At 34.1% G+C, this 288,358-nt stretch overlaps 1 protein-coding gene across 2 annotated transcripts; it reads right to left on the bottom strand.

Annotated features, from left to right (window-relative positions):
- Positions 1-98,979: 98,979 nt before the first annotated feature.
- Positions 98,980-285,553, bottom strand: Phf14 (PHD finger protein 14). 2 transcript variants are annotated; one of them, XM_027926462.2, is made up of 18 exons: positions 285,383-285,553; positions 284,761-284,871; positions 276,030-276,811; positions 269,260-269,404; positions 246,113-246,272; positions 240,903-241,014; positions 236,534-236,671; positions 228,864-229,010; positions 228,010-228,280; positions 227,601-227,707; positions 226,431-226,526; positions 224,404-224,507; positions 222,379-222,510; positions 218,050-218,218; positions 189,941-189,991; positions 189,706-189,827; positions 142,005-142,122; positions 98,980-99,181 (listed from the first exon to the last, which is right to left on the bottom strand). In XM_027926462.2, coding segments are annotated over exons 1-18 (2,841 nt in total). In that variant the 5' UTR covers positions 285,384-285,553; the 3' UTR covers positions 98,980-99,106. The 2 variants fall into 2 exon arrangements, with proteins under 2 accessions (XP_027782263.1, XP_027782264.1); XM_027926463.2 differs by lacking the exons at positions 98,980-99,181; positions 142,005-142,122 and adding an exon at positions 150,471-150,758.
- Between the last annotated feature and the right edge of the window lie 2,805 nt (positions 285,554-288,358).

The following is a 288,358-nucleotide window of genomic DNA, read 5'->3' as shown; positions in this document are numbered from 1 at the left end:
AACATTTTTCCATTTACCAATTTATGAAAACACACATAATGTTTAAATATATTACCTTATGGAACTTAATAAGTAAAGAGTACTTGATTTCATATTTAGTGGTTGATATTTTAACACTTTAGCTTGTAAATTAATCAGATATCTGTAAAAACCAAGATCTTAGACAAGTGTAGTAAACAGAACTAGCCATCTCTATTCCTATTCTTTACCTAGATATTCCATTTTTAACCTTTAGTACTCAACTGGAAAATCATCTCCTCTGAAAATTTATTTGTAATACCCTTACCTGAATTAGATTTATTAAACACAGCACGTTGCAGTTCCTTTTGTCTTAATATTTAGCCTAGTAATTTGTAGCCGACTGACCATTACTCTTTCTTTATTCCTACCATTCTGCAAGCAACTTAAGAGGCCATTGTTCTTCATTTTTGCATAATCAGCATGGAACACACTAATAAGTCATTAAAATGTCTGATAGAGAAAGCAAATTGGAAAAAAAATATGAAATGAAAGAAGAATAAAACAATTAGATGATTCTAGGAACATTTTAGCTCTAAAATTCTGCTTCGGATCCCATTTTAGCTAGACCTTCATATCATACACATAAATCTATAGAAGGTGAAAGGTAAACTTAAAACACACAAGTTATTCTGTTCTCCAACTCCAAGACAAAGTGTTCCCTTAAACCCACTGTTATAGTTTGGCTATGAGATGTCCCCCAGAAACTTCTGTTAATGCAGGAATATTTTGAGGTAAAATGATTATATTACAAGAGCTATAACCTAATCTGTCCTTCCTAGTTTCAATGAACTGTCTAGGTGGTTACTGTAGGCAGGTGGGCATGGCTGGAGGAGGTGGGTCACTGGGTGTGTACCAAGGAAGGGTGCATCTTCTCTGCAGCCCCTTCCCCCGCCCTCTCTCTGCTTCTTTGCTGCCATGAGCAGCTTCTCTCTGCCACCCCTTCCCTATGACGTACTGCCACACCTTGAGCCCAGAGCAATAGAGTCAACCATCTGTGGACTGAGACCTCTGAAACTGTGAGCCCTCAATAAACTTTTTGGTCTTGTCAGATTTTTGGTCACAATGACAAAACCTACCATATAAAGGCATCAAGGAAACTTTGAGATGAGAGAAAGCTGTAGTTGGATAAAGTTTCAGTATTTATCAAGGAAAACAGATTCCTGGGTAGTATGCCAGGGAACAGGTATTTTTACCTCCAAAGCAATTGTGTCCATAGAAGCATTGGGTCACCCTCTCATTGTGTAAAAGTCAGCATAGCTGGATGTCAGGTAGGTGAAGCCTCCTCATCCCTGAGGGCATCTTACAGCAGAGTAGCTGTTCCCATGCTTTAGAACTTTCTTTTGTCCAGATTCTCCTTCCTTCCTTTCACATCAAGTTAAAATGTGTCTTCCCTCATTCCTAGGTTCCTCAAGGCTGGTATGGTCATGCCCTCCTCTGTAGCATGCCCACAGTTCTTCTGCAGAATGTATCACACTCTATTATCATTATAAAATATGTGTTGGGCAGCCATTCTCCAAGGGTCTCTTGTACGTCTGACTATTGATCAAAGGCATTGACAGCTTTTGTTTGCAACTATTTTTTTCTAGGCTATTTGTATAGCAAACTGCCTTAGAATGAAGATAATGTCTCCTTCTGAGGGGAAAGAAGGCAAATTTTTTCCTAACATATCTTGATACTCTTGATACTAAAGAAAATTTAACCCACCAAGGTAAAGGTTAGACAACCTTGCTAGCAGCTTTCTTTATGATACTGGAAACTTCCTAAGTTTGAGGCTTGTCAACTATGGTAAAACCCACAGTGTGCACATGAATCTGAGCCATGTAACATCACCTCTGTGGAATTTGGTGGGGTTTTGGGGAAGAAAGCCATGGGAACCTGAAGCTTATATTGTCCACTGTGTTATGAGTAATGAAGTCCTTTTCTCTAACACAGGAATTTTATGCCTTCTGCCAGCTTCTATGAAACAGTAGCAGGATCATTTGCTAAGCATTAAAGTCAAGTGTAATCTCAGACCCTTTCATGATTTGATAATGAGCAATGTATGTGTGTGTGTGGCCTGTCTGGTTTCTTCCAAATACACACTCTTTAAGAGTCTTAATTGTATCTAATTCTTCTAAGTATCTCTAAGAGCTATCCTAATTAAAATAGATGTTTGCTAAATAAAAATATGAGAACCTGGGTAATGAAGAAGAGGAAAGGACTCAGGGAAATCTACTACATAATTTTCAAATTATTTAATCAGTTAAATTCGTACGTTTTTTTCACTAAGTTAAATTAATGCTGTAGTCCCAAGTTTGAAAAAAAAGTAGACAATATTGTCTATTATTGGAATGATAGGACCTTCACCCTGCCTCTCATATTGCTATTCTACCCTCATATATATTTAGTTTGGCATACTTTATCTAAACAAATCCATTAGTTCTCAGTTTCCACAACACTTGATCACAAATCATATAAAAAATTTACAAGGAGTTTTGCTTGAGTAAAAAGTCTGTGCTTAGATATAATCAGTGATAGAAATGAGATGTCACATCTTCCCTGAAAGGCTTAATGTGGCTCAAGAGGAAGTGAGAAAATTTCTCACTCAACATTATATTTAATGCTACAAGCTTATATGGAAAACAAGAGTCTTGTGGAACCCAAAGAACCTGCACCATGATTAGTCTTCTCTTCACTCACCAAACCATTATCAGCCTTAAAGTGCAAAATATAAAATCACATATTTTTACAATAAAGAGCAATGATGGCTTCTGGCTAAAATTTTTCTATAAAAAAAAAGAAGAGTGTTGAGCCCTTGTTACAAATGGTAATTTAGCTTCTGGACCCCCTGTTTGCTTAGGTTAGGAACACACACCTACTTGGTCAGGTGGCTAGCTGGAGAAGTGACTTCATGTATGTGCATTTGCAATGGAATGAATGTGCTCCATATGTTGAAACCCTATCACCCAGTGAGATGGCAGCTGCAGATGGGGCCTTTGGTGGGTAATTAGGTCATGAGGATAGGATCTTCCTGAATGGAATTAACATCCTTATAAAAGGAACCCAGAGAGTTCTCTAGTCCTCTTTTTTGCACATGAGGACAGAAAAAGAAGTCAATGATCTTCAACTTCAAATAGGATCATCAATAGAAGTCAGCTAGGCTGACACCCTAATCTGAGGCTTTTAGCCTCCAGGAGTGAAAGATATAAATTTCTGTCGCTTATAAGCTACCTGCTCTAGGATACTTTGTTATAGTAGCCTGAACTAAGACAGAGCTGGAGAGCTAAACCACCATAACTAATAAAAACTGGGGCCCAAGCAGTTTTGATAAGTCTCTCCCCTCTGAGTGTGATGCTGAAGAAAGAAACATCTCCTGGCTGTGGAAAGGGACATCTCTTTACTGAGGAAACCTCATTACTGGATGAGGGTGGCTCAGTGATGAGATCAGTAAGAAAGGCATAAGGACCAGGAAAACAGAAATTGAACTAAGCCACAGCTCTGCAAATGTCCTGGGGCCCTTGAGGGTGCTTTCAGTGACTGAAGAAGATTGAGCTCCAATGCACCCAGAGGCAACTGATTGGATGTAACTGACAGATAATGTTATCAGGATTCAGCTTCAGCGGGGTCCTCTCAAAAGGTCTGACTTTCTATTTCTTCTATAAAGAAAAAACTCCTGAGTCATGGTTATGCTATGCGTAAGCATCCCCAAAGAGTCTTAGAAAAATTTGGGAAGGGGAACTTGCTAGTAGATTGGGTGAAGTTTTAAAGCCATTGAAATTTGATCGTAAATATAAATGCAATTCCGTTTTATCCACAAGCTTGTGAAGCACAGGGTACATTTGGTAACAAAAATATCAAAGTACAAAAGATAAATTTCAAGGGAAAAGTTTACAGCTTGCCCTCTGCAGGACAGACTGTCTATGAGGCTCTTTCATCACAGTTAGTTAAATGAGGGTTCTGGCAGTGCAATGACTCAGAGATAACAAAATAAAGTCATAACATCAATATCCTCAAATGTTTGAGGATATATTTCAGAACATAAATATTAAATGTTGAAAAAGGGATTCAACCTGCCCTTCAAGTCCAGCCAGCTGGCTTTCCTCCATCATGCAGTGTCCTCTAAGAAGATCCTAAGGAGAAAACAAAGCTCTCAACAAGCTATGGTGGGCAGTAGTTTGTAAAGGGGCGGTAACATAGGGATTTAGTGGTGTTTTTGTTGTTATTGTTTTATTTCATCTTTGTAATAGAAAGTTAAGTATTTTTACTCCTTAAGAACAGGTACCCCACTGGAGGGAATATTTCATACTGTGAGGGGCTCCGAGCTCTTCTGTCCATCAAAGCCCTCTAGCCTCTGTTCAGTGTGGCCATTGCTAGATAAATTTCAGCCATTTATTTCTTCAAAGGAAGTCCTTGTTTTATGGGAACATTAACATTCAAGGTCTATTGGTTAATAACACATTAAAGTAACTTTGTTTATTACTCCTTCCAATATGGCAGGTAAGGAGAGCTTCTTGGAACAATCAAAAACGTGAGGAATAAGTCAAGAAAATCTCATATAGACTGAATTGTTAACCAAAATATTCATAAAAGAGAAGGAAAGAGGAGAAAATAGTAAAGAAGGAGGTGAGTCAGCTCCAGCGGGAAACTGCTTCACAGATTTGGCCTGTGACCTGAAAATAAGAGCCATGTTAAAAATCTAAATTGTTTTCTGAAGTATGAAACTTCCTGCCCTTTCTTATAAGTGCACCTCTCACAATTATGCTATATGACAGCCACACAGGGGTTTTTCTGAACCCTGCTAGGCTGTGCACTATTTGATAGAAGCACAATGTCATTTTAATACATTAAAATGAAATCCCACCATGAAGTAAAAGGTTGATAAGAGAGAGGTAAATACTCCCTTAGCACATATGATTAACACCTCTGACTATTTTTCTTAAGTTCAAAAAGCTATTATTAGAAAATTGTAGCACTGTGCAGTTAAGTATGGCAGATGGCATATAGGAGTGAGTGGTGTGCAATTTACAGTAAACAAATTCTTTATCTTTGACGGGTCATGGGGAGAACTAAAATGGTCTCCAATTCAATCAGGGAATATGCGAGAAAACACTGACATGCAGATTCACTAATTATAGTGAAATGTGTTAAAAAGCTACAATTATCCCAATGGATGAAGCCTTTTCCCATGAATATTAGAAAAAACAACCCAGCGTCATGGGCTGACAGCAGGATGCCGTTTGTAAATGTGCCCCCAGATTGGTTGACACCTGTTCAGAGAAGAGATTCAAATCTTCAGGGCCTTCAACTTGGATTCCTCTTGAGATAGATACACTTCTTGATAGTATGTGTGAGTGTGAACTCATCAGCTGTTTTTAAACAAAATATATGAGGATAAACTGTAACAGACATTTCCTTCTGCCTTCAAGAAGAGAGGATGGTGAGTCAGTAGGGAGTGATTTCTGCAATGCTCATTAGGTTTGTTATCAAGAAATTAATGTTTCAAATGTTGCAGAATTTGACTTCTACCACTACAAATAAGGAAAAGGGAACATAGCATAAATATTATAAAATATGTTTTCCAAAAATAGTTGTTTGATTATATATCAGACTGTGGTCATGATAATTTATCAAATTACAAAATAAAAGTACAAGAATATATAATTACATAATGTATAGGAACCATCTAAATGATCCAGAATGAGTACTATATCAAAACACTCCATGGGGTTTACTAACAGCTTGGGACATATGAACCCACACAGAATTTGCTATGGAGTATTCTTAAATGCCACGTGGGAATCTGATCCAAAGGGACAAGATCACTGCACTGAGAACTGTTGATTTGACTAATCCCTTAAATCCAGTAGTAGAAACAGGATATATAAAAGATGCCATAGGATTTGGGAGTGTGCCTTATCAAACACACTCCAGACCTCCAGAATAAGGAGAGACAGGGAGTTGTCTGACACTGCTTGCTGTGTATCATGTCACCGACTGTTGATTTTTCTCCTAAAACAGGTACATGACTTTGCGTTGGGAGGTGCATTGTAGGCCAATGTTTTTGGACATGGAATAGGTATATAAAGGGTCAGCCACCAAGTGGATCTTGAGGGGTCACATTTTTAAAAAATATTCCAATTGCATATAAATTGGTGGAGGAAAAAAATTGAATTTCAATTCTTTGGATGTATAAGTCACAAGGACAAGAGAATTTGATTTGAAAATTTAATTGTCTTGGAGCTGAAAGTTCTAGAATTTAATTTCTTTGTGATTTTAATCTTTGAACTTTTGTTTTTCTCTGGCCATTGGACAATGGCATAGTACAGATACTCAAATTTGGGCCTTATCTATATTGTTGGCGTTTGGTTATGGGAATATTTTTTTGAGGTTAGGCAATCTTATTGTTTAAACTCAGGCGAGTTCGTGTCAAGTAAGTTCATATAATGGGGGAAGAAATATAATGAGGTGACCTCTCAGCATTGGGTAGAGCAAGGTCCTGAAGATAATATAAATAACATAACAATCTCACTCATTTTTAAAGGCTTCTGAACCAAAGCCTACACTGCTGTCCAGCTGTCCAAAGAGGCTCCAAGGGGAGCCCTGTTGGCATTAAGAAGAGAATGACTGCTCAAAGGTAAGAGTATAATTTTGGTATTGGAGCCCATAAGCACACCCCTGAAGAACCCTAGGCTAATTTTTAAGGCGTGAAAGAAAAGGGAGGATTGTTATGGGGAATATTTATCCCTCACTCTTCAAGGTTCCCTATGGAAAGATTTCAAGTAGAAGAAATTTCTAGGCTTTTTCCCTACCATTTCCTTACTTCTCCCCACCAGTGCTCACATACTATTTGATGGGAAGAAATTACTAGACAAGAATTGCAAATCAAATGGAGCTCCTTATTATGTCTCTTAAACACTGGGGTTCGAGTATTTATTCTTCCCTAGCCATCTGAACCAGAGAAAGGCAGTGACACAGGTATGTCTTTATCAGGAAGACAGTAGCAACCTCGTTTATTCTTCTTGTTTCAGCCACATTCTTCAAGCCATCACCAAAAGGAATGACATTTTTCTCCATCATCCACCAGACTTGTATAACTATTTCTCAGTTGATTCCCTACTCAGATAGAGAATAAGGGTTTATTTATTGATATACTCAAATTCCTATATACTTTAATTGTATTAGAATTTTAAGTCATTTAAAATATCAGAATGGGAATGTTCCCTTCTATGTATTTGCTCTGGAAATATCCTCTGGTTTCTAAATGAATTATTTCCAGAAAAAAATGAAGGTTGAGTAAACTTGTTTCCATGGCTTTTGTAAATCTCCTTATGTTACACTTTTGGCACAAACTAATGTCACAGATTATATGGGTATTACAGATTCCACAGGGATTTTCATATTGGGAAGGAAAAGCTTCAGGTATAGAAATGAAAAATCTTTAATTAAACTTTATGTTGTTTTTAAATTAAATTTTAATTTTTAGAAAATTTTTTAAAAATCTGCATTAAGAGCCCCTATCCCATCCTATAGATAGCTGGAAGACCCAAGTTTGTTAGGTGGATATTGTCTTCCTTTCAGATGTAAGACCCCTCCACCTGATTGCATATGTGAGGACTTCCCTACTCCATGAACACTAATGAGAGGTAGAACATACTGCCCACTCCAAAAACCGAAAGCTTTCCCCCAGTTTTCCTTGTATCTAGGTCACATGACCTAGATTTTGTAAATAAGATGCATTGACACTAGACTTTGGATTAGAAGCTGGGGGCAAAGAAGCAGGGAATGTTCAGCCTTCATTCTGTCAATATTAACAGTCCATGTAGTAGCTCCATTATCCAAAAGAGAGCAATTCGAGGTATTCTAGCATTGTCGCTACCACCCAGCATTGATCCTGGGGCAGCTGAGAGACTCGTTCTCACCAGTGCTCTCTTGCTGGACAAGTTCTACACAATGATTTGGACCATGCCTTTGACTCTATACACTCCAACTCCAGTGGTTCAAGAGTCCCAGAGGTTGTGAACCATCTAAAAGCTTTTAAAACTTCTGTGCTTAACCAGAAGTGGTTTTAATACTTGAGGGTTTAGTTTCCTGATGGATACCAGTTCACTTAACACTATCTCAGTGTTTGCCAGTTTGAACACTCTCCTATCAGCAGAAAGCAACCCTTTTCAGGTAAATCTTGCCCTTTTCAGAGTCCTGCCATATTCTCTTTTTCTTCCACAGAGAGTATCTAGGTCTGCATACTCCCTATCAACCACTGGTCACAAGTGGCTATTGAGCACATAAAGTGTGACTATTCTTGAGATGTGTTGTAACTGCAGAACACATGCTGAATTTCAAAGACTTAGTGGAAATTTTTTAAAGAATGCAAAATATGTCCTTTAATATTGTTTCACATTAATTAAATGTTGGAATGGTATTTTTAAAATATTGGGTTAAATAAAATAGATTATTAGAATTAATTTTTACTTGTTTGATTTTTTACTGCTACTAGTAAATCTTAAATTACATATATAGTTTGCATTATATTTCTCTTTGAAAGATATATTAGGGAGTAAATGATCATGTATTTATTTATTGTATCATTATTTTGTTACCAATAATTATAATACCTAGGCCTTAAAAACAATAAAATTTTTGACTTTTCACAATATAAATTTATATTTTGAACATTTTTTATTATCAAGAAAAGAAAAGGAACTAATATTTATTACTTACTAATAGGTGCCAGGCACCGTGCTATGTGATTTGCCTATAATTGTCTCATTTAATCCTTATCATCACGCTATGAAGGAGCTTTTAGAAGGAAGATATATAAATAAAGATATGTGTTAAGAAGCTAAGTAGCTTTCCCAAGGCTGTATATCTATGACTTAGCAAGTTAGGCCTACAATCAGGTAAGTTTGTCTTCTAAGAACTCTTTCTCATTATCCTGTGTGGATCCTCCCCTCCTCATCCCACCCCAATCCATTAACCATTCAGGGGTAAGCTTCTAAAACTAATCTATAACTTACAGAGCAATAGAAACTCTTTGTTTTAATTGATTTTTTCCCCTCCTTTACTATTTCAAAAAATTATGGTATTTTCCCTAACTTATTTTGTGACTACCTCAGATTGTCCAAGTTCAATAATTAATAATTAATGTTGGAATGAGACAGTCTTAAACAATACAGTTTCTGACTCAAAAGCAATTCCCTCTTCCTCTTTTCTTTTAGATCTATGTTCTCAGCTCTAGTTAAATTTAGGCCTATTTTAAAGTATAGATATTGTTAATTTTCTCTTTTAATCAACTACCTATTACTTGTGCATCTTTGAATCAGTATGCATAATAACTATACTTTCTATATCAAGATGGGGTATAAGTGGTCAAATAATTCACATATTAATATGTGTAAGAAGTAGACTAGACTAGAAATGTCACAACCAAGCTATACTACTCTTCTCTATTTATCTTAAAGAATTAAAGTCATCATACTCTAGCAATACATGCTCACCTGTATTTATACCAACATAATTCACAATAGCTAAACTATAGAACTATCCTAGATGTCAATCAACAAATGAATGGATAAACAAAATGTACTCTATAACACAATGAAGTTTTTATTCAGTCATAAAGAAAAATGAAATTATGTCATTTGCAGGAAAATAGAACTTGAGAACATTATTGTTAAGTGAAATAAGCCAAACTCAGAAGGTCAAGGATCATGTGTTTTCATTCATATGTTGAAGCTATAGAGGAAAAAGAAAAAGAAAGGTGGGTGAGGGGTCTTATGAAAATAGAAGGAGGGGCGGGTGCATGGCGCATGCTTGTAATCCCAGCAATTTAGGAGGCTAAGGCAGGAGGATCACAAGTTCAAAGCCAGCCTCAGCAAATTAGTGAGGCCCTAGGCAACTCAGAAAGACCCTATCTCAATATAAAAAAAAATAAAAAGGGCTGAGGATGTGTCTCAGTAATTCAATGGTTAAGGATTAACCTTAGCCACTTTATACAGGTGAGCATGTATTGCTAGACCCTTAACCAATGAATTACTGGATTCAATCCCTGGTACCAAAAAAAAAAAAAAAATAGAATAGAATAGATCAGTAGAGAAAAGGGAGCAGAGGATCAGAGGGAGGGAGGAGGAGAGAGAAAAGGGAAATATTGGGGAATGATATTGGTCAAAGTATTATTGTTACATTATGTGCACGTATATAACAACAAATCCCACCATTATGTACAGCTATAATGCAACAATAAACAATATGAAAACAAAAAAATTAAAAATAAGACTCACAAAATATGTAGACTAGGAAATATATAAATACAAATTTGGGAGACATTGGAATAATTTATAGAGATATCTTGAAGAACTACTTTTTTATTAGTAGATACCAGAGTATCCAAGCATTTGAAACCATAGATAAATGTCCAGGAGAAAATTTAATGCCACTATTTAGAGCTACAAAATAAATACTCAAATAAAATTAATTAATTTGGTTTGCAAGAGAGATTTTTCTCCTAAATTTCGTTCTTCTATAGTTTCTGAACTTTTGCCAGTTGTAGATTAATTGGTTTTATATACATATTCAACCAAAACGGTATTATCCTTACAATTCATTCTGAGTCAGTAGAAGCATTAATGGGCTTGTAATACCAAGGGCTCTGTTTATATGTTCTATTAACAAAAACCTTCATAACCTCTGTGTACCATAACCCATAGATCTCAGATTCTAAAGAGGTCAGAGTTTAAGAAAGGTATGACAATGTTTTGGAGGAATAAAATCATATATAACAAATTAGAATTTAAAAAACAGACAAATTTGCTTTTAAATTAATGTATTGAATTATCTTAAGTACTATCATTTGAGAACTTGAAAAAATAATTAGAAATCTAAAGTTCACTAAACTATGCTCAAAGAAGAAACCTGTATGGTCTTGCTTTGTAGAGGAGCACAGAGTAAGAGTGAAGTTGTTGAATGACAAACAAGCTGACTTTCTATTCATTAATATGTGTAAGAAGGTAACCTGAGGAGGGTAAGAGGCCGCCACAGGGACAGGCCTTGGTGGCTGGAAGTAAAGGGAATCTCGAAAATCAAAATACACAAGTGGGATGAGAATTTCATTTTCTAAGACAATTGAAGATAAAGTTGGTTGGAGTACAATATCAAAGAAATGACAGGGAAATCAAAGAGAAAATTTGGGGGGATGGGGAGAGAATGAAGTTCTCTTGAGAAATATCTTGAATGCCAGGCTAAAGATTTTGGAGACTATCCTATCTGTGATGGGGTAATGGTAAAGAATTTTCTGCAAAGTGATGAGAACACACTGGTTTGATAAGATTCTGAACTAATGAGATGAAAGTGGGTAAAACAGGAGGTAAGACACATAATAAAACAAACTGACAGAACTTGGCTCCAAGTGAGGAATAAGAAGGGAAGGTTGAATACAAATTGGAAATAAAGTACCACACCTGGAAGTTTAGGAGAGGGACTTAATTATGGATACAAACACAGATAATATGGATATTACAAGAGAAAACCAATTTGGAAGGATAAGATGCTTAAATTCCATTAATTCTGAGTAGACAACACTAAGCCACCTCGACTGGAAAGGATTGTGGAGTTTGAATTTTGTGATTTGCTAATTTTCATTAAATTCATTAGAGCAATATGAACAGTCAAAATTATTTAAAAAATTGCTTTTTTATAGGATTACTTATTTCCTTGAATTACTATCTGATGTAGGCTTAAATAACATGAAGTAAGTATTCAAAAATAATCACATATATTCCAAGTAATTAGGCAAATGAGCATATGCTGGCAGAAACAAAGAGACTACTACAGGCATTTATCCTTGGAGGTCATAAAACACCTGAGCTTCTTGGTGTCTTATGATTTTTGTTCTCACCCATTGGAATTTCATCCTTTGATTCCACGTGATACAACCACTCACAACAGCTATGACTTTTAAAAATGTCATCAGCATTTCTCAGAAACTCCATTTTTATTTCATATTACTGTTAAACTATGCACCCAAACACAGAAGACATATTGACTCATATAAAATTATTAAGTCTCTTATGCATTTTATTTATTTAAATAAGATTGTTGCTGAGTTCTCTCTAAATTTTTTCAAATACATAATCCTACAATAAGAAATATGTACACTTGCCCCCCCCCCTCCCGCTGCTTTCAACATTTGCAATTGGCAGAATAATTGTACCTATAAATGGGATGCAGTGGGATATGTCAAGATGTAAACCATGTGCAATGATCAAATCAGGGTACATTTATTGTTTCTTTGTGTTAAAAATATTCAAAATTCTTTCTTCTACATATCTTGAGATACTCAATAAGTTATTTTTAACTATGGTCACCCTACTATGAAAACTAGATCCTCCTACATATGACTTTGTATCCCTAACCAATTTTTCTCTATGGCCCTTTTCCACCTTTCCTAGCCTCTGGTAATCACTATTCAACTCTTTACCTCTATGAGTCTTGTTTTTTAAGGATGCATTTGGGAGGATTGATTTTTATTTGATCACCTACTCAAAAGTTAGCATGTATAAGGGACCAGGGCCCACTTATCTTTCTTCTTTTATCTTAAATTGTTTCTCAAAGTCTTTGCTCTAAATCAAACAATAATTTTGGAAGTAATAGGTATGTAAGAATTTTAACAACATTATAACTTGACTAATGATTGATGATTCTTGTTTTTTAAGAAAAATGTTTATTTTTTAGTTTTAGATGGACACGATATCTTTATTTTTTTTTATGTAGTGCTGATGATTGAACCCAGGGCCTCATGCATGTTAGGTGAGCACTCTACCACTGAGCCACAACTCTAGCCCTGATTGATGATTCTTTATGATGCATTTTAATAAACTATTAAATTACTTAGATTTTTTTTCTAAGAAACAATAAATGTACTTTGATTTTATTTTTTCTTCCTAATATATCTCTACACAAGTATAATAAAGACACTAGGAGCCTTATTCTAGTTTGATTCACTTGGTAAAATAAAGGTACATAAAAAAATGTTAAGACAGATGGACTACTATTACTACTATTACTACAGCCACAGCTATCAGTATTATTTATAATTACTTCTTCCTTCTAAAAGAAGCCCCTTGCCAAAAGAATCATAAAAGCTACTTATTTTCACTTGTAGGGAGATGGATTTGTGGATATTAATGTCTCCTTTTGTCACACCATTTTATTTTATCCAGCAAAGTAGAGAGAAAAGCTAAACTAGGCAGAACAAATAGAAGTTCTTTGACTTGTATGACAGAAAATTCCCCCAGGTGGAAGCTTCAAGCAGCTATAATAAATCTTGATTTCAAGAAGTATAATATTTCATGATAGAAGATATTTCATTTCCCTAAACTGCTATAATGCACATGCCTATTCTCTTGCAGAGCAAGAAACATGAAATGTTTATTGACTGATAAAAGTCATACTGACAATTACTTAGAATTTGGAAAAAAAATAGTAAGCTAATTTCTAAAATAAGATAAGGTTATAGGCTCTAGGCTGGTATTAGTATCTACAATGGGGGTTTTTGTTGTTGTCATTGTCGTTTTGATTAAAAGAGGCAATGTGTATAAGATGCTTGTGATAATCCATGTCTCACTATCTACTATCACCACTCCTATAGTAACTTCCATTGTTACTATATACCTCAAGCAACATAAGCTATTAATTCAAAGTACCTACATGGCATTTAAATGACTTTCATTACATTACAGGTTACTATTCAATTAGAAGTCAAGCTATTTTTTCCTACCCATTTTCACACTTGAATATAACTTAATATAATTAGGATCATTTGTGATAATTATCATAAACCTATCTGATAATTTTTAAAAGGCAAAGTCCAGCTTTAATTTGCTAATTCTTCATTCTCCACATTCATTTTCATTTATTTAAGCAATCAATATTCAAACCCAGGTAGATATTCAGATTGCTTAATGAAGATGTGTTAACACCATGATGTAAGCTGGGTTCCAGGGATGCTCACAGGTGTCCAGGGAGGGGCTGGACCTGAGGAATGGAATGTGCACAAGGAGGATAGTTGAAGCTTGCTGGGGTTATTCAGGAATAAAATGAGAGGGGATGTGTCCCATTTTGAAAGTAATATAAAATGAAATGAAAAAGAATATAGTACTTTACCTAGGTAGAAATTAACTCTTGATGACCTTAGTCATGAAAAGCAAAGGTATGAACCTGTGCTGAGATAAAATAGCCACCAAGTGCATGTACCTGAAAGTGGCTCTCTGCCCAAACCTGGAGTCTATTTTTATTTTACATACAGAGCATGCAATCCAACCCAGGTTGTAAAGAAATGTTTCAAGATAAAGGAGAACAACAAACAACAACAACAACAAAACCATGAAAGCAGTAAAACTACTATAAAAGCAATAGTCAAAGGCCTTTGTTGTCAAGAAAAGATATGCAGAAGCACAATAATGACTCGAGGGAGCTTCTCAATCTAGCAACTTCCAAAAGATGCATTTGGTTGTTTCACAGCTCAACAAGGAGGAGAAAGTGTTTTCTTCTGAATTCCTGAGCACTGATTGTGATGCAGAGGGGAAGAGACAGACAGTCAAGAACAAAATGGGGCTGATTCCTGAGAGGGCAGCAGGATAGGGGCAGAGAGACGAAAGCTGTTTCTGTTGCCAGCAGAGAGGAGGGCAGCACTGGGAGTGCAGCCTTGGAAGGTGGCAAAGAAGGAGCAGAGATCCTGGGAGCTCAGGTAATGCCACAGAGTCTCTTGTGAATACTGAAATACTACTTATTCATTGGATGACTATAAGGATGAAAGAAGGTAGCTACAGCTGTATCAGTTATTAATTGCTGTGTAACACATTACCCCAAAACTTATGGCTAAAAACAACGAATACTATCTCATAGTCACTAAATCTCTTAGTCATTCAAGAAGACCGGACCATACAAGGCATGAATTCCAGAAGGTGGGGATCATTGGGAGGCATTTTAGAGGCTGCCAACTATAACTCTCTCTAGCAAAGTACCAGCTGGCTTCATATACACTGATTCCTATCACTATCATTATCTGGAAAATTACAAAGCAACTCTGTAGTTATTGGTTGCTGGACAAGTGAGATACTACTATGTTCAAGCTTCATATAATTTTGTAAAGAATAAATAAAATGGGGTATACCCAAGTATGAAATTAAAGCCACCAAATAGTAATTCAGCAAGTTATAACTGAACACACAATATTAGAAATCATTTTTAGGAAAGAGAGGAAGTCAGAAGCAAAAAGTAGTGAGGAGTGTTAGCATCATCTATCCCACGTGAAGATTTGCAAAAGTGGCAGCTTGCCATGACTGCTGGGTCCTTCCACTCTGAGGCCGAGGACCTGTGAGTTAAATAATGTCCTCCTATCTCTGCTCTGTGGTGGATCCCAGGGTGATGCAAGGAAAAGAGAAAAAATGTCCACCAACTTGGGAATTGGCAGAACAGTTAGACAATGATTTTTTTTGTAAATCAAATTACTTTCCTCAAATTATATGAATACAAGCTGCAGAAGGAAAAGGATGGAGGAATTAGAAGAATTTGATGGGTTTTAGCCTGAATTTAAATATGTCTCTAGTTTTTGCCAAGAAAATTTCAAAGATGTCAAAACCCGGTCACTACCACTGCTATAAACATCAACCACCCTTACAGGAGCAACCTTGTATACCATGGCCACCCTAAAACTGACAAGCTCAAACCCATTACACTCTAAATGTACCATCGTCCCCAACCCACCCACCAGCAAAATGTCCTAAGGCAGCTGCTAATTTAAAGGCAGAATTAATTATAAGTGACTTGGTAACAGATGCTTCGCATTTGGATGCCAACTGAAGAAGCCTGTGTGTTCTGGGCGCGGTGCTGGTGTTCTCCTCTAAGATCCCACTGCCCTGGCTGCTGCCTTACTTGGTGGGTGGCTTGCTTGCAACCTGTTTGGGCAAACCACTGTGACTTAGCCTAGTTTTCTGACTTCCCCAGCTTGCCTTTCCTTTTGCTGGCCCTCTACTTTCTTCCCTGTGGCTAAAGCACAGTCTTTATTTGTCACTACCATCAACACAAGAGAAAGGGGATCCAAACTAGGAAGTTTTTCTGCACTTGTTTCTCTAGAAGCCAGACAAAATATTTGAGACAAGAAAAACACTGACCTTGCCAAGAGAGTAATTGGCCTGTTCAGTAGTACCAGTCACTGCCTCACCAGTAACCAGCCTGCATGTCACTATGTCAATACTCCCCCATCCCCAGCAACCTCCTCATTCCTCATGCCAGAGAACAGACCTAGAATTTGTTGATGCTTATTTTAAAAGCAATATTTTTGCATTTTAGAAAGGTTAAAAATAAAGAACATTTTAAAGACAAAATAATTGGAGTTTATTTCCTAGTCTATTCCATGAACTATTTAAAGAGTTCTCCATGCCCTATATTTGCTAGAGTCCTCAGTACATATGACACGTAGAGTAAAAAGGGTTTGCCTTAATTTTATACATTATATGCCTATGGTAGTTGTTGGCCAATAATATTTTTTATATTTTTCATTTTGATTAACACATGTGCTTGAGTTCAGCTCAGCCTATTTTGAGTCCTGAATTCCAATAAGTCATATAAGATAACAAATTTTATTAATTATTTTTCTTTGTAAGAATTAGGTGCTACCCATTGATAGCTTGGGAGACTGTCTTAGTCAGTTTGGGTCACATGTACCACAGTACCATATATGGACTATATGGCTAATAAATAGCATAAAATTATTTCTCACATTTCTGGAAGCTGGAAGTCTGAGATCAGGGTGCAGCATGGCTGAGTCCTGATGAGGGCCCTCTTCCAAGATGCAGACTGCTGTCTCCTTGTCATGTCCTCATGGCAGAAAGGGGCTGAGAGAACATCCAGGGGTCTCTTTTATAAGAGCACTAATGCCATTCATGATGGTCCCAGTCTCATGACCTCATTACCTCCCAAAGCCCCACCCCCCTCATAATACATCTCAGTGGGGATCAGGATTTCACCATAAGAATTTTAGGGGGATACAAACATTTAGTCCTTTGCAAAGAGCATTAGGGTGCTTGAGAATCCCTGCTTTTCTTTATCACTCACTTAAATCATAATTTTGATGAATTTGACTTGACGAGTGTTCCTCTTATCCTGTATGTTTTATCCACCAAACCTCTAGAACCTTTCAACTCTCTTTCATCAATTCTACTTTTCAGCATGCCAAATTAATTTTGTGTAATCATTATGTCCAACACTGATAAAATATAATCATAAAGAAAATTTATTTCTGTCACTTTTTAATCTCTAAAAGTCTATTCTGTGGAGGTGAGCTTTCCTGATACCTGGATGAAAATTAAGGCAGGCCCTTTGATCTTTCTGGTACTTCTTAGGTAATAAAAATTTCTATGGTTGATTCAAGTTTCACAACAGTTCTCATAAAGTGATTATTCAATACTATATAATGATCAAAATTCAATCTTGCTTTAAAATTAGATGTCTCCTTTGAAACCTTTGCATTTTATTTTTTACCTCACTTTGAAACATGGTATCAACTTTCAACCAAAGTTTTGCTTCAACCAAAATTTCATGACATCTTTTAATATTTCCCTTCCTCTTTTTATGCTAACAACTTTAAGGGTTATACTAGAATTTTCCCAATATTATCCATCAGTATGTTTATTAGCACTTGTTCTTTATGGAAGTTGAAAAAATAAACCAAATTGAACATGTTAACAGTTTGATTTTATTAACCATTCAGATAAAAACAAAAATTTTGTTGACTCTTGTTTTACCTTCTATTTACCACCGTGTATTATCTGCTTTGTTCAAATGGTAACATTAAAAAGCCTGTACGCCATCTGTAGGGACCTCACTGGAACTAGTCACTGGAGTAGACAATTTTATTTTCGTTTACTACCAACTTTCTAAAATATTAAGTGATGTTTTTCCACTTGCCTTATGTTTCCCATCCCCACAGTATAACTGACTACTTAGTGTTCTACAGTTACTCCCACCAGATTAGACCTCCTGATTTCCCACCCCTCCATCTCCCTAATGCAACTTCCTTACTCAATTCCCAGCCACTGTGTTATTCATCTCAGTGGTCCTCAGCAATCCCATGGCACCAAAACCCTCTACCCATATGTAAATGAAGCTGATTCAAATCTATATTTTAATGTGTAAAAACTTTCTACCACATTTTGTTATTGTTGTTGTTGCATTTTAACAGAAATTAAACAAGTATTAGCATCCTATATTACTTACTGGCCTCTCTGGTAAAGGTTTCCCTCCCTCTGGCTCTTTAGAATCAGAGAACAGAGACTTCTCAGTGAGAATCAGCTGCCTATCTTCTTCACCATTCAGCTGGGTCACAGGTACACCCTACCCACACTTACTACTCAGAACAACTTCAGGTCACTCATGTCATACCCCAGCTCTGAGGGTGCTGAGGCATAGCTTCCCAGCATGCTATTTATGCCACATCCACAGAATCTATTCTCTGTTTTCATGAAACCTAACCTTAAATCACTCATCCCCTGAATTTAGGTTATATTTTTCTCTTTTCCTGTTCTAAGCTAGAGATAGAAGAATTTTCTATGTAATCAGGAAGCACTGACTCATCATCTATTTCAGCCACTGTTATTATTTTTGCTCTCTTAAAACACCTTTATTTTTACATAGCTCTTTATCCGAGTATCTTTAATTACTCACTAGACTCAATGTCAGGTTAGATTTGAGGTCCTGGATGATAGAAACTTATTCTTAGTATATTGAAGGTAAGGTTGCCAGATTTGTCAAATAAAAATTGAGGACTTCATTTGTCCATCCCTAATGGTAACCAACTACAACAGGAAGACTGTATTATTCCCAAACTGCACAAATACCACGACTACCACTATTTAAATTCTGAACAATCAGTACAGAATATACACTGACCAATCAGAAATTATGCAGATACTGAACAGTGATTCCACTGAAACAATGCATCTTCATAATAGTAGCCTTGAGTATGTCCCAACTCATAGAAATGCCCATTGCCCTCTTCTTTGTCCTTCCAAATACTGCTCTTCTTTCAAATAATTTTTGGAGGGAGGCATGGGAGCTTTGAGGCAGGAACACTCTACTGCTGAGTTATACTCCAGCTCTTTTAATTTTTTATTTTGAGACAGGGATTCACTAAGTTCCTGAGGCAGGCTTCAAACTTGTCATTGTCCTAAATCATTGGGATTATAGGCATTTGTCATCCTGCCCAGTTTTGCAAAGATTCCTCAGTGTTAATTTTCTCTGTAAAATCTTTCTAAACTAACTAAGGTATTTTGAGTTTGGTCTTAGTTTACCTGAATTTCTCTATCAAGTATTGCCTAAATGACCCACCTTGAGAGATGCTGTTGCTCAGACAACTCACCAGCAGATGGTTGCATTCCTGATGTCTTGTAAGCAGTGATAATGACTACTTCTTATTCAGGACTCTCTCTTTACTGTTCATCATAAAGCCGTGGAAGATAGATGATGTTTCCTTCCAGAACAAAAGGCAGGTATGTTTACTGCCTATTATAAAAAAAAAAAAAAAAAAAAAAAAAAATCAGGCTCCTTAAATGTAGTATTCCTCTTCTATCAAAAAAATCCATATCATTAGGCCCACCTGTGTCACTTCTGTGGGACTTAGAGGAAAGGAGAACTGACTCAAATATGCTAATGTTCATGTTGCTGGCTGTTCTTTAAGTAAGGAAGTCTTTGTTCTCTGACCTAAGAATCTTGTGTCTTCTCCCAGCATCCATGAAACTGTGACTGCCCTATTTATAAGTTTTCAAGTAAGAGAAAATCTCAGACCTCCCACAATTCTTGATATTGCCATAAGAACTGAATGTTTTGCACATGTAAATCTAATTTCCCCAACTAAATTATACTTAGTTGATTGTATCCTTCATTCAGTGTTCAGTTCTGCATGTAGTGGCAGCACCATGAAAATCTCGTTGATGATACTTTAACATATTTTGAATGATACAACAAAAAAAAAATGGAAAGGGAAAGAGGCTATGGAAGATGTTTAGGATAACCTATGGACAAGAAAAGTCTTGAGAAATTGAGCATTGACCTAAAGTTAAAAATAAGGCTAAACTCCGAGTGCAAGATAAAGATCCATACAGAGTGAAACAATCAATAAGAAATCATGTCCAAAACTGATTTCTGAATCTGCACCATACTTTGGCATGGCTTACTTTGCAAAGAGCCTAAATCATTATCATCCTCACAACTTACAACAAATTATTTACGTTTCTCAGATGCCTCCTCAACGGTCTTAAGAAGGATGCCACTCCCATGACAATAGCAAATAGGAAGGCAGCAATGTAGAGCTTCCCTAAGCCTTGAACTGAGGTTGGGGTGGAGTCAGCAGTCATCTGGCTCTGGACCTCCAAAGCCCTATGAGCAAGAAGCCTGTATGATAACTAATGCAAGACCCACAGTGGAACACTGCTGTCAAGTAGGGCAGACACCATTGCATCATGCTCCATAAGAACAACATGCATCTGGAAAAAATTTAGTTTCAATAGTCCCACATTAAAATTTTCTCTGGCTACTATTGTTATTTAGAAAGCAAACATTATAGTGCAGTTTGCCCAAAAGCTCTGAAGCATTACTAGATTGGTCTCTCTAGCATTCCATACATGATCCGTAGTGAAATATATAACCTCTATCATTTTTTAAATGCCAATAGAAGAACACATGACTCTGATGTGGTAAAGTCCAAATTTGAAAAACCAAACCCCTTCTTGAAAGAAACTTTAAATACCAAATAGGTACATGATTATGAACTGAATGTCAAAAATTTTCTAGGCTCTTTCCCTTTTATTTTTTTTTTTAATTTCAAAAGACAATTTTGCATGCCCTCATGCTGAGTCTCCTCACCCATCAGGACATTTAAATTAAAAACATCTGACAGACAGACTGGGCTTATGCATTCATTTTCATAATGTTCAAACATTGATATCAAGGCTCTGTGCCTGACAAGTAGACTTTTTTTTTTTAATAAGCATATTATAAGCCAGCAGGAGTCATCTTGCTAGTTACATTTTCATGCAAGAATTAGATATCAGGAGATTCCTAGGTTAGTGTAATCAACCGCAATTTAAACTTTTTTTTTTTTTTTTTTTTTTGGACTTATCTATCAGCTTGTGAAAATGGGCTATCATGACGATCAAATAGAACCAAAAGTGCCAGGGGAAAAAGCATGGAACTATGATGTTTTTCTGATATCCTTAAGATTTGTATTCTAAGGCCTATACCTGAAATACAAAGGGTGGTTGAAAAACATATTCTATAATTCTTTTCCTTTTATATTCAATAAGGCATAAAACTTAGAAATCACCAAAGTTCATTCCCAGCATCAGTTAGGCTCCCATTGCAAAGCCTCTCATTAGCTACCAATACTCCACAATTTACCCCACATGCCATGTCCAGATCCATGTGCTCACTATAGTCCTGGACCCTAGACTTGTAGGGTTACAGCCACACCCAATGATAAATAGTTCAATAGTATGAGGATACACTAGACATTTTGTACATTACTTTTCTGAGTCCAAAAAAAAAAAAAGTACCTCATGACAGGTTTCCTAAGAATGATTTCCTTGATACCAGAAGGCTATTCTAATGGCCAACCAGCATACACTCAATCATTTTTTTTAATTTATTTATTTGTTCTAATTACTTATACATGACAGAAGAATGCATTTTGATCTATAGTACACAAATAGAGCACAATTTTTTATGTCTCTGGTTGTAAATAAAATAGAGTCACACCATTTGTGTCTTCATACATGTACCTTTCCACCAACTTTCCTACCCCCATTCCCCCTCCCTTCCTCTTTCTCTCCTATCCCCTACCCAAAGTTCCTTCATTTCTAGCCCCCCACCCATTATGAATGTTGATTCATAATCATCCACTTATCAGAGAAAACATTCAGCCTTTGGTTTTTTGGGATTGGCTTACTTTGCTTAGCATGATATTCTCCAATCCCATTCCTTTACCTGGCATCTAGGTTGGTTTCACAGTTTAGCTATTGTGAATTGTGCTGCTATAAACATTGAAATAGCTGTGTCTCTGTAGAATCCTGTTCTTAAGTCCTTTGGGTATAGACCAAATTGTGGAATAGCTGGGTCAAATAGTGGTTCCATTCCAAGTTTTCTAAGGAATCTCCATACTTCTTTCCAGATTAGTTACACCAATTTGCAGAGTCAATGGCTTTTTAACTGAACTGAACTAATTATGACAATTTTTGGAAGATAAAGAGAGAAGATTTTTGGCTAGCATACATTTTGTACAACTTAGATATAGGGTCTGATAGACACTGATGAATCTTGAATAAAGATTAGGAGACCAAACATGGTCAAATACAATGACAATTAGGCTAGGTCCTTTAATTGATAATTCATTTAAGCAAATGTAAGTCACTTGATATTTATTTTTAGTCTTTCAGATTAGATAAAAAAATCATGAAAATAACCATAAAACAAGATAATTTTAAGCATTTACCATGCACACACTATGGTCATTCATGTTAAATATATTGCTTCCATACATATTAGTTAACATGTGTGAGTTTATGCCATATAAACAAAAAATCCTGAGATCTCAATGGCTTAAAATAGCAATGATTTGTTTCTGGTTCACATTGTATGTCCAATAGGGACTAACCCCAGGGATAACAAGGCACCATGTCAACTCTTCGTTCCACCACCCCCAAGACAGGAGAAAGAATATGGCCCTGGGACCCTGGGTTTGGTCTGTGAAAGATACACAGTACTTGAAAAATCACTTTAAATTCTCAAAATACTAAAAAAAAAAAAAAAAAAAAAAGAGTGCATTTTGGAACCTAGACCATTCTTAAAGGGTAACAGAGAATTAAAGTAACTGGACTGCCGAAAAGCTATGCAATATGTTCAAATTATATAGATAGCAAATTGTATTTTATATTTTTCCAGATAACCAGGTTTGGGGGGTTTTTGTGTGTGTGTGTGTGTGGTTGTTGTTGTTTGTTTGTTTTGACATTTAACAAGTACTGGCTTATTTACTTTCAAAACTGCCTTTTAAAGTATGTACTAATACTGTCACCATTTGACTGATGAGATAACTGAGAAACCAGGATATTTAATAACTTGCCAAAAGCCATAAACTGTTAACTAGTGGACCTGATACTTGAACAGATATTCTGGCTATAAAGTATGTACACTTAACTTCTGTCATCCTAAACCACTGCACTACATCTAAGAACTTTACCTGTTAAATCTAAGTGTAAAGAAGTATGCACAAAAATCTACATAGGACCTGTCTAATTTTAATTTTCAGTTCTTTCAGCAATGTGTGACTAAAGGAAATGCCCCTGATGTATTTAGGCTACCCTATTTTATCTTCTGTTCTCTGTAAGTTTCTGTAAAGTCAACATCCACACCATGCCAGCAGCAAAATTGATGCTTAATGAATATTTGTGGAGAAAATGAATGAATTTGAGCTCTTCATTGTTTTATCATTTTGACTTATAACAAAACTGGAGAATCCTTTTATTTTTTTATTTTTAAAATGTTAGTAAACATCAAACAACATTATGTACTTGGTCTGAAAAATTTAAATATAGTTTTTGTTTGTTTGGTCAGTTTTGTTTTGCTTTATTTTTCAGTGCTAGAGATTGAACCCAGGGCCTTGTGCATACTAAACAAGTGCCCTACCACTGAGCTACATCCCCAACTCTAAATCTACTTTGTCAACTGCTAATTTCTGCCAAAGCAGCCACAAATTCTGGTAATATATTTTGTCCAATAAGTTTGTTGGTATCTATTGAAGATGTAGTCTTCTGATCTCCTCCATTATGTTAAATTATTTTGGTACCCAATCCTAGTTTACATGGACACCCTTCAAAATCCCAAGCAAAAGACTCTCCCTTGAGAGCATGGGAACAAATTCAGTTGTCTATTACACATGAATTCCTCCCTACATCCTAGTGTCTTCCCCACTGTTCAAAATCCAGTCTCAAGGATTATAGAACTGGATCAAAGAAATCTGACACTAAACATGAAAATTCATTATTTTATATGGACACATACACTGAAAATTCTTTTTTTTTTTTCTTCTATGTATTAGTCACTGATGACAGGATAGGTAAAATTCAGGGCACAAGAATTGAAAAATACAGAAAAATGAGACTGAAAGATACATTCTACCCTAAATATTATTGTAAATATCAGTAAAGAGTTTCACCATGGCCCCCTTCCTGGTCATTCTATTAAGTACCTAGTTTTCTATGCAAACTCTTTTTTTACACACTAACAGGAAGGACTTATTTGTCCAAGAAATAGGTTTGTTGGTATCTTGCACATACAGTCTTCTGATCTCTTAAAAAGTTTGCAATAAGCCATTGATGTAGAAGCACATTTTTGCACCATGCCCCCTTTATGTGGTTTCCAAAAATGCTTACATATGCTTCATGTTTAGTTCTTTGATCAAGTAGACTAGGGAAAAAGTGGGTTAAAGACAATTAATTTTTTGTTTGGACTGCTAAGATAATTTTTAAAGTTTACAAATATATAAATAGAAAGTTTTGAGGTATTTATATTCATTACATTTTCCCATACCTTTATGAAACATAAATGTTGAATGTCACTTTCAACATTTGAATGTCACTTCTTTAAAGAGAATATATCTTTCAAGAATCATACTTAACAAATAACACTTTCTTTCAAATACATGACTGAAAACTTAAGTTTTTAACCTTTATGGCTAGGGACCCATGGTTCAAATAAATATACCCTTTTTAACATTCAGTACTTCTAAGCACACACTGCATTCAGACACACACACACACACGCACACACATACACAAACACACTTTCACACATACTATATAAACTATTTATCTTGTTTGGGGAATTAATCATTCAGTATTCTGCAGTTCCTTCCTTGGAAGGATCTTTTTGTAAGCTGGAAACTCACTTCCACCTAGTTAATGTACCAAGAATCATTAACAGGACCTTTTATCAGCTCTATAAAATTCAGCATGTGCTTAAAACTTACACTCTCTTTCATCATCCTTCTTTGCCTTTGATTATTTGAGCCAGAAGAGCTAAGTTTAACTTCTATGGTTACCACTTACTCAACTGCATAAATCAGACAAATCGCTTCCTCACTTATCCATTGGAGCAGTGCTACTTCTCTGGCCTAGTACTCAAGAGATTAAAGGAGAACGTTTGTAACTCACTGTTTATAAGTACAACTCATTAACAGGAAATCCTCTATAAATGTTACTTTCTTTTATTCTTCCATTTCATCTCCACCTTTCTGTCATCTCACTGCCTCATGTCTCCAAATCTTTTATTAAGAAAATAAAGTATTCCAAAGCACAATTTGGATTCCTTCTAAATCAGCTAGTTGATTTCTAAACTGTCTAATTGGTACACTGAATTTCTTTTAAGAGACAGTGAAGTTAGAAGAAAACCCAAAGGTACAATGATGCCATGTTCATTTATCTAGTCATCTTTATTCTAACCCTCCCTGGTAACGAAAAATGTGCAATATTTCCTTCACTGAAAGCCTTAGGAAAAAGCCTGATGCAAAGACATCTAATGTGAACTTTGAGAATGTTTACTTTTTGAGGACTTATACATCCATGCCTTGCCTTACTTAAAGAAAAAAATGTAGGTGATTTCCTTCAAGTTAGATATTCTTTGTCACAAAACTATTCAGAATTTTCTTTCAATTGGGAAGATTTGGATTAACTACATTATTTGAGCTAGTGTGCATAATTGTAAACATAAAAAATAAAGAAGATAAAGGTTTGTCCTTATTTTAATTGTGGAAAATTAAAGCACAGTACATGCTTTGGTTTTGAGATCTCATTCAGGCTGTGTCTCCACGCCTGAAAGAAACTGAATCAGAATGATAATGCTGGTCTGTCTGCTTCAACTCAACAAATCAGACATTTCTCTGATTAACTCTAGTGCAGAATAATAAATCATGACATTTTTCCTTATTTCCCCTCTTGCTTTGTGATATATCGTTAATAAAACCCTAAGCTTCATTTGTCATTAACAAAATTATTTTCTTTTTGGAAAATATCATTGCTTCCTAAATTATCATTTGAATAACAATAAATGTAAGTCATCTATAATACTTAAGGATTGGACTTATTAACCAAAATATGCCTAAGAGAATAATGATTTCAACTTTGTAATTTATCCAGGATAATACAAATCTTACAGCAGAGGGTTCATGTGGGTCTGCCTACCTAGGGTTCCTCTAGCTATCATGTTTGTTTCATCTCTGGTATTGGTTACACTAGGAGTACCCAACAGGATTGCCCCTCTAAATAGCAGCAAGCAAGCCTCTTTCCACTTCCTGGTCAGATTCAATTACCCTAGCAAAAAATCTAATGCCACTCCTCATTACCTGAAAAAGCATGAAATGGGCAGGTGACGATATCTACTTCCAATTAAATTAAATAATGGTATCTATAGAACATTCTTCTGCTGTAAACTAAATGAGGAATCATAGTCTGAAAGAAAGGGGGAAAAATGTGTAATTTCACTTAAAGTAGTGAAAACAAGAATGCCTTTGATTTTGAATTTCAGTTATGTAAGAAAGATCACTATACATAAGTAGTTGATACAGAATGTATGTCCTATAGTACAGGAAACGACTCTATACTACCTCACAAGAGGTTTTAATAGGGCATCCGACTGTTTATAAAACACAAGCTAGTTTTAGGTGATAGGTTAAATAATAATACCAATTCCATGAGTAGCATCTTATCTCCTTACTTCTTTTACACGGAGTTTTTCAGAAAGAAAGAATTGTATAAGATACTAGTCTGTAACTACATTTAGTAATTCCAGAAAGTGGGAGAAAGCCAGAAAAAGTTTTATGGAAGAGAAAAATAGATCTGAGCCAAGATTATGTATCTATCCCAATGAGGCAAATCACTGCCTTGAGGGAAGGCATCCAATAAATCAAGGTGCTACAAGGTAGACCCCAGCTCTTACCAGCTACCTGCTACCAAATCAGGGATTCAGGGTTGGACCTTTAGGTGGAAACTAAATAATTATAGCAACCAGGTTCCCAATTATAGTAAAGAAAAATACATGATCTAGGCCTAGGCCTAGTCTCTATCCTTAATGCCATGACGACTTTGTTCATTAGCTAATTTATTCTCTTCAAAGGAGCTTTCAATATTAGTTATTTTCACTTTCTTGCCTTCCATGTACTCCTGAACTTGTACCCAATAGCACAGTTTACAAGGAGCAACTCAGGTCACTTGTCACTTCATCCCCTGGTCTTGTGGTCTCTACTGAGCCAACTGTAAGAAGAGTTCCTCTTCAAAATGAGTACTTGCTTAAAGAGAATCACTCTGGTTCTAATGTACAGGGCCCTCTCTTACAGATTTCCCCCTTGAAGTCTGACTTAGTTTTACTCAACTTTCCAATCTGCCACATTTAATTTAATCGCCAGTAGATCAGCTAGTTCATTAAAGTAATATCTTTTTTCTCTGGCAAAGGCCTTCAGGGTTTCTTCTACTTCTTTTTTCCTTATATTATCAGCATGTGATAAATGTGGTAAACCTCTGGTATTTTCTGTGGGAAACCAATATATCCAACTTTCCTTTAGATGGTATTGTGACACAAAGTTGAATAATTTCTTGGTCCCTGAAGCAAAACAATAAAGGTGTATTGTTTTCCTTTCCAGGTAGAACAAACTGCTTCTGCTATTTTCTGTTTACTGGTCAAAAGGGGAAAATATTCACCTTTTTTAGTATCTATTACAGATTCAAAAGGCTGTAATATTTTTTTTTTCCTACCAAGGAAACCTCATCAGGAAAAGCCACTATAATTAAATTCACCACTTGATTGAGCCTATAATAATCCACCATCATTCTCCAAGTTACATCTGTCTTCTGCATTAATCTAACTGGGGATGTGATAGGAATCATCAATTTTCATCCTTTAAGCTTTTCATTGTGGCATTAATAGCTACAATTTCTCCAGAGATAAAGTTGATTTTGATTTATCTTGGAAGAGAAAGAAAATTCCAGAGGCTTCCACTTTGATATTTCTACCATAATGGGATTTACACCAGGGGTTCTTCACCTACAGCAAAATGTGATGCAAGAAAGCACTTTTACATTCTTCTACCTTTCATCCCTTACTCCCAACTTTATAGACTTAATGTCTGATTTCTAGCATCCACCTATAAAACAAAGTCTGAGAAGATGTTTCTGTCCCATTTGCCCTTTGAAATACATTAATGACCAAATAAAATAGAAAGGTTATAAGTTTTAAATTAAACCAAAGGGACTTCTCACTGTAAACTCATCACTTGCTAAATGTTCTGAGGATTGGATGATTGATGACTTCTCTAAAGACTGATGAGGAAAATACTAAAGCCATGCTTTCTCTTTGCCTAAAATATTACAATCCTCTAATCCTTTTCTTCCTCCTTCAGATTTCTCTGGAAAATATTTTCTATTTATTTTCTCTGCTCAGGTCAAATTCCTCTCTTATATATATACTCCCTAAACACCATTTTTCTCCCCTTTTTGGTGTTTATCTCATTTACCATTTTATATTGATTTTTGCATTTGCAAAATACAAATTTTTTATGTTCATTTTTGCATTTGCAGGATTAAAGCCAATCTCCACCACTGCCCTTCCTCGAGGGGAAGTGTTACGTCTGTTTTGGCTCATCCTTGTATTGCCAGTGTTTAGTATAGGGCCAAACCATTGTAGGAACCGAAAATTATTTGAATGAATAAATGAATGAATGAATGAATGAATATCTGAAGACACAAGTAATGACACTTAATATTGGTAATATTACATGCCATATACCTTCTGTCCACTACCATTTTTAATCCCAAAATGTCTCTCATATTTCTTCATTGCAAATTGAGAAAGTGAGATTTTGGGCAAGCTATATGCTGAGATGTTTCTATTTTCCTCATTGATCTGAGTATCCCTCTTCCTTCAACAGCTTGATCAGATATTCACAATCTATGGTCTAAAATCCAGCCCACCATCAATAAAATGGGTTTACTATCTATTGAATAACTTTGTTATGAGTATGTATTTAAGAGCACATTAAAATATACCTAGAAGGTGAATATTCAAGAATTATTTATTATTATCAGCCAACACTAATAATAAAAAACAGAAGAATCATGGTAGTGACATTCACAAGAATAAGAGAAAAAGGACCAACAATATTCAAAAAGTCTCAAATTTGGAATTACCTTAGATTGGGCTATGGTTGTATATAAACTTAATTTTCAATTCTACCTTTTAGATTCAAGTATATACTTTTCTTTCTTATCCCAGTTGTTTAAAGATATTTAAGAACTAGAGTTAATTTACCTGTTGAACAAACGACAGAGATTCTTTTTGTTCCAATTTCATGGTTCATGCTTGTTTTGGTGTTCTTTTGTTTTTATGCTTTGTTTTTGGAGGAGGGAAACTATTATGATGTTCAAATGGTTGCAACACTTTTATCAAATGGTCCATTAGTCAGTTTTCTCAATGTGAAAGGCTGGACATGGTCCACACAGCTGTCATTTAGCACTCTCATCCATGGAAAGAAAAGTTAAAGGAGGATGAAAACTTGCTATTTTTCTATTTCAAAAATAAAACAAGGCCAGTAAAACTGTAATTGGGTCACTTTTCTCAGAAAAGCGTTGGCTGTCATTATAAAAGCAAATTGAATTGTAAGTGGAAAACATCCCCATTGATCTCTGCAGGACAAAGCAGAAAGCTGGGGACAAAGCAGGTCAGGAATTGACAATTAGGAAACAAAACTATAAATGAACATCCATAAACTCACGTTAATGTTGCCTTTGCTTTCTTGGATAAACAAAGAAATAATTTAGGATTTGATTTTACTGTTAAATATCTGGCTAACTTAGAGTATTTAATTTGGGTACCCAAGTCTTACGATATTAACTTTGGATTTGGAACTAGACATAAATGATCAAGGAAGCTCTCTGTCAGCCACACCTGCAATATTAGAAGGTACTCATGTATGGTGGCTATGTTTCTAGTACTCAATTTGCATTCTTTTGAATCTAAGTTTAAATCATGATTTGACTCGAATGCAAAGGGAATACAGGAAAGAAAGGGCAAATAATAGTACTGAGTAGACACAATCACATTATACCTCACTAAGACTTTGTAATCTAGCAAAATAACAATACTATACAAGTAATAGTGGCATTATTCTGAAACATATCTCAATCTCAATTGTAATACTTCAAAGACATCATACGATTAAACAAGTAATGAAATCATTCCTGGGAATAAGAAAGGATGAAAAGTTATCTGCTATTTTCTTCTTCATGGTATCTTTTTACCAGCTTTTATGAGAAAGGAAACACTTTGAAGTGAAAATCCTACTAAAAACTGCATGTTTTATCTATTTTTATTCTTTATTTATTTTCTACATCAAGATGGATTCAAGTTACAGAAACATTCTACTTGGGTAGGTATACTTTAAAAGAAAAAGAAAAACGTGGTCAGGAATTCTGTGACAGATGGAAGTTAAAAACTACTAGAAAACAAAGGTAAATTTTCACAAGTAACAAAAAGAATAATTTTTCCTAAAACTTGAGAAAGTCCTTCACCAAAGTATTATTTCTGAATTATCAGTAAAGAATGTTAAATAAATAAAATCATTAAACCATAATGTCTAACAATTTTCTGGGAAATTGTATAGATCTAACACAAAACATGAAGAACTATATGGATAAGAAAATTTATGTTAAAAATGAGGAAATGATCAAGTCTTATGAAAGTTACATAATTTCATAGAAAAGTGAATTGAGATATTATAGGGATTTAACAATTGAGTGAAAGTGAAGCCAGATTTAAAGACAGGTAGTTAGAACAGCCAGATAAATCGGGTCTGCTACCAAGTCTAATAGAGAAAAATGGAGTTAAGTCTAATAAAGAAAATGGAGTCCCATCTGAGTCCAGGAAATCAGAAACTACACCTGGGAGATTGAAATGTTAATGTTTCCAAGGCCCTGGCCCATCCTGAAGAACTGTTAATGAAGCAGCTCCCAGGAGATAGGGAGGTGCTAATCAATTCACCCTAAGCCCTTCCTGCCCCACCACCTGCACCCTGCCTGTTTTCCACCTTTTGGCCTTCCCACCTACATCCCCCATCACATACAGGATAGAGGGAAATGAGCAAGATAAAGGACCAGAATGTAGGAGGACAAAAGAAGACCTTAGATATAAAAGGGATGAGACTTCCCCATCCCACCAATTCCATCTTTTGGGTCCCCTTCTTTCTGGGGTAAGGCGGGGAGGGGGTGGGGGGTCTTCTCTGGTATCCTTTAATAAAGTCTTTTACTTTCCACTCTACCCTTGCCTCCATGTGCTTCTCTGGTGTTATACTTCAGCCTTCAGGGAAGCATGGACTCTTCAAGGTAGGCATGGACTTGTCAAGGTAACCGGCATTATCAAAAGTTTTCTAAAATTATTTTAATGAACAGCTCAAGCAGTAAAAATTTTAAATTACAGAAATAGAAAACAGATGTGACTATCAACTAAGGGATAGTGAGGTTGGTGAACAGTATAAAATGGAGATTCTATATACTTTAGCAGAATATCTTGTGAATTAGGAAGCTCAATACATATTTTAGTACCAAAAATATTTATATAGAACTATAGGTCTAAAGCTATTAATACTCTTATCTAGACTAATCAAAATGTTTACTTGAATGGAAATTATTATCCTCATTTTAAATATGCCTTTCACTAAGCCTCTGTTGTTTGATAGCAGAGTTAAGTTAAATCAACTAACTCACCATAATTTTGTTGTGTGTGATTAGGATCATCCATGGTATAATGCATGATACTGCATGATAAAAAAAACAAAAGATGAAGCCATTGATACCTGTAAATATTTATTATTTATTACAAATGCTTGTTCAGTAATTATTATCTGCCAGAGACTTTCTCAGATGCCTTACATATAACAAAGAACAAAGTCCACAAAAAATGTAATTTGCATTCTAGAGCAGAATATCAATACTATTTTAAATAGTGACAATATGTTAGTTAGCTTTCCATTGTTGTGAAAATAATCTGAGAAATACAAAACAACGTGAAAGGAAGAAAGATTTGTGTTGGATCATAGTTTTCGAGGTTTTAATTCAGGTTGTTAGGCCTGGCTGCTTTTAGGCCTACAGGGAGGCAGTACATCATGGCAAAAGCCCATGGTGTAAAAAAACTGCACAACTTATGGCAGCTGGAAATCAGAGAGGAAAGAACCAGCACAAGAAATACTCTTCAGGGGCACAGCTGCAATGACCTTCTCCAACTAGGCCCCAGATTCTAAGTTTCTATCACCTCTCAATAGCCATTAAGCTATGTATCCATAAATGAATTAATTTGCTTATGAAGTCTGAACCCTCATGATCAAATCACTTCCTACAGGTCCTACAGGTTACACCTCTGAACACTGTTATATTGGAAACCAAATCTTCAACACATGAATTTTGGGGGATAATTTGGATCAAAACTATAAGACAGATAACCTAATTCAAAGAAAAATAAGGGAAGGTAGTAGAAGAGTCATTGGGGTTCCATTTTCCCTTGGAGGATGAGGGAATCCCTCTGAACAAGTAATATTTGAACAAAAGAATAAGGAGAATGAAACTGAGGGAGAAAAACAGGAGGCTCTAGCTAATTCCCTAGCAGAAAGAGGAAGAACTACTCTTAGTGCCTATGCAGATACAAGGTATTGAGGACACAAAGGAAGCAATGAGTTCAAGAGAGGAAAATGCAGGAAAAAAAATTATTTAAAAGTATTATTCTAATTTGATGCTCTCCCAATTATTGATTTTTTATTTTTTAGCTTTAGGAATGTTGTTGAGGAAGTCAATGCCTGTGCCAATATGTTGGCATGTTGAACCTACAGTTTCTTCTAGGGGTCACAGAGTTTCTGGTCTAATTCCTAGATCTTTGATACACTCTGAGTTGATTTTTGTTTAGGATGAAAGAGGGAGGTCAAGTTTTCATTCATCTATAAATTGATTTCAAGTTTTCCCAGCACTATTTGTTACAAAGGCTATCTTTTCTCTAATATATGTTTTTGACACCTATGTTGAGTATCAGATGACTCTACAATATATTTTCTATTCTATTGTTTCTGTATGTTCTATTCTACTCCATTTGTCTTCCTGCCTGTTTGATATCAATATCATGCTGTTTTGGCTACTATAGCTCTGTAGTATAATTTGCAGTCCAATATTGTGGTACCTTCAGCATAATTCATTTTGTTCATGATTACTTTGACTATTCTGGGTCTCTTATTCTTCTAAATGAATTTTAGAACTTTCTTCTAGTTCTGTAAAGAATGTCTTTGGTATTTTGATGGGGATTGCATTGAATATGTATAATGCTTTTGGTAGCATGGCCATTTTGATACTGTTAATGGGATAGCTCTAATTCAAAAGCTTCTGCACAGCAAAGAAAATCATTAAGAGCATGAAGAGAGAGCCTACATAACAGGGGAAGATCTTTGATACCTGCTCCTAAGATAGGAGATTAATATTCAGAATATATAAAGAACTCAAAAAACTTAACACCAAAGAAATAAATAACACAATTAATAAATAAGCAAAATAAATAAACAGGCTCTTCCCAAAAAGAAAAAATACAAATGGCCAATAAATATATGACAGATGTTCAACATCTCTAACAATCAGAGAACTACAAATCAAAACTACTCTAAGATTTCATCTCACTCCAGTCAGAGTGGCAATTATCAATACAAATAATATAAGTGTTGGTAAAGATGTGGGGGAAAAGGTGCACTTGTATACTGTTGTCAGAACTAAAAATTAGTATAACCACTCCAGAAAGCAGTATGGAGATTTCTAAAAAAACTAAATGGCAGCTTGGGAGTCTGAGGCAGGAAGATCATAAGTTCAAAGCCAGCCTGAGCAACTTAGCAAGGCCCTAAACAATTCAGTGAGACCCTGTCTCTAAATAAAATACAAAAAAGAGTTGGAGATGTGGCTCAGTGGTTAAGTGCCCTGAGTTTCATCCCTGGCACCAAAAAAGAAAAGAGAAAAAGAAAGAAAGAAAGAAAGAGAGAGAGAGAGAGAGAGAGAGAGAGAGAGAGAGAGAGAGAGAAAGAAGGAAGGAAGGAAGGAAGGAAGGAAATTAAAAAAAAAAAGCTAGGAATGGAACCACCATATGACCCAGCGATCTCATTCCTAGGTATATTTCCAAAAGATCTAATATCAGCATACTATAGGGATGCAGCCATATCAATGTTTATAGCAGCATAATTCACAACCAACTTATGGAACCAAATTGTGTCCATCAACAGATAAATGGATAAAGAAACTGTGGTGTATATATACACAATGGAGTTTTACTCAGCCACAAAGAAGAATCAAATTGTGGTATTTGCTGGTAAATGAATGAAATTGGAAAACATCATGCTAAGTGAAATAAGTTCGGCCCAAAACAGTCAAGGATCAAATGCTTTCTCTTGTATGAAAAGCTATGTCAAAATAAGGGTGAGGGAGAGTAAGGTGGGGGCAATCCAATAAAAATAGAAAAGAGGTCAGTGAATTAGAGAGAGGGATTGAGGGGGAAGGAGGAGGGACCAGAAAAGGGAAGACCAGTGGAATGAATCTGATCAAACTTTCTAGTGTGTATATTTGAATATACCACAGTGAATTTCACCTCTTTGTATATCCACAATGCACTAATTTTTAAAATACTTAATAAATAAAAGAAAGATGAGTAGAATAAAGGAAAAGAAATAGGGGGAGGGAGGAAGAGAGGGATAGGGGAAGTACTGAGGACTGAATTGGAGCACATTATATTCCATGTTTATATAATGGTATCAAAGTGAACCCCAGTATTATGTATTTCTGTAATTAACTAATAAAAATAAATTTTAAGAAGTGTCATTCTGGTAGCATTTGCCTCAGTTTTCTCCCTGAACATCTTATATAAGTTTTAGATGTGGCAGAGGGAAGACTTTCACATGCAAATCTAGAATTTAAATCTAAAGAACTGTATAAAATCATAGTAGACCATCATATCTTATGGCTCTAAGGACTACCAAAAGATAGAACTGTCAATTTTCTTCTCATCCTCAGCAAAAAAAAAAAAAAAAAAATACAATCAGTGAAGTCATGGTCAAACTACTTAATGAGGAAGAACAATGTAAAAGAGATAATTAGAGCCATGTAAACTACTACTATTTGTGGTTATATTCATTGTTCTCAGAAACAATTACCTTATAATGTGTGATGGGAACTATGGAAAACAAAAAAAAGTTAATTTGCTTTTTGGTGTTAGCTACAGCCAATATCAAGATTCTCAGTTCATATGTAAAACACATTTTGCTCAGAATGCCACTCCAAATTTATTTGGCTTAGCATGGAATTTCCCTGAAATGCTAAATTCTTGTACATCAGAAATATATAAGCCATTTTCTTTACTTTCTGTTTAATGTTGTCAATAACTGAAAGAAAAATGGCTCATAAATCATCAAGGAATAATAAAATGTTTTATAAATTTAGTCTATTATCTTACCAAGATAGAGGGCTACATGGAATTTAGTTAGTGCCAGATAGTAATCAGGCCTTTTTTCCCCCTAGTCGTAGACTCTCTTCCTCTTTGGAAAAAAAAAAAAAGTGTGTGTGTGTGTGTGTGTGTGAAATTCACTGTGGTATATTCAAATATAGACACTGGAAAGTTAAATATATATATATATATATATATATATATATATATATATATATATATATATCTTAATCTGAGATACTGAGGAGTCTGCCAGCAACAAGACAAAGCTTTGAAAAATCATAAAGCAAATATTTCAAAGTAAGTATATGTTTTCCCTGGAACACTGCTTAGCTGGCATGTTGTCAGCAAACAAAAAGAAATTCAATGTTAACATTTTATGACAGAGCACAAAACACAATAAAGAGAAAAGAATTTGGACTGAAAAAGAGATGATCCTAAAAAGCTTCAGGCAATTTGCAGCAGCCCTATAGGACTGGAGTACCTCGAAACATTCTTCTCTTCCACCCTTTGCTGCCAGCCCAATGAAATGAGCAGAGGGCCCTATTGCTATTATTAAAAGCTGAATGAATGAAAGAAAACTAGGAAACCTCATTAAATGCTGCCAGTGGCTTCAACTCATTATGAATACCCCCATATAGCAACCAATAATCCAATAATGGTATTATGTTTTCAATAATATAGCTAAATATATCTTATTACAAATAATCACGGCTTGGCATCTGATAAATATGTTGCACAGAGAAAATTTTTAGTTCAAACACCTCCATTTTATTAGTAGTTTATCAAATTTGACTCAGTAATATAAATTGGTACAGAAAAAAACTGCACACAGAATCAAAAAATAGTACAAAATAACTTGAAATATTTTTCTTGTCTTTTTTCAGTCTATAAAAGGGTTTGCCTGTGTGTATTCTGCCAATGTGGATGAACTAAGCCTTGCTTAGTTGTTTGAACTTTACCTAGGCCTACCTGTATCTCACAAACACATTTTACTTATGAATTTATTTTCTTGGCCTCTTTATTCTTCTAAACATCTTCTTACAAGCCATTGTTGAATTTGGTGTGTTATTTGTTAGTTCTGTTATGTCAAACAAACTTAAACCCTTTGACCCTTTCTGCTAGTCCCACACTACACATTGCCCCATATAATTTTTTTCCATTTCTTTTTTCTTACTTTCTCAGAGAGATGCCTCACAGGGAAACTGAGAGTCAGTAAAATATGCAAATGACATCAACTGTAAACACAAGAAATTGAAAATCCCATAATGGGCTGTTGGTATTTCAGTTGAGTTTATGATAGCAATTGTGCCTAGTGTTAGGTGGAAATATCTATCAGGAGGAAAGAATATAGAAAGTTCAGATGTTAGCCTCATGCATGAGAAGATAAAATTTTTAGGAACACACATGCAATATATATTGAGGAGGGGATGGGCAGTATTAATAGGAGGGGAGTTTACCATATGAGACAGGAATGAGATGAATAATACACTGTTAGAGATTCTGCTCTGAGGATAAGGCAGATGAATTTATAATGGGGGAAAAGGGAATATCTTTTCCTCACCTATTGCTGGGTTCATGACTGAGACCCCTATAACAAAAGAAGAGAAAAGCATACAGATTTAAGTTTTACTTGACATGGTAGCTTTTAAAAATAAAAATTCAAAGAAATAGGTAAACTTTGTATTTTTATGCTCAGTTTGAAGAAAAAGTAGACAGTAGTATACAGATTCTCCTGTGTCTCTGTGCCTTCAGAGATGCATTTAGTTTTGTGTTACTCTTAACAAAATACCTGAGATAATCAACCTTAAAAAGGGCAAGGTTCGTTTTGGCTTTCAGATTTGGAGGTGTCAGTCCATGGCCAATTGCTGTTGCTTTTGAGCCCATTGCAGGACCTAAATCATGGTAGAAGTGCATGGTGGAAGAAGTTACCCATCTCATGGGCAGCCAGGGAGCAAAACAGAGAGAGGAAGTGGAGAAGCCAATGTCTGTCTCCTTCAGGGGCGGCCCCCAATGACTTAACTTCCTTCCACTAGACCCCTCCTCTTAAAGGCTCCACCACCTCCCACTAGCACCAGGGGCTGGGCACCAAGCCTTCAACACATGGGTGTTTGGGTGACATTCAAACTATAGCAAAAGATAAGCATGTCTCTTTCCTCAAAGTATGGTGAGTGGCACCTCTGGAACAAGGACCTTAAGACCTCCCTTAGAGGAAGGTCAGAAAATTCTTTAATCATCTGCTTTAGGCCAGAAGGGCTGGTGAAGGTCAGAGAGACATTCCTACTTCTGCTATTTTCTCAAATGCCAATGTGCCATATTTGGGGACAGAATGTCCTGAACTATGTCAAATTAAAGCGATACAATGAGATAAATATGATTTAGAAAGTGCAAGATGATATGGTCAGTAGGGGACTTTTAATGAAGGCATAGTTTCTGGAGAAGGCACTGAGATCATGCAGCAAAGGAAAGAATTATGCTACCTTAGAAGGAAAACTTTGAAATTGAGAATATCTGTTGGTCAACTCTCCCACAAACGTGATCTAGCAAATGTTAAGTAAATCAAGTTTTCGTAGTTCCATGGGACTTTCTAGACCTGAGTTTTTCCACCAATACATGGAGGAAAACTTAGAGAAGGAAGAGTTAAAGAAGCTGCATGTATTATCATATTTTGTGCCTTTATAAATAATCATATCATTATGCAAAGAAGGAAAATTTTTGAAAGAGGGAAAACAAAAAATAATTAGACTGGGATAACAACCATAAATTGCAACTAACCTGGACAAACCACAATATACTTAACCCCATTTATATTTATATTTTATATTTAACCCTAAGACCTTAGAATTTCTGGTTTCTAGAGACCTGCCTTGCTTAGGTTCTTGTACATATTATCATCTAAAAAATTATCAATCACATGTTTACTCACAGCTTCTGAGAACTTCATGCTAGTGTAGATGGTTGAGAAGAAGCCAGGTACCCTAGCAGGGGAGAGAGAGAATGATAAAACATTAAAATGAAATTGAATAGTGGTGGGGATCTGTACCACAACTCTTGCCTGGAATCCTGCGAGAAGGACATTTTTTTTAGTTGTTGAATAATCATGGCCCAGGAACAGCATAGAGATGACTGCCTTGGATTTCAGAAACAGCTAAACATTAGAGGCACCTTCCTATGTTTTCTTATCCCCAGAGTTATATGAGAAAGTATCCATATTTTCTAGTACCCTCAAGAAGGATGTAATTGCAAAATTAATTGTAAAAATAAAAGCCAACAGATCCCCTTATCTATCTTCTCCCACCTAGCCAGTTCTTTCTAAAAATGTCTTAGCCCTATATTTTCTCTAATTTTTTGATCTCGGTAGATGCTCTCACATTGTCTTTTCTAAGCAATCACCATGGACTACTTGCTAAATACATGCATCCAGCCCTTACTCCAGGCCTACAAATCCATACTTTCAAATTCCACCCAGTGATGTATGTAATCTCAGGATTGCCCATGTTACTGCATTGTCTCAATGGCTTCAGTGAACATCCGTCCTAATGTTACAAAAGCCATGCTCTATAATGCAGTACAGAAGTCCCCACTCCACTGTTGGTGGTCTAGCTTTTGCTCTCTGCATTTCTTGCCTGCCTTCACTTAATCAATGCACAATACCAAATTGTAGCTGGTGCCTTCCCCTGACACCTGATACTGTTGTCTCCTCTGCTATTTGCTCCTACTAGGTCAATTTCTGACCCCATCTCATCCCTTCACATCTGTAGATGAACCTCTATAGGGACCTCCTTGGCAAAGCCTCTTCTAACACATATGCATATTTCTATCTGCACTTCCTTCACTATACTCAACTGATATCTTTATGCATTTGTTCCCATTCCTATATCAGTTCTTAAATGATAAGGAATATATTTAGTTTGTTTTCAATATCAACATATGTTCATTGAATGTTGAATAAATATTGTATTAATAATAGACAAATTATGTGTTACATTGAGCACACAATTAGGAATAACATGAGCAACAGGTAATATACATCATTTTCAAAATAACTCAAAACTCCTTTCTGAAATTTTTCGTTTTTCTTTCCTGTGGGAAGGTGGGTGGTGCTTACACTCTAAATGACCTCTCCAAAGCTAATGTTTTTTTGCTATTCTTTTTTTTAAATTTTTGTGTTTCACTGCAGATTAAACAATTTTAGTGCTTCCCATTTGTCCCAAAAGAACAGGTGCATGTTTAATTTGTTTTATGTTCCTGAAAATGAAAGAATGACTTTTCCTTATTTTGATTTGTAAAGTACAAAAAGTCAGAGTAGGGATGGGATTCAGGAAGAAGGAATTCTCCAAGAAATTTCCACAAAGCCAAGACATTTTGTCAGACAAGGTCTAAATCTGGATGTTTTCATCTTTTATTAAGTGTTTTATCAATAAGTCACAGATCCAACAAGAGTCACTAAAATTTGATATTAAAGGGGCAAGACATGAGCAGGAGGGTACTCAGCTGCATCTACCCTCAAATTGGGAAGCACATGATTAGGGAAACTTTTTTTTCAATAGATTTGGTGCTGTAAAGTTTAATAGGATGGAGAAAGGAAATGGTAAGTATGATTATTGAACACAGTGATAGTGAATCCTTGGACCATTGTTCAAGAAATGGAAGCATCTTAGTTAACAGGGATGTACTTTCCTACTCTCCTTTCTCCTCTTCCTGGTAAAAGGATAACTACTAACTGCTGTGTATTGACTATGGCAAAAGAAAGAATGTGAAATGAGCTAGAAATTAGAAAAGTAAATTTAAGTATCATCAAGGAATCCATAAGGAGATGGGAGGCCACAATTGGGATGTGACAGGAGTGAGGTAAGGAGGAGACAATGGAGACATAAAAGAAATAAATCGGCTATTTAATCTTACGTAACCTAAAGATCAGTTCAGAAATGTAGCGTTTAACTCATTACCTATACTTTTAGTGCCTAGCCTGCTAAAATCATATGTAATCCTGAAGAAACACCTTATAAACAGAACCAAAGAGCTTAAAGTATTATCTCCTATGTCTATGAACAATGTTGTTAAAAAGTTGAATTATAAATATTACTGATGTATGTCACAGAAGACAAATGAGCATTATTAAGAGTTTAAATTGGTAAAATGTTTCTGGAGAACAATTTGGCAATATAAATCAAAACTTTAAAATTTGTATAGTAGATGCTAAACATTATTAATCATTAGGGAAGTGCTAATCAAAACCAAATTTTGGGAGACAGCACTTACAGAATAACCACCATTCACCTTCCTCCAGGAAGAAAAGGAAAATTTTCAGGAAGAATCTTGAAATGCCAATCAAAATGCCTATGAAAAACACTAAGGAAGTTATCCATCAATTCCTGATATATACATCAGCAAAAGCAAGTATTGTTTTTTTTAGGTTAGAATTTAAAATGATGTAGCAGCTATGGAAAACACTATACAATCACCTCAAAAAATTAAAATTAGAGTTGCAATAATATCTAGTGGTATTACTTAGGGGCAACTATTTTTTTTGAGAGAGAGAGAGTGAGAGAGAGAATTTTTTAATATTTATTTTTTAGTTTCGGTGGACACAACATTGGTATTTTATTTTTATGTGGTGCTAAGGATGAACCCAGCGCCCCGCGTATGCCAGGCGAGAGCGTTACGGCTTGAGCCACATCCCCAGCCTGCAACTATTTTTTAAATGCTTTTAAGTATATATTTCCATTATCTGATTTAAACTTTAGGAAATCATCACACCAATGCATAAACATTTCCACAAAAATACTTCTCTTATTGTTTTTGAATGGCAAAAGTTATAAATAACACACACATGAAATTGGTTAAATATATTGATGTACATAATGAAATGCTATGAAATAATTTTGTAAGTCCAGAAATATGCACACACAAATCTCTCTCTCTCTCTCTTACTGCTCCTTCTTCTCTCTCTCACACACACACACACACACACACACACTCACACAAACACACACACACACACACACACACACCTGGAAAATTGTATTGGTTGGTTATGGGTGATTTTTTTTTCCTTCTATTATGAGGTACTTGGTCAGAATTTCTTTGAATAGAAGCATCATTTATTTGATTATTTACCAAATATAAAGTTATGTACATTTTTTAAAGTTATTACAATTGGAAAGTCTCATTCACAAATAAATGAGAATCCTTAAGACTTGAGAGGGAATCTGTAATAAGTAGGCTAAGAAATCTACTAGTTTTTTGCCAATGTCTCCTAGTATAGTACCAGAAGCTATGAATTTTTCTCAAGTTCTGTCACTGTTTTCAACATCTATGTTTTTTGCATTTTTTTTCACCAGCCAGTATTCTTCAGAAAATCTTATCCTTAATGCTAGAAAGATGATTGCTCTGTGCCTGCTAATAGATATACATGGCACAATCCTGACCCTGGAGTAATTGGGTAGTCAGCAGGTTTTCCTCAGCTCTGTGAAAGCCCGGCTTCCTGTAGAAGAGCTCTTTTCCAGTTCTTTCCCTTTTTTTGGTCCAAGTACTGCTAGACCAGATTGTCTCCTATGGTGTGAACCCAATTGACATTTGATTCACCTGCTGGCAGCCACCCAACCCTATCTAGACAAGCAGGTCTCACTGAATGGAGGACTTCAGTAATTTTTTTCCAACAGTGTTTATCAGCTATTTTCAAGCTGTTGAAATGATCTTGGCAATACCACTCAAAGTAATCTCTCACTCCTCTTCCCCACCACCATTGTCCTTTGATACACAGCTTCCAGTCTGTGTTTAGGTTTACTTATCTCTCAGCACTGGTGCCTATGAGGCCTATGGAAGTTACCAATCAATCCAAATTTATAATGTTCTTTTATGAAAGCAATGCAAGGCAATGGGCAAAAATCAATGGGTAAATAAATAATGGAGAAACAAATGTTTAAGCTCAATTAAATTAAGGAGTTTATAGTTTCACCTCCAAGTGGAAGTGTATTTAGAGAAACAGCTTGGTATGAACACAGCCAGACTTGACTTGTTTTCAATTCACCTGCTCTCAAAATTCAGTTTCAATGGGTCAGAACTAACAGCAGCAATAGATTGGGGGAAATGTGATTTTAAAAAGACAAGAATTTCTTCCTCAAGTTCTGCATTCCAGAAAAAAATGAAGAGTTGATTTAAAGTTTATATATTTTGATGATTAAAACTTTGGGGCTTTTTTAGATGCACAAAGATAAATCTGGAGTTTAATATAGATTAAGACTGAATTGGTATAATAAAGAAACCAAATTTACTACCAGGTAGGTAGAGAAGCATGAACAGGATATTGGCTGAAAAGAAACCCAGTAACATTAACAATGAAAGAGCACATGGGAAAAGAAGACAGAAAAGGCCGACACCAGGGAGACCTGGGAAGTTTTTTTTTTTTTTTTTTTTTTTTTTTGAGAGAGAGAGAATTTTTTTCATATTTATTTTTTAGTTTTCGGCGGACACAACAACTTTGTTTGTATGTGGTGCTGAGGATCGAACCTGGGCCGCACGCATGCCAGGCGAGCGCGCTACCGCTTGAGCCACATCCCCAGCCCACCTGGGAAGTTTTAAGAAGAGTGAAGTATGTATTGGAATTCTGCTGTATTGCTGGGCTCCCCATGCGTTACTCCCATTATGAATACATGTCTTTTACATAAATAGCTGGCATATGTTAAAGCTGCTCCGAGGAGTGAATGAAGGAGTCCCCAGTGTGTGAAGCTTCCTAGAGAGAGCAGGGAGAGCAGTTATCAGGAGACAGTGGAGAAGAAAACCATGGTATAGGCCAACTCAGGAGTGGATGTTATACCAATGCTATTTTCTCCAAACCTACCAGAGGAAGTCTTGGGAAGAAGGAAACGGGCTAGATCTAGCCATTGTGTAAGCCAGGGTATCAGCAGGCAGCTATGTGAGTTCCAACACTCTTTAAGGAGCAACTACTCTGCATGTAATATACATCTTCCAAGGAAGGCATTGTTAAGGTTCTCTATTTGGAAAGGAGAAAACTGAAACATGGTAGAAACTAAGTCCAAGGGCACATGGCAAGTAACACACAGTAGGAGAATCAGAGCCCAGGTGGACTGACTCGCTCTGCCTCTGCCTCTGTCCACCAGGACTCTCTACCTCTCTACAAATACCCACCAGAATGTTCAGGGATTCCTTTCTGCCTAAGATACCAGGGTGAACTTACTGTCTAATGGCAGTGCCACCACATCCAGAGTATAAAGCCATCATGCCACCTTGTCATAGCAAGAGAAAATGACCCCATGTGTTTCAGTAGGGTCTAGTGACCAGTTTGAAAACTCTGTGAGAGTTGATCATGTCCCTTTTCTATCCATATCTCCCCAACAGCTGTTTTCCCCATCCCAAGACCTGTGCTCCATATTATTGGCTGAATAAAAGATTAGTGCATAAAGGAAAAGTCTGATCTCACCATTTTAAAAATGAATATCCGTGCCTAATCTTCTTTTCTTGATCAGCTCTACAGGAGGAATTTCACATTGAATATAAGTGATAAAGTTCACTTTTAAAGAGGCTTATCCTGACTTAAGAAATTAATACAAGTAATCCACATTCTTATAGAAAAATTAGAAATTGCAGATAAGCAAAGAGGAAAAAAATGGAACTACCCATAATCCCAACACCTAAAGATAAATCGTATTAATGCTTTGACATAGAGCGCTGTTTGCTGTGACTAAAGCTGTGAGAACTGATCCCTTTCTGAAGAACCATCACTCAGACTCAGGCAACTGAAGGACATGGTAGTCCATGGTCACAGCTATGCAGTCTGCTACTGTGCACATGTAGTACTGAATTCAGGATCACCACAGGAGACTGACAAGAACAACTGCCTCTGAAAAATCCCTGTAAGCAGCACATGTGTCCTGGGTCTTTTTCCACAACATTACTGGACATTATAAAAGCATTTGGGGATTGAGTAAACTGATGGGTTTAATGTACAACTCAGGGGAGTGAAAAAAGAGTCTCCCACCCCGATCATTTTCTGTGCCTGCTGCTAACCTAGCTTAGAAGTGACAAAATTGGACTGTATTTGAAAGTAAAAACTCTGGTTTTATTTGTACTTCAGCCTGAACTCATTACATAAATTATGCTACAACGACAATTCTAATACACATATTTTGGAAACTTAGCTGGCTTAATTTTTATATTGGTATGTCTCACGTGTATAAAAGGTGTGTGGTTCATAGCAAATTATTAACTCATTTGGAAAAGTGGAAAAGTTTCCGGGGCAGGGAGGATTGCTACCTCAAGGGCTCATCTGTAGTGCTTATATTCATACTGTCAAAAATTCCCAAGATAAGGCCTGCAAGCAGTCCTACGGTCCTTATAAGTACTTGGTTCCAGTTTATTGGGCTAATCCTCTATTTTATTTTATTTTTCCTCTATTGGACCCTGAGGCTCCACATTCATCATCAATAGATAAACAGCAATAAAGATATTTATGAGGTCTCCCAGCTAACTTTAAAAATTATTTTCCAGGATGTCTATAGCTATTTCATTATAATAGCTACCATTTATTATAACATTGTAGCAAGTCTTACTCTCTTTATCTCGTCTCATCCTGCCAATTTTATATTGTTATTTTGCTTATTTTACAGGCCAAGAAGTAAAAGAGGATTACTTTTTTTCCTGCCATGTTGGATATTATTTAAGCCCTCATTACTATAATTTTTTCACAAATTCTTTCTAGTTTAAGAACTAGTTGGGTAAAGAATGTAAAGAATTAATTAATAATATGAGGCAGAAAAGTTCAGATAATTTGAGCAGATGAGTCCTTTCATCAATATGTCCAAGCTGTTTTTCCTTCATTTAGTGCTTTTTCATCTTGAATTGATTTTTCAGTTACTCTACATACTTATTTTTTGTGTCCAATTGACAGTTACAAATTTTCCTTAACTCAGGATGGGCTTATATTCTGATAAACCCATCCTAAATTGAAAATATTTTAAGTTGAAATGTATCTAACGCATCTAACCTGCCAAATGTTGTTAAGTTTCACAACACAGCACACTGTAGAGTTTTGATTTTTGTCCTGGGTCTAGTGGCAGACAGGGAGTGGTGGCTGGCTACCACCACCCAGAAAGACAGCCCACCGCTTTTGCAACATTATAAATTTAAAAATTGTAGTCAACCTATGGTAATTTGGGGATCATCTGTATTTTGAAACTTTGGGGACTGGATTTTTAAATCCATAAATCAAATTTTTAATAGATTTTCAATGTGTGTAGATGTATTACACCCTTCTCATTTTCATATATTCAGTTTTCCACAGTTCTTTTTAAAAATGCATCTATCTTTTGTGGAATTGATTTACATACTCTCCTTTGTCTGGCTCAACTCTGAATCAACCCCTCTTCTAATCTGCCTTCCTGTTTGAAAGACCTTTTCACTCTGAAAACTGTTTTCAATCTCCCAGCAGCAAGGTATCTCCATGGGACCTCAATCCTGCCAGGCAGATGCTCCCATATGTGGTTCAGAGAGAGCCACTGAAGGCAAATGAAGAGAGAGCTGATATTTGGCTAGGCACAATGGATAATGGCATTTGCTTCCTCTGGGGAGCTATATTAGAGGCCCTGAAGTCCAGTTCTGAGCATTGTAGGTGCTGAGCAGCAAGCAGGCAGTTATGGAGTTTTGTTGGCTCTGTCTAGTGGTTTGGGTAAATTTTCCTGCCTCTGGCTGATTCTTCCTGGCTGGGCATCCAGGTAGCTTTATTTTGTAGCCCTCCCAGAGGCTTTTTGAGCTACCTAAAGCCCTTTAAGAACGCTTTTTTTTTTTTAACTCAACCCTAAGAATTCCAACTGAATCAAATTTTATGTTTGAAAACATGTTTACTTTGCTCTTGACCTTGAATAATAGATCCACTAAGTATGAAATAATAGGCTCAAATATATTTTCCCTCAGGATTTTTATGTTGTTTCATTTCCTTCTTGCATTTATAGATCTGTTTCTTATTCTGTTGTTCATCTCTTTCCTTTCCCCAGGAGTGGTAAACATTGTTTGTTTTGTTTTCCCTATTATAGGCCTTCTATGTCTGCCATTTATCTAGGTCTGAATAGTAGTTTCTGTTCCCTTTATCCTGCCTGGTATTCGGTGAGCCTTTTTCATCTATCATTGATGCCACAAATTATAATTCTTCACATATTGTCTTCCTTCCATTTTCTTTTTCTACATCTGCTAATTGATTGATATCAGAACTCCTTGGCCTATTCTACATATTTTATTTTTTTTCTATATTTTCCATGCCTTTCCTTATTATCTACAGAATATGTCCTGTCTCTGTGCTTTTCAAACTTTAATGTACGTACACATCATCTGAGCATCTTAGTGAAAAGGAAGATTCTGATTCAATATTGTGAGTTAGGACCTGGATCTGTATTGGTAACAAGTTTCCAGAGATGCCTACCTATGCTGCTGGTCTGCAGACTGATTTTGTATAGAAAGGTCACAGGTAACATATTTGGCATTGGAGGTACAGAGACTATTAATGACATTCTTTGCAGTCAGTGTGCGAATCTTTCTCCACCGCTCACTAGCCATTGACCTTGGGAAAACTGACCTAATCTCTTTGAGAACCTGCTTTCCCCTGCACAATATAAAGATCTTAATCCCCATGATACTGGTTTCCTGCAGTTATTAGGTGTGATTTTTAGCCTGCACAAACCCCAGGAGGCATGAAACTGAAAAAAAGACAACCCTGGGCTTTTGCTGTCAGGGGTAAGCTTTAATAAAACAGGACAAAAAGTACCCTGGCACCCTCCTCTCTGCCCAGTGAGGAGGGCTGTATTCTTAGCTTCAATCTCAGCCATGAAGGTGCTCTTTGAGTTGAAGGGGTTAGAACAAAACACCCACACCTGTTTCATCCCCACATGGATGCACACCCCACCCACAGGAAAGGAACAAATTCTCCCCGTTTCAATAAGGAGCAACTGGCAGTGTCAGCGGCATGGATGGGGAAAAAATAAATCATCCTGTGATTAATGCAGTATGTTGAAAGAGTAAATTTCTGTGAAAAATAATTCATAATGGAAATTCTTAGAATGGAAAATGCACAACAGAAAGGAAGAATGAGAACCTGATGTTTGGAGAGAAAACTTCTTGCCCTGAAATCATTTGACAGTTACAGCTGCTCTGTATAGATGGAATAACAAAGGAAAGAAGGAAGGAAAGGCAGAGAAAGTAAGGAAGGTAATATTGATGGAGTTGCTCTTTCATGCCAGACATTTTGCAAACTTTGACATGTAATATGGATTGCATCAAGGCTGAATCCAAAGCTTCCTGGCCTCTAGATACCAGCCTGTAAAAGAAGAAGGTGGTTCACACAATAGGATGAATAGCACTGAGTAGCACAATGAGATGAGGAATAGGTCCAGACAAATGTTAAAAATGTTTATAGCATTAGAAATATAGGTATGGTTAGTACGTACCCTACAGGTAAATATTTGGTCACAATGTCACCGTTTCACTATTCAAAAGTCAATTTAAAGATTGAGTCTTGGTAGTGATCTTTTTTAGAAGCAGAGAAGTTGGAATACCTTTGTTCAACAAAATACAAAAAGGAAACGAAAAGATCACTAGATTCTTGTTAGAATGGGTGACAGATTTCCTAAGGAAAAAAAATGAGCACCAATAATTCTCATAAAGTTTATCAGAAAATTGTTTAGCACTTTTAGCTATGTTAATATCTTCCCAGAAAGAATTCATAAATCATACTTCACAAAAAATATTCTGTACTAAACTATGTTTGGGCACTTTTTCCCTTTGCTAAGAATTTTCTCCAATTTTCATAATAGAAAACCAACCAACTAACCAGCAAACTAACAAAACAAAACAAAAAAATACCTAAAAAAAAATGTGAAACTTGACTACAATAAATATAAAAGGACTTTTTCCAAGACTTGCTCCGAGTCATTTTCTCCTGGCAGAGAGGGTTGCATGAAAGGGATACTGAATCCTCTGTCACCTTAATCATGGACTTCTAAGGTTCAGGACTGTGAGAAATAATTTTCTGTTGTTTATAAACCCCTAGGCTATGGTATTTTGTTATAGCAGCCTGAATGGATCAAGAGTACATGGATCTCTTACCAAGTGAATATTTCAGTTTTGTTTTTGTTGTGTTTTGTTTTTAATTTGAAAAGGACTCAGAAAGAAAAAAATCATATTTGAAGGGTAAGTATGCTTTACTTTCCTGTAAAAAAATATCAATACAAAGTGGGATAATTACAAAGATCCAAATCAACCTTTGTGAACATCACTATAGGGCCCTAGGCCAGTCCTAACTTATGCCATATCTAGTCAAGTCAAAGACAGCAGTGAACAGAGAAAGGCTTATTGACCTGTGCACTAAGTATGTTCATGAAAAACCAAGGATTCTTATAAGTGAGATCAAGAGGAAGGGATCAAACCTAAAAATTCTAGAATACTGTAAGGCATTGAAAGGATTAAAGAGGTACTCTGTAATCAGATGGGCTTGGCTATAGGCTACACATATCACCAAACTTCTCTAAATTTCAGTTTCCTGAAAAATGGAGTTAATAACAACTTTCTTTAGACTGATAAAATGATTAAGCGCACCATCTGGTGCTTAGGATATAGCAGTATATCAGTTTACTATTGATGTACATAACAAACAATTCCAAAAGTCAGTGGCATGACAACAATAAGCTTTTATCCTTATACTCATAGATCTTGTAATACCAGGGGCAATAACTTCAAGATGCAGGTGTGCAAGAAAAATGAGAAGGCTCTTATCCATTTCTTTCTTCTCCTGAGACCAGTGGGCTCCCCGGGGCATGCTTTGCTCATGGAAATAACAGAAACATCACCACAAAAGTATATTCCAAGTATTTGCTTATGTTATATCCACTGGCATTTCATTGGTGAAAGCCAATCACATGGCCAAACCCAGCATCACTGGGGCACAGAAGTGGGAGGGAAAATGAATATCTGCTGAACAACTACACAAGCTATTACAGTTTCTTTTCTTGTTTATATTTATTCATGTCCTTCCCATTGTCAAAATACATTTATCTCTATCCAAAGTCTTGGTTTAGTCTTTGCCATAAGGCAATGTCTTGCTAATAGTATCCTGAATTTTTTCTTTTTCCTGACACTCTATCATAATGACCAGATGACTTTGTAAGGAACAATTTTACTCTCCATTTATATTCTCACTGGTATATATTTTTAAAACATATTTATTAAACAGACATTGATTTCTTTGCATGAGCAAAGGATAGTCATCCCTGCTATCATTCTTATAATGTGCCTGAAAAACATGGAGCCCTCCAAATTTGCAGATCTTGATCCTATAAATGTCTTATCAGACTATGGTTAAGTCTATAGTAACATATAGGAAATTTGCTAAGCAAGAGTCACAGTAATTGAGCAAAAAAATAAAATTAACGATCACACTTCAGATAAAACATCTATTCTTGGTAGTGGTCTTCCCAATGCAATACAGTAACATAATAAAGATCTTCAAAAAATACTCATGGAACAATTCAATGCAACACAGCGAGCACTATAGATGAACGAGAACAACCATCAGTAATTATATCTAGGACCTCAGCATAAAGAGAGCAATTATAAGACAATTAAAAAATTTGAAGGAAATAAATGTTCATAATAAATGCTGTGCAATTATCTGAAACTGTACCTTCTCACAGAATCATTGGGGATCAGAAAACTTACTCAATGTCATTGTTATACCATCCTGTATTGCTTACAGGGGACTATAAAATATAAAATTAAATAGAATTACCTAAAATTATGCCTTTGATCTTGGGTTTGCCATTCTTGACACCCAGAAGTAGCTTCTGATTTCCTCTCAAATAAGATGAAAAGTCTAATCATACATATCACACACTCCCTATCCAACTATAGACTATTCCCCAAATACATTTTTGATTGTTTCTCAATTCTCTGCGGCTTCCTTTAGCCCTTCATTATCTCTGACCTGAATATGACAATTGTGCTGCTCCATCAGCCTTAATTTCTAGTCCCCAGTCTCCCATAAGCCTTGTTCCAATGCTTCCTCCAACATAAAGCTTTTCTTAATTAGTCTGCTCAGAATTATTATTACCTGTTCATGGCTCTTTATGTACCCCTCATTTAGGGATAATAATAATTATTCCTAAGTCATTAGTAGAGTCTGATAGGCTTATCTCCCATTCTGTATGGGAAGCCTCAAGAGGTGGCACATGGGCATTATCCCACATTGTCCCTTGTACATGGTGTTCAGAGTTCTCAATTCTTCATAACTCAAGATTTGTAGCTATTGAATTATTTAAAAAATGATTCTGATTTACCAATATGCTCAGATCCCAATCAGACAAACATACCCACCATCTCATTGACCTAACTTTAATACTTCACTTGTCCAAGTGTTGGTTCTATAGTCAATCTCATGATCTACAATCCCTTCAGAACAACATCTCTATATGATTTGAAGCCAAATTTATGTCCATATAGTTGAAATACTACTCATCACAGGGACTTTAAAGTATGCACTAGATCATTATGAAAATGGCAAAATATAATTATGTTCATATGTGTTTAGGTAGACTTCAGTCTCTGAAGCTAGCTAAGGATATCTATCTAGTCTTCTGAGAAGGAAAAGCACAAAAACTTAACTATAAAAATCATCGAGTAAACTAAAGTAACATCATTCCTGGAGATTTATTTGATTGCTATCTGGTATCTTGAGCATATTCTTTATGAAGCCAAAGATGAATGAGATTGTCTTGAAAATCACTGAGCCTAATAGTTAGTTGGGACAACTACATACTTTGTGAAGATCAGGTGATATGAACAAACAAGCTTTCTGAGGAGACTTATGTGTGAAAATTAAATATTCCAGTTCATCACCTTGTTTGTTGTATCTGACTCCCAAAGATGCCAGATACAATAATAATTAATAATTTATTATTGTTATACAATTGTTATATAATAACAATTAATAGTTTATTTGTGACAATCTCAACTGAGGAGATGAGAAAAGGAAAGGGGGGAATCAGCCATTCTCTAAAGACTTAATGTAATTATCTCAGGATGAAAAAAAATTAAATGTCAAGAAAATTATATTAAACATATTTTGTTCTGGATATTATGTTTGTTTTTGTTTAAAATATACAGCGAATCTTACTTTGGAAATGAAGAGCTCTATCTAGCTCCTGGTGAGCACAAGTTATCTGAGTCCTAATCAACTATGTCTTCTAAGTAAGATGAATTGGTTAAGTCCCTGCTTCTCTGAGTAGTTTTTAAGAATGAATAAGGCACTGACAGATAAACCCACATCTCTGGTATTCAGAAACTAAGAAGGGGAGCTTTCTAGAAGAACACAGAATGAGCTTGTTGCAATTGATGTGCCGCACAAAACCAAACATTGTTTCTCTGTACCCCTTCCTTTTGCCTCACGAACAGAATTCAGGGACCCTCCATTGTTGGGTCTCACCAGGTAGGTAGTTTTAGGTCTGCATCCTTGCCAGCCCCCTGCATTCCAGTCGAAAGTGCCCCACATGTGAGGGTGCATGGCCACAGGAAACGGAGTGGGAGAACCGAATGAGGATGAACAGCTGTTGCCACTTCCATTTAGTCCCTTGCCCCTTACCAAATAAACTCCTATTTATTTTTTGATATTTTTAAGTTTCTGGGATTGAGTGTTCTGTTCTATTATATCTGAGTGAGTTAGGCAGAAACTGTCAAGACATTCTGACTTGCTCAAATGAGGTATTCCTTTCCATCCTGATTTTAATAAAGGTGGAATAAGTGTGTGGTATTGGTAGAAATGCATTTTGGGGATGTTTTCCTTATTGGTTGGTATTTGTTTCATCTCTCCTTGTTCAAGCTAATTATCTACTTTCTGACAGCTCCCATTAAGCCCTGCCCTGTACTCATTTCATTGTAGATCTCTCTCAGAGAAGCCTGCCAGGTACTTGAATAATCTTATGCTCTGTGGCTTTGGATCTGAAGCACTAGCAACAGCTTCTCCATATTCCTGCTGTTTCTCAAGACTGGGCACTCTGGTTTTCCCTGTCTTTGTTGACTCTGAAGCATTTCTTTGTTCAGTTAGATCCTCCACCCATCCTGCTCCTAAAGAAAATAATTATTAAAGACTTGCTTCTGGCCATTCTTTTTATTCCCAAATCACCTCCAAATCCTACTGATTCTACTTCAAGAAAATTTATCCTTTCCCCTCCCTCTTTGCTTCTACCCCCAGGCTCTTCCATATTTCCCTGATGTTTCCTAACTCTCCTCACTAATTTTAACATAATTGTTCCAATCCATATACCACCCACTGCTGGTACTTTCTTGATTATATTATTTCTCCATTTAAAAGCCTTTGATTTTCCCATTTCTTCAAAATTAAATTGAGAGTAGCGTGCTTTGCATAATAGGCAAAGCTATTCAAGACTTCACTCCATCTTTCCAACCTCATCCCTTTCCATTCCCTCATGTGCCTTTATCCCCAGTCACCTGCAGTTACCCCCAGTTTCCTAAAATATAACTTGCTTTTTTGCTCATGCTATTCCTGCTTCCTCACATGCCCTGTGATCACTCAAAGCACTCCCAACCCCCAAAAAAGAATTTATAGAGGTTACTAACCATTCTGCAAGACCCTTCTATAATGAGATCAATGTTTCCCTAGGAGGCATTCCCAGGTGGGCCTTGCTCTGTCTCTGTTCTATGTTGGTACCTTGCTATTAATTTTAAGTATAACCTGTTCTAAATGTAAGCATATGTTAGTGCAACAAAGTGATTTGTTTAATCAAACTTTAGATTCCCTTTACTAAGAGAGTGGGAATGATAATGGGCCAAGGGATTTCCAAAGAAGCCTTAATGGACACATATTATTTCCGTCAATCTGCCATTTTACTGAGGACTTATCAAATGCTGAGAATTTTTAGAGTAGATGGATAAGACAGAGATAAACAAGTCTCTGTACTCATAAAGTTTATATTTTGAAGAGGGAGTTGGTGGGATGGAGACAATTAACAAGCTAAGCATGCACTATAACATCAATAGGAGCTATGAGAAAAAGTGGGGGGAACTCTAATAGGCGAGTGATAGAGAGCGCATCCAGGGAAGGCATCTCAAGTGGTCACATGTGATCAGAGAGCTAAATCTGGTGAGTTCTCTCACCAGGCACCTGAAGACCCCAGAGATATAAGCTCTCTGCTTTCAAGGCCTGTGCAGCTGGAATACAGTGAGAGGAGAATGGTAGGCCCGAGGGAACATATTGAAGGGCCGTGTAAGCTGTGCTGGGTGAACTGACTATCCTGGGATGGCTCCCCATCTGTTTTCACCAAGCAGAGCATCGGAAGCAAAAAGACCATAATATCATGAGTTCAAATCAGGAAGAGGGGATTGGAACCATTAGGAACTGAATGCTGCTTTCAGACCTGACCTTCTAGGCTTTTTCATAGACAATCTATAGAACATCCATAAATGATTCCCATGAAGAGAACCTCCTTTTGTTTTGACTGATTTCTGCCTTGGAGGTCCACAAACTGTTCAAGTACCAGCCGTTACAAGTCCACCTCTGGAATGAGGAGTATGGGAAGGAAGTCAAAAGAGCCTGTACTGAGCTTCTCACTTGACCACACTTGTCAATGCATTAGCTTCTACTTTGGGAGACTAAGACTATGTCCACAAATATTATAATGGAGAGATCACCTGGGAGGCTTATTTGAAATTAATATTCATGTTTTCCCAACATTCACAAAAATTCAACATTTGAAAATACAGAATCCATGAATACTATCTGGTGAAGGAAGGAACAAACTTCTATCCCCATTGTTTGTTGATACAAATGAAGAGCTCTTTAAAGTGCCATAACTTTACCTAAAAAAAATTGCCAATGGTAGCAATTAGTGATGATGGGATTTACTTCCTATATCCATTGCTATGCTATTACTCCTCTAAATAAGTTAAGGGTTCTTGTAATAATAAATGTCTTTAAGATGTGGCCTCATTCAAGAATGTTCACATATAGTTATACAAACATATTTTCTAATTCCTCCACAAGTCACATGAAACTGTCTTTCCTGGATCAAAGTGGCTCAGAGACAGAGAGGTGTTTGGAGGGCTCCTCTAAAGAGACCAGAGCTGAGGTTAAATGAAAATGGGCAATGACAGAAGTTTCCCTGAGATGCAAGACTCTGTTTTGTTACAGCTGCCTTCCTCTTGTCATCTGCATCTGTTAGAGTGGCCAACCTCAGTGACAGACAAGAAGTAAATGTGAGATTTAACAGCTCATTCCTGAACAACTGATCTTGCATAACAAGACTGCAGCAAGCTGTCAGTTCTCCTGTCCCTAGCCTCTGGACCTTTGCACCCTCTCCCATGCTGCACTCCTGCTGACCTATTATTCTTTACATAAGAGAATAAAAATGCCAGCTTGCTCGCTACTGGATTTTTTTTTTTTTCATGAGACCACATGATTTGTAAGACAAGGATTCAGTGTCTCAAATTTATTTATTTTTCTAAATTTTCCTAACTTGTTAACCATGAGTGGTTAGTCAAAGGGGAAGTTTCCAACCTTAAATAGCAGTTAGAAATACTGATAATACTGTACCTCTAAATCCACAATGCCCACAAAATGACAAAAGAATCAAGAAAGAAATGATGGAAAGTCTTTATCATAGAACTAGTGACTACAAGACAGGCCTCATAGCATGCTCCTATAGTCCCAGCTAATTGGGAGGTTGAGGCAGGTGGGTCACCTGAGCTCAGGAGTTTAGGGCCAGCCTAGGCAACATAGAAAGACTCTATCTGTTGAGAAACAAATAAACAAACACAAGAAATTGTGGCTGCATTTGTTTGTCATGCAAATGATTTAGCAGTTTCAAAATCTAAAATGCTAGATTAATAAACTAGTTAATCCATGACCAATAAGACAGCACATGTTCATCCAGTGATAAAATGTCCTTTTGACATTTTTCTATAGTTTTGCTTGTTTACTTTGGCTTATATGTAGTAATGAAGCCCTTTTAAAATTCATTCCACTCTGACAGAATTTCACGGGGTATTGAGGCAGTTTTCTGATTTCAAAAATCGGTTGAGTTATCCTTGAAAATTAAAGAAATTCTCAACCACAATTTCAAGTGTTGACTTTCCCATAAACTTAACATTTTAAATGTTCAGTTTTGTCAATTTTTTAAAACCAAGAGTTCTCTTTCTTGTTTCAGATAAAGCTCACTTATCAGAATAAATCTCATGTGGTTACATTTATTTTATTTGATAAAGGAAAATAAAATAGAACATCTGTAGTTCAGCTTATCTGACTATATTTTTGTCCCCTGCCTACAATGCAACCATCCAGAAGTTCTGCTCTATCTATTTCTCCCACTATCCCCTAAATCTCCTTTGTTTGCAGAGGCCATATTTTATACACATCAGATTTGAAAAATAAATGGAATTTTTATAATTTAGTCTATCTTTCTGGTAGTAAATATGCATGAAAGATAAAGCTCCTTCACAGGAAAATGCTACAGGCTGGGGAAAAGGGTATTCTACCATGGCCAGTGGCATAAACAGATATTCCATAAATTTGCACATCTTCTACCTTCATTCAGGGGCACATGCAAGTCCTAATACCATACAGCAGGTGGCACAAGACTGATTCCAGAATTCACATTCCTGAGGTTCCCAGAGATCAAACAAAAGTGAAGCATAGAATTTTCATTCTTTATTTTTAATTGCATTTTTGTAGCTGAACATAACTCTAGAATCACCTAACCCCTTTTGTTCTTCTTCTATACTGCTAAGGTAAATCTGGATAGTAAAACAGACCACCAAGCTAAAACAACTGAAGAACACACACCACGTATTTATTCTATTCAGTGTAATCTGCTCTATTCAGTTCAGTGTAATCTGCTTTCAGTATGTAATTAACATGCACAGGTCTATTGTGTTTCCATGTGATTTATTCATAGTGGTATAATTTAAAGTAAATGGAACTGACAACTGTGGAAGACTTTAATATGGGCAGAAAGGATCTAGTTGTCTTCAGGAATGTCAGAAAGTTCTCTCATTTATTCACTGGTAGCTGCTACTTTTGGCCTTAACATTTCCTGGGAAGTTTCTCTAAATGATCCAAATCTATTGTTTCTGATACAATATTCAGAAGGCAGTTTGTTGTTGTTGTTTTTTGTTGTTGTTGTTTTTTGTCTTCTTCAGATAACTTGGAAACAGAACACTGATTTATTTTTATTATTATTTTTTTTATTTTTTATGGTAATGTTAACTGGAGAAGCAGGAGACCTCTCCAGAATGAAAACAGGATGCATTTCCTACATGGACAGTCACAAAATTTTTCAGTGTTTTATTTGCCTCTAAGAACAATGTCCAACCCATTAGATGCTTAATTCACAATACTATTATAGATCATCCTGGGAAATGCTTAGGATGATATATATGTGGTAGATTTCTTCAGCTTAATTAATAGGCTAGAACAAGTATGAGTTTTCTAGTTATAAATATCAGTGTCTGTGCTTCCTGCTGACTATGTCTTGTACTTATTCACTTCATCGCAGTTAATATTCTATATAGTAATTTTTGGGCTACATATTTACTTCTCCAGCTAGATTGTAAACTCCATGAAAATATGCACTTTCTTCTTTATATGCTAGAATCTACAGGAACCAATACAGAGGAAATACTTCAAAATGCCAGTAAAGTGGAAATGTGATCAACTAAACAAAGTCGCCATTGAATCCTAAAAGTTCAGTGTAACAAGTTATGTGTAGGCTTTATCAATGGAATTTTTATTACAAGTAATATCCTAAGACATGATGGTCTTTTAGCTCAAATTTCTTCCAAGAACTAGAGATGCCCTTCTTTCAAAATGATCTGATGTCCCCTCCCCTGCAAGACCATGACCAACAACATTACACCAGAAGGAAAAGCAAGAAAGACTTCAACTCCTACTTTTTGGGAATTGAATGTGGTTGAAATAACCATGAAGTCATTTAAAATGGCACCATCAGTGGCCTTATGTAGAAACAGCCAGTTAGAAAGGGCCATGGCAAGTAGAGCAAGGTCCTCTTGGTTGATGGCTCTCAACATGGATTATTTCTTGCAATTTCTAGGTGTTTTTCCATTCCACACAATCACTATTACTTATTTTCCCCCATTCTTTGATATATTGTGCAGTTTTTAAAATTTATATTGAACATAAAAGAGTGACAAGAGTATATGACAGGGACATAGCTCAATTAGTCATTTGAGCCACCCACCCATATAGTTTACTTTTCAACCCATTTATCTTGAAGCAGGTCATGTTCAACAAAATCCTAAAAGCTAATTATATTCCCTTTTGCTTTTGAATATGTTTAAAATTTACATAAGTAAAAGGTGCTGGTAATAATATTTTTCTTCTTATATAATAGTATATAACTTCACTACTAAAACCAGCCCTCAGTTGCTTTTTTTCAGAATGATTGTTCTAAATTTTTACTCCCTTCCAGAAGTGTTTTGGGTACATACAAACATTTACACATCCACACATACATGTATGTATTTTCAAAATGGAGTCATATGCCACAACCTATTCTCCAGCTTGCTTTTTTCAGTGCATACTATTTATTTTAGTGCTGAGCAATATTTCCTCATGAGGTCACACTACGATTTACGTAATCAAATCTTTTTTTGACCAACATTTAGGCTATTTCAAAATTTTCACTTCTAAAGTTCACTTCTGTGATCATCTTTCCATCTATCTTTGCATATTTATATAAGCATATTGGCAGGGAAAATTTCCTAGTAGTAAAATTACATAGCCAAAGGGAATTTTTGTATTGATAACTCTACTACACATTTCCAAACTGCCTCCCCCAAAATCGTAGCAAATGCCTTTGCCACCAACAAGGTATGTGAGCTCTCTCCTCTTCCACCTTGACAAGCTCCCTCTTCGGGTACATTTTATTATTAAGAAAAAGAAACACCAGGTATATTTTATTATTATCTTACAATTACTAAAAACATTAAAATGTTGATGGGAAGTTTGTAGAAATTTAGCAACATTAGTAAAGACAGATGATAAAGATATTATTCTTTAAATATTATACATTGGTGTAATTTGTGTTACTTTTATTCTGTTTCTAACAATGGTCATACACATATTATAACAAAGCATTGGAGCAAAAGAACATAATCAATGTATGTATAAGTTCCAATTTGCTTTCTGTGAGTCCTCTGCTTGCTGAGGTATGGCAGTGGGTCACTGGTAAGGAGAAAACCACTACCCACCACTCCTCAAACCTTACTGGAGCGAGGCTCCAATGACAGCACAATGAATCTGCTTGTTCACAGGAGACTGACATAGCCCAGGCTAGGCAGGGAGAACTGGGCAGCCTGTATCATCATACATCACTCAGAGGTGCACTGGCCATGCTCTGGAGAGTAGTAATGATCTGAAGTTTCTCTTTTTTGTCATAGACTCCTCCAGACATCACTGTCTCATTGAATGTAGCTGATTCGTGGCCATATTTCCCCTCCTCCTGCCACCTTCCATTACTCGTACTCAGATAAATCTCCTCCCTTTGGCAGAAGGGTTGAATATATAGCCTCTTCCCAAAGCACTGATCAATATCTGCACCAAGATAACCTAGACCACAAAGGGGGATAGGAGTGATAGGACTAGCTCTTTCGGTGATAACTTGTCATGTTTAAGGGGCTTCTGTGCTCCAAGGTGTAATCCATGATAATATGCACATTTTAGAAAGGCATGACCTGAAGTTGGGCACCACCATTATGGTGTCATAAACAAATGCAGAAGATGTTTTTAAGTAGGGGCTAAGGGTCCTAAACCAAAGGTTCAATATTCCTGGTTCCATCATTATTTATTTATAACCCCAATATTCCAGGCCTTATCCTTATATAAAAACAAATGAGATTCACAATTTCTCTGTTAACACTAATTTTAATGACACTGATTTCATCTACTTATGCAGTTCTCTGTAAAATATGACCCAATTATTTGGGGGAGTCTCCAGTGGATCACCAGAGTATCCCCCCTACTATGCTTACATTCCAAGTTTTCCATTCCTTCCAGAGTTAGGTTGTAGTACCTTCCATTTCCCTCAGGTCTGTTCTACCTCCTTCCTTTACAACTGCTAGCTAGCTGCAAACACACTTCAAGATGCTGCTGTATTAATTGTGTTATGAATGTCATGGTCAAGGGGAAGTTTCTTTAACTTCCCAATCTTCAGGAACTAGAATGCTCATCCACCTCTTGAGAAAGAGGAAGAATATTCTCCTCCCCAACACTGTGCAGCTCATCAGCACCTGGGTACAAAGATAAGTTTGTTCATGCCCTTTGCCTCTCATTCTCTCAAGGAAATGGCTCCATCAGCCTCAGTCTCTAGTTCTTCTTCAAAGAACTTGACATAAGTCTCTTGGACTAAGACACCATAAGCTACATGCTTTGCTTGAACCTCTCCACTTCTGTTTCCTGCTTTCTGTTACTCCATTTCCACTCATGCCTGTCAGCTCTTGAAAACAGAAGCTTATGAGGCCCTAACCATGCTAGCTCATCATTCTTCTATGTTGCTTCTGTTTCACACATTTAACATCCACTGCAATTTCATGATCCAAATGCATGCTCAGATAGCAGCATTTTGCAAGTTATGTGAAAAGTAGGTTTATACAGAGCCTTCACTAACTAAATTGCAACCACCCTCTGGAGTTGCCTCCTAGACAAAATAGAATTGTTTTTAATCACAGTTTTCTGTATTCCAGAAATTCACAATGTGAACACAATCAAGCATGCTGTGTTACTGGTAGAAATATTCCATGTAAAGTCAATTATAAAGACAGTACCTAGTCTGAAATACAGGATCTCCATGATTCGTGCTCTCCTCTTTTTCCAACTCTGGCTTCATACCCACTCTTCAGTCATACTGAATGAGTTTCAGTTCACCAAAAATATTTTTTCCCACGCTTATAATTCCTGCTCCCAATATCACTAAGTCTAAAATGCATTCCTCCTCATGCGCTTGACTTTCAGAATACCAGATCAAGTACCATTCCATTAATGAAGATTTCCAATCTCACTCCATCTCTTCCCTCACTACCTTGAGAGTTGATCATGTCCTCCCTGACCCAACACTACACTCCATAAATACTCCTACCACGGTACCATAACATTTTATTTTATAAAACATGCTAATCTGAAGGGTATGATTATTTCTTCTACCTATTTCTGTATCTGGTACTTAGTAAAAGTTTATTTGATGAATTAATCTCTTGAAAACAAAATAAAAGCTATTAACAATTTTTGCAGGTATATGTAAATAATGGTAACAAAACTATTTTTTCCAAAAATGCTTAATTTAACTTTATTGGCCTTCTATAACTTTTAAACAGGCAGGGGAAGAGAATGTAAACAAATCCATAACATGGGATATAGCTCCTTGGTGTCCCCTTTCAAATCCCCATGGCCCACGTCTGACTGCAGGTAGAGTAGAGAGATGCTAAGTGAGTCCTCCTGCATTCTTGCCTAACACCTTTTACTGATCCTGTATCAGCTTTGGCCTGCATAGTGCAGCTCGAAGCAGAGGGGAATTAATGCTTTTAGACACCACTCAGATGGACAATCCAGGGCATTCTGGATGCTTCTCAGAGGTCCTGGCGAAATAAGTCATGGAACTTGTCCTGGATAACTGATTTACTCTTTCCAACACATCAGTGCATGAAAAAAATCTACCAAGCCAGATTGAAAGAAATATAAGAGATATAACAACTATATGAAATAGGGACATTTTTTGAAACAATTATAAAAATATGAATGTGATCTGATGTTTGATGAAATGAAAATATACTAGAATAAAAGATGTTCATTGTTAACTAAAGAAGCAAATTACAAATATATATTTGTGTATCCTAAACACATAAAAATGATCTGAAACAATATATACTAAAGCATCAACTGTTCAGTCTCTAGGTATTTGCAATATAATCTTTTTATTCTCTTTCTTGTCTGTGTTGTCTAACACTCTACCACACATACTGTTTCTGTAACTAAAATGTATTTTTTAAAAAGCTAACACTATGTTCGACTTTCAACCTATTATTTTCTATTCCAAGACACACTTTTTATACAGTCCAGTGATAAATGAGTCTGAGAAACCAGAAAAATTATAAATGGACTAAGGAAAGCCCCATAATGCATTGTGGCAGGATAAGAATGCACAAGTCATGACCTGGCTCCTGTGTAGACAGGATCCCATAAATATCAGAGTCTGATTCTATTTGAGTTATACTCACCCTTCCCTGTAAACTCATTCACATGCATTCATTAAAATACTCAGAGAACAAAGATACATTCCTTAGCCCATATGGAGGAAGATACTGGTTTTAACCAGCATTTCATAATTTATGATTGCAGGGATTAGGAGTCAGCCTTCCTGCTTACTAACTGCACCTGATGTGACTCTGCAGGAAACTTCCACCATAGCATACATATTCTCCATAAGCTGGTTATCCTCCTATACACTTCATCTTTTTCCAACCAATCCCCCACAAAAGATAATAAATATTTGTAGATTAAAGGAGAACTGCCTTCTCATCCTTTACAGCTGCTGGTGTGCAAGCTGTTTAGCACAGAGTGTTTAATTAATGGATAGAGAGACAGCTGGACCCGCATCCAAATGAGTTTGGATTCAAGGTGCCAGGAGATAAAGATCTGAGAGTGGAAAAGCCGACCTGCAATTGGGTTCATTTATAAAAGAGGCTGTTAAAGGTCAACTGTGTTTTCTTGTGCAAGAGATAAAGAGATGCTATTAAAAACAATCGGAAAGTAATTCATAAGGGACGAGTAAGTCACTCATGTTAAATTAATTTGTCTTTCCTGATAGCATGGCAGTCATGATGAGAAAGTAAATTTACCTAAAATCAAGATCTTTCAAAAACAGCCATTGATCATGTCTTCCCTGAGAAGCCGCTGGAACACACTTCTGTGTGCCAGGGCCACTGGGGCTGTCCGTTCACAGCATGCCCATCGTTCTTTGCAGCCCCTTTCCAGGTTAAGAATTAACCAATTATTCCTAAGGACAGTAAGTGCAGTGGTATTTCTATGAACATGCTAAGATGTTTGAGCTGCCATTGTCTTCCCATCACCTCTGATGAACTAACTGCTGAGTACCAGAAAAACCCATCCTGCAAACGATTCCATTTTCCTGATATTCAGCAACATAATAGAAGACTCTAGCCCCCTGCACTCCATTTAAAACCTCCCTATCCCTCTGTCCCCACTCCAACACACCACTCTTTCAAACATGTACACACCAGGATGGAAAGTCTTTATCCAGAGAATGTAGCTACAATTATGACTGGCAGTTTATTTAACTCCACAGAGCAACATGATCCATTTTCTTTGTTCATCTCCTCCCCTGGGTAAATTTTTCCATTCAAGAAATAGGAACTCCCTTCCTCCTGCCCAGTTTCCTGACACCAGCATGTGGTGTGACAAAGGGCAATTGCTTTTAGTGCTTAGAAATGGCAGCCCATTAAGGCACATCTTCATCTTCCTCTGGGCAAGATAGAGGTTGTGTCTGTTTGCTGCCAGACCAGGGATGAGAATGGGAAAATACACTCCATCAGATTGTAATCTTTGTAGACTTAAAGCTGGTATGATCAGGTTTACCCCCTCTGCTTATTGCCTGAGGAAAACTGCTTGCTGCTCTTCTTTCTTTCTTGGGGTTGAAAACTAATTGGGATCTTTCTTTCTCTCCTAATGTCATGGGAATAATGAGCAATTCCCTGCAAAGGTCTGTCTGAAAACTTGCCTTCCCAGGTACACACTAATGACAGCCCAGTGCAACGAGCTGCTCACCATTTCCCAGCATCAGTTAGGAGTGTCAGACAAGGACAGACAAAGAGGGTTAGAGGCAGTTAATGTCTCCCATTTACCATTGCTCATCGTTTACAGATTTTAATAACAGCAATTGCAATTCAGAATCTGCACTAAAAAAAAGAGTTCCCAATCAGATATCACAGGGTTTCTTCTGAGCCTAATCCCTTTGACAAACTAGGGAAATGGACATGGTCAACATGAACTGCACTAGCATTGATGCACCTTGCTCATGATCAGACAGTTTTTATCAGGATGTGCTGTAGTTAGTGGAGAGAACCCCAGAAATGCAAAATGGCAAGGTCAGGAAGGCTCCCCTCCTGCAAATAAAGCTAATGAAAAACAGCCCATCATGGAAGAAGCCAAGAGTAACAGCACAGCCACCTGCACTACCACCCACTCAGTACCTGCTATATGTCATGTACTATCCCACTCGTTTACATACATTATGAATATTGTTGTTTTCATTCTTCAGTAGTCAAGGAATTTAAGTAAAGCCTTTCTAAGATTAAATGCCTAGAAAATAGAAGAGACAGGATGTACTTATGTTCGTTTTTCTATATGGGGTGTCTGAAATTACTTGTTATGATTCAGAGTTTGCCAATAAAACTATGGTTTGAGAAATAACTGAAATGTACAGAGTACATTTTTCTTTTTTTTCTCCTTAATGCTTCTTCCAACTTATTGTAGAATCAGCATCCCTGTCTCCTGGGGTATGCTTCTTCCATACACCCAACCATCAGGTTAAGTAGCAGCTGCTATCTTCTTACACACCTTCTCTTTCCATGCTTGGGCTCAAGGATGGTCACCTGCTAATCAACACCAGTCCCTAGGACACTTTCCATCTGCCTGTCTACTTGTTTGGGTGAGCATGTAAAAAAGAAACAATAACAACGATGATAATTTAGATTCATTTTAAGTTATAAAATATATTTTAAAGTATAATTAAATATATATATATATATATATATATATATATATATATATATATATATATATATATATATATATATATATTAGGTGCTGTTAATATCCGCATTTTATAGAGGTGGAGAGTGAAATACAAATGGGTTAGAATGTTGCCCAGATCACATAGCTAGGACTTGAGATTTGGTTTATATCCATTAGCTATTGCTAGAAAATTTCTGAGTTAACCACTCATGGCTTAAAACAGCAATCACTTATTCTCCCTGAGCTGGGGATCTGATGGATGGATGGCAGCTGGGCTTAGCTGTGTGTTTCTAATGGTTTTGGCTGAGCTCACTCATGCAACTGAGTCACAGGGGTCAGCAGATGCAGACAGGACTTGGGTAGATAGCTCTACTCTGCATGTCTCTTATCCCCTCCTGGGACCTGAGGGCTGGCCTGGGCATGACTTTTTCATGGAAGAGCCAAAGAGCAAGAGCACAGCTAGAAACAGTAGAGTCCTCCTGAGACTGGGCTTGGGACTAGCACACTGTTGTTTCCACTTCGTTCAAGCATGAAAGGATGAGGCAGAAAATGCAGTCTGTCTTTTGTAAGGAGAACTTCACAGTAAAAATCAAAGAATAAAGATTCAGGGAGAAGTGAAGAACTGGGGCCAATCCCATCATCTACGCATATCCTACATAATTCTTCAGGAATCTTTCATCTCAAGTTGTTGGTAGCTGACCTTGTTAGGAATGAAGTTCTAAGCTCCCCAGAATCCACCTTCTCTGGTGTGAAGAAGAAATAGTTTTGTAGTGGTATATAGAGAGGATGCAGAAGCCAAAAAATGGAGAGAAGTTTTAGGGATACCCATGACCCCTCAACCAGCTGTCCTCAACCCTCTGCTGGGTTCCTGTCATTTGGTTGTTCAAGCCTGCTTCTGAGATCACCCCAAACTTTTTAAGTTATCTTAATTTTATTTCAAATGTTAACCCAAAATTTCTGCCCAACACAACACCTGCAGCAATTAACTGCAGCAATTCATGCTAACACCTGCAACATTTGACACACATTGGATGCATCTACTATTTGCAGTGGATTATGTTAGAAACTGAAGATCAAAAAGAATTGATCAGATTGAACACCTGTCCTTCAAGAACTCATAATCTAGAAGACAAAATATACATGAGGCTCCTGTCACTACAAAGGGACTGTGATTTGCTAACGTGGATCATGGAGAAGGCAGGTATAAAACTCTAATTTGGGAAGAAATAAAAATGTTTCACAGAGGAGTTGGTGTGTGCTGTCAAGTGCTAGAAGATGCAGGGGATTTCTCAATCAGAAAGGGAAAAACAGATGGGAGGCAGTGAAGGGCTTGGGGCAGAAAGAAGGGTGGCTATGGCAATAGAAAACATTATAGAGGCATAAAACATCATGATACCTAATGAAGGCATAGTGTCATTGGGAGACTGATAAATATTCAAGTGAAAAGTTGAGGGCTCTGGTTGTAATTCAGTGGTGGAGCACTTCCCTAGCATAGGTTCGTTTCTTAGCACCACATATGAATAAATAAAATAAAGGTCCATCAACAACTAAAAAAAATATTTAATATTAAAGTCAAGAATATTAAAATCCAGACTGAATAAATGAGATGGAAAGAAACAATCTGTGAGGTGAATAGAGAGCCTACATCTTGGGAGCAAATCTTTGCCCCTCACACATCAGATAGAGCACTAATCTCTAGGGTATATAAAGAACTCAAAAAGCTAAGCACCAAAAAAAAAAAAAAAATATACAAATAACCCAATCAAAAAGTGGGCCAAGGACCTGAACAGACAGTTCTCAGAAGATGATATACAATCAGTCAACAAATATATGAAAAAAATGTTCATCATCACTACCAATTAGAGAACTGCAAATCAAAACCACTCTAAGATTTCATCTCACTCCAGTCAGAATGGCAGATATTATGAAGACAAACAATAAGTGTTGGCGAGGATGTGGGGGAAAAGGTATACTCATACACTGCTGGTGGAACTGCAAATTGGTGCAGCCAATATGGCAAGCAGATGGAGATTTCTTGGAAAATTGGGAAGGGAACCACCATTTGACCCAGCTATGCCTCTCCTCGGTCTACACCCAAAGGACTTAAAAACAGCATACTACAGGGACACAGCCACATCAATGTTTATAGCAGCACAATTCACAATAGCTAAACTGTGGAACCAACCTAGATGCCCTTCAATAGATGAATGGATTAAAAAATGTGCTATATATACACAATGGAATAGTACTCAGCAATAAAAGAGAATAAAATCATGGCATTTGTAGGTAAATGGATGGAGTTAGAGAAGCTATTGCTAAGTGAAGTTAGTCAATCCCCCAAAACAAATGCCAAATTTTTTTTTATGTAAATAGAGAATATTTATTTATTTATTTATTTTGTTTTAATTAGTTACACATGACAGTACAATGATCTTGACATACAATACCAAATGTTTTCTTCCATATAAGGAGGCTCATTCATTGTGGGGTAGGGAGGGGGAATGTGGGAGGAATATACAAATTCTAGATAGGGCAGAGGGGTGGGAGGGGAAGGGAGGGGGGTATGTGGTTAGAAATGATGGTGGAATGTGATGGACATTATTATCCAAAGTACATGTATAAATACATGAATTGGTGTGAATACACTTTGTATACAACCAAAGATATTAAAAATTGTGCTCTATATGTGTAATAAGAATTGTAAAACATTCTGCTGTCATATATAAATAAAATAAATTAATAAAAAATTTTTCAAAAGTCGGGAAAGAAGAATTTGTCAATGTGGCTTGAAGAATTTTGAAAGGGAGTTGGGCCTTGTTTAGCTGGCAGAATTGTTCTGCCCTACTTAACAGGCATTATGCCCCCAAAGTGCCATGGAGTGTTGAAAGTGTGCCTCAAGATTGTTCTACTCCTTTTATCCTGAGGCTGCACTTGTGAAGCAACCTTTTCGTCATAATTTGGTTTCCCATGTAGGATGTCCTCTAGGGAAGAGAATGAACTAACCAGGCTACAGGAAAAGCCCTATCTACTTGGTAGTTATTTCTTTGCAATAATTAAAAAATTGACAACCCAGTTTATAAAACCAACTCTTAAGGGTCTAGTGTAATCAGGGCTCTTTATTTTATATGAGTCCAACACAGACTAAACAGAAGGGACTCCCTGGAAAATAATCAGTTTGACTTACAAAGGAGAAATATGAAGCACCAGGGCTACATGGGGGTCTTTAGGATATGGAAGGTGACTCCATGTTCTTTTTCCATCATTTTTAGGACTTTTTATACCGGTGCAAAGATACTTATAGTCTGAGGTCAAACTTTACAGTTCTCATTCAAGAAGGAAGAAATTACTTTGCTAGTTTCAGCTGAAAAAATCTTAAAGGATACCTCCCATTGTTCAGATTTGCATTGTGTGAACATTGTGAGGGAAGCCAGAAGGGTGAAATGACAGTGGTTGGTCCAGTGTGGGAGCTTGTGGTTAGACATGGTTGATAATCTTGTTTCAAACTTTGAGGGGTGGGGGGACGGTGTTTCTTTGACAGACAAAATCATAGTCACTACCTTTGTTTATCATGAACCAATTATGTTTAATGCCCAGTGGTTCCAAGGATAGTAGATAAATTTGAGTCTAAGCCCACAGTTTGGAAGACTAGACAGGAACCTGCCTTCACATTCATACCTCTTTCGAGCATGGAGCAATCCAACAACTTTTACTCATTTTTGTTAAAAAGATTTGCATTGTTGCAAATTGAACAAGTTTGTGGCCATAGATGATATAGTCTGGATATGTCAGCTCTGTGGGTAGTATATTAAATGTATACCAAGATGAAAAAAAATATGACTGAGCACTAAATAAAAACAAAAATGTGGGTGTCTTTATTTCCATTGTTTCCTTGGGGAAACACTTGTGTGTCCTGAAAAAAATGATCCAGAATTTGGAATTTGCAGTGTTCCAGCTGCTGGGGAAACTGGCAGAAAGCAATGGCATCCTCAGAGCATATTCAGCAATTCTCCAGATCCCAGTCCAGGCAGCTGGTCTTCCTTACCTATAGTCGAGAAGCTCAGTATTACCTTCAAAACACCAGAACCTGTAGTACAGCTCACAGGTCAGCAGTGTTTCAATGATGAATGGTTGTCTTCAGTGTCAGTTAAACCAAAGACTACTTATGCCAGTCAAACACAGCCCATTAATATACTTGCTAAATTAAGACTAGTTAAAAGCCTTGCTAATAATGAAAAGTCTGAAAGTGAGGTATAAAATGTAATGAAAAAGTCAGCAGATATCAGAAGACTAAATCTCTCAGGTTCTTTCTGTGTGTGCCCTGGAGCAAGACAGGGTCTATTTGACACTGTCTTCATTGGTGAAAAAAAGCCTCAAGGACAAGTTCATCTCTAGGAATCTCTATTTTTGTAGGTCCACAACAGTGCCCAGTTCTCAACCTTTTCCAGGATTGATACCTTAATGTGTTCTCCATGTGCTTTGCAATTAAGGAGGATGGTGGAAACTGTGGCAGGAACAGTGTCTGCGAACTAAACCATCCTCAATAACTAATTTATATAGAAGTGCATTAGAGCTTCACATTCAGAATCACATACATCTGAGTTCAAATCATGCCTCCTCCATATTGCCCAGTGGCAAGAACATTGTGAACAAAGGATCAGTAAGACTTGGTTCCTACCTTTAGGGTAAAGGACACTCAACAATGGCCCCTTTTCCTTGGCTATGAATCTGGGAGAAATAGGAAGTGAGGATGCAGAGTCCAGAAACCCAACAGAAAATGTGCAGAAGGCAGAGGGAGAAGTGAGAAAGGAGGCCAAGAGCTATGGATTATTAAATTGCAAATAAAATTCATATCTTTTTGTTCTTTCTATAATGAAGACAAGAAGCTAAAGAGTTTTGGACATATAAATTAATCATGGTCTCAAAATGAAGTTTCCCAAGAGATGGGAGAGGACTTCTGTTGGAGTTCGAATACAGTTCTAATACTTTATTGGCACAGATAAGATATGGGGACAGATAAGTGAGGTGGCCATGCCTTTCTTCTGCTGCCTGCTGTGCTGAGGGCAATTCCACGCAATCTCATCCTCATTTTATTTTGGTTAGCTGACTCTTCCTATGTTAAGGTTTGGATGTGAGATGATCCCCAAAGCTCCTGTGTCAATGCATAAATGTTATCAGGTGAAATGATTAAGATTGAGAGAGCCATCTAATGGGTCCATCCTAGTATGAATGGACGGATTAGGTGGTCACCATAGGCAAGTGGGGCATAGCTGGAGGAGGTGGGTCACTGTGGGTGTGCCCTAGGAGAATCCATTCAACCTGCAGCCCCTTTTCCTTGCTCTCTGTTTCCTGACCCTACCATGAGCTGAGCAGCTCTCCTCTGCCCACCCTTTAGCCATGATGCTCTGTTTTACTGGGTGTAAAGCAATCGAAACTGTTAAGCACAGACTGAACCTTTGAAATCATGAGTCAAAACGAACTTTTCGTCCTCTAAGTTGTTCATGTTGGGTATTTTGGTCACAGTCATGAAAACCTAATTAATACACCATATATGTGTTATATTGTTTTCTTTGTTAAATTAAATAAAAGGCTCTTACAGGTAGCTGTCTCTTCCTGAAGGTGGGTCGGTGCCTTTAGTCTGCAGTCAACTAAGACTGGGTTTAAATCCTAAACTCGTGGTGGTATATTCCAGTTTAATCATCTACCTCCAAGAAGATGTATCGACAATGTCCAACAATAAATGTCTAGTTATGTAATCTATAGTAGTCACCAATGCAATACCAGGAAACAATGAAAGAGAGAGGATGGTCTTACATATCACTGTGTAAAGGTCATCAGCATATTTTGTTATGTGAAAGAAGCAAAATACGAATATTTTAAATAGTATACTACCTCTTTTCTAGAAAGAGAGGGAGAGAATATATTCACACATAATTTTGTATGTACTTTTTGTATTATCTGTATAAAGAAACATTGGAAGATATCCAAGAAACTACTAACATAGTTCACTATAGGGCTGAGGATAGGGGAACTCAGAGCAGGGTAGACAGAAATGCAGTGAGAGTGAAAAATATCAATGTGCACTCTTTCTATTGGTTTGATTTTTTAATAATGTGAATATATTATCTATTTTTAAAAAATTTAATTTCCATAGAAATTTGTCATGTATATTTGTTCTTTCTACAGTGAGGGATAGAGGTAAAAAAATTGTTTGATATGTAAATTAGTGATGTTCTCAAATATGATGTTTCACTAGGGATAGGAGAAGTATTCTGTTGGAGTCCAAATATAGTTTTAATGCTTTATTAACACAGATAAAATACAGTAACAATTTGCAAAAGATAATGCTATTGCGATTGGAAATAAATCACCAAACTCAAAGACTTAAAACAATACATGTTTATTTCTCACTCAGGCCAAAATCCCACAGTCATTCAGGAATCCAGTCTTTTTTCAAATTAGGTCTCCACCTCCTATGTATCTTGGAGTCCTCTGCACCCACCTGGCAGAAAGGAAGAAGAAGATATGGGTGTGGAAGTGCTGCAATCATTACCCACCACATGGGTTTGGCCAGAATTCAGCTACAGGCCACACCTGACTGCAAAGGAAGCTGGGAATACATTTGGTGAGTTGTTAGGCTAACTCTGACACCAGTGGAAAGATCTAGCCAAAGAAAACTTCTGATTAATTTATTTTTTGACTACTTAAAATTGAATTATTGCTAGAGCTATGTTTTGAAATTATGGTGCCAAGTAAGTTCTTGTCATGCAAACTGGCCCTTATATGACAGGGCTTCAAAGGAGACAGACCCACTGATGCTTATGGAATCTGTGCACTCACTGATCTCATCCCTTCTCCCAGTGGCTTTGTCTTGAGTTAAAGCCAGACATCAAAGGATCTTCTACAAGGGGGAAATCTTAAGGTTCCACAAACTTAAGATTCTATTTTGTTTAGCTTAATATTGAAGGCCACTATTCCATTTATGAACCTAGGGAGTATGAGAAAGAACATCATTTGCTTCAGCATACCTCAAAGTTAGGCATTGCTAATCCAAAGAAGTGTCCAGGGTGTTAAACATATTTACTTACCAGAGTAAGGAGATTCAGAGGACCAAATGAGATTAATGTGCATTTCCAATGCAAAACTGAATTGTTTAGACACCTTTCCAAGGTCATCATTACCTTTGACTTATTTTATAGTCAAAGGCAAAGCAGGTCATGTCTAAGGTCTAAGTGAATTGTCTGGTGGAAAGACAGACAGCCCTCCCCTTCTGTGGAAAAGCCCTTACAGTTCCATTTGAAAATTCAGTTCAATATTGTTCATCTATAAATGTTCTTTGGATTCCCCTTTAAACCAGTTATGACTGGTTCCTTTGTTAATGATAAGCTAAATAAAATCTTTAACACACTTTTTTATTTGTATGAAAGCCATAATTCTATTTTTTATTGAAATGTATCCAATAATACCAGTAATTGTTGAGGATTCATGTGGTTGGCTCTTGTCAAGGTATCTTGTTTTCTTTTTTTGGTTTATTTATTTGTTTTGTTTTTCTCTTAATTATGCCTCTCATCATTTCCAGGAAAATCTGTTCCATAAAATAGCATTAAAATAAGGCAATGAAACAATTTTACTGTCTTCCACTTCCACCCCCAACCCAACTGTTCAGAGGCTATACCTTTATAATATCATCAGAAGGCCTGTTTTGCTGACATTTCAAGCTCCCACAGAAAACGCTGCAAGTCTTCTGAGAAGGCCTTATTTGCAAGATTTGTTCAACAAAGAGGTTGGATAAGCATCTTGGATTAAACCTTCAAAGCAGCAGGCTTTTGGTTACTTTTTCCCCCGATTAACCTGGAAACCCTTTGAAACCTCTGCCTTAGCCTAATACATTACTTGAAACCATCCGTTTTCATGAGAAACCCTTCTGTAAACACACTTCTTTGTTCCTTTCCTTCTAATTAGCAATCCCTTTATTTTGCACAAAAATTTTCGTATTTAAACTTTATCTGCAAAGGATATTTAGTGTGAGGTATTAAAGAATTAAGCGCCTAATGGAAAATACATTTTCCTACTGATAACATATCAAAATCTGTTAGTTTATCCATTAATTTCTAGCGGCTCAGCCTCCAGGAAGCTTAGAGCCAAATTTGCGACTTGATTTTAACAACTCAGTGGGACCTACCTTTCTGCATTCTACCACTCTCCAGGCTTGGCCTTGGATCCTAATTCATATTTACCCGTTGCTGCCTTTACTTATTTATGTTTATTTCTTCCTACTTGATTGTATGCATTTTGTAATCCATCTCAACTTATTTAGGTAGTAAGTAAATATAAAAAATAAATTTATATAGGTAGATTATACATACCTCTGAAATCTTATAAGAGTATTTCTGGTGGGGAGGGAATCACAATTTCTCTTATCACTGTTCTTTCCTGGTATATTTCATTCAGAGACAATGAAGCTTTGGCACTTAGGTACATATCTAACTTATTCATGTGCCATGTAACCACTGAATATACTTAAGAAATGAATAAATAAATCGTGGCAAAGTAAATCGGTGTCTCCAAGTTCCTATAATGACTTACTTAATTATTTAAATATTATATTCTGAGTTTCTATAAATATTTCCAAGTCTATAATAACTTATTAGAAAAGCACCTTCTAATCACGAGAATCCTATCAATCTTTTTATAGACCTCTCATACAAATTAAAAAAAAATGGCCTGCCATAATGCTTTCAGGTTGAGAATGCAATTGAACAGGTTTACATCTCAAGGACTTGGATTTCATCTAAATCACCCTAGGAGCCTAATGCTCTGCAGATTCCATTAGAGAGGTGAAATGTTCATGAAAGAACCTAGACTCTTGCCTTATAAGAGGAAAGAAAATGATTGGTTTGCTGCCTGCCTGCTATAGTGAGAAAGACTCACTGATGCTATGGGATTAAAAACACGCTGGACTTGGAGCTCTAAATCTTGGTTCAAGTTCTAGTTTGCAGCTTATTACAGTGTAATTTCCTATACCTATAAAGCATGGACAATAATTCACCTAACCTTTAGACTGGTTGTGAGTACTCAGTGTGAATGTGTTTAGCACGGAACTGGGTTCCCTGGTCACCAGCTCCCTTTCTGCTTTGCAGTGAGAATTAGCTCAGTGTATGTCTAAACCAAAAGGCTTCTTGAGCCTCTTTTCTCAAGACTAGCTGACACTCTCCAGCAGCCTTTAGCAACAAAAGCTCAGAGCCTTAAACTTCATGCTGTCCTGGGGAAAAGCCTGCCCTTCTGTATGGACGTAATTCCTTTCATAATCTTTTATTTATGCATGTATTTGCCCATTGTGGCATACTGCATTTTCCAAAGATGGCCATTTCGACTTCTTCCATGCCAGAGCCTTCTCATTGTGTCCTCATGGTGGAAGGGACAAGGGAGCTCTCATGGGCCTCTTTTATAAGGGTGCTAATCCCATTCATATTCATTAGGACTCCATTCTTCTGACCTGATTGAATCCCAGCAGCCTTACTTTCTAATACCATCACTTTGGGAGTTAGGATTTCAACTTAAGGCTTTTAGGAGGACACAAACACTTAGACCATAGCAAGTATCTTCACAAGATGGATGCTATCTATGTAACACAACTGCATACATGTAGCCATGGTCGTCCTTTCAGTATGATCATAATCAGAAGCAAGTCATGGGCCTCAACCACACTCAGAGAGAAGGGATTCAACAAAAGTGTTATTATCAGGAGGCAAGAAGCACAGGGGCAAGAACTGTAAAACGCCACACAAACAACTCTGCCACCACCCAGAATAAGAGACCCGCGCAAACACTAGCATGGTTTCTATCTGTTGAAGGTTATTTCTCTATGATGTGACCCTAAGCCCCTTAAAAAGCCTGCCTGAGAAAGCTCAACACTGCCAAAGGAGTTTATTCTTTCTTCCAGCTCAAACCTGGCTACAGGGCTTTGACCTCCCTTAGTGCATGTACTTTGCAAAACTCGTAAATCATTTGTTAGTCAGCTTTGTGATACTTTAATCAAAATGCCTGACCAAAAAAAAAAAGAAGGAAAGTTTATTTTGCCTCACAGTTGTAGAGATTTAGCCCGTGGTCAGCTGAGTCTCTTGGTCTGGGCCCAAGGTAAGGCAGAACATCATGGTAGAAGGGCATGTCTGAGAGAGGCTGCTCCAGTCACAGTAGCCAGGAAACAGAGAGGGAAAGGAAATAGCCACCTGGAAGATGAACCCTTCTAGGGTTTCAAAGTAATCTTTTGCTTCCTGTATTTGCTTAGGTAGCTCTTTATCAAAATGATCTTTTGCTGCCTGTATTTGCTCTCTTATATCATTCTTTAATTCCCAGAACTTTTTCATTGTACATCCTGAACTCCTTCTCTATCATTTTTTCTGTTGTGCTGGCCATGGATTCTAATAATGTAATATCTTGGTTTGCTGGGGGCACATTCTTCCCTTGGTTTTTCATGCTATTGATGTGTACTCCTTTCTAGCACTGTGGATCCCAGGCATTATAATTTTTACCCTAGTGGCATATAGTGTCCCTGAAGATTCCCAATACCTCTCCTTTAAGCGAGAGAACAATGTGAACAGATCCCAATGCAAACAATATACAAACTTAAACCAAATAGCTTAAACTTAAGCCAAATAAATATTAAGACGTTTACAGTTTTGTCACAATATACAGAAATGGTAAGTTCAGTTATTATCTACAATATAAACAGTAGGTTTGCAAAAGGTCTATAGTTTCTGATGGTGGACAAAGAACCAGGGTTGAGGTGTAGGGTGAGATGTTAAGGGGTAGGATGTGAGTATATAGAGTTATTAGATCTTAGAAAGCATGAAAGAGGAATCTAAAGAAGTTTGTTAGTAGCAGAAGAAGAGAGAGAGGAAGTGATTTTAGGGAGACAAGTAAGTGGGAAGACAGTAGAGTATTAAAAACAAACATAAATATAAAGAAAAGTAATAAATGTAAAAATAGGAGATAAAATAATATAGAGCACCGCTGTAACATACTATTCAGACATCCCAGTCTTCAGTAGCCTAATTCATGAAAAGTACTTGGTTTTACAAATGTTGGGGATATGAGGGTAGGAGAAGAGAGAGAAAAAAAATCTCAAAGGAAGATACAAGGATTGTTTTTGTTGGAGATCAGTATCTTTCCTGCTTGTCTTCTTGTAGAATAGGTGGGGTTGTCTGTTGTTTGCTGGTATCTCCACCCTCAGGATGGTGAAGATTACTAGGGTGAGAGGGTTGGTCTTGGGGTTGTGGCTCCTGGACATGAGATATAGCACTTGCCAGTCCCTGATGGGAGCCTGCACCCCAAGGATCTCCTTTGGGACCCACTCATGTGATGTGGGTACCTGGTCTTATCTCCTTATATCACCTGTAGACCTCACAATTCCTCTTCTCTAATTTAGTCTCTAAACTGTATCTCATTCACCCCTCCGCCCCACAAACCCTTGCTCTCCAGAGGTCTTGTAGGCTATGCTCTGAGCACCTGTCACAGAGAGCTGTTTTATATTAAGCAGTTCAGCACCTAGTCTTGCGACCTGGTTTTGCCAAGTAGCTGTAGGCACTGTACTGGGTTAGTGGCAGCTGGGGAGAGGGGGATTTGGGGACTTTCAGTACCTTGATATTGTTTCTAATCTGCAGCTGGTGTTTCAAGCTGGGAGTTGCCCTAACTTAAGATGGCCATGAAGGTGTCCCAAGATGAAGGCTGTTGCTTTCTATGATGGACTGTCAGATTGGATGGAGTTGGGCAGTGGCACTCAGAGGCGTGTTCAGAGGTGCAGCTCTGTGGCATACAGTATTGTGGCTGGCAGCTGTCACTGGTCCCAGTACAGTGTCCCCAGGTGCAGGCTACCACATGTAGGGGACTATGGCAGTGGATGCAGTGCCCCAAGATGGAGGTGACTGGAGGAGCCCCACATTGGTAAATGGGGGTCCACATGGGAGGGGTGACCAGAGTTCCTGTGCCTGGGTTGCAGCCGGGTGTCCTCCATGAGAGCGGCAGCGGGGATTCCTGTGCTGTGTGGGTGCTAATCTGGAGATCCTACTCAGGCCCTGGAGGACCTGAGTGGATGAGTGGTCAGGAGTTCTGTGCTGAGGCTGAGGCCTGGAGACCTGCACTGTGTGGCCGCTGTAATTCCTGCATGAGAGCAACTGTTGGGGGTCCTCTAATTACTTGCAGAGAAACAATATTCCCACTACTTGAATCCCATGTCCTAGAGGGACACATAATGCGGCCTCCCTCTAGCATGCCACCATGGATCCTCCCAACAGATACACTTAAGCCCCACCCTGGTTTTAACAGACTAATTTGGTTGTAACTATAAGCAGACAGGGCATTGCTGGAGGAAGGTCACTATGGAAAGCAGTATGGAGATTCCTTAGAAAACTTGGAATGGAACCACCATTTGACCCAGCTATCCCACTCCTCGGTTTATACCCAAAGGACTTAAACAGCATACTACAGGGACACAGCCACATCAATGTTTATAGTAGCACAATTCACAATAGCTAAATTGTGGAACCAACAATTAGTAGCTGAATAGATAAAGAAACTGTGGTATATATACACAATGGAATATTACTCAGCATTAAAAGAGAATAAAATCATGGCATTTGTAGGTAAATGGATGAAGTTGAGAATATTAACCTAAGTGAAGTTAGCCAATCCCAAAAAACCAAATGCTGAATGTTTTGTCTGATATGAGAATGCTGGTCCATAATGGGGAAGTGAGTTGGAGCATGGGAGGAATGAAGAAACTTTAGATAGGGCAAAGGGAAGGGAGGATAAGGAAAGAGGTAGGAGAGTAGGAAAGATGGTGAAATGAGATGGACATCATTATCCAAGTATGTGTACAAAGACACAAAAGTGTGATTCTACTTTGTGTACATCCAGAGACATGAAAAATTGTGCTCTATGAATTGAAGTTCATTCTGCTGTCATATATATCAAATTAGAATAAATATTTTTTTTAATCTTAAAAAAAAGATGGTGGACTGGCTACATTATAGCTCTCATAATCTAATCATTCATTCCACCTTTGAATATTCTTGCATTAACATGGGAGCTTTTGGTGGATACTTCAAATTCAAGTCATATCCATTTGATATATATATATATATATATATATATATATATATATAGAGAGAGAGAGAGAGAGAGAGAGAGAGAGAGAGATAGATATATTGAGATATCTATTTCTATATATCTCGATATATATATCTCAAATGGATATGACTTGAATTTTATATATGTATGTGTATATATATATATATATATATCTTCTGCCACTCAGGAATGTCTTCTGCAACACTTGGGAGCTTTCCCTGGGAAATGGAACCAAATAAATAAATAAATAAATAGGGGGCCCCAGTCTCCATAGAATGGCAGGAGCCTAACTTTGATATGCACAAAATCAGCAGACACAGATGGCCTAATCACAGGGACTGACAGCATCCTTCAGTACCTTTCCTCTAGCATAGGCCAGATTTTAAAAGGTCTTCCGCTTTTTGTTTTAATGGAGTTGAATTCTGCTTGGAGTCTCTCTCCTCTACTGCACCAGCCTGAATAAAATCTCTCTTCTACCTTTAACAAATACGTGCTGTTTTAATCAGCTTTTTTTTTTTTTTTTTTTTTTTTTTTTTTTTTTTTTGCCACTGAGACTAAAAGACCGACCAGAACAACTGTAGAGGAGGAAAGTGTATTTAAAGGCTCACAGTGTCAGAGGTCTTAGTCCATAGAAGGCTGGCTCCATTCCCCAGGCCTCAAGGCAAGGCTGATCATTGCAGCGAAGAGTGTGGTGGAGGGAAGAAGCTCACATCATAATCAGAAAACAGAGAGAGGCTCCACACTCCAGATACAAAATAGATACCCTATAGCTCCGCCCTCAATGAACCACTTCCTCCAGCCAACCCACCTGCCTCCAGTCACCACTCAGTTAATCACACCAGGGATTAATTCGCTGATTAGTTAACACTATAACCCAATCATTTCTCCTCCAAACCTTCTTGTATTGTCTTACACATGAGCTTATAGGGAACACCTCACATCCAAACCATAACACCCACTCTCTTTCATTTTGTTGGGGGCAGTCTTAAGAGTTTGATGACTTGCTTTTGAAGGTTTGAGTATCACTGTGTTCTCCATCCCAACTCAGTCTCCCAACTCAGTCTTCCAAAGCTAAGCTTCATGAGCATTTGTGGATAATATGTTTGTAAAGTGACTTGGGTACCTCTCACCCTTAATAGACATGATCATGAAGAGTAGCATATATTTTTAAATAAATTAACATATTCAAATAGCTGAGGGAATTTGATATTGAGAAGAACTGCAGATAGAAATCTACAGTCAAAGAAGCATAACCTGGAGGGGTGGGGGCAGGTGTGGAACTCTGGCTCTGTCTCATAGACTATCTGGGATGATTGGAATAAATATGAATTTTCTTGGTGGTGAGGTGTAATTACCTGTAGGCACTTTAGGAGAGGAAAAAAAAAAACATCTCAGACTTGCTGAAAGAGAAACTGAGTAACACCATTTCCCCTCAATAGCCTCTCAATGGGAGTTCATTCTTTTCCCCTTAAAACATCAGGAGAATCCTGAACAGAAAATACTCCATTCACCTCTAAAAGCCTGAGTTAGAGGAACTGCTAATATAAGGCAGGTCTGGATTGGAAGGAAGCTTGCCAGGCAAAGACACACTTGGCTTTAAGATATTTATTAGATTCCTTCTGTTAAAGAACCTATCGGAAGCAGTGTTGCATCATAAGTGGCAGCAGCACCTGTGTTCCCTCCAGCCTCCTGCTCCCAGGTCACAATCCACCAAAGAGCAGGGCCTGCTGCTGGTGGTTTCCCTGCTGGTGGTTTCACAGTGCTGTAGATGTCTCTTCTCTCACCATGTAGGACCAGTTCCTCTGCTTCCTTCCCAAGCCCGTCCCTGCAGCCCAGCTCCCCAGAGGGCAAATGTGGGTCTGCAGATCATGACACACTAATCCAAGAGGGAAAATTAGAACAGGCACTGAATGCATGCAGAGAAGGAAGATTTTATTAGGTTTTGTGGAAGTGTTTTGTTTTTATTTATTTATTTATCTATCTATTTATTTATTTTCATTTTTTTATTTTTTGGAAGCGCTGAGCTATTATGTTCTATAATATAATATATGGATAACCTGAGATGACATCTCCTCTAGAGTTTTTGTCATTTGGTAAACTGCAGAAAACTGCAGAGCTTTATAAATCAGAGAAAATATCTTCCTGTATGTGTATAGATTTGCCTCTTTCTTTTATATTTAATTTTTATCCTTTGAGATTTGAGCCCAGTTTTCAAGAGGACTGTATCTCCACATGTGAACAGCCTCATTTATATTTTTAATTTACTCATGGTTTGGTTCTAGGTTCTTCACCTTAACATTGTCCTGGCTGCATTAAGAAGTTTTAGGGGACTGGGGATGTGGCTCAAGAGGTAGCGCGCTCGCCTGGCATGCGTGCGGCCCGGATTCGATCCTCAGCACCACATACAAACAAAGATGTTGTGTCCACTGAAAACTAAAAAAAAAAATAAATATTAAAAATTCTCTCTCTCTCTCTCTCTTAAAAAAAAAAAAGAAGAAGAAGCTTTAGGTATTGGTTTCAATGTTAGCTGTAGAGTTGTCAATTCTGGCTCAGACCTTATACCTTGACCACCCTCACCTCCAGGGTCTCTGCAGACAGTCCTGCTCTTTGTGACTTGAGTTCCCATTACCATGTTCAGCTTCTCTGAGCCACTTGGCTAATACGATAAACTTTCATTTCATTTTCTTAGTAGTTTATACATTTAAACTCATTTAGGAGTAAAGTGCTTTAAAAATATTTTATAAATATGTAATTATTTGAGAAATTATTTAATATCTGCCATGTACCATACACTGTTCTGTTCACTATTTATTTAATCATAAAGTCTTTGTGATGCTGGTTGAGAGAAATCCCTTCTCCCAGTGGTCCCAGCTGTCACTATGTTCACAGCCCTAAGCTCATTGAGTTGGGCAGAACATGTGACTGAAGAGTTCAAATTAGTAAAAGCTCTGGAGTTAGAAAGCCAGGGGCCAGTTATAGTTAATATAGAAATGTATGTTGAGGAGTAATCAGGAAAAGAGGGTTTCCAAAGAAGGAGAAAATGGAACATATTTTGAATAAGATCTGGTGTATGTTTTTTCCCCCCAATTTATCTCCAGTGATTAATAGAGAATCCATTATGTTTGATTGATTCTTGAAGATTTATTAATAAATAGGTGGTTTCCAGTTTTAGACAGTTTCCTAAACATCGCATTTTAATTACAACCTATTAAAAAGCAAATAAATATATCGCTGGAAGTCTATGGAGAGGAATGCTGGGGTTTTGTAAGGCATCCCTTTGCTCATAAATCAAATCTTTCCTTATGATTTAAAGAGGTTTGACTGGATTTTTTGCTTCTTACAAACAAGCTAAGAAATTTCACAATCCTCTAAAAACTCTATTTAAAACTTAGGAGTGATTTTTATTTGAAAAACATTGAACTTTTGTTTTTCTTTGTTCTCTAAGATTCAGTTAAATTGCAGTAAAAAATAAATAATTAAATTTGAATTCAGAGGGACAGAGAAAAGCAGAGTCTGATTTGGTAACACTAGGAAGAGATGAAAAGCAGTCACTGACTTAGTTAAGCAGAGGAAGCAGAAGCCCAGGTGCTTACAGGGGGGTATGAGGTCAGAAAAGTGTGAATCTCAAAAAAAAAAAAAAAAAAAATCAAGAAACAGAGCTACTGAGACGGAACTGTGACCACCCACAGAGCAGGCCCAGCGGCCTGCTGAGGGGCAGAGCCGCCCCCCACCCCCCGCGCCTGCCAGGTAGGCGGAACTGTGACCACCGACAGAAAAGGCCCAGTGGCCCGCGGAGGGACAGAGCTTCCAATCACTCCTGCAAGGTAGGCGGGCCTGCGACCCACTGGCAGAACAGGCGCAGCGGCCTGCTGAGAGGCAGAGCCGCCCCCTCCCCCCACGGCTGCAAGGTAGACGGAACTGTGACCACCAACAGAACAGGCCAGACCTGCAACCGACAGACAGAACAGGCCCAATGGCCTGAGGAAGGGTAGAGCTGCCCCCCCCCCCGCGCCTGCAAGGTAGGCGGACCTGCAACCCACCGGCAGAACAGCCCCAGAGGCCTGCAGAGGGGCAGTGCTGCTGCCTGCGCCTGCAAAGTAGGCAGAACTGCGACCACCGACAGAACAAGCCTAGCGGCCCGCAGAGGGACAGAGCCGCCGCCCGTGCCTGCAAGGTAGGCGGACCTGCTACCGACCAGCAGAGCAGGCCCAGCGGCCTGCAGGCGTGGTAGGCATATTGCCCTAATTGGAGGAGGGGCAGAGCCGCCGCCCGCGCCTGCGAGGGAGACTTTGCAACTATGCAAGACCAATATAAATATATAGGGGGAAAATTCAATAGCACAACAGTTTCACCAAGTAGAAAGGAACGCGAACAGTATGAAGAGACAAGGAAAGAAAGGACCACAAGCAATGCAGGTCAACTCAACGTTAGAAGAGGTAATAGCTGCAGCAGATGGAATGTCAGATAAAGAATTCAGGATATACATGCTTCAGATGATCTGGAGTCTCAAGGAAGACATCAGACAGCAAAATCAGACAATGAAAGATCACTTCAACAATGAATTACATAAACAAATCCAAGAAGCAAAAGATCAACTATACAGGGAGATAGAGGTTATAAAAACAAACAAACAGAAATCCTAGAAATGCAGGAAGCAATAAACCAACTTAAAAACTCAATTGAGAATACTACCAGCAGAGTAGAACACTTAGAAGATAGAACATCAGACAATGAAGATAAAGTATTTCAACTTGAAAAGAACATAGACAGCTCAGCAAGACTGTTAAGAAACCATGAGCAGAACATCCAAGAAATATGGGATAACATCAAGAGACCAAATTTAAGAGTCATTGGGATACAGGAAGGGACAGAGTTTCAAACCAAAGGAATGAGCAATCTATTCAATGGAATAATACAAGAAAACTTCCCAGACTTGAAGAATGATACAGAATCCCAAATCCTAGAAGCCTACAGGACGCCGAATGTGCAAAATCATAAGAGACCCACACCTAGACACATTATAATGAAGATGCCCAACATACAGAATAAGGAGAGAATTTTAAAAGCTACAAGAGAAAGGAAGCAGATTATATTTAGGGGTAAGCCAATCAGGATAACAGCTGATCTTTCAACACAGACTCTGAAAGCTAGAAGATCCTGGAATAACATATTTCAAACACTGAAAGAAAATGGGTTCCAACCAAGAATTGTGTTTCCAGCGAAATTAAGCTTCAGGATGGAAGATGAAATTAAAACCTTCCACGATAAACAAAAGTTTAAAGAATTTGCAGCTAGAAAACCATCTCTTCAAAACATCCTCTGCAAAACATTACAGGAAGAGGAAATGGAAAATAACAATGAAAACCAACAGTGGGAGGTAGGACAGTAAAGGGGGGAAAAATAATCAAAGAGGAAAACAAACCATGTTTAGTAACATAAATAAACAAATATGGCTGGAAGAACAACCCATATCTCAATAATAACCCAAAATGTTAATGGCTTAAACTCACCAATTAAGAGACACAGGCTAGTAGAATGGATCACAAAACAAGACCCAACAATATGCTGCCTACAGGAGACGCATTTGATAGGAAAAGACATACATAGGCTGAAGGTGAAAGGTTGGGAAAAATCATATCACTCATATGGACTTCGGAAACAAGCAGGTGTGTCCATACTCATATCAAATAAAATAGATTTCAAGCCCAAGTTAATCAAAAGGGATAAAGAGGGACACTACATACTGCTCAAGGGAACCATACACCAACAAGACATAACAATCATAAATATATATGCCCCAAACAATGGTGCAGCTATGTTCATCAAACAAACTCTTCTCAAGTTCAAGAGTCTAATAGACCACCATACAATAATCATGGGAGACTTCAACACACCTCTCTCACCAATGGACAGATCTTCCAAACAAAAGTTGAATAAGGAAACTATAGAACTCAATAACACAATTAATTACCTAGACTTAATTGACATATATAGAATATACTACCCAACATCAAGCAGTTACACTTTTTCTCAGCAGCACATGGATCCTTCTCAAAAATAGATCACATATTATGTCACAGGGCAACTCTTAGACAATATAAAGGAGTAGAGATAATACCATGCATCTTATCTGATCATAATGGAATGAAACTGAAAATCAACGATAAAAGAAGGAAGGAAAAAGCATACATCACTTGGAGAATGAACAATAGGTTACTGAATGATCAATGGGTTATAGAAGACATCAAGGAGGAAATTAAAAAATTCTTAGAGATAAATGAAAACACAGACACAACATATCGGAATCTATGGGACACATTGATAGCAGTTCTAAGAGGAAAATTCATTGCTTGGAGTTCATTCCTTAAAAAAAGAAAAAACCAACAAATAAATGATCTCACACTTCATCTCAAAATCCTTGAAAAAGAAGAGCAAAACAACAGCAAAAGAAGTAGAAGACAAGAAATAATGAAAATCAGAGCTGAAATTAATGAAATCGAAACAAAAGAAACAATTGAAAAAATTGACAAAACTAAAAGTTGGTTCTTTGAAAAAATAAACAAAATCGACAGACCCTTAGCCATGCTAGCGAAGAGAAGAAGAGAGAGAACTCAAATTACTAGCATACGGGATGAAAAAGGCAATATCACAACAGACACTTCAGATATACAGAAGATAATCAAAAATTATTTTGAATCCTTATACTCCAATAAATTAGAAGATAGTGAAGGCATCGATAAATTTCTTAAGTCATATGATCTGCCAAGATTGAGTCAGGAAGATATAGACAACCTAAACAGACCAATATCAATTGAGGAAATAGAAGAAACCATCAAAAGACTACCAACTAAGAAAAGCCCAGGGCTGGATGGGTATACAGCAGAGTTTTACAAAACCTTTAAAGAAGAACTAACACCAATACTTTTCAAGCTACTTCAGGAAATAGAAAAAGAGGGAGAACTTCCAAATTCATTCTACGAGGCCAACATCACCCTGATACCTAAACCAGACAAAGACACTTCAAAGAAAGAAAACTACAGACCAATATCTCTAATGAACCTAGATGCAAAAATCCTCAATAAAATTCTGGCGAATCAGATACAAAAACATATCAAAAAAATTGTGCACCATGATCAAGTAGGATTCATCCCTGGGATGCAAGGCTGGTTCAATATACGGAAATCAATAAATGTTATTCACCACATCAATAGACTTAAAAATAAGAACCATATGATCATCTCGATAGATGCGGAAAAAGCATTCGACAAAGTACAGCATCCCTTTATGTTCAAAACCCTAGAAAAACTAGGGATAACAGGAACATACCTCAATATTGTAAAAGCAATCTATGCTAAGCCTCAGGCTAGCATCATTCTGAATGGAGAAAAATTGAAGGCATTTCCTCTAAAATCTGGAACAAGACAGGGATGCCCTCTCTCACCACTTCTGTTCAACATAGTTCTCGAAACACTGGCCAGAGCAATTAGACAGATGAAAGAAATTAAAGGCATCAAAATAGGAAAAGAAGAACTTAAATTATCACTATTTGCAGATGACATGATTCTATACCTAGCAGACCCAAAAGGCTCTACAAAGAAACTATTAGAGCTAATAAATGAATTCAGCAAAGTGGCAGGATATAAAATCAACATGCATAAATCAAAGGCATTCCTGTATATCAGCAACAAATCCTCTGAAATGGAAATGAGGACAACCACTCCATTCACAATACCTTCAAAAAAAATAAAATACTTGGGAATCAACCTAACAAAAGAGGTGAAAGACTTATACAATGAAAACTACAGAACCCTAAAGAGAGAAATAGAAGAAGATCTTAGAAGATGGAAAAATATACCCTGTTCATGGATAGGCAGAACTAACATCATCAAAATGGCGATATTACCAAAAGTTCTCTATAGGTTTAATGCAATGCCAATCAAAATCCCAAAGGCATTTCTTGTAGAAATAGAGAAAGCAATCATGAAATTCATATGGAAAAATAAAAGACCCAGAATAGCAAAAACAATGCTAAGCAGGAAGTGTGAATCAGGCGGTATAGCGATACCAGACTTCAAACTATACTACAGAGCAATAGTAACAAAAACAGCATGGTACTGGTACCAAAACAGGCGGGTGGACCAATGGTACAGAATAGAGGACACAGAAACCAATCCACAAAACTACAACTATCTTATATTTGATAAAGGGGCTAAAAGCATGCAATGGAGGAAGGATAGCATCTTCAACAAATGGTGCTGGGAAAACTGGAAATCCATATGCAACAAAATGAAACTGAATCCCTTTCTCTCGCCATGCACAAAAGTTAATTCAAAATGGATCAAGGAGCTTGATACCAAATCAGAGACACGCCATCTGATAGAAGAAAAAGTTGGCTACGATCTACATACTGTGGGGTCGGGCTCCAAATTCCTCAATAGGACACCCATAGCACAAAAGTTAATAACTAGAATCAACAAATGGGACTTACTCAAACTAAAAAGTTTTTTCTCAGCAAAAGAAACAATAAGAGAGGTAAATAGAGAGCCTACATCCTGGGAACATATCTTTACTCCTCACACTTCAGATAGAGCCATAATATCCAGAGTATACAAAGAACTCAAAAAATTAGACAATAAGAGAACAAACAACCCAATCAACAAATGGGCCAAGGACCTGAACAGACACTTCTCAGAGGAGGACATACAATCAATCAACAAGTACATGAAAAAATGCTCACCATCTCTAGCAGTCAGAGAAATGCAAATCAAAACCACCCTAAGATACCATCTCACTCCAGTTAGATTGGCAGCCATTATGAAGTCAAACAACAACAAGTGCTGGCGAGGATGTGGGGAAAAGGGTACACTTGTACATTGCTGGTGGGACTGCAAATTGGTGCAGCCAATTTGGAAAGCAGTATGGAGATTTCTTGGAAAGCTGGGAATGGAGCCACCATTTGACCCAGCTATTCCCCTTCTCGGTCTATTCCCTAAAGACCTAAAAAAAGCATGCTACAGGGACACTGCTACATCGATGTTCATAGCAGCACAATTCACAATAGCAAGACTGTGAAACCAACCCAGATGCCCTTCAATAGATGAATGGATAAAAAAAATGTGGCATTTATACACAATGGAGTATTACTCTGCATTAAAAAATGACAAAATCATAGAATTTACAGGGAAATGGATGGCATTAGAGCAGATTATGCTAAGTGAAGCTAGCCAATCCCTAAAAAACAAATGCCAAATGTCTTCTTTGATATAAGGAGAGTAACTAAGAACAGAGTAGGGTCGAAGAGCATGAGAAGAAGATTAACATTAAACAGGGATGAGAGGTGGGAGGGAAAGGGAGAGAGAAGGGAAATTGCATGGATATGGAAGGAGACCCTCAGAGTTATACAAAAGAGGAAGTGAGGGGAAAGGGAAAAATAATACAAGGGGGACAAATGAATGTCAGTAGAGGGGGCAGAGAGAGAAGAGGGGAGGGGAGGGGGGATAGTAGAGGATAGGAAAGGCAGCAGAACACAACAGACACTAATATGGCAATATGTAAATCAATGGATGTGTAACTGATGTGATTCTGCAATCTGTATATGGGGTAAAAATGGGAGCTCATAACCCACTTGAATCAACGTGTGAAATATGATATATCAAGAACTATGTAATGTTTTGAACAGCCAACAATAAAAAATTTAAAAAAAAGAAAATAAATAAAATAAAATCAATTGCAATAAAAAAAAGAAGAAAGAAACAGAGCTACTGGACACTGGGGAAGGTGAAGAGTGAAACAGAGAAAGAATGTGAGCAAGATACACCCAGGTGATCTTCTCTAATCTATACCATAGGTGAGAGTCCTTCCAGCTAAGGGTAGCTCAATCCCTGCTGTAAGTCCACCAGAAGGTGTCCAGACTAAGGGACACAAGTTTCTCCTCAGGACAAGGGAAACTTGCTAGTGACAATAGGAAGGGGAGTAGGAGGATACTTGTAGAACCATGAGACCGCCCAGCTCCACTTCAACGCTGGCTTCCTGGTCCGGCTTACTGTCCTGAGACACATGATGCAGGAAGGAGGCTGCAGCATTCTTCCAGAAAAAATGACCAGCCTCACAAATGGAATCAGACCTGCTACCATCTGGAGGGTCTCGGAGATGCTCCTGTCAAGGCCTCTGGGAGAGGTGCTCACCAGCCTACAAAGGTTGCCCCACATACACAGTGTCCACCATACTGAACGGATGAACAGGCAGGCTGGAATCCCCAGATATTTGAAGAAACCCTTTAGCATGGAAATGGAGACGTGAGGCAGGCTGGGTGGTAGGGCAGAAATAATATTTGGGAGAACAAAATGGAAATGACCATGCAAGATAACTTTGGCTGAATGTGCATTTGTAGCTGTATCTATCGAAGAGGAAGGCTAAATTACCTAGAGCAATATATCTAAGGCCAGAGTCTGCCTGAAGTTTTGTTAGAGGAAGAGGGAAGACTAGAAATATCAACTTTGGAAGAGTATGGCTTCGAGTGAATGATGGTAGACAGATGAATGAAATGAGAGGATGCTACTAGTTCTATAAAGCAATTTCTACAAGGCTATTTCATGAGAGAAAAAGAAAATTTGATTATTTTAATGTAAGAAAAACTGTTGCAATTAGTAGAAAACAACAAGGGCCATTAACAAAAATGACTGAAAACAATTCAATAGAAAAGTGGACAAAGATATGAAGAAACTTTTTGGCAGAGATTATTGATGACAAGTAGGTACATGAAAAAATGCACATCATTCTTCATTAGGGAAGTGCACATTTAAACCACAATGAGGACTGGGGTTGTGGCTCAGTGGTAGAGCACTCGCCTCTCATGTGTGAGACCCTGGGTTCGATCCTCAGCACTACATAAAAATAAATAAACAAAATAAAAATATTGTGCCCATGTATAACTAAAAAAATAAAAATAAAAATAAACCACAATGAGATACCACTGCACAACCATTTGAATGGCCAAAGACAAAATAAAGCAAAGCAGAACAAAACAGCTGGCAATACCAAGTGCTATTGAGGATGTGGAGATGTGGAACAGCTGTCACTATCACATGCTGTTGGTGGGAATATAAAACGTCACAGGCATTTGGGCAGAGACTGTGGGTAACATCTTACACAGTTAAATATACATATACCCTATGACCCAGCCATCCCACTCCTAGGCACATACCCAAGAGAAATGAGAACTATGTCCTCACAAATATCCATACACAAATGTTCATAGCAACTTTATTCATAACCTCTGCAAGCCAGAAGCTACTCACAAGTCTCTCAGTTGGTGATAAAGATAAACAAGTTGATACATCCATACAATGAACACTCCTCAGTGATAAAATGAAACACAGGCATGGTATGCCTAACAGCACAGACAATTTAAAGGACAGAAGCCCCACTCAAAAGGCTACATATTGTATGATTCCATTTATACCAGATTCTGAAAAGTGTATGGGACAGAAAACAGATCAGTGATTGCCAGAGGTTGGAGTCGGGAGGCAACATTGACAGTTGACTGCTTAGGAACACCAGTGAATTTGGGGGCATGATAAAACTGTTCTCCCTCTTACTTGTGGTGGTATTTCTTGACTGTGTTCCATGAAAGCACACAGAACTGTATAGTAGAAGAGTGAATTTTATGATATCCAAATTCCAACTTTTAGAAATGAAAAAAAAATGAATGAGGTTTCTTGTTTGGGTGATAAATAGAGAATGATGTTGCTGAGGTAAATAGTCAAGCTCAGCTGAGCATCAGACAAACCCAAAAAGAAATGAGGGTAGTTTCTGCCCTGGCAAGCAGGATTTGTGGCCATAGAAATACATGAAGTTCACGTGGCCAAGGGAGTGGGGACTTTAATACTGAGAAGGACTGCATTGTATAAACGTGCCAGAGTTTCTTTGTCCAGTTGCCAGTTGAGGATCATGTAATTGTTTTGGGGTTTTGACTACTGTGGATGAAGTCTTTATCAACATTCATGTGGATCCTCAACCACTCAGCAGAAAAGCCAGCAACCTGTGTTCCACACAATTGGCAAAGTAGATTTCCTAAAATGCAAATCTGATCACGTTACTCCCCCGATTAAAATTCTTCACTGGTTCCTTATTGCCTACAGCAGAGATACTGCACTGTGACTGCACATCAGAATCACCTGAGCACGTTCAGAGGCGTTGGATGCTCAGCCTATCTCCAGAGGTTCTGATTTAATTGACCAGAGGATAGAGATAATCAGGTTTTTTTAAAGTATGATTTAATTTTTTTAGAAACAGCATTATTGAAATATAATTCACATATCACACGTTTCACCAATTTAATGTGTTGAAGCTAGGAATAGAAATCAGGTTGACTAATTCAAAACCTATGTTCTTTAAGAGTTATGCTATACTTTGAAGTGCTTCTAGCAGAGGGGAAAACGTGTTGACAGGTTTCCAATAAGAGGAAAGTGAATTGAGGCATATTCTGTGCCTTACCTTTAGCAGAGTGTTGCCTCTTACTGGGATCACAGCCAAGACCTCCTTACCTTTCTCAGCCTGCCTTGTACATAGGTTGCCACCCTGTAACCCATTTCTTTCCACTACAAATGTGAATGGAAGTGATAGAGAATATAGAATCATAAGCAATGGAGTGTGAATTGATTTTATACTTTCTTAATCTCTCCCTCCTTACTCCCCATGGCCCTCTACAGAGAACACATAAATAGTGAAGGTGCAACATGTACCTGAGAATCCATGAGGCAGTTTGTTTTCAAGAACTGCCAAGAAGAGCCATTTGATCTATATTCACCAGCAATGTAAGAAGTGAACTTTTGTTAGCTTAAGCCACTGAGATTCCTGAGATTGTTTTCACAGCACATCCTAGTCTAGCTTGAGTAGTACACTCATGAACAATTCACTCACCTATTCATCAGCTGTTTTCCTGTGAGAAAATCAAAAGGAAGATGTGAAATTCCATGGAAATTCCACAGAGCTTAAAGGGAGGGGGCAGGAGAGCTCGAATTTAGAGGAATCTAGGAAAGATGCAGGTATGAAGGAAGGGTCTTGAGCAGAATTCCCCAACCCTCCCCCCTCCCCCCAGAAAATGCAGACAGAAGCTGGAATGAGGAAAGAAGGAACTCCCAAATGAGACATGTACAGGGTTACTTAAAGCACAGAGCCAACTAAAAAACTATAACATTTTCCATAAGACTGTTACTGACTTGAATTAGATATATTCAAATATAAATCCCAAATCAATGCACGCCAAAAAGATCTAGTCTCAAAAAAAATAGCATTCCCTAGAAGAAAGAATCATAACCCTGAACAGATGTTCCATTTGTTAATTTAATTTTTGCTAACAAGATAACATTTTTGAAGGCATTGCTGAATGTACCAGTTTTGTCCCTTGTTAGTATAATCAGAAAGATATCTTGGTTCAACAATGCTCTGGAGCATTGAAATGTGTTCTCCTTTATGATTTGCAGCTCTGATTAGTTCTATTTTTCTGCCTAAGGTGCAAAAATGCAAATATGAACTAAGAGCCTGAGTAATTTCTAGTTCTTATATCATCATCATTAAAAAAAATTGAAACACATATCTTCTTTTGAATCTCACTAAAAATGTAGTCTGAAATGCATGAGGCAGAATATATTGTCATCCAATCTTTCATTAACGTATTAACCTACTGTCACACATTATTAAAAAACAAAACAAAATCTGCATCTGTCATAGAAAAATATGCATACATCAAGCATATCCAATCACAAATGAACTTGAGAGCAGAAAAACATGTTAACAAGTATAGCAGTCTGGGATCTGCTTTAAGATAATTTAGCAGAGAGAGAGAAAAAAAGGGTTAGATAAAATAAACATGACAAAAATATTAGTAATTGGTGCATCTCATTTTTGACTACAGGAATTCGTTATTCTCATCTCTCTAAACTCGGGCATACCTGAAAATGTTAAAAATAAATGGTAGAGGGATCATTAAGTGTACAGATAAAATACCTTCAAAGAGAATACTTTCAAACAAAATACCTTTGCACAAATTTAAGGATTCAGATTATAGAACTAGATTCCTTAATCACAGAATTTCATTGCCTAGTATCAAAACATAATGATAGGGGCTGGGGATGTGGCTCAAGCGGTAACGCGCTCGCCTGGCATGCCCGCGGGGTGCTGGGTTTGATCCTCAGCACCACATAAAAATAAAATAAAGATGTTGTGTCCACCAAAAACTGAAAAATAAATATTAAAAAATTCTCTTTTTCTCTCTCTCTCTTTAAAAAAAAACACATAATGATATTTGTCAATTGCAGGTTTCCTTTGTCAGAGCTCTTTAGCATGTTATTTCATCATGGAACATAGAATGACAGGTTCCTGCAGTGACACTTTGTTGGTCATTAGATGCTATTAATAAATTGTCTCTTTGCCCTGAAATCTGAATGTTCTGAAATAGCTTACCTTTAAAAGCAACAATAATCTGGGTGCAGTGGCACATACCTGTAACCCCACAGGCTTGGAAGGCTGAGGCAGGAGAAATGAGAGTGGAAAATCAGCCTTAGCCACTTAGGGAGGGGGCCCTAAGCAACTCAGTAAGATTCTGTCACTAAACAAAATACAGAAAGGGCTGGGGATATGGCTCAGTGATTAAGCACTCCTGGGTTCAATCCCCACCACCACCAGGGGGGAAAAAAAATAATTTGCATCACTTTTAGAATTAAACTATTTTTTTAAAAAAAATATATATATTTAGTTGTGGGTGAACCTTTGTTTTTATTTATTTATATCTGGTGTTGAGGATCAAACCCAGTGCCTCACATATGCTAGGCAAGCGCTCTGCCACTGAACTACAGCCCCAGCCCCAGCATTAAACTGTTTTAAAAATGGTAATGGTTGGAATTAACGTAATCAGGAAGATCCATATTTTCTGTTCCTCTTGTATCAACCAGCAGGGTTATCATATTCCCATTTATACATACATCTGATTCAATTATCTATTGTTTGTATAAGCCACATCCTTCCACTTTAGCTTGAATGACACGAGAATGAAATACTGATTTTTTTCAACATCACTGACTATAGACAGCTAGAGTGTGACTTATTCTCTACAATGAGATATTTAGCATGTTGTAGGTGTAAATGAAAGATGTAAACTAAGAGGCAAAACATTAATGTGATATTGGCTGTGTTATTATGAGCCCAATGAAATCTAGTGCGAACAAGAACACATAGGTATCATGCTGGGAAACCAATGATCTAGCTCTCATCTTGACTGTAGGCAAAAGAATATCTCATCAAAGCTATAAATTTCATGAGTCTGTTCCCTAATTTAAAACCCTTAAGGAAAATGGCTTCCATGGCTCAACAGTTTTAAAGGGTTGTTTTTACTTGGCTTCGTAACCAGGAAATTAATAGTTTTTCTAAAACAAATCAGAATTATACCATTGTTGTCTGTGTTTTCATGCTGTTGCTGTTAGCACTTAACTTCTCCTCTGGATAACAAAGCTGTGGATTCCACATTGAATTCACCACAGGAAGATGTTTATTACCTGCTATGATTGTTCAGGATAGTCTGGGATGGGGATAAAATTTGTTTATTCATGGCTATGCAAAAATTGTTTTCTTGAGGTAATGTGAAATGGTAGAGGGATCATTAATGGTAGAGGGATCTAATCAACTTTCACTATTCATAGTGAATCTTATTTAGCCTAATACCAGGTGTAAGTTGCTTCAGTCCCAAGCAGTGTTAGTACACAACCAATAGAAATGTGTGATGGCCTCAGGAACCCAAGGCACTGGGGAAATGTCAAAGCTATTAATGGAACTTATTTCTTCTTTCTCAATAAGCTTTGAAATAAACCTGATGTAGCCATGTGAATGATGCATTTATAGGAAAAAGTCTCTTGTTTGTGTATATTCAATTTAGAGAGCAACAGTTTGTTACATCTGAGAAAAACAAGACAAATTATAATTGATGTGGAGAGTACAAATATATCAAATGTTTCCAACTGCTTAAGCCTAGAGGAAAATCATTAGTGATTATTTTACAAAAAAAATATAGATGTTAACTGAGTAATAAGAGTATTATTACCATTTTCCGAAAAAGTATTAGAGAAGCAAACTACCTAGACTCACCCCATTGCATCTGAATGATCAGAAATTTGCAAATAAAAAAATCACTATACCCTGGAAAGATTATGTTGTATTTGGTATGGTGTTTGTGGAAATAAAACTCCAAGCAATTTGCAGACATTTAAAATTGGAGCAACTGTGTGCACATCTTTGCTTTTCCCTCACTTAATCTTTTCAATCCAAGGGAAAATGGATAGAATTAACCAGAAGATAGAGCCACAATTTAAAGTCTTAAAATTGGGTTTAAATGTATTTTTAACTAAAAAGATCCCTCAAAAAATTATTAAAATTGAACATAAAATCATTAAAAAGCTTTAACTACATTGACTATTTTCAAATAATGTGTAACACCACCATATTTGAATGTCAAGATTTGAAAAGTTTTTATGTTTTCTTTTAAATCTTTTGTTAGCATCTTTTTCATTAGTGTATTATAGTTAACACATATTTTGTGAATGTTTCAGAGCTTAGTGTAACAAATGGTTCCTGAAAAGAACAACCACCAGTATAAAGTGTGAATTTAACTTAAAAAAAAAAAGTTAATTGGCTCCAGTTTGGGGCTATTATGAAGCCATTAAAAATGAATTCATCTCTGTAAACAAATACAAATCTCTATATAGGCATGTTTCATTTGTTTTGTGTAAATATCTACTAGTAACATTACTGGGTAATATCCTAAGAGTGTGTTCAACTTCATAAGAAACCCCCAAATTCTTTTCCAACATGATGTACTATTTTATTTTATTCTTTTACCAACAATATAAGATTCTAGTTGCTTCGTAACCTAACATTCCATTCTCAAAATTATAACCCAGGAGAAGTGACCAGTAGAAATACAATAGGAGTCAAAAATGTAAACTGAAATTTTCTAGTAGCCACAACTTAGAATAAAGTAAAAATTGTTGAAATTTTTAGTAATGTATTTTATCTAATAAAATTATAACTATTATTTATTCAAATTATTATTTTAACATGTCATTGGAATAGGAATTGAGATATTTTGTGTTCTTTATTTTGTACAACATCTGCAAGTCTGGGATGTATTTTATGCTTACAGCATATCAATTTGGTCTCGTCCTATTTCAAGTGTTCAAAAGCTACTTGTGGCTAAGGGCTACAATAAAATATTACAGACATTTTAGGATATAGAGTAGTAACTCATTGTTTTGCCTTTTCCCAATGACTAATGAGATTTTCATTTGTTGTTGGTTATTTCATATATCTTATATTGTCTTGACTGATGTCCATTCATAGCTGAAGGGATATACAAATTGTGGTATATTCATATGAAGAAAAAGTACTCAGCAATAAAAAGGAATAACTTAGATTTATACATTTATCTGGGTGAATCTCAAAACATTACGCTGAGAGAAGCCAGACACAAAAGATATGTATGACATGAGTCTGTTTGTGTGAAATTTTAGAACAGGCAAAATAGAAGGTAGATCAGTGACTGTAGTGGGGTGTATGATAGCAATGGCAAGAAAGAATTTTTTAGAGTGATGGAAATGCTCTTGTATCTTTATTTGACTGGAGGGTATATGGATACATACATGTCCAAATTTATTGAACTGCATATTTTAAATAGGTGTATTTTATGTAAATTATACTCCAGTAGAATTAAAAGGGTAAAGTAATACCACAGTAGTATCTGCTATCTTGTTTTACAAGCCCACTGCGAAATGCAATTATGAGACCTCTTATTCAAAAATTATTAAGGATGTCAAGACAGTAACTGCAGAGGGAGTATGTTTGTCATCAGATCCTGTGATAAACAGTGTGTGGCACATAGGTGGTCCCATCTGTTTTGTGGAATGAATTTATGAACTTGGGCATCCTAGTGTCCAGCAGTTTCCATCTGACAGCAATGCAGTGCAACACCTTTTTTTTTTTTGCATCTGTTGTTCATTCCCTAGACCTGAGGAAATAATATAATCTTGAATATAATAAACAATGCTGTTCCTAAATGTGATAGAGACAAATACAGATTACAAGTTGTTTTATTTTAAAATTCTCAAAAGATATGAAGAAATACAGTTCAACAGCTAACATCAAAAGAATACAATTTGTTTCTGTGGGTGGATTATGCAAGCAACATGAAGCATAAAGGAATTCTTAATCTTCAGACATTCCACATTTTTGGTTCCAGTCTTATTTTAGTGGCAGAGTTGCTTACACCTACTATGGGCCAAGAAATGAGCCAAATAATAAGGATGAAAGGATAACCAAGCAGGTACATTTAATTGTATAGGAGTTTATTTTCTTTAGATATCAATTTATAGATTATACTCCAATTATTTAACCTTTATAAGGACTTTCCCTGAGCATATATAATCTACATCACCAGAAATATATCTGTGGGACTTTGCTCCAGTGCTCCTAAACACAGCTCAGAATTGCTGCAACAGAGGTACTTGGGTTTTATTTAAATGCATAACAGACTAACTGTGTCCCTTCCCGGTTCTCAGATTCATGTTGAAGCCCTAATTCTCTAATTGATGTTGAAGCCTAATTCAATAGGATTAGGTCTCTCTAAGAAGATACCAGATTGCTCACACAATGGTGCCCTATCTCTCTGATGTGCATACACAAAGGAAAGGCCCTGATAGGATGCAGGGGGAAAATATTCTGCAAGCAGGAAGAACACCAGAAACTGAGCTCTTCTTTGATCTAAAACTTCTAGATTCCTTAATTGGGAGAAAGTAGATTCTCTGTTTTAGCCTTGGGTATTTCATTTTGACAGCCTAAGCTAAAATGTAACATTCTATATAATATAGAAAATCAATAATATGATAATCTGATTTAAATAAAATGACGGGTTTAATGACAGTCACATAATAAACTTGCAGCATCAAAAGACTCCTATGTGTGCAGATAGTAACAAAGTATAGAAATGATCCCTGAAAGTATAGTCTTTCATATATATGTGTACAAAGAACATGAAGGTATGAACCTTAAAAGTTTGAGTAATTCATACATAAATTTTTCCTAAAGGAAGTCTAAGGCAATTCCACTTTATCCTAAAACAAGGGGTATGCATATTGAAAAGCTTTTCATAAAAGACCACTTAAAGGGTTTTAAATGGTTAAAGATATAATTTACATATAAATACTTAAAAATGCCTGCATACATCAAAAGGAACACTAATAACTGAACAAATGAAACAATTAGGGCCAAAGATTTCTCAAAAAACCATAAGCAATGGGTGCTTTCAAACTTGCTCCATTACATGCAAGATTTTCATTTCGGGGGAGCAGATAGAAGGTTAAGTTATAATGGTTTCATTTATTTCATTTAAACCAAAGTATTTAAAATAAGTTAAAGTATAGCAAAGAAAATTAATTAAAGGAGAGAGGCAGCAGGTGATGAATTAAATTAAGATTGCATTTTTAGAGAAGATAGTAGATGGAAAAAAGTATGATACTAATAAGTATTACAAAATTATTAACTGTAATATTATGGGCTGAGTGGATTTGAACTCTTGCTTTGCCAATTAAATTATATAAAATTACACAACAAATTATATAACATTGGATAATTTATTCCCCTTATCTAAGCCTCAGACTTATTGTTAAATTGGGAAAAGCAATAGTATCAATTTGTCCACAGGGACAATTATTTGGCATAATACATGCTAAACACTCAGCATAGTACCTGCAACATAATGATGCTATGATATGAATCATTTATTATTGCTTCTTTTAAAAAATGACATTACTGATATAATACTTATCTTTGTAAATGGGTGTTGCAAAATAGGTCGATGTGGGGAAAAATGTCAAATTAATTTCTGCATTTGCAATAATGCAAAGCTACTCCCTATCTCCCCACCCGACCCCTGTGGAGTACAAACTGCTTACTCAGCATTTTCTTTGGCTCAAAGTCTTTGCTCCAAAATTCATTCAGGGAGTCTCTTCTGTGGCCATAGCTGCTTTCCTGATCTCTGTATCTAGGTTTAGAGAGTATCCTTCAATGAATTTCCCGTTTTGCCTACTTGCAGTTTTGTTTTCTTTTTCCCATTTCAGCCTACTGTATCACAGTAGCAAACATGTCTTACTGCTCATGTCTTACTAATACACATTCATGGAGCTTTTCAGAGGCATGTGATGAAAACATGGCTCCAGGGCAAATGTATTAACTCCATTTTCCCAAGGAGAAAGCTGTATGCTGGTTCTCTTATAAGCCTTCCAAAGTCCTGCCTCTCATTTTAAGAAACTCTGCCTTAGATAATCAGAGACATCTGCCAAAAACATTTGGCTCTGCAAGTAACAAGTAGATTAATTGCTCCTGCTGTAGCTGGCAAATGACAGCCTAGTAACAAGAGAGAATAAAATGGCTGGTTACTAAGAACTTTAAGAAAGATAAGGATCAGAGGAATTTGGGGGAAATTCCTAATCCAAGGGAATATATATAGAAATACTTGAATATGGAATTCTTGAAATGTCTGAGAAAAAATGTATCGGTTCATGAACAGAGTAGTTCCTTAATATTTTTATAAGTTAAAAATCATGGGCTGGGATGTAGCTCAGTGGCAAAGCGTCTGCCTTGCATTCGCAAAGCCCTGGGTTCGACCCCCAGTTCCAAAAAAGACAAAAAAAAAAAAAGAACACCCCCAAAAAATAGATTAAAAAATAAATCATGGCACTACTTCTGCCATACATGATGTTAATTTATCATTCTTTTTCATCCTTCCCTGCAATTCTAGAATATCATGTGATACATAGGTTTATAAAATTAGAAAATGATACTTCATCCATTCAAACACTGTTTGGTTTTAAGTGTTTTCATGTGTAAGCAATTTCTGTTCTTTTTTTTTTTTTTTTAAATTGATAATTGGAATTCTGGTAAGGCCTTGAAGATGACAGAGACTAATAAGAAAAAAAGTCTCTTAAGAGTTTTCTTTTAGGTCATCTAGGTGTGTTAACACTTTGGCTTCAGATAAAAGAAAATCCTATCTCTATTCTCAAATTTCAGTTGAGAATTTTCCTCCTTTTAAAAACATTCCAGTGGGGCTGGGGTTGTGGCTCAGTGGAGAGTGCTTGCCTAGCACATGTGAGGCACTGGGTTCAATCCTCAGTACTGCATAAAAAAAATAAATAAAATAAAGTTTAAAATAAAACATTCCAGGGCTGGACATGTAGCTCAGTGGAAGAGCACTTGTCTAGCATGTGTCAAGGCTTTGGTTTCAATGCCAAGCACTGCAATAAAATAAAATACAAACATTCCAAAGGTTCAAGTTTTCAATCAAAGTTGAATTGCTCTAAAACACATACAAAATTCCAAATACGAGCTCCTATTTCAACAACTTTATTGAGAACATTTTGCAAATTAGATTTTACAATTTAACATTTTACAAATTAGAAATTTTATCTGCTACTACATAAGTTGCAAACTTTTCAAAACTCTACAGAAAATCCTTTATTTCTTTGGATTTTTCTGTTCCATGCTGAGATCCTGAGATACATTTTTTCTTTCAGCTTCATTTTCATCTTCCTGTGAAATAAATTTTAGAAAACATTAAAATGTAAACTTTAGGACATTTTTTTTCAGTTATACTTAACGTAAATAATTGCACTACATCTGCAGGAGTATGAACTATTGTGATTCCAGAAATCCTCAGGAAAAGATTATAACCATACAGGGTAAGATTATATAACATTTAAATAATTATAGTATGAGCTTTTTATATTATGCATTGACTAAAATTTTCTTATACCTTTTTAAAAGCAACCAATTTTATCAATACCCCAAGAAGTACTTTTGAAAACACCTGCTACTAAAAAGTGTTCTTTGTAGGGGGTGAACCAGATATTTTTACTTCACTCTTTGATAAAAAACAATAAATTTAACTTCTAAGACACTTTATGTGCTCCAGCATGGCATTTTGGTCCCATCTAGCATACTTTCTTGACAGGTCTGTCAATTTTCCAATTACTTGTACCACCATATGTTATCTGAAGATCAGTCAGGTCTAAAATAGGAAACATGGGCATGTCATGCTGTAGAACGCTTACAATCTTCTACAGTTTCTAGTCTAAGTGGTAGCCTCATAATTCACATCAGGTTCCTATGGAACACGGTGAATAAATGAAGTGACATCATAATGTCTGCTACCTCAGCAATGAAATGCATCTTGTGTTTAATATTAAATGGTGACCTTCAAAGTATAAATAATGACAGTCTGGAAAAATATTTCATCTTACAATTTGTAACCCATCTCATTATACATGTTCCTTCAACAATACCAAGTACAAAGCATTGCTGCTTTCCTACTACTTCTGATTTATCATTTAAGATTTTTCATTTTTATTAACTGAAATAAAAGGTATTGTCTAACTTTTCACTGAATTAATTAAAGCACCAGAAGTGATTTCTTAGGTTTCTCTAGATACTATGCAATAATGTTGGTACCAGATACATATTCCTGTCTATCTTCTTTGTGAACTGACTTTAGTAAGTAAATACAATTGAGGTATATACCTCAATTACATACACACACACACACACAATTATATACGTCTGTGTATTATATAATACACACACCAATTATATACATGTGTGTGTATTATGTAATACACACACACACACACACATACACGACAAGCTATAACCTTTGCCTATAATAAGTTAAAGAAAGCTTCCTTTATACATGTTGTTTCTCTAAACTCAAAAGCATCTGTGATTTTTGACTTTGCCAACATCAGGAAAGGAGAAAAATTTATAAATATTATGAACCAATCTAATCATTACAGATATGAGAAAAGAGGGCTGAGGTTCTGAATATCATTTTAGCAATGTTACTTTATGTATTTTTCCAAGCATAAGAGCTACTATGTGTCATTTAACTTTCCCCCCAATATCTCTAGTGAGTAGAGATATTACACTATACTCAATTGACTCTTGAAGATTCACTCATGAATAGATGGGTCCACTTTTAGATACAAGTTCCTAGAGACCACAATGAGACACTGTCCGTGTTAAGCCAACAGGTAATAGTGGCAAGACTTTTTTGTTAGGTCCACTGAATTTGTGGAGATCTTCTTTGAGGCAAGATTTCATCTTTTTTTTATCTGGAACTACTACCATATTACAGGGAACTGTGAGTATACAGTTGCAATCCAATTAATGATTTCTGAACTATGTGAAACAATGGAGTAAAATAAAGTATAAGAGGTTTGCCTGAACAACATGTAACTTGGAAAAACCTCAGTATTGTTCCTTATCCCATAGTCATACTTCCAGCACTCTTGATTTGTGACAGCACTGAAAGCAGAAACATGAAAAAAACAGGAACCCTGAGTGCTAACCTAGCCCAGAATAGAAATGTAAAGGCTTGCCTATAAACCTGAGAACAGGGAAGTATCTACACTTTGCTTCCTATTTAATTATGAATACAAACTGTAGGACCACACTGTTACATGAAATAAAATTTTGCAACTTCCACTATGGTTTAATATATAGATAAGATATATGAAGATACATCAGTAAATTAACATTCTTAATATAAAGTTAATATTTTTGTTGAATTTTTCTTAGTAATAAAGTAAAGTATATTTCATAAATGCTTTTCTCCTCTAGCACAGCTCCTCTTTAGGACAGATCATTACTGTTATGCACAGTTCTTTACATTGAGTATTTGTTTCTAAATATTTTAACTTTAATATTTTTAAATCACTTGCATAACCCATAAGTGCCAATCTGTTTCTTCTTTTACACAAAGACAGCTGTGATCTAGATGAAAAAAAGAATTATGGAGGGGAGGAAAAGACGATCAACTCTAACTGCTAGCATTAAAACTGCCATGGTATAACATCATCAAAATAATAGTAAGGTTTTACTGGAAATAAAAGCATTAGAATTTGATCCAACAAAGCTCCTGAAGAATTTATTTTTGTAATTGTGCTGATTTGTATATTTAATATTGTAGGTCAATTTTGATAAGAACTTTAAATGCAATTTAAGATTAACAAATCATTAAGGTAGTTAAGGTAGCAAGTCAACTACCATTGATAAATGACTGTATAATAAATAAAACTGCAAATAAAGGCAGTTTTTTAACCAAAGCATTTCTTTACTGCTGGATATTAAAGGCAAGCAAAAATTTTTTTCTGATAGATGGCAGGATTTTTTCACTCTTTGCTGAAATAAGACATCTGTTTGTTTCACAACAAAAGAAGACCCTTGCTACACGGATCATTTTCTTAGTGACAGCCCTGACAAGTTTGACATTTGTTTCACAATGTGTTCTGAAACAACCAGCAAGAAAACATACCCTTTGAGGGTACTGAAGGCAGACAGGCTTACCTCTTAATATTTCAGCTTGTTAATTCATACTCCAAAAAACATGCTGATTGTAACAAACTTGTTACAGATCTGCTAGTTACATGTGGAATTTCAGGAATGCACACTCACAATACAGCAGTAACACCAAATAACTAAACTAAAGCTGATCCTTTAGTCTTCCCTCTCTTCACATGGACAGAATTGTGGTAAAGGGAATGGTCATTTCTAGGCATACAGGGAAGATGTAATAATGGTCTAATACTCCAGGTGGCAGTATGAGCCTAAAAGAATACTTTAAACAGAGAAATAGGTAAAAATCTCTGCCATGTTTATCTAAGCTAAATCCCTTTTAACACTGAATAAAATTTGCAAGATTTTGTTTAAATGTTATTCAGCTTATACCATCAAATTGGAATTGAGTCCCTCTATTTTTCATTTACACAAATATGATTCCACTGTAATAAAAATTCAAAGAATTGATGCCAATTTATAGAACCTCTCTATCCTTTTCCTTTTTCTTAAGAGGAAACTAGGGACTGGGGTTGTAGCATTAGAGCACTTGCCTAGCACATGAGGCCCTGGGTTCTCTCCTCAGCACCACATAAAAATAAATAAATAAAATAAAGGCATTGTGTCCAACTACACCTAAAAATTTATATATATATATATATATATATATATATATATATATATATATATATATATATATATATATATATATATATATATTTAAAAAAAAAAAAAAGAGGAAACCAACTCCAAGCAATGGTCAATTATTTTGGCATCTGGAATTTCTACTGCTCAGGTAATATGTGGTCTCAAATTATAGTCTGCAATTACACATGACCTTGTAAACTGCCACATTTTAAATGATTTCTTTTTAAAGTTATACAAAGGAACAACAATCCTTGTTGCTTCTTTACATCTTTAAAACTGGCTATAGTGCCTTTACAGTCAAGAAACCCGGAAACACCACTGTTATAATTTGGATAGGAGGTGTCCCCAAAAAACTCATGTGTGAAACAATATAAGGAAGGTTAGAGGTGAAATGATTGGGTTATGAACCTTAACTCATCAGTGAATTAATCCCCTGATGGGATTAACTGGGTGGTAACTGTGGGCAGGTAGGGTGTGGCTGGAGGAGGTAGGTCACTGGGTTATGCCTTTGATATATGTATTTTCTCCTGGTTGATAGAAGTCAGTGTGCCCCCTACCCCCACTTTCTCTTTTCTGGTGGCCACTTCCTGAGCTGCTTTCCTCTACCACACTCTTCCCATGATGTTCTGTCACACCCTGGGCCCAGAGCAATGGAGCTGGCTGCCTAGGGACTGAGACCTCTGGAGCTGGCTGTCTATGGACTGAGACCTCTGAAACTATAGGCCCCCAATAAACTTCTCCTCTTCTAAAATTGTTCTTTTTTAATCTTTTGGACACAATAGTGAAAAAGCTGACTAAAACACCACCTTTAACATAGTGTTCAAGATTAAAACATCATCAAGAATACATATTAACATTAAACCTCTGGCTAAAAAACAGCAAATCACTATAGTAGTATCACCTGTCTGTAGTATCGTTCCCATAATATGTAAATCAAAGTAATCATGAGAAAATATCAGATAAATACTCTACAAAATAATTGAACAGTAGTCTCCACAAGTGTCAAGGTCATTAATGACAAGACTTGTTACTATCACAAACTGGAGGAGACTGAGAAAACAAAGACTAAATGCAATGTGGATCCTGGACCATAAAAAGAAAACCAGTGTGAAATCTTGTAAAATTTGAATATGGCCCATAAAGTAGTTAACAAAATCATTTTGATGTTAATTTTCTGGTCCTAGTAATAGTGCAATGTGTATTTAAGATGGTAATACTATAGGAAACTGGATGAAGAGCAAATGGAACCCTTGTATTATGTTTTATAACTTTCCTGTAAGTTTAAAATTATTTCAAAATAAAAAGACTAAAAAACACAAATAAACATGGCTACTTAATGAATGTTTTTTAAATTCAAATAAATTAAGATGTATGGGTACAGATTTTACAAGAGAAAAAAATCCAAAGTACTGGCACCTTCACTGAAATATGCAGCCAAAACAACTGTTTGCTTTCCATATTTCTACATAAAATTCTTTTCCTAAGTACCTACAATGTTCATAATGATAATGTTATTGATTTTTATTTTATTGTTTGTCCTTTTCTGTATTTTCTTACTTTTCTACTATAATCCTGGGTTAGTTTCACAAATGAGAAACATGTTTTCTGATATGAAGTCCCTTTATAACTAGATCACATAAACTATTCAGAAATAAATAAGAATAATGGAACCTACGTTTACAAAGAAAATGAAATTAGTTGCTGTTACTTTACCAACCTCCCTTGTTGGTGCTACAACAGTAAAATAAAGTACAAAGGCGCAAATAAGCACTAGCTTAAAATGTTTCTTTTTTCTTAAAATATGTCCTTGGATTTTAAATATTTCTTTGACTAATTAGAGAAGCAACATTTATTGACACTGGATTCAAATTAACAGTCAAAATTATCTGTATGCTTTAATAATGCTCCTTTAAAAATATATGTATTATATATTTTAAATATATATATATATATATATATATATATATATTTATAAATATATCTATATTTTTGAAAATATAGATATATTTAAAATACACACACACACACGCAAGCCAAGCACAGTGGTGTATGCCTATATTCCCCAGAGACTGAGGCGGGAGGATCTCAAGTTCAAGGCCAACCTAAGCAACTGAGACCCTGTCTCAAAATAAAACAGAAAAAGGGCTAAAGAATGTGCTCAGTGGCTAAGAGCCCCTGTTCAATTCTCAGTACCAAAAAGAAAGAAAAAAAGAAAGAAAGAAAAGAAAAATAAATTTAAAAATGAGTATGTAGGGCCTGGGGTTGTTGCTCAGTGGTAGAGTGCTTGCCTAGCATGCATGAAGCACTGGGTTAGATCCCCAGCACCATATAAAAAATAAAATAAATGTATTGTGTCCCTCTACAATAGGTGTGTGTGTGTGTGTGTACATGTGTATATATATGTGTGTGTGTGTGTGTGTGTGTGTGTATATACCTTTTAGTGAAAAATATGTATATTGGTAATACTGACCAAGAGAAGGAATACATAATATATTGTTTCAATTTGCAGTCATAGACTAACTTCTCTTCTTCATTTAAAACATACATCAGATATAACTTAACCAGTATAAAGACTGTGCTTTAGAACAGAAAATATGCAAGTGCTGCACAATAAGAAAAAAATGTATCTTAATAACTGGAAAAATACTGATGATAATGAAAATGTTTTAGGCAAAATGAGCACACTTCATGCTTCAGACTAAAATTAATTAGAGTTTTAATGTTTTACAATTCCACCGTAATTCTTTAAATGGTGCATTTACTTCATAGTAATAAACACTTGGATCATTAAGTAAAGTGCAAAATGTGTGTGATGTGCTACATTTAACAACCTTTGGCCCTTTTCCCTATACTTCTGCATTCAGTTTTCCAATGCAATGAATAAGCAATTGAAGACCACAATTAAATTTCCTGACTTTGCATATTTGAGATTCTTTAGTTTAATACAAAAGACAATTAATCTACCATTTTACAACTGAATCCCAACTTTAGTGGGCCATGATAGATACTGAACTGAACTTACAAGAAATGCTTAATTAAATCTACTGTAAAAAGTGCATGAAATTTTTTTCTTATGACATAAGTTGCATATTTAATTAAAGACTCTAGGTCTATACTATAAAATTAACTTGGGAGTGTTTAGTGAAATCCACCTCAAATACAAATATCTTTAAGTAGAATGGAGCTATTTTGTAAATTTTTATCTTTTTCTTTCTCCACTTACTGATTCAAGCAAAAGATAGTTAATCAAAGGAATCACTGTTCACTTAATATTACAAAATGTATTCTTTATTTTAAAGCAAATAAGATTTAAAAAGGGCAGTGATAACACTTCTAATTTCTTGTATGAAAATACATGAAAACAAATTTTTGTTGAGCAATAATTTCACTCTCCAACTTATGATTCTGGAGCCAATCTAGTGCAGTAAATTTGCTTTTCTAAATCTTTAGTACCTCCTATTACTCTTTACTTATTTGTGGTAGTCTTTGGGAGCAAGGAAATAGGACAGTTAAATGTAAAACTTTGAATTTCTCTCATATTATTTGGGATCAAGAAGGGATCTACCTGCCTAGAGAAGAAAGGCCTTAAAGACTGGCACAGTCATCTTATGATGGCAAATTTAGACTAAATGGAAATGGAAATCACTGACTAGAAGGATAAGTCTAACATAAAAGGCAGGATAAAAAGAAAGAAAAGGAAATGAATGATGGATCACAATTGTGAGTTAGGTAGGGTAGCCTGTTAATGAGCATAAACTCAATTCTGTAAGATTAGGTTTTCCTATAAATATAAATTAGGTTTTCCTATAAAACTCAATTTTTACAATGTGGATTTTTAGGTATTTATGATATGGTGCTAACCTGCAGGTGGCTAATGGTCTTATGATGAGTTCTTGTCTGACGTCTAATAACTGTTGAGGATCCTTTTTTTTTTTTGCGAAGGATCTTAATGATAGAAAATTCTGTCTCTTATAGACTTCTGATATCTGGAAAATAGGAATGGAAGTGTATACTATAAATCTACGTGAGAGGGTGCTACAATGCTTACTTTCCTTCATTTATAACATTTTTGCCTTGTTTTAAAATATATTACCAGTTTTTGAAGTTTTTAGGTTGATAAGCTGGTATACACTTAGTACCAATTATAAAAAAAATATCAATGTAAAAAGGCAAAAAAAATTAAATTTCATAATGAACATAATCGTTTGGTTTTATTTTTTTTTTATTTTTTTTATTGGTTGTTCAAAACATTACAAAGCTCTTGACATATCATATTTCATACATTAGATTCAACGATGCCCAAAGCATCATGTATTGAAGGCTTGATCCCCAATGAAGTAATGTTCATAGTGGGGATTTGGGGAAGTGATTAGATCATGAGGGCTCTGACCTAATCAGTGGATTAATTCAGTCATAGATTTAATAATAATGATATTAGTGGGAAGTGATGGAAACTTGGAAATTTTAGGAGGTGGTGCCTAAGCTGGAGTAAGTCGATCATTGAGGCATGCATGCCCTGGAAAGGTAATCTTGTCCTCATCCCCTTCTCTTTCTCTGTTTACTGGCTGCCATGAGCTGAACATCTTTCTATGCTGTGCCCTTTTGCAACGAGGTTCTGCTTCACCTTAGGTCCAAAGCAATGTAGCCAGTTGAACACCATCTGAAACCATGAGCCAAAATAAATCTTTCCTTCCATAAGTTGCTTATACCAGGTATTTTGGTCACAATGAAAAGCTAACACAGAAAACTACTGGGAGTGGGACCATTGCTGGGACTACACCTCAATATGTGGTTTAGAGGACTTTGGAACTGGTTTGTGGGAAGAATTTGGAAAATTTTGAAACTACAGACTAGAGAGACTTAGAATGTTGTAATCAGAGTTTAACAGGCAATTCTACTGTGAGAATGGAAGGCTAGAATATTGATAGGAATGTGAACAATAAAGATATTGCTAATGAGGTTTCAGATAGAAATGAGGACTCTCCTGGGAACTGTACTAGAGACCACATTATTGCATTCTGACAAAAAACTTGTCTGCATTCTGTCCACATCTTGAGACTCTGTATAAGGCTCAATTTAAAGATGATGGACTAAATTTGGTGGAAAAAATTTCAAGGCAGCACAGTATTCAGGCACTGGCATGGATGGATACTGCTGAATGGATTTTAGCCAGGTTTATGTGAAAATCAGGGGCAAAAATAATTAAAAGTTTGACCAGAAAAGGAGCACTCTGAAGTCAGGGCTCATGCAGGCATGGTTGCTGAAGAGATTGATGCCAAAAAGAAATCAATTAATTTGTACCTGGACAATAGGAAAGATGCCTTGAGGGCATCTCAGGAATTGGCCAGAACCCACCTATCACAGGTTTAAGGGTATAAAAGTGAAAGCTCACTTGAAAGACTTTGAGAACACAAGGTGTTGTAGTCATAGAGAAGCACCTAAAAAGTTGTTTTCCCAGGATTCATTTAACCATGTGCTGTCTCCTAGGGAACTCAGAAGCTGATGTAGCTGTGGCCCCAAGTGGGCCCAGCAACTGCTTGAGCTGGCTGTGGACTCTGGCATTATCCACATGATGTTGATGTAGTAGGTAAGAAGAATGTTGAGTCAGGCAAGCTTCCATCCAAAATTCAAAGGAAGGCCTACAATAGCAGGCAGTGTATGTCAGGGTAGGAAAGGTCAAAACATAAAGTTGTGAGAGTGAAGGAGGCAGCAGTAGAGGCTCCAAGAAGTTAGAGATGTGAAATGTGTGCCTGGGAAATCTGTAGGCAGCAAGCAGAGCCAGCCCAAGGGAGAGGCCACATGGTTTGCCACTGGTAAATGCATAGGGGCAGAGCTGCCTAGACCTTTGGAGCCCATATTTTACCACCATGTGCCCTGGATGCCAGATCTGGAGCCGCAAGATTTAATATTTTCCCTTCTAGGTTTTGGTCTTGCTTTGGTTCCATCCCTTTCTATTCATTTCTCCCTTTTGAAATATTTACTTTGTGCCTGTTCCATCATCCTGTTTTATATTCTAAATACGTTTTAACGTTTTCTTAGAGTTTTAGTTACATTGCCTTGAGTCTCAAAGGTGACACTGTACTCGAACTTTTGAACAATGCTGGTGCTAACCTGCAGGGCCCTAAGAATAATGGTCTTATGATGAGTTCATGCTCTAGTGTAGTAAAGAGGTACATAAATAATGAGACTTTGGGGACTTTTGGAGATAGGCTAAATGCATTTATCAGTATGACACAGACATAAGCCTTTGGGGTCTAGGGGAGGAATGTTATGGTTTGGATCTGGAATATCCCACAAAGACTCATGTATTGAAGGTATGTCTCCAATGTAGCAGTCACCAAAGATGGAACTTTTGGGAAATGATTGGATCATGAGAAGGCTGACCTTATCAGTTCATTAATTCAGTCATGGGTTAATAATTCAATGATATTACTGGGAGGTGGTAGAAAAGGGTTATTTTGTACCTGGTTTGCTCTTTTTTTTCCTCTCTCTCTCTCTCCATATTTAAAATTCCTCTAATATTACTATTTTTGAGACTAGATAAACTATAAATATTTCATATCAATAATTTTGATACTAAGAAACAGGTGAGTGTTCAATAAGTACTTAATATTTACCTAATAGATTTTTAGTAAGGAAATTAATAAATTATTTCATTTAGGATATCCTTCATATACAATGTTCTTTTTAAGGCGGCAGTACTTAAGGTGTTCATTTCAAAAACTACAACAAATTCAAAGATGAAGGCAACTATATGTATGGTATGGGACACCTACCTTATTCTTTTATATGTCTCCTTAAGGTCATCAATTCATAGACTATTTAAAGTTGAAATATTCTAAGAGACCTTACCTAACCCTTCATTCTATGTATGAAATATTGATCATTACATTGGCAAAAATATAAAAGCAAATTCTTCAGCAAACTCTTAAAACTTTTAAATTATTTTTATAGTAATTTAAAAGTAAAACAATTCCCCAATCTGTCTTCCAAATTCAAATGATTTTAAACCACTTTAACAAAAAAAATAATAACTTTATAGTGGAAAAATATGACAAACCAAAACTAAATTCTTTACTGCCATTAGAAACATGCTATAGCTGGGTTCAGGGCCACAAAAAACACTACCTTAATTGGTTGATCAGGATTAACATCACAAATAATACATACTGACATCACATTTTCCTGATGTGATACCTTGAGAAGTGATAACACCTCTGGTCTGTGGTCACCTTCCCATTAATGCATAAACTCAGTCTAATCATGAGAAAATATTTGATAAAGCTTACTTGAAGGACATTCTATAAAATAACAGAAAATATACTTCAAAAGTATCAGGTTCATAAAGGGCAAAAAAAGAGTAAGGAATCTCCACAGACTGGAAGAGATTCAGGAGACATGATGAACAATATTAAATAGATTCTAGATAGAATCATGGAGCAGAAGAAAAGGGCACAAATGGCAAAACTGGTATAATCTCAATAAATTATACTTTATTTAATAGTTGCACTAAGATTTCTTTCTTAGGTCTTATCAGTTTTCCTTTCCATTCTTTCCTTTATTTTTGATAACTGGGAATTAAACCCAGGGGTGCTTTACTACTGAGCTACATCCCCAGTGCCCCCACCCCCGCCCTGCCACCTGCTTTTTTTCTTTTTTTTTTCCGCCTTAAGACAATGTCTGGCTAAGTCACTTGGGCTTGCTTCAAATCTACGATTCTTTTGCCTCAGCCTCCCAAATATTATAGGCACTGTCATCATGGCTGGCTAGGTCTGATAATTTTTCTATGCTTATGTAAGTTGTTTTTCTAAGAAGAAGCTGGAAAAGGGTTTATCACAAGTTTTTACATTTTTTTTTTACAACTCCCTTAAAATCTAAACTTATCTGGGCATAAAAAGTGAACACAAGCAAATAACAAAAAATCTGTTACATGATTTAAAAATAAGTATACTTTGGTTTCAAGTACTATAAGGTTACATGCCAAAATAATATGCACAAGGTAATCAGTTATGGATAAGGGGGTTTCAGAATTTCTATAACATGGATAAGTCATTACAAACTCCACACTATAAATCAACATCTACTGTGAGAAAAAGTATTCTGTTATTCAGCAAAACTGGGTGATGTTTCACCAATGAAATTGTCATTTTTTAAAAATTCTTGCAGTTTAAGAACCATTAGAATATGAATCAACTGCAATATTGCAAAAAGTAATATAATTGGTTTTTATTTTTTCAACTGTGTTTTTTTCAGGTACCAAATAGTCTAGTCTTATGAATATTGACATGTCAGTCCCTTTAATTGGGGGCTTCAAAATGATATCCAAAAACTACTGAGAGGAAAAGAGGCACTTTTGCTTATACAAATAAATTCCTCCTACAAAAGTACCATATGATCTAGGATTGGCTTAAATGGGTATAAAAATTTGAAAATGTTAGCCAATCAATACTTAAAGAACCATTTTGCCTTCTTTTTGTGTGTCACTGGCAGACTTGATTGATTGTATTGATTAAGTAATTTTCTAATTTTTGAGGAGTCTAGATTAGATACTGTCCCTCTGCTCATATCAAACATTTTATCCTTATCTTTTAAAAATGACATTAACTCTTGAAATGACTTCTCTTCCCCAAATCCTATCTTGTTCCCATAAAAACTAAGGAACAATGATTGTGTGTCAAATACTACGCAAGGTGTGGGAGATAACAGAGATGAATAAAATGTTTTACTGCCTAGAGGATTTCATACTCTAGTGTGGTAAAGAGGTACATAAATAATGATAATGCAATGGACAAAGTATATAATAAAGTATATACATGTGATACAGAAAATTGAGCCAAACAATTTATAAGGAGAATTTGTATTTTAATGACTAATACTAAACAAAGTTGGGCTATGACATCCAAATCATATACCGTTCCTCATGTCCAAAGATTAGCATCACAAATCTTCAAAACATTTCTCAATGTAACTTAAATGTTTATATGATAAATGCAGCATCAAGGACTATTATGCCTTTCAGAAATAAATCTATTAGAAAGTGAATTTTTAAAGCTTTACTCCCAAGTGCACAGATTATATTATATTATTTCAAATATCTTATTTCAAGTTGAATGCTATTTTCCCCAGAGTGAACCCATTAATCTTCATTGTTTTATTAGAAATTAATAGCTCATTAGATGTTCAAGTAATACATTTCCCATGGCACATTAATTTTTCAGTTTAAAAAGTGAATTTTGCTTCAAGAAAAATGAAAAATAGCATTTTAGAAAATCACACATAAAAATTCTCCAATATTGCCACTTTATAATCGGTGTCAAAAGTAACAATTAAATTTCCATATGTTGAATTCCACAGACTAGCTCTGAGCTACCATTTTGCTTTCCTTAAAAAAATGATGAAATGTTTTAAACTATTTGCATTAAATTATACCATGATTGGCATGTATTTAAGTGACTCACAAAAGCAGGTTACTTGGCAAGCCTCATATCACTTAAAGGGCTTGTCTAAAAACGTGTTTATTTAACCAATGGTTTCTACAACCAGCTAATGTTTCTATAAGTACTTCCCAATATTTCTTAATGTAGGATATAAGACTATTAGGAAAATATTATATAATAACATTTAAAAATATCCTATTTGAAAAAAGACATTCAGCAACCTATCTACCCATTTTTTTTCTGATTGTTCATCAACTATGTGTCAGGCACTGTACTAGGTGCTGATAAAATCCCTGATATATAGGATAGACGCAGTTCCCAACTTAAGGACCTTACAGTCTTTGACTAACTACCAAGGAATTAAATTGCCTAAAGTATGATACATTCAATGAAAGAAATATATAGGAATAATAGTCTTTTAGTAGAAAGATCTCTAAGCTTCCGGGAAGTCCCCAATGCTCCAAAAAATTACTAATAAATACACTGAGACTTGAAGCATAAGGAGGAGTTGGTCAGATAAGAATGGAGGTTAAGTCGGCTGAAGCCTATTAAGAAAGAGAGAAAAGCAGTGGGAGATAACATGGAAAGGCAGGCAGCGACGCTATATAATAACTCATGGGTGGGACTTTACATTTCTCCTATTCAGACATATTTCTGCCATTTCTTCTACAAAATTGTGTAGAGAAGGAATCTTGGAATTTGTGGTGACTGACTGGCAAACCTAGATTCAAATCCTAATTGTGATACACACACTATCCAAAACTACTTTGAAGAAATCACTTAATCTTTTTGGACCTCATTTTCCTCATCTATAAAATAGTAATAACTATTTTGATGAAAGAAGGTATTAAATGAAATAAAACTCTATTTCCTCCTTTTTCCAGGGTAACTATAAAAGATTTTAATCATCTATGGACTACTGATACGCATGTAGGCCACAGGAATCCTCTTCTGAAACAGTGCTTTCTTAAAATCAGTTAAGTGGGATGGCATCAAATCAAGAAGCTTCTTCACAGCAAAGGAAATTATTAACAGTATGAAGAGAGAATGGGAGAAAATCTTTGGCACCTTTTCCTCAGATAGACAGGGCATTTATATCCAGAATGTACAAAGAACTCAAAAAATTTGACACCAAAAAACCAAATAACCCAGTCAATAAATGGGCAAAAGAAGCAAAGGACACACAGAGAATCTCACCATCATGTACATTCACAAGCCAATAATAATATTAAAAAAATAATAAATAAATAGTAGCAAGATCAGTAAAGAAGAGGGAGGGACGGGGGAGAGAGGAAGGCAGGAAGGGGAAGTACTGGGAACTCAATTAGAACAAATTATATTCCATGCATTTAGAATTACATCAAAATGAATCCTAATATTATTTTATAACTAAAAGGAACCAATAAAAAAGAAAGAAAAAAGGAATCATAGTTATGATATTAAGTAGAACCCCATTCTAATAATAAATAATCCCTCAATGACACCATGAGCCATTGATTAGCAATTCTGATTGTAGTTTGTCCTGAGTTGTCCTTTAGTCTGCTTAAGGTTGTCAGTGTTGTGTAAAATAATGCTTTTTTGGGCTGGGGTTGTGGCTCAGTGGAAAAGGACTTGCCTAGCATGTTTGAGGCACTGGGTTTGATCCTCAGCACTGCATAAAAATAAATAAATAAAATAAAGGTATTGTGTCCATCTACAACTAAAAAAAAAAATAATACTTTTTCTCCCTGAATGAAATGACCATCTTGGTATAGTGGTCCAAATGAAATGAAAACAATCTTGTGAACCTAGGTAGGACCAATATATAAAGACAGTAAATAATGACTGGGTGTAGAATTTAAACAAATACAGTTTTACTGAACTGACTTAAAGTCCTTTTAAGGCCTACAGTTTATTTTTATTAATCTTTAAAAATTTATATATGATAGCAGAATGTATTACAATTGTTATTATGCATATAAAGCGCAATTTTTCATATCTCTGGTTGTATACGAAGTATATTCACACCAATTCATGTCTTTATACATTACTTTGGATAATAATGTCCATCACATTCCAACATCATTTCTAACCCCATACCCCCTCCCTGCCCCTCCCATCCCTCTGCCCTATCTAGAGTTGACCTATTCCTTCCACACTCCCCTCCCTACCCCACTATATGAATCAGCCTCCTTATATCAGAGAAAACATTTGGCATTTGGTTTTTTGGAATTAGTTAACTCCATTTAGCATTGTCTTCTCTAACTCCATCCATTTACCTGAAAATGCCATGATTTCATTCTCTTTTATTGCTGAGTAATATTTCATTGTGTATACATGCCATATTCATCTATTAAAGGGCATCTAGGTTGGTTCCACAGTCAGAATGGAGGTTATTATGAAGACAAACAACAATAAGTGTTGGCGAGGATGTGGGGGAAAAGGTATACTCATACACTGCTGGTGGGGCTGCAAATTGGTGCAGCCAATATGGAAAGCAGTATGGAGATTTCTTGAAAAATTGGGAAGGGAACCACCATTTGACCCAGCTATCCCTCTCCTCGGTCTATACCTAAAGGACTCAAAAACAGCATACTACAGGGACACAGCCACATCAATAAATTGTGGAACCAATCTAGATGCCCTTCAATAAATGAATGGATTAAAAAATATGGCATATATACACAATGGAATACAACTCAGCAATAAAAGAGAATAAAATCAAGGGCTACAGTTTCTTAAAAGGTAGTAAACCATACTCTTGCAGATAAAAAGCATTCTTAGATTTTTAGAAATACTGAACACTGGAATCAAAAGAGAAATTATAAGTAATTTAATTCAACTTCCTGAAGTCATGTTTAAACTTTGTTCCCTTTTACATACATAAATGCATAGATGCATACACATACTCAAATGAATAATATTTTAAATTGAGAATGTCTATATGGCAAATATTATTTTTACATAAATAGTAATTACTGAATACTGTAAATACTATAAACCATAGGAAAAATGTTCCTTGCAATATAAATCCCACACAAATAACCTGGTCAAATGTATTTGTTTCTTTCAAATGTGTTTGACTATCTTTATCATGGTAGAGCCTACTGGATACATGAAATAGTTCTGGTTATGTACTGAAGCCTACCAGAGAGCTTCTAGGAAAGTCTTTTTCATTTTTAAAAAGAATAAATTGATATACTTTTTTCTTTTTTTTTGTTCAGGAATTTCCCTAGTAGTTATCTTTTTTTAAATTAGTTTTTTAATTTGTATATGACAGTGGAATGCGTTATAATTCTTATCCCACATACAGAGCACAATTTTTCACGTCTCCGGTTGTATACAAAGTATATTCACACCAATTCTTGTCTTTATACATGTACTTTGGATAATAATGATAATCAAAAGAAAAAAGTATATCATATTTTTAATTTTTAAAGAATTTAATCTCAAAGCTGCTGCACTCTTACAGTTTTACTAATAAAATATGACTGCTCATTTTGTCAAACATTTCCCAACACTGAATATTAATAATCTTCTTATTTTGGCTCATCTATTAGAACACATGTTGTATCTCATTTTAATCTGTATATTCTGGATTATTAAAAACATTGGCAATCTATTAATTTGTAAAGTATATTTCTAAAATACATGTACATGTTCTTTGAAATTTTAAATGGGATATATATATTTTTTAAAGACTTAATCAGGACTTTTTAATCTTTGTATTACATATGTCACAAATATTTTTCTAGTTTGTTACTGAATTTTGTATATGGTCTTTTTAATAATAAATTTAAAGTGTTTATGCATCCAAAAAAAAGAATAAATTGAGAAAGAATTACTTCCACTGGCTTTTATCTGTGTATTATGATGTGAGGACACAATTCTTAGAGCTCTTGCAGCTATCTGGTGAGGATGGAGATAAGGTCTAACTTTAAAAATTAATAGACTGACACTGTTAGAAGACAAAAGTGTCTTTAACTAATTAACCGTGCAACCACCTCATCTTCTCATTTCTGAATATATACAGTGTGAAATAAAATATTAAAAACAGTGGAGTTTTCTGTTTCAGAACCCTTACCAACTCAACACCAGCATCTTTTAAAAAATTCTTCTAGTTGAGTTTTTCCCTTTTTTTAATTGCACATATTCATGAGGTACATAATAATGTTTAAATTCACATATATAATATGTAATGATCAGATCAGGGTAACTGACATATCCATCATCTCAAACATTTATCATTTTGTGTGTGTATGTATGTTGGGAGCATTCAAAGCCCTTTCTGTAAGCTATTTTTGATGACTATATACTTAAATCTTCAGCCTTCATGTCTTTATCATGCTATAAACTATACTCAACTACTACTGATATCTTCATTGAACTATTAACAGGGACCTCAAACATACCCTGTCCAAAGGTAAACTCTGGATTCCCCTTCAACTATACTTTTCTTCCAAAAGGGTCATGGTATCTTCCTTGTCTATACTATCCCATTGCTCAAATGTAACAACTCTAGGATCATTCCTTAATTCTTTTCTTTCCCTCAGACCCTATAATTAATTCCTGTTGTCTTTATTGCTAAAGGGTTTCTAAAATATAGCTAGTGTTTACCATTCCATTGTAATCATTCTAGTTGAAGCTGTTTCCTGCCTAGATTATTACAATAGCTTCCAAATCAGTCTTTGCTTCCATTTATAGTTGCACTCCCATTCTTCATGGAGGAGACAGTACTCTTTGTAAGACACTTGCTTTAATTCTCTGGCAGTGTTGTATTTAGAATAAAATTCAGACTTCTGCCATGACCTGGAAAGCAGTACTGCATCATTTGGCCCCTCCCACTTGTCTAGCCTCATCTTGTACAGTTCAACTTATTCAATGGCTCCAAACATATTGGTCTTCCCTCTGATTCTTGAATAAATTACACTACCTGTGTCCTCTGATCATGATTTTGTATGGTTAGTTTTTCTTATCATGCTGGTGTCATGCTAACTTTATGCATGCTCTTAGTCTTTCTTCTACTTCTCAGATTGTTATCCATAATATTTATCACCATGAAATTAACTGTTTTACAAGTTTACATGTCTTCCTTTGCTCAAGTGTAAGCTTCATTATAGCATATTTCCTTGGTCCTGCTTACCACAGTATGCTAAGGAACTAGTATTATTCTTAAAGGTACCCAATAAATATTTCTTGACTATTTAAATAAACTACTTTCTATATAGAAGTATGGGACTCAAATTTTGACTTTTCATGTGCTTCCTAAATAATAGAAATTTACATGCATTACTGTAATCCTCATAAAAGCCAGAGAAGGTAATTATTATCATTTCTGTTTCCTTTTGAGAAAACTGAGAATTGGTGACATTGAGGAACAGCCCTTTGTTGTGCATCAATAATTACAAGAGCCAGGTTCAAACTCAGCTCTGACTCCAAAGAGTATTCTCTTTGCAATATACCAGGTGTTATGGTTTGAATGTGAGGTGTCCCCCAAAAGCTCACGTATGAAACAATGCCAGAAAGTTTGGAGAAGAAATTATTCAGCTATGAGAGTCTTAACCCAATCAGCTCATTGATTGCCTGATGGGATTAACAGAGTGGTGATTGAAGGCAGGTGGGGGATGGCTGGAGGAGGTGGGACATGGGGGATGCATAGCTTTGGGGTATGTGTTTGTATCTGGCTAGTGAAGTCCTGGTCCCTCTGTTTCCTGATCATCATGTGAGCTGCTTCCCTCCATCATATTTTTCCACTATGTTGTTCTGTCTCACCTCTAGCACTGAGGAATGGAGTCAGTTGTCTATGAACTGAGACCTCTGAAAATATGAGCCCTCAAATAAACCCTTCCTCCTCTATGATTGTTTTGGTCAGATCTTTTAGTCACAGCAGCAAAAAAGTTGACTAAAATACAAGGTATACAATTAGAATGGCTCAAGATCAATGAATTTTAAAAGCTTCACATACTCTTAAAAGTTTTTCTACGTAAATTTCCCCTTATAATTTTAAGATCTTATTTTTAAAAATAATTCAATTTTCACCCAATGAATACTAAACACATTAATTATAAAGTTATTTTAAAAGGTTCTAAAGTTTATTTTGCAGAAATGATTAAAAAGTAATCTTCAAAACAGACTGACAATTTTGCTTCCCCAGATTATTTATAAAAATTTTCATAAACATACCAATTCTCTTTGTAGCTTTTTCAAGTACAGTAAATCCTAGGGGGATACATCATAATACCTGCAAGTGGATGCCTGAAATCATGGATAGTACCGAATCCTATATACACCATGTTTTTTTTTTCTATACATATATACCTATTATAAACCTTAATATATAAACTAGACAAAATAAGATTAACTAATAATAAAATGGAAAATTAAAACAATATATTACAATAAAAGTTATGTGAATGTGGTCTCTTTCTTTCTCAAAATATCTTACTGTATTGTAGTCTCCTTATAATGAGAGGCAATATCCTGTCTTCATGATGAATGGAGTGAGATGAACGCTGTAGGCATTGTCACTGTGAAGTAGTGTTAGGCTACTGTATAAGGGCTACTTGAAAGAAGGCACTATAATATTGTGACAGCAGATTTGAGACAGCTACTTAGTAGCAGATTAAGACGGCTACTAAGAAACTAATGGGTGGTTAGTAGATAAAGTGTAGGTATACACTGAACAGAGGTAATTCAAGTCCCATGCAGGATAGAATAGTATGATACAAGATTTCATCTGATACTCAAAACAGTATATAACTTATGACTTGTTATTCTGGAATTTTCCGTTTAATATTTTTGGACCTCAGGTAACTGAAACTGCAGAAAGTGAAACTAAAAATTAAAGGGGGACTATTGCATTCTGACAATATTTAAGATCTCTTGTGGTATATTTCCTAAATCTCATGAGGATACAGAAATAGAGGAAAAAAGGTATACTGAAAAAATGTTGCAAGGATCAGCCTCTGAGCGACATAACATTCAACATTCATGGAATGACTGCCTGCAGGTCCTAAAAAAAGCTCATGTAAAGAGGATTTACTATCAGTATCCACAAGGGCTTTCTCAATTCTTTGATAACTACTAACACAAAAGCTTATATTCCAGAGAAAAAAATAGCTTCTGTTTGTAAGAAGAATTATAAGTCTCTACAGTGCCAGATCCATGTAGAATTATTAACACACCTGGGAATGTCGAGTTCAAACTCAAGATGTATTACTATAAAACTCTAACGTATTACTACAGTTAAAGAAAAAGTTGTGTATTTAAATATATAAAAAGGAGAAATATTTAAGTCAATGATTTCATAGCACTAGTATGTGGCAATTGTACTGTTCAGTCAAAAATATGTTAAATGTTTAAAAAGTGCTATTTTTCATATTGATGTAGAATTATTTAGAAAATTTAAATTTATAAACATCTACTGCTTATGGGAAGAATTTTTCTAGGATTTTATTTTACTTATTTTTTAATTTCTGGCATATAATTTATCATAGAAAATACATTAAGAGTATAGTTCTTTTATTCTAATTTTCTTTAAAAATAGAAAATAAATTATAGTTGAACTGGTTTTACATTTTAAATTTACATTTGGTGAGGGCCTTTATGTTGTGACATTCCATAGTGGTAGGCAGAAGGGCAAAAAGAGTGCATGAGAGCAAGAAAGTAAATGGGAATCAAACTTACTCTTATAACAAGTCCCTTCTGGTGATAACACACTTCTGCAATTAACAACATCAATTAATTCACAGTGGCAGAGCCCGCAGGACCTAATCACCTCTTCTTAGGCCCTACCTCCCAATTCTGTTGCACTCCGGAGACTAAGTTTCCAACACATGAACTTTGGGTGACACATTCAAACCATAGCAGTGGCAATCTCTGGGAGGAAGGTTATGACTTTATGTTTTCTGCATTTTCCAAAATATCTATAATGAACATTTGTTACTTGCATAATGAGAACAAAATGATACATTTTTAAAATGCAGCTTAATACCTTATTAAATAAACCATAAATAAAGAACAATATGAAGAAAATAATTAGAATAAATTAATGTTGTATGGTTACTGAGGAAAACACTAATGCTAAATAAAGTCTATACATTGTATTTAAAAAATTACTGTAGTATACTATCTGTAAAGAATGATTTAGGAAAATATTTTAGTGCACAGATCACAGTTTGATGACATTTTGATTTTCATTATTGGAAAAGCCAATGCAAAGCCAATGTTAAGAAATGTAAATCTAGATTCCCAAAGTGAGGTAAATACTTCTGACATAATAAAAATCTTATTTCTAATTTTTAAGCCATGTAGATTGAGTAGCAGATAATCTATTCTTATCCTACACAAACTTTAACTATACAACAAAAATCCAAGCAGCATTAAATTATAACAGGACTATGATATATATGAGCAGAAAAAAAATTCTAGATTTTTCAAATAATTTGTATGACACTAGCCAACTAACCATTAGGTTACTAGAGTAGTATTTTTCACTGTATATTTAGATGGGATAATAACCTGTTTTGAGAACTTAAAGTAGAAAACTATGAACTAGTAATATATGTATTAGTTCCATACCTATTCACCTGTGAACATGTGAATAAAGCAAAATTTTCCTTTTCTTATCAAACATACCAGGATCTTCTATAAGCTAGGTTTGTGGTGATGATAGGTTAAAAGTGTCATAACATTTTTAATAATTCTGCTTTTTTTTACTTTAACATATTTAGATAGTTTAACATATAGGAGATATACTTTTAAGAAAGAAGATACATTTTAAAAAAGGAAAATGCTGATGTTATCTTGATTATAAGCTTGCTGCTGAAATGATTTAGATAGTTTTCTTTTCCACACAATATTAGTACAGGCTTTTCTTTACAAGCAATGAATTGTAGCTGATATCTCAAGCCTATTTTATCTGTGTCTCCTACTCCAGAAAAAAAACGAGAAAACATAAATATTTATTCTATATAAATAGAACAGACATAAGATTCAGATAAGAAATGATCCATTATGGAACAGTGATTAATTGCTATGTACAGCACTATAAGAACAGAAAAGGGCATGAAATATTTCAACTGGTTTTAAATATGAGGATAGATAAGGTTACAAAACCCCCCACAAATTTTGTAATCTTCTAAACTTAGGTTAATTATGTGTTTGTGGTTCATGACTTTTCACTGATGAATAAATTTAACATTGTCGTCTATATACAATCTGGAGAAAGCTCAATAAACTATTTGCTTAAATGAAGAAGCACTGGAAGCATCAAAACAAACAAAAAATAAGAATTATAATGTAAAAATAATAAGCAGTGAAGCTATTTGCTTAATTATTCATTTTATTTGCCATTTCTGATATTTAGATATTTTTAAATAGCCAATTAAAACTATCTAGACAAATAATTCTCACAGTCTAATAATTTCAGGAAAACATGCCAGTAGTTTGCTTTTCCTCTTTCATATTTTTTCAATTTTGGCAAACCACACAGTAAGAAAAAAGAAGTATCAAGTGGGGGAAAAATATTTGTATCAATCATAAAGTCATGTAAGTATTAAAAACTCGCAGGTGCTAGAAACAAATTCAAATTGTTTAACAATAAAATAAAAACACTAATAATTAGAAAGAAATTTACACACTGCACTGATGCAACACAAAACTAATCTCAAAAGAATGAAAGCTGTACATCAGATTAACTTCCCTATGGAAGTCATATATCAAATTATATTTCTGATGAAACTCCAACTATCATATAACACAATGCAAGGATAATTTCAAAGTATTTTATTTTGTATCAAAACAATGAGAAAAAATTTTACTTTATCTACATATGCCAAATAATAAACCCAACTAGCACAATCATGGAAATAATATATTATTTGGGAATTATGTGGTACTATAAAAAATTTAACTATAAATATTTATCAGGAGTACTGGACATTAGTACTGCATAGGGGAAAGATCAATGTAGTTGTGTATAAAGAGCTGAAGTCCTTATCTGGGACCTACCAACATTTATCATGGGTCTTCAGATAATTCATTCACAACCCTAAACTGTGGATTTCTTAACTATAGTGATAATCTTAAAGAAATCAAGATCTAAAGGAATTTGATCAGTTGATCTATTAAGTCACTTCTAGATTTAAATACTAAGATTCTAACTCTGCTAAATAAATGACAAATATGATTGACATTTTCCTCAAAAAACCTGGGAAGAATCACTTCTGTCTCTGAGAGGAAAATTTCAACTCAGAAGGGTTAAAAAATTTGCTCAGGATGGATGGTTGGCTACTTAGTCTAGATGTGCAAATCCAGGTCTGACTGACTACAAATCTCATACTTCTCAGACATATTTCATATCACAATTTCATGGAAACAATCATTTAAATAGAGACTGATCATATTTCAAAGATGCTCCCCAGGAATTAAACCTCTCTCAATTTCAGTAAGTAACTGGGAACAATTTTATGTAATGCTAGCATTTGTAATCTACCCTTCGAATAGCATGAAGCCCTTCATTTTATCATAAATAGAAGAGAAATTTCAACTGTATTATTTGAGCTTCATTTGAATCCTATAATTTCGAACTCTTTGTTTAAACTGCTAGTCTCTACATGTTTCTGCATAGAAGTGTCTTGAAGTTTGTATATAATATGGTGAAAAAAAATTTACAAATGTGTGTAGTTCATTGTTATTGAACAATAAAGAACCATATAAAAAACCTACACAAAATTTTCAATGTAAGCAAAATATTATTTTGTCCTACTTGATTTGGTATCTTCACTTATATACCTAGATTCCTAGAAAAAAAACTTACAAATTTATTATAAAGAATGTCAAGACATATTATGATACCCAGAACACTTGCGTTTTGATGAAATGAGGATTTAATGAGTTGTAAAGATTTTGTTTTTAAAGGTAAAATGAATAGAAAAGAATAAAGTGAGCACACTGTATAGGGTAAGGATAAGAGGGAGAACATTATTTCAGTGTGCTTACAACAGGGTTGGCTGATGGGCTGTGTAAGTATATAGGTGCGAGTAGGACTGTGTATAAAGCTGACGTAGAGCTATGCGTAGTTGTATATGGGGATATGTGTAGGGGTCTATGTAGGGTTATGTACGGTGTGTAGGAATGTGTAGGAGTTTATAGGGTCCATGCATTTCTTATTGTAAGTCCCAAACATCCTGAGTTACTGCTCCAAGGGCTTGCCTAGCATGTGTGAGGCCATGAGTTCAATCTCCAATACTCCAAAAAGATTAAAAAAAAAAAAAAAATAGCCAAAGTGGCCAGGTCACCTTTACTACTCTGACAAGAATCCAGAAATCAGTGTCAGAATTATAAGGATGAACTGATCACAAAGATGCACTGATGCATTTCTAGAAACAGTGCATACATTAAGTCATACTCTGTGGAAAATATTACGCAACTTCTCATCAATCCTAAAACATTTACCATAAATTTGTATCTTATAGATTAACAAAAGTTACTTATCTTACATTCTCCATTTTTTGTAATTTATTTTTCATTTATTTCAGAAACAAAGCTGGCTGCTCGCAGACTCTAGATGATTTAACATTTTAAATTATCAGTATTTGAGAGTTAGTAGGAAATACATTCTTCATTCAAGTATAATATAACTATGTAAAAAACCCTTTAAATTTGACTTTAAATCAAAGGCTGATGATTTCTATTTGTGATTAATTCCCTTTCAACATGAAATTCATCAGTGAGTGTCAATTAGTTAACTAATCTGATTATGTAATTTTTAGGTCAATATAAAGTTATTCAAATTGAGAACAAGATTTGTAAATTAATCTTCTATATAAATGCAAATGACACTACATCATGTATTAAATATCCCCCAAATATCAAAAGAAACAAATGAGTACACATAGAAATAAATATTGTGATTTTGAAAGGTCAAAGAAATGAATTATAATGATAATAATAAAAATTATAACATTTCTCTCAATATATCTTGTTAATCAGTAAATTTTTAAAAATAGTGTAATTCAATGTTAGAGGAAAATTTTACTTTAAATTATTCATAACTAACTGCTTTCTATTGTCAATTTCAATAAAACTAGAAAAAACATTTAAGAATTTTTGCTATGTAATGTAATTTTTATTATGCATAAAAATATTGTGCATATGAACACATAATATCTTTTGTAGACCTCCCTGATCTCAGAGAGTATTGTAATAAGAATATCATTAAAGCCATCACTTTTATTACAGTCTTTTAAAAAGTTATTAAGGAAAAAAAGAATTGTTTTAGAACACTCTAACCTAAGTTAAAAGCATAAAAAAATAACAATCATTTGTTTGTGTTTGGATAGGTTATTTGGGTTTCAAGCTCACTTGAGTAATGTTTCAAATTCACTTAAATAGAAGTAAAATTTTAAAAAATAACTTAAAAAATATTGTATGATTCAAGTAAAGGAGTTTGTGATTTAGTATTAGTAACATTTTCATGAAAATGAAGCTAAGCATAAAAAACCTTAAAAGTCTTCAAACTATAAAAGCAAGAGAGAAAATACAATTAAAAATACATTACTGCCACTCCTCATCCTAAGACTTAAGAGTACTTATCTTTCACAGTTTCCCCTCCTCCTTATATACTGTGCTGGAACTAGCAAAAATTATAAACAAGTAAGATATTTTAGAAATTAAAATATTACTTGCTGTACCACTTAGTGTAATAGCATTAGATTTATATACTGTCATTTGTTATTATATTTCATACTTTTAAACATTTGCTTGCCTAATTCAATTAAAGAATGGCTTATTTCCATAGTTCCACAATTTCATATAACTTGGATTTTTTTTTTTTTGGCGGGTGGGGGGAGGGTACCAGGGATTGAACTCAGAGGTGCTTGACCACTAAGTTACATTTCCAACTCTATTTTGTATTTTATTTAGAGACAGGGTCTCACTGAGTTACTTAGTGCCTTGCTTTTGCTGAGGCTGGCTTTGATCTCGAGATCTTCTTGCCTCAGTCTCCTAAGCCACTGGGATTACAGGCATGCACTACTATGCCTAGCATAACGTGGATATTTAAAGTAGTAATAAGACCTTAGTTTTTAAATTCATACTCCTATGTTCTTAATGATAAACAGTTGCTTAAAAGAAGAATTCTGTCTTATTCATTTTTTGAATCTTCATAGCATAATGGTAGCCAGGACAAAGGTGCTGAATTAATGTTTTTGAATGGGTAGAGACACGACTCTAGAATTATACAAGAAAAAAATATATACAAAAACTGAAAGGACATTGGCAAATGCAAAGATCACATCATTCAAAAGATGTTATATTGTAATACAAAAAAGTTTATAAATGAAATACTGCTGAGACTTAGATTTAATTATATGGATGCTTCAATATCTAAACTGACATTCACAGTTTTCTGTCTTCAACAATCACAAAGTGATATAATACTAAACATCAAAGTCCAGGAGCACAGAACCCAGTAGAGTGTCCACTGTTTAGTGAGTGTGTGCTTTCTGGGAGCTCCCAGCTGTGGCTCACTGCCTCTGTCCAGCACCAAGAGAGGATTTTATCGCATATGGCTCCATGAAGAGATAAAAAATTCAAATTTCAAAGAAAGGCTTCTATTGAATATACTGTCTTCATACTATCACAAAGTAGAAAAATAATAAATTGAATCATTGTGAGTTGAGATCATCTGTAGTAGCATTCACAGATTATCAACACAATAGAAATGCCAGACAATAGTGATTTTAACAATTGATGCTTGTAGCACAAATGAATCTGTCATTTACTTCTTAAATTAGTAGTGTGCCCACAATGTGCAGAACACAAAATTGGCTTTGTTTAAAAATGGCTTTTAATGTTTATTTGTAATATTAAGGGAAAGAGAAGGCTAAAAGTGGTTTATGCCAGTGTTTCTTCCATTCTGACCTACAAAAAATATTTTAGAAATAATCCCCCAAACTGATCCCTCATGAAATTTTAGTGCTACAGATACAGTACTGATCTGTTTATGTAATATATGTATAGGTGTACTTTACACATGAAAAGTATACAAGGCTAAATACAATTTTAAGTAAAAATTAATACTTAATCATAACTATTTGCTGAGTAACTTCTGATATTTTTATAAGTTATAGATTCAAATTATCATTTGAAATAACATAAAAATAACAAGGTGAATCAAGTTTTAAAAATCATTAGATACTAATATATTTCCAGTGAAGTAACTGAAAAAAATCAGTAGGTGTCATATAAATGATTTTTAGTGAACTATAACTTTCAACTTTTGGTTGATAAGAAAAAGTAATTCTTAAGTAGAGGTATGTATAGAGTTGTCACACACTAAAAGCAATGAAAATCAAGCCTAAGCAACATACAAAGGCAGTCCGTGGCAGACAATAGGCAGATGCAAGCTACTTCTGAAGTAACAAGAGACTGACCTACTTGCATTGTTCTGTAGCACTGATTTTATAAATATTTTGTGTATTTTCCATCAACTCAGTGTTTCAATGTCACTAATATTTGTGCAATATTAAGAAAATCCAAGAAAAATTAAATACTAAGATTTTGTAAGGATAAGCTTAGCTGTGTAGAGTCACAAAACACCTTTATTTATTTATTTAAGCCCCTTCAAGAACCAGTGTGCTTCTACTGAGAATGACTTGTTACAGGTTAGATATGTTACAAGTTAGATATGAGGTAGCCTCACTAAAGCTCATATGTGAAACAATGCAGGTGAAATAACTGGTTTATGAGAACTGTACCCTCCTCAGTAGAGTAATCCACTTGATGGATTAATAATTAGAATGGAGAGCTGGATTTATAGCTCAGTGGTAGAGCACTTGCCTTGCAAGTGTGAGGCACTGGGTTCGAACCTAGCACCACATAAAAACTAATAAAGGCATTGAGTCCATATACAACTAAAAAAATTAGAATGGATTACCCTCCCCCTCCCCCCATCCCCTTCCCCTCACTCCCCTTTTCCTTCCCCCCCTTTCCAGTTGCCCAGAGAGCTAAGTAGCTTTCTTCTGCCATAGCCTTCCACTATGATGTTCTTCTACCTCATCTCAGGCTCAAAGTGATGAAGTCAGTCAACCATGGACTGACTCTGAAATTGTAAGTCCCAAATAAACTTTTCCTACTCTAAGTTATTCATGTGAGGTATTGTGGTCATGACGACAAAAACACATGACATATGGCATATGATATTAAGGTCTTAAAAGATACAGAACACATAACAAAATGTTAGCAGTAGTTATTTTTTAATAATGTTTGACATTTTTATATTTATTCTCCAAGTTTTCTACAATAAGCATGTACTACTTTATAGTCTTTTAAAATTATTTAAAAAACATCATGAATATGTTTGTCCTAGACATCATATTATATCAAGTCTTTGACTTTATGCCTGACTAAAGAGCTAGACAGGCTTCAGTGGTGAAACCACAGTATTTTTCAGTTTCTAATTTCTAATCTGATATTTACATGTACTAGTTTATTCACATTTTTCTTTAATGCAGATATCCTGAAGATTTTCAGTGTACTAGGTGCAATGCTTATGGTCAAGAATAAATGCAATGCTGAAAATTTTGATTCTTTATAGGATGTTATAATGATAGAATATGGAAAAAGATATGCCCCTCCTAGACTATCTCTTTTTTAAAAGGTAAAAAGTAATAACCATGCAAATGACTTATAGTTAAAAAATAAAAATGTGATCTATTTTTTGCTTGTGAATGCTGACAAAATTTCTGAAAATCTGGATTCATTCACAACATGGAATACTTTACTAGAGTAGCAATATTATTTGTGATTAAATATGCTAGAATCAAGATTTAAAAATAGACTGTAAAGGCAAAATGTCTAACACCAATTTTTCAGCTCTAAATATGAAGAACTTTAAATTCTTTCAGCTTGCATGTTGAAAAGACTATTTGTAATTAAAATGCTGACAGACCAGAACTATTTACCAGCAGCACTGCTACCATGGCATATAATAGATCTGGCACTGTGAAAGCCACAACAGCTGCTAACTGTATCCAGCCTTTCACTTAATGTGATGAAAACTGAAGGATTTTAAATATAAGAAATGCAAATAGAATTGATTTTACACAGAAAATACAAGAAGTTAGTTTGAAACAAGATGATGATAAATTTAAACTATTGTTAACAATACTATTTATTTAAAACAACAGCTTACTATTTTTTTCCGCCATTTCTGTGTTTTTTAATACTAGTTGATTTTAACAAGACATGCCTGAATGTATCATAAGTTAATTCTTTATCAGTTTTCATACATCATCCTTTACCTTGGTCAGCCAGCTGAAAATTATGTAAGCTATAAATTAGCTTTAAACAAGCTCTGAATCAGGCTTGAACTGGTTTTCAAATTAAAGAGCCTTCAGTATATTACCAGGTGCTGTCATTTTATTACCCCAATCAATTCTGTGTGGCCTGAGGTAGAAGGAAAATGAATGCTGTCTTCATTTGCAATGGGTTTATCTCTTACAGCAGGCTCTGGAAACATAACTGCAGCAATGAATTGAAAGCTAAGGTTACATTTAACATTGCCAATGCAGGAAATTGTTACTTTTTAACAAAGCTGGAATTTCAGTGAAGAAAAAAGGACACTCCTTTTTTGTGAAAACAGGACACTTCTTTTCTGTGAAAACTATACAAAATATTAATATTTGGGTAAACTTAAGTTAAAATTGAAAAGCATTTCCAACAATTATGGGTAAGCCAGTTTATTGCTGTAATTTTAAATGGTATTCAAATAAAAAAATTGAAAACACAATTAATTCAGTCTGCCATTAAATTAAATATTCAAATTATCATTTCAACATAAAAATAACAAGGTGAATTAAGTTTCAAAAATCATTACATATTAATATTTAACTGTCCTTTGACAAACAAGTGCATCAAGAATCAAACTCTAAGAATGAGATCTTGCCATCCACCACAATATGGATGGGCCTATAGGACATTATGCTAAGTGAAATTATCCAGACTTAGGAAGAAAAATATTGCATGATCTCACTTACATGGACTTTAATTTTTTTTTAACTGCACACATAGAAAACAAAACAATAGGTACCAGGGGAGGAAAAGAGGGTTGGAGACAAAATGGGAGGTGAAGAGGATGCAAACTAGCATGAAATCTAATACACAACATGAGGACTACAAGTAATAAAATTGTACTATATTTGAGCTCATGCTAATTTTTATTTTAGGTGTTCTTGTTACACACATACACTCCTCCCCCCCCCCCAAAAAAAGTAAACTATGTGAGATGATGAGCATATTAATTTGCTTTACTAAAGTAATCTTTATACTACCAATATATATCTCATAATATCACACTGTATACCTTAAATATATACAATAAAATTTATTTTTTAAAGAACAAAATAATACCAATAACAAAAAATATTTCAATTGCTCACTTATTACATAAGAAAGCAAATGAATTTTAACAAATGGTGCCCCACTATTATATAATGCACTAACATATAATAATATATAATAATAATTAAAATACAATGTCCCAATAAAAACACAAAAACTGAAAAAAAATGGTGCTAGATCATAACAACAGCCACATGTTAAAAAAAAATTCTAGCAAAACTGTAAAACTACTAGAACATAGTATAGGAAAAAGTAAGGTGGCTGGGGTTGGTGATGACTGCTTGGTACCCAAAATATGAACCATAAGGAAAACATGTCAAGTTGGACTTGAATGGAATTTAAAGAGTATGCTTTGCAAAAGACAGTGTTCAGAGAACAAAACAAGAAGCTACTGAATTGGGGAAAATATCCACAAACTACATATCCATAACAGGACTGGCATTCAAAATACACAAAGAATGCAAACCCAACAGTAAGAAAGTAACCCAATCAATTAAAAATAAGCAAAAGTTCTGAAGTGATACCTTCCCAAAGAAGACAAACATTTGGCAATGATGCATGTGAAAAGATACTCAACATCACATGTCATTAGGGCACTATAAATAATAATAAGACACTATTACATATCTATTAGAATATATATAATTCAAAACACTGACAACACCAATGTGGCAAGGATGTGCAACAATAAGAATTATGGAAAAGGCGAAACTATAGGAACAATAAAAAGATTTCCGATTTACAAGGATTTCAGGGTCAGGAAGGAGGAATTAATAGGCAATATCAGTCTCTTGTGATCCACAAGAGATTATTAAGGCAGTAATACAATTTTGTATGATATCATAATCACAAAAGATTGTTAGGGCAGTAATACAATTTTGTTTCAAATCGTAATGGTGTATTACACACATCTGTCAAAACTCAAAGTATGTATAACACAAAGAGTATATCCTAATATAAACAACAGACTTCAATTAATAATATATTAATATTGGCTCCTCAGTTTTAATAAATTTACCATACTAATGCAATATAATAAGGGAAATTAGAAAGACTGCAGGAAGAATAAGGTATTTAGAAGGACCATTCCTCATTTACAAAAAATCAAAAGGCCATTAAAAAAAGAAAGAAATTAAGAAAACAAATTAGCAACTATTTTTATCACATTTACTACTTTTTAATCTATTATGCAGTTTTCCCTATACAAATTGTATACACATTCTCTCTCTTCATGGATTTCCTTGTTGTGCTTCAAACATTAGAAAGACCATGGAAGTATGGTAGTACAGGGCCTGGAGTGCTATGTATCAATTTCCAAATGTGATTTTAAAAGCCAGGGTACAATCTGCCATATTTCTTGCTACAGACCACATACAGTGAAATAAAACTTCCATCTGCTTGGATTTCCAAGTGACTATGATGAGCAGAGCTGTTCTGGCTAAATGTATTGAGATGATACATGAATGAGAAATCAATCTGTATTATGTTAATCCACTAAAAGTTTGGGATTCTTTGTGTTTGTTACATAATCTAGCAAATCCTAATTTATATTTCTATGAAATATCTCCTAGCTTTCACAATTTCATTCAAATGACAATATATCCACAATCTCTTTGATTCTTAGAGCTGAAAGCTATCTTCCTACTCTCTCAATTTCCACAGTACTTATCTGTACCTTCTAATGGCATTTAAAACTCTTTAATTTTTTATCATAATTATATGCACACATGATTTTGACCAATATTACCAAATTCTAAGTTTTTTAAGGACAAGAGTTATGTCTGATTATCTTAAGATATAGCACTAGAAGAATATGTGGTACATCTTATGAACATAATCCAGTGTTTTATTCAATAAATTATACTCATTGCAGATATATGGTAGATTGATGAAGACAAAGAAATTATATAAGGGATATTTCTTCTAAAACTTTATAGAGGAAAAATCAAAATAGATCTTTTCTTTTAGATTAATTTTATATTTATAGACAACTCTAATGTTCTTCAATCTGGAGAAGAAACCTTTTTTTAAAAAGATAAAACTGTAGCTCTATTCCAAAAATATCTGCTATAATCAAGAGTTATTATTAAATGCTGAGTGAACTAGGTAGAAACAGAAACTATTCTAAGGAAGGATATGATTTTAAACTTGCTGAACAGATATTTTCTTATCTCTTATTCTGTCTTTTTTTGCATATCTGGGTCACAGCTTGCAGAAATTTGTGCTCTTGACATCTTCTATATTTCAATGAATAGCCTCGGGCCTATAAGGCAAAAACTAGAAACTGAACTACTTCACTCCCTTTCAGCAAAATGTACATGTGAAAAATAATTTCAATAACTAAATGGGAAACAGGCTACCAGTAGAGATACTTTAAATCATAGAAAAAATTATGTGTAACATCCAGGCTCCTTGTCTTCAAAGGAATACAAGTGATACATCCTGTCAGGATAGTCTGCAGTCCAGCTGGTAAAAAGAACCTAGATACAAGACAATAGGACCAAGAAATATCTGCTAAAGCCCAAATGAACAGTCTAGTAAAAAAGTTGCAAAATAGATACAATCAAGTCCTGAGATTTGTGGGGAACCTGAGACTTAAAGTGGATGCTACAGTTTGAATGTGGTTTGTTCTTCAAGAGTCATGTATTGGAGACCTGGGCCTCAACGTGCAGTGGCAGTGTTGGGGTGGGGGGTATGACTTTTAAGAGGTGGGCACAGTGGGAGGTTCTAAGGACACTGGGGCATTGCTCTGGGAGGAAATTGATGTAGTTCTCCCCAGACCCTGGCTACTTCTTATGAGAGGGTTGTTTCAAAGAGAAAGACTTACTCTTGAGTGTCTGGCTTCCTGTTACACAATGTGATATCACTCTTTAGCACATGCTTTAGCCACTATGAAGTTTAAGATCCCTACCACAGTAGAGCAAATGGCAGTGCAAGACCCCTAAACATCCAAAAATAGTGATCTAAACAAACCTCTTTTCTTTATGAAGAACCTTTACTCAGATATTTTATTATAGTAATGTAAATGAGCTAATACATTGAACATTTAATTTTAAAACAACAAACCCAGATAAGGCTTTTTTGTAAAAGCAAGGATGAAAGGTGAGGGAGAAGGAAATAAAGAGGGAATTAGTGGCTCTTTCTTATCTTTCTTCCTTGAATTTTCTGATCTGGAAATATGAAAAGTGATCTTTCAAAAAGAATGACTGGGAAACAGTTTATAGGACAGCTCAATAGGAACAGAAATCTAGGTACCGAAGAGGAAAAAAGTGACTTTTTCCTTCTGGGACATTGAGATAGGGAAAGACTTCTTTTTTAGTAGAGAGGAGAAAAATACAGATATGGCCCCTTTTCCTAAATGAAATAAGAGACAAGATTTCTTGAAAAAGACTCTTCAGAATAAAACCAGAGTTTATGTGTGTGGCAAAGACTTGAAATATCTTCTATTAAAAAGCTCACAAAAGTGGTCAATGAGGGTTGGTTTAAATCAGGAGCAATGAATTTGTAGTAATCCTAAGTTCATAAGTTTCTCCACTTATTTATGGCCAAAAAAAAACAGTTGAGATAAACCAATACAGAGGATCCAGAGAGTCCCCTGTTATAACTGCAGAGGTGAGTTATGACAGGGGATACTAATGTTTCTAAAGGTAAAAGGTTGAAATGCTAAGTCACAGGTTTTAAAAGAAAAGAAGAAAGTCAGCGAAAGGATGGTGGCCTGGAGGACTTGAGAAGAGCTGAAGAACTAGAGAAAATTTTTAAAAATGGAAAAAATGAAGAGAAAAAGAGGGCTAAAAATGATCATGATTTGAATCATGGTGATAGGCATTTGACATTTTTTATTGTATCTTTTTGTTCTCTTTAAAATAATATGAGGAGTCTTTGTTTAAAGCTGTCAAATTCAGACTGCAAGTTTTTTTTTCTTTCTTTTTTTTTTTTGCATAGTGTTTTAGTGAATTTTAAAAATACAACTAACTGTATTTGAGTCTATTAGGCAAGTTCCTATCTTAGGAGAGCTTTTTACTAGTAAAGGAACACAAATATACTTGACACATACACAAAAATATCATGTTTCCAAATGCTGCTTGGAAATGTGAAGGAAGAAAGAAGGACTGGAAGAAAGAGAAAATCTGGAGATATTGAATCAAAACAAGAAGAAAGGAAGTTCGTTTCATTGCAAAAATCAGATACATATGTTGTAGACTTGGAAGCACTCAAAAAGGAATGAAAGATAAAGATGACAATATGTTCTTTAACAGTCTTTATACTGAAACAGGTTAAGGCATCAATTACAGTCACAGAGAAACGTGGAAAATGTCCACACAGCACTTTTGTATTCTTGTAAAAGATTAGACCGTTTTCTAAAAATATCTACCTCATTCACACTCCTATAAAGTGACTTAAGAGTGGGAAAATTAATTAATAATAATCAAACAAATGACAGGATACTAGATGAAATCTCAAACTGTTATTAAGTAATGATTTCCTGTTGTGACTTGTTGAAACTGCTGTATTGAAACAATAAAATATGATATGCTGAAATACCTTATATTAATCTTGCTTTAAGCTCCTGATACATCTAAAACTGACTTACAAATATATAATAATCTAAATTTATAAATCTGACTTTGGATATAGAATATAAAGAATAGTACTTGACTTTAAAATTTGAGAGAATAGTCTGTCCCTCAAGAACACAGAAGTGAACAACTGCTGACAAAAACGCTTTGATGCAACTTGAACTTTTCAAAGTGATTCTAAAAAATTTTAACCTCTGTAGGCACACTTTAAAGAGTTTTTGAACCAGTGAAGCAGATAATCATTTGTAGCCATTATTGAAGGTACATTTAACAAAAAACCAACTTAACTTCAATGAAGGTATAATACTACAACATAAATCTTTAAGAAACCTTCAGAGAAAACATTAAAATAAGTTGTATCTTAGATGATCTGAGATTGGATTTAGCATTTGAATATAGTCGAAGGGGGAAAAAAGAAGAGCAATATATTGAACCTACAAAAACTTACAGTAGTCAGGAGTCACAAGAAGATGGCTGAACCAGTCACATGTGGAAATACATGTGTACATACAAGGACCTTTGTCTGTCAATGAGGTAGAATCATTTTTTAACTTTTTATAAGTAAGATAATAATTTCATACTCTTTAATTAAATCAAAGAATTAACACAAAAATTGTCAGCAAAAGAAGTAAACCAAATGGGTCTAAATTGCATTGTACTTCATATATAGTATAGTATAAACAAGCCACAGTTCTCAAATAAGAGAAATTTTTACTGCAGAAGAATACTGACATTGGGGGGGAAAAAAGATAACAAAAATATTACTGTATGTACACAAAGTGGCTGACACTGACAAATCAGAATATTCTTAAAACTATCTTTGTAGAGAAACAGAATATAGATGGCTTTAGTTTCTTAAATAATATACATTTACAAACATCACAACTTAGGACAAACATTAAAGAGTAAGATTTGATTCAGCTAAAATATAGTGCTAAGTGCCTAACTCACTCCCTGCCTCCAATCATTTTTAGCTCCCTTTCCCTCACCTCCCTCAAAGTTCAACAGATTAGTTTCTGCTGAGTCTACACAAATCATCCATAACTGTCAGGTGGCACCTCCCTTATACTTATTTCACTGAATTTGAGGAAAGGACCTTGAGTTGTACCATCTTCCACATCCATTTTCCTAAACCTTAGACTAGGACCATCTTTACTAAATTTATTTGTTTTAGAAATAATCTCTAAAACAGAAATTTATCTGTTTTAGAAATAATAAAAGACTTTTATACAATTTTACCTCCCAGGGAAAATGTCAGAGCAACTTACAACATTCTGAATTAGTACCAGAGCCTTGACTAGAAGATCGACTGAAATTCTGTGTAATTTCCAACAGCAAGCAGGAAATCTAAAGCTTAAGTACAAGACCATAGCCATGACTGAGGATAACCACTTCAGCTTTAATTCTTAGACTTTTTAGTAAAAAGATTTATTTTATGGGATTCTAATGTAAGAAATGGTACAAAGAATGTTTTTTCCAGATTTTTACGTACCTCTATCAATGAAAAGGCAAATCAAAGTTAGTGAAGCTCAGGAAAGCATGTTTTTGTAAGCTGTAAGGCTTGTTATACAAATGCTAGGTAAGTAGTGAATTTAGATGGTTAAAGGGTATAAGTTTTACCTGCAAATGATTTCTCTGTCAACTATGCTCAATTCAGAAACTTCAAATTCAACCTAATGTCACATAAAATCCCAAAGGTCAAATGAATAGTTAAAATATTAAAAAGTTATTTTTATGGGTCAGTTATATGCTTCAAATTTAAAAGAACTTTAAAGGATAATTCACTTTAATTTTATATTTTTCATAAATCTTCACAATACATAAAACTCAAGACATTCAATTTCCAATATTACCAGGTTCAATTAAATGTGCTTGTTTAATGTATTGTGGCAAGATACTCCTTGGAGAGATTGTCTGCTCAGTTCTTAAAGAGACATAATTCTCAATGACCATTTTATTTGAAAATAAATATACACATATTATTTTGACCTAAGAGTTGTAGAATTCTACTTGCTCAAGGAAGAAATGTGGAAAGTAAAAGAAAATTTTAAAAATTATATTGGTGTTACTCAGAGATTTCTAATACAAATGATTATCAAGAAATAGCACTTGCCTCAGCTGGTATGTCTGCATTTGTAGTTCCAGAAAGTCTTCAATAAGAGATTCAGAAGAGATTTCTATGCATATGAATTTACAATTTATTACTGCTCAAGATGTGGCTAGAAAGATCAAATAAGAAAACCAAATAGAAGTCTCCAAAATAAGACAGCTCACTTTGTAGTAGTCAAGTAATGACCTGTCGTGTTTATTTGATGGCTTCTCACAAAACAGAGCTTAAACAGGATGAAAAGCTAGAATAGTATCTGGCACAGTCATTGTAAAGTACCTGACATATATTTAAATCTTCAGTGGCACCAGTGAATACACTTGACTTGAGAAAACACTTTAAAAAAATATTTATACATGTTCACTTAACCATTTCAAGACAAGTTATCTGCATTTTGAATGTTTCAGCAGACACAAGCTGTGGGGATCTATATCAAGTATAGCCTCAAAAAGACTGAGTAGTGAACTATGCCCTATTTTTAAAAAATACAATATAAAATCTATTTTACATCTTATGAAAATACACAATATAATTTTAAAATGCCAATTTGTTAAAAGTTATCTTAGATAAATATACATTGTGTATATTTGTTTCAAAATTCCAAAGAGTTAATTTTTAGCTTCAAAACTCTGTTAACTAAAGATTTTATAAAGCAAGTATAATAATGGTTCATGTTCCTGACTGCTTTTAAAATCACCTACAGACAGTTATAAAAATACAAATGTTATCTATCCTCTTTCTGAACTTTTCAATCAAAAAGTCGTCAGAACATAAACAAAATAGATGTCCACGTGGGCTAGGGGTAGAATGTAACAAGACACTGTTTCCTTGTGAAGGGAGTTATCATCTAAGAATACATAGTGAAGACAACAGGAGCCAGTTTCTTTTTTTTTTTTTTTCCTGACAGAAACGGAATTACAAAGATGCAAAAGGAGAAAAATGGAATGTTTTTCAATATCTATAAAAGTATATATCTAAATGTGTATATGTATATGTATAAACATCTAGTCCTTAGGTCTGTCTACCAAGAAGAATCAAGAAGAACATTGTCCCAATAACAATGGGCACATCAGATTTTGTTTCTAAAACCATTCTCCATTAAAAGCAAACAGGGTGGGGTGGGGGATGGGGGCGCTGGGGTTGTGGCTCAGTGGTAGAGCACTCACTCCCCTATCACATGTGAGGCCCTGGGTTCGATCCTCAGCACCACATAAAAATAAACAAAGAAAATTATGGTATTTAAAAAATAAAAAAACAAACAGGGTTCCTTGGAGAAACAGCTGATTCCAAAAGTGGGGATAGGGAGGAATTATAAGTCAAGCCAGAAATACCTTTAATAACAAAGTTCTCAAAGATTGGTGGAATCATGTACAAAGGACCCAGAAGTTACATTGAAGTAGCATTCTTTCGTCAGTCAAATCTGGGACAATTGGAACATCAAAGTGAACAATAATAATAACTTCTATAACCCATGGGGGGAAAACAGAATTTAATAAAGAATAAAATGTTTACAAACTTCCAAGGTTTTTTCCCACAAATTACTTACTAATTAGAAAGAGTAAGTGAATACAGAAGACTAGCAAACAACTTAATCAAGTAATTAAAGTTAACATCATCGTTTCCAATCAACATCATATATATAATGCAAACAGCATTGCTTGAAGTAGTCTCATCAAAGATGCATAAAATGAATCCAATCACAACATCAGAAAAATGCAAAGTGAAAGGCATTCTACAAAGTAACTGTTCTATAATTTTCTAAAGAAACACAAGTTAAGGAAAAATTAAGGAACTGTCTAGATTAGGGACTAGAAAAGCATGAAAACTAAATCCAATGTATGATTCCATACTGAATCTTTTTGCCACAAAGGACATAATAGCAAAATCCTTTTGTCACAAAGGATGAATGAATAGCAAAGCTTGAATGAAATCTGAGGATTAGCTAATAATAATGTACCAAGGTAAATTTCTTGATTTTGTTAGTTATATTCTGGATATTTAGCAGGAAAAAATACTGTTAGATTTAACATAGAGGTAACAATTATAATTTCAGAATGATTACTCTGATAGCAATACAGTACAGGATATTTACTAAATATACTATTTACTAATAGGAAACACATTAATTATGTACTCCACGTAAATACATAAATGTCACGTTTTTATACCCATTCTTAAGTACTAAAACATTATTAAACTTACCCAGATATGGAAATTAAAGTGGGATGTTAAACAGAATTAAGTTAATTTAATATTACTTTGCGTAATACTTCATTTGGAGGCCTCTAGTGAAGAGACTGGATCAAAGATGAATGAGTCTGGCAGACCTATTTAGATAGCTTCTAAAAATGTAATAGGAGAAACAGTGAGGCACTCAATCAAGACAGAAGGGCAGGTGGGGGTGAGTAGCTAAGACTAGACTAGAGAAGGAAAATAAAACTTTTACAGGATTAGGAAATAACATGGTATGTGAGATAATGATAGGTGAGGCATGAGGATGATTCTACATATATGGCCTGGATGAATGGATGAAGGTAGAGATGGAGGAAAAAACAGGGGACAGATGATGTGAAGGAAGAAGAAATAAAAACACTGATTTTCCAGATACACAGCATTCATTAATAACAGAATTTTTACAATGCTGTAAAGAGCAGGGGAGAAAATCCCCTAATGTATGGTGATCAGGAGCAATGGACTAGTTCCATTGAATACAAGTATACTGCATTGGCTGCTACCTTACATGATTTGAAGCAGACCTATGAGAGAAGACAGGTTTATATATGAGTTCTAATGTGTTTCTCTATATATGCTGTACACATTAATGGATCTCCATGTGTGTCCATGTCCATGTCCATTATCTAGCGAATTTTCATTAAACCTAAAATTACCTAGACTTATGAAGAGTTGAAGAGGCAAAGAGAGTACTAACATGTCATACTTCAAGGGTTTGGTAGAATCATTCCACTTTTAGGTAAACTATTATTAATCAGTGTTATCCTTGACAGAAAAAATTCTGTTCTCATAAAGTCCACAGGAAAGAAACCTGTTACTTGAAAGATAAAGTCATATATAACTAAGAGGAATACTGCTGAGTGTTTGCAACAACATTTTAGGACTCCCCACAGAAATTGGACAAAATGTTAACAGTTAAATATTGTTTAAAGAGTGATGTATTTTCAGTCAAACATTCAACCATATTGTTTGATATTTACAATATAATTTCTACATAGGAGTCAAAATTTTATAATAAGACTTGTTGAGCAAGTCTTATTCCCACAAAGAAAGGAAGTTACAGATATATATATCTGTATATATATAATGATTTTACATTCACTTGCCCCATCAAAGTTTGTTGGCAACTAGTTCACTTCCATTCTAATAGCAATTGGTATTTTTTCCCTTAGCTTTTCATATCATTAACATATATTATCATAGCAAATAGACCCATATTACCTAACAAATAATATTTCATCAAGGCAACTGAGCAAAATAAAAAATAAGAAAAGTATGTTAACTTTCATTCTATGTTTCTTTTAGGCCCTAAGATGATAGTAATTTTCTTCACTTGGATGTTAACAATATACAAATTTTTAAATTTAAAAGTTTTTGAAGCAATCCATTGAATTGAATTATAAATCATAACATTATCTATGAATGCTATCTCCATAGGACTTAACACTAGCAAATATTGTTTCAAGAGAAAATACAAACAAAAATTTACAACCTGCTGGTCTTTAAAAGTAGGAAAACAAAATTAATGTAACATTAATATTCAAAGGAATAACCTGTCTCCTTAAATTTCTGCTTAAGTATTACATTAAGCTGAAGATTTTATTGAAAAGTAGAATTACAGTCATTTTGGTGTGGTAAAAATATAAATCCATTTCATTGCTAAAGTCCTTATAGTAAACTTCTCTGATATTCTAAAAATTAGACAGAATATTTGAATAAAATTTTGAAAATATTAAGTTATTTACAACTGATAGTGGACCACAGGTCAAACTGGGTACAGCAAATAAAATGCCCATTTTCTAACAAAGTGCTTTCCAAGTAGATTGCCAAAGACACATTAGCTAGTAGAAGAAAATAAACACAAATCCTTATTCAATGGGTATCTGCCCCCTGGCATGTATAGAATGTAGGTACTCTCCAAAAATAAGAAGTATGCCCTGTTAACTTTCCATTCTCAGTAACGAAATTACAACATAACTTAAGAAAGCTACCCTTTGCACTTAATGCTATATATTTTCAGTCAGATAGAATTTTCTAAAAACATGCAAATGCATATATTTATAAAAGAGAAAAAATTATTTTCTTAACTTGTTTGTTTGGGGTAGATGGGAACACCAAACAAAATACACTTTGAGAAAGACTACATTACACTACAGAGTCCCAAAAGACAACTATTTAAAATCTACAGTATTTCATTATTTTTCTCATTTAAATACAATACAACTTCTGGAATGCATTTCTAATTTTGCCATGAAACTTTCTGATATTAAATATGCTCCTTCTTGTTGGGTTTGATGGTGCATGCCTGGGATGGCAGTTTGAGATAAGAAGATACAAGTTCAAGGCTATCTGGACAACTTAATGAAACCCTGTCTCAAAATAAAATCTAAAAAAAGGACTGGGAATGTAGATCAGTGACAGAGTACCCCTGGGTTCAATCCCCAGCAACCACAACTATAACAACAAAAGTTGTTTTCTTTAATCTGGGTCTTAATTCTTGCTATTGCATATTGCCCAGTCTTGGGCAGCATGATTTATTATTAAATAAAATATATAGAACGTTATCTTTTAATATCATTATACAAATACATAGAATTTTTAATAAATTCAGGTTATTAAAAAATTTTGCTTTCCTATAACCAGATGATTTTTTGCAGCTTTAAAAAAAATAAGCTGAAGCAAATTATTTTAAATACTGAGAAAATGAACAGTTTGATTCCACAATCTGACAGGAATTCCATACTGATTTTAATTTATTGGGACAGAAACATTCATTATTCATTAAGTGGCACTGAAGAAAAGTTTGATGTTCATATTAACAATAGCCATTTAATTTCCATTGTCTTTTCTTAAGAACAATTTGATTAGTTCACAATTGACCAGAGTGTCATCATTCAAATGTATTCAAGATCTATGTCAAATGAGTCAAAGCAGTAAGAGTATAGTATAGTTATTCATTGACAAACTTAAAACAAACACAATAATCTTAAACTACAGGTTACCAGAATTTAAGGTTAAAATGTTGATATCCTAAGGAAATAATTTCAGTCTATTTTAGAGGATAAACTACTAGACATTATTGAAATTTCATCCTTTCTATTCAACTACAAGAAATACCAGAAATAAGATTTAGGATACAAAAAACAGGATATTTTGTTTTGTTTTGTTTTAATGAACAGACCTTATAAAACATTCATAACATATTTACTATATTTTAAAATGAAACTATTAATAAAATAAATTCAATTTTAATGGCTGGTCTGTTGGTCTGTTGGCTAACATAATTTCTTATGACTCAATATTTCCTGCCATTCCTTCCATGTGGCAAATTAGCAAAGAGTTACTTTTTGGGGCTACTAGAAGCCTATTTAATATGTTGGAGTAATACAGAGAATACAAAAAAAAAAAATGCCACCAAGGAAATTTACATCATTTAGTAAAGTTGTTAATTTCCTTAACTTAAGGGCAATAAAATTACACAATAATATATTCTTACTATAAATTAGATTAAAATGCTAATCCCTCACATTTCAGTTCTTTATAATGTCAGGAAGCTAAAGGTATGATATTGAAAAGCTGTCAAAATGAAGGAAAACAGTACTTTCTCTTATAGGTGCCCCCCCACCCGCCCCCCGTACCTTAGAAGATGAAGAATCACATTCCTGACATATCCATCCATAGCCTGTTTGTTTAGGAGACTTTTTCAAAGGAGGATCCAAACATCCAAAATGGTAACACAGTCTGCATTCATCACACCTGCAGGGTAAACAGATTTATGGGATATCTAAATAATATGAAAACCAACTGTTTCAAAGACAGAAAAATAAACTATTATATATACCAACTTTAACATTGTTAATTCTATCCTTTGCTCATTAGATTATTAAATAATATACATGACAAAGGCAAACTAAACCTGAAATAAATGTTTTAGGAAAAATAGGCAACATTAATAGAATTTACAAAACAAATATCATTTAGAACATTATGACAGCAGAAATGTTAAGAGCATATGAATAAATGTATATAAATTATAGGTGCTCAAAACTAACAATCATAACAATTTTTGTTTTGAACTTAAAATAATTCATCATTTGTCCATTAGATAGTTTAAAAAACATTTACTAATAAAAGATACATATAATTCAAGGTTATGAATTCAATAATACATTGTCTTTTAGAACTCTACAGGCTGCGATCAATGCTACACAATTTACACCTCTTTTCTGATTCTCTGTTAAAGTGGACTGTAAATGAACCTTATAAAATTTATAGCATGCTAGTACAATCTACAACAATTAAAAATAATCTTTATGGGTCAAATAATAGAATTTTTAAGTATACAAAGAAGAAAAAAAATCACTTTAAGAATTTAATATTATTCTCTCAAAATTATCTGTCACTTTTTCAGTACATTTGGTTTCTCAAAGTATTTACCTAGTACATTTTAAAACTTATTAACAAATGTTTTGATAGTGTCTTGTCACCTATGATGTACAAAATCTAAAAAAACTATCATACCTATTCTTCGTTTCAGACAATCTCATCCTGCTGACAATGAAGAAAAATCTGTATTATTTCAGTGTTTTGTAAGAATTTTGCATCACTTGGAATAACAAGACCAAAATTTAACAACAAATAACAAAGATGTATTCATCTTATAGAATGAATTACAGTCCTCATTTTCTTTGTGCTTTCTTTTAAAAATTAAAAAATAATACTTTGTCAACAAATCTGTCAGATTCTCTCTTATCTCTTCCTGATTTAAGAAATGAAAAGCCAGGGGATCCACAACTAAGAAACCAGGGGAAAATTTTATAAAATATTTATGACTTGAGTAAAGTACAAAATTACAAGAAGGAGCTACTCTTAAAAACCACAGAAGAAAAACAATTGACTTTAAGAAATCATCACAATAAAGGAAGCTATAAATCCCTAGTTTAAGTAAATATTTCATATCATGCAACACACACACACACACACACACACACACACACACACAACTCCTAAAGACCCATTTGGGGAATCAAGAGTTTCAGAATAGGCAAGGAAGCTAGATAAGTTATTTGGGTATAAAGAAGTTTAAAACAGATAACATCATAAGTTTATACACTTTTTTCTCTGCATTTTCCTAATGAACAAAGTAAACATACATGTTTTTCTAAAACCCTGTAGAATCAAAATATGAACTTGAAAAAATATTTACTGTAATTCTAGCTAGAATAAAAATCAAATAGTACTAAGTACTTTATTTACTATGCCAATATTACAAATAAACCATACAACAATTAATTTAAAAGGAGTCAAATATGTCAAATAGCTGTTGTTCTGGTATTAGAAAAAAATAGTATACAGCTAACTTTCAATGTAAAATAAGGAGATTAAATGGCAAACCCACACAATTTCATGTTCTTTCTCAATATAACTTATTCATTTTTCAACAGCTAAACATTTCAATTACATTAAATATATGGGTATAGAAACCTTCAGAGTATATATAAGTGTTTCTGAATTTATAAGGTTGAAATTTCTATACAACTGAGGTCAGAATGAATCAAACATGAAACTAACAGTTCACTAATCTGATGGGAAATTTAAAGAGAAATCACAATTATTTTCATCATCAAGGGACTATATTAAATATGGTTTATCTCTATCATCTTAGGGGCATGAGTGTAAGTAACAAATGCTGTTGCATTTCTAACTGTGTCAGCTTCTTATACTAGGAGTGAACACCATTACTCTGCTATCTTGTTTTAATTCTTATGTTCAACTTTTCCAGATCTTCAGGGTCCTCACTTGCTTGAAAAACAACAGGCCCTGGTTCCTATTATCACTGTATTTGTCTAAGCATAATTTTTCCCAATACTAACTTGTTGATTTGGGAACCAGACCACTAAAACTATTAAGACTATGAAAATGACAGTAACAAGATATCAAAGTGACAACTTCTACTGAATTAAGCACACACACTAAACTTTAGTTATTGACTATAGTCTTTTTTTCCTTAATTTCATGTTGCTGGGCAATGTTCCATACAGTTCAGACTGATAAGAATCCTAGTTCTTGTCAGATGGAGAGTTACAGTATTAATACTGCCCTAATTTACATCAAATTACAATCTAATTACTGCATATTTGCTTTAAAACTATCAATTTACAAGTTATTTCCAGTGCACAACTCAAGGCAAATACGTGGTGAATGTAAGAGGGAATCAGACAGGATTCATTATCTCCTTCATGTACAAAGGTGATTTTTGTTGGCATAGCTATGAATTTCCACTTAAAAAATTAAGAACATTGATATGGCTCCAATATGTCGTTGGCTTCAATTACTTATAAAATCAGCTCAAGAACAAATAAAAAAAGGGAAAAGAAATGTTCTATTTGCAAGCTCTGTCAGAAGGTAATCTGAAGTATATTCCATCTAAAAATGACCTAATCCTCACCAACTGATTCCTTTATTAGCACACCTTTCAGAATGACTTGGTTGATATGTAGAACCTTATTGTATTTTCATGCTTCCAGAGAATTAAGGATGATAGGGAAGTACTCTAAAATTCTAGCTCATTCACCATAGTTGTAGTATAAGTAAAAACTGCAACTCCAAGACTAAACAGTAAAAAAGAGTGGTTAATATTCTTAATAACTCCCACAATCCAAGGAGGGGGCGAATAAACTAATCCTTAAGTCAACAGCTTTGTTGATAAGCAAATAAATACAGTAATATAAGCTCTTTGTAGAGATTTCTAAAATTATTTCAAGGCAGAAAAATTTTAGCTGTTTCTACCCTAGAATATTAAATTGAAAATAAAATCCATAGCTTTAAGTGCTGGGAACAATAATTTTCTAAATTACAGAAGTGAACTTTAGCAGAATCTGTAAGAATTAATATACCATAGATATATAAATATAAGAGATACCATTAAGGACCCTGGAAATCAAAGAACAATGCAGATGATCAAAATAGTGGATTGTTTACTTCACACAAACATATACCACTCTGTAATCTTTATCAAATCTTGTTAGCTAACAAATTCTGGTCAGTTTAAAAGCTTAAAAACCAGAATTCTTACATACAAATCTGTAATAATCTACTTAAAAGCTGTAACAGAATTAAAGTAGTTATTGATCAATTTTACTTGTGGTCTCTACTTCTAAAATATATTTGAAAACACATTAACTGTAGCATATACTATAGCATGTATTTATCAAAACAGTAAATAAAGCCTTTTTAAAAGTTTGCAAGGATTCATTGACCCACAAAAGCATAGTTATAGAACACAATATACTTTATTAAACAACACAATGTCTATATGATAAAAAATGATTATAATATACCAATAGCACATTATGAAATAGGAAGAGAATGTCTTAACATACTAAAAGAGAATATAAAACTAACCTATAGAAAAACTCTGGATTTTCTAAATAAAATGCAAACTGGACACTTTAAGAACAATCTTTAAAGCCTCTAGTGCATACTGTGCACATTAACACTATGGGACATTCTAAAATTAAAATTTTAAATGTAGTAAAATGAATTCCACTTACAAGATAAAATAAAACTGGATTTTTAATTTGATTTTTACTAAAGACAACTTCCTAATATTAGATTCATATTGGCTTTAGACATAAATAATACAGCAGTTTCATATGATCTGTTACACACTGATTCAACAAAAAGCAGTGACCAAATAAACACTGTTTTACATGTATTTAAAATACTTACTTAGCATATGAATAAGATAGCACCCTAGACAAGGAAGAGGAAGAAAGTGATTTATCTTCATATGTGCTATGTATTAATCAGATACTTACTGACTACTGACAAATACACAAAAAGTGAAAAGAAAGAAGTGATTCACTTCTTTCCTTGATATAGGCTTTCGGCCAGTCTTTGAAAGGGTTTAATTCCCTTTACTTCCATTTGGTAAGTTCATTAGGGAAGTAAACTAAGTAATAACTTTTCAAAAACTAAAACAAGTGTACCTTCTATGCAAATAATTTATAGCTACATGATAACCTAAATTTCAAGAAGAAACAAAATCCATAGTGCAAACTTAAAAAAGAGATGCGCATTTCTTATGATCAAGCTCATCTTGATAATCATAGCTATTTTTTCACATCAATGGAACATTTTATTTAATCTATATAAAGCTAAAGAAAAAAACAATGCTGAAAATGGACACTATTACACCTGTTCACTTAAAAAAAAGAGAATTGATGAATTGAATTTTCTGATTTTTTTCATTATGTTTATGTAAAAATTCATACAAGAAAAATTTTAAACATTTGTCTTAGATATTAGCATTACTTAAATAAAAACCTCTTTAGCAGCTCACACACACAAATCTATTAACCAGTAGTGATGGATTTCTTCATTGAACAGTGACCAATTATCTCTACTACAGATCTTAATAAATGCAGAACAAATGTATTGTGGCCCATTAAATCACTTTTAAAACAATATAGACTTGGAACAAAATTCTCCAGTATAGAATAACAATATCAGAATAACATTTAATATCAATAAATACAATATTTTATTCCTTATAACTTACTATTTTAGTGCAAATCACCTAATTTTATAATTATATAAAATAATTGGAAACTGTCTTTTTAGTAATGTTTCACAAATAACAAACTAATGTGTAAGAATTAAACCTATTTCATTAATGCCACTAGAGACTTCTATCATAGACAATAATGGATCAATGGGTAGTAAGAAATAAAAAGAAAATATTCTTGACACATAAAAGTTAATTCATTGAAATAGTATTTGGAAAATTATCCAAATCAAAATCCTTATTTCATAGCTAAATAATGGTATCAATTCAGTTATTGAAATGTGTACCAGCCAGGTTACAAGATTAAAAATGAAATGAAAAAAAAAACGTGAAACACAACAATTGATATAAAAATATGCAATAAGGTCAAGTATCTTTTCATAGCATGAGAGAATGATTACACATTTCCATACCTGAAATGTCCGCTTTGTTCTTTAATAAACTGATCTCCATCTGCTCATGCCCTTGGAAAATTTTTAGCAGTACAACCTGCTGTGTAAAAGCTCCACATAACTTTGTATTTCCCTATTTATAATTAACTAATTATGCTCTAATCAATAGTGTAGATCCTAGTTTTATAATGTAAATCAGATAAATGAGATAATGGCTAGGGGACAATCTCATTTTATTTACAAAGCCCAGCCTGAGCATCCAATTTCATTAAATCTTATGTACCTGAACAGCAGTGAATCTTATTGGCAGGCCTAACAGAAACACCTTAAAGTGAGCACTAAGAGAAAGAGGCCTACAGTTTTAGAAGGAAGTATTTGTACAGCATACCCATTTCCGATCACAATCCTTAATGGTATAAATTTACAAAGTGCTGATTCAGGTGGGTAGGAAAAAAATTCTGCCTCCATAAAACATGTAATTCTAAGTTGTCTCAAGTTTCAATTGTCAAAAACAATTTCACAAAATTTAAAAATCTTTTGAAGAATATAAACACTCTGCTATTCTGAATTTCTTGAATAGATTTTGGTGAAACACTCATGAAATAGTCTCATGTTGTGAATTAAGTAAAAAACACTGGTGAATTTCATCAAAGAAGAACTTTAAATATTTAAAGAATGGGTTTTTTAAGTAATAGGATATAAACAGGGATATGGAATAATGAAAGTAAATATTATCTACTGTTCAGCAATCATAATATCATAAGTATAAAATTCAATAAACATACAAATGACAATAATAATAAATGAAGAATAAATATGATTTCTAAACTTGGAAGGCTAAATTTTGTTTTTGTGTTTAAACATGATCCTAATTTCAAATTTTTTTAAAATGAAAAGAATTAGTAATTGTGAAAAAAAAAGCTCCTTCATTCCTTGTGTATAAAACAGTGCTGTTTCCAGTGTATAATAAACATTTAAAGCCATAATTAATCAATGTTGAGCACAATATAATGATTTTTTAAAAATGTATGACTGGTTCTCAAAGTGGTGTCCCTGACAAGTTAAAATCACCATCACCTGGGAACTTGTTACAAATTTGAGTTTTCAGGCCTAATACCAAATCTACTTAGAAACTCCAGGGAGACAGAGAAAAGCGTAGGTGGAGAGAGAAGGCCAAGAGGAGAAAAAAGGAACCAACTGAGTTCCAACAAATCCTTCTTGATACTGATGCATGATAACAAAGTCTGAGAAGCACTAGTATTAATTACTAAGCATTCTTGTGTTTCAGAACATTTATTTTCTTCCCAATATTTCAGTGCTTCTTTCTTTCGCTTTTCTGTGGCAAATAATGGTCATTTACCTGATTTCTCACTTTCTCTAACATATATTAGTGAAAGATTAACCATTAATCCTCAATACACATTAAATTCTTCCTTTGAACTGCAATTGGACCATTTACAGAGAGGGGTTAATTTTGTACTACAAATATATGAATGTTTAAGAGATTATTATGAGAAAATATTTTTTCCACTACCTTCCAAAGTTCTTCTACACTTTTATACAACCTCTCATATTATGTATTATGTAGCTTATATTTGTAACATGATGAAGTTCTTAGGGTTAGCATCAAACATAGAAAATAATATCCATTATTGAAAATTGAAAGATGAAGAATGACAATTTCAGAGTATTTTAATTAAAACTAAAGTGAAAGGAATTTTGATTAACAGTGACACCAAAACCACAACAAGTAATGATTTCTCAAAAAATAAGCAAATAAATAAACAAAATAATCATTAGTATTATCTTACCATATTTTAAAAGACAGCAAGGGCCAAATATATTAGCATAGTTCATTTAGAACATGGTAATCTTTCCTGTTTCTTAAAATCAGATGGAAGTCAGCAATAGTAATAATTACCAACTTTTTCTTAAACTTAAGTATTAAGTGATAGTCTTTTCTTATTCTTAAAAGAAAAAAAAAAGCCTATGCGTTTTCCAAAAGATTATTAACATTTCCTTCAATGTTATGAGGTCTTTCAATATAATCTGTTTATATGTAATTTCATACACATTTTATTTTTAGTTAACATTTTATTCAATCATGATTCCTATAACTATAAATTACTAGCATATAGCAACTTTATACTTACACTTGGATTGGAATATCTATAACACTGCCTATTCTACTCCTAAAATTTAAACTATTTTCCTTTGCCACTATACCAGAAAAGAAGTCCAAAATCACACTTATATATCAGGAAATTCCAAGAGATATGTTGACAATTTATGTGTATATGTGCACTTCGATTTCAGCAAAAGTCTCTTCTAATTCAGTTCAAGATTGAGTGGTGGAATATTCAACATATTTCTGTCGTTGGCTTAAAACTGGATCATTAAAAGTTGAAGATCAAATTTTAAATCTGTAAACCTCTGGAAAGATACAGTTGTTGAAGATCTTTCAGCTGGCAGGTTGTACAGTCAACAAGCTTTGTATTTCCCTCCTTATTTCATAATGTCATATTAAAGGTTGAAAAATATTAAGTTATCCTGAACACAGAAAGTTCATATTAAACAATAAGGACCAAATAAATTTGGGTATTTAAAAAAATTACCTACAGACCCACAGACATATTTTTGTTCATGAGCTTAAAATCTAAAGTTGTAAAAATTCATGCTAATAATATTAGTACTTTCACATTAGGACTAATGAGTCAAAAATAGAATGTCATATGCTTCACAAGTCTTTCACTTTTGCTGAATATTATAAATAGAAATAATGTTTAATATAAGAGTCTATAGTTGTTCCCCAGTGCAACAGTATTTTGCATATGAATGTAAGTATTAGATTGGATGAAGCAGATTAGCGGACTAATAGAAAGCATTGTCTTTCTTGCTTGTTATTGGTATTGTTCAACAACAGGGAGAACATATTGCATTTAAGTCCCACAGGCTTCTGTAACTCTTCAGTGAGTCCAAACACTGTGTATCATCATTTGCCAAAGAAGCAAGAGGGAAAGACATTTACTTAATAGGACAATTCTGACAAGACATTTATCCAATGTTTTTCAACAATGCACATATCGAATATTTCTGATTAGTGCAAAAAGAGAGAGAGAGAGAGAGAGAGAGAGAGAGAGAGAGAGAGAGAGAGAGAGAGAGAGAGAAAAGGAAAAAAATCCACACAGGCAAATTAACTGCCTTGTCAGTCCAAGTAACAAACCAATCAATTACATTCTATTCAAACCTGACAAGCAAAGGCAACTTTTTGCAGTGATAAGCTTATGGAAAGGACAAGATAGCTGTTCTCCTTTATTTTATGTACTCTATTGAGAGTTTTATCCACATTTTTAAAATCACACTTATAAAAGAGGTTTCCAGGATTGCCTCCGAGGATGAGCTGTGGCAGAGTTGGGTCTCATGAAGGGTATCTACACAGTAAAGTGATAAGAAAAGAACATTAACATTTAAAGATCATAGCAGCTCTGTACTACGTCTTAAGAAACATACTAATAACACCACAGTAGATTCAAATAACATATGATCTGATCCAAAGATATAGATAACCTAAACCTAAATGCCATGATCTTGTGTAAGTTCTCATTGGTTATAACTGAACTTTTTTATCTTTGGAAACAATGAGTTGCCTCCTCTTGTATTATTATTATTTTTTATTTTCAAAATAAACCTAATTTACTAAAATTTAAAAAGTGGAAAAAGATGAAGTACTTGTATTTATAAAAAGAAACATATATTTGATCAATAAGTTTTTTTGACAAATATCAGTTTGCTATTATTTTCACCAAATACAGCAATTTTAACAATGCCTGAGAAAGCATGCAATTGTGCTGAAAACAAATAAACCTAATCAGTATGTTACTGGCCTAGTTATACTCAAGTAGTCTTAGGGAGGAAATTTTCAAAGTGATTTTTATCCCCTGTGTCTACACTGCCTTCTTTTCTAAGACTTTATTAGAAATATTGGGCTACCATTATTTACTACCTTTGTGTTTTTATATTCAGGGGAGAAATTATAAGAACTTAGTGATCAGAATTAACATTTTTTGACTGTGGTAAATATAAGAATTTGTCATTTCTTTCATATATTTAGATCTGTGTAGATGAGGTGAAATTGCCAAGTAGTAAATCATAGAAAAAGGTTCCTTTTTTATATTTAACTATTAGAAAGATGTGTTTAATGCTTCTAAGTTCTGCTGAGAAAAAGAAAGTGAAAAGTGGCACACAGACAAATAAAGCACTACTGAGGAGAGCTACCACTCTAAACAGAATAACCTCCAAAGAAAGCGAAAACAAAACTGTATAAGAAAAAAGAATATAATGTGAAACACAGTTTTCAAAGAAATGCTGTATTTATCAACGTATGAGAAATAGCAGAAAGAACTGTTAGCATGTAAAGTGATACATGCTAACTTTTCTCATTGCTTCAGTCTCTAAGCAAAAAGCTTTGAGCACATTCTTAATCTGATATTTTGACAAGTGATTTTCTGAAGGCTAAGCACCACTGGAAAAGCATAATGCAAGAGGAAGCAACCATATCATTAATAACAGAAGTGCAATTAACTCTTAATTACATGCACAAATAATGGAGAGGAGCAGACAACTGAAAAATTTTATTTATATTTGACTTTCATTTAAAGTTTAATATAGAGACATTAGATATTGTGGAAATCTACTTTAAACCTCAGTTAAATCCAAGTTGAAGTTTGAGAAAACTAAAGAGCTATTGCTAATGCTATTCCATCTTAAATTTCAATTAATATTCCAAATCTTTCTTAATGTCAAGATAAGTGGTATGACTTGTCTTGGCTCCTATTTTCTGAGGACAAAAGATGGTGCAATATTTTAAATAAAAAATGAAGTTAGCTTTGTATTTATTTCAAATGTACCTAATAATAAGCTAACTTTAAAAAATACGATAGAAAAAAGACAAATACTTCCAAAGCACTTCAGTAATGCACACACCAGTAACTATCAATGAATTCTTCACCTGCATAGCTGGAATTGCAGGCCAAGAGGAAAATTCCAGCTATCTACTTTTGCCCCAAGAAAGTCAAATGTGTCAAAGTAGCGTAGTAATGAGGAAGCATACCTAATCACTGTATGAGCTCTACCATCAAGATAGCCTAGATTTTATCTGCAGTTCTATCACATTCTAGTTGTGAAAATCTTTTTCTTTTCCTTACCCATAAAATATAAATTAAATCAGTATCTATCTCTTACAAGTTTTTTTTTTAATATGCAACATTACAGGGTTGTTGTGACGATTAAATGAGATAAAAAATGAAATGCACTGATATAATGACTGGAATATAAGAAGCCCTCAATAAATCTTGACAACTAATGTGAAGGCCAGTAGCTTTGTCAAACAATATCGTAGTATTTTTGTGACAGGAAAGAAATTGCATTTTAATATATAACAACTTGTGTAATGTGATTTTAATATATAATTGGAATAATTTCTATTGCTTAGTATCTCTATACCTCGGTTACTTTATATCTAAAATGGAGATATGCATACCTAATTAGACTGTTGACAAGAATGAAATGAAATAATATATTTGGAGAGTCTGAAACCTAGTGACAATCTAATATTAACATTTTTATAATGTCAGTCCAAAAATAACATTTCTCTGTTGTTTAATTACAATTGTTAAAAAAATACAGATTTTTATACATTATCCCCTAGATAACCAAAATCATCATCAACTCCAAAATTTGTATCCAATTTTATTTACAAATTCATTTTACCTCTTATTTCATTAACATTGTTTATTTCATAAGTCCAAACCAATACAAAACCAATATAAATCAAAACCTTGTTATAAGATAAAATAAGATGCTTAATTTTAAAAAAAATGAAAGAAAGAAAAACCAGAAGACAATATAGTTGTCTTCTAGTACTAAAAGTTCGATTATCCTTGTTATGTGTGACTCCAAGGGTTGAAATTTTTAAGGGAAACTATTAGCTTACTTGGAAAAAGAAACACATTTTTGAACAAAACTGCCTCCAATGGAAAGGGACTTGACACCTCTGCCTCCAACATAAGTTTGTCCCCTCTGGCTTAGTAGGGACGCCAGGAAGACAATTCAAGCATCAGATGAATGGTGAGATTACACACTTTGGTTTCCTTTTCACAACTGTGTATTGTTTATTTTGGAGTCTCTTGAGTTATAAAAGTTATAAAATTTAAGAAAAAATGAGGCTCAATATCTTCGTTTTATAGATGAGAAAACAACTTTAGAAATCACTTAATTCAAGGTCCACTACTTCACTAGTGAGTAGTGAAACTATAGTAAGAGTCTCAGTCTTATCAAATGATTAATGTAATCACTAATTTAGGCAAGAAATAATCTTTTTTTGTATAAGCTAACAATATTAACACACTGCAATGAAAAATAGAAAAAAAATTTCAAAAATAAACTTTAATAAAAAATAAATGAGTGAAACAAGAAAGATTTCATTTCACATATACTTGAACTTATGTTTACGTACTCTAAAACTGAATAACCCAGAAATACCACACTTCACTATGTAATGTATAACAACTTCATGCTTCTGTTCTTTAAATATATATTATGTGTCTATACTGCATTTATTTAAAAAATAAAGAGAAATTTTTAAAATTCAAATATTAATAGCACATAACAAAAATATCTGTGAATCATACAAAGTTACTTAAAGGTTTAATATTTTAAAGTAGAATTTAAAATCAAAAATGTCACACAGTAACTAGTACACACATGAGGCAGATCAGTCATTCCACATATCACAAAATTATCAAATCAACTTAATGATAGGAGAAAAATATACAAAATAAGCATTTTAATTTTTATTTTTATGATTCCTTTCAGTTATATAGGACAATAGGATTTGTTTTGACATAATTATAAAAGCATCAAATATAATTTGTTCTAATTCTGTCCCCAGTACTTTCCCTTTCCCTCCCTTCCTCCCTCTTCTTGTTCCCTTCCCTCTACTTTACTGATTTTCTGCTATTTACTTACAGTTTTGTTTTTTTTAATTAGTGTCTTACGGATGTATATGATGGCGAAATTCACTGTGGTATATTCATATGTGTACATAGGAAAGTTAGGTCAGATTTATTCCACTGTCATTCCCTATCCCATGCCTCCTCCCTTCCCTTCATTCCCACTTGTCTACTCCAATGATCTTCTATTTTTTTAGCCCCTCCACTTTGGATTAGCATTCACATATCAGAGAAAACATTCAACCTTTGACTTTTTTGGGACTGGCTTATTTCACTTAGCATGATAGTCTCCAACTCCATCTATTTACTGCCAAATGTCACTCATTCATGGCTGACTAATTATGGCTGAGTAATACTCCACTGTATATATTATGGCTGAGTGATACTCCACTATATATATCCAAGTTTTATCAAAATATAATTTTAATAAGAAAAGGCGGCAGCTGGACTACATTATCTAAATATGAGTATTGTGAAAACTAAATATCTCTTCTTCAATCTTTACTAATAGAATGATTCCTTAAAAAGCACTTTTAACCCCCCCAACCAACAACAACAACAATCCCCCCCCCAAAAAAAAAACAGCCAGGACAATGCAGTGAGTCTCATCTCAAAAAAAAAGTAACCAGGAAAAAACACTTTTAAGTAAAGTTTCATTCACGGAAAACCAGGTGTTTTCTAATTCCTTTTTATAATATAATCTTTTTATAATAAGCAACTAAGCACCATTTCAATTTTGCAGATATTTAGCTTAAATCACTTTTCATAAAACAAGGTCTACGGCAAAAAGGAAACACTCTTGGTAGAAGATGTCCGAGTAACTTTTAAGAACAATGATACAAAGTGATATAACTTTAAATTTTATACTGCTCTGTGCTACAAAGCCTCTGTTGCACAAAATAGTGCAGTCAACATTAAAGACAGCCCTAGAATAATGGATTTTACATAATGAAGTGCAGAACAACAGGTCACAGGGGGAGTTAGGAAGGGGAGGAAAGGACCTGGACACTAGTGAAGATGTAGCAGACTTTCTTCAGATTGGAGTTCAAGTTCTGGCCATTTAATTAGGCAAGAGATAGACCGAGAGATTGGATGAATACATACAGTAGAACCACGGAACTTAAAGACAAACTAGAAATAAACATAAAAAGCAGCAGTAATGAAAAGCAGCTGAGGCAGACGGAGTAATGTAGTGGAGAATGAAGACTGGCCATTGAGAAAGGTCTCAAGGAAACTAGAAAAATGGGAAAGGGAGAGAATGAATATCAAGAAATGTTATAGTGGAAACTTACTGCCCAAATATCTCTATGATTCTAGGTGACCTAAACTTTATCTTTATATTTTTGTATTTTTTGTAGGTATATTTTTATAGTGAATAAAACTTGAAAAAAAAAAAAACAACTAAATTTCTACTCACTGTCCTTTAGATATTTTTAAAACTAAGACTTTATTTTTAGGATAATTTTAGATTTATGTAAAAAATTGAGAGCAAGTAAAACACAGATTTTCGTAGACTCCTCCCTAAACATGTGCACAAAATTCCTTTAAAATTTAAATGCTAAAGGGTTCATTTTCACTCCATGAGCCCTCTGATATCTCAGGGATCCCTCGTGAAGAAGACACATAGAAACAGATGAAGGGACAAACAGGCTATGATTTGGAAGTGTTCATACTTCATTGATTCTTATTCAGTGCAAGGATACTGAATAGATTAGTGAGTTGGATAAAATGGATACAGGCGATGAATGTGAAGCGATGAACTTTCTGAGAAGTATATTATCATTAGTATACGGATTTTGTTATTCTTAGTCTAGCATTATGCATCCTTGGTAAGGGAAAGTATTAAAACAACAGCTGAAGAACAATATGGGATATTAAGATATTATGAAGCGTTTCAGAAGTTAGGTTATGTATTTTTTACAACTCAATATCTTATATTCTTTCTAGCCCTGAATTTCTAATTTGCCAAGAAATTAAACTGGGAAAAATAATAAATCTACTATGCCTAATGATAATTCGAAGTAGTAATTTAGAAATCCAGGAAATTCAGCTATTAATACATATAAAAATATAGGTGCCAGGTTGCTTTCAAAAGCCACTTTGAATCTATTAACAGCTTCTGTTGCTAAAACATTATCTCTTCTGGGTGTCATAATAGTATTCCATAGCCATGATATGGAAGTATCAATAAAACAGATTGAAAAGTTTGAGGTCTTCTATTGTTGGGGCAAATACCATCAATGAAATAAATAGGTGCCAATATGAAAACGAACGAACTGGCTGAAATAATGTGAAGATGAAGATTTTTTTTTAGTAGCATGATGATAAGTCAGTATTCCAGAAAATACCTGGACAAAAATGTCAGCATAAATTATAAACCCAAGAAGAGACTTCACCTCCTAGGTAAATTCCTATTAACTACCATGGCTACCTTTACAAGAATGTCATATTAAATTCATTTAAAATGGTTGCAAAACTTCACATATCTGAACCATTCTTAGATACAGGTTTACTTCTCAAACCTGTGATATAATTTGCTCCTTCAAGGCAATGCAACAACCAAATAGAGTCTGTAGGACATATTAAGGAGCTGTTGAGTTCTGCCCAAGGTTAGAAGCTACATGTTATATGAAATATCTACATATAAACTAGAAAATTGGATCCAATTCTATTTCTATTATGAAATGGAACTGTAATGTCTTTATGAGCATTCAAAAACTTTTAAGATATGAGTGAATGGAACTGTAATTGAGGTGGGCATGGTAGCGCAAGCCTATAATCCCAGTAGCTTGGGAGGCTGAGGCAGAAGGACTACAAGTTCAAAGCCAGCCTCAGCAAAATCGAGGTGCTAGCAACTCAGTGAGACCCTGTCTCTAAATAAAATACAAAAAGGGATGAGGATGTGGTTCAGTGGTCAAGTGCCCCTGAGTTCAATCTCTGGCATCCCCTCTCCCAATAAAAAGTAATTGAGAGAAGTTACTGATGAAAAGTAATAATGTAAAATCTTTATCTTCTTTATAGGAAAGATGGGTGGCACCAGAGGGCTCTAATCCCAATTAAAGTTACATGCAAATGTTAATGCATGCATATACTGAGCAAAATAGGAGCAACAAAATGGATTTTGCATTACTAGGAAAATCCTCTTATTAAGGAAGACCTTCTTATTAGCAACATATCTTAGAAAGTTAGCACTCTGACAAAAATATGAACCTCTTTGGGGATGCTCACTGGTAAAGGCTAAACCTTAGGTGGCATTCTAAAACAGAATTCAAACACTGATATTTTACACACAGGCACAAACAGTTCCCTTGATTACAGAACTACTGAAAACAGATCATTCTCCAGTTTCAAAGGTGACAGGATAAAAAACAAAAACAAACATACAAAAAACTACTCTAGAAGGAACCAGCCCTTCTGACATCTTTATCAAGTGAAACTGATTTGGGACTTTTGTCCTCCAGAATTGTAAGAGAAAAAATGTGTGCTATTTGAAGCCACAAATTTTATGGTGACTTGTCACAGAAGTTATAGAAAACCAATACATACCTTAATCAGCTACTCGAGAAAAACATTAGGCAAAGGAGGAGATTTGAAAAAGTGCAGGTCTGCTGGTATAGGACTGGAGAACGGGAATAGTCATCATACTGGGAAAGATACAAAGCCTCAGCTAGATACTTCTCCCTTAATAAATAGATGCTATAAAGGCTATAACCCCACTGCCACACAGTGCACAGAAAAATCTCACTGTGGAGAAGCAAGAGACGAGGAAATAAATCCTCTGCTCTTAAAGGAGTGACAGGAAGCAGTACTAGTCCCAGGAAATAATACCTATCCTGATATGATCTAGATCTTCAATGTCACATGAAAATCTCACATTTTGAGCAAGATCCCCAATGCTGGAAGGTTCAGAGGTGGGGCTTTTAAGCAATGATGAGAACTGTAACCTCATCAGCAGATTAATTTATTTTATGGATTAATAATCTGAATGAACTACTGGGTGGTAACTGTAACAGATGGTGTGACGGAAGGAAGTAGTTTGCTAGTGGCACATCCTTGAGGATTATATACTGTTCCTGGCACCCAGCTCGCTTGGTCACGCGTGTTCTCTCTCTCTCTCCCTCTCTCTCCTTCCCTTGCTCCCATGAGCTGAGCAGCTTTCTTCCACTGTACTATTCTGCCATGATGTTCTGCCTCACTTCAGGCCCAGAGCAACAGAACCAGCTAACCATGGACTGCACTTCTGAAACTGTAAGCCCAAATTAAAGAAAGTTTTTCTCCCCTAACTTCTTCTCGTCAGGTATTCTGGTCACAGTAAAGGAAAGCTGACTAACATACATATCTTTTTTTTTAAATAAAATACATTTTAAGAAAGAAATTCAAGTAATGAAAGTCAAAACAACAGACACTTGTCCATGTTATGTTCTGTCCTACAGCCATAGCTGTATGTATATCAGTTAAGTCTTTTTTTAACCAATTTATTATAATAGGTATTTTTATTAAATTTATTCTAATTTGTTATACACGATGGCAGAATGCAATTCATTTCATATTACACTTATAGAGCCCAAGTTTTCAAGTCATTGATTGTACACAAAGTATTTTCACACCATTCGTGTCTTCATACATGTACTTAGGGTAATGATGTCTAACTCATTCCACCATCATTCCTACCACTTTGCCCCATCTAAAGTTCCTCCATTCCCCCCAAGCTCCCCACCCCACAATCACCATTATGAGTCAACAACCTCATATCAAAGAAAACATTCAGCATTTGCTTTTTTGGGATTGGCTTACTTCACTTAGCACTATATTCTCCAACTCCATCCATTTACCTGCAAATGCCATGATTTTATTCTCTTTTAATGCTGAGTAATGTTTCATTCTGTGTATATACCAAAGTTTCCCTATCCATTCATCTATATGTTCAAAGGCCTTCTACCACTGAGGGTAGGGAAGAAATTCCTACACAAGATCTGCCAAACACACAAGGAAAAAAAAACAGGCTAAATCATTAAAAAAAAAAAAAAAAAAGCCTCACATTCAGAAAGCAAGCTGTTATGGTTTAAATATAAGGTATTGCTCAAAAGCTCTTGCATTAGACAATGCAAGAATTTTTTCAGAGGTGAAATGATCGAATTATTACAGCCTTAACCTAATCAGTGCGTTAATCCACTGATATACATTAACTGGGTGGTAACTGTTGGCAGGTAGGGTTTAGCCTAGAGGAGCTATGTCACTGGGGTGTGCCTTTTGGGGTTTATATTTTGTCCCTGGTGAGTGGAGTTCTCTCTGCTTCCTGATTCCCATGTCTTGAGTTGCTTTCCTCCTCCACACTCCTCCACCATAATGTTCTTTCTTACCTCAGGCCCAAAGTAATGCAGTCAGCTGCCTATGGACTAAGAACCTTTCAACCATGAATGCCAAATAAATTTTTACTCCTCTAAAATTGTTCTTGTAAGGTCTTTTTGGTCAGAGTGGCAAAAAAAAAAAAAAAAAGCTGATTAAAATACAAGTTTTGGTTCTCTGGAGTCTCAAGGCTGAGTTTGAACAAGGAAAACTGAGAACTACCAAGCAAGCACTGATCATCAAATGTTTGCAATCTACCTCTAGCAGAGAGTAATGAGTAGAGTACAGTTTTCTCAGTACTACCAGTATACAGAGAAAGGTAAAATCTAAGACAGAGTAAAACTACTGACAAAAAAAAAAACAACTTGGTGCTGGGTGAGATGGCCCACGCCTGTAATCCCAGAGTAATCAGGCCCGTGAGGCTGAGTTCAGCAATGGTGAGGATCTAAGCAACTCAGTAAGACCCTGTCTCTATATAAAATACAAAATAGGGCTGGGAATGTGGATCAGTAGTATAGTGCCTGAGTTCAATCCCCAGTACCCACACCCTGCCCCAACCCCCGACCCCCCAAAAAACCCACCTTTGGCACTGTAACCTCAAGCATAAGCACAGGTAACAGTAGAGAAATTTGAAGTGCCTGGTACACTTCAGGTAAGCAGGGTAATAGAAAATTTACAAGCCCAATTCAACTCTGGCCTGAATTTACTCTACAAGCTAACAGCATAAAAAAAGAGCAGGTATAAATACTCTGATGTTCAACTTCTGATGTCCAGAATTTCAATCCAAAATTATGAGACACACAAAATGAATAAAGAAGAAAGAAGGGGAAATGGATGGATGGAGGAATGAAGGGAGGGGAGGAGGAAAGGAAGGAAGTAAAAAGGGAGGAAGAACAGGAAGACAGGAAGGTAAAAGTAAAGGACTGCAGTCAAGAAAAAAGCAATCTACAGAACAAAGTCAGGGATGACAGAGATATTGGAATATGTTCTCTGATCATAATGAAATTAAAGAAGAAATCATTATCAGAAAAAATATATGGAAAAGTATCTCAAATATTTTTTGAAAAAATCCCACATTTCTAAATAACTCATGAGTTAAAAGAGAAATTAGATATTTACAATCTAAACCTGGAAGCTACATTTGCTGAGCAGGTTTGTATCACACATTCTGACTATAGCAAAAACAGATGTCTTAAATAATAACTGATGGTCTCATGAGTCCCTCAGATATTGCAACATTTTGCACTGTCTAGAGCATTGCTATTACCAATCTAGTTCAAGGATCACTATAAGGAGAAAACAAACTTTTTCATTGATCTTTTATTTTGCTTGCAAAGTTTAAATGATTCTGTTTATCAGCACCCCTGTGTCAACATTTTATAATACTATTTTATGAAATATACAATAATCATTTGTAGAATAGAGTGAACTTTTCTAAAATTTTCCCCAAAACAACTAGAACTTAACATCAGTAAAGGGAGAATCCAAGAGCATAGAGAGAACTGATAGAAGTAATACTTGATAGTACCTACTATCTGTGAAGCTTTAAAAAGCCACAGTTGTCCGAACCGTTGAAACCCCCCAGGCTCATTTGTTTTGTTTTGATATGATTTAATTTGTTCTTGGTTCTTCTTCTTCTTGGTTGCATGGTGTTGTTGTTGTTCTTTGTTTATTTGTTTGTTTTGGCAATACCTTCTACAGGTGATTTGTATGCATCTAAACAAGCTGAGAAACACTATAATACTGCAGAGAGGAAAAAGGAAAGATAAATGAAAGAGAGTAGAGTAGGCCTTTCTCAGCACTGAAAGCATAGAAAGAAAGGTGAAATCTAAGAGGGAATACAAACACTGGCCTAAATGGCTTCCTACAAAAATCAGTGGTTCTCAAAGTCTCCAAACCAGCAGCATCTGTATCAATTAGGAAACTGTTAAAAAAAGAATTTTTTGGTCATTACTGCAGAACTGCCGAAACAGTTCAACAAGTCTTTCCAGTGACTTGAATGTAGCCTAACGTTTAAGAACTAAACTTTAAAGAGCATTAAAGTAGAACAAGTTCAGTTGGTATGATGATAACACCAAGAAAAAGGTATGGAAACAAAGTCAAATATTAAAAAACAAAAAAATTTAAGGGGGGTAAAAATAAATTAAAAAAACTATTTCACTACTCATAGAGATAGCTCAGTTGATATCTAACTAAGCAAAAGTAAGAATTACTTGTAATCACAGATATTTTGGTTGGCAAAATAAAGCTTAAAAACAAAATAGCAAAAAACCAAATGCCGAATGTTTTCTCTGATATAAGGAGGCTGATTCATAATGGGGTAGGGAGGGGGAGCGTGGAAGGAATAGATGAACTCTAGATAGGGCAGAGGGGGTGGGAGGGGAAGGGATTGGGTATAAGGTTAGAAATGATGGTGGAATGTGATGGACATTATTATCCAAAGTACATGTATAAAGACACGAGTTGGTGTGAATATACTTTGTACACAACCAGAGATACGAAAAATTGTGCTCTATATGCATAATAAGAATTGTAATGCATTCTGCTATCATATATAAATAAAAATAATAATAAAAAAACCAAGTAGCCAACAATTATCCAAAAACCTCATCTGTAGGATTTACAACTTGGTATGTAAACCTCTTGGGAGTCAGCTTATAGGTCAACTAAACCAAAGGCATCTACCCAAGCCTTTCAGTTCCTCTTTACTTACAGAACCCACAACTTCCTACCAACCTTCACTATCCACTCAGAAATAGTTCTTGACATAAAGTAAAAACAGAAAAATTAGAACTGAATACTTCAAGGGTAAAGGACAGTTACTAAATTTGTTAAGTTACCAAATCTATTTCTGGAGTTTTATGCCTCTATATTTAAAATCCCATAATATACATGCTTCTAGAAATCTCTAATTTAACAGGCATAATAACAAACCTCACAATCCTCTATGACAACATTTGCCTTGTATTTGTCACAAAAAAGTAAAGTCACTCCCCTTTCTGTTACTGGTCTACCATTCTCTCCAATTATTCAGCTTAAAGTCAGTCAGTTTGATTTAACACTCCCCATTCTTCCTGGCCTCCTTAATTTTGGTTAATTATCTGCTGTAATCTTAGTGTAGCATTGTTTCTTGGATCCCTCCAATCCTTTCAATTTCTAATTCCATCAGTCTGGGGTCTAGCTTCCATACTGGACTACCTCCAGCTCCCATTCTTTCATCACATAGGCCACTGCACTATCAGTTCTCCAAAATGCTACACTCCATATGAACCCTTACCTTTAATGAATCTCCATTAGGCCTCTAAAAATCTTAGCCTGAACCCAAGCCCCCATCTTCCTTTCTCGTAAACCCAGTGAATACATGCATCACTCCTATAGTCCTACTTTGTGTCTTTTTCATTCACCCTTTTGAAGGATTTCCATCTCCCTTCTCAACCTTTTAAAGCTCATTCTTCAGAATCCAACTCACATGTCATCTTAGTAAGACTTCACCATTCTTTTAGGTGATTCCTTGATCGTCTAAATTCTTATAACTCTTATACATCCTCTACATAACAATTTAATAGATGAATAAAATAGGTTTCGATATTTTGTTCAAAAATATTTTGAACAAAAAAGATGTGACTCCATATAACTCTAGTGAGAAGAAATACAGGAATGTCACTTTTTTACAGAATAGGGAGAAAAGTAATTTCTGTACAAATAAAAGCTTCAGAGGCACAGTCAAATCTTCAGTCAGTATGCTCAATGCTCTACATGAAACTCAACTTCTTTTTAAAAAGACAACATTCACAGACCATGTCACAAGAAGGTCCTTGATATAATCAGTCAATTTTCTGATTCTTTAAAAACTGACACGAATGAGTAACCTGAGAGGAGAAATATGGGTGTGAAAGATTTCAATCACTTAAAAGGAAAGTTATTGATTGATGTAATTTCACTTGGATGTAACTGAATGCCATTGATTTAGCCCTTCCTGAGCCTATCTTCCTTGTGCAGCTGTGTTGATCTGATTCACTGGGTAATTACAGAGAGTGCCCTAACAGTTTCATTTAAAGCAAAACTAGTCTGCCTGCTATTATTTGTAGAGAACATACTTAAAAAATTACTTTCATGTAGTTTAATCAATCAATTCTCACAGATTTCAGCTGGTTGTTATTTATGAACTAAACCACACAGTCCTTGACTTCATGCATTAACTCAGTAATAAAAAGTAACATGTACACACATAAAGAATGCATGAAAAAATTCTACACTAAAACATATAAGGCCACAATTTTAATAGCACAGTTATAAAATAATAATTAACGTTTTAAATTTCCCCTTCTTCTATTCACCCATAGTACCATTCTCAAACTTGCCTAAGTATTTCAGGAAGGCAGACATATGAAGCACTTCATAAAAAATGTTTCCAGAGTTCTGAATTCTACCTCTTAAATAAATTATGGTGTAGTCAGATAAGGTTCACAGAAAAATCATAAAAATTAAAGGACTGACACAGTATCTACAGAAAGCAGAGGCAATGTGGTTATTAATTTTTAATATTTTTATAAATTGTTTCTTTCAACAACTAAAATTAGGATACAATAAAACAAACTTTGGTTAAATAACAGGGTACCCTTGTCTGGGATAAAAATGAATATTGTGAACCAATTTGGGTAAATAAAAAGAAAATATTGTTTTGAGGAGAGATAATAAATTCTGAAACTCAGACTTCAATTTTCAGATAACAATACACCCAAGGGAATGCAGTTAATGAGAACCTTTTTTGAGAAATATGCAAGGCCTTAAAGAGAAAAATCCATATTTCATAGTAAATAAATATTTTGAAATTTCTGTTTGTTTCTAATTCTAGTTATACTAAAAAAGTAAATATAATCCAAAATTGTAACTGACAAAAATAATCATAGATGAGACAATCTCATCCCAAATCTACTTCTTATCCTATATCCAGGATAAGCCATGAAATAAAAAAAAATAAAAGGAGTAATATTATGTATATGTAAATGTATAATATATACATACATATATGAATTTATTAATTTTCAAACTGTGATGTGCTATCAAAAATATTTTTAAACAGGGCTGGGTTTGTGGCTCAGTAGTAGAGCACTTGCCTAGCATGTACAAGGCCCTGGGTTCGATCCTTAGCACCACATAAAAGTAAATAAGATAAAGGTATTGTGCCCAACTACACCTAAAAATAAATATTAAAAAAATGTTAATGGTTAACATCTTAGAAGCATTAAAACAACTGTCTTGCCAACTGTCTCACTTAAACAGTGTATCACATTAAGCAAATTAAGGGAGTAGACTATTGATCAATAAATGAAATATTTGCCTGGCATTCTTGTAATCCCAGCATCTTCAGAGCCTGAGGGAGGAAGACCACAAATTCAAGGCCAGCAGCCTTGGTAACTTAGCAAGACCCTAGACAACTTAGTGAGACCCTGTCTTAAAATTTTAGAAAAGTGGGGAGGGGCCTGGGGATATCTCAGTAGTAAAATGCCTCTGCATTCAATCCCCAGTACCCCCCATTCATCTATGAATGAAAACAAAAACAAATTGTGATGAAGGCACCAGCACTTCATTGATATATGTATGTATGTATATATATATATATATATATATATATATATATATATATATGTGTGTGTGTGTGTGTATGTATGTATATATACGTATATATATATGTATATATATATATAAATGTATATGTGTATATATATATATATATATATATATATTTTTTTTTTTTTTTTTAAATAGATCTAGTCATAAACTAGGCCTCATATTGTCAGGCAATCCTTCTACATTTTCCTAGGCAGCTTGAACTTCTGATTCCTAACAGCACCTCTTTTCATTCTCATGTTTCTTACTCCATCATCTTTTTTCTTCCTCCTTTCTTTAGCAGATAACCTCACTTTACATAGAAGACAGAAGCCATTGGACACAAATACATAAACTTTTCTAACACAACTTTCCAGTATCAGGTAAGCATCTCTTTGACCACAGCAAACTCTCCTCACTTGGTGTTCCGTTTCCCTTCTAAAGCCAGTCTTTCTATCTCAGTTTTGTGGACCTGTCCTCCTTGACTCTGATTATTTTCTTACTCTTCTTTATCTTCAGCTGCTCCTTCTTCACCAATTCCTTGATTCTCAAACACACCATTTCCCCAGATAGTCTACCCTACCGGACAGTCCTTTTTTAGTCTTCTCTACCTCTGACTCCCCTGCCACACACACACACACACATAGTAATATTCTATCCAAGGCACTTTTCTCATTCTATACTTTCCTTTGTGCTCTAATCTTTCACATTTCTTTAGTTATCACATCAATGCTGAATACTACCAAATATTTCAGCCAGCCACTCCCTTCCCTTCTTTCTTTCTTCTGTTTTCCAAGCAAGGATGGTCTACCACTCAATAATGCTGTGCTTCACTGGCAATTGTGTAAGACTCTGTGATAATCCTTGTAGAACTATATTTAATCTCTCCTCTTCTAGAGTAATATATTTTTTCAGTTGTCTATTCTACCTTCAGTCTTTGAAATTAATGAAGTTTTACTAAGCATTATATATCAATAGTCAAGATAATATTTAGCGTACTATATAGTCTTTCAGTAATTTTTTTGAATGGATAGTATGTAAAAGGTTACAGAGTGAGAGGCTTGGAACACAGACCTCTTGAATCCCATGTTCATTATCATACTGTTTCTATAGATTAAGTTATTACAAAATTTTAGTCTTTTAAAGGAGTTTTTAAAGTGCACAGTTATATTTTTACATGATCTATGAACAAACCTTTTTTAAATGGATTATATGTGCTTTCTAAAGAGCTTAGTTCTAGTGTATTCACTCATTATTTTAGTTCAAAAAGAATGGCTTTGTTTGCTTTCACTGTGAAGTCTCTTAATTGTTTAAGTACATAAATACTAGTCTTTGGTAAAGGCATGTTGCTATAGGTGATTGGGTTTCCATATTTCCCTTCTGTGACAGCTACTTACACTCTTTTGACATTTTATTTGTTTAGTCTGGTTATTTTGGTATTATTGGTGACCAGTTCCTGATACATTTCTTGACCTTTCATCTTCATAGTCATATGTTAAATTCTACCATAATATATTAAATCTATTACATCCCATATATAAATGTGTTGGCCTTGCTGGGCATGGTGGTGCACAGCTGTAATCCCAGCTGCTTAGGAAGTGTAAATGCCTGAAAACCCAAGATATTTTATTATTTTTCATTATTTTACAGGAGGATCACAAGCTCAAAGCCAGCCTCAGCAATTTAATGAGTCCCTAAGCAACTCAGTGAAACCCTGTCTCTAAATACAGTACAAAAAAAAAAAAAAAAAAGGCTAGGGATGTGGGTCATTGGTTAAATGCCACTGAGTTCAATCCCCAGTAACAACAACAACAAAATTAGCATTGGCCTTATAAATTTCTTAGACCTTCTTGTTTCGATCCCCCAAAATACTTCGTAGTGGCAGTGTGTGATTTACTGGTATCAGATAATATTTCATGGCTTACCTGGTTTAAATTATGTACACAAAAGATATTGTTAGCTTTAATGTCATTTTTGAAAAGGAGATTTGATGTTTATTTCATTTACATATAAGTTGTCCTAGTAAATGGTAGTTCTGAGCAAAGGTTTATCTTAGGTTTTTATTTGCTATGGTAAACCGATAATATATGAATTTTTAACATTTCATTAACCTTTGTGTGTGTGGTCAAAATGGAACTCTTTAAATTCATGAAATTAACTTAATTCAAATTTCGTGAAACATTTCATGTTTTACTCATCTACCATACTAAAATAATACCATGCTTATTCCCAGTTCCCTTTGGGTCTCTAGCCTACATATGTAACAATTTCGTAGCATATACTTATATACTAAAATAAATTTTTTCATTTCTTTGTAATTCTCATGGAATCATAAGAGATACATATTTATTTATACTGATTTGCTACAGTTTATCATCTCTCTCCTCTACAATGTTCTTAGCTCTTTTTATTTGGGATTTGTGTTTATTTGGTAGAGCTAATTTTCCTATTATTATAACAATATACATGTTCTTTTCTGTGACAAAGAGCTTCTGTCTATGAATATTTTCTTGTGATAAATTCCCAGGAAGAGGGTTATAATTTTTAATAAAGAATATTTATGTGACTAACAAAACCAATGATAAGAAAATTAAAATTTCTCCTTAAAATAAAAAAGTACATTTATATACGAAATAAACTAATTTATAAAAGATACTTTAAAAATGCCTGAAGACCCAAGATATTTTATTATTTTTCATTATTTTACAAATCACTTGACAACTTATATAATACTTGGGAAAGGAAATAAGTCTAAGTATGTACATATATGTAAGAAAAAAAAACAAATTTCTTTCTGAAGTGAATAATCATGCAAAAATAAATTTGCCTATTGAAAGAAACAAGGTTAAAAAATGTTAGAACTTATAAAATTGTGTCCTAACAACAGTGATTACCAAGAGTAACTTAATCTTTACATTAGTTTTAAGTTTATTTCATCTTCTGCCTCCATTCAATTTCTGAAAAGAATCATAATTTTCCTAAATTAGTCATTTCTTCTTAAATCTATAAAATTACTATTCAATGCAAGAAAAGAATGGTAGAATTAGTCTCAACTATGTGACTATGTGTGTCATGCACATACTTACACAGACACAGAATATGTGATAAAACCAATAGCATAAATGAAATCACCTTGAGATTAATTATCAAGTGAGAAGGGTACTGGGAGTCAAATGCTTCTGGATATACTACAAGTCAGCAAGAGACACTGAAAGGAATAACTGCATGCATAAACACTATTTAGAAGTCAATCACTAGAGTGAACCTGAAAAATATGGCTCCATAGCTAATTACCTACATTTAAAATAATAAGGTAAAGAAAGAAAGCTCTGCTTTCACTTGCCACAGTATCACTCCAGCAAGCCAAATCAGGAGCTTTCAACCTATTAACTAATATCTTTCAAATTAAGATGTAAAGCAGACCCAGACAGTTGCATATTAGAAAAAAATACAGCCTTATTTCTTCAATGCTGACCCAAATTATATTACGATATAATTAGAAATAATTTAACTGACTCTATATTTCCAAAATAATAAAAAAGTAATGGTAATAAAAATGATAATTATTTCAATAAAATAGATATTATCCTTTCAAACAAAAGAAGAATATTATGAGTAATAAACTCATTTAAGAATTTAAAATGTATCATAACTCATACAGCAACATAGCTATAAAAATATAAACTGAATACAACATATATTAAAAATAAAAAAGAACAAAAGCTCCTATCTCAATCTAACCAAGCTTTCTACTATTTTTGTATAAAAAAATTATAGGTAATACAAATTCCCCTGAGGATCCGATCACTATAACTCTTAAAATATTAAGTAAGAACCACCTTAATTAGAACCCACATATTCTTTTTTCTCTTTGGGTATGTACTAAGTAAGTATTAGTTTGGGACATGTAATATTAAAGTTAATTTAATTATTATGACATAATTCTTACACCTTAAGATTTATGGGCTAAGATATAAGTATAAATGATTGAAAAGCACTCATTTCAGAGAACAGGGAGAAGTTATTTCACAAAGAAGATATAACATATGAAGTCAAATCAAAATGGCATAGAAGGCCAGTTTGGGAAAGGAGAAATAACCCAACATGGTCCAAATATAGATCACCTAAATTTTTAAAAGGCTGGAAATGAAGAAAATAAGATAAACTGAGGCCAGGTTTGGAGGGCCTTTTAACTCATGTTATAAAGTCTGGGTTAATCTTCCAAGAAATGAGAAGACTCTAGGTAAATTTAAGTACACTAGGATTAAATTTCTTATTTTTAGTAGGACAACTGTATTAAGAACCAGAAACATTCATACTAGAGGTATTGGTTAATGCAGCAGTCCAGGAATGAGTTGATGAAGGTACATAAGAACTATGTATTTCTTTTCATTTATTTCTCAAATAGTTCTAGAGATAGAAACAATTATTACCCCTAGTTTATAGATAAGAAAACTAAAGCAAAGAAATTATGTATTTAGCTCAAAATCAAACACAGTAAGTCCTAAACAAAGATCTAAGACTAAAGCACTTGGCTTCAGAATTCAAGCATTTAATGGTTTTTGTTGTTGCAGCTGTTTGTTTTGCTTTTTAATGTGTCATGTTTTACTACTGATAAGAACTAGCATAAAAAAAATTACACTGTGAAATCAAGAAAAGTTTTAAATTGTTTGAGTCTAAGAATATAGAACAACAAATCCCACCATTATGTATAACTATAACACACCAATTTAAAAATGTGGGGGAAAAGGAGGAAAGAAAAGTTTTAAAGAGAAAGGTTGGTCATCAATGTTTAATGAATGAGGCAAATAGGATGAGTACTTAAAAATGAAAGAGCCATTAAGGTTAGCAATCTGGAGTTTACAAGTAGAAACTGTTTCTACCTGGAATCAATCACCAAACATATACACAACACCCTCACAGACCAAAACACTACACAAAAGATTATAACATCCACAAGCAGCTTTTCCATGTTCTAAAATTACCAGTCCTAATATTTAAATATTAGTAAAATAAGTCTCTGAAAACTAATAAATTATTTTTAAATTGACAAAAGAATATGACATATACTAGTAAGGAAAACAGCACTTTTATATTAAGCTAATGTCATTATATATCATATTATTCTTAAATGACATAGTATTTCAGCAGATCTTAAGAATATTGCAAGTAAAGCTGCACATGATAATCAAATGGACAAAGATGGATAATATGCACTTATTGCCTAGGTAATTAAGAAGATATTAGTTGGCTACTTCATAATACATCAGATTCGGTTTTTTAGATGTACATAAAATAAAATTTAAATTTCAGTTTGGAAAAAAGTAGCATTAGTAAACAAAGCAAAAACAAAGAAACACTCAACAACCTGGAAGAAAATATTTGCAGCTTGGAAAGATGTGATATATATGTTTTTAAAAAAGGAAAAAAAAAATCTCTAGAGAGAGGCACTAAATATAGAAAGACAATTCAGTTACAAAACCTCAATAGCTACTCAACATATGAGTACATGTTTAACCTCATAGTTATAAAATACATTCAAAATGTCAATTTCTATCTATCAGAGTAACAAAAATCTTTGCTATGACATCATTACATGTTCATGCTAAGTGGGAAATGAAATACTATTATCTATTAAAATGTAAAATTTGTATTCAGGTTGACCTAGCACACTCACTTTGGGGTAAAAATTAAAGAGAAAAAAATAAACTTTTTTAATAAGGAAATATTACAGTAAATTATGGAATATCAACACTATTACATCTTATTTTAAAAAATGGTTTCTTTACATATTTACTAAGAAAAAAATCCATGATTTGTTATCAAGTTTGGAGGAAAAAAGCTATAATGCAAAGAAAGAGAGGGCCAGCCAACCAGCCCTGACTATTTTGCTTGTACTTAGAGGAACAAAATATGCATAACTGAAGAGTAGTCCCTCTTATATCCATAGGAGATATGTTCCAAGATCCACAGTGAATGCCTGAAACTGTGGGTAGTGCTGAACCCTATGTGCACTATGTTTTCTCCTATGTATCCTGCAGTGTTACATAGTACCTTCCATTTTATGTCACTGCCTCCTTTGCATCACTACTCTTGCCATTTGTGGCCATTAAATAAAGGTTACTGAACACAAGCACTGTGATACTGCAAGACTTAACATGATAACTGACACTGTTCCTAAGCGACTAATGGTCTAGGGTGGATATGCTGAAGAAAGTGATGATTCACATCCTGGTAAGGATAGCACAAGGTTTCATCACACTAAATGGCCTACAATTAGATTTCTGGAATTCTCCATTTTATATTTTCAGACCACAGCTGATTACAAGTAACTGAAAGTAAAGATGAAGGGGACTACTATCGACAAAACTAATTTAATTTACTCAAAGGGGCAGGTTTAGAAGAAGTTAGAAAAATGACATGTGATACTTTATATCAAATAGTAAGTTAATATATGTGTCCTAATCCAGCATATCATTAATCATATTTAAAATAAAAGAAAATCTCAGTACATGAAAATATTTACTAGTATTTTTAATTTTTTTTCAGAATACATGTATGTGTATATATATTTTCCCCTTAACATTTTAAAGACTAAGTTCTATAATTATTTCTATAAGAGTTTCAGTAAATAGTAACAGTTTATAAAAATAGTATCCTTAGGATTGAACCCAGGGCACTTTACCACTGACCTGTATCTCCAAGCCCTTTTAATTTTTATTTTGAGATAGGGTCTCGCTAAATTGCTCAAGACCTTACCAAAATTTTTTTTATAAATTTTTTATTGTTGGTTGTTCAAAACATTACATAGTTCTTGACATATCATATTTCACACTTTGATTCAAGTGGGTTATGAACTCCCATTTTTACCCCGTATACAGATTGCAGAATCATATCAGTTACACATCCATTGATTTACATGTTGCCATACTAGTGTCTGTTGTATTCTGCTGCTTTTCCTATCCTCTACTATCCCCCCTCCCCTCCCCTCCCCTCCCCTCTTCTCTCTCTACCCCCTCTACTGTCATTCATTTCTCACCCTTGTATTATTTTTCCCTTTCCCCTCACTTCCTCTTGTATGTAATTTTGTATAACCCTGAGGGTCTCCTTCCATTTCCATGCAATTTCCCTTCTCTCTCCCTTTCCCTCCCACCTCTCATCCCTGTTTAATGTTAATCTTCTTCTCATGCTCTTCATCCCTACTCTGTTCCCAGTTATCACCCTGATACCTAAACCAGACAAAGACACTTCAAAGAAAGAAAACTACAGACCAATATCTCTAATGAACCTAGATGCAAAAATCCTCAATAAAATTCTGGCGAATCAGATACAAAAACATATCAAAAAAATTGTGCACCATGATCAAGTAGGATTCATCCCTGGGATGCAAGGCTGGTTCAATATACGGAAATCAATAAATGTTATTCACCACATCAATAGACTTAAAAATAAGAACCATATGATCATCTCGATAGATGCGGAAAAAGCATTCGACAAAGTACAGCATCCCTTTATGTTCAAAACTCTAGAAAAACTAGGGATAACAGGAACATACCTCAATATTGTAAAAGCAATCTATGCTAAGCCTCAGGCTAGCATCATTCTGAATGGAGAAAAATTGAAGGCATTCCCTCTAAAATCTGGAACAAGACAGGGATGCCCTCTCTCACCACTTCTGTTCAACATAGTTCTCGAAACACTGGCCAGGGCAATTAGACAGACGAAAGAAATTAAAGGCATAAAAATAGGAAAAGAAGAACTTAAATTATCACTATTTGCAGATGACATGATTCTATACCTAGCAGACCCAAAAGGCTCTACAAAGAAACTATTAGAGCTAATAAATGAATTCAGCAAAGTGGCAGGATATAAAATCAACATGCATAAATCAAAGGCATTCCTGTATATCAGCAACAAATCCTCTGAAATGGAAATGAGGACAACCACTCCATTCACAATATCCTCAAAAAAAAAATAAAATAAAATACTTGGGAATCAACCTAACAAAAGAGGTGAAAGACTTATACAATGAAAACTACAGAACCCTAAAGAGAGAAATAGAAGAAGATCTTAGAAGATGGAAAAATATACCCTGTTCATGGATAGGCAGAACTAACATCATCAAAATGGCAATATTACCAAAAGTTCTCTATAGGTTTAATGCAATGCCAATCAAAATCCCAACGGCATTTCTTGTAGAAATAGAGAAAGCAATCATGAAATTCATATGGAAAAATAAACGACCCAGAATAGCAAAAACAATGCTAAGCAGGAAGTGTGAATCAGGCGGTATAGCGATACCAGACTTCAAACTATACTACAGAGCAATAGTAACAAAAACAGCATGGTACTGGTACCAAAACAGGCAGGTGGACCAATGGTACAGAATAGAGGACACAGAAACCAATCCACAAAACTACAACTATCTTATATTTGAAAAAGACCTTACCAAATTTTACTCAAATTTGTGATCCTCCTGCCTCAGCTTCCTGAGTCATTGGGATTACAGGTATGAGTCACCATGCCCAGACAAAAATAGTATCTTAAAGTCATCTTTGTATATCACAATTATGTAATGTTACAGCCAATAAAAGCAACCACAAATCATGTTGTTCAGATAGAATAAATGTTGACAAACCTCTGTTTGAATCTACCTATTGCCCCATAAAGACTATCTTTGTAACTATGCTCACAGAATCCCTCTTCTCCTCTTTTGTAATGATTTATTCCATTCCCTCCTCTTAAATTTAAAAATACCCATTCTTTTTAGAGTCCCACTTGTTTTATTAGCTTCCACTCCTTCTTACAATTACTTTAATATGCAATTCTATACCAACCAAGAGTTCCTATGACATATAATTCTTGGAGAAATAGAGATTATTTCTATATAACAATTTCCTGTACTCCTCAGTCTTGAAGAGAGAGTTTAGGAGAGAGAGGAAGTCGGAAGAAAAGCAGGAGGGAAAGGTACCTATCAAGGTAAAGCAGAACATAAAATAACAATTCTGAGCTATAATTTTTGGAAGAGGAAAAAAAAACACTCTTGAAAATTCTACAAAGCAAGAGGGCTGAGCCTAAAGAGAAGATCCTGACATTGCTGGGTAAAGCTACGATGCACAGTTCAGAAGGAAACGAAGAAATACCTATTCAGTCAGGATAAACTGAGTGTGTTTAGTTATCCCAAACTTTAAAATCTCCAGTTACTCCTCATACTTGTGATATAAGGAAGACTGAGAAGTAGAAGTCAAGAATTCATAGTGATTAAATCAGAAAGGCATAGAATACTGGGATAAATAATTGAATAAAAAAGAAAAGTACATTTTAGTACATATATTACCTGCAAACAACACAAAATATGCATTGAAATTGTAAGAAAAGAGAATTCATAAACGCATATGCTAATTAGGATAAACAAAATAAAATAGCATTCACTTTATTTCTTACCTTTCCATTACGATTTTATTAAATTTATGGTTTTTTTAAAGGCAGTCATAAAAGATTCCTCGGTTCAGTTGTATTCTCAATTTTCCTAATCTGATTTGCCCTCTTATCTAACACCCAAAGTGTCTTATCCAAATTCTATGTACACTATGAACTTACTAAAAACTATTTTCCTGTGGTTATAAAGGTAAAATATATTCATTATAAAAATCTATAAATTTATATAAGCTTTTAAATAAAACAAAATTTTCCAATATTAACTTTATTCATCTTATAGAAAAATATTTTTTAAAACCTCAATTTACATGAAGCTTTCCCCACAATTTAAATATTCTTTTCAAAATGAAGTAACTGATCAGGTAAGAGAAAATAAATGTATGGTACATAATAATTAATTTTTCTAAAACTAGACATTTATGTTGGTTCCAAATATTTTTCACTGTTATAATGAACATTCTTTTAAAAATTATGTTAACGTCTGAATATTACTTGGAAATATTCTTATAAGTACTGACCTTTAGAAACAGTATTCTCATGTTTAATGTCTTTGATGCATATTGCTAACTGTTCTCCAGAATAGTTAGACCATTTTAATTTTCTAATATTAGGGTATGAATGTACAATTAATTATCCATGCATTTATCTCATTTTCAAAGCTAAAACAATAAATTCAACAACTTCTTTTGTATTTTCTACTAGCATCTTGGCCAAAGCTAGAACAAGAAATTCAACAACTTCTTTTGTATTTTCTACTAGCACCTTGGCCAAAGCAACAGAGAATGACAATTGTCTCTTAGATATTACCTGGACAAATGTCGCAGCACCATTAACACATGGAATAGTAACAACACCAAGTTACTTAATGAGATAAATGAGCAAAACTATAATGCCCAACTCTTTTAGAAATTTTCTCTGTATTCAAAATCAAGACTTCTTACATGATTGTCTTCTAATGTATTTGCTCAGCAGGGCATATTTTAACTATAAATAGCAAAGCCCTTATATGTTACTTGTAATTGAAAGTATGAGAATATACATTCACACTGCATACTATCCTTATAAGTTTTAATGATCTAGAGAACAGTTGTTGTAAGGAATTAAATAAAAGAAAGCTAAAAGATTCCTAAATAGAGTATAAACCCTTCTATTTGGGACACTGAGCAAAAAACGGCAGTTAATGTCTGTCCAAAAAAAACTAACTCTAATTACTACTATACTGTTCATAAGAAGTAACAGTCTTCTATTGAAAAAGTTACTCTATGGGGTGATATGGAACAACTGATGGCATACTGACTGAGAAATTTTCAATTCCTTTAAATGAAACTACAACTTTTAAGAATATTTGTATAATTCCAAGAGAGAAAACACCAAAATTATGTTTAGTCAAACACTATCTGATGCACTTTTTTAAAAAGTGAGATAATATCAAATATGCACATGCAAAATAAATTCTAAAGTATTTGTTTTTTTTAAATAAACTGTGTGACGTGGGCCACAGAAATTTCCTATCAACAATAAAACTGAAAATCTAATGATGCAAAAGTCTTACCAAATGTATTTGGGCAAGTTACTTTCTCTATCCAGCTACACTTATAAGACAAATTAGTTCTGCAATAGTTGCTGATGGACAAGTTTATGACAATTATTCCTAGTAGAAATGTTTCTCCCCAAAGTTAAAAGGGAATTGTCTGAGCCTATTCACACTTTGTTTCCTATAAAAAAAAAAAACTTTGTAATATATATACAAAGTGAAAATCAAAAGTACCCTTTCTGTTTACTTTTTCATGTAGTAGACAATGCTTTCTTCGTTACATGTAGTCTATATACTAACTAAAACAAAGCTTTCCTGATTTATTGGCATGTCATTTATAATCAAAGTTTATTAGAAAAGAAAAAGAGGAGATGAGGACATTAGAGGAAAAAGTTAATTTTAAAGAACAAACATTTTTGACAATAGAACTGTATGATTTTGCATATTATAGCTAACATACAATGTAAAAGGGGGAAAGGTACATTTCTAAAATATTTTCATTATTCTACTTTAAAAACAGATTCTAATTATAGAATTCAGTGCTTGGTCACTCTTCCCCTACATTCCTATCCTAACTTTGGTTTCTTTTTAATGAAAAAAGGGAAAGTCAGCAAAACAAAATGCCACCATTAAATCATTTTGCAACATTTTGTGTCAAAAATGTAATGGGAAATGCACACATCAAGGGAAAGGTTACTGTTCTTCCAGAACATCTTTTCACTTGGTTCATGGTTCATCCTTCTACATAACTGTGCAGGCACTACTGATGGCTTTCTCTCTCAGCTTAATGTGGCATTTGAAGGATTATGGCATTTTCAGGAAACCACAGTGCACTGATTTTAGTGGTTATCTGGCTGAAAGTGATGCTGAGATTTAGAATAACTGCTCTGTTTATGTGCAGTGGTAAAAGCCAGCTACTGAGCTATTTCACAATGTCAACCTAATTTCTGGTTATGTATTTTCTTAAAAAAACATAAGGTCATTCTAGAGAGAACAGAATTAGAGGAAACTCCTTTTGAAAGGAAGTCTACTATATATTTAGATACACTATATTTAGTTTTAAATCCCATTAAGTACAGGGTAATATAAAGAGCTAACTCAGCAACTGGTAACTTTGATTCATTTCAGTTTAAGATAAATTTAATTGCTCCTTGAACCTATTTCACGCTTAAGAATTAAAATGAAAAGCATCCTTATGTGACATACTTAAAATAGCAGCTATATACAGTAAATATAAGAAATGTCATAAATATTTACCCAGACAATGTAAGTCATGTTTATTTAAAAACATCCTATTTAAAATCTTAATTTATTTTGTTTTGTAAAAAAGGACAAACTTTTCAAGTGAAGATAATAAAAAATAAATAAAATAATAAATAAAACATCTTTTACTATAAACCATTTCTCAGTCTAAAGATTCCTTAGTAATAAATAAAAGTGACTGCCTTATTATTAAAAAACATTTTTCTATATAATGTATAACTAAAATCAAAATTAGAAAAAACATTACAAGTTAATAATATTATTAAACATATCACTACTGGTGGGTTTATGTTATAAATTATTCAGAATTACTTATATGTGGGTAACGTTTTACATTTTCATATTTCTTTCTCTTCCTTATCCCTGTAATAGTAGAAAATCATGTAATATGAGAATTAAATGATTTTTAATTCAATCTAATTCTTTTTGTTTCTTGAGCCACATCTCTAGCCATTTTTATTTTATATTTTTGAGCCACAACTCTAGCTGTCTTTATTTATATTTTTAGACTCGGTCTCACTAACTAAGGGCAATGCTAAGTTGCTAAGCCTGACTTTAAACTTGTGAGTCTCCTGCCTTAGCCTCCTGAGTCAATGGAATTATAGGCATGCACCACCATGCCCAGCTAGCATTGTGCATTTTATGAATGAGATAACTGGTTCCCAAAGAGTTTATGTGCATTCCTCATAGTTATACAGAACTGCTACAGAGCCCTATCAAAATTTTCAAACTCCAATTTATTTACTGATTAAATTGATTGTAGTGCTTGAAATTGAACCAAAGCCTTATACATGACTGGCAAGAACTTATCACTAAGCCATAGCCCCTATTCCTAACCTCTCAATTTTAACTCTATGCCTTCTCCCCACATCTTATGCTAGTTGTTGTTGGTGGTTGTTCTTTTGCAGTACTGGGATTTGAACACAGGAGTATCCTACAACTGAGCTACATCCATTTTTTCACTTTTGAGGCAGGTCTAAATTGCTAAGGCTGCCTTCAAATTTGCAATTCTACCTCAGCTTCCCAAATAGTTGGGATTACAGGCCTGCACCACAGTGCCCAGCTCCTACTTGCTTATTAATTAAGTTTTCAAGTTAGGTTCATTTTTTGTTCTTTACTATTAAGATAAATATTAAATACTACTGTTGGCCTAAAGGCAAGGTCAGGGAAGAAAGAGACTCTTCTAAAAAGTTAGAAAGTGATCATCCTACTTTCACCAATTAACAATCTCTCCATATGTATCAACGATATGAAGGGGAAAATTAGTGTTACACTAAATGACACATACCACTTCTGAGAATGAGTGAATATGGTGAAATGTGAGGAAAAATTAAGACTTGGTACATTCTCTTTTCTATTCTTAATGAGAAAACAGAAATATGAAAGTATCTGTTCAAATATCACAGTGTTAATTAAAATATAGACTTCTATAGAGTGTCAAATATATAAAGTAGCAGTTAATATCAAAAGCATTTTAATACCTGAACAAGATCACCCTAAAGGTGAGGTTATATAAAGTCTGCATGCTGAAGACAGAATCAATTTAATGGTGTAAAACTTCTCAACTGAGGAACAAATTGACATTTCTTTTATGAAGATTCTGAAATAGACAATATTCTTTATTTGCTAAGCTTACTAAATTTCAAAGGTTAGCAATTGTCTATTGCCTTGCATTGTACCACTCATTTAAATGACCCCTTGTCTCCCAAAATACTACTAATAATATTGAACCCTCAGATCACAGGTAATGAAAAGGCTGAATATATGTGAGATACACTGGTTCTACAAGTTTTATTGGCAAAATGCAAACACAGTGTGCTTGTAATCTGGCTTTTTGTGTGTGTGTGTAACATAGTTAATTCAAATAATCAACTCTAAATTTTTACATCATTAATCCTGTATATTTAAGGATTTTTTTTCAATCTACAATTAAAACAATGGTGTGCTATTCTTCAAGACAAAACAAAAGGATGACTTACATATTTAGTAAACAAATGGCTACAATTAAAATTACTAATAACAAAAATGTGAGAGTACATGAAATCACAGATTTCCCCAACAGCTTATTTAATAAATATATGAAATTAAATATATATAGTATATCGATAAAATATGGACACATGTGCCATTTTAATAATATGCATATATAACATAAATACAATGTAACTATATTCATATTTCACTGAAATATTAATATATCTTAAATTGTCTGGAAAAGGTGTAATGTTGCCAAAAAACACCCCACAGGTAAGCATCTACAAAGAAGTTCTGTTATTAGGGCTATGATCCTTATTCAATATAAAATGTAATAAAGAATTATTTAACGATATTTATTTTTTCACTTTATAAAGTTAAGACAGGTAAGTAGTTAAAACATTTTAATAAATCTGTTTAATACCAAAGCAAACCAAATAGCATGCTTAAGAGAATAAAGATTACAGCACTGAAGACTCAAAGAACATCAAATGCACTCTGGAAAGCCATTATTAAGAAAATAACAGTGTCAGATATGATCATGAAAAGGCTGTCGGTTAGCCCATAACAAATACATATATAAAAACAAGTCTTATTCAACCAAGCAAATGAAATATAAATTATGCTGAGACTAGAATGTGGAGCCACACTGCCCAAGTTCCAGTTCTGCCACTTTTTAGCAATGCAACTTTTAGGAAGATACTTGATATCTCTATATGTTCATTTCCTCTTCAATTCAATGGTAATAATAATGCTGTCCACCTCATTGGGTAGCTAGATGATTTAAGATGTACAGATAAAATGCCTGATACATTGTAAACATCAGGTGAATAACATAGTTATCCCATCAAGTTTATTAGGGTTATTCTTTTTTATATATATAAAACATTCACCATTTCCCAACCACTATGCCATACCCTTTACTTACATTATCTTATTTAATGCTTCAAACAACCTATGCAGTAAGAATTAATGTTTATTGGTATTTTACAGGTAAGGAAATTAACCTACAGGGAAGATAAAGGTGGAGTTCACAAATACCAAACAAAGGTTTTAAACCCAGAAGACTGATTATAAATCTGTACATTTTAATCATTCATATACAATATTGCTTCCCCAAATACAGATACTTTAAAATTTAATAAAATCTAGACTCTTCATATAAACTTAACAGGCTATCTGTTTAATGTCTTTTTAGAAATATCAAGTTGAATAAGGAATAAAATGGTATTATTTTTTCACTTTATAAGAAAAGACTTAAGCATTCATTTAATTAGAAGTGCCTTATTGAATTTGAGGGAATTCTTTGAAACAAATATAATTTATACATAATCAGAAAGATATTTACAGTGTAAACAGAAGACAATTACACTTTATTATTACTAGGAAGAAAAAAAAAGGGATCAGGAAAAAAATAGACTGGGCTGTCAGGAGCCAGTTACAAAGGACATGTGCAATGGTAGCTGGAATTGGAGATGGCATAAGGACTGACAGCCAATAGGCACAGCACACTTTATAAGGTGATAGAAATGCTCTAAAACTAAAAGCTGAACAACTCTATACATTTATTAAAAATCATTAAGCTCCACAGTTAAAACTGGTAAAATTTTATGGGATGCAAATTAGATACCAATGGAGTTCAAACAACTTCTTATATGTCAAAGAAAGCAAGTATTCTGAAATGACTTGCTTTCTACTGCCCTAGCTAAATGAGACAGGGTAACTAGAAAACTGGCTTATTTGAACAGATTTAATCAAGAAAAAAGAATCACATTCTACATTATTAGACAGGGTCATATAAGCAACCTGGAAAGATATACAACTCAAAGTATGTTTTCATATAAGAGCTTGTAACTAAATATAAACAAATAGATAATGTGAACTTGGGAACCTCTAATAACACATGATCTTTCACTATAAGAGCTGGTTTATTAGACCTTACAGATGACTTAGCCTAAAGTTCTTTTCTAATAAGAAAACAGATGCACAGGGACTAAGTAACCTTGCCTAAAAGAACTGGCATGTGACAACCTTGAACTACTTGAGATCTCCTTAATTCCCAGTGAAATAAACAATTACTACAAAAATAAGGAATTATTAATTAATCAAAAAGACAACGAACATGAGGTCATATAACACTGACAAGAACAATGAAATAAGTAATACTGATGTAGTCGTAGAAGAAAACATACTCCAAAACATTATAGGAAGCAGAAAAGTCTTAAGCAAATAATTGTAGGGTACACCCAAGACAGGGACATGACTAAAGAAAAGACAATGGTGCTGATACACAGGAAAGAAGTAACTGACAAGCTGGATAAAATGAATAAATTCCTTGAAAAACACAACTTACCAAAATGGACACAAGATGAAAAAAAAAAATCTCAATATCTATTTTTTGAAAAAGATTAACTGAAAACCTTCCCATAAAACTCCAAGTCAAGACGGTTTGAAAATTTAAGGAAAAATGTGACAAAATAATAGTTTAAATAAGTGTTTTAAAATCAAATTATTAGAAGGAATAATTTCCACAGTCTTTGAGAATACAAGTATTTCTTCATAGACAATCCTTGGTAGAGACTCTAAAAAATAAGAAATTAGCAGAACAATATTTTCAGGAAAAGACATGCCAAGCAACTCAGTGAGACTGTGTCTCTAAATGAATTACAAAATAGGGCTGAGGATGTGGCTCAGTGGTCAAGTATCCCTGAGTTCAATCCCCAGTATCCCCCAAAATACGTTTAGATTTTCTTTGATAATATGTATATGACCAGAAGGGGTTTATACCAATATTGTAAGGTTGATTCAACTTTTGAACTCTCCCTGGGACAGGGTAGGGAAGAGTAGGAGGGCTATAAAAGTGCATCTTTTTGTCAAAATTGACAAATCTATTCCCTTAATTTTATGCTATTCATTCTATGTAACTTTTGATTCATTCTTTGCTATTCAATCTATGTAACATAACTACTGAACTTGGTAGACTTACTCTTTGCAGTAGTTTGGGTTGGCAATCTTGAAACTGCTTTCTTTGTATTATAAATATGGGGATAGCTAAATAGATTGCCCTAAGACCAAAAAGTTAAGAGAACACTGGACAAGACAATTCACAAATATTAATTAGTGAAAACAATATTTCCTTAAAATTATTTATATGTTTTGTTATTTCATCATAACTTTCGAAATTTATAACTCTGGGTAAAATTGAACTGTTTTTTGTTTCGTTTTGTTTTTCCAAATTAATTCACGTTGTCTGGTGTTAAAAACTCAAAACGAAGCACAAATGATAAAGTTTCTATGAAGATTCACCCTTGTATTTTTTAATTGACTTAATCTTTTATTATCTAGATATAAGCTAGTCAGACTCTAGTTCATGAAAATATCTATTTTAAAAAGTGTATCAGCAAGGATGATGTATTATAAGTCAAAGTAGCTATAACATTTGTTCTTTTTCCCTGCTCATCTTTGATTTTAAAAGTGGGGGAGGGGACCTTTGCTAATCCCTGCACAGACTGATTTCTTTAAACATTCTAGCACTATTGACATGTTAAATATTGGCATTCTTAGAATTTTGTTATTAAGCTGTTTAAATTAAAAAGTGCAACTTTCTAAAGTTGATACAATCAAATGGGCAGGATTTCAAAAACAATAATAAAATAAACCCTCCAATTAACATAACCCATAAGGTAATTTCTTCTCTTTTTTCCCCCCAGGAATTGAACCTAGGGGCATTGTTTGTTTGTTTGTTTGCTTGTTTATATCAAGCCCCTGGGTCTTGCTTGCTTGCTTGATTGATTGATTGACTGGTGCATGCCAGGGATTGAACCCAGAGGTACTTAATCACCTAGCCACATCCCAGCCCTTTTTATTTTTACTTTTTGAGACAGGGTCTCCCTAAGTTGCTCAGGGCCTCCCTAAATTGCTGAGGCTGGCTTTGAGCTTGCAATTCTCCTTACCTCAGCCTCCAGAGCAGCTGGGATTATAGGCGTGCACCACTATGCCCAGTTTCCTTTTTTAAAGACAAGAAAAGGTTTAAAAAGCAACCATTCATTAAGCAAAAGGGAAATTTATGAACATTCTCTCAAAATAGGGATGTCATTATATTAGAATGCAGCAGAAATAAATGTTTCTAATTTTACCTTAAGTATTAGATAATACCATTGTTTGATCAAACAGATTAGAATTTCCTTGAAAAGCTCTTGCTTTTACAACAGTTACTTAAAAAATAATGTAAAATGTCAAGTGTTAAAAATCCAAATAAATAAAATTTCAAAGAGGTCGTAGTCATATTTCTTTGTTTAAATCTTCAAAGAGGGCTGAGGTTGTGGCTCAGTGGTAGAGCGCTTGCCTACCATGTGTGAGGCACTGGGTTTGATTCTCAGTACCACATAAAAATAAATAAATAAAATAAAGGCATTGTGTCCATCTAAAAATAAAAAGAAAAATTATTAAAAAAAGAATATTACCACTTATTAAAAATAAACAAACAAGCCTTCAAATAATTTCTAATGATTCATCTATCATTAATTTAGATTGCTCTTTCCTTTTGATGTGAACATTGTTAAATTGTTGAGCAGCAAACTTCGGGCTATGAGTTAGAGGATATCCATAGGTCTTCAGAGACATCTTGTTATATTGTCTTTTTTAAGTGAGTTGGGACAAGAACAAAGCTGATGACAATGCTTTTAAAATATTTTCACGGAGAAAAGCCCAGATAAACCTATATTGGAAATAATAGTATCCAAATTTGAGGAAAGGGTTATGTCACACAGATTGCAAGGGTGATGTGAGGGGATATTCAAAATCCAAGCTTTTGAAAGAATCCTTTTACAAAATAATAGCAGTCAATGACTTAGAAATTCAAGATGGCAGGGTGCAAGAGCACACAGCTATAATTCCAGGGACTCAGGAGGCTGAGACAGGAGGATTCTGAGTTCAAAGCCAGCCTCAGCAACTTAGGAAAGCCCTAAGGAACTTAGCAAGACCCTATCTCAAAATAAGAAATTTAAAAAACAACAACAACAAAAAAGGGCTGGGGATGTGGCTCTGTGCTTAACCCCTGGGTTCAATCCCTGGTACCAAAAAAAAATACAAGAAAAAATGAAATAACCAAAAGAAAAAAATGTATCCTGGAAATTGTTGATAGAGATAAAAAAAAAAAAGAGAAATAAATAAGTTTATCCCAAACTATGTGCAGAAAATGTGCATTTTTAATGCATATGAAATGTATTAGAATATATAAACCATTTTAGACCCATATTTGTTTCTTAGTTTTAAATTATAAGTATCTAAATAATAAACAATTGTAACATTAATTTATAATCACATGATATTTGCACAAGAATACTGTTTTATTAAATATACTATTAAGAGTGATTACTGGGGCTGGGATATATATAGCTCAGTGGTAGCACACTTGCCTAGCATGCATGAAACTCTGTGTTCATTCCCCAGCACTGCAAATGAATTATTAAAACAAAAAGTGATAAACTATTAGTAATTATGTGATTATCATATGATAAACTATTACTTGCTAGTAATATAGCAAGTCTTTAATCAAAATAAAATAACTTTAAAAAATTCTACCAAATGTAATACTAAGTGTTCTTAAAATAGATAAACTAGGTTCCATTTTCTGTTTGTTTCTGTGGTACAGGGGATTTAGCCCACAGTACTCTACCACTGAGCTATATCCCCCAAATTCTTTTTGAGACAGGGTCTTGCTAAGTTGCCAAAGCTGGTCTTAAACTTATGATATTCCTGCCTCAGCCTCCACAGTGACTGGGGTTAAAGGCATGCACACCTGGCTTCATTTACAATGTCATTTAAATATTAACCTTTATGATCTGCCGTTCTGTAAAAATAGTATCAAAATTTATAACCAATTTTAGCTTTACTATCAACCTAATCAAATCTCAGGAAGTAAACCCCTTTAATTATGACCCAGGCCACTTAAAAATATCTTTACCAATTAGAACAAAAAATTGATTTATAATAAAAAGAATCAGAATAACTACAGAGACTAATATTTGAAATAAAAATCTAGTATATATTATTTCTTGTTGGTGTTTCTAACAGTTTATGATACAAATTAGTTTGGGGGGAAAACATTAAGAAGTCAGATATTTAAAATATGAAATAAATAAAAATGATAACCACATTGCTTAGAGAGCAAATTAACATGCTAACCTTGTATGTAACCAAAATGATTCAATATCTATGTAATTTGCCTTATACTCAAATAAGGGGAATCTAGCAAGCATTTAATAGTGTGGAATTAGTTGTAAAAGTGAATAGCTTCACAGATCATTTCCTAACCTCAATGTTTCTGAAAAATGGCTATAATACAAATAAAATTAAAGATAGTATTTGAGAAGAATCACTGAGTCTAGAGTTCTTAGTTTTAGAAACCCTTTTGTCTCTAGCCTATGGTTTTTTATTTTAAGTAATAAAATGTGTCACATTGAATTTACATAATTAAAATAAAATATGAGGTTTAAAAGTTTAGACTTATTCCTGATATGACATCTAAATAAAAACTTATGGAGAAGAAAGGCTATCTAGCTATCTCTAAAATCTATCTTTTGAAAATCAAAAGTGTTCAAAAAGAACAATCACTTCATTTCTACTCTTGCATATTTGCATGAATTATTTAAAAATCTGTGTTTATTTTCTTACCTTGTCATAGGAAAAAAAAGAAAACCCATTAGACTTTAGTGACATTTTAAAGTCTTTTAAATATTTTCATGAAAAATTTATATTTAGTGACTCAATTTTCTCTAGGATTAAATTAAAATTGTAAAATTTTTTAGGGTTGCAGCAAAAATTTATGGAGTCTATTTATTAGGCATTTATCATTCATTTATCAAGGACTTACTGAACACTAAATGTAGAAACAAAAATAAGGTATCATTAAATGGGGCCATACTTCTCACAAAGAATACCTCTCTCAAAATAAATAAATGCCTGAAAAAGATCTCACAGTTCTAACACAGAGTATCAATTTGGCCTTTAGCATTCAAATTGCATATTTATAAGGACATAAAGGAATCTATTTTTAATGGAAAATTTTGCAAAAAAACTTTTAATTAAATTTAAAAGGCAGATGGAAAAAGTGAAACAATATTTTTAAAAATTCCATAAGACATTATAAAAATCATCTTCCTCTTAATGACCTTGATAATTTTCAGATTTCCCAAATCTGAACCATTTATTCTTATCATTTTAGAGAACATGTAAGGATGTAGTCAAAATTCCCTTTGTCCCCTAAATACTAGAAATAAGTTTATATAAAAACAGGATACATACACTTTCTGAAAGGTTAAAAATCAGTATTTATTACTAATGAAAATATATTTACCAATTATGAACCACATTTCATCACAAGCATGTATGTATCCTTTGTATCACCAATGTCACTGTCCTAATATTTTACAAAGAAAAGATTTTATCATCACTTAGCAGTTATTCATGATTTGATCATGTATAACATGGGGAAAAAATGAGGCACAGAAATGCTAAATTCTTTGTCAAATATCTGAGATAAGCTGTAGCAAAAAATAAGTTGGATCCTACTAATTACAGTTTAGTGATAAACTGCACACAATTTCCCAATTATATAAAGAAAATAAATTCACATAAACATATACAAATAACTGAAACAGCAAGAATAATAACTAATATGAATTTTCCATATAGCTTGAATTACATAGAGAAGTGTGGTTTCAAAATCAAAGATGCTAAAGAGAAGGTTCTCCTAAGTTGCAGAGATTATTTTAAAGAAACTTGAGGAAACACAGAAAACATATTTAATAAAAGATTACTATAATCAAAAATGTTTAATTTTATAGGAGAACCAACAGATAAACACAATGAGTATATCTCTGACCTTCCACTGAAATATATTTTTATAGAAAATAAAGCCTTATTTATAATATTTTAAAGTTAAAAAAGAATATGTATACATAATACTTAATATACAATGTAATACTTAATATATAATGTAATCATAAAAATATGAATTTTAGGGGGACTATTTTCAAGCAATGATGGCGTTAACTCCAAATGAAATGTAATGTTAGGGAAAATGTCAGATATTAGCTATACAATTGTTTTTATTAAACACATGAAATTCTATGCAAAATAAAATTCTTCTTTAATCCAGGAGCAATAGTGCTTAGACTAAATATTTAAAGAAAAATCATATTATAACCATAAAACACTTTATGGCATTGTTTTATATCTATCTTCTCTTTTTCTCAGAAATATTATAATAAAAACATTTAATTTCCTCTTCATTACCTTTAAAAATCTTTGCAGAAAATTTATGATGCTATCCTTTTTATGAGGCAACCAAGGAAAGGGACTTTGTATATCCATCATTTCTAGGTTAATAAAAATATCTTTACCTTCCAAGAAGACTTTCACTAAATTCCAAATACTGACATGTTTTAATCATGCAATTAGGAATGAAAATTTTACAACAGAAACTAATGAAATAAATAAGAAAGGCAAATATTATTCAAAAATTTTATAAAGATTATAAGAAAAATGGTACCTACTTTTTTTCAAGATACCTAAAATATAGTGGGTTGGAAATGCCCTATTATAAAGTGCTTTTTGAAATATAAGCTATATTTATTCCCTAGGTTAGATCAAATATAAGCAAAAAATAACATAAAAACTAGTAAAAATGTTTAGATTCCACAGTAAAAGGGCCTGAATAAATCTAGTATTTCAAAAAAATGAATGAAGATAGACATTAGTATAGGTTCAAATAATTGAAAAGAAGATCACGAGTTTTTAACTACGATTTCAAATTAATCATGCTCCTCAACCCTATCCCCAACCTCAATGGCATTTCCCTTGATTGAGTTTTTATTATGTAATATTGTAATTTTTTAGTTTTTTTTTTGTAATTTTATGTATACCATTATATTATACTTAAGCTTGGGATTTCATTTTGACATAATTCATAGTATGATCAGAATTATACATATATATCTCCTGAATTCAGAACTACTTTAATTAAATATACATGAATTTCATCTTCATGACAACTCCCACAAGATTCTGCATCAACTACAAAAGAAAATACTTTCTTACTTTGTTGAAGCACTTTGTATTTCTTCACTGAAATCTTTACCTTCTCCTTATCTTTCTTAGTGATAATATAAAAAACTAATAGATTTTAAAACTTCCTGCCTTTATTTGATGAAGACAAAAGAAATTATATTCTTAATGACTAAAACATAGAACATCATTTTTAAAGTAAATATTTAAAAATCATATAATTATACTAATATATTTATTTCATCAACATAAGTTTATTCTTTTTTAAGTGTTTAATTTTCTGTCCTCAGTCAACTCTGTAGGACTTTACCAAGACAATTTTTAAAAGAAATCAGACAGAGTTCCCTCACCGTTCTACAAGAACTCTGCCACTGTCGCTTTGAAAGACTGATGTCTCTTAAATTAACTTTTTTTTGTTAACCACCCACACCAGCAAACTGAGTACTTTCTTCATTTCAGCAAAATGCAAATGGCTAAAATTAGAAATCTCTTGGCCCTCAGGAATAGTCATTGTACAGCATCAGCTAAGCTTCCTGAATAGCATTATGCTTGATTTAAAAATAAAAAAGTACCCAAACAAAACAAAAAAACAAAGAAGAAAACAAAACAAAACAAAATCTATCTAGGCCATCTTTTCACCTTTCTTTATTTCATAAGAGAGAAGCATTTAACACATTCATTTTGGTAGGCAATAAGGAAGTGCTAATGAAGCTCTTGCCAATAAAATTAAGTCTGTCTTATTGTTGGTTGCCTTAATAAACTTCAACTTTTATAATAAGTAAGAGCATATTAACTTTATGATCTTATGAGATAAAACAATAATCTCAATACAAAGTGTTTAAATCAAATTACTTTTGTGGCCTTTTTATAAAACTGTCAACTTCTCTTGTGAAGAGAAAATTAATTCTCTTGTGTTCAAGATCCAGATTATCACTCTTATTTATATCTAAATCCAGAGTATAACTATGTGTGCAAAGTTAATCAGTAGATGAAATCTGTTTCTGAAACATTGTTCTAAGTAAGATTTTTATAAACATCTTATTCTAATTTTGTTTTTTCATTTTATCTGTGATAAGAAAATGATGATCATGGAACGTTAATCCCCAAAAGACATGGACTCAGCATCCAACTTACCTGACAAGATTTTCATTGTCTCCAGTTCCTTTGCAAGTTGCACATTCAGTTCTTAAATCTTCAGATTTGGGTTTCTTTTGTAATACAGACTGTCTCTGTCTTCTTTCTCTAGGAACTCTTTCCTGCCATACAAGGGAGAATAAATCAAAACAAAATCAGGATATAAAGAAAACAATTTTAAGAAGAAAATTTCTCAAAATTTGAACTGTGTAAAAACTGCTTAACTTATTCCAACCTCATGTTTTTCTTCCTCAGGAACAAAGCTTCGTTTCCGTCCTCTGGTTCTCTAAAAGAAAATCCACAAAAATATCTAATGTTTAAATAATAATAAAAATAAATTTTCTCTGTTAAATATTATTGCCTCGATTCTCAAAAGATGAACCATCGCCCTTAAGTACTAGCATAATCTGGGGCACCTTTAGAAATGCAGAATCTCGGGCTCATTCCAATAAACTAAATTAAGAAAAAATTTTAAGAAAAATTCCTAGTAAGGCATTAAGAAATTCCTAGTAAGGCTTTTAAGAAAAATTCCTAGTAAGGCATTCGCACCTTACATTGAAAAAAACTGTATAGAAATGTCCTTAACAGAGACAATATTTATTAATCAAGTCCCAAATGAATTCTCAGGGCTAGTTCTTTCTGTATTCATCTCTTTCCTTTCTGTGGCACTCTTACTATTTAATGCTTCAATTTCTGTCCCAGAAAAAATTCATCTACACATTAGTAAGAAATATGTATATTATATTTCTATACCAAATTAAACTTAACACAATGCTTATTATGTAAAGATTTTAAAATTTGTTTTAATAAAATAAATTATAAGTGGCCAGATTAACCAATTATACTATCTAATATAAATAACAAAAAGTTTAAATTATTTTTTCCTTCTCTGGAAATCTATTATCCGATTTCCATAATTTATATGTACAGGACAATTTCAGAATAGTCAATGAACTATCAATAAGAAAGTACTCAAACTATTTATTTTAGTTCTATGATCTTCAGAACAGAATACTTAAAAGGCCTTCACACATGTCCACATGCTTTTCATTCAACCCATCTTTATGTAATGAAGTAACAATATATTATTTAGTTTTGAACTAATTTTCAAGTACTTATGTTAATTCTCCAATTTTATGTTTCCAATTCTTTGGAAGAAATTTAATCACAAGCTGAGTATCCTTTATCCAAAATGCTTGAGATCACAGAAGTGTTACAGATTTCATAATACTTGCATAGACTTTACAAGTTAAGTATTCCTATCTGAAAACCCAAAATTTGAAATGAGAAAATTTTTGAAAGTTGATGTTCAGAAAGTTTTGAATTTGAGTGCATTTCCAATTTTATATATTTGGATTAGAGATGATCAACCTGTATTTACTACTTGTGAAAATCTATCAAATCTTTAACATCTGATATAATTCAATCAATTGAAACTTTTTTCATACCCATACTGCAATTTACATCATATGGTAAAATACTAATCAGCAATTCTATTGTTGAATGATGTATTTACATTACTCTCTATATTCATAAATTCCCTTTTCTATACCTATCTATATATTTTATTAACATGTTATTTTAAAAATGAACAAGTATATTTATAATTACCTAAAGCAGTCCTTTTAAATTAAGTTCATTAATTACCAAATGGTAATCACTGATATATTCATATAGTAATTTAACAAAAGTAACATAGTTCTGGCTAGAAAAACAAGGTTGTTTAAAAGAATATGGTATCCTATCATCTCAGAGCTCTGAAAAAAGCAGCCCAAAGAAATGACTTCCTAATGTCACAACATCAGTTAGTGACAGAGGTAAACCTCAAATCCCAGTCTCTTAAGTGATTTTTCCTACATGTTAAGTCCAAGACTTATAATTTAATCCCAAGTAGAGATGAGTAAAATTACCAAGAAGCAAATCTCCTATTCTGCTTCATTACTTAAATAAGCAATAGCACAACAATGTACAATGAAGATTTTTCACATTTCAAAAAGAGTAAATTAGAGAATCATACCCAACAGAGAAGAAATACAAATTTTCACTCTCTTCTTACCTAATTTGTTAGCCCCATAGAGTATAATGACTAACATGACTTATTACCAACATAATTACAGGAATTTCTTAACATTTGTCAAATTCCTAACTTTTTTAAAAGAGGATTTAATGCAAACACAACTATTAAAAAATACCAAGTCCTCCAATCAGTGAAATGCTTAAGGGGATAGACTCAGTAGTAGTCTGATTACTATCATGTGTGAGGCCCCAGGTTTGATCTGCAACATGGCAAAAAATAAATAAATAAATAAATGTTTTAACTTCTAAAAAGGTGAAAAAAGAAAGACTGAAAAAATGTTGAGAGCTGGAGTATCTTTTTCTACTTTTAATAATGTGACAGCATCTATAAGCACAAAAAAACTCATTAATTGCCTATGATTGCAACAAGCAAAGTATTTAAACATAGTCTCCCCTAAATGAATCATCAGAGAAGTTTATAAGACAGAAATGGTACAAAAAAGCAAAAGGAAAGAAAAATAAGCATTTTATGCATCTCTCAAATTATTACCATCAAAGAGCTCACTCCAACTCAGATGTATAAAAGTATTCATAATATGGTTGTTATTTCATAATATATGTTGTGGCTGATACAAATTACATTAGAAACAAAATAAATAAAGCATCTGCATAAAATAATATGTAGAAGAAGGAAGACTTTTACCTAATTATGCCCTTTAGGATGTAGTAAAGACACATTATCTTAAAGTTCCAAATGATTAACCATTTAAGGGATTCCAAATCACACTTCATCTTGAAAATAATTATTAAGGTATTAGGAGTAAATGATAACTTTTAAACTCATTTCAAATCTTGGCATATTCCAATTTTTTTGTTATTTTTTAAGAACTTGATTTACTTAGGGAATAATGATGATCTGAGCCACTTATGTTACCTGTCTCAATCTGTCTGTGGTACATTTTCTTGAAAAGAGGTATTAAAAACATCCACAGAAGAGACTGGAATGTATTAAAGGCAATGTAGAAGAACAAAATTATTTTAGTTACCAGCATCATTTTAGTAATTTGTTAATTTGAAACAAATAATTAAATATTTCAATTTTTATTAATTCTTTAGAGATGGGGTTATTTTAATTTATAATTAAGTAAAATGCAAGATGATTTTCCTAAGGCTAGAATGATTTATTTGACAAGTGAGCTAAATTTAAAAATAAAAGTAAGTTCTTCAACATCTGTGATATCACTAATCTGGGCTTCACATACTCACTTGTGAACTGTTTTCTCTGAATTTAACACACCTTTTTTCTATTTATTTTGATGAAAAATCAACATTTATACAAATAACAATAAGTAATCAATATATGGTTAGGTGAAGAAGAAATGCCTCCCTATATAATTTCATATAAAGACAAACATGTTTATGCATGAGTAAAATCCCAACCTCAATGTTAATTTAGGACAACTAAGTCAAACCTCAAAAACCTCTGTCAGACTACATATTATCAGAGTTATGCTGTGAAATAAATGCCAGTAGCTTTCTGGCAGCTGTTTAAAACTGCTTCAAACTAAAGTTTATTTGTGTGTGTGTGTGTGTGTGTGTGTATAAATGCATACATATATATAATTCTCCCAAAATTTGTTTTTCAATCATGAAACTACCTTAAAAACAAATTATAAATTAAAGTTCATATAATATTCAAAGAAAAATACTATGTATACACAAAAACAAGGTATGAATAAAGTACCATCTGTTTCTGTTGGCTATCAACACACAACAGATGGAACAGTGATCGCCAAAAGTGAGTGTTTCCCTTCTGATCAATTAACTGTAGAGCATATTTTAATAACAGAATTATGAACAAGAGTGGAAGAATAAAAACATAATCATAACCAATTTGGCTTAAATACTATAAATTAAAATAATGTTTGAACTAAATATACAAAATAAAATGTATATGTTTTATGATATGTTCCTATAAAACCCTACTCATAGATAATATTATATACAAAATAAGTAAAACATTGAAGCATTATCTGTTCTTCATTTTATTTCAGATTCCTAGAAATAAATAAAAATGATATATTTCCAACAAGCAAAAGGCAAAACAAAGGCATTCGGGTCTGAATAGGATTATTTTAGCAAAGAATTCATGGATCTCATCCAGGTGGCCAAAATAAGATAAAGTACCTTCTAGCTCACAACAGGGTTGTTTGCAAGGTTTTTTCTAAGAATCTATGACATAAGTTTTATCATCTGTTTAGTAGTCAGAGAACTTCTTGAATCTGATAACAGATAACTCTGCTATCTAAATCCTCCACAAATAGTGTTTCTTTCACAGAACTGTAATCATTCAAGTAATTAGTATAAAGATAAGATAAAATAAGACAAATCAGACAAATGCATCTTAAGCTTTAGACGTTTTAATAAAAAAATTTTTTAATGGTGCTGGGGATTGAATGCAGTGCCTTGTGCATGTGAGGCAAGCACTCTACCAACAGAGCTATATCTTCAACCCACATTTTAATAAAATAAAATCCAAATGTTTGAACATTTTTTCTGAAGAAGAATCCAAATATATATACACACACATATATATTTATAACATATAGTTATATATTTAAAAAATATGCCATGTTTTTAGATTCTCAAGATTTCATTCCTAACAGTACTAAATAGCTACTTTGCATATGTATAATCACTAGTTATACCATAAGTGTAATGAAAGTAGACTCTAAGAAATCTGATTATCTCTCAAATAAAGACTGTTATTTGGAATAGGCTTATTAGCAGCTCAGTGTTAAGACAAGAAACAGATCAAATGTGTTTAAGTCCTTTTCCAAAATAATGATCTAGAAGAAATAGTGCATCCTGGAAAACAACGTGATTTTCAGTCAAAACTGCTAATAAGTACTTCGTTTATTGCATCTATTTTGCAAAAAAGAAAATGAAATATATAAAACAACAAAAATTTCTAAGTCAGGAAGAAAGATCAAAGAAAGTAGACGGAGTGAGTGTGTGTGTGTGTGTGTGTGTGTGTGTGTGTGTGTGAAGACTATAGAAAGAAAGGTCCCAGCAAGACCTTTGGCACTTGTATAAAAGATGAAAAGACATCAGATGGTATAGAATGGGAAAAAAATGAAAAGAGAATCTGAAAGCTTTCAAGTTACATTAAAGTTATTAGAAAATATGCCCAAAAGTACAAACATCAACTTTAAAGTAACTTCAAAAGGGACATAAACAAACTAATTTATATTTTCTTCAAAAGTAATTTCCTTTCCTAAAACGAAAATTTTCCACATAAAAAATAATACAGAGAAAATGTCTTAAATGACCAGGTACTTAAATAGAAATATCCCAAGGCTGCCTTTACAAAAATTCTATATTTTCATCAATGAAATATGATAAATATACAAAGAGAATAGGACCAATTTCCTTTGGTAAACAGGATTATTCCTATCCATATGGAGTTTAGACTCATGAGTCTACAGGTTTTAAGCTAATACTAATTTACACAAATATTTATTAGAAACCTGAGTACAACTAAGGAAAAATATAAAAATAAAATGATATGCTGCTTTGGATCTTTCAAAATCCCAACTAAAACCCATTTATCAAAACTTCTAAACACAGAAATACCATAAACCGGCATTTCTAAGTATATAGTCAGGAGAAGTGATAGCCTATGTTCACCTAAAATTTGTTCATCAATATTCACAGCAACATGATTTGTATCAGCCAAAACGTGAAAACAACCCAAATGTCCATTAACTAATGAAGAGATAAATAAAATCTGGCATATGCAGATTAAAGCTTTAAAAGTAGAGTTCTATAAAGTAATAAAAGAAAAAAAAAGTACTGATACATGCTATAAAATTCATGAACCCTTGAAGACACAATGCTAAGAAGCAAATTTATGATGTAATTCCATTTATATGAAATGCTGTGATTAGGCAAATATACAGCAACAGAAAGTAGACTAGAGGCTGCATAGGTTTGAGGGTGAGAAATGGGGAATGGGGATGCTAACATAGGTATGGTATTGGGGGCAATGAAGAAAGCATTCTAAAACATTGTGATAATGACTATATAACTTTCTAAGCACACTAAACCCACTGAATTGTATATTTCAAATGGGTGAATTGTATGATATGTGAATTATATCTCAATAAAGCTATTATTTCTAAAAAGGCACCATTATCCATAATAAAATTAAAAGATAATTTTAATTGCAGCAACTTTAAAAATACAATAAATTTCCCATTACTGCTTACATGGTTAAATTTAATATTTAAGTTATATGTAAGTAAAGCTAAAAATGCCACTTATAAAACAAGTTCAATATGTGTTAATAATGAAATAAACTAGACTGTAAAATCCACCTACTGACTTCACATCTTTTAATAATATAAAACATTTAAATAAATGAAAAATGACTACTAGAATTTTTCCAGCATATGAAGGATTGGGTCATGCATTTCCAACATCTGTGACTTCAAGTAAAAATATTCAAATTCTATAAATCACTTTCATAACTCAGTTTTAAACATTAAAGGATATGTGGAAATCACTATATACATTAATTGCTATCAAATTCTATACATCATTTTCATAACTCAGTTTTAAATCTTAAAGAATATGTGGAAATCACTATGTATTTTAATTGCTATCACTGCCCAAACAAATCACCAAAAATTTAGTGGCTTAAAAAAAAACATAACTAAATTTATTATCTTATAGATCTACAGGTCAGAATTCTAGTATGGACCTTACCCAGTTAAAAATCAGGGTATTAGTAGGGTCACATCCCATTTTGGAAGATCTAAGGGCAGGATTTATTTTCTTAATTTTTGGAGCTCCTAGAGGTTACCCACATTCCTTAGCTCATTCCTTTAGGACCTCATCTGCCTATCTCTGATCCACTATCTGTAGTCACATGTCCCTCTTACTGACTACAGACAAGAAAGTTCCTCTGCTTTTAAAAGATCCTCTGATTAGATGAAGACCATATAGATATTTCTGGTTTATCTTCCCACCTCAAGAACCATAACTTTAATCATAATTGTAAAGCCCTTTCTATAAAGATACCATGTTCACAGGTTCTGTGTATTAGGATACAGACATGTTTGGGGTGAAAGTTTTCTGCCTACCACACTGAGGGAAATTAAATGCATATATTATTGACTTTTTGAAAACAAAAGTAACAATGAAATAAAAAATCCCTAAGTTTATAAAAATCATGCAAAATCATATAGATAAGAACTTCCACAGTTATCACAATAAAAATGCTACTTTGTGTTAAAATTCAGTGACATAAAATTCAGTAACATAAAGTACAAGGGATTTAACTCCTTCCTACACTATTAAGAGACTACCACTCTCCCACCAGAAACAGAAAACATTCTCTCAAGAAAAATAGCCAAATGAATCCTGAAAATGAGTACCAGAACAAGAAAAGGGAGAAATGAGGTAGTCACTAGTAACTAGAGAGCTAACATTTAATTTTGGTTTTCCAAACTATAAGACCCATAATGCCCTATTTACATGTTTTGTAAATGTTAGGAAGTGAGAGACTACTTCTACTGAAATACTATAAAAAAAATCTATAAATACCAATATTGAGGGCGTTTCCTCAAAGAAAATGCCTAAAATTACCCTCTAGAGAACACAATGAATATAAAATTCTATACAGACTTAGCTATTTATTAAAAATACGAGTGGATATGCAAGCATCCCTGGTATTTGAACGATTCAACCTAATACAGAGATAAACATGAACAGAAATGAGAAACTCAGCCAGGCACGGTGGTGACTGCCTGTAATCCAAGCAACTCACAAGGCCGAGGCAGGAAGATTGCAAGGTCAAAGCCATCACAGTAAATTAGTGAGGCACTTACAACTCAGGGAGACCCTATCTCTAAATAAAGTATTAAAAAGTGCTGGGGATGTGGTTCAGTGGTTAAGCACCCCTGGGTTCAATCCCCAGTACCATAAAAAAAAAAAAGAAAAGAAATAAGGAAGTCAGAGGAAACAGTATAGGATAGAGAAAAAAAAAGTAAAAAGTAATATTCTAGATAGATAAAAGTCTTAATGGTATTGAAATATGAACATTTGCTATTAAAAGAAATAAGGAACAATAAAAATACATACATATCCCAAATTATTTTTCTCCAAAGAAAATTAGCCAAGCGCAGTGGCACACGCTTGTAGTCCCAGCACTTGGAAAGCTGTACCAGAAGGATCCTTTGAGTACAGGAATATAAAACCATCCAGGAAAACATAGTAAAACCCTGTCTTTAAAAAACAAAAACAAACAAATAAACAAAGACTACAGATTCAAGCAATCATAAAAATGTGTTCCCTGCTAGAAAGACTAGACAGAGCAATTAGGCAAGAGAAGAAAATAAAAAAGATACAAAGAGACAAAGGAATAAGTCAAGTTATCACTGTTTTACAAATGATGTGATTGCCTATTTAAAAGATCCAAAGATTTCCACCAGAAGACTGCTAAAGCTAATAAATAAATTTGGAGAGCCGCCACACCCCACACCAGCAAGGTAGGCAGACCTGCGACCGACCAGCAAAACAGGCCCAGTGGCCCGCCTGCGGGGTAGACATGTCACCACAATTGGAGGAGGGGCAGAGCAGAGCCCCCGCCCGCCACCCGCGTCTGCAAGGTACGCAGACCTGCACTGACCGGCAGAACAGGCCCAGCGGCCTGCCTGCGGGGTAGACATGTCAACCCAACTGGAGGAGGGGCAGAGAAGAGCCGCCGCCCGCCACCCGCGCCTGCAAGGTAGGCAGACCTACACTGACCGGCAGAACAGGCCCAGTGGCCCGCTGGAGTGGTAGACAGATCACCCCAATTGGAGGAGGAGCACAGCCGCCGCCCGCCCCTGCAAGGAAGAATTTGCAACTATACAAGAGCAATATAAATATATAGGGAGAAAATTCAATAAAACAACAGTTTCACCAAGCAGAAAGAAATGCGAGCAGTAAGAAAAGACAAGGAAAGAAAGGACCACAAGCAATGCAGGTCAACTCAACTTTAGAAGAGGTAATAGCTGCAGCAGATGGAATGTCAAAGAATTCAGGATTTACATGCTTCAGATGATCTGGAGTATCAAGGAAGACATTAGACACCAAAATCAGACAATGAAAGATCACTTCAACAATGAATTACATAAACAAATCCAAGAAGCAAAGGATCAACTATACAGGGAGATAGACGTTATAAAAAACAAAACAAACAGAAATCCTAGAAATGCAGGAAGCAACAAACCAACTTAAAAACTCAAATGAGAACACTACCAGCAGAGTAGAACACTTAGAAGATAGAACATCAGACAATGAAGACAAAGTATTTCAACTTGAAAAAAACATAGACAGCTCAGTGAGACTCTTAAGAAACCATGAGCAGAACATCCAAGAAATATGGGATAACATTAAGAGACCAAATTTAAGAGTCATTGGGATACAGGAAGGTATAGAGGTCCAAACCAAAGGAATGAGCAATCTGTTCAACGAAATAATACGAGAAAACTTCCCAGACTTGAAGAATGAGACAGAATCCCAAATCCTAGAAGCCTACAGGACGCCAAACATGCAAAATCATAAGAGATCCACATCTAGACACATTATAATGAAGATGCCCAACACACAAAATAAGGAGAGAATTTTAAAAGCTTCAAGAGAAAGGCAGCAGATTACATTTAGGGGTAAACCAATCAGGATAACAGCTGATCTTTCAACACAGACTCTGAAAGCTAGAAGATCCTGGAACAACATATTTCAAACGCTGAAAGAAAATGGGTTCCAACCAAGAATTGTGTATCCAGTGAAATTAAGCTTCAGGATGGAAGATGAAATTAAAACCTTCCACGATAAACAAAACTTTAAAGAATTTGCAGCTAGAAAACCATCTCTTCAAAACATCCTCTGCAAAACATTACAGGAAGAGGAAATGGAAAATAACAATGAAAACCAACAGTGGGAGGTAGTACAGTAAAGGGAAAAAATAATCAAAGAGGAAAAACAAACCATGTTTAGTAACAGAAATAAACAAATATGGCTGGAAGAACAATCCATATCTCAATAATAACCCTAAATGTTAATGGCTTAAACTCACCAATTAAGAGACACAGGCTAGAGGAATGGATCAAAAAAAAAAAAAAAGATCCAACAATATGCTGCCTACAGGAGACGCATTTGATAGGAAAAGACATACAAAGACTGAAGGTGAAAGGTTGGGAAAAATCATATCACTCATATGGACTTCGGAAACAAGCAGGAGTGTCCATACTCATATCAAATAAAACAGATTTCAAGCCAAAGTTAATCAAAAGGGATAAAGAGGGACACTACATACTGCTCAAGGGAACCATACACCAACAAGACATAACAATCATAAATATATATGCTCCAAACAATGGTGCAGCTATGTTCATCAAACAAACTCTTCTCAAGTTCCAGAGTCTAATACACCACCATACAATAATTATGGGAGACTTCAACACACCTCTCTCACCACTGGACAGATCTTCCAAACAAAAGTTGAATAAAGAAACTATACAACTCAATAATATAATTAATAACCTAGACTTAATTGACATATATAGAATATACCACCCAACATCAAGCAGTTACACTTTTTTCTCAGCAGCACATGGATCCTTCTCAAAAACAGATCATATATTATGTCACAGGGCAACTCTTAGACATTTTAAAGGAGTAGAGATAATACCATGCATCTTATCTGATCATAATGGAATGAAAATGGAAATCAACGATAAAAGAAGGAAGGAAAAATCACGCATCACTTGGAGAATGAACAATAGGTTACTGAATGATCAATGGGTTATAGAAGACATCAAGGAGGAAATTAAAAAATTCTTAGAGATAAATGGAAACACAGACACAACATATCGGAATCTATGGGACACAATGAAAGCAGTTCTAAGAGGAAAATTCATTGCCTGGAGTTCATTCCTTAAAAAAAGGAAAACCCAACAAATAAATGATCTCACACTTCATCTCAAAATCCTAGAAAAAGAAGAGCAAAACAACAGCAAAAGAAGTAGAAGGCAAGAAATAATTAAAATCAGAGCTGAAATTAATGAAATCAAAACAAAAGAAACAATTGAAAAAATTGACAAAACTAAAAGTTGGTTCTTTGAAAAAATAAATAAGATCGACAGACCCTTAGCCATGCTAACGAAGAGAAGAAGACAGAGAACTCAAATTACTAGCATACGGGATGAAAAAGGCAATATCACAACAGACACTTCAGAAATACAGAAGATAATTAGAAAATATTTTGAATCCTTATCCTCCAATAAAATAGAAGATAGTGAAGACATCGATAAATTTCTTAAGTCATATCATCTACCCAGATTGAGTCAGGAGGATACAGACAACCTAAACAGACCAATATCAATTGAGGAAATAGAAAAAGCCATCAAAAGACTACCAACTAAGAAAAGCCCAGGACCGGATGGGTATACAGCAGAGTTTTACAAAACCTTTAAAGAATAACTAATACCAATACTTTTCAAGCTATTCCAGGAAATAGAAAAAGAGGGAGAACTTCCAAATTCATTCTATGAGGCCAACATCACCCTGATTCCTAAACCAGACAAAGATACTTCAAAGAAAGAAAACTACAGACCAATATCTCTAATGAATGTAGATGCAAAAATCCTCAATAAAATTCTGGCAAATCGGATACAAAAACATATCAAAAAAATTGTGCACCATGATCAAGTAGGATTCATCCCTGGGATGCAAGGCTGGTTCAATATACGGAAATCAATAAATATTATTCACCACATCAATAGACTTAAAGATAAGAACCATATGATCATCTCGATGGATGCAGAAAAAGCATTCGACAAAGTACAGCATCCCTTTATGTTCAAAACTCTAGAAAAACTAGGGATAACAGGAACATACCTCAATATTGTAAAAGCAATCTATGCTAAGCCTCAGGCTAGCATCATTCTGAACAGAGAAAAATTGAAGGCATTCCCTCTAAAATCTGGAACAAGACAGGGATGCCCTCTCTCACCACTTCTGTTCAACATAGTTCTCGAAACACTGGCCAGAGCAATTAGACAGACGAAAGAAATTAAAGGCATCAAAATAGGAAAAGAAGAACTTAAATTATCACTATTTGCAGGTGACATGATTCTATACCTAGCAGACCCAAAAGGCTCTACAAAGAAACTATTAGAGCTAATAAATGAATTCAGCAAAGTGGCAGGATATAAAATCAACACGCATAAATCAAAGGCATCCCTGTATATCAGCGACAAATCCTCTGAAATGGAAATGAGGACAACCACTCCATTCACAATATCCTCAAAAAACATAAAATACTTGGGAATCAACCTAACAAAAGAGGTGAAAGACTTATACAATGAAAACTACAGAACCCTAAAGAGAGAAATAGAAGATCTTAGAAGATGGAAAAATATACCCTGTTCATGGATAGGCAGAACTAACATCATCAAAATGGTGATATTACCAAAAGTTCTCTATAGGTTTAATGCAATGCCAATCAAAATCCCAACGGCATTTCTTGTAGAAATAGAGAAAGCAATCATGAAATTCATATGGAAAAATAAAAGACCCAGAATAGCAAAAACAACTCTAAGCAGGAAGTGTGAATCAGGCGGTAAAGCGATACCAGACTTCAAACTATACTACAGAGCAATAGTAACAAAAACAGCATGGTACTGGTACCAAAACAGTGGGGTGGACCAATGGTACAGAATAGAGGACACAGAAACCAATCCACAATATTACAACTATCTTATATTTGATAAAGGGGCTAAAAGCGTGCAATGGAGGAAGGATAGCATCTTCAACAAATGGTGCTGGGAAAACTGGAAATCCATATGCAACAAAATGAAACTGAATCCCTTTCTGTCGCCATGCACAAAAGTTAATTCAAAATGGATCGAGGAGCTTCATATCAAATCAGAGACACAGCGTCTGATAGAAGAAAATGTTGGCTACGATCTACATACTATGGGGTCGGGCTCCAAATTCCACAATAGGACACCCATAGCACAAGAGTTAATAACTAGAATCAACAAATGGGACTTACTCAAAATAAAAAGTTTTTTCTTAGCAAAAGAAATAATAAGAGAGGTAAATAGGGAGCCTACATCCTGGGAACAAATCTTTACTCCTCATACTTCAGATAGAGCCCTAATATCCAGAGTATACAAAGAACTCAAAAAATTAGACAATAAGATAACAAATAACCCAATCAACAAATGGGCCAAGGACCTGAACAGACACTTCTCAAAGGGGGACATACAATCAATCAACAAGTACATGAAAAAATGCTCACCATCTCTAGCAGTCAGAGAAATGCAAATCAAAACCACCCTAAGATACCATCTCACTCCAGTAAGATTGGCAGCCATTACGAAGTCAAACAACAACAAGTGCTGGCGGGGATGTGGGGAGAAGGGTACACTTGTACATTGCTGGTGGGACTGCAAATTGGTGCATCCAATTTGGAAAGCACTATGGAGATTTCTTGGAAAGCTGGGAATGGAACCACCATTTGACCCAGCTATTCCCCTTCTCGGTCTATTCCCTAAAGACCTAAAAAAGAGCATACTACAGGGACGCTGCTACATCGATGTTCATAGCAGCACAATTCACAATAGCAAGACTGTGGAACCAACCTAGATGCCCTTCAATAGACGAATGGATAAAAAAAAAAATGTGGCATTTATACACAATGGAGTATTACTCTGCATTAAAAAATGACAAAATCATAGAATTTGCAGGGAAATGGATGGCATTAGAGCAGATTATGCTAAGTGAAGCTAGCCAATCCCTAAAAAACAAATGCCAAATATCTTCTTTGATATAAGGAGAGTAACTAAGAACAGAGTAGGGAAGAAGAGCATGAGAAGAAGATTAACATTAAACAGGGATGAGAGGTTGGAGGGAAAGGGAGAGAGAAGGGAAATTGCATGGAAATGGAAGGAGACCCTCAGGGTTATACAAAATTACATAGAAGAGGAAATGAGGGGAAAGGGGGAAAAAATAACAAGGGGGAGAAATGAATTACAGTAGATGGGGTAGAGAGAGAAGAGGGGAGGGGAGGGGGGATAGCAGAGGATAGGAAAAGCAGCAGAATACAACAGACACTAGTATGCCAATATGTAAATCAGTGGATCTGTAACCGATGCGATTCTGCAATCTGTATACAGGGTAAAAATGGGAGTTTATAACCCACTTGAATCAAAATGTGAAATATGATATATCAAGAACTATGTAATGTTTTGAATAACCAACAATAAAAATTATAAAAAAATAAAAAAAAATCCTTAGCACACTAATTTCAAAATATTTTATCTTATCTTAAAATAAAATTAATTTTAGAACAAAGTTTCCTTGTTACTCCTACTGTAGCGATTTCTTATAAGTTTTAGTATATGTTAACACCCTATGATGTTTATTCAGTTCTAAATATATTCTTATTTCATTTTGAATTTGTTTTTGCCCTGTAAAATATTTGAAAGTGCTTCATAAATTTTAAACCTAGACTGCAGGAGCCCAGGCCTAGCCCAGACTACCCACACCAGACCCTGCGGGACCCAGTCTCAGAGTAGGCCTGGGTCCACCCCTTCTTCACCTGATGGGCAGACACCCATGGGAGCCTAGCCTCTGGCACAGGACTGCCTCTTCCAACCAGCAGACTACCGCAGGAGCCCATGCCCGGCACAGATCCATCCACACCAACTTGCGCTGGATCCAGGTCCAGGGTAGATCTGAGTTGCCCCCCGACCTGGGAGCCTAAGCCTAACCCACTTCCATTTTGGGACCCTGCAGTCATCGCCATAGTTTCCCCATGCAATAATCTGAAACTTTTTTTAAATTTTTTTATTAGTTGCTCAAAACATTACAATGATCTTGACATATCATACATTTAACCTGAAACTTTTGACAGCAGACAGGGCCTAGAAGCAGCTGCATCTCAGAGCAGGCATCCCAAAGGGAGTGTGAGGCCCACCTTTCAGACCCATTTCTGTAAGACATTGCTTCCATCTTGGGCACCTCAACTATTATCTCGAGTTACCTCGGCCATTGCCACCACCAACTTTAGACGCAGTAACATACATTGAGGAACACCAGCAGGGTCTGGAAGTGCAACATCACGGTGAGGTACAGACAATCTGCATGGGAACTACAAGAATATAGGGAAGAAACTGTAATATCTCAGATCCATACTGCAAGAAAGGAAGACACATAGACAACATGAAAAAACAAGGGAGGAAAGTGCCCCAAACAAACCAGGATACTATACTATATAATACTATAATAACAGAACCCATGGACAGCAAAGTTGGTGAAATGTCAGAGAAGGAGTTCAGAAAATTCATAATTAAATTTTAAATCTAGAAGAGTGGAGAACTTTGTATTTTAATAATAATGCATGGTAATTAGAAAGTGGACTTCATTTACAGGTTTGTATTTATTGAGACTGAATGTAAGGACTAGTTCATAAGTATACTTTGTATTCTATGTGTGCTTAAAAATAACATGGGCTTGATTCTCAGCACAACATGTAAATAAAAAAAATAAAGGTCCACTAACAACTAAAAAATGTATTAAAAAAACATGGACTTCACTTTTGAGAGCATTGTCAATGGTGTAATACCTACAGTAAGTAAATACAGGTTTGAAGCTATTAAATGCTATTATTTTTATGATTATGAAGTGGCTTTTTTATCTCTGCTAATCATAGTTAAAGTCATTTTATCTTTGTATTAATTTAGTTATAGCAGTTTGTGTTGGTAGCTTTGTTCCTGGTATTTCACTTTTACTTATTTATTTTCAATTTGTATTTGTCCTTCAATTTTATAGTTGTTCCCTCTGAATAGCATGGCTGTACAGACATAAGGGTTGGGAGTTGAGCCTTTTGACCCCCAATCTGAAAGCCCCCCCTCTTTTAAATAATGGAGTTGTCTCATTTGCATTTGCTAATATTACTTACATATTTAAATTGATTTCTGCTATTATTTGTTTCTTCTATTTGTTATACATTTTTCTGCTACATTTTTAAAATTTTTCTTCCTCTTCTTTCTTTCCTCATTTGAAAATTACATATTTCCCACTATCTTAGAGGACAATCTAAAAATTGAGCACGTGTCCTTGAATTAACAATGTCTAAAGTAGTCAGCATACATAACCTCTCTTCTCAAAGAATTAAAAAATCATAAACTATTTTAGCTCTAACCTTACCCCATTTTGCATGTTATTGTTTGGTAAGTTAATGATACCTTATTGTAAATGCTCTTAATGTAGTTATTATTGTCATTTGGTTTGTTTATAGTAAATGTCTGTTTAAATCAACTAACATGTTTAACAATTTCTCCCCACACAATGGTATTTGGTCTCATCCCTTTATTCCAACTCTGTATTCTTAATACTAAAGCATTTCTGTTGACTGTAATTTCAGTGGGAATACAATAGTTAAAATGCTCTATTTTCCACCTGAAATTTTCTTATTTCACCATCATTTATGAAATACATAAATGACTAAACACAGAATTTAAACTGACAAGATTTTTTTTCCCTTGGCATTTAAAATGTATTATTTCATTGCCTGTGAACTCTGTATTTACTGCTAAAAACTTGAGATCACTATTTTTTTCCTTTATATATAATTAGATACGCTCTCTCTTCCTCCTTCCCTCTTTCCCTCCCTATCTCTCTCTTTCTCCCTCCCCCACTCCGTGCTGCTCTCCCACTACTATGCTCTTGCTATTTTCATTACAGATATTAAAACATTTCTACAATATTAAATAAATAAATAAATAAATTTGGCAAAACAGCATTTTACAAAATCAACATAAAATAATCAGTAGCTTTCCTACACAGCAATACTAAACAGGCTACAAAAGAAATCAGGAAAACAATCCCATTCACAATGGTCTCAAAAAAGAAATACCCAAGAATAAACCCAAACAAAGAGCTAAAGATGTCTACAATGAAAACTACAGAACACTGAAGGAAGAAACTGAAGAAGACACTACAAGATGAAAAGTCCTCCCAAGTTAATGGACAGGCAGAATTAATATCATTAAGATGATGATATTACCAAAAGTGATATACAGATTCAATGCAATATACAGATTCAATCAAAATACCAACAATATTTTTTATAGAACTAGAAAAAAAATCCTAAAATTTGGAAGAATAAAAGAGAATAATCAAAGTAATTCTAAGCCAATGAAGCAATGCTGAAGGTATTAGAATACCTGACTTCAAATTATACTACAAAGCTACTATTAAAGTTCATAAAGTAAGGAAGCATATTTCTAATATTCTATTATAGTATTTCTACTACTAATAAATCCTATTTATTTTTAGAAAACTACTATCATTAAGATGTCAATATCTAATTCATTACATAAAACAATTAAATGTCACTTTGTAAAGGCACAAAGGAAATTTTTCAAAAGAAAATAACAACTTGGAAACAAGTCAACCTGCAATACATAATACCTAGTAGCCCACTTGTTGAAAAGTATATCATGCAGGTAATTTTTTAGAAATAAGAACAATGATTATAACAGATTTACCAGAAAGGGAAAAAGTAAAGATCCTCAACAAATGTGGTCTTTAAAAATAAAATAAAAATAAAATCCTGAAAGCATAATTATAAAGTTTTAATTACCTCCCTAAGTCTGAATATTAATGTGAATATTTTAACCTTCTAATAAACAAACATAGGGACAAAAATAAATAAAACTGTGAATTTAGAACCTAACTATTGGGTGTACAAAAGAATGGAGATGATCTAATTCATCTTACAAATGGGGATATATATGAAAACAAAGTGTTGTTGTCTGGATCTTAAATATCCCCCAAGGTCATATGTTGAAGGCATGATCGTCAGCCTGAGGTGCTACTGGATGGTGATAAAATATTTAGAAGGTGCGACCTAAAGGAAAGAAGTTAGGTTATTGGAGGTGTGCCCTTGAAGGGGAAATTAGTATCCTGAACGCTTTCTCTCTTTTTGCTTCCCAGCCTCCATAAGGTAAACAGTTTTGCTCCACACACTCCCTGCCATGATAATCCACCTTCTTATAGGCCTGAAAGGATAGTAAACTGAAAACTTTAAAACTGAGCCAAAATCATTCTTTCCTCCTTTAAGTTGATTATCTAAATGAATGTATCACAGTGACAGAAAGCTAACACACAAGGTAAATTAAGCATACTTTTCCAAGGCCACATAAAGGGTCACTGGTAGACTATGGACTAGAGTTAAAATCCATTCCAGATATTTCCACTATAGTATGCTATCTTACCAGTTTTTGATGCTACCTAAAATGCTCAAGAACTTGATTTTATATACTCTTTTAAAGGGAATAATATTACCAAAAAAATTATTTTAGGGAAATAAGATTACATGTTGAATGCTAATTTTAAGGCAAAATTAAAAGTCATACACATACTTCTTTTTTTTTTTTTTTCCAGTGCTGGGGATTGAAACCCGGGTCCTCAAGCATACTAGGAAAGCTCTTCACCACTGAGCTACATCCATAGACACCAAATATTTGTAAGTATGTAGACATAAGAAAATAATTTAAGTTTTAAAAAGACTCTTTAATTAGTCTATGTGCAAAACTCAATTACATTAATGATTCTTTCCTTAGCACAAAAATAATTTAAAAAGAAACAAATGATCCTAAAAAATATTCATTTACTTATCTTACAAAATTACATATTAAATAAAACTTTGTTGAAAGTATGCTAAAACTCATTAATAACTTTAATTAATAAATAAGCCTATATTAAAACTAGATTATTATTATGATGATTTTACCCAATTAATTTCTTTAAAGGATTGCCAAGTTAATAATATAAAAAGCTGTTGTCTTCAAGATGCCTAGCATGGCTGGGATTATGGCTCAGTGGTAAAGTGCTTACCTAGCACATGTGAAGCCCTGGTTTCAATCCTCAGCACCACATAAAAATAAATAAAATAAAGGTATTGTGTCCATATACAACTAAAAAAAAAATTTTTTTAAAGATGCCTAGCATAAGAACGCATAGGTGTAGGTAAAACAGCTAAAGATATCATGATACCTAAATGAGGTTCAAAAATTTTACAAGCAATTTTATGGGAGGGGCACCAATGCTTTTACTAGTATCCAGTCCGCTATTATTTAAAAAATTTCCACTGATCAATATCCAGGTTTTAAAAAATGCAAATTAAGACTTTCTCATCCAGAAGAACATTTCCTTAAGGAAAGTCAAGTAGTAAATCTTAGTGGCTTCAATCTTTAGTCATTCTATTCCACTTCACAACTATCATGTTACCAGCTGGGGCAATTTAATAATACCTCACAAATGGGCAACTATACTTCTAGTTTACATGACATTTGAGTCAATTTTACCTTGAGGGCATATAAAACATCTTCATTTTAATCTCCTATTCATCATCCAGCCCAGTGCCTTATATTATTAGTTGCTAAGCACATACTTGTTGAAAAATATAAACCTGATCACAATTCAAAAGTAGGACAAGGGGTCAAAGCAAAGAACAGAGAATACTAAAAGACAGCCAATTTTTATTCTTGAACATGGAGAACAATTCACCTCAGGAATAAATACGGCCAAAACCACTCATGCAAAAGAAAAATTTCCCACAGTTTTGAAAACTGTGAAGAAAACAGAAACTCATATTTCTATATATTATAAACAAAAGTTCATTTTAAAGTATTTCGTCCCTACTACTGAACTCCACAGGTTTACTCAAGAGGACAGAATAGGTTCAAGATAAAATCACTGAGGCTGTGAACTGTATTGCATACGCCAAAAGTCATGATACACCCTTTAAGCATTGTGAGATAAAGCTGAATATTTAAAAAATCCAAGTAGGTGAAATAACTGGAGAATTTCTGGTATCTTCAAAGTTATGAAAAATAAAACAATGAAATGTTAGAACTAGAATATATGTAATGATAAAATGGACTGCGATGTTAGATAGTGAATTCATCAGAGATTAATCAAAGAGTAACCCACAAGGTCAATGGATTGCAATGTTGTTTTTAGTTCAATGCCAAAGGAATGATCATGAAAGTATAAAAGGAATAAAATATTACTTGAAACTAATAGAAGTATTACAATAAAAATTCATAGTTGAAAGATTAGAACCATAAGTTCAAGAAAAAGAGTTTTTTTGTTTTTTTTTTTACCCAAGAAATAGAGGAAAACACTGAATATGAAATGTGGTCATTTTACATTTAAAGGTAGGCAAGAGATATATATATATATATATATATATATATATATATATATATATATATGAACTCACTGTCCTATATACAGGCTATTATGTAGAAGAAAAACAATCCTCTCAATATAAAAGAATCTATATTAAGATAAATCATACTATAGTTCCAAAGTTTTCATTCCTACAATAAATGAATGATGTATGAAAGAATTATTATTACTGGCTATCAGTATGTAAAGTAAAATTATTGTAAATTTTCAAATTTTCTCCAGAATATATAATTGTGTATCTGAAAGTTTTTATTTTATAAAATGATATTATCATATATTCTGAATGTAGAAATCTGAAGCATAGGCTCAACAATTAAAAGTAAATAAATTATATTAAAGTTGACCTTTGAAACAGACATTGACAATGGATAGTTTAAATCATTACATTCTAAAGGGAAGCATTGCTTAATGCAATCAAACTAAAGGAGACTTTCCTTACCAGAGTGTCTAATTAAAAAATCCTTATATTCTAAAAAGAAATTCTCTAACTTCTATGAATAAGAGAAAAAGAGAAAGAAAATGACTGGATCCAAATGGGCTAACAACATATCATCTGGCAGGAGACCCTTTATATTAATATTCCTTTCTTCACTCATGTAACTTTCTTTCTGTTCATTTCTAAAACAGACAAAAAAGAGAGGGGGGAACCTGACTCACTCTCATTAACCGGGAAACATTGTGAGGATTCCAGCAAACCAAGACAGAATTAAACCGCTCTCAGTTTTAAATACTGCTGAACCAGTAAAAATTCCAGGTCTACCTTCTTTGATATTTATTCTTGGCATTTTATAACTCTTAGTCACTGGATTTTTGCTTCCAGTGATTCATTTAACTACCTAATTCAGAACTTATTGCATGTTTTGCCCAATACGCAAGGATGGAATTAAAAAGGTATATAAAAAAGGAATAAAAAAGGTAATATCCTAATCCTCAAAGAGAAGAAAAAGAGGGAAGGGACAGAGGAGTCTGGATGTCTTACTTTACAAGGACCTACCATGGGCCAAACAAGCACTAGATTAGGCATTTGGTTACTATGCCAGATTATCTGTAGTCAATTTGGCACACACCTCTACCATCACTGCTATAACCATCTTTCTTAACTAAGGCTGGAAACCACATTTCCTATAATCCCCTTCTCTCTATAGTTCCATGTTAATAACCTTATGTTTGAAATGAGTAAGTAAAGTAAGGTCATTTTTTCTCAGGAAATCATGTTGCTTTCTAGATACTAAGGCTTCACATATCTTTCCATCAATTCCCACTTACAGTCCTGGATCATGCTACAGACTTCCCCATGAGTTCCTATTTTTTCATCTACTCAACACTGTTCTTCAGGCTGAGATCATCACCATCAAATTCTCTGTCCTAATGTCAACTCTCAACACTTACCTGGTGTTTCAGGGTAAGATATTTCACTGACAAATTTTCTGATATTCAGCAAAACTATTCTGACCTACACAGACAACTTTTTTGAAATCAACATTTCCCACATGCTCATCACTATATAAATCCTTTTTTTAAAAATATTTAATTTTTAGGTGTAGATGGACACAACACAATGCCTTTATTTTTATGTGGTGCTGAGGATCAAACCTGGGTCCTGTCCGTGCTAGGCGAGCGTTCTACCGCTGAGTCACAATCCCAGCCCACTATATAAATCCTTAATTCCCCACAGAATTGCCCATTTTCCTGATCAAATCACCAGTGGTATATTAAGCTACTGAAAGAATGTAGAGTCTGTGATTCTAGCCCATAAAGAACCTGGAACAATTAGTAGTAATTGTTGGGAGCCGTGTATAATTTATGGGTTTGTTTGAGCCATTAAGGCAGGGAAGCTGCTTTTCTGGGAATTTGTGGGTGAAATTCCCTGGTTTGAGAAAGCCCAGATCATGCTGGCACCCTGCCTTAGCTCACAGCCTTAGGATCAAACTAAGACACCAAAAGATGGGAGTAACCTACCAAGCACCAAACAACCTGTTTGGGCGTAAAACCTACCAAGCACCAAACAACCTGTTTCCTGCAAGATCCCTGCCACACTGAAACCTCTTGTACTTCCCTTTAAATAAAGGACTGGGGCCTTGTTCAGTTGTTCAGTTCCAATTCCTGTCAGGGATGGAAGATCCATCAGATGCCCCCCTTTAAATCTAATTTCTGGCTTTGTCTTTTATTACTTACTGATTATTTCAGATTTTTTATTTTCCTAGGAGGCTCATATCTCCAAGCAGAAATCTGCTCTAATGGGGTGCTGGTAAATCCAGCAAAAAATCCTATCCAGAAAGTCAGCACAATGAAGTGAAAGAATGACATGAGGCTAGCTAAGTGTGAAGCACAGTTCTGTCACTTAGATACTGTATGTCTAAGACAAATTACTAAAAATTCTTTGCCGCAGTTTTGCATCTGTAAAATGGAAATTATATCAGTGGCCACTTTACAGGGTAGTTATGACAATTAATAGAATGTAAACAGTAAATACCCAATAAAGGTTGTATAAAAATATAAACTTTGCAATCCTTTTTTTCTTTAGAATGGTCCTCTTATTAGTATCCAGTAACAAAAGAGAGAATAACAGTTATGGAGACATCAAAATAACTACAGATGTAGTATTTTCAGAACCAATCTAAGCTGCTACAAAATAAAATCTCTGGAGCTAGAAATAGTTTAAAAATAATCTTCTAAAACCATATCCTTTCTTTTTTATTTATTAACACTATCATATTTCTGTGCTTCTTGAACTATTCCTAAACTACTATTCCATATGTCTAATAATTTTTCTTGCCTTTATTTTGACAGAGAAAAAGAAATTTAAGATATTCAAAGTCTAAGATATGTATACTCATAAGAGAGGCACATGAAATGAGGAATGAAAATCAAAAGGGACTTTTTGTCTTTAATTATACTCTTAAAATTTCTTACAATAAAAAAGTATTCATGTATTACTTTGTTTTTAAAATTTCATCAAAAAATAATTCAATCACTCAGAATGACAAATTTCAATAAAAACTGATGGTACCTTAACATTAAACGTGAGGTAATGTTAAAATAAGAAACAGAGACAGCTCCTATGTTTGCACTGAAAGGGTACTTTCTGAAAATACAACATTTCATTTTTTCACTTGCAACAGTTCTTTTAAATCATTATTTTTAATACTAAATCTTTAGTGCCACATTTTTTTTCAAGTAACTTTTCTGGCTAATCTTTTTAGTATCTTTGGATAGGAAAAAATGCAGGATAAAAAGTAATACTGGGCCTGCTCACCTTGAAAACCATCTACATCTTATTGAAACTACTGTATCAAATATGCTACATTCTTTCAGATTTCTATAAATCTTTATTAAGGAAACCAGAGTAGAATGAAATGAAAAATGACTTTTCTCAGTATCCAAACAATACAATAGTGTACCTTGCTGAAGTGTTCTATTCCCTGTTGAACATTTTGGACATGATAAATGGAAAACTGCCTGTCAGCAGGAAAAAGTAGATGCCATTCTTCTAACGGCAACTTTGGCACAAATCAGGCATTACAGAAGGAAAATAGTTATGGGCCTCTCTCCTTTAACATTGATCTGATCAAGTGAAGGGATCGAAAAGATCCTTGTTGCTTAATCAAAAAGGCTTAAATGCAATAAGGCAAATGCTTGAGTATATTTGGAGTGACTAGATTTAAGAAAAAAATGGATAAGAAAATCACTACATGCTGCTCCATTTTCACTCTCAATTCAAAATTACACATTTTCCCCAGAGCAGGTTTCATAGTATCCATTTTGGAGATAAAGAAGCAAATTATAACACAAGAATATTAAAACAAATATATACTAGTAGTTCTTACATACATATGCCAACAATGAGCTTGCTGATATATTGCTCCTAAGTTTTTTCTTTTCTTTTTTAACATCAACTTCCACAAGGCAGAATAGCCATCAAAAGATTTTATTAACTTTAACACTGCTTCACTGTGAATGACAGTGATGGCAATGTTCCTGCATAAACTTGACAAGGAATATTACTAAAACTGAAAATAAAAAGAAAAGTTATATTGAATCTAATATTTAATGAGAATGAACTCAGTTACACAAGTTATTAAGTATATATGTGCCCAGCTTCTTACCAATAATCCTGTACTAAGGAAAGAAACAGTAATGTTCTGGTATCAGATTAGAGTACCATAAGAGAAAAACCATACCTATTAAGAAAGCTACTTAGTAACCAAATGTTTGACAAAACTGCATTCATGCCTCAACAAATGTTCATCTACAGATCTCAAAAAAGATGAGAGTTAATTCAAGCTATCTGGGTTTGATTCCTTTTGTGCTGTTTATTCTCTGGAAGATCACAGGTAAGTTACTTCAGTTTCATTATATGTAAAATGGGAGCTATAATAATTAAATCCATCTTAAGGGAAGTAACCTGTGAAATTTGGTACACTGGTATATAATGAGCCCTTAATAAATTTCAGGTTGCTAAATCCTATTATTAAACCAGTTTATGTAAAAGGAAACAAATACCCTCCCCATCCTGCCCCATCCTTTTCTGACTTAACTACCTTTGGAAAATGTAATGAAGTCAAAATCCAAGCATTAGCAAGAAATACAAAATAAAATGGCTGCATTTGGTAGTAGTAGTAGTAGAAACACACCAGAACTTAATGTAAATATTTTAGCATGTGAATTTCTTCCTTTACCCTTTGACTTCCTTCCTAATTTGATGTTATTTTTAAACATAAAGACAAAAAGTACAAAACGTAAGAAAGTAATAGAAGGGGCAGGATGGGGAGGGTATTCATTTACTTTTACACAAAATGATTTAACTATAGTATTCAGCACCTAAAATTTCTTGAGTGCTCATTATATGCCAGTGTACCAAATTTCACAGGTTATCAATAAAAATGGGACTTCAATCTAAAGCATCCCTAATCATTTTATATTTTTTACTTGAAATAAAATCCCTTTCATTAAACAAGTTAAGGAAAAGGAAGTAAACAAAAGTAATCAAGTTTCTAAATAGTGGAGATTTTTTTTGGAGATTCAATATGTATTTGAATTCTCATAAATAAGAAAAATCCACGTTACATATCGTAAAATTAAATGGCCCTGGCATCTTGTCTTTGATGTTATTTTTACCAATATCTTAGAATGATGTTGGTCTTGGATTTAACATATATACCTTTTAATATGTTGAGGTAGTTCCTAGTATGCCTAGTTTTTCTAATGTTTGAGCATGAATGAACACTGTATTTTGTCAAATACTTTTTGTGCATCTCTTTAAATAGTCATGTTATTATTGTCTATTGATGTGATGAATTATGTTTACTGATTTCCGTTTGTTTAACTAACTTTGCATGAGAGACATTTTTTATTTTCAATGTCTGCCTCTTCTTCAGGGAAATATAAAAATATTTTTAGAATTAGTTATCATTGTTTGTTTTGTTAACTGTTAGAGTGCCTTTATTTTTCTCCTTTAAATTAAAATTAAGTTTTCTTAAAAGTTCCTTTCAGAAATCCATAATAATCTCTATATTGTTATCCCTTAAAAGATCTTAGGAACTGACTTTCTTAACAAGACTCCTAAAGTGCAAGAAGTAAAATCAAGAATCAACAAATAGGACGGAATCAAAATTAAAAAGCTTCTTCACAGCAAAGGAAACAATTACGTAAGAGAGAGTTTACAGAATTGGAAAAAGTCTTTGCCACAGGCACCTCAGATAGAGCATTAATCTCCAGGATATATAAAGAACTCAAAAAACTTGACACCAAAAAAACAAATAATCCACTCAGACACTTCACAGAAGAAATACAATCAACAAATATGTGAAAAAAAGTTAAACATCTCTAGCAATTACAGAAATGCAAATCAAAACTACACCAAGAGTTCATCTCACTCCAATTATCAAGAATACAATTAAAAATAAATGTTGGTGAGGATGTGAGGGAAAAGGTACTCATATATTGCTGGTGGGACTGCAAATTAATACAACCACTCTAGAAAGCATTATGGAGATTACTCAGAAAATTTGGAATGGAACCACCATTTGACCCAGTTATCCCACTCCTGGGCATATACTCAAAGGACTTAAATCAGCATACTACAGTGACATGGCCACATCAGTGTTTATTACAGCAGATCAATTCACAATAACTAAACTATAGAACCAACCTTAGTGCCCTTTAACAGAGGAATGGATAAAGAAAATGTGGTATATATACACAGTGGATTTGCCAGTAAATGATTGGAACTTAAGACTATCATGCTAAGTGAAATAAGACAATCCCAAAAAACCAAAGGCTAAATGTTCTTTGATATGCAGATGCTAGCACCTGATGAGGGGAAGGAGTAGGTAAGAACAGAAGTATTCTGGACTAGACAAAGAGAAATGAAGGGAAGGGAGAGAGTTTGAGATTAGGAAAGATCATAGAATGAATTGGACATTACTTTCCTATGTTCATATATAAATACACAACCAGTGTAGTTCCACGTCATGTACAACCGTAAGAATGGGAAGTTATACTTCCTTGTATTATGTCATTCTACTGTCATATATAATTAAAAAGAACAAATACATTCTACTGTCATATATAACTAAAAGAATAAATTAAAAAAAATCTTTAAAAAGTCTCCCAGCCGGGCGTGGTGTTACATGCCTGTAATCCCAGCCGCTCGGGAGACTAAGGCAGGAGGACTGTGAATTCAAAGCCAGCCTCAGCAAAAGCGAGGCACTAAGCAACTCAGTGAGACCCTGTATCTAAAAAAATACAAAATAGGGCTGGGGATGTGGCTTAGTAGTCTAGTGCCCCTCAGTTCAATCCCCAGTACGAAAAAAATTAAAAATTAAAAAAAAGTCTCCCATAACAACTTGTAATTGCAAGCCAACCCTAATGAATTTGGAGCAGAAATTTTTTTTCTACAGATGTAATGGAAAATACCCACACACATCAAACTTTTACTTTGTCTCAGGTTGGTAAAGAAGCCTGGAAATAGAAACAAACTTTCTACAGGAAATTCTTTAAATCTTAGCCTCAGAAAAAAAAAAAAAAAAAGCCAAAAGACTTGCCTACAGATTTCTCAGAAGAGGAAATACAACTGATATACCTATAATAGATGCTCAGAATTACTGGTATTTAGAAAAATGTAATTTAAATGACAATATACTTTTTTTTCCCCATTCTTTACTTTGGAAAACATTAAAACATTGAACAAGTTTACAAACCAAAAAAAAACATTAGCCATCGCTGGTATGTGTAAACTGGTGTGGAAAACATGTCATTATCTACTAAAATTAAAGATACAGATAGTCTATAATTCAGCGAATCTACACTTTAGTACATACCCTAACTCCGTTACCATTCTGCAAGAAACATTAACAAAAATATTTATACCAAACCATTAATAATAGAAAAGCATGGAAACATGACAAAGGAAAAACTCAATAATAGTCTATTCATTAGAATAGATATACATTAGAATAGCTGTTCAATAGAATAACTATATATTAGTGAAGTAAACTACAACTATATGGATCAGTATTTATGAATTAAATTGACATGTTGGAAAAAATATCAAACTACAGAAGAAGTTTGACTCCAATAACACAAAATTTAAAACCTGAAAGACTAAACAATATGTATTATTGTGAGTAAATAGGTTTGAAATATATTTTAAAAAATTAGAGAATGAGAAATATGAAGTTAGAGGAAGAGGTGACCTCTGGGCTAGATAGTAGGGGATGAGATTGCCAAAGATTTACAGGGGACATTCAAAGTTTTGATATTATTCTCTTTGAAGCTGAGTGGTGGATATAATTCCTTATTATTATACTTTCAACTGAGCACATTAACTACAAAGTCTCAAGCAAATATGGCATATTTCATAACACAGAAAACAAATTCTTAAAAATAACCAAGTGATAATCTTTCTTTGACCCCTCAAGAATATACTTATACTTTGTCTTTTCTTTGCCTCTTAACTTTCAGCTATAACATATTATGATTATGATTAAATAAGTAATAAATTACCGTATTTCTTATTGGAATCTTCTTGGGTTCTGGTGGCACATCCTGTGGAACAAATTTCACTGGTTCCTTAATCTGCCTCCTTGATCGTTTGGTCCCATCCGGTAAAGTTTCCATGGCCATGTCTGCTTCCATGTCACTGCTCCCCGCCTGGTCACATTCTGAGCACTGCCTACATAAATTTAGAAACATAAATTAATTAAGTAAATAATAATATATTTGTCATCTTTTAGCTTTAGCTATAGATTCTAAAAGAACAAAATCCAGGTATATGTGAAAAATATATACACATAAGGGAGTGTGGTAAGACTAAACATACAGAAACACATGTATTCCTCTCAGAATGAGTATCATGACTCAGGTATATAACAATTTACATGTACACTTGTAAGTATCATAAGAAAACACACAACAATGTTATATGTCTAAATGAACCAACCTAAGAGATTCAACACTGGTTAAAATGGCAATTTCCCTTGGGAAATCAAAACTTTTCTTAAGTGACATATACTATAACATCTAAAAAATCACAATTCTTCCTGGACCCTGACTCTACTTCATGCCTCAATTATCATAGCTTTTTAATTATAGTTAATGACAAGTTGTGTTGAATATATAAAAAAAAACAATAGAAATATGGTCTAAGAAAAGTTGAACAAATATAAATGGTCATTTTCGTTGGTGGCCTATGCTACCTCTAATAGAAGAAATATAAATTTGCCTACAAAAGGAATTTGTTAAAGCACCATTTATGAAGCATTTGTAATGCTTCATAAATGGTTCTCTTCTAATGCTATACAGCATTAGAAGATAACTGAGTGTGAAACTTAGATCTAGCCTAGACTATCCAGTAGAACTTTTCATGATGCTAGAATTATCCATCTCCACATTCCAGAATAGTAGCCATTATATGAGAAACTGAATTTTAAATTTACATTTTAATTCATTTAATTTTAATAGCCACGTGTCTAGTGATTAACACCTGAAACACAGAAAACTAGTCAATGATTGCTGCAAGTTTTTATGTTGTCAATTAAGAAAGCCCACTTCAAAAACTTAAAACCAGTTGTTAAAAGTAAATTTTTATTCATGTATTTTCTTCAAACTTAAAAAAATGATCAGAAAATAATTTTATAAAATTCTAAAATTGTAGTAGTATTCTCTTTATAAATATGGTTATAATACATAAAATCATATATTTACATGTTTATATTAGTATCATTAAATGTAATTTATAATTCATCAAATATTTTCAAAGATGTCTCAATTTATGCTCCATCAAAATTTATATCTCCCCTTCATTAATACTGTAAACTTAGTATTAAACTAATAGTTGGGGACTTTTTTCTTTGGTATTGGTGATTGAGCCCAGGTGTGTTTAATCACTGAGCAATATCCCAGCCCTATTTTATGGTTTAATTTTTCTTTGGAGACAAGGTCTCAAAATAAATAAATTGCTTAGGGGGCCTCCCTTAGTTACTGATGCTGGCCTTGAACTTGTAATCCTCCTACCTCTGCTATCAGAGTTTCCTAGATCCCAGGTGTGCAACACCACACTCAGCTTAAGCTAATATTTAGCTTTAAAAGTGACAGCTTTAAATTCTGAATCGCAGTTTATTTGATTTTTTAATGCAAAAACATTAATTGCCAAAAAGCCAAACAATATTAAGTATTAACTTAAACATTTTAAAATATTTATTTTTTAAGTATAATTGGCCACCAAAAATTAAAACAAAAAAACTGCCAATGAGAGAATAAAGACATACTTTATCATGTGTTACTGAGAAAATTCTTATTATCTATTGCTAGAGCAATGAAGCTCTTTACTCCTTAGACTCACAAATTACCACCAAAATAAAAAGACAACAAAAAATACACAATTGTTTCTGTATCTATCCAAATGAAAACTTCATAGAATTGTAGATCTTAGATCTTACTAATAAATAATTAATTCCACAACCATTTAAACTGATATATTTATAAAATATATTAAATTATATTATAAATAAGGACCAATTGCTTGCTTTTATATCCTTAAAATACATAACCTTAATGCTGAATGCACATTTCAATCAGTTGCATGAAATTTAGCCAAATTTCTCATATAGTTCTAATTCATTTTTAAATACATGAGTCCCTGAGGTATAAAAACAAATATGATTTTGTCTGAATTGCTTTTTTTTTAACTAAAATATTTTCTCTTTTTCTTTTCGTGGCCATTATTCATTGGGACGTTGTTTAATTATGCTCATTCCAAACATTCCCACTAAGAATTATAATCCCTTTTGGATGACAAGGAAATTATCCTCAGAGTACCCAGATAATAGAAAACACTGATCAATTCAGAAAATCAAGAGTTTTATAACTGCCAATGCTTAATGAATCCATTCCTATTTCAAGACAAGTGCCGCATGATTTGTGTTACACATAGCATCTACACAAATGGACATGACTTCTTCCCAGTCTTCCTATGAAACTCCATGGTCGGTCGGTCTCTCTCTCTCTCTCTCTCTCTCTCTCTCTCTCTCTCTCTCTCTATATATATATATATATATATATATACACACACACACACACACACACACAGAGAGAGAGAGAGAGATATAGTTATATCTCCTTGTATCTTGTGTGTGTGTGTGTATATATATATATATATATATATATATATATATACACACATGATGTATCATATATCCTTTAAGATACAAAAGCATCTTTGCTGTAAGAATCCATATATTAAATCTGAAGAAATAAAAACCTACAATAAAGCCACAGCCAATACTGTGTGATGTATAATACTGTGTGATGCAATCAAATGATATTTTGAGGAAAAATCATCACTTGGTTTCTTTAAATAATCCCCTATATTGCTATTATCCTTGAAATTATCTAAATTCACTTTAGTCCTCCCCACTCCATATATATATATATAGTTGTAAATGGACAGAATATCTTTATTTATTTATTTTTATGTGGTGCTGAGGATCAAACCCAGTACCTCACAGGTGCGAGGCAAGTGCTCCAATACTGAGCCACAACTCTAGCCCAGTCCTCTATATTCTTACTTAATTTTTTACTTAATACATTCTATTAGAGTCATAAAATTTTATATTTCCATGCAAAGTATTAAAAATAACCTAAGGAAAAAGTCAATTAACTAAAATGAATTTGAAAATTATAAATAATGAAAAATCAAGTAAGGGATTAAGCCAAACACTGGGTCACAGTTACCAAATAAGGGAACAGTAACAGGAACCTTTGTCTAATAAAAGAATTAGTAAGAATTAGGTAGGGACTAAAGCAACAATCAGTCAGTGATATACTAGTAAATGTCCAACAAAGGGCTCTCTGGGGGGAAAGCTTTAATTTAAAGCGTCTGTGATATGAATATGAATACTCCAACCACGGAAATTTCAGACTACTAACATGGCATCAAAGAATATGGAATGGGGAAATATGAGTAGTTGCAATCGTTGCAGTTTTTCTACAACATAGATACTAACCTCCAGAGCACAGCTACAACTTCCTAATAAAATGAACACAAGAGTCCTGAAGAGATGAAACACACTTAAATGTGTTTGAGGAACACACAAAACTTTTTGAACTGATAACAATTTGAGGATTTGGGGTTTGGTCTTTTCTAAAACTGGAAAAGTATTTTGTTTAAAAAGAACACTCATGTTCATTCAAAAGTTTTTCTTTCCTTTTATTATCCTTTATATAAGTCAGTCTTAAAAATTTGAACATTACTCTCTCTTGGACTTAAGGAAAGAATAAAACTCATTATAAGCTTTTATCAAACATCCATAGTGATTCAATAGGATCAAATAAATGAAAAAAAATTCAAAACCATATGTCAAATGATCTAGATTTCCAAAGAATGGCTGGCTGAACTTAATTTAACTAGCATAAATAATAACAGAAGTATTGGTGGCACTAATTCAGAAATAAGATACTAATTCCAAACAAATGCATGTATATGGAGGCAAATTTTGATAAATTAATTCAATTTCAAAATAAAAATAATTCATTTGAGAAACTTCTAACAATAAATTAAAAGAAAATTATAAACACACCAGACAGAATTCACACCTCAAATAAGAATCCACTACTGATCAGAAAATAGCCAAAATTAACTGAAAATTCATTTCTCAAAGACTGTTAAAACAGTTTTATTCATGTGATACCATATAACAATTATTTATGAAAATATTGATTTTAAAAAATGTGTGAAAGACTTTATGTTATGCATGATAAAGTATTTCCTATCTTATAGAGCTGAAATAAAAAGTAAACTGGCTTCAACATCTAGCTCTCCTCCACTTAACTCACCAATAACTGTTTTTGGTCTTTCTTGGCATCCTTGTAAGAGGAGGATCCAGACATCCAAGATGGTAATGGAGTTTGCAAGTATCACACAGCAAAAGAAGATGTTGATCATGGTTCTTCTTACAAATTCCACAACTGTGAATAAAGTCAGAAAATAAGAATTAGATTAACTGTCATAGTGAAACAAATTATAACATATTTTAAATTTTCATATTGATTAACAAAATATTTGTTCTGTTATGAGAAGATATTTTATTAGTAGCACAGGTCTTTTTATAATGTCAGTAACTGTTAGTTCTAAATACTTTTGAGAATGTTAAAAAATAGCTTGGATCTGGTATAAACCTAAATGAGTCAAGCCTTTCAAAATAGCACATAAGCTTATTTATTCTCAACATCATTTAATTTTAATTATTACTTAAAGACTATTTAATGTTGGTTTAACTTTTCTATAGAAACTAATTTTGAAATAAAAGAATTTTATAATTTTCAAAAACTTCTCTAAAACCACAAAGAAATTACTTCACAAACATATTCAGTTTACTTTCAACCATTATAAACCTTGCTAAGAGCCAGAATTATATAAATAAGCTAAATGTTTAAGTTAAGTCTCTTTTCAGGATCAGATTTTGAGTCCTAAAAAATATCAACTAATATGCACTACAAATATTAAGGGTTTTACAATTGTTGTTACTTATATTTAGACTTTATTGTTTTTGTTTGTTTGTTTTTCAGGAATCTAATTTTTCTTGTAGAAAAGGTAATTTACTTCTGAGAATACAAGCAGCATGACCTGAAAATTTAGTGTATATTTTTTAATTTATATTGGGAATGTACAGAGTGAAGAAAAAGTTGTTAAGAACCTAAAAGAACCATTCATTCATAGAAAAAATAAAAGAAATAATAATGTTTCAGTTCTTTCTTAATACTCCTAAGGGAAGAAGGCAAAAGAAAAGCCAAAACTAGTACTTGATCTCAGAATTAAAAAGAAAAATAATATAAAATATACTCTAAAACAAAAATGACATGTAGTCATTAAAGTCAGAAGTATGATGGTTTCAAATGAACCAGCTATGTTTGGGAAAGCCATAACGATTACATGCTTATGCTTATATTATACATTAAGACAACAGAGGACCGTTTCCATATTTCAAGGAAATTATTTGCTATTACCTGTGGAGAAAGTCTCCAATAAAGAATTGAAAATAGTTATGGAGACTGATACTGTTGCTACTGTTCTATTTCTAAGAAAGACATTATGAGAAGCACATTTATGTACTTATATAGACGTGTATACACAACATACACAGGTATAGGTATATATCTATGTGTATGGACACCTGTATGCATATACACACATATAAACAACAGCATTTTCTAAACTGCTCTCACTTATCAATCTAAATTACACCAAAAAAAGTGAGACTGTACCCAATTTAGAAATAGAAGTCTTGACTATGTAAAATTATTATATAATGGTGAACATGGTAAAAATATTGAACATAAAAAGTAAAGAACAAAAATATTCTGGAAACAAAATTATTGCAACTGATCAAAAAGAGTACAGATAGCCTCAAAATTAAAATTTATCTTCATTATCCACTCCCTACAAAGACAGTAGATTCACACTACATGATATCTATAACTATTTAAAAACACAAAACTTCACAATTCATTCAAGTAAAATAAACTGTAAATGTCCATTTATTAAGTGTGTTGCTTTAATTATTTAAACCATAATCACATTTTCAAAGCATCTTTCCAATTCCCCAAATAGAACTCACTTACATAGAGCTTATACAGATATATCCCCAATTACTTAAAAGATATAAAAAGTCCTTTATCTCATTAAAAGAAATAAAAGTCTCTTATCATTGAACCTTGAAATCATCTTTGATCAAATGAACTTCATATGCATTTAATTTAAATTATTGTATGGAGATGATTCACTCAAATATTTGAAGTATTTTTTACAAATATTAGTTAAAAAAATATAAAACATTATTCTATTATAATTTCATTACTTACCTATAAAGTACTGTAGGAAGAGTAGATGTCTTTTGTGTGCCTCCTTCTTTTTTACTTGGTTTTCTCTCCTTGGGTGCTCTCAAAATTGCTGGTATGTTCAACTTCTATTGATTTGAACAAATGCAGTATATGTTGTTTTAAAGATGAAATATAAAGCAACATTTTCCTCTATATGCCACTGGAGCCAACTAAATGTACTAGGATAGTGAGGGGAAATCTGCTTTACCAGCTATTACATTGGCAAAAAGAAATAAGTTTTTGTCTAACAATCACTTCTATTAGAAACCTATAATTACATACTTTCATCCATTTTCAGTGGTATATTAAAACATTATGAAAATTAAATTACTTTATATTGAAAAAGTGAAAGATGAGGATAGTGTATAGGAGGTTTAAAAAAAATAACATAATTCACTTGACAAAAAAAAATATCGAGGCCGTTTATTTTCCTCAACATCCCAACAATATTGGTGCTCCATAGGTTAATTAGAAAAATTATCTTATTGGACCAAATTCTCCAACAAAAGTGTATGAGATTCTCTTTGGGTTTCTACTAATCTGTAGAATGCTGGCTTCTCAGACAGCAACCATCTATCAAAATCATTTCTTAGTGGCCCGGTGGGTCCACATCTGCTCAGCCAACTGGAAAAAAAAAGTCTCAGGCAAACAGTACAAACAAATTCTATTTCAGTTTTGCATAGTATATTTGCACAAGGAAATTTGTAAGCCTCTATGGAAAGTCATTTAATAAATAAAAATGTCTTTTATAGTGAATAATTTTTTACATTGAATAGGAGGTTCTTTTGAGACAAACTTGCAATTCCAGCCAAAATGTAATGGCAACTAGGTAAATAAACTAAAGCTTTGCGCTCAACATTACCTTCTCTAAATATCAAATACAAAAACACACCATAATCTTCAAAAACCCACCAACAATCTATCATCAGGAATAAAGATTAGTTCTTTCAGAGCCAATTCCTCATTCTCATCTTTAAAAATAAATTATTCTTGATTATACTTGATTATACCACGAATATTCTGTTCACAAAAAAGCTAGCATGAAACAATAAAAATCAGAATGAATTAGTTCATTAAATAATACATCTACACAAATTATGTGATAAATTTGACTCTTTGTAAATATCTTAAAAAATTAATGAAAAAATATATTTTTTCAAAAAAATTCTCCACAAATAAAACTTTTTTATTTTTTTTTGGTAGTACTAGGGTTTGAAACCAGGTCCTTCCCACATGCTAAGCAAGCACTCTACCACTGAGCTTCATCCCCAGTCCTAAAACTACTTTTATATTAGAAGTACTGGTTCTTAATCATCCTTAAAAATATCTCTTAAATTATTCGAAAAAAATCTTAACTTATTAATTATTTACATGGTACTAAAAATGGCATTTAAAAAATTTCATTTAGCAATATTTTTTTTCAACACCAAGAACTTTAACAGGCTAAAAGTATTTGAGGATAAAGGACTTTTTTTTACAACTACAATAATAGCTACTGTTGAAGGGGAAAAACTACACTTAAGTTTGAAAAACTATCCTTTACACAGCTCAAAAGCAAATTAACATGAAAATGACTCTCTGCAGTTTCTTTTTACATTTAAATTTTTATATCCAAATAAAATAAAGAACTGAATATAACACAAGAACATAAAAGAAAAAATATGGCAAAAAATCCAAAACTTATTTTAAAAGAAGGTGGTATAAAAAAGAATGTGGCAGAACTCATGCTTCAAATCTTAGTTCATCAATAAATGACAGGTCAATCAGTTTGAGCAACTGAAAAATTTTTGCAAGCAAGATAGCAGTTGAAACAACGAAATTAAGCTACAGGTTTCAGTATGCAGCTTCCAATGCTTTAGATGTATTTCAGGCAGAAATCATTATCCAAGAGGATGAGACTCTGATCAAAGAAAATTCTTCAGTTAGTGAAGTGACAGTCATGTCAGAAACCTAGTCTTTGAAAATCAGAGTGCATAAGAATTGAAGAAAGCAATTGGAAAGAAACTAACCTGCCCTGTGATTCTGCCTAGTAAGGCCCAAATTCCTTGCCCTTCACTTCGAAGTTTTCCATTCAGATTTTGTAGTTCTTCTAATGATTCACATAGCTACAAAGTGAGTAAGTCAAATTAGTAAAATTCCTTATGTAGGAATTTAAATAATTTATCAATAAATATGCAATATCTACATTTAAATTCCATATATTTTAAAAATATTCAAGTCATAATACCTCTGAGAGACAAGGCTATCCAATTAATTACAAACATCAACAGAATGTAAGCATTCTTGTCTTATGATGACACACAGTTATATATTTCATTATAGTTTGTTATATAATTTTACAATACTCTGCTAATTAATCCTTGCTTCCAACAAGACATATTTCTATCATTTTCGCCATGATCAAGCTAAGAATCACAGGACTTTGTAAACTGGCTAAGATCACAGAACTACCAAGAATCCCCAGGTCTTCCGAGTCTAACCAAATCTTGTTACTACAGTGGCTGGCTGACCACTAAAACTTACTTTTATTATTTTTTAAATTCACTTGAAATGTTCTCCAACAATAAGTTAATACTAGTTTTATTTGCTTATGTTACTAAGTACCTGACACTAGCCACATTTTGTTTTTATATATATTATTTCTCTCCTCATCAGAATGAAACGTACACTGAAAATTTAAATTGAAAAGTATTTCCATATAAAAAGTTATGTTACAATACAACTCAAGGTAAAAACAATAATTTAAAAATAAGTTTCAAATTTTTCTACAAACTAGAGAAGCTCTATAGTGATACTGTGTGCATGTTAGGAATAAGGAATGAAGTCAGATGCATGAACTCCAACTCTAGGACTTGACTACTACTACTATGTGAGCCTGGGCAAATTACCTAAACTTTTCAGGACTCAGTTTCCTCCCTGAAAATGTTAGCAATAATCATTATCTATGCTACAAAATTAAGGTAAGAAGCAAATGAGTTGGTATATATAAAAAGATCAGAATTATGCCTGGCACATAGAAACTACTCAGTGAGAGAGTGATGATAATAAATGTACTGAAGGGGAGAAGAGCCTCAAAGCTCTAGAATCTCAAAAACGAGACATATATGGAATTCCTACAGAATCACAAAAGAAATCATAAGATCTATGATACTCTGCTATGTGTTTTGGAGCCAACTTACCTTATTATATTCCACATGAAGCTTTTCTTGCTCATTCTCTAATTTATCCTTTATATTCTTTTGTTCAGCCATATTTTCCTGTATTTGAATCATGCGCATATTTCTCTCTATTTAAATTAAATATCCAATTTTACTTTAGTAGAAAGTAAAAACTGGTATAAAAAATACACAAAGAAAGAAACTAGCTATAGAGATGATCACATAAACCTGCATTATTTAAACACTTTTAAGTATATAGAAAAGAACATGAACCTAGATTTTTACAAACATATACCACTTAGGAAAAAAAACATGCCTTTATTTTGATATAGTAACATGGCTAATGAGTTTCTAAAAATTAATAGCATAAAATACTTGCATTAGCATATTTTTCTCAGTAAAAATGTGCATTATCATTGTCTATACTGACCAAAATAATAATTCACAAAATCAGCAGTGAGAGCTGGTTGCTTATGTTTTCTCCTTCCATCCACACTAGAACTAGTATCTGAATTGTCCACTGGAAAAATATCTGTACTGATCCCCATTAGTTCTGCTTTCCGCATCAGTTTACGAATAGCTGAAGCACTACTAGTGAGTGGTCTAGGCAATTTTTCCCTTGGAACCCATGCCTGGGGTCTAGTGGATCGAGCCAGTTCTGCCTTGGCACGATATTGCTGAAGCCGGGCATTGATCCTTGCCTGTAAAAGAAATGTACACAAATTTTAAAAGTTAAAAAAAAAAAATAGAACATACTCCTTTTGATTTTAACTTTTACACTTAAAGAAAGTAAAGATAACTAAAACTCCTACTTGAGGTAAATTATATGTATCAGTGGTCCTTAAAGTATAGCCTTATTCTGAGATTAAAATAAACTGAATTTTCACCGAATAAATACTGTCCTGAAGCTTCTCAATTACGGCAATAATTTCCACAGATTTACTTAATGTACCCAAAAATATGTTATAAATAATGGGCAAACTGATCAAATCCTATGCATAAATGAACATTAGAACTGAATTGAAAAAAAAAAGAAATTGTACTGATAGAATAATTTTTGCCACACTCTTCTTTGGAAATATACTTTATAAATGGCTGCTTTGTTGACTAGATGAGGAGCAGAATCTTCAATAACAAACTCTACTCACCATTTTACTTTAAATCACAAACCACTTCAATAAATGAATTTCAAAATTATACTTTACATATCATTGGCAAACATGCGCAAGATCTGAAATCCTTAATCTTAAAAGGAACAAAATGACTTTGGCATGATTCCCATACCTGTGCTTCTGGTGACAGTTGTTTCTCTCTCTCTTGCAAAGACATTTTACAGTAGGACTGTAGAGCCAAGTAGTTTTTTCTCTTCCACTTTCTGTCTAATCTATCTGCATGTTGCTTACAATAAGCAAAAAATGGATCTGCTATATCCTATTTTTTAAAAAAGAGGGGAAAATGAATAGTTTTCTCCAATGGGTCATTAAAAAAAAAAACACAAAAGAACAATACTACCTTTTTGAAGAATCTCCTAGTGTTGGTTACTTCTGTAATAAATTGTGGAAGTCATTTTCATACATCATGATAAAGATTACTGCTTTAGAACTTAATCCAATTTCAAATTACTATGTCAACTTCAAATTACTGACTTGAAATAACATTTTTTTTCTTTAAAGGGCCTTATGGAGGACTGGAGGTATTAGTTTGAGAGCACCTGCCTTGCATACACGAGAACCTGGGTTTAATCCCAAACACCAAAAAAAAAATAAAATAGAGGGCCTTATGGATTTAAAAATACTGAAATCAAATTGGGTATATTGTATATTCTTTACAAAAAAAAAACAGTTTAAAACAAAAAAGATTTTAATACATTTAGGTAGAAACTATCAATAAATATTAAAGCTAAAATATATAGATTAACACTATTAAACAACAAATGCCAATTTAGGACTAATCAGCAATATAGGACTAATCAGCACAGATTAAGTGGACAATTTCTACATGGTTTGTGTAGGCAGATCTTACCCAGTACAAAAACAGATTAAGAAGGCAAGACCCTATCAATAAAAAATATGTAGGGACTGCTGGGCTGGGGATATAGCACAGTTGGTAGAGTGCTTGCCTTGCATGCACAAGGCCCTGGGTTCAATCCCCAGCATCAAAAAAATAATAATAATAATATTTGGGAACTGTTATCAATAAATCCATGAGCCAAAATAAACCTTTCCCTTTAGAAGTTGAGGTATTTGTCTTAGTAAAGGAAAGCTAACACAATTGAATTTTAGAACATGAATATTAAATAGTGGGGGCTGGGGCTGTAGCTCTGGCACAGTGCTTGCCTACCCTGTGTGAGGCACTGGGTTCAATCCTCAGCAGCACCACATAAAAAAATAAATAAAATAAAAAGTATTCTGTCCATCTATTACAACAAAAAAAATTAAAAAATATATTAAATAGTGTCTGCATATACAATCCACAACTTATAATAGTTCAATTTATAATTTTTCCATTTTATAATGATGTAAAAGTCATTTCTACTGAATGATACACATTGAGTAGAAACTACCTCAGATTCTGAATTTTGATCTTTTCCCAGGCCAATGATACATGGTACAACACTCTTGAGATGCTGGGCAGTAGCAATGAGTCACAGCTCCCAATCAGCCAGGAGATCAGAAGAGTACACAACTCAAATTCTATAGTGTATTATGCTGCTAAACTATGAATGTACAAGGTTAGGGGCACTAAATTCGAAAACCTTAGGAGACTTTGAACTTATGATGGGTTTACCAGGAGAAAACATCATCCGAAGTTGACCAACATTTGTATTTCTATCCATAAGTGCTTGTCAAGTTATATTTCTGGACTAACATATAAACTGGACAAATATGTTCCACACATGACATTAAATGTATTAATAAGTAACTAAAGGCAAGAGAAACATAAGCAACACCTGCAGTAACCTTGATGAAATTTTATGGGTAGTTATTTATTCTATGGTTACAGTTTAGTTCTTAAAGAGTTTTGTCCTTAAATCTGAAATATCCAGATAATAAAGACCAAAACAAAAAAACTATTTGGGGGCAAGTATTGTTAATTTCTTATGCCAATACTTGAAATTTCTAACATTTTTTATAGATGAAAAGTTTTTAATGTAAATTCAATGTCTACATATCTGGGATCTTGACACTAAAAGAGAAAAATGAATCTGAAAATACGCATATTTTGACCTATACCATATACAAAATCATAGCTATATAAAAACTGAAGGTAACCAATGTTTCTTTGTGAATATCTTTCACATGGATAATAACTATCTGTCCTTGAGCTGGGCATGGTAGCGCACTCCTGTAACCCCAGCCACTCGGGAGGCTGAGGCAGTAGGATGGAGTTCAAAACCAGCCTCAGCAATGGTGAGGTGCTGAGCAACTCAATGAGACCCTGTATCTAAATAAAATACAAAATGGGCTGAGGATATGGCTCAGTGGTTGAATGCCTCTGAGTTCAATCCCTGGTACCAAAAAAAAAAAAAAAAAAGTATCTATCTGTACTGTACTCAAACTTAATTATGAAGGTACATTTCCGCATGTGGTATTCATCACTTGGTCATTTTTCCCTAAATCTTATGGCTCAAATTTTTTTTCAATTTTTTATTGTAGAAAAACACAAAAGAGGGCTGGGGTTTTAGCACTCGCCTGGTATGTATGAGGCATGGGATTCGATCCTCAGCACCACATTATAAAATTAAACAAATAAAATAAATGTGTGTGTCCATTTACTACTAAAAAAAATTTAAAGAATACATAATATTTATCTTTTTTTACTACAATACAGAATTTACTAAAGAGATAAAATACTCATGTGGAAAACTAATCTCCAGGAGATAGATATATTTAGATATAGATAGATAGATAGGTAGATATGAACTCAAAAAACTTAACACAAAAATGCAAATAACTCAATTAATAAATGGGCAAAGGAATTGTACAGGCACTTCACAGAAGAAGAATATGATCAGTTAACAAATATATGAAAAAATATTCAACATCTCTAGCAGTTAGACAAATGCAAATTAAAAATACACTGAGATTTCATTTCACCAGTCAGAATGGCAATTATCAAGAATACAAGTAACAAAAAATACTGGCATTTTTATTAAATACAGAGGTATTCACACATTGCTGGTGGGGTGCAAATTGGTGCAACCACTCTGGAAAGCCATATGGAGATTCCTCAGAAAACTTGAAACAGAACCACCATTTGACCCAGTTATCCTACTCCTTGGTTTATACCCATAGGGCTTAAAATTAGCATTAATTAATTAATTAATTAATTAGTGACTCAGCCCATCAATGTTCATAGCAGCACAATTCACAATAGCTATTACTATGGAACCAACCTACGTGCCCTTCAACAGATGAATGGATAAATAAATTGTGGTATACATACACAACAGAATACTACTATTCAGCCATAAAGAGAAATGAAATTATAGCAATTTGACACTTCATTTAATGGATGTAACTGGAGACTATCATGCTAAGTGAAATAAGACAGTCCTCAAAAAACATAGACTATTCTCTCTGATTTGTGGATGCTAACTCACAATAAGGGGCCAGGGAGGCAGGGAAGTCTCTTCGAGAAGTACTTTGGATTAGACAAAGGGAAATGAAGGGAAGGGAGGGGGAATGAGAATAGGAAAGATGGTAGAATGAATTAGATATTACTTTCTTATGTATATATATGATTACACAACCAACATAATTCTACATCATGTAGAAGCAGAAGAATGAGAAGTTATACTCCATATATGTATAATGTCAAAATACATTCCACTGTCATGTATAACTAATGACAAGTAACATAAATAAAGAAAAAGTTAAAAGAAAAAAACCTAGGATAATATTTATCATTTAATCATTTTTGAGCACACAGTTCAGAAGTATTAAATACATTCATAATGTTTTGTAACCATCATTACCATTCACCTCGGTAATTCTTTTTATCTTGTAAAACTGAAATTCTAGATTATAAACAACATTTTTCCATTCCTTTCTCTCCTAGCCTCTGGCAACCACCATTCTACTTTATGTCTCTATGACTATGATGCTATATAAAGAATCACACAGAATCATATAGTTTGTCTTTCTGTAACTGGCTTTATTTAATGAAACATAATGTCCTAAAATTCATCCATTTATGGGAGATTAAAGGATTTCCTTCCTTTTTAAAGTTACATTTTCTTTACTATTTTATGAATGAACATTCCAATTGCTTTCACCTATTATAAATAATGCTGCAATTAACATACATGTGTAAATGTCTCTTCAAGACCCTATTTTCAATTCTTTTAGATTTATACCCAGAACAGGGTTGCTGATCACACGATAATTATATTTCTAATTTTTTGAGGATCTGCTATGCTTTTTTCCATAGGAGCTATACCATTTAATATTCCCAGCAAGAGGATTCAAGGGTTTTAATATTTTTTCATGCCCTCACCAACACTTGTGCTTGTTACTTTCTATCATTATTTTGATAGTAGGCATTCAGATGTGTGAGGTGGTACACCTCACTGGGGTTTGGCTTTCCCTAAGGATCAGTAACATTGAGCATCTTTTCACTGATTTGAAGAATATCTATTAAACTCCTTTGCCTATTTTTTAATAAGTTTTTTGGGGGGTTATTGGTGGTGGTGTCAAAAGTTTTAAGAGTTTTCTACATAATCTGGATAGTGATCCTTTATCAGATACATAATTTGAAATATTTTCTCCCATTCTGTGGGGTGCCTCCATACATGGTTAATTACAGGTGAAATATTTCATCCATTTTTTTTTTCAGTGTTGGGGACCAAATCCAATGCCTCATACATACTAGGCAAGCATTCTCCCACTAAGCTATATCTCCAGACCTATTTTATCAATTCTTAAACCACTCTTATTATTTGCATAAAATTACTGTCTGCAACCAGAGTAAATTGAATCTAAATTTATATTAAGCAACTTAGTATATTTTAAATTATATTTCTTATAAAATGTATTTACCTTTTATCTTAAAAAAATAATAATAATGTAGCAAATAAGGTTTATCCAGGAGAACAAAATTAACCTTTGGCATCAGATTTTACAAAAAAAAAAAAAGTGTTAGGAATTAGGCTTATTAAAAGCTGACATATCATTCATACCAAATGTGTGTGAATCAATAATTGTAAAACACTTTTAAAATATCCAATTCTACCTTTCACTTTAAACTGCACCAAGAGTTCATTCCTACCAATTCTAGTTCTCCTAGCCATATTAAGGTACCAGTTCAGCAGTTAAAGTCAAGCCCTAAAAATTTAATTCATGAATGTCTTCAAAGTTTGCGGGGAAAATCAATAAAACCTACAAATAATCTTATACTGCTTCAAAGAAAAATTTTTTAGGTAGCAGTACAACACTGATCAATAGTAGTAAAATTGTATTTTAATCACAGAAGAAATTATTATATAGGTTTAGTTGGAATACAGGTAACTTTAAAACTAACTACATGGTACCATAAGTTAAGACTAACTACAGAGTATTATGACAGAAATGCCAGTCTTCACAACTAAACCTGTGCTAGAGCACAGTTTTTAAAATAACATGTGTCATAACATGGTTTCAACAGCTTTCAGTAACACAGGTTGTGTCATAACCTGGTTTAACTATTCTAAAATAATCTGAAATATTTACAAAGTGGATCGAAAAGAATAAAGACTTCAAATGTTTCCTCACCACTGTGATAAAGCACTGTGGCAGAAGGCTATGAAAAGTCATAAAAAGTGTGTTAAGGTGTATAATATCATCAGATGAACCTGAGGTATTCATACTATTTTTTCAACCTTTGTTTAATTGCCTGTATAAAACTGCCATAGAAAAAGTAAGAAATCCAACTTGATAAGTCTTTAGAAATAAAACTGCTTCCCGGAAAAGCCAAAGGAAATATAAAACTGATATAGAAGGCAAGATACGCTTACAAGCAATATATCCATTCTAATTTGAAATGTTTCTTTTTCTTCTTTCCTTTTTTATTTTCATTGTGATGCTAGAAATGGAACCCAGGGTTTCATGCATGCTTAGCAAGCACTCTAACAAGGAACTCCACCTCTGGTCCTAAAATGTTTCTTAATTAAAAAATATTATTACATTCCATGAATCCCAATGTACAGATCTATAACAATGTACAATCATGACTTTCATTTTAACAGAAATATTACTATCAAAAGCAAATCTTATTGATATTAATTTAAAGTCTTGACTTTTTTAAAACACTTTTGAGAAACCTTTATTATTTTCCAGTTCTCTGTAGAACACAAACCAAAAACAAATGTAAATATGTTTTAAATCACTTCCTTCAAGACCTTTTCTCTTTCCAAAAAGGACTATATATGGCTCACTGCAAAGTATAATACCACCATAATATAAAAGGTTCTGCACTCAATAAGTCTGAAAAGAATGACTACAAAAGAATTGTCCTAACTACAAAGCTCAACTTTCCAGTATACAACTAAGCTTAAACAGATTCTCTGATACTAGTATTCACTGGGAATTTATCTGGTACTCTGAGTCTTACTTATACTGCACTATATATTTCTAAACTTCTTTCCATCATCTAGGGTGATAGCCATGACTAATTCACACAACCCAAATGTAGAATCACAACTCTGTTGTACCCAATAGCTGTGAAAATACTATGTTCATCCAGTATCCTTCACCAATTAATCAAGGTACACTCCTCAGAATCAGAGCTTGGAATTAAGACAGATATATATGTATTAAAAATAAAATGTTCCTATAAGATCCACTTAAATAAAAATAAAATAGAAATATATTCCTCACATTTTTTCAATAAACTTTCTTCATCAGATTATCTGTATTTGTTTCCTGGCTATGAAAGAAAAGTACTAATACAAAAGCCAAGCATATATTTTTGATATTGAAAATTCATCTAATAAAAGAAGGAACATAACAAAAACAGGTTTACATATTACTGTAGAGCTATCATGACTACATCATAAAAATTACTAAATAAACATTCAATCAATACCCATATTAAAAAAAAAAAATCAACTGGACCTGCTCTAAGGACTCTGTACCACTTGAAAATTATTGCAGACCCCCAAAGTTTATGAGTTATACATTTAGATAGTTATTATAAATTAAAACTGAGAAATTTTTTAATGTTCATGAATTTAATCTTAAAAGCCTCTTATCATAAATACATATTTTATTAAAATCACTATAACTTACACAAAAAATTTAATGAGAAGAGGCACTGTTTTTTTTTTTTACTTTTGTAATTCTTTTTAATGTCTAAATGGATGACATAAAAAAAGATAACTGGATTCTCAAAACTGTTTCAATATTTATGATGCTATTTTGCTATGCTGTGAGTACTCTCTGGAAATCTCTACTACTCATGAAAATGCAGATTTTAAAAAAGCAAATAATGGTTTCATATTGTTGTAAACATAGTTTCAATCTCACACTCCTTGAAAGAATCTTAAGATGTTCCCAAAATACCCTTCAAAAACAAATAATTGCCTAATCCAATGCCAGTAAACCTTTAAGGAATACAATGGAATTAAAAGTATTGGTAAAAAGATAATAACACACCAAGGAGATAATTACCCAAATATATTTGCAGACTCTTGTATAAAATATGCTGGCATTTTGATGCTTTAAAACACCTGGGATTGTGTATCATGTTATCTGTTAGATCTCACCATAAAAATTTTAATGTTTCCCAAAAGTCTAACTAGTTTTAAGATTAACAAAACTCAGATATTTACTCTTAAAGTTTAGAATAGTGATGTAAGAAAGATTTTAATAAATTTTCAAATTTCTTTTGTTTTGTATCTTGTTATAGAACATAACAGAGTCATGAGAATTATGTATTATGAATACATTCACCACCTACAATTTAAATTAACGAACCTCTTCTGCTGCTGCCTCTGAAAGCAGACCTTCCTTCTGGGCACAGGTCACATGAAAATAAGCTCTGCACATCCCTGCATCACAGCTAATGCAAACTCCAGTTCTAGCAAAACGAGGATCTTCACAAAAGCTACATTCCTACAAAAGAACAATAGGAAAATTCTCACAGCAAAAAAATATTTCTAAAACAAAGATACTTCTCATTTGAAATGCTAAATGCTAAAGAAATATTAATAGTAAACCAACAGAGTACCAACACAAGTCATAACTGTAAGCAAGCCAGGAGTTTATAAAAAAAGGTAATTCTCTATACAGTTTTAATAAATCAAAATACAACTTAAATAACAATAATATAATGATAACAATTAACAATTAAGATGAGCACTTAATATGTTCCAGGCACTATTCTAAGCACTTTACATATATTAATATATATAATCACTTAACACAACTATTATATTGAAGGAGTGAGTTATAATTACTCCTCTATTACTCATAGGAAAATTAAGGTAGAGATGGGTTCACTCACCTGCCCATATAACAAAAAAAATAATTGGGAGTCATGCTTCAAACCAAGACAATCTTACTTCAAAGTCCACCATTAACCTATACTAACTTTTAACAGAATCTTGCTTGAAAAATAAAAATAATTAAGAGACTATTCATCAAAAAAAAAACTAATGCAAGCAAACAAATGATGCATTTTTAAAAACACTTTTAAAAGAACTAAATGTAATTTTAGATTTAAAAAGCTGGTGAAAAATGATAGTGATACACAACACAGAAAATTATTTACATTATTTATATATAAAGAGGAAAAACCATAAAAAGAAAAGTATAAACTGCTAAATTGTTAAAAATCCTCCAATTAAATTTATTTTTTATCCTTTTAACTATCTTAACAAAAGAGTCTAGTCTCGAAATATGAATTGCTCTAGTAACATAAATCTTCATTTTAAAAAACCTGCTAAGCCAGGCACAGTGGTGCACACTAGTAATCCTAGGGGCTCAGGAGGCTGAGGCAGGAGGATCATGAGTTCAAACCCAGCTTCAGCAACACAGCAAGGCCCTTAGCAACTCAGTTAAGAACCTGTCTCTCAATAAAATTTTAAAAAGGGCTGAGGATGTGGATCAGTGGTTAAGTACCCCTGCGTTCAATCCCCAGTACTAAAAAAAAAAAAAAAAAAAAAAGTACTAAACCATGAAAGACTGCCAATAGACAAAGAAGTGTTCAGGGTATATATTCTAAGTAAACTAAAATATGAGGGAAACATGCAAAAATAAAAATAAAGTTTCATCAGACCGTAGATACTGTTTGAAAACTATAATAGTGACTACTCAATGGGTAGACAGCACCAGGATAAACATTAGCAATGAGTAAAAACAATAAGAACAAGGTTCTGGATATAGATGTGAACAACAATGGGTTCGATTTTATCTATAAGCTAGATTGTACATAATTTTCAATTCCATTTTTCAATGATACTTTCTTAAAGCAAAATAAGCAAGAGATCATTAAGCTCCTGTTGTTTCTGTATCCCAAATCCTCACATAAGCAAACAGAAATTTAGAGGAATTCCTTGTAAACAATCTGACTTTAAAAAACAGAGTTTCAGCCACTCACAAAGGAAAACTAAACTTTAGTTATATATAACTTGGGGCTTTCTACTAGACCTCATCCACGTCTCTATAGGTAAGCATGGCTATAATCCATTAAGTAACTCTTCTGCTTCTGCATTAAGCCTGGAGCTATTACTGCTAAAACAAAGCCCTCTGAACCTCTTCCAGTTTTTACTGCTGCCTAATTCATAAATCTTTTAATGCTCAAATATACCAGGTGAAACTTATATCCAGAGATTTTTAATTATTTTTATTATCTGAAGTGGGATCCAAAGGAAACCTTTAGCAATCCCCAGAAAGAATGAGTAACCAGGTAAAGATCAGACCAGCATGTCTGCTGCTCTCTTTGTAACTGGAGGTTGTAGGTGAATTCCTCTCAGATTCAGGCTCTGCAAATGAGTTTTTAACCTCTCTAACTTTAGGGATTTCTTTAATCAAACTGGATCCAGGACCGGATTGAATACAATAAATAATAGGTTCAGTTAAGGTCTCAGTTAGGTACCTTCTGAAAATGGGTTCTGAATCTAAGGAGTCTGGGAGTCAAATTGAGATACCAGCTAATTCTATTTACAAAAATAACAAGCCTAGAACCTATGTATATTTGGAAAAATATGTGTGTTTTCCTTATTAAGGACAATTTATAATTACAGTAATCTTGACAAAATTATTCACTAGCAAGATGTGTTAGAAAAGTAATGATCCAAAAAGACTCAAAAACAATGAGATGTTGTTACTGATCAATATAAAAAAAAATCTAAAAGATAAATGAATCAAAAACTACTTCTCTAAAAGATTCCTTACAGAAGGCAAAAGTCTTTTAGCAACTATCAGTAAGTTAAAGCACAGCAGGAAAACAAAAATTGCATGTATTTAACATTTCAGGATCCTTGCTTTCCTGAAGGCTGCCTGTAAAGATAGCTAACAGGCAAATAACTTGAATACGACTATCACTGTTTGATGTCAATAATCTATCAATTTAAAAATGGTTCACAAATCTCTTTGGTAACTTATAACCTTGAAGTTAAATGATGAATATTCACAGAATATTTAGATCATTTTCAAAAAGGAAACTAGATCATTTCCGGACAAGATAAAATACTAAAATATTAATTGACAAACATGAATTTATCCATTTTTGGCTTTTCGTATGAAGAAACTATAAAGATGTGGGTCTCTTAGTAAACATGTGCTATGCCACATTGAAAAATGACACTCATAATTTCTAGAAGCAGATTTTAAAATTTTAGCAGATTTTAAAATTTCTAGAAGCATGTGGTTCTAGAAATTATGAGGGTTAAGCTGAAGAATGTTGACATGTGACAGGCAATCACAATTGCTCACTTCCTAGCTTTTACTAGAAACTAAAGTTACTAATAATTAGAATTCTAATGAATCTGTGATAATTATACCTAAAAATAATAAGAGAGAAACTCTGCTTTGGTTAAGTGAAGCTATAAGATATGAAGGCTATGTTTTTATAGGGATATGTTTTGTTAAAGAAATTAAGTTTTGTCCTACTGCAGAATGACTATTCTACAATGAGAAAGGAGATAAAGAACAGAACAAAAACTGAACGGATATAAGAAAATTGTAAGTTTGTAGAAGACAAATTTTGGGAAAGGAATTTTATATGTGATTGAGCTTGCTAAGATTTGAAGGAAATTCCTTAAAAGTTTTTCAAAGTGAGTATTAAATATAAAAATACAATAACATGAGGCAAAACTAGAATTTGGTCTTCTCTGTTAAATCAGAAAGATTTTCTTACAATACCAGTCTGTATTTAATAAAAAAAAAAAATATGAAAGGTTTTTCTTTACTTTTACAGTAATCTACCTAGAAAACAACAAAAAGTTTAGTCTCATCAAAATAATTTCCTGTGTCATAGTATCTGTTAACAGGTCTTTAAGAAAACTGAGCCCTCTATTAAAAGAACTAAGATTTTTTTTTCTACAATTATGTGACTTTCTATATGTGGCCATAAAATATAATATCAGAAACTGTCAAATTTCTCAATTTTCATTATTTCCAAAATAAGTACTGGAAGGTTGGTGTCCCCAAAAATTCATATGTAGGAACACAATACCCAATGTGATATTAAAAGGTAGCTATTTCTGAGAAGCCCACATGAATGAAATCAGTGCCCTTATAAGAGACTGCCCCTTTCTGCCACAGAAGCCACAAGACACCATCTCTGAAGCAGAGAACAAGCCCTCACCAGACTCCATCTGTGAGTACCTTGATCTTAGAGTTTGATGAAAAACAGCCAATTTATAAACTATCAAGGCTGAGAGTCAAACTAAGCAGAAGATTATGTAGTAATAAAAATAAAGTGTACTCTTGAAACCTAAGTAAAAAGGGGGTACTTACCTTCTTATTTCTTTGTCATAATTTTTTATAAATTTCACTTCAAAAGTAAAGTCAGAAATTAAGATTACACTTGATACAACTGATTATAAACACTGTGGTCTGTGAACTAGGAAATATGTCATATGCCAATGAAACAGTAGTAGTATCAATTATCATTTTATACCACAGGTTATTTTAAGTTAACAATACATGGAAGAATTAACACATTATTAGTTTTGGGGGAAAGTATTATCAATAATAAATGATTGGCAGCTAAGGGCTCAGCACATAGGGCCACTGCTAATAGGCACTTTTGTAGTCAATAATAACATAAATAAAAAACCATGGACACTAACAAGTAAAAATTTTCTCATTTAGATAATGAAAAACACTTTTTTCTTACCTTGGCACCATATTTAGAATAGTTCATTTCTGTTAGTGTTACTGGCCGTAATTTGTCAATATCTCCAAAGGCTACCCCAGGAACATACAGAGCACAAACAATGTGAACCCATCTATAAGGAGAGAAGATATGAGTTTGCTATCAAATCCTTTCATGAAATTCTCACAGGGGAAAAAAGAAACATTTAAAATATGCTATCTTAAAATACTATTGAAAAGAAATCTGTGATCAAATGTTAAAAATCTTAATTTCAGACACATAATTGAAGAATATAGAATACGTACAGAATAATAGCAATTTAGTACAGAAAAAATGACTGCAATGAGTATTACTTTTTCAGCAACTCAGCCAAAAGTTAGCTTTAACAACTATAATTACCTTTCACTTAAAATTCACTGCACTTTGCACTTATCTGTTATTCTTAAATATTTGCATAAAACTACTATTCAAATAAAACATCATTTTCATATGCATAAAAAATTTTCATATTCATTACTGTAAGCACTTGGAGAATTAAGGATCCTAATTTAAGAATTAAAGATGCTAATTGAAGAACTGTGAAATTACTCTGAAGTAATTGCTCTTTAATGTTACTCTTTTCCAAATGCTCTTGGGTAATCCTTAAGAAGGACACTTTTTAAAAATAGTTTTGGTTTACAATTTGGCTTTCTTGCCAGGCTAAAGTTTATTGCTGCAAGAAGGTACAGAAATTACAACAATGTAAGGAAGTCACATTTTCACTCAACTCATCTGTTCATCATACCACCTATGTACTAAAACGTATATGCCCCAAATATATTTTAATAATGACATAACCAAAAAATGTTCAGTTTCACTACAATGAAACCAAAAAATGTTCAGTTTCAATACAATGAAAAAAATCAGAGTTGGTTCTGATTTCATTTTTTAAGTAATCTGAAGCATTTCTTAATATATTAGACATCCTTTGTTTGCTTACAACCAAACAAAACATTGAATCACCATCTTCGAAATTTAGGTAGTACATCCATATCATTTCTGTAAGATGAGATGGCAAATCTCCACTAACCTTGTGATTATATTAACAACAAATTTTGCTTTATCGCCTTTGAGAGGATGTGAGTACCAACTACAGGGTCTGGTTTTGTGGTACACTATGAGTTTTAAGGACTAAGAATCATCTATAGATATAGTGAACAAAATAATTGCAAATCTTTAAAAATATTATTTTTATTTGGAAAAAAAATCAAGGCTTTTGAAATTTTCTTGATAGAACATTTTAATTCAACTTCCCAAAACCATCCTGTGGAGTTCAATATGAATATACACATCTTCCAACAAGCAGCTGCTTTCTCAATTTAATTTGTACAGTTTTTTCATGCTCCACTGATGTATTAAATGTCTCTGTATTCTGTAGGAGTTTATCTTTGATAAGCTCAACAGCTGGCTGCTTGCTTTATACTGACCTTCTTAAAATGTTTTAGAACAAGTCACACAAGTACTACAAATTTTAAACTGCCACTTCAGTGTGATTGGCACAAAAGTGTATACCATTTCACCCAACCACTCATGTGAGGACACCAACTTGAATTCTTATTAAAGTACATATCAAAGTCAGTGAAAAACCACTACTAAGACAATTTTGGTTCTTTTTAATACTAGTAAATACTGTTGTGTTCATGTTTAACAGCATATACTTTGTAATTAAAACAAATAAGAAAATCAACACCCCCCAAAAAAAAACTTTCTTGTTACTTTACCATCCATTTTGCTTGCAGCTATGATGACAGATTGTTGATTAGTGAAAAGAGCAGATAACAAGCATCACATGAAACCACCAAAAAACAATAAAAATTGTCATTCTAAATAGAAACTATTACCAGATCCTTTTAAATGTATATATTTTAATAAGCCAGACTAAGTAGAAATGTTTCTCAAAAGACTCATTTCTGAACATAATCTATATTGAGCAAATGATTTTTAAATACTTTTCATATGTAGTAACTTTTTAGCATATGTAATAAATTCATTTCCAGTATGTTATTTTCATTCCCTCAATCAATAATCAATTACTAAGTGTCCATCAGGTACAGAGCAGTGCATAAGCAGTTTGAAAGTTATAAAGATGAATGTGAAGTGCTTGTGGCACAGTGTCTGGCTCACTGTCTTTACTCAGAGAACACTAGTTACACACACACACACACATACACCAAAACTAAAAAGTTTCCTATGACTAGTAGATTGTTCTTTGGATATCAAAAACTGGGTTCAAAAGAATTAAATGATTTCAAGATATAACAAGGCTAGTAAGTGACAGAATTAAGACCTAAAGAATTCAATACTGCCTTTTTCACCACAACAATTATTTTAAAAATCAAGGAATAGGGCTCAGAGTGATATTTTCATCTCACAATAGATGAGAAGTCAACTAACAAAAGACTTAAAGAAGGGAAGTATATCTAATATTTCTGAAAATCAATAATATAAGATCATTTAAGAAAAAGGTAAAATATTCTCCCTAGAAAATGAAATAAAAATTTAATAACTAGAATATCCTGATGGTTTTCTCACATTAAATCACATCATTTTGTATGCAGAACTTGTGGCTCCCAACAAGAATAGAGAAGAAAAAAAGTCTTATTAACCCATGAGATAGAAGTCAATTCCAAAGCCTTTTTCATTCTTTCCATACATTACTCTTTCTTTTCCCTGCTTTCCATTTAAAGGTAGAAGATCAAAAGGTTTGTCCAATTTCTTGGCTTTTTATGCCTTGAATCAAAACTGATATTACATTATGCAAAATACATCAAGAACTATAATTTCCACTGAAGCTTATATGTGAATGTGGACATCAATGCAAAATGCTCTAATAGTATATACAAGAATTTTTTTTTGCCAGGCTGCAAATTTAGGTAAGTGTTTAAACATGTAATATTCATAATATTTGTATTAGCTATACAAATATTTCTCAGTAAATCTCAATGATTGAAGAGGTTTACCTTTTCCACATTTAGAAAGGACTACATAAGTTTTGTGTATTATAAAAACATGAAAAGGCAGCTCTTCAATAAAACTTTTAAAGTGTTAACAAGAAAAAAAGCAAATACTAACACAAATCTCTTCCTAAGAAGCTCTATTTTCCAAAAGCTGCCTTACTTGTTCACAGTTTGTCGCCATAATTTTCAACTCTCAGGATTGGAAGAGTAACCAGAAAGAATTTATGCAGTAGCTAATTATCTTTAAAAAGTGGAGTAATACTGCTAAAAAGGAAGCAATAAGAGCAGCAGCAGCAAAAGTACAAGTAAGACCGCTTATGTTCCAGAAACTGTGTTGTTTTGCATAAATCATCTCATTTAATCCTTACAACAAGGCTTAGGAACTGAGGCTGAAAAGGTTAAAGCACTTGCCTAACACCACAATTAGTAAAAAAAAAAAAAAAAAAAAATCCAAAAAGTCAGACCAAACATAAAAGCATGCCCATTTCCCTCATATAGACCACAAATTCATGTCTATGTCAATCATATATCTTTTAATTTTGGGTGTGATGAGGAAAGACAGGTAAGATTTTTTATCATTTTTCCCGGACATCAACACATAAGGTTCTTTCTCCAAGATCCCATGGCAGATCCTAGGCTATCCCAGGAATCTTATATAACATTTCTCAAGAGTCTGCTCACTGATTGAGGTAAAATGAGAAAAATATGTTTAATTAAGGTAAAATTTATTAAAGTCTATCCTTTATTTTGGAACAAATTGTGTCACCCTTTTCAATGTTTTGGTGACAATTTTTATTGACTGTTTTGTTGTTAAAATATTAACCATATTTTTAAAAATACAGAAAATAACTTATTTGACAAAAATATAAAAACTTAGCACTTCCTCTCATATTGTGGGGGAAGTGTAGGAAGAATAAGTGATCTACAAAACAAAAAACTGAGAATTACTCTCATATTTAAGTCACATGCCACAGGTGACAGCCTCCTGGGGAAAAAGCACAAATAATGTCAATACTATTATGATGACAACTGCTCAAATGTGATAATAACCTTGAGTGTGACACTAGAGAAAAACAGCATGAGAGCATAAGAGTGCCAGATATCAAGTTATTTCCTCTCAGTTCCAAATTCTTACTTCAATACTTGTTCTGCAATAGTAGAACTCCTTCACATTCCCTTGTAGTGAGTTAGATGGTAGCAAGCATCATAATTCAAAGGTAGAGAGCATAGAAGGAAGGAGTTTCTCCGAAGAAATAGGCGGAGGACATTTGCTTTGCCCCAACCACTTGTTCAGTCCCTCAGTGACCCCACAGCCCTGACCCAACATGAAGGTCACTTTTCTGTGGTTCACTTAACAGATACCATATGACCCAGACTTTCAAACAGTGTAGCTCCCCCTGCAACATGCACCTAGCAACATACTTGCCAAGAACTGAAGACTAACAGGCAAAGAAGGAAATGTTTCTAGCATCCGGTAGACTACCACTACAATTTCTCCAAGAAGTCTGATCTGGAGGAAGAGGTCATTTTTCCGATTTTATCCTTAAATAATCTCTTCCATCTGCAGGGTACTCTTTTTAGTTATTTTATATCTTATGCTTACTCTTTTATCATAGCTTAACCATTCTTTCATTGAAATTTCCCCTTTTAAGTCCCTATATAGTATATTCCTGAAGTGAGATAGATCTGGACTCAAATTTAACTATTTACCGCCTTGTGACCTTGACCTAATAAGACCTCAAATACTACTCCTATAATTTCAGAAAATTTACTACTTGCCTCTTCATAAGGTCATTATTAAAATTAAATGGGAAGTTGGATGCAGTGGCGCACACCTGTAATTCTAATAACTTGAGAGACTGAGGCACAAGGACCATCAAACTCAAGGCCAGTCTCAGCAATTTAGCAAGACCTTCAGCAACTTAGCAAAACTCTGCCTCAAATTAAAAAATAAAAAAGACTGGAGATTTATAGCTCAGTGGTAAAATGCCCTTGTGTTCAATCTCCAGTACTAAAAAAAATTAAATGGGATGATGCAAAGACCAATTGCATCAAATACCCAATAAGTGGTCTTTCTTCCACCTCTACACCTGTAGCTTCATGGCCATTTTTTCTACCCAAATAAAATACAAAGAAACAATCAAATGAAATGTGAAATTCAGGAAACTATGAATAAAAGAACAACAAATATGTTATAAAGCAGACTTATGAATCCAATGTAATTAAGACATCAACCTTCCAGCATCTGTCTCCTTGAAAATCCCATCCTGATTAGGACACAGTTCACAGCTGGGGGAAACACCACATTTACAAGCATCACAAAACCAAGGTTCAGTGGAGTTTTCAGAAGCTGAACTCATAATAGAGTCACTCTCTCCATCAACTCCATAACAACCTAAAAAAGGAAGAAGAAAAAGGAAACCAGTTATAATTGATTAGGGTATGTTTTTAAACTCATGTTTATAAAATTACAAAAGAAAAGGGAAATAAGGAAATATTCTGAAAAATAAAAAACAGTGGTTTATAAGAATGATACTGAAACCCAGTAAAATCATTTTATAAAAATACTTTCCCACCTAACATAGTATACACAAAGCAAATAAAAGATACTTTAAAACAGTTTTATCTCACAGGAAAAGCACTAAAAGAGGAAAATTTTTTTATAATTTTTTTTAATTTTAATTTGAACATATAAAAAGTTATATTAAAAAGAAATAATATTAATAAAGTATTGATTAGAAAATATTTACTAAGCTACCTTTATATCAAGATCAAATTAAGTCAGGCATGGTGGCACATGCCTGTAAACCCAGCAGCTTGGGAGGTTAAAGCAGGAGGATCTCAAGTTCAAAGCCAGCCTTAGCAACTTAGTGAGGCTCTAAGCAACTCAGCAAGACCCTGTCTCTAAATAAAATATTTTAAAAGGGGCTAGGGATGTGGCTCAGTGGTTGAGCGCCCCTAGGTTCAATGCCAGGTACCAAAAAAAAAAAAGGTCAAGTTCATACAATAAACACACACAAAAAAGCCTTTGATCTAATTTTGGAGAAAGCAGATTATAACACAAACTCAAACAACTAGAAATGCAAAAGTAAGTGTTAAGAGGAAAATAATGCAGAAACATAAATGCATACATACTTAAAAATCTAGAACTATTTGAAAAGTTCAGACTAGAGTGAGGCTACATTCCATTCCCAACTGAACCAACTCTGTAAGAGATATTTAATAACTCTAAGAGGTATTTAATATCCTTAAAAATTTATAATTATTCAGTTTTCTGAGAAAATTTATCCACAACTACAATGGATGAAAACAAAAGGTCATTCTATTTTTCTTATTATTTTTCACTAAACTTCACTATTCAGAGGAGTTAAATTATTTAGGCAAATAATGTTATAAAAATCGTCAATGGTCCTGGTGAACATAGCTAAAAAACAAGATAGTTCTTTACATTTTAGAGTATGGTATGTAATGTTTCAATTCAACCACCTTTCAATTATCAAAACCAAACATTTCCCTATTTACTCAAATATGCATTCCTAGAATTACAAGTTATATTTGAGGCTACAATTTGGCCACCCAGATCTGCTTAAAAGTGTCATAAAAGCAAAAAGATTTCCCCAATTTTTAGCTTTAAAAGAGTAAAGTAGGCCAGGTGCAGTGGCGCACACCTGTAATCCCAATGGCTTGGGAGGCAAAGGCAGGAAGAGAGCAAACTCAAAGCCAGCCTTAGCAATTTAGGGAGACCCCCAACTCTAATAAAATATTAAAAAGGGCTGGGGATGTGGCTCAGTGTTTAAGTGCCCCTGGGTTCAATCCCTGGTACCAATTAAAAAAAAAAAAAAAAAAAAGTAAAGTAGATGGAAAAGGTGTAAGCCAGAATTTCAGGCAGTACTTCACTGCCAACATCTTAATAAGATCAAGTTCACAACATTAAAATTCCTGAAACTAAATTTTGTCTATAAACTCAGCATTGAAGAATGACAGTCTTGGTGCCTGACAAACTAACCAAGTTTACTAGTGATACTGCATCCACTATCCTGAATAATTAGTTCTTTCTCAGCATCAAGATGCATAACATATATATGAGTACCGACAAAGTACTCATAATAAACGTGGGATCCAATAAAAGGAAACAGAAAAGTTCTGAGAAATAACTTCATCCAGACTATAAAAAACATGCTAAACTACTGATGCCTTACAATAAAGAGTACTTCTTGCTGGGCACACTGGCACATGCTTGTGATCCCAGCAACTCAGGAGACTGAGGCAGGAGGATTGAGAGTTCAAAGCCAGCCTCAGCAGATCAGCAAGGCACTTAGCAACACAGCGAGACCCTGTCTCTAAATAAAATATTAAAAGGGCTGGCGATGTGACTCGGGGGTTAAGCACTCCTGGAGTTCAATCCCTTGTACCCAAAACAAAACCAAAAAAAAAAAAAAAATGGTACTTCTCTAGAGACACTAATAGGGATGACTCCTAAAGAGCTTTCATTTTAGCCCAAAATGGTACTGTATACATATATACTTCATATTACCCAGTTTTCCTTCTAAAAAGGAAGACACTGCCTTTATATTAAAATATCCTTTGGAAAAACAACTTCAAGAACACATAGTAATGAAATAGACTGCAACTTAATTCTAGCCCTGCAGTATGTCCTCATCAGCCTCAGGTTTAGGCATTTCCCTAATCTCCTAAAACACATTTATTACCTCTCATGATAGATCACTTCTAAAAAATAACCAAATATCAACCATCCCAGGATACTTTTAACTACTTATTCTAAGAGGATAGTCTTAAATAACTCCCAATAAACTGATGAAACTTAAAAAGTCACTAGGAATGGCATGTTTCAGTCATGATCTTCTTTTAGAAGGCTTTACCACTTTTAGGTAAGTCTATGTACAACCAATGTTGAAATCAGGTAGATTTGAAATGATTATACTCTAAGCAGGCAACAGAAATCTAAACTAGAGAAAGACCTCTCACAGCCATCCAAAGATATTCAAATTAAAATAAATAATGATACAAACACTGAGTCAAAAAAAATCAAGAACCATATATGATTTATAAGTAATTTTAAACTACCAACATTAATTCACTAGACATCATTATGGATCAATAATTACTTGTATTTTATTCACATCATTATTACTCAACACTGACCATAATTAAAATACCCTAATTGGCAGAAAACTAAAACATGGCTTTGGAACTATGACATAAACTGCCTCAAGTAAATTCTTAATTACTGTTATTACTGTTAGCCTTAAGCTACTCAAAAAGTTTTACTAGTAAACTTTAATATAACCCAAAAGTTATTCAAAAGAATGCCAAAGAAAAGATTTTAAAGGATATAGATTAAGCACTCAAGATAAGCAAAGGAATAATATCATTAATTTCTTAAGTATTAAATTATGGTTGGCATTCATCACTTCTGTTTAGATATAAATTTTCTAAATGTGAAATCATAAAATTTAAAGAAAATATGATTTTCTCCTTGGGAGAAGTTATTCTTACCAATGAAAGAAAGGTTTTTCTTTAAAAGCAGCCATAGCAAAATATTGTTTTCAAAGAAAAACAAAATATAACAATACACAGTCTATCTATTTTCTCAATGGGCTACCCAATACCAGAGCAGGAAAAATATCTATGTTCCTTTAAAACAATTTTTTTAAACTAGATAAAATCTTTACCCACATAAGCAATTACCAAGATAATAAAGGCCCCCAGGACTATCAAATTTATTCACTTCATTCAGCAAAATCAGGGGCAAATCACAGCAATTCATTTGTGTAAAAGAAAGCAAAATTTCAGTGCCATTTTTAAAGGATATACAATGCAAATGGCAAATATTTACACAGAGTTTTAAATCACCCACCTTGGGAATTATTAATTTAATAATTAATAATAAATAATAATTTAATAATAAATCATTATTGATAATGATGATTAATAATAATTAATCACAACCTTGGGAATAATTAATTTCTGAGCTCTACTTCCAGAATATTGCTGAACCCAGTTCAAAGAACAACCAACAAGTGAATGAGAAATTTCTTCTTTGGCTAAAGAAATGACCTGAAAAATGACACACACTACGTTGTTACCTTTACAAATTTCTTTACTTGCCCCTTTTACTTCTTCCATATCTCTCTGCCACATGGAGAAATAGTTTGGTTTACTAATCTCTAGACCAAGTGCTAGTACTTTATATCCATTCTAATCCATTTTAATTAATGACCACGTACACTTTCAGCTTCCACAAACATAAGTAAGGAAAAAAATTTTTTCACACAGGTAAACATGTAAAATTAAAAATGTATTCAAATAAAACCTTTTCATGTACATGGTATATTTTCAAATAAGTAAACATAGAAAACATGTTCCTATCACCATGTAATTAGGATCAATCTCTGAATAACACAGGCAATCTACACAAATCATATTGAAAGGAAAAATATAAAATGTGGTTTACAATTGTTTTGAATGTTACAAAGGTATGGATCTCAACCCAGTGGAAATTTTCCCCATTCAGCTTTTTAGAAGAGACCAAAAGATTTACACTCTTCTACTTTTTTGCTATGTAAATTCTGAGGCTTACTTATCTTTACCTGTAACGTGTATTTAACAATATCTATCCTAATATCTCTCAGTATATATAGAAAAAAAAACAGGAACACTAAAGAGAACATTTAAAACATAAAAGAGATCTTTGATTATAAGACACATACCCAAAATAGACTTTAAAATAATTAAATTTTTAAAGTACCTATAACATAACGTACCTGTCAGAAATATATCCTAAAACATAAAAGAACCAAAGTGTCAAATGACTTATAAAATCCAAGTGGTTATAACTTGAACATGTTTTACTACAGAGTTAAGTAATTATGAGGATATATTTTTTGCATACACTAAAAAATAAAAATAACCCAGGGCTAGGCTAACAAAAGATTAAAAACTAAACAAATGGGGTGGAGGTTATATGCCATAATGTTCTGTCATATACTACAATACACACCTGACATTTTCTTAAGACACACTGCGTTCAGTACATCAGGATACGTGACATCGTGTTCAGAGATAACAAGTCAGTTGCAAGATCTTGCCACAAAGATGTTTATACCAAGTAATAAACCATAGCCCTCAGTATTCAGAGAAAAGAGATTTACCTACATTTAGATGAATTAAGCACTCTAAAAAGTAATTACATAAGTTAATAAGTATATTTGGAGCAATACCTTTTAGCAAAATCTCAAAAACCTCTCTTAATTATGATTATTGAGGATTTTTTAAAAAAGGATCAAAGATATATAAAATCCACCAGAACACTGGAGTTACCTAGATATTAGGAGTACAGACCAACTCTGACTTAAGGTGGTTTCATTTACAATTTTTCCACTTCAAAATGATACAAAAGCAATAAGCATTTAATAGAAACCACCCTTCAATTCTGAATTTTGATCTTTCCACAGAGGTAGCAATACACTATACAATACTCTTTTTTTAATATTTATTTTTTAGTTGTACTTGGACACAATACCTTTATTTCACTTATTAATTTTCATGTGGTGCTGAGGATTGAAACCAGGGTCTCGCACTTGCGAGGCGATCGCTCTACTGCTGAGCCACAACCCCAGCCGTACAATACTCTTTCTCAATGCTGGGCAGCAACAACTAATCATAGCTCCCAGCCAGCCATGTAATCATAAGTATAAACAACCCATACTCCACAATATACTGTTGCTAACTAGACTACAGTGTTTGGAAGATGAGGTATGTTCACTGCATTTTCAATGTACCATATTTCTAACTTAAAATTATTTTATAGAAGGAAACCCAATATAACTCAAGGAAAATCTGCATTACAAATGCTTTTTATCTGATCCCAACTACTACGGAAACTGAGGCAGGAGGATCCCAAGTTCCTGGCCAGCCTCATAGCAACACAGCAAGACCCTGTCTTTTTTTTTTTTTTTTAGTTGTAGTTGGACGCAATACCTTTATTTTATTTATTTATTTATTTTTATGTGGTGCTGAGGATTGAACCCAGGGCCTCACACATGCTAGGTGAGTGCTCTACTGCTGAACCACAACCCCAGCCCAAGACCCTGTCTTAAAATAAAAAAAAGTTAAAATGGCTGGGGATCTAGCTTAATAATAGCGTACCCCAGGTTCAATCCCAAGGACCAACAAATAAAATAAAGTAAAAATCGTAAAAATCATTTTCTTCTCTCTATACTATAGTTCCCATATTTCATTAACTATTCTTGCACTGTATTACAATGGGCAAACAATTTCTCTAAAGCATTCAAAAAGTTCATACTTAACCATGGGCAGTTAAAGGAAACGTTGCATGCCTGAATTACAAGATGGAAGTCTATCACTTTAATCACAAAACAAAACAAAAACCCTAGCAACACTACTACCTGTTTTGCTTTAGAAAATTTCCCTTTTTCTGCATTAACATTAAATGAAAATTAAATTTGAAACTTAAAAAGCAATAAAGAGTTATCCATGAGTATTAACTATATAAGAAATTCTAAATAATAAAAATACCACAAAGTTAAAAGATACAGGACAGGATGGCAAAAATAGAAAATACAGGTATTATGGAAAACAGACAAGAAACTAACATTTTTTTTTTAAAAAAAAAGGAAGAAGAATTCCAGTAAGTCAAAGGGAACCTGTTAAGAAATTATGTAGGACTGAGCAATCCCAGGAGACAATCCCAGCAATTACAGGATTACACCTGTAATCCCAGCAATTAATTATTTCATTAAAATGCAGAACTTTTGTTTTTCAGAAGACATTCTCAAGAAAATGAAAGGACAACCACAGAATACAAGAAAATATTTGCAAAAGGCATATCTGATAAGAAACTGTTATCTAAAACAAAGATCTCTTAACACTCAACAATAAGAAAATAAATAATCCAATTAAAATGAGCTAAAGACCTAGAAATATATGGAGACTAAACCTCTTTTTGAATAAAGAATGGGTCACTAAAGAAGTTAGAAGGAAAATTTGAAAATTCCTTGAAACAAATAAAAATGAAAACACAACATACAAAAAGCCTGTGAGATATAACAAAAGCACGATTAAGAGGGAAGTTTTTATCAATGAATGCCTACACTAAAAAAAAAAAAAAGAAGAAGAAGGAAGGATTTCAAATAAACAAACTAACAGTACATCTCAAGGTCTTAAAAAAGAACAACCCAAACTCAAAATTAGTAGAAGGAAAGAAATTATAATTATTAGAACAGAAATAAATGAAATAGGGTCTAAAAACAATACAAAGCATAAATGAAAAGAGCTGGATCTTTGAAAAGATGAAATAGACAAACCTTTAGCTAGCATTTTTTTAGCTATCAAATTTCTAGACATGTGTGACCTACCAAAGATTAAACCAAGGGGGGCGGGGGGGAAACTGAATGGTCCAACAAGTAATGAGATTGAAGCAGTAACAAGAAGTCTCCCTCAAAGAAAAGCCCAGGTCTAGATGGTTTCTCTGATAAATTTTACCAAACTTTTGAAGAACACACACCAATGCTTCTCAAACTGTTTCACAGAAATTGAGAGGGAAAAGAATCTTCCAAAAATCATTGTAAAAAACTAATAAGACAAGGACACAACAAAAATAGAAAACTATAGATCAATATTCTTGATTAACACAGATGCAAAAATCCTCCAAAACTACTAATATTAGTATATCAAGAGCACATAAAAAAAAAATCACACACGATGATCAAGTTGGTTTCATTCCAGGGATGCAAGGATGATTCAACATATGCTAATTAATAAACGTAATACATCACATGAAAAGAATGAAAGACAAAAATGATATCCTCTTAACAAATGCAGAAAAAGTACTGAACAGAATCCAACAGCCCTTCATGTTACAAGCCCTGAACAAGTTACAAAAAGTCAGGTCATACTTCAAAATAATAGTCTATTTACGACAAATCTGTAGCCAACATCACACCAAATGGGGAAAAATTGAAAGCATTTCCTCTAAGATCAGGAACAAGACAAGGGTGTCCCTTTTCACTGCTTTTATTCAAGATGGTACTAGAAATTTTAGCCAGAGCAATTAGGCAAGAGAAATACACATGAGGTAATCACGTAAGAGGGGGAAATTCAAATTACTTGTGTTTGCAAATAATATGATTCTATGATTCAGTAGCTTTTCTATATACCAATAATGAATCTAATAAGAAAGAAACAATGAAAATAATCCCATTCACAATAGCTGCAAACAAACAAACAAAAACATAGGAGATAACATAACCAAAGAAGTGAAATGCCTCTATAATGAAAATAACAGAACATTAAAGAAAGAAATTGAAGAAAACATTAAAAGAAAAATATCCCATGTTCATGAATTGGAAGAATGAATAGTTAAAATGTCCATACTACAATACTACTCAAAGTGGTCCACACAGATTCAACACAATCCCCATCAAAATACCAACGGTACTCTTCATAGAACTAGAAAAAACAAACCTAAAATTCATATAGAGTCATAAAAGACCCTGAATAGCCAAAGCAAATTTGAGCAAAAAAGCAAAGTTGGAGATATTACAATACCTGATTTCAAGATATACTACAAAGTTATAGTAGCAAAACTCAGCATGTTTTTGTTGTAAAAATAGTCATGGGACCAATGGAATAGAATTAAGAACCAGAAAAAAATATCCATGTGTCCAGTCAATTGATTCTCAACAAATATGTCAAAAACGTACATTGGAGAAAGGACAGCCTCTTTAACAAATGGTACTTGAAAAACTGGACATCTACATGCAGAAGACTAAAACTTAACCTCTCGCCCTGTACAAATATTAACTCACAATGGCTCCAAGCCTTTAACATAGACCTAAAACTCTGAGAAAACTAGAGGAAAACACAGGGGAAACATTTCAATATATATTGAAATAATCACCTAAATCACCAGTCACCTAAAAAGATGAAAAACATTTCAACATATATTAATACAGACAATGATTTTCCAAACAGGACTCCATAAGTATGGGAAGCCAAAGCAAACTTTGACAAAATGGGATTACATCAAACTAAAAAAACTACTGGAATTCCGGCTCCCGGAACTGAGCCCGCGGGGACTGCTTCTTGGAGCCTACTCTTATCGGAGCTTACACCGAGCACGGAGCGGCCGAGTTCTGGCTCCCGGAACTGCCCTGGCCCAGGGCTAGGAGCCCACGGAAACGGCTTCTCGGTCCGGGTCCTGCTATGGGCCGGTCAGGACTCACCCATTGCTTTGGTTGCCCGGCAAGGGGAACGAAATGCTGCCATTCGCATAGGATACCAACATGGCAGAGATCTGATATCATCAGAAAGCGACGGAGGAGAGAACTTCATCAATACCAGCGGCGACAGAAACAGTTGGTCTCCTGGTAGGCGGGGTGAGGCACAGACACCCGAGTCTCCTCAATTTGTCGTCGAGCCAGAGGGGAGGAGCCGGGCCGTCGCCAGCGCCCGGAGCAGGCCCAGCGGCTCGCCAGCGTGGTGACCGCGTGACCCCAATTGGAGAGGAGGCGAAGCGGAGCCGCCACCCGCACCCGCAAGGTGGGAAGACCCGCGACCCAGTTGTACATGGGCGTGGTAGGAGGGGCAGGGCAGAGCCGCCGCCCGCGCTTGCAAGGTAAACAGACCTGTCACAGACTGGCGGGTCAGGCCCAGTGGCCTGCCAGTGTGGTACACACGTCACCCAAACTGGAGTAGGGGCAGAGCAGATCCTTCTCCCACGCCCAGATCAGGCCCTGCCGGTGTGGTGGCCACGTGACCCCAATTGGAGTGGGGGCGGAGCGGAACCGCCACCTGTGCCCGCAGGGAGAGCAGACCTGTGACCAACCTGCAGATCAGGCCCAGGGGTCCGCAGGCGTGGTAGGAGGGGCAGGGCAGATCCGCCGCCCGCGCCTCCAAGGTAGGTAGACCTGCGACAGACCGGCGGATCAGGCCCAGGAACCTGCCGGCGTGGTACACACACCACCCTAATTGGAGTAGGGGCAGAGCAGAGTCGCCGCCTGTGCCAGGAACAGGCCCAGCGACCTGCAGGCGGGGTAGTCACGACACCCCAATTGGAGTAGGGGCAGAGCAGAGCTGCCACCCGTGCCAGAGAGGTGGGCAGATCTGCGACCGACCAGCGGGACAGGCCCAGTGGCCTGCCGGTACGACAGACAAGTCACCCCATTTGGAGTAGGGGCAGAGTAGAGCCGCTGCCCGCGACTGCAGGGTAGGCAAACCTGCAACCGACCGGCGGATCAGGCCCGGTGGCCTGCCGGCGTGGTACACTCGTCACCCCAATTAGAGTAGGGGCAGAACAGAGCCGCCGCCAGCGCCCAGAAGAGGCCCAGTGACCTGCCGGCGTGGTAGCCACGACACCCCAATTGGAATAAGGAGAGAGCAGAGCCGCCGCCCGCGCCTGCAGGAAAGATACGCAAGCAGTATGAAAAGACAAGGAAAGAAAGGACCACAAGCAATGCAGGTCAACGCAACTTTAGAAGAGGTAACAGCTGCAGCAGATGGAATGTCAGATAAAGAATTCAGGATATACATGCTTCAGATGATCTGGAGTATCAAGGAAGACAATAGACAGCAAAATCAGACAATGAAAGATCACTTCGACAATGAATTACGCAAACAAATCCAGGAAGCAAAGGATCAACTATACAGGGAGATAGAGGTTATAAAAAACAAACAAACAGAAATCCTAGAAATGCAGGAAGCAATAAACCAACTTAAAAACTCAATGGAGAATAATACCAGCAGAGTAGAACACTTAGAAGATAGAACATCAGACAATGAAGACAAAGTATTTCAACTGGAAAAGAACATAGACAGCTCAGCAAGACTGTTAAGAAACCATGAGCAGAACATCCAAGAAATATGGGATAACATTAAGAGACCAAACTTAAGAGTCATTGGGATACAGGAAGGTACAGAGCTCCAAACCAAAGGAATCAGCAGTCTAGTCAATGAAATAATACGAGAAAACTTCCCAGACTTGAAGAATGAGACAGAATCCCAAATCCTAGAAGCTTACAGGACGCCGAATGTGCAAAATCATAAGAGATCCACACCTAGACACATTATAATGAAGATGCCCAACATACAGAATAAGGAGAGAATTTTAAAAGCTACAAGAGAAAGGAAGCAGATTACATTTAGGGGTAAGCCAATCAGGATAACAGCTGATCTTTCAACACAGACTCTGAAAGCTAGAAGATCCTGGAATAACATATTTCAAACACTGAAAGAAAATGGGTTCCAACCAAGAATTGTGTATCCAGCGAAATTAAGCTTCAGGATGGAAGATGAAATTAAAACCTTCCACGATAAACAAAAGTTTAAAGAATTCGCAGCTAGAAAACCATCTCTTCAAAACATCCTCAGCAAAACATTACAGGAAGAGGAAATGGAAAATAACAATGAAAACCAACAGTGGGAGGTAGGACAGTAAAGGGGGGGGGAAATAATCAAACAGGAAAACAAACCATGTTTAGTAACAGAAATAAACAAATATGGCTGGAAGAACAACCCATATCTCAATAATAACCCAAAATGTTAATGGCTTAAACTCACCAATTAAGAGACACAGGCTAGTAGAATGGATCACAAAACAAGACCCAACAATATCTGCCTACAGGAGACGCATTTGATAGGAAAAGACATACATAGGCTGAAGGTGAAAGGTTGGGAAAAATCATATCACTCATATGGACTTCGAAAACAAGCAGGAGTGTCCATACTCATATCAAATAAAACAGATTTCAAGCCAAAGTTAATCACAAGGGATAAAGAGGGACACTACATACTGCTTAAGGGAACCATACACCAACAAGACATAACAATCATAAATATTTATGCCACAAACAATGGTGCAGCTATGTTCGTCAAACAAACTCTTCTCAAGTTCGAGAGTCTAATAGACCACCATACCATAATCATGGGAGACTTCAACACACCTCTCTCGCCACTGGACAGATCTTCCAAACAAAAGTTGAATAAGGAAACTATAGAACTCAATAACACAATTAATAACCTAGACTTAATTGACATATATAGAGTATACCACCCAACATCAAGCAGTTACACTTTTTTCTCAGCAGCACATGGATCCTTCTCAAAAATAGATCATATCTTATGTCACAGGGCAACTCTTAGACAATATAAAGGAGTAGAGATAATACCATGCATCTTATCTGATCATAATGGAATGAAACTGAAAATCAACGATAAAAGAAGGAAGGAAAAAGCATACATCACTTGGAGAATGAACAATAGGTTACTGAATGATCAATGGGTTATAGAAGACATCAAGGAGGAAATTAAAAAATTCTTAGAGATAAATGAAAACACAGACACAACATATCGGAATCTATGGGACACATTGAAAGCAGTTCTAAGAGGAAAATTCATTGCTTGGAGTTCATTCCTTAAAAAAAGAAAAAACCAACAAATAAATGATCTCACACTTCATCTCAAAATCCTTGAAAAAGAAGAGCAAAACAACAGCAAAAGAAGTAGAAGACAAGAAATAATTAAAATCAGAGCTGAAATTAATGAAATCGAAACAAAAGAAACAATTGAAAAAATTGACAAAACTAAAAGTTGGTTCTTTGAAAAAATAAACAAAATCGACAGACCCTTAGCGATGCTAGTGAAGAGAAGAAGAGAGAGAACTCAAATTACTAGCATACGGGATGAAAAAGGCAATATCACAACAGACATTTCAGAAATACAGAAGATACTCAAAAACTATTTTGAATCCTTATACTCCAATAAATTAGAAGATAGTGAAGGCATAGATAAATTTCTTAAGTCATATGATCTGCCCAGATTGAGTCAGGAGGATATAGACAACCTAAACAGACCAATATCAATTGAGGAAATAGAAGAAACCATCAAAAGACTACCAACTAAGAAAAGCCCAGCACCGGATGGGTATACAGCAGAGTTTTACAAAACCTTTAAAGAATAACTAACACCAATACTTTTCAAGCTACTTCAGGAAATAGAAAAAGAGGGAGAACTTCCAAATTCATTCTATGAGGCCAACATCACCCTGATACCTAAACCAGACAAAGACACTTCAAAGAAAGAAATCTACAGACCAATATCTCTAATGAATCTAGATGCAAAAATCCTCAATAAAATTCTGGCGAATCGGATACAAAAACATATCAAAAAAATTGTGCACCATGATCAAGTAGGATTCATCCCTGGGATGCAAGGCTGGTTCAATATACGGAAATCAATAAATGTTATTCACCACATCAATAGACTTAAAAATAAGAACCATATGATCATCTCGATAGATGCGGAAAAAGCATTCGACAAAGTACAGCATCCCTTTATGTTCAAAACTCTAGAAAAACTAGGGATAACAGGAACATACCTCAATATTGTAAAAGCAATCTATGCTAAGCCTCAGGCTAGCATCATTCTGAATGGAGAAAAACTGAAGGCATTCCCTCTAAAATCTGGAACAAGACAGGGATGCCCTCTCTCCACTTCTGTTCAACATAGTTCTCGAAACACTGGCCAGAGCAATTAGACAGACGAAAGAAATTAAAGGCATCAAAATAGGAAAAGAAGAACTTAAATTATCACTATTTGCAGATGATATGATTCTATACCTAGCAGACCCAAAAGGCTCTACAAAGAAACTATTAGAGCTAATAAATGAATTCAGCAAAGTGGCAGGATATAAAATCAACACGCATAAATCAAAGGCATTCCTGTATATCAGCGACAAATCCTCTGAAATGGAAATGAGGACAACCACTCCATTCACAATATCTTCAAAAAAAATAAAATACTTGGGAATCAACCTAACAAAAGAGGTGAAAGACTTATAGAGTGAAAACTACAGAACCCTAAAGAGAGAAATAGAAGAAGATCTCAGAAGATGGAAAAATATACCCTGTTCATGGATAGGCAGAACTAACATCATCAAAATGGCGATATTACCAAAAGTTCTCTATAGGTTTAATGCAATGCCAATCAAAATCCCAACGGCATTTCTTGTAGAAATAGAGAAAGCAATCATGAAATTCATATGGAAAAATAAAAGACCCAGAATAGCAAAAACAATGCTAAGCAGGAAGTGTGAATCAGGCGGTATAGCGATACCAGACTTCAAACTATACTACAGAGCAATAGTAACAAAAACAGCATGGTACTGGTACCAAAACAGGCGGGTGGATCAATGGTACAGAATAGAGGACACAGAAACCAATCCACAAAACTACAACTATCTTATATTTGATAAAGGGGCTAAAAGCATGCAATGGAGGAAGGATAGCATCTTCAACAAATGGTGCTGGGAAAACTGGAAATCCATATGCAAAAAAATGAAACTGAATCCCTTTCTCTCGCCATGCACAAAAGTGAATTCAAAATGGATCAAGGAGCTTGATATCAAATCAGACACACGCCGTCTGATAGAAGAAAAAGTTGGCTACGATCTACAGTCGGTGGGGTCGGGCTCCAAATTCCTCAATAGGACACCCATAGCACAAAAGTTAATAACTAGAATCAACAAATGGGACTTACTCAAACTGAAAAGTTTTTTCTCAGCAAAAGAAACAATAAGAGAGGTAAATAGGGAGCCTACACCCTGGGAACAAATCTTTACTCCTCACACTTCAGATAGAGCCCTAATATCCAGAGTATACAAAGAACTCAAAAAATTAGACAATAAGAGAACAAACAACCCAATCAACAAATGGGCCAAGGACCTGAACAGACACCTCTCAGAGGAGGACATACAGTCAATCAACAAGTACATGAAAAAATGCTCACCATCTCTAGCTGTCAGAGAAATGCAAATCAAAACCACCCTAAGATACCATCTCACTCCAGTAAGATTGGCAGCCATTAGGAAGTCAAACAACAACAAGTGCTGGCAAGGATGTGGGGAAAAAGGTACACTTGTACATTGCTGGTGGGACTGCAGATTGGTGCAGCCAATTTGGAAAGCAGTATGGAGATTTCTTGGAAAGCTGGGAATGGAGCCACCATTTGACCCAGCTATTCCCCTTCTTGGTCTATTCCCTAAAGACCTAAAAAGAGCATGCTACAGGGACACTGCTACATCGATGTTCATAGCAGCACAATTCACAATAGCAAGACTGTGGAACCAACCTAGATGCCCTTCAATAGACGAATGGATAAAAAAAATGTGGCATTTATACACAATGGAGTATTACTCTGCATTAAAAAATGACAAAATCATAGAATTTGCAGGGAAATGGATGGCTTTAGAGCAGATTATGCTAAGTGAAGCTAGCCAATCCCTAAAAAACAAATGCCAAATGTCTTCTTTGATATAAGGAGAGTAACTAAGATCAGAGTAGGGACGAAGAGCAGGAGAAGAAGATTAACATTTAACAGGGATGAGAGGTGGGAGGGAAAGGGAGAGAGAAGGGAAATTGCATGGAAATGGAAGGAGACCCTCAGGGTTATACAGTGGAGGGGGTAGAGAGAGAGGAGGGGAGGGGAGGGAGAGGTGGGAGGGGGGAGGGTGGAGGATGGGAAAGGCAGCGGAGCACAACAGACACTAGTATGGCAATATGTAAATCAATGGATGTGTAACTGATGTGATTCTGTAATCTGTGTATGGGGTGAAGGTGGGAGTTCATAATCCACTTGAATCAAAGTGTGGAATATGATATGTCAAGAAATTTGTAATGTTTTGAACAACCAGCAATAAAAAATTTAAAAAAATAAAAAATAAAAAAAACTACTGCACAGCTAAAACAATCAACAAGGTGAAGCAAAAAATATCTGCAAATTATACCTCTGACAGGGGTTGATATTCAGGATACAGATGGAATTCTAAAACCTCCATAGAAAAAATTTAAAATTAAAATTAAAAAAATTAAAAGTGAGCAATGGGCTTAATTATACATTTCTCACAAGAAGACAAAAAAATAAGTATACATAAAAATATGCAATATCACTAATCATCAGAAAAATATAAATTAATACCTCAGTGAGCTATTATCTCACTCCAGTAAGAACAGAAATATTATGAAAAAACTGAAACTAACAAGTCCTGGTGAGGAAATAGAAAAAAGGAAACCCTTACAAAATATAATTGGAAATATAAATTAATAAAACCGCTACAGAAAACAGTATAGAGCCTGGACATATAGCTCAGTGGTAAAGTATTTGTGGAGCATGTGTGAGGCCTTGGGTTCAATCCCCAACACCACAAAGAAAAACATATATAGTAATAAAAAAAAAAGAAAGAGTAAAGAAAACAGTATAGAGATTCCTCAAAAACCCCAAAATTAACTCCCATTTGATCTAACAATTCCACTCCTGGCTACATATCCAAAATAAATGGAGTCAGCATACAAAAGAGATATCTGAATGCACATGTTTATTGCAGCACCGTTCACAATACACAAGATACAGATTAAGCCTAGGTGCTTGTCATATATATGTATATATCTACATATATCTATACATCTTTATTGGTATATATACAACACAAGGGAGTATTTATTCAACCATAAATGAGAATGAAATCCTATCATATACAGTAAAATGGATGGAACTGGAAGATATTAAGCAAAACTAGTCAGAAACAGAAAGACAAGTACTGGCGGCTAGGGCTAGGGCTCAGCGGTAGTGCACTTGCCTACTAGCATGCATGAGGCACTGGGTTCGATTCTCAGCACCACATACAAATAAATAAAATAAAAGTCCATCAACAACCAAAAAAAAAAGACAAGTACTGTATGTTCTCTCTCATATATGATAGGGGGTGGGGACTGTTAATCTGAAAGTCGAAGAGGGATTACTAATAGGGACAATTCCCTAGTATTTCCAGGGAGGCTGGAGGGATATGAGAGTAGAAGAAGGGTCAATGAACGTATCAATTTACAACAGATGCCTGTGTAAAGATATCAAAGTGAATCCCATTAATGTACCCATTAATCCCATTAATGGACACGATTCATATGTGCTAATAATAATAAATAAAATGAAAAATATTTCAGAGCATTTGAAATATTTGGAATTTTCATACAGGTGATGTCAACTATACTACCAACAAATTAATTATACAACACAATCACCTAAAAAGATGAAAAACTAATCTGTTTCCTTATTTATGAGTCACATATTAGCTAGCTCTCAAAAAGCTTAAAAGCATCACACTTAAAAGCATCATTTTTGTCTTCCCTTCTTTCATAAAAATGGGACTCCAACTTGAATGGGTAAGTTTGTGGAATAAAATAAGTAATCATTAGCAAATGCTCAAAAATATTTGAAACTTGAACTCCTATCAAACAGTCTAATGAATTATATAAGAAAATTGTTACATGAGCTTACGAACACAATTTCTTTTTTTTTTCTTAAATGGCATTACTATTCAGCTTGATCATCTTACTTGTCTGCCTTGACTCAGAAAGACTTTTTAGTTGTTTTTAAAAATCAAAGATACCTTAGAAAGAAGGTATTTGCCATTAATGCATCGATTCATCTGCAGCAGAGGCCCCATCATGAACCTTTACTATCTTGAAGCACTTAGTAGGACTAATGCTGTACCCTTCCAGGAATTTCTGTGCATTTGAACAATGACTCAACTGGGAATAAACTCTCCAAGTTAATAGTCCCAGGGAACAGACTGATTAAAAAACAATAGGACATACAAGAAGATTACATTTTGAACTTTAAATGGTATTAGCCCCCAACAGACTCAGGCTGGAATCCTGAAGGAAGAAGCTATAGTAAAAAAAGTTGCTTTACTATTACAGATGTAGGACATTGAAACCACAAGGTATCAACACTCTCAAAGCAGATGAGGAACAATATATTCTAATACCTCCAGTGACTAGGCAACTAACTGAAATGAGTAAATGCTTTGGGAAAGGACTGTGGGGAACTGAAAATTACAGGCCTTACCTGTAGGTGACAGCCCTATTCAGTTCCAGTATTTTGTTGTCCCATGAGAGTGAAACCCTAGTGCAGCTAGAATTTTGTATTCTTCAAAATAAGTTCCAAATTCAAACTATGTACAATTAAATCTCCCAGAGTCTAAATGTTGGGAACCAATTCAATTTCTTAAAACCATTGGGCTGGGGGCTGGGGATATGGCTCAAGTGGTAGTGCACTTGTCTAGTATGCATGAGGCACTGGGTTCGATTCTCAGCACCACATAAAAATAAAATAAAGATATTGTGTCCACCTAAAACTAAAAAATAAATATTAAAAAAAAAAAAAAAAACATTGGGCTGGCCTTAAAAACTACATCCATGATCAATAACCATGACCTAAGAAGTAGACCTAAAGCCAGGTATAATGATGCACACCAGTAATCCCAGACTAGGGAGGCTAAAACAGGAGGATCATAAATTCACGGCCAGCCTCAGCAACTTAGTGAGACCCTGTCTGAAAATTAAAAAAATAAAATACAAACAACTGGGAATGTAGTTCAGTGGTAAAACGTTCACTCACCATTCACACACACACACACAAAAAAAAAAAAAAGAGGAGAAAAAGAAAAGTAGACCTAAGAATGGCCTAAAATACAGAGACTGTAGTCTCAGCATAAACCACCAACCCTAACAACCATAGCCATTCCTGCATAAAACATCAGCAATGACACTTATAAAATAGCCATAATATATTTGTGATCATCAGTGGTGATAGATACAACAACCTAGGCAACATTCCTGTTAGGTTGATATTCCCTTCACTCTGTACACACTCCTGGAAATCTGAACAATATCTGGAAAAGAAAAAACAAGTCTGAACCCAACTGGTGTTGCTATAACAGAATATCTGACAACAGGTAATATATAATGTTTGGCTAGAGAGCCAAAACTGGCAAGAATCTCCTGGTTACATCACAGCATGCAGAGAACTGGAAGGAGAAATGCAGAAGGGGGCATATGTGTAATAGATTGAGCTAAGAGCCAAACTTGCCTTATAACAACCCATTGATAACATGAATCCATTCATGAAAATGGAACATACCTGATCTGATTACTTTTTACTAGCCCCAACTTCTTAAAGGTCCCATAACTTCAACTCTGCCACACTGAGGACCAAGCTTCCAGCACATGAACCTCATGGGACAAACTATATCCAGACCACAATACATATATATATACAATAATGTTGACCATTCTCAGTTTATATTCACTACCACTAATATCAAATGGTCCCTTACTGCTGACAAACAGATGTGCAGGTACATACATTTATACAAACCTATGTGTACGTGTATGTACCTATATATATGTATGTGTGTGTATGTATGGATACACACACACATACACATACACATATATATGTATGTATGCATGTAAATATACGTATTTTTTTACAAACATATTTTCTTAGTCCATATACTCTCCGAAATAAAAATATTTTATGCTATTCTACCTCTCCATAAATCCCCAACTCCTCCCCATGCCATTATCTGCTAATAGCTTGGATGCTTATTTCACTGAGAAAATAAGAAACTTTCCAAAAATAACTTCACATGTTCCAACCACCACATCTAACAACCTATATCTGCACCTTTATACCTTCTTTTCCCTTAAGTTACTAAGACTACTCAATTTATCTATTCAATCATTCTACTTGGGACTGGATATCATCCCCTCTAACCTTGTACTCAAATCCCTGGATACATAGGTGGGTATGGTGGCACATGCCTGTAATCCCAGCAACTCAGGAGGCTGAGGCAGGAAGATCATTACTTCAAGGCCAGCCTCTACAACTTCACAAGACCCTGCCTTCCCCACCAGAAAAAAAAAAAAAAAAAAAAAAAAGCCAGGGATATAGAGCTCCTAGGTTCAATACCTAGTACCAAAAAAAGCCCTTGCTCCAGCAACTATTCTTCTTTCTTTCCTACATTAATTGTCAACTCTCCCTTTCCACTGGGTCATCTCCATCAGTATATAACATGCTATACAGTGTCTACATGTCACAGGCAGCCTCTAGGATAGCCCTCAGCAATCAGCACCTCCTGGTATTTGCACTCTTGGAATGTCTTCTCCCACATTTGATTAGGGTTGGTTTGTGTGAACAACAAAACACATCAAGAAATGATACATGTCCCAAAATACTAGTTCTTTCATACAATTACTTCCATCTCTTTTTCTCTTTGATCACTCATTCCTAAAGCCAACAGCCCTGTCCCGAGGACATTCAGGCAGCATATAAAGAAGCAAACGTGGTGAAATCTCTGGCCAACAGTAACCAAAGAATTGAGGCCTACCAACTATGTAAGTGAACCTGAAAGCAAACGGTTCAGCACAATCAAGTCCTAAAATGACTACAGCCTGAGCTGATGGTTTTTATGTATAACTCTGTGAGAGATCCTATGCAAGAACCACCCAACTAATTGCTCACACAAGTAATAAATGCTTGTTAAGTTATTCTATTAGGGGATTATCCTTGACACAGCAACTAATAACAAATACAACATAAGAAGAAAAAATCCCAACCTTGATTTCATACCCCTTTTATCTAAGATCCCATTTCCTTGCTTCTCTTTTGTAGAAAAACTCATAGAAATTACTAAATACACAAAAGGCCCCAAAGAGTCAGGATTCAATATGCATGAGACATGAAGAACCTCATTTTTATAAGACTTTTAATCTGGCCATACATCAGTGATACATATTCTGGGCATCATGCATCCACTGCCTAAGAAACAAATAAAACTCAAGGCTGTTCAACAAGTTAATTAGAGAGTCAAAGCTGTGGTCAGATATACTTATCCCTGTATCTTCCTGATGGTATGTATCAACTCAGGATACACTGGGTTCTGATCTTTATAAGCACAGCATCAGCAAGGAAGGCTGATAAAGCAAAAAAAAACAACCAAAAAAAAAAAAAAAACAGGACATACAAACACTGTTACCCCAGGATTTAGGTAGCATGTATGATACACTACTGGTATCATACCCTAAGTGTGTTAATTTACTCCCATCTTTCCCTTGCTTCTTTATGTATATTTTTCATTTGTTTAGGCACTTTGTGACTGAGTCTATTTTCCCATAACCTCTAGGATAGTTTGCCTGGTGCTGTACTTGAACTCTACCATTGTATTAGGGCAGTTTCTCAAATGACAAGAGTCCCATATCTGACTCTAAAAACATTATTATACATAGTCACTCACTTTCTCTTTCTGAAACATTCTTCTCTAGTCATCATTCATGGTTCTCCTTCTGGCCATGTGTTTCCCATATTCCATGAAGAGCTAGGATTACTGTGTTATATATACTTACTTCCTAAATATCACATTCAGTCTTAAAACTTTATGTACATCTGCAGGCTGATGAGTCCCAAATTTATATCTCTAATCCTAACATTTTACCTAAACTCCACACTGTTTAAAATTAAAACTTTACTATCTACTATTCTTCTCTCAGGTCACTGCAGGGGTCTCCTAAGCAGCCTCCCAGATTCCCACCTTAAATCCACTTCAATCTATTTTCAATCCAGCAGACAAGAGTGATTCTTCCCAAACAAATCAAATCATGTTAACCTCTGTTCAAAACTCCTATCTATCATAGTGAAATCTAAAATCAGTACCATGACCTGCAAGGTCCCATCTGGTTTATTCTTATCCCTATTCCCATCACTAATCAGCTTGCTCTCTCAGTTTTAGCCTCACTAACCTCTGTACCAATACACAAACATTTCAGGAATGTTCCCACTTCAAGACCTTTCCACTCTATTCCCCAAATATTCACATGATTTGCTTCTTCACTTTCACTAGTCAACTATCACCTTGTCTGAGAACACTTACTGCCTTTTATAAATACAAACTCCTGGGCTGGGGTTGTGGCTCAGAGGTAGAGAGCTTACCTAGCATGTGTGAGGCCCTGGGTTCAATTCTCAGCACCATATAAATAAAAATAAAGGTCTGTTGACAACTAAAAAAATATTTTAAAAAGATATTTAAAATAAATAAGTAAATAAATACAAACTCCTTTCAATCCATACAACCATCCCATCCACCCATCCCCTCTACCCCTTGCCCTGCTTTACTTTTCTCCAGTTCACAACCACTATCTGATATTTATTGATTTATTTGTTTACTATCCATAAGGTCAACAATTTGTATATGCTACTTGTAAATGCTATTTCATATGCATAAAATTTATAGGATTTCAGGCATACTGAAGATACTTAACATACATTACTAAAAAAATAAATAGTAACAGCAACAGAAGACATTCTCACAGTCAGCTTCAGTTCCATGGGGTCCATATGAGGGCAAAAGGAACTATGTGAGGTTAGAGCTGTAATACCAGAAAGGCAGGTAAGGGCAAAACCACAGAAATACTGCTTCATGGTAGTCATGGCTCTGATAAGAACAAATTAACTGATAAGAAAAAATAGCTTTGCCACAGAGAAACCAGAAAAATACTCTCTCAATCAACTGATCAAAATAATATCACTAGTAATTCCATAAATAAAAATATTTTATGCTTCCTAATATTATACACTTCGAAAATAACTTCTATGGCATTTATTTAGCTAGATATAGCAGTATTGGCACAACTGGCAAACTCTGAATATAGTCTGTAAATTAGGTACAATACTCAATCAATGCTGATTTTTTGATTTTGATAATGTAAAAGAATCTCCCGTTAAGAAATATACAAACACTGAAATACTAAGAGTGAGAAAACAATATTATGTCTGCAGTTTAATCTCTTAGAAATGAGGGGGAAAAATGTTGCATGAGAAAAAAGATAAAATAAATAGAGTAAAATGAAATTTTAAGAAATCACAGTGAAAAACACATGAGAATTGTTTATATTATCCAGGTAATAATTCTGTAAGTCAGAAATTATGTCAAAGTAAAATTTTTAATGAAAAAATAAAAGTTTCAAAATTTATAATTATAATTAAAGAACAAATTCAATATATTATAGTAGCTCCTGTCTCAGAGTTTAAAATAAATAATCTAGATCTTTCAAATTCAAAATTAAGAAGTATGACTATAAAAGAAGAAACTTAGAATCTAAGTTTTTAATAATATTTTCTATTTAACTAATATACTAGACTTTTTTCCTATTTCTAAATTTTACTTAAGAACTAAAATAAATTATATCACTAAGGAAAATGTCATTACACTAGCCTTTAAAAAATACTTATCTTCCCATATTTCTATTTTAATTATTTTTAACACATTTTAAATTAAAACAATCACAAAAATAATATTCACCATGCTACAAGGATCCAGTATGTATTATTTCAACCAAATTATCATAAAATATTGTAGAAAAACCTTTGAATAGTACCAATGTAAAAGAGCTGATTTTAGCTATTTAAACAGTATCAGCCATTTCTTTAAAAAAAGAAAAAAGAAAAATTACCTTCATGAACTGTAATGCCACAATTGTCACACTGAATTATTTCATCAGCATCCTCACTATTATCTCCAAGACAAACACAGCAAATCAGAATATGGTCCATTTTTTGAGAACTCCAGTTTTGACTCTTCTCAAGAATCAGCGAGTCCTAATATTAAAATATATCAGAAGATAATTACACTTAAAAATAATTTTAATAAATAAAATTATCACTTTAAACTATTTTAAAACATTATTTTTGCACTTTCAAATTTATGTCACATTCTCCATTCTTTTAGTAACTTCAAAGTATGCTACATTTGAAAAGTATACCTCTTTGTCAAAGGACCCTATAAGTACCCTCTCTCTTAGTTTCATATTTCTAAGTTCCATTATTCTCCCTCCTCTGAGAAATGAAAAAGCAAGCATGCAAATAACTTATGTGCTTTGTTATTCTGCTTTTCCCTTAAACTAAAAGAAAGGAAAATTAATTCACAAGTGATTACTAATCCTATACATGGATTTAAAAAGTATAAGAAATAGTTCCTACACTTTGGGAGTTTTTAACTCTGCCTAGGAAAGACAAGACAAACATATATGAAACAGGAAGAAATAAGTTAAAGGCAACACATAAGCAAGTATGCATGTGATGGCTAAGTTATAGTCTATATACTCCATTACTTACTAGGAAATTCAGAAATTCCAGAATTATTGTACTGGGTCAATCAGAGCCTAGCTAGGCATAGCTGAATATATAGATACAAAAAAAAAAAAACATCTAAAAAAGGATCCAGGGTAACTAGCTAACATAAGAGTCAGAGTATTCTACTAAGTTTATGTCAAGAAATATCTAGTGCAAACTGGTAATAAAGACACTGGCTAGTTATAATACAAAGGAGAAAGGAAGGTTTAATAGTAGATGAATAAAAAAATAAATATTCCAAAAAAATAGCAGAGTCTGCTTCTTTTAATTTAAATCTTCTGCATCATGGATTTAAATTTCAATAAGAAAATGTTTCTTATCATATTTAATATATTGAGCTTAACATTATATATAATAAATGATGAAACTTTGCTGTATGTATTTTATTTATGAACCTAACTATATTCAAAAATATCATTAAAAAATTAGTTCCAGGGGCTAGGGTTGTGGCTCAGAGATAGAGTGCTTGCCTAGCATGCGTGAGGCACTGGGTTCAATCCTCAGCACCAGGTAAAAATAAAATAAAGGTATTGTGCCCACCCACAACTAAAAAAATAAATGTTGAAAAAAAAATTAGTTCCATACCATACACTCACTAAATATATTTGGTTTCATATTAATATTTTTATATTATTTTAAACTCTGCCAAACAATATTCAAAGGTAACATTTGGGATTTTAACAGCAGTTTTTAAGTCATTATTGAAAACATTTGAAGGTCACTACAATTATTTCAATATATTTTGTGCATAACATCTAAAATTGACCTGTAAAACAAATCAGAAAAGAATTCAAAAGTCAACAAGGAGGTAATGTCATTTCCTTTAAGAATTCTACTGCTTCAAAATTTTATACTTTTTCCTTTTTATTAAAAAACCAAAAAAAATTAATTTGGAGTTAATAAATGGATAGCAAATAAAGGTTTAAAAAAAAAGTCCTTGAGAAAATTCACGTGTTTTATAGTACTTTGGCACAACAAACAAACAAAAACCTGCCTAAATTTTCATATCTTTAATATGCTTCCAAGATAACAGCATTTGACTTAAAAGTAAAGTAATGTTAGGTTTCATCCTCAGCTCTAATAGCTGTTGAACCATAAAAGTTGAAATTTTCCCATCTGTAAAATGAGGATGAAAAAAATCAGATCTCATGAGGCTGTTATGTGAATTAATGAAGCAATATGTAACATGAACATTTCAGGCAAATACTAGGCACTCAATAAATGTCCATTCTCTTCCTCCTTTCCTCTGCACTTCTTTATTCTTTAGGTGGTTGAAAAACAGAAATATAAACTGATAATTTATTATACTGGGGTGTCTCTTAGAACCCCAAAAGAAAATTTACAAGCCTCACAGAGCACTGCAAATTTAAATATCAGCTCTATGATAAGTCCAAAAAAGAAGTTTTTCTTAGACTATCACAATAGAGATTTTTTTTAAAAATCAGACTAAGAAACAACCTAGTGAACAATCAGTTTAATAACCAAGAGGGTATTCATGTTAATGAACTCTGTCAACATTTCTCTGGTGGAATTACAACAAATTATCAGCCCTGAAAAAAATGGTTTGCTCATATGGCAAAAAGTAAATTTCTAGAGTCAGAAAAAACACCATTAATGGGCGTCTCTAATTCCTTTATTTTTTTTGCTCAAAAAATAATGAATATCTAAATTATAAATCTAGACCAATTTCTTTCTGCACACACTGTCTCTTAGAGAAAACAAAATTAAGTGGTATTTCTGGCCTCTGATGCCCATCACGTAGATTCTTACCAGAACTGTAATGCAAAGAGAAAACTACAGTCCCACAATATTTACCTAAACAAATAGCTGGCAGACAATGCTTCAATAAGAAAATCTAAGTACATCCTCCTGAAAAAATTATGATCTAACTTTTCTTTAACATATCAAATATAGATTTAAGCACACTTGTGATCAAATGAACATAAAACCCAAGTTATTATTAATTTTTCTTAGCATTTTTTTTTTTTGAGACAGGGTCTTGCTGTTGTTTAAGGCTTCACTAAGTCACTGAGGCTGGCCTCAAACTTGTGATCTTCCTGCCTCAGCCTCCCGAGTTGCTGGGATTACATGCATGTGCCACCATACCTGGCTTCTGTCAGTATCTCCCTGAAGATGGCTATCCTCTTTCAAGTTTCTAGAGAAAATAGGTAAGCTAAAATTTTTAACACAAAATTTTTATAATATGGCTTTACATAAAAATAGAAATCAGGAAAATGGGTATGGAATGGCAAAAGGGTATCACCCAAAAAATAATTCTAATAGAATAATTTAATGGAATACAATTACTATAGGAAAAGAGTAAATGGGGCACTATAATAATAAATCGGAGACTACTTAATTTCACTTTTTTCCATTGGCATTTAAAATTTATTTCAAAAGTTATAATATTACCCAGTGTTCTCCACAGGTTTTAAATGTTTTCTGTTCATTTATACATATATTCCATAGAGATGATTGTAAATGATTATAAATGATACAATGGGCTAATATAGGGGAGCTAACATGATGGGTGCTAATGTTTAATGGAAGGAAATTCCACTATACGTCAGAATTAGAAGTTTAGAAAAAATTAATATAACAAAAGCCTGACCAATCACTCTTCCTCAAAGTTTCAAAAAACATTAAATTCTTAAGACTCCCCAAAAATATTTGTACAATGTTACAAAAACTGATTTTTATCCAGGACTTAGAGCAATTTGTTTTACCATGAAATCTGTAAAAAGGCAACTGATTAATAAGTAAGACATTCCAAATAAAAGCAACTATTGATAAATTTTGGCAAATTTATATATATATATATATATATATATATATATATATATATATATATATAAAAATTAGCAAAAATCTGATGACAATGGCCATTAAAGGTAAGATCTTTTTATGACAAAAAAAAAATCTATTAAGCAAAGAATATAAGGTTACATTTATAAGATAGTAATCTAAAATCCAAATCATCTCCAAAGCTAAATATCATTTAGAGTTATTCTTCATTTTTCCAAACAAAACAAAAAGCTTCCATTTTTATTGACATGATCTTCTCTGTTACATTAATTCTCATCCAAATCTGTCGTTTTAAAGTCATAAAAGTGAGAACTATTTTCTGAAAATGCTACATCACCCCCTTCAATAAACTTACCACATAAGATTTTAGTCTACTAAAGAGAATCAAGTGAATAATCAAAATAATTGTAATGAATCTCAAATGGTTAAAGAAAAAACACTGAAAAGGACACAGTATTTACTAAACACACATATCCCAAGGAGATTCTTCAGACTGTGTTAAATGCAAACAATACTCAATTCTACAGCAGCAGTCCTCAAGGTGTCACCCTGGAAACTCTCTTTCAGGGGGTCTAGGAGGTGAAGGCTGTTTTCCTAACAATGCTAGGTTTATCTGTCCTTTTCACTCCTATCATAGGTGTAGGAAGTTTTCCAGAAGCTACATGAAGAGAAACGATGTCATTAATATGACAACTTGTATACATCTGCATGTCTTGTTTTTTGAAATTTTTAAGTTCTAATTTGAAAGAGTAAATATCAACAGATATAATCTAAACAAATAATAATAGGGTTCCTCAATAATTTTTAAGAGTATAAAGGGGTCCTGAGACCAAAACATTTATGAGAACCACTGCTCTACAGTATTTCAGGGCCTGAAGGCACAGGTATGTTAAGGCATTACAAACAATAGTTATAAAGGGCCCTGCTCAAAAAAATGTTAAGTTCCCCTAAGAAAATTCAAAATTGTGAAAAATTCAGGACATCATTTACATACAAATGATGGCCACAAACACTTCTCTAAAAATGCACTTGACACAGTAGCCAAGAAAAAGTCTACCTGCATATAAACTAAATATAGTATTCTATTTTATATTTCTAAAGACACATCTTCAGCTATCTCTACTACAAAATGGTATCTGAAAACTTAAAACTAAAAGCAGAGAAAAATAAAACTTCAAATACCAAATATGTATTTATTAACTATCTAATGCATATTTAGCAATTATCACTTCCTAAGATAACCAGGAAAACGAAGACATAAGCAGTGGCTATAAGGCAACAGGGATTAACTTCAGTCATCTTTTTTACAAAATCAGTATCATATGAATAGAAAATTCAGTAGTATAAGTAACAGTCTACATTGACTAGTTTTTTAATTAAATTTTAATGCCTAGTTTGAATGATATAATTTAAATAGAACTAGAATCATCAAAAATTTGAGGGGCAAACACTGTTATCAAACTTTTAGGTAGAATGTTAGTCTAAGAGAAATTAACTTTCTATAAATTCTTTTACTTGGGCGCATCTCCAAGATGTGCTTTAGAATTTCATTCCTGAGTTGTCTTTAGGGACTATTAATCTAAACCTATAAGGTCTCTTCTACTAGGAAAAACAAAAAACCAGAACAGCACATGTGGTCTTTAAATGCAACATAATCTAAAATCTCTTAAGCAACAGGTTATGAATTACAGGTTATTAACAGAGTATATACACACTTTATGTAGCAAATTTCTAAATATATGTAGGTATCCCTCATACCTTACCATAAATCTAATCCACATTGCCTCTAGCATTAGCCAGACTACTTTTGTGAATATCAATATAATATAAAAATTAAGCAAAGAAGAGATATTGGAAAAAGGAAACTTATTGAGTAGACAAAAATGAGTATTAAATATTAGAAAATAAACTGAATGTGTGTCTAAATTAAATATTAACAATTAGATTTCCATACTTCTACTCCTCTAAAACAGCATTATTAATATGAAACAGCTTATGCCATACCATTAAAAAATACTATGCTGCAATATCCCAAATGACAATTCTCCTTTCCCTAAAGATAAGATTTAGGATAGCACTGGAGGAAGGCAACATTCTTCACAGAAAAATGAGCAACCTAGAAGTTATGCAATGTTTATGATACAACATAAAAGCTGCAGTTTCATCTTCACTAACATATAACCGCTGATAGCTTGCTGAACATTATTTTGTAAGAAAAATCACCAAATCTTACATTAAATTTAATTAAAAATAATCACTGCTATGTAAACCTTCTATAAGCAGAAAAATGTGAAGAAACATATAAAGCATAAAGAGAAAATTTACAATTTAAGCTACTTCAGTGATATGAAAAAAAATAAGTATTTGGTAAAGAAGTAAACTTTGATGACTAAAACACATTAACAGAAATGACAGAATTAATTATTATAGTTATACATGTGATGTAACAGATACATCTACATGTAAGACAACAACTCAATCTTTCTTTTGAAGAAAAACATATACATAAACACACAGACAAAGAGACACAAATGTGTTTGACTGAAGAATCTTGAATGTTGCATCTCTGGACCCAATGCATAAACCTAACTTTCAGTAGTAGAACTTCAAGTGGAAGAACTGATTCATTACTGTAGTTTTATGATAGGAAAGTTTGTTCTATGATGGAAATGTTTGGGTTTTTTTCCTCTCATTTCTTTGCAGAGATTATTTATTCACTAAATATATGTAAACATACTTCATATTTACTCCCATACATATAGCCCAAAGATGTGGTAACTACACTGATGATGGGTGCTACAACTGATATAAGAAACTTTAAAATGAATTTTTAGAGTCTGAGAAAATAATTATGCTGCTTTTTGTCCTGCTCTAAAGTATTCTAAAGACGTGCATTTTTATGTGGATATGAACAAAACTAAGTAGAAAAAAATGACCTTTTTTTCCATAATCCACTCAGCACCATCCAACAGTCCTATGAACAAAAGGGAGAGGGGATAAAAAAATGGGAATGGAAATCATCATTTCCCAAGTTTACAATTTAAAAAATTTTCTCTAAATGTTTCTCCTTGATGACGGAGATTGTGAGCTCCTTGAGAACGGTGACAAATAGTAGAAAGTCAATAGAGTTTTGTTGATCAAATGAATAAATGCTATAATTAGGAGGCTCATTCACTCCCACAGTTAAATAGAATTTCAAGGAAGCCAACTTAATATAATGAGTGATTTAGAGAAGAATCCCCTTTTCCCCAGACAGACAGATATCATAAAAATTGGGTGGATCTACCTCATTACTCTTGCTTTGAGATAGTGTCAGGCTATCATTGGTCAGTTCCTCATCATCAGCACTGTTTCTGCTAAGAACTTTACTCTTCTTCTTCTTGCAACCCCCTTCGCTAGCAGGGCTGCTATGGTCTTCATCATTGCCCTCATCATTCTCATCTTCATCGCTTCCACTTCCCTCATCTTCATCATCCTCATTGTCTCCATCACTCCCCTCTTTCTGAGATGCTGATCTCCCTTTCCTCTTTACTACAGTAGGTCGCCAGTCATTATCATCTTCACTGTCATAGTCATCCATGTCATTCAGCTCTTCCATGGAGACAAAATCCAAAAGTGGTCGGTTTCGACGAAGATTCCACTTTTTTGGCTCACTGACTTGTTCCTCTGCAGTAGAGGTCGTTGTGGGGGCAGAAGGGGATGCATTAACAGCAGGAGGACTTGTGGCTGGTGTAGTAGCCATAGCAGAAGCAGCCACAGTATCAGATACTGTTGTTTTTTCTTTTTCTTTCTCTTTCTCTTTATCCTTCTCTTTCTCTTTTTCCTTTTCTTTGTCCTTTTTCTTTCTAGGCCTTTCTCCATTTTCCTCTTCATCCTTCTTTTCCATTTTAATTAACTGTTTGTCAGATGACAGTATTTCTTCCTCTGCAGAATTTTTAAGTTGTTCTTCTTTGACTTTAATATCGTCATTCAGCTCTTCCTCTAAATTATTTTCCTCAGAATCACTACAGGAACCTTCTCCACTGTCCTTTGAAGGATCTTCACTTCCATTACCACTCCCTTCAGAATCTGTTGAAAATATGAGAAAAAAAAAACCACACATATGTATATACATACACACACACACACACAACGCTGACACAAATGAAACCACCAAAATTTGTGAATAACTTGTAAAACAATATAAACAAATTTAAGTCAAAGAATGGTAGACATTCCCAACCTGATTAAATAATAAATCAATGAAGTTGATATAATGGTTTTAATTCAATATAGCACTAATGAAGATGAATATATGTAATTATAAATTGAAATATACTTTAAAAAGAGGAGCTCTATTTTGTGTCATATTTATTTATTTATTTACTTACTTATTTTGTGCTATATATATATATATATATATATATAAACTCATTTATTTCATACCATACTTGGTATCCCAGAGGCAATACTTTTCTAAAGTAAAAATACTTTTTTTTAAATTGGGCCCTTGATTTTAACTGAATGATAATATTATGTAGACAAAATTCTTCTTCCCTTACATCTTCCTTTTATAAACTATATGGACTTACAAGTAGCAAAAGTGTCACATCCAAAACAAGATAAATCTGATCCCCCAAAGTTTTGTTTCACTTATTTTCCCTTTATTTAGCAAAATAAGCATAGATATGTATATGTCAACTTGTATCACATCCCTGACAGACCAAATCAATTTTAGATCAAGTACACAGATCAAGACAATAGCAATGGCACAGAAAATGGAAACTGAAAAAGAGATTATCAATTTTCCTGCTTTTTAAGATGCTATCTGTAATAATAAAAGAAGTCACCTAAACTTTCAAAAATTCTAGGCCCTAGAAAGGAAATAACTGATGAATAAATGAATCCATCCTAGAAATGAACCATCATGATAGTTACTGAAAAGATAAGCAGTAAACAACAAAGTGCTCTTACAGACCTATAAGCTTTCTAGTAAGTTTCTTCCATTCTTGCCTAGGGCAGCCAAGTCCCCAATCCAGCACGCCTTCATAACTGTCTAATCCTCTTTTCACCCAATCAAATAAATAAAAATCTAAAATATTTAAAGGGAAGGATAAAAGGAAGTGGGAAATAGGAGGAGAAAGAGTTTACACCAAAGGAAAATGAATTGTTTGTGCCTAAAACTAAGAAAACAGTAATGATGAATTAGTGAAAAAAGTCAGCATTTCCACACCATTTGAATTCCTATGAACCCAACTTGTTTTAGTCTCTATAATTAACTGGGCATTAAAGGTGAAAGAAGTTGTCTGCAATTAGTATCTGGTATCTAAAGCACCTGAGAAGCACTACACAAACGACTGATAAAAATATCCTGCAAATACTCCATTTATGCATAATGTGTTAAAGTGCATTCTACTATCACATATAACTAATTAGAACAAATAAAAAATATATACAAAAAAAAACCCTCACCAAATTGAAAACAATTCAAATTGTAAAATGCATTTCTGGTCACAATGAGTTAAAACACATGTCTTCAAAAATTAAAAAATAAAAAGCAACAAATGTTAACTGACCTTATGAAATCAATATCAATCTCAAGATTATCATGTAAGTATGTACAACTTACTCAGGAGTATTCTGAAAAACACCCATCTTAAACAACCTTGCATATAATATCATAAACAAGCAATACCTTGAAGATTAACAATTCCCTATTTCAAAGCTTTAGAGCCAGATGTCTTTCAAATTTCAGAATTTTGCAGATTTTAGAAGGGTGGCATGGCATACATACCATATACTCCCAATGAGGTCTATGTTACTGTCCTATAATCAATTACAATATTTCTCCGGCACAGAGAATAAATACCTGCAGGATGTGAGAAATAAATACTCCAAATGATCTGTGGTTTTGCCATTAAATAAGGTTGTGCCAAATTTAGTAAATACTTTTGGATTTTTTTAGTTTCTTGGATTTTAAAGAGTATAGGCCTGATATCACTAACAAATAAGTGACTTCTATTCAGTCCAAGAATTTTACAAATAATTAACAAAATTCAACCCAACCTACCAAGAAGAATCATCTCTGGTATAAAAAACAACCAAAACTTCTAGATGTTTTAAAATTGTAATCCAATAAATAATAACCAGAGTTGACTAAATACTTCAAAGGCAAAGAAGGAATTCTTTTGCATGTTAACTAAGGAAAATTTAAACATGAAAAGGTACTATTCTTCTAGATCAATTTTCTAGAAGTCTTTTCAGCAAAAAAAATCCAATGTTAGACACAAAAGTGAAGATTAACTGGCACAGAAGTATGGGTACCTGATCAAAACTGAGACCAATCCAACTTTGCTATTACTTGTTAAATGTTACAAAATGTCAGGGATTTTTGTGAATTTGTTTTCTTTTCCATTGCCAATGCCAATTATTAATTACTTTTAAATGTAGAGGTACACTGATATACTTTGATTTTGTTTTTGTTTTGTAATCAAAAAATTTTTTTAAAAAATTAAAATTTTTGCCAGGTGCAATGGCACATGCCTATAATCCCAGCAGTTCAGGAGGCTGAAGCAAGAGGCTGAGGCAGGAGGATCACAAGTTCAAAGCCAGCCTCAGCAAAAGAAAGGCACTAAGCAACTCAGTGAGACCCTGTCTCTAAATAAAATACAAAATAGGGCTGAGGATGTGGCTCAGTGGTCGAGTGCCCCTGAGTTCAATCCCGGTACCAAAAAAAAAAAAAATTAAAATTTTTATAATATTTTATATTTTTTAATACATTATTAGAAGAATATGAAATTTTCCCATAGATTGAAATCCCAGTAGCATGTCCAACCCTTTATTCACCAAACATAACACATTACTCATACTCCAACTGCAGGGATCAGAAATATATCAAATTTTATCTTTCTTTGATATCTGAAAAATAACTTCTTCATCTGATTACTCATCACTTCTTTTTGGTACATATGCACTTCAGGGATGGATATAAACAGTATTTATAAGCACAGATGGGTCATAGCAAGAAAACAAGATCCTTGGTTGCCTATATTTTTAGAGGGTGAAAAGAAAAAATTTCCTACAAAATCAAAGAACGACTCTATGATATGTTCCAAATCTATCATCCCTATATGTCCTACACCAAAAAAAAGAAATAATAGCGTGAAGAAATGAGAAATGAGCCAGATATGTCAAATAAAGCTACTCAGGCATAAGGACAGAGTTAATTACAAGTCTACAATAAACTTTTTGCATCACATTAAAAAAATTTTAAGTTGAAATTCTATTTCCCATTTGGTTAACTAAAAAGTAACCTTTTTTAAATACACGTCAGAATCTCTCCAAAGAATAGCTATTTCAACTAACAGACCGTTGAGGAATTTTAACAGAATTTAATAAATGAAACTTCAAGAATTCCTTCATAATATTCAATAATAAAATTAAAATTATTTTAACTAATGACAATCATCAATACCATTACAACCAATGCTTAAGTTTTGTTCATAATAAATATAAACAATAAAAGCATTATGTTTCAATTCAGAGACTTAATTTTGCAATATAAATAATCCTTTTATTCAATTTCATCAACCTCATTCTATTCATCAAGACACTGCAACAGGAATTAGTATCATAAGTATATATAATACATAACAGATCACTATGTATTACTTATTCAGAATTACCATCTTAGAGGTATCTTTTACTAGTTCTGTCTGTCTCTTAATACAGCTCATCCTTTACTCCTGACTCTAGTTCCAGCTGTGTCATCTTACCTTTTCTAGGTAAATCAAATCCAGTGATTATGAAGTGGGGACAATTTTTCCCCAGAGGATATCTGCCAATGTCTGGTGCCACTGGAGACAATGGTTGCCAGGGACAGGTAGAGAAGACATTATGTGTGTTCATCTAGTAAAGGACAGCAATGCTGCCAAATATCCTACAATGTATAGGATAGGCCTCCATAATAAGGAATCAACCAACACAAAATGTCAACAGGGCTAAGTTTGAGAAACCTTCATAGTATATAAGGTCTGAATATGACCTCATGAGACTTTTATGGGTTTATCTCTCCTACTGTTCCTTTACTCAGTCCTTGTCCATAAACATAAAATGACATTTCCAAACCTCGACATCTTTAACATTTAATGTTTCCTTCACCAAGACTGCTGTCTATCTAAATCTTCTATCTCTTTCAGTTCATTGATCAACTCTTATCTCAGTGAAACTGTTCTACATCTAAAATAATCTCATTTCCTCTTAAAGACCTGAACTACACAAATCAATCATCATCATTTGTGTCATCTACTATTTTATTTGATTATTCTAATAGAATTACTATTTTGTTGTGAATTCACCATAATGTCTAGCTAAGGGTTAAACAAACTACAGGTGGTCAATGAATATATCTTGATTCAAACTATAACACAAAGCAAAATACAAGTCTCAGTCTGACTCTCATAGTTAAACTATTTTCTGTCAATACTATTTTCTGTCAATACAGTCTAACTAAATTAAGCATGAATCAAGAAATAAAGTTAAGCTAGGCATGGTGGCTCATGCCTGAAATCCCAGCGACTCAGGGAGCTAAGGCAGGAATCACAAATTTGAGGCCAGCCTTAGCAACTTATCAAGGATCTCAGCAACTTAGTGAAATTCTGTCACGAAATATGAAATAAAAAAGGCTGGAGATGTGGACAGTGATAAAGCATCCCTGGATTCAATCCCCATACCAAAAAAAAAAAAGGGAAGAAAGCTAAGCATTCTACTCTGTGCAAAGTACTTTGGGTGGGTGGAATGGTGGGGGAGGAAGCCAGGACACGCTGTTGCTAGTTTGTCTTCTTTCATTTAGAACACTCTATTTATATAGTAAATAAATATAAGCAGTCTCATACCTGTCTCCAGTCCTAGACCCCAGTCTCAAATACAACCACTTTGACTAAGTTGAAGCATGAAATCAGTCATCAATAGTAACTGTATTAGATCTATAAAACTGGGAATTTCATATGGTTCCACCTAACATTTCTACATATGGTTCTTATGGTGGCTATATTACCTGTTTTAAGATGAATTAATTTTAAATGTTATTTACTTTGTCAATAACCACTTGCCAGTCTTATGGGCAGGTCATGCTATAGCAACTGTTTTTTTTTTTTTTTTTTTTTCCTTTTTTTATCATCTGAGAAACACATGAGCGAAAGTATGTTTAGCTTCAAGGATGTTAATAACCTTTTAGAATTTTTAATATTTATTCTTTTATTTCCCACGTTTTTGATTGGTGTAGTTTAGTTGGACACATGGATGGGATTTGTTGTTACATATTTGTATATGCACACAATATTGGTATTCATTCTTAAAGCCTAAAAGAAATACAAAAAGTTTTATAATCAGAATTTCAGATTTTAAGATGAAAATATGGAGAAATTGATGCAGAGTACAGTTAGTAAAAACTGAAGCCAATCAATCTAACCATTTTAAGATTAAGTCTAAAGAAGTCAGCAGTTCACTCAATAAGTCATTTCTAGATGTCATGAAAAAAAAGACTTAGCCAGACAAATGTTAGCTACTGTCTCTCCACTTCTAGTTTAATTTCCTATTTATAAGTTGGGCTGGGATTCCACAACTTGGACATGTGCAAAACATCTAGGGTCTTTTTTCTTATAAGAGTCTAATAAATGAACTTCCTCAGGAAGAGAACAGAAAAGAATCGACGTAGAAGCAACGGTAATCTAGAGTAAGACATCGCCTCAGCTATGGGGAATGTCAATGCACCTAAACCAAAAGGGGAAAAGACAATTCAATTTCTGTTGACTATTAATTATTTTAAACAAAATTATTTTCTACTAATTTCCCTTTTACAATAATATATGAAGAACTAAATAGACAAATTTAAACTCCCCAGGAGCCAGGGAGGTAGGAAGGTGAACCATGAGTGCAACACACTAGTATTATGTGACAAGAAAGAACAGAAGATATATATATATGCACTTTTAGGAGATATATATATCAGCCTAACAAAACTCATCCTATCATGTTTCACAAATAATATTTCCCTTCAACTATGATTAGGATTTAACAAAGTCAGGAAAATCTACTTAAGTTTGATACCACAAATTATTTTGCTAAAGAAGTTTATGTTTGATAAAGATTGTTTCATCCCTTGTAAAGAAAAATAAGAGCTGAGAGTGACTCCATTTCAATAAACAAAAAGAAAAAAGTATCTATAATATCAGTATTCATTGTCACAGAAATATTAAGAAATACTTAAGCTCTGGACTTTATCCCACAATAATATTCAAAGAATTGACTAAGTCCTAACTTTCTGAGAGCTAATCATTTTTGTCCGTTTTCAACCTGGTTTAACAAGCAAAACTATACTCTAGCAGGAATATTTTTATCTGTCAAGAGCTTCACAAAGAGAAGACAGTTGGATTTTATCTACTTTCCCTTTTTTTTTTTGAAAGTACTAAATATTAGAGACTCAACTAATTGGGAGATAAAGTTTTAAAAAGTGAATAGAGATAAACTTAACAACTTTTAATTGTTGGGAGTGAACTCAATTAGTAACCAGAATATCCAAATGCTGTTAGTTCAAGATTACATCTATCCACTCTTGGGATCTAAACAGTGAAAAAAGTGCAAATTCTGAAGTCAATTCTTTACTGCCTGAGTGACCTCAGATGTTCTTTAAACTCAGTACAACAGTTACCTATAAAATGATACCTCCTTCACCCTTCACAGAGTCATCATAAAAATTAAATTAGATACGCAAACAAAAAGTTCTCACAATGCAAATGCTGATGCTATTCAAGTAATTCATAGCAATGTAACTCAACAAAACCTAATTTCATCCCTTTTGTCATACGTAGCAGAAAAAATAAAAAATTTTTAATTAAGATTTTTTTCTTCTTTAAAAAAGAAGAAAAAATCAGAGGAAAGGAGCAAGATATGTCTAGGCAAAGTAAACTTTCTGGAAGGATAGCTAAAAACTATTAAAGGGATTGAATGTGTGTTTAGTTCAATGAGAAAGTGTTTGCCTTGCATGTAAGAGGCCCACAAAAGGAAAGGAAAAAAAAGTGTCAAAGGGGGGAAATTGAAATAACTTTTATTTTTCACTTTATCTAAACTTCTATCAAAAGGGGCAGATTGCAAATAACTTTTATAATCTCTTCCATTTAGAATACTTTGTTTCTAAAATTCCTTCAATCAAAACTTCATATAATATATATACATGAGACACAATGAACAAAAGCATACTTTTGTTTTCCAAATCTTGTACAGTATGAATACATGACCTTCTTAAATTTTGTTTTTAAAATCACCAAATATAATGAAGTAGCAAGAATTTATGCTTTATACCTGAAAGATTTCTTTTTTAAATATTTTTTAGATGTGTAGACCTTTATTTTATTCATTTACATAAACTTCGTGCTGAGAATCAAACCCAGTGCCTCACACATGCTAGGCAAGCACTCTACCACTGAGCCACAGCCTCAGCCCCATATACCAGAAAGATTTCTGAAAGGAAGACTCCACAAGGTCCAGCTACAATTTTTAGAACAGTTTTCTATCTGGTCAATTTTATTCTTATAAGAGAGCTAACAGAAAAAAGCAAATCTCCCCTCACAGCAAGCAAAGAGAGTCGAAAAGAACCCTGTGCTGAGCTATTCACCGTCCACATTACTCTTATGGTATTATTCTACTTTTGTTTATCTCTAGACGTTTTCCTCTGTCCATAAAATAAACATAGATATATTTTAGATGTAGAAAAAATGGAAATGCTTTTGCCCCTTGGAAAAAGTCCTTCCCTGCCTGTTCACTATCTTTGTATAAGTATTAAGGAAAACAGAAGCAAGATAGGATCTACTGACAGGATCTTGGGGAAATATGGAAAATTAAATGGACAAAATAAATGAAGTTATGTGCTTTCACTTTAAATCGGCAATTTAATCAAAAATTGATTCTTTTTTTTAAAAAAAGTCTAAAAATAAGTCCAACTCTAGAAAGCTGGGAAAGGGAAAAAGAAAGGAAGCATTTACCTGAAGCATCTCCAACTTTAAAATCACTGTCATCTGAACTATCATAATCAAGAGCTTCTAGGAGAGAAGCTGCCAAAGGCTTCACCTGCCTCCTCTTGGAGCTGCGATCCACTGTTAAGAGAAAAACATGACATTGTCATTCATCATCACACCAAACACGGCGAGAGCTGTGATGTTGAGGGAAGATAAGGATAACTTCGTGCAGGGAATCTTTCTCTACCATCTGGGCAATTGGCGTCAGGGAAAGGTAGGAGTGGGGAAGAGAGCTGAGGAGGGCTTCAGCCCACTAAGGTGAGCTGCTAAAATGAGCATCTCCAGCCCCGGGGTGCGGCCAACATCAGTTCAGGCCGGCCAAAATCCAACCTGACCCTCTCCTTGCACAACTTATAAAGAGGTTTCTGCGACTCACTAGCAATCCCTCATTAAAATACTGTAGCAGTCAACAGAAAACGCCAAGCCCAGGGAATAAACGTCGGGTTCATTCCTAAGGACTGGGGAGGGTAGCTTCCAAGAACCGTCCAGGATCCAGCGGTTCCCGCCCACCCCCTCCCAGCTCTCCCAAAGCCCTGATACAAGGGCTGAAACGGGTCTCTCTCCCCACAGAGGCCTCGGATACACTTACTAAGGAATCCGTGAGGTGGTCGTTTGGAGGATACCTAGGGAGAGGCTGCGGGACCACAGGCAGCCCAGTCACCGCCGAGGTCGGGGACTGGGGCGACGGAGACAAGTCAGAAAGATGCCACTTAAAATCGGCGGCGCCGATTTTACAGGGACGCTACCAGGAGCAGCCCCACCTTCACTCCCGCCCCCCGCCCCCCAGTTCTAGCCCGGCCCCCGCTACTGGCGCCCCCTCCCACGATGCTCCCTGGCCAGAGGCGCCCTCCGGCCCAGGCAGCGCGGCCAACACGGTGGCCCTGGGGAGTTAACTTCCCCCGGTTAAAACCAATAGAAAAAAATAAAATAAAGAAAATCTTTATTAGCCTGCACCAGAAGCAACAAAAGACCCACAACTTGCACAGTCTGAGAACGACTGCCTGAAACAATAGGGAAAGCAACGACCCGGATACAGCTCTGAGAAGAAGGAAGTGAAAACGCAAGGGTAACTGCGGCCCTGAGACCAACAGGAGCTGAGAGCGCGTGCGCTGTCCTCTCAGCCGCTCTCCCTCCCAGGGTATAGGAGCCGAAAAGAGCCGAGTCCAGCCGAGTAGTGCCGAACAGAAGAGAGCACGCTTAGATTCCGTAAGGCTCCGCCTATAGCCCCTAGGCCCCGCCCACCCTGAACCTAGTCTTGCCTCTCAATCCAAATCATGGGAGACCAACTCCTGTTTCTGGTCTTTGTTATTTAAGGATTTATTTGGAGTAAACTTAGAACAAAAAGACGTTTGCTGCCTTAACCCTCTACCAAAAACCATAAGTGATACAGCTACACTACCTGCTACGTCAGTTAAGAGTATCTTGGAACATGCAAAAGATTATTTATTACAAAAGGGTAGCACAGAAATCATGAGGCCTTGCTTAATTGCTGCTGTGAAAATTATTAATCAAACAGAGAAAAAGAGTTTATTTAATTATATTATATTCATTATATATACGGAACTGTGGACCATCATTTCCACATAAAGTAAACTCAGTACTTTGCTAAGAGAAAAAAGAAAGAACACATGCAGGGGAAAAATTCCTTTTCAAAGGTATAGTGTATATTTTCTTAGATTATATGTCTACATGAATGTCTTGAATCCACTTAGGAAATTTATTTTTCAAGATAAATGTTTAAACCCATAAAAATATAAGGACAATATGTACAACCAGATATGGCAGTCTTTGAACCATTTCAAATGTCACATTTATTCTCAAACATGTTAACATGTTTTTAAATGTTATTAAAGGTTAGAATTTGAAGCAGTTTTAATAGTTATTTTAAAATATCTATATCAAGGGTAGAAAAAGGTTTGGAAGAAGGTGATTCAGTTCATTCAAATATACTTTAAATGGCAATGTTCGTAGCATGCAAAGTACAGTGTTATGAAAGACTAAATTTGCAGGAATCAAATCATATAATACAGTGGTGGAGCTTATTCTTTAAAGAAACATGTTAAATTATTTTGCAAAAGTAAATTAGAATTGTTCTGGGGGGGGCTGTAGCTCTGTGATAAAGCACTTGCCTAGTGTGAGGCACTGGATTTGATCCTCAGCACCACATAAAAATAAAAATACTGTGTGTCCACCTACAACTAAAAAAATATTTAAAAACAAAAAAGCAAACTGGAATTTAATTGTGTAATATTAAACTCGAACAATATTTAGTAAATACTTATATGGAGCAATTTATAGGATGTAACCTCTGCAATAGTTATTGTGTTTTCTTTGCCAGAGCTTAAGGTAAAGTTGAAGATTTAGTTAGGTAAATTACTGTATATTGTGTATAAGCTTACGGAAAAAAAAAAAAAGTACACACGCTAATACTGGAGGAAGCACTCAGGAAAAGCATCCTGTAGAAAATTATATTTACAGACATAAAGTATCTGAATTAGTCAGAGAAGCAGGGAAAGGAGACAGATGTTCCAAACCAAGGAAAGGATATATATGCAAGTGCACAGGGCTAGGAGAACCTATTGAAACTGAGTATCTGATTGGTACATAAAGATGTTGAAAAAAATAAAGAAAGAAAAAGAAATAAAATTTCAACATTGGAAATTTGGGATGTATTTTTTGACAAGGTTTGGATCTGAATTCAGAGAGGACCCTATTACCAGTAGAATATGAGATATTGCCAGGCACAGTGGCACACCCCTGAAATTCCAGTCACTTGGGATGCTGAGGCAGTAGAATCACAAGTTCAAGGCCAGCCTCAAAAATTTAGTGAGACCTTGTCTCAAAATAAAAAATAAAAGGGGCCAGGGATAATGTAGTTCATTGATAGAATGCCACTAGATTCATTCTCTAGTACTACAAAACAAGAAAAATAATCAAAAGGAGAAATAATTCAACCGTAAAGAAGAATGATATTACATGATTTTCAGGAAAATGGGTGGAACTTGAGACCATTATATTAAGCAAAATAAAGCCAAATTCAGAAAGTCAAGGATCATATATTTTCTCTCATATGTGGAAGCTAAAGGGAAAAAAAATAGGTAAAAAAAAAAAAAAGAAAGTGTGGGGGGGGAGGAAGAAGCGGGGGTTTTATGAAAGAAGATCCATATAATAGAGGAAAGGAAGAGAAGGAGAGAAGAGCAGAGGGAAAGTAAGATATTGGAGAAGGAAATGGACCAAATTACATTGTTACATTGTGCATTTACCAAAATGTAATAACAAATCCCCCTATTGTGTATAATTATAATGAGCCAATAAAAAGTATGGGAACAAAAAGAAGCAATGAGAAATAAATGGGCCGGCTGGGCTGGGCTGGGCTGGGCTGGGGTAACAGCTTTAACAGCCTTTGAGAAATTTGAGAATAATGAAAAACTCAGAGTTTTAAATTCTTGGCTTGTCCCAAAAAATGAAGAGTTTCTCTGATTGCTCAAAAACAGGATTTCTCAATTTTTATAATATGGGTGTTTGGGACCAGATAATCTGTTCGTGGAAGGCTGTCCTGTGCTTT

Source organism: Marmota flaviventris, chromosome 1, assembly GCF_047511675.1.
Source record: "Marmota flaviventris isolate mMarFla1 chromosome 1, mMarFla1.hap1, whole genome shotgun sequence".
NCBI lineage: Eukaryota > Metazoa > Chordata > Mammalia > Rodentia > Sciuridae > Marmota > Marmota flaviventris.
Note: the sequence above shows the minus strand (reverse complement) of the source record. Positions and strands in the feature narration are given on the sequence as shown.

Excerpts from the sequence above, each read along its gene's own strand:
- Phf14 (XM_027926462.2), bottom strand. Across the intron at positions 227,708-228,009 it reads TTTTGTGAATTATTATTTTG|AGAGAAATATGCGCATGATT; the intron begins GTCAGTATAGAC and ends TAATTTAAATAG. Across the intron at positions 218,219-222,378 it reads AAGACCAAAAACAGTTATTG|GCAGTGCTCAGAATGTGACC; the intron begins GTGAGTTAAGTG and ends AAATTTATGTAG.